Here is a 288358-nt window from a genome sequence, read left to right on the forward strand (position 1 = left end):
GAATAAAATGAAACAGTTAGCAAGTCGAAAAACACCCAGTCGGAAAACAATCTGTGATATGTCTTCTATTATATTCTTGGACCGATTATATGACAAAGGTCGCTATCGTTCATGAATAATGTTTGTTTACAAGATGTCCAGCGGTCTCCCATCCACTGCAATGTATTCATCGAACTTCCGATGCGAGTTTTGGCACATGGGGGCGTGGTGGGGTGTCATGGCGCAGCCCCGGCGTCCAGTCACGTGACACCATGACGTTGGTGTCTTTTCCTTCTCTAAGCTTTCTTGGTGAAGCCCAAGGAAGCTCTTAGAAGGAAGTGAAGTGGTCACGTGACTGGGCTGCGCCATGACACTTTCATGGACACTTCCATGGGAGCCAAACTCACACCAGTAGTGCAATGAATACATGGCAGTGAATGGAGCCGGCTGGACCAGCTCATAACAAACATTATACATGAACGTTTGCAAGCTTTGTCATATAATTGGTTCAGGAATATGAAAGAAGACATAAGTGATATCACACGTTTTTTCTGAGTGGTTGTTTTTCGACTTAATAACTATTTATTTTTATTGAGGTATTTATAGAAGAGCACATAGTAAGTTTTCTGCCTGGGCTGCTCTCTGCTCTTTGAAAAAATAAATCACATTAAGTAGTATGCACATCAAAAAATAAGACAGCCTAAAATAACGTGTTATATATATTATTTTATTTTCCAGAAGCATCACTTTACAAAAGGTCTCAGCCATTCATAAATAATGTTTGTTCATGAGCTGGTCACTGAGCTCTCATTGACTCCAATGCATTCTGCCAAACTTCCGGGTGTAGTTTGGCTCCCATGAAAGTGTCCATGAAAGTGTCATGGCGCAGCCCAGTCACGTGACCACTTCACTTCCTTCTAAGAGCTTTCTTGGTGAAGCCCCGGATGTCCCCATTATAGAAGTCTATGTAGAAGAGGAGTTGTCTACATAACGGAGTACATAACGGAGTTGTCGTAACTCTGGGCGCGTTCGGAAATGCGCCCTGAACGCACTGGTGTGCTCTCTTGTCGTTCGTTTATTCAGTGCACTCAGTGCGTTGCCGTTCGAAAATCCAGTGCGCTGCGCACCGGGTGTGCCGAGTGCACGCACTGAGCAACCCTACCCTCAGGGTAGGGTTGCTCAGTGTGAATGGTGTGTTGTAACTGGTCGTTCGTAAATAAGGCACACTGAACGCACTCTGTGACGTCACCGCCCACCACACTCAACAAACTGACCACATTCCCGGTGCGCATAGCCGAACGCGCCCTATAGCTAAATTCCAATACCCAAAATCTCGGACACTCGCTCACTCCCACTCGGTCACTCGGGGTCATTCCAGCGTGACCCGGAAATGGTTAACGTTCCGATTGTTAAAGCGCTCCATCGAGGAGGAGAGGAGAGTCGAGTGGAGGAGCCGAGTGAGCTCTCCGAGACCACATAGAGCGAGTGTACATCAGGTGCAGGCTCGGTGGGGTATTTTGTCTCCTCGCAGCGGATTTCCGCATCACGTGTACATGTTTTTTTTCCTTCTCCAGTGACATAAGTCCGCCTCCTCCACATGTGGCACAGAAAACACTGATGAAACCCGATACTGTGCACCCCCCCCCCCCCCCCCCCCCCCCATCCACTATAGCTGCCGGCCGGCTGACTGGCTGAAGTCGCCGACCCAACGGCCAACACACACATGCACGCACTGTTCAACTGTTTGTTGAAGAGACACATTTTCGCTGAATGAATAGAGCTTCAGAATGATAAAGTAGCCTATCTAGCCTACTTATGTGAAAGTGAAAGGACCACAACAAGCCACTGGCTTTATTGCGTTGTGTGATATAAGCATAATAAAAGTAGGATATATAAATTAGGCTGGCTATATTGTGCGCACCTCAAAAGCTATAGTTAATTTATCTCTGTGCATGCCAGAATGCACAGACTGCTATGAATGACGGTGACAAAAATGAAAATTTTATTTATTTATATGTGGACTGAACTGAATATGTAAGTCAGAGAGACTATACCTAATTCCTGTTATAGTGTCCGTTATTTGCAAAGACCGCGGAGGAGGACTGACTGTCGGAGGAGGGGGGGGGGGTGATTTATACGTGTGCGCATCCTGGCGCTTATTCACTATTTCAGGAATAAATAGCCTTGCCTTGCACATGTTACCAATACATACACATTGGCCTCGGACCCTCGGTTACATGTACAAAATGATGAATTGTCTATTCTGCACTGTACGGCTCTGTTCGGACTTCGGAGTTCCAGTGATCCAGCTGTGTGACACCACTTTTTCTTTGGCAACGTATGTTTTCCCATGCCAATAAAGCCCTTTGAATTGAATTGAATTGATACACGTCATTAGTGATCGCGGATTGTGCCAACGCTTTGAAATGACAGCGTAGTACATTCCGATTCCAGAGGAAAATTCGACCACCACTCTGTCCTCGCATAGAATCCTCTCCTCCTCCTCTCCTCCTCGCTGGGGGCGGAGCCGAGGAGCGAGTGGAGGACGCGAGGAGAGTGAGCGAGTGTGAAAGTTGCGGTATTGGAATTTAGCTTATGTCTCACTTTATATGGCTCGGCAGCAGCAGGGCTAGTGCGCATGCGCACAGCTCATGTGCACAGACAGAGAGTAGGCCTATGTGCGAGCTGTTAGCCTGCAGTGTCATTAGAAAACACTTTAATAATAATAATAATACTAGTAAAGGTTTGGAAACAGTGTGTTCGTTAAGCAGCTCAACCCTGAAACCCAGCAGGTAAGATGATTCACCTTGTTTTTACTACATTTATCTTTTATATTATTGACTCATCTTTTAACATGGAACAACGTCACGACGAGTATCTCTCTCATATCTGCTTGTTAGTTATACATGATCCTAAACAAGCAGTAGTTAATACTAGCAGCAGCAATAATATTGTAACTTGTTATAAACAAGCAGTAGTTAATACTAGCAGCAGTAATAATGTAACTTGTTTTAAGACCACCTACGGACGGCTGCAATTCTAAACTGGCCCCCTTTTCCCCATAGGCTATATCTAGCTCTGGTCCATAGCTCTAATGCGTTGCATTTAGAGCTATGTTACTCTCAACTTCCGCTGCGGAAGTTCCGCACCTCGCATGAATGCAGACCAGCCTCCGAGTCTTGTCTTTAGCGTAAATAAAAAGAACATTTTTGCTACTGACCAAAACAAAGGCGGGTTGTGTCATTAGAAAGCCTATAGGCTACTTTCCTTAGTGGGAGCACTCTGAGGGCCGATTCATACTCCTATTTTACCGCTGTTTCGGCGCTGTAGTGCCGAAATGATTTCGGCTCCTCAGAAATTTTCAGTAGCACCGAAGAGCCGACTTTAGGACGGTACCCGCCCCCCCAACCTCAAATGACGTCAAATTGTAGGCTCTTCAGCACCGAACCGACTTTTATTCGGCTCTAAAATAGGAGTATGAATCGGCCCTAAGCCCCCCACCATAAACAGTACTTTTTGGCCAGAAAGGGATTTTCTTTCACCAGAGGAAAAATATTCTCTATGAGGCAATTCTCTGAGCAATATCGGTAGAAGGCGCATAAGAAGTGGAGTAACTAAAAGTATTTATTTTCCCTGGTGGAAACAAAATCCTCTTTTGGCCAAGAAGTACCGTTTATACGTGTGGTGGGGGGCTCAGAGTTCTTCCACTCCACGCCATGTTAAAAGGCGTTAAAGACGTCGTTGGCAGTCCAGTCCGATATTTTATATCCCAATTAAATTGTCTATAATTAGCTTTCAAAGTCTGCAAGATTGGCCCGTTTTGAACAAAAAGCCTCAAATCATGAACACAGCATGCAATTTACGTGAAATCTTTCACACACTTTCTTACTAGGCTGAGGATTATATCCCATTCTTTTAACATTGGCCTGTTATAGCGCCACCAGGAGGCCACAACCTGACCTGGCTTGGTGGAGACCTGTGCCCCGAGGGGCACTTTCTAGTTTAATTATTTTTTCGACTTCTCCTGGTGCGAGTTCACTTGTGACAATGAAGTCGACTTGTGGTTACTGTCCTATTGTGTTGTGGTGGTGAAATAACCCTGTAACCCTAACACACACCATTGAAATGTAACCCTAACACACACCATTGAAATGTAACCCTAACACACACCATTGTAACAAATCTTAATACGGTATTGGTTTGTTGTTCGTCACCACACTCCTTGAAACAAAAGTATTTCCAAATAGATTCATTGGTTGTACTTTTCTTGTTGACCAAAGGGTGGCGCTCTTTCACTCATCTGTGATGAGTGAAAGAGCATAACATTTTTGATGACGGCTATGGCCGTTTTTAGCCCAATGAGTGTTTTTTGTGCATAACTAATGCTTGGAATGGATTCAGAATTGTTACAACCCCCTAATTTGACACATCACATGCTACTTAACACTTACGGCCGATTCATACTCCTATTTTACCGCTGTTTCGGCGCTGTAGTGCCAAAATGATTTTGGCTCGTCAGAAGTTTTCAGTAGCACCGAAGAGCCGACTTTAGGACTGTACCCGCCCCCCTGAACCTCAAATGACGTCACATTGTAGGCTCTTCAGAGCCGAACCGACTTTTATTCGGCTCTAAAATTGAGTATGAATCGGCCCTTAGTCCGCCATTGCCGTAGATCAACAGCAATTGGTATTTCATAGTGCTTGTGATTGATCAAGTCATAATGCTACTCACGTTAGCATCGGGTTGCTATATGTTGTCAATGAATCGCGCCATCTTGATCGCCGTGCCCATAAACATCCATTCTATCCGTTTCTTTCAATCGCCTGTATCTCCTATTCCTTGTCCCAGATGGCATTTTTGGTCCAAACAAGGTTTATTCCACGGCCCAGAGCGCTGTGATGCGCCTCCATTATGTTTTAGCAGCACCCGCGGTAAACATGGAATGATGATGCATCGTCACCAGTGTTGGGTACGGACGTTATGTAACGTAATATATTACGTAATATATTACCGAAATGCGGTAACGTGTAATATAATATATTACTGGAGAAAAATGATGTAATGTATTATCAAAATCATTCGCCGTTAACATGTTATTTCCGCGTTACAAACTTAGAATCCATCCACCAAAAAACGCATTATAGCCGCAGCGTCAGACACTATACAGTCACCTGAGGCAGGAGGCAGCAGCAGCGCACCAGAGAAGTAACAGATTAGAACGGTGGTTGTTGAACTTGCTACCGCTGTCTGGCCTCTGGTTTGCGAACCAAATTAATTTCTTAGTGCTCAGCTTCAAAGTATATAACTTAAGTTAACTTGACATATGCTTAAATGTTCTATACGACCATCTATTCATCCGCAATAGCTCGTTTTGGAAGCGTCAGGGCTTAACGAGACACTGCTGTCTCGTTGAACCCAGTGTTTGTATGTCTGTTCTTTTGGTTAGGCAACGCACATTACGTGTGATATTTGGGTTTGAGAGGCAATGATTAATGTAGGCCTACAGTAGCCTAGTAGATTATAGCCAAGTTGACAGTTGTCATAATATTGTATAGCTCTGTTCTGGACTGTTGCACAACGTTAGCCAACGGTGAAAGATGAAAAAGTTGCACTTTGTTAACGAGGACAGTATTGGACATATTAACTGCGTCACTTCAGAGGATCGCTGCTACTTTGATTGAAAGATGTTTACTCACCCCTGGAAATCGCTGGAAATTAGAATGTTGGAAATGGAACGTGAGTTACATAAATCCTTTATTTCGGCGATTAGTCCCTTCACATTAGTCCGTCCCTTCAATAAAATTGAAGTGGCATTTTCTTTTTCCTTTTTCTTCTTTTCCACTCGGTTTTCGTGCCTAACGTTATGGTAATTTTTAGGGCCGGGCCGAGCCTCGGGCCGACCCAGTTAGGGTAGGGCCGGGCCTTCATTTTCAGGCCCGATGAGAACTCTAGGCAGTCCCTGTTCTGTATGTGGACTTTAATAAAAGGCATAGAGAGTGGTTTGTGTCTTGTGATGTCATTATAGGCTACATTTATAGAAGGTATGCAGTAGGTCTATTGTGTCATATGAAAACGCCTACAATTATTTTTTATTAATTAACAATTAAAATAAATAAATTAATGTAATTAAAAATCTTATAATTCATCTGCCTGCACAGTGCACATCTGTGTCCATTCTGTCCAATATATAATACAAAATATTTAATTGTTCAGTTTGAGCATTTAAAAAAACAAACAATAGTAATATTAATATATTACTCTTGCTCAGACAGTAATATTATGTAATATAATGTATTACTTTAAAATTAAGGTAATAAGTAATATATTGAAAATATAAAGTAATATACCCAACACTGACCGTCACACACCCTAACATAAGATCATAACTTCCGGTATGGGTTTTTTGCTCTTCAAGGTAAGAGTTAAACAGGGAAAAATTATATCACAAGTTATCAATAAATGCTGACGGCCTAAGCGTTACAGCATAATTACATGTTGACATATTGCCGTATATAGGTAATGGTATGGTCACATACCTTATAAAATGCATTGGTCAAAACCGACAGCCGGTCAGCAAGTGGACTCATTAATTTAAGTATATAGGCAATACTTTAGGCCAATAAAAACACATTTCCCACCCCACACCCCTGGCTGCCAGACTATAGGTATCCAGTTATTAAAGTCCTTCCTTATTCACTTGATTTCAGACCCGAGTCCAGACTGCAGGTGAAGACGAACTCTTCAGACTCATAAGAACTACAATACCCATGCTGCATCACTCCCAGTTGAAGATGAAATCTCCAGACTCAGCCAGGGACGTTTCTATTAAACAGGAAGCTGAATACGTTTCTATTAAACATGAAGCTGGAGACGTTTATATTAAACAGGAAGCTGAAGACGTTTCTATTAAACAGGAAGCTGAAGACGTTTCTATTAAACAGGAAATTGAAGACGTTTCTATTAAACAGGAAGCTGAAGACGTTTCTATTAAGCAGGAAGCTGAAGACGTTTCTATTAAACAGGAAGCTGAAGATGTTTCTGTTAAACAGGAAGCTGAAGATGTTTCTATTAAACAGGAAGCTGAAGATGTTTCTATTAAACAGGAAGCTGAAGACCAGCCACACATCAGTAAGTTTCATGTTCTCTTCTTTTCTTTAATATGTTCTGTTCTGTGGGGCTGCCCCAATGTCTTATTTTCACTGTACAATAACATTGGCAAACCAGAAAATATTGTTCCTGGAGAAACGATGTGGGCTCACTGCAAGCCATATTTGTAGTATGCATTAGTGATGGGAGATTAACGGCAAACACATCGGTATCGGCCGATTGTTTTTAGATTAATCAGCATCAGTTTGATTAATCAATCAGACCGCTGAATTAATTGGTTCGATTAATCGGTCTGTCTTTACAAATAAACAAGCCCAAAGTAACAGCTTGATCAGATCTACAAGCTCACAATATTAAATATAACAGTGTTTAAGTTAAAACTGACTTGCCTAAGCCTGCAGTGCAGACACCCTGTTACATGTATTTTTTCAGAATGGATAAAATAATTATCATTTTTTAATACAGAATGGGATCATATCGACATCGGTAATATCGGTTATCGGCCATAACGGCAATTAATTACATCGGATATCGATATTGTCCAAAATGTCTCATCGGCACATCCCTAGCATAAATAGTACAAATTCAGTTTGACTTGGTATCTCCGTCTGTGTGTTGTGTGGTTGAGGGTTAGTTCACTAAGTATAGTGTTTAAGTACAGATGGTGTAGATTTGCCTCCTCCGGCTAATCAGATTGGGAGCACCTGTTTCCATTCTCCTAATTGCCGTCCGTTACACACCTGCTTGCATAGCTGATGGTAGTCAGGGGGTGGAGGGGTATGGGGGGCAGGAGTGATGGGTGTGGGGTGCTCCCCCTGGCTCAGGGGGTGGAGGGGTATGGGAGGCAGGAGTGATGTGTGTGTGGGGTGCTCCCCCTGGCTCAGGGGTGGGAAGGGTATGGGAGGCAGGAGTGATGGGTGTGGGGTGCTCCCTCTGGCTCAGGGGGTGGAGGGGTATGGGGGGCAGGAGTGATGGGTGTGGGGTGCTCCCCCTGGCTCAGGGGTGGGAAGGGTATGGGAGGCAGGAGTGATGGGTGTGGGGTGCTCCCTCTGGCTCAGGGGGTGGAGGGGTATGGGGGGCAGGAGTGATGGGTGTGGGGTGCTACCCCTGGCTCAGGGTTGGGAATGGTATGGGAGGCAGGAGTGATGGGTGTGGGGTGCTCCCCCTGGCTCAGGGGTTGGAGGGGTATGGGAGGCAGGAGTGATGGTTGCGGGGTGCTCCCCCTGGCTCAGGGGTTGGAGGGGTATGGGAGGCAGGAGTGATGTGTGTGGGGTGTTCCCCCTGGCTCCGGTGAGCTTGTAGATGAGATATTCCCAATGGTTTACACCAGAGGTTCCCAACCGCCGGTACATGTCCCACTGGTACGTGATAAGGGAATCCCATATCCCAAGTTTTCCTGAGCGTCACCAGGACCTTTTCCAAAGTTGACTCTGTCTGGTTGAATGAAAATACTAAGGATTTGTCATCCATGCGTCACTGACTGTGGTTTTTAAACTGCTTCGAGTCCGTGTTACTTCCGTGTTGCGTTTGTTTGATTGATTGATTGATTGAAATATTTATTAACAGTTTGTAGAATTTACAGTACATTTTAAGCACAAACTCAATACAAAGACTGTCAACTGTGAGTGGACGACCCAATTAAGCATTACACTTGTTTACAACAGGGTCCACATTGTTCAATTCATCAAAACATTTAAAGACATACAAACATTTAGAGACATACAAATAGACATTTCTATGTAGCTAAAGAACAGAACAGTAATTCATCATAATGAGAAGCAAAAAAGGGAAAAGATACAATATACAGTGAGGGAAAATGGGGTGGGGTGGTGGGGGGGATTCAGATTTGACAGAGGCCAGTTTCTAATTGCAGCCATCCGTAGGTGCCCTTTGAGAGCGGTTTTGAAGGAGTCAAGGGATTCACATGTCTTAATGACTGTTGGTAGGGCGTTCCACATTTTGGTGGCATAGGAGCGGAAATAATTTAGTCCCTTGTTTGTGCCGAATCTGGGTTGTACATGGTTTGTTGCACTCCCTCTGGTGTTGTGGGTGTGGACTTCGTTTACATTAAGGAAGTATTTAGACAGGTACATGGGTATCTTGGTGGTGTATCGAATCTTGTGGACCAGACCCATTGCAAGATGCTGTACTCTGTCGACGACCCTAAGCCATCCCAGCCTGTCAAAGTGGGCAGGGGTGAGGTGGGTTCGGGGGGTGAGCCCAAGTAGGAGCCTGACCAGTTTGTTTTGGGAGGTCTGGAGCCTTGTTTTCAGGGCCTTTGAGGTGCTGTGGTACCAAGAGGTGGATGCATAGTCAAAGAAACCTTGTACGAGGGCTCCTGTTAAGGTCTTCAAGGTGTTTTTGCTGACCAGTGAGGAGATCCTGTAAAGGAATCTTGTTCTTTGATTGACTTTTTTGATTACGTTGGTGGCCATTTTATCACCGGAAAGATTGGCCTCCAGGATGGAACCTAGGTAGGTAATTTGATCTTTTCGTGTGATAATATTGTCACCCACTCTAACCAAGAAGCCATCTGCCTTGCTGAGTTTACTATTTGATCCGAAGAGGATGGATTCAGTTTTTCCCAGGTGTAAAGCCCCGTTCCGACCGGCCAAAGCTGGAAATGAAAGCAAAGCTGAACTCATTTCGAAGCTGCTTTTTTTTTTAGAAAGTGGGCGTGTACAAGGGACCTGTCACTCAAGCTGCCTGGACTGCAGATGAGAAAGAAAACGGGCAGTTTGAGCAGATGCGCATTTGAAAGTCTAAAATGTAAAATAGCGACTGTAGAGGAGAAATAATTATATATTTAGTTACATCATACCCTACGTATGGATGAATAAATAATATAATCTTGGTAAACTTGTTTGTAAATAACCGAACGAGACTACGGACCCGATCTCGTTCCTCCCTCTTTTACCCCAGCTGAAGTGCTCGTCTTGGGGTTGGGAAAACCCCCCACTCCGCTCTCCTCCTCCTCCTCCGCCACGAGCAAAACTCTCCGGGCATTTTTTAAAATAGCGGCTCTGTATGTAATGTTAATGTTGATTTAGCAAGAGCATACCGTAGAAATACAATTGTATATATCCAGCACGTCGTAAAAGCAATTAAAACAGCTTATGTTAACGTGTGATTTCCAGACATTCAGTCCCAAGTCTCAAGTCCGGGGAAGGGAGCCCCCGCGGCCCTGTCTGTCTGTCACTGACCCTCCTCTGGTCTGCTCCTCCCGGGGAAAACATTGTGCCAACTAGTAGGCTAGGCATACTTTAATTACTTAATAAATAATCAATATCTAAATTGATTAAAATAATCAATATCTAAATAAAATAAATAATCAATACCTATACCATCACTGTGCTGGTGATGACTTTATGAATAAATATAATTCTCTAATTCTGCGAGAGTGTGTGTGTGTGTGTGTGTGTGTGTGTGATATCGTTTACTTAACATTAGCATTAATAGTTAATGGGGCCAGTATATACGTTATATGGCATATATATATACGGGCCATTTATAGCATTATATCGCTCTCTCTCTCTCTCTCTCTCTCTCTCTCTCTCACACACACACACACACACACACACACACACACACATTCTCGCGATAAAACAATACAAATTATTCCCTCAAGAAAATATCTATCTGGATTGGTTTCTCGATGGTGCATCTGCCGAGCGGGAGCGCAGCAAACCAATCACAAAACACGGGCAACATATTGCATAAATAAAAGGTATGATTCGCGGTGCCCATGTTTCAACAATCAACATAGCTACCGAGACACACACACACACACACACACTCACACACACATGACAGGTCGGATCAGGGATGTCCCATTGTCCGCATGCATATCGATATCATACAACTGATATAATATCAATTGTTGATCTCTCTCGCGCGCGCACACACACACACACACACACACACACACACGTGTCCCCGGGCGCTCAATAACACACACACACACACACACACACACACACACACACACACACACACGACGACGACGACCGGCTGAGAGCGGGCTTCTTTATGCACTGTTTAGTCCACATTCAGCGACGGACAGCGCCGTTCTGGACTGGGCAATAGTCCGCATCAATGGCTTCGATGAGAACCGGGGCGGGGGGGTGAATGCAGGAACTTCTCCCCAGAAAAAGTATCAATCCACTGGGAACACGGAACACAACCTGTTTTCACCGCTTCGACAACTTGTTTCTCATATAAACTTTAATTTCTATCGATAAAATCGGCTATGGTCTTGCCAAATATCCATTCATATTTCATATACAGCCCATATTTAAAAAGTATTTTTTTAAATGCGGAGAATCGGGCCGGACAGCTCTCGGAGAGACTTTTGGTTTTGTGAAATGACCTAAACTCCGCCCCCTTAAACCACGCTGTGCTCTGATTGGCTACACGCAGCTTTGAAAAGCTCCAGCGTTTCAAAGCAGCTTTAAAGTTGAGTTTTGGTGAGCATGAAAGCAAAGCAAAAAAAAAAAAACTGTTCATTCCAAGCTTCAAAGCTCAAAAGCTGCTCTTCATAGAGATAACATGGGACCACGAAGCCAAAGCAGAAGCTAGCTTGGGCGGTGGAAACGGGGCTTAAGGATTGTTTGTTATCAGCGAGCCAGGTGCAGATTCTACCGAGTTCAGAGCTGAGGGTCTTTTCAACCTGCAGTTTGTTCCTGTCCGAGACCAGCAGTGCTGAGTCATCTGCGAACAGGAACAAGTTGCAGTCACAAGCTGAAGTCATGTCGTTAACATAAATTAGGAACAGTAAAGTCCCTAGTATGCTTCCTTGTGGGACGCCACAGCTCACTGGGAGGGGAGGGGACAGTGTTCCGTTCACCTCCACCATCTGTTCTCTCCCCTCCAGGTAGGATTGCATCCAGCTCACTGATGTGCTATCAAAATCAATAGCTTTAAGCTTGTAGCATAACAGTGACATCACTGTCAAATCCTTTGTATATTTACAGTTCACGTGTGTTCAGAGCAGCAGCAGCGGAACAACAACAAGCTGTAGCCTACATGGTACGGGGTTATTATTTGAACAAAATAATACCCAGCTTTACCTGAGTGCTGCATGTTTAATCAAAGTTTTCCACATGTCCAAAGTAATTTCTGAAAAAAGACAAAAGACAGCCTAACCCTATTTTAATCCTACTATCCTTGTTGATATAAAGCCATTTAGGTCAACGATATGACATTATGTTGATATAATATTATAGCGGCGCAGCAGGTAGGCTACTTAGGCCAGTCAATGGTCTTCCCCGTGGGTTAGGTTTTGCTGATGGGTTAGGTTTTGCTGATGCGCCCCAGACACACAGGCAGACAGATTCACAGACACATTTACAGACGTGCTATACTTGTTGATATAACAGCCATTTAGGTCAATGCAATCTCACAAACTGCTGTACGATGGTAGCTTAACAATCTATGTAAAAGAGTGGAAATCTTTTACATAGATTGTTAAGCTAACATCAGTCCACATTTCAAGCTTTCATTGTCAGAAGTGCTTCTGTTTCATAACGTCATGCTCTGAGTGGCATGACTAATTTACTACCAAATCAGAGCCCAGGTGAGAAGTATCATCTTTTTTTAAATTGTTTCAGAATTTCATGATTCAAATGAAATATTTGCTCTAACATCTTTATTAATTTTGTTGTTAAAGTACGAATATATTACTTCACACTAGAAGTATGTCGGGAGTGGCTTATTGTCAGTATCAGCCGGTAACGCGCAGGAGGCTATCCCCGTCACAATGTGCTAGACACCTGGGAGATGGATTCTGAGGTGGAGCACCACACCTACCATCAGCTCCCAGTACTTCCCACACGACTTGCTGCACCAAGCCGTGCTACTCATACGCTGAGTTGGCGGTGCCCGGGATCAAACCCATACTTGTGATCCGAAGGCGAGAGCTCTGCCGACTGAGCTACCCGGACACAAAACTTCTTAACATAACTTTTTTTGTATTTTGCTAAAATCTTTCAGAACAGTAATAACCTGTAGTTAGTAACGGTTTAGTCAATCTTATCTTGGTCATTTTGTACATGGAACATGGAAGAAGAATGGATTTACATTTTAGGAATCCAGTGTTGACCATCATGTTATGTTTCTGCTCCTAGACATCCTGCACATGGCTGTGTGTAAAGAGGAGGTTTCTCCTGAACAGGAGAGGAGCCCCAGTCTGCTCCAGGAGGAACCAAAGCCTCCACACATTAAAGAGGAACAGGAGGAGCTTAATGAGGAACAGGAAGATCTACTTCAAAGACCAGAGGAACCTGTTGGGTCAACGTTGACCTTACTAGCAGTGAAAGGTGAAGAAGAAAATGATGATGATGAAGAAGAAGAACACATATCTTCCCACTGCTCTGAGATTGAAGTTGAACTTGAATCTGACACTGAAGTCACTGAAGACAGTGACGATAGGGAGGAGACCAGTGAAGACGATGATGACGAATGGCGTGACAAGAGTTTCAGTGACTCAGGTTCCCTGAAGAAGCACCAGCGTGTCCACACTGGAGAAAAACCTTTTAACTGTGAACATTGTGACAAGAGTTTCAGTCAGCCAGGTAACCTAAAGCAACACCTTCGTGTCCACACTGGAGAAAAACCTTTCCAATGTAAACATTGTGACAAGAGTTACAGAAATTCAAGTGGCCTAAAGACACACCAGTATGTCCACTCTGGAGAAAAACTTTTCCAATGTAAACATTGTGACAAGAGTTTCAGTCAGTCAGGTAACCTAAAGCAACACCAGCATGTCCACACTGGAGAAAAACCTTTCCAATGTAAACATTGTGACAAGAGTTTCAGAAATCCAAGTGGCCTAAAGAGACACCAGTATGTCCACACTGGAGAAAAACTTTTCCAATGTAAACATTGTGACAAGAGTTTCAGTCTGTCAGGTAACCTGAAGAATCACCTCCGTGTCCACACTGGAGAAAAACCTTTCCAATGTAAACATTGTGACAAGAGTTTCAGAAATCCAAGTGGCCTAAAGACACACCAGTATGTCCACACTGGAGAAAAACCTTTCCAATGTAAACATTGTGACAAGAGTTTCAGAACTCCAAGTGGCCTAAAGAGACACCAGTATGTCCACACTGGAGAAAAACTTTTCCAATGTAAACATTGTGACAAGAGTTTCAGTCTGTCAAGTGACCTGAACAGACACCAGTATGTCCACACTGGAGAAAAACTTTTCCAATGTAAACATTGTGACAAGAGTTTCTACCTTTCAAATCATCTAAAGTCACACTTTCGTTTCCACACTGGAGAAAAACCTTTCCAATGTAAACATTGTGACAAGAGTTTCAGTCAGTCAGGTAACCTGAAGAATCACCTCCGTGTCCATACTGGAGAAAAACCTTTCCAATGCAAACATTGTGACAAGAGTTTCAAATATGCAAGTGGCCTAAAGACACACCAGTATGTCCACACTGCAGAAAAACCTTTCCAATGTAAACATTGTGACCTGAGTTTCAGTCAGTCAGATAACCTAAAGAAACACCTAAGTGTCCACACTGGAGAAAAACCTTTCCAATGTAAACATTGTGACAAGAGTTTCAGAAGGGCAGATGAACTGAAGATACACCAGCATGTACACACTGGACAAAAACCTTTCAAATGTAAACATTGTAACAAGGGTTTCTGTCATTTAGGTAATCTGAAGTCACACATTCGTGTCCACACTGGAGAAAAACCTTTCCAATGTAAACATTGTGACAAGAGTTTCAGTCAGTCTTCTCACCTGAAAGCACACCACCATACTATCCATACTGGAGAAAAACCTTTCCACTGTGGACACTGTGACAGGAGTTTCATCAGGCTAGATGACCTGAACAGACACCAGTATGTCCATACTGGAGAAAAACCTTTCCAATGTAAACATTGTGACAAGAGTTTTAGTGCATCATCTTCCCTGAAAACACACCATCGTATCCACACTGGAGAAAAACCTTTCCACTGTGGACACTGTGACAGGAGTTTCAGCAGGCTAGATGACCTGAACAGACACCAGTATGTCCATACTGGAGAAAAACCTTTCCAATGTAAACATTGTGACAAGAGTTTTACTGCATCATCTTCCCTGAAAACACACCTCCGTCTCCACACTGAAAAAAAACCTTTCCAATGTGAACACTGTGACAACAGTTTCATCAGGCTAGATGACCTGAACAGACACCAGTATGTCCACACTGGAGAAAAACCTTTCCACTGTCAACATTGTGACAGGAGTTTTACTGAATCATCTTCCCTGGAAACACACCTTCGTGTCCACACTGGAGAAAAACCTTTCCAGTGTAAGCATTGTGACAAGAGTTTCAGGTTGTCACATTCCCTGAAGACACACCAGTATGTCCACACTGGAGAAACACCTTTCCAATGTAAACATTGTGACAGGAGTTTCAAACGGTCAGATGACCTGAACAGACACCAGTATGTCCACACTGGAGAAAAACCTTTCCAATGCAAACATTGTGACAAGAGTTTTACTGCATCATCTTCCCTGGAAACACACCTTCGTGTCCACACTGGAAAAAAACCTTTCAAGTGTAAACATTGTGACAAGAGTTTCAACTATTCTAGTCATCTGAAGTCACACCTTTGTGTCCACACTGGATAATAACCTTTCCAATTTAAATATTGTGACAAGTGATTCAGTGAGTCACGTTCTCTGAAGAAACACCTTTTTCTCCACACTGGAGAAAAACCTTTCCACTGTCAACATTGTGACAAGAGTTTCAGTCATTCAAGTGCCCTGAAGTCACACCTTTGTGTCCACAATAAAATAGATGTCCACTTTAAACGGTGTGACCTAAGTTTAAATTACTCAGGTCACTTGCTAAGACACCATTGCATTCACACGATGGGTTAAAAAAGAAAAGTGTCCACTATGTGTTCCTTTCTGTCTTTGATTATGGAGACATAATATATAGACATGCAGCAGAATCCACTCTTAAATCCATAGACTCTGTTTATCACTCATCGACTCGACGCTTTATTACGGGTGATAGCTATGATACTCACCATTGTATCTTATATAAAATAAAAAGGTTGGATGGTCCTCCCTGACAGAGTGACGGAAACTGCATTGGCACCTGTTCTTGTATAAAGCCATGCTTGGAGATTGTCCTAAATCTTTTATTTTTATTTATTATTCTTTTTCTTTATCCCACGATTTTGTAACCCATTTTTCACCCCTGTGTCATTCATCTAATGTGATCCTGGGCTCTACACACCCTCCGCCAACCTGGGGAGAGCAACGGACTTAACTCATGCTTCCTTCATGCTTGAGTGTCCAAGTTGCTCCTTTACACCTGACAGGGGAGAGTTTCCCTGGTTGGACGTAGCGCGTGGAGGGAACACGTTATTCCAACCAGTTCCTTTCCCCTCCATCAGGCGTCCCTGCTGGCCAGGGGGAGGCAGTTTAGAGACCAGGATTACTGCATGTTTTTGTGAGGGTACCTACCCTATGGGACACAGGGAGAACATGCAAACTCCACACAGAAAGGCCCTTTCGCCAACCCCGCCTTCGGGTATGGGCACTGATGACGCGGAGGAGGAAACACGCCGCCAGCACCCACAGCGCCCCGAGCGGGAATCGAACCCAGGACCTTCTAGCTGTGAGGCGACAGCACTACCAACTGTGCCACCGTGCCCCGTCCTAAATCTTTTCTGAAGTACACCCGCACCCGGTCAAGTAGTTTCCCCAAATTCAAGGTACCAAAAGTTAGCTCTGAACGTGCTTTTGGCTTCTGTGGCCCTAATACATGGAATGACCTGCAAACGACATTGAAACTGACCACATTGGTATTAAGTCGTTTTTAAACCTTGGTGAGCATACAGACCCCCACAATATAACTATTTTTAGATTGTTTTGAAATTTGTATATTTATTTATTTGTAAACCTATGTAATTCACCTGTATATCTTTTGTTTTTCTTTTCCTGATCTTCTGATGTATTGTGATGTTTTTTTTCTATATGATATTGTATTACTCGACGACACTGAAAATGAGTTTGATTACTCAGTGTAATTTTGAGAATGAATGAAAAAATTGCTCACTGGGAAGATCAAATTAAACATCTGTATGTTCGTAGGGAGGTCGATAGACAAGGACAATGTTATGGATTATTATACTGCTCCTATATTTCAAAACAAATATGGAGAAATTTTCCTTCTACAGCACGGCCACCCAGAAATGGAATGCCCTGACCCCTTCCCTCAAAAAATGCAGATCACTTACATCTTTTAAAACATGCCTGAATGTCCACCTTTCAGCAAGCCCAATGGAGAGGAAATTATCACTTCTCCTTTAAACAGGTGACCACGGCCCCTCCTAACTTTCTACCACTTACCATTTAGTGTTTTATTATTTCCTGTAATGATATATTTTGTTGTTTTTAATGATATAGATTTTTTGTTGAGGGGCGCTAGCTCCTCCTATTGGGCTTTGTCTTTGTGTGAACACAAACAAGATGATTTGATTGGCTGATCATCATCCCATAGCGATGATTTGATTAGCTGATGTACATATTGAGGACATAATTGTGAGGGCAGAAGAAGTGAAGACGCCAAAAGTGATTGGCCGGAATGACATTTGTGATGATTTGATTGGCTGAGCATGGAATGTGATGTATGATGTGATAAGACCACCCCTCCCTCACTTCACACAAAGTGTGATTTTGTTGCTATTATGAATTGATTGCATAGGACCTTGCATAGGATTCCCTTTTGGAATCAGTGTTTGACTGAACTCTGTTGCTGTTTTACATTCATGCCTAATAAACTATTCAATCAATCCTGTCAATAGAGGCCTCCATTCTCCTGATCTTTAGTTTTCCTCCTCATGTTAAACCCTTAAAGGACAACTTTGGATTTTTCAACCAAGGTTCATGTTTAGGTTATTAGAGAAAGTAAAATATGATGGTTATATATATTTTTCATTTGCTGCTTTATTTAGTTTAAACACTTTTAGAGTTTTTTGGCAGGGGGTGGGGGCATTCGAACTAGAGGGTAAATGTATTTGTTTTACCAAATTGCACAGCGATTTCTTAATTATTGTTTTCTATAGTCCTACTAGACCCCCCCAAATACTATAGGGATTCACTGTTATTGAAATGTTAGCCCATGTCCAAATATAAACCGCTTTGATGTAGTATTTTTATTTTAAATCATCGTCTAATACCAATATTGCATTTTAAGGCCAACATCGGCCCATACCAATTGATAAACTATTGTCCAACCCTAGATAAAATACTTGAATGAAAAATGTCTTGAATTAAAAAATAAAGTAAGTAAAACAATGTTGAGTGTTCAACAGTCTGGCTGAACCTCTACCTAACCCAACTCCTGTCACATATACAACACTTTGTTTGAAATCAAAGCCCAAGACGTGTGTTTACTGCTGCTTTTTACTGAGGTTTATGGGTCTGTATTCAGTTTGCTTTTTATTTTATTCTTACTTTTCTATTCTAAACCAATAGTTTTGATCGTATTCAAGTGTCCTTTTATTGTGAATGCATCACACTTTACATTGCTCTTAACCCATTTAGACCCCCATCTGAAAATGTTGTTCCAGGGACCCCCCAGGAGCAAAGATTAGAGTTAAAAACGTTCGCTGTGAAAGATTATATATTCAAAGTTTTGCACCACATTAAAAAAAAAAAAAATGCAGATCTACAAGCTTGTAGCACGGCACTCGGTGCCACGCTTTGAGCTTGTAGATCTGCTATTTTTCAATAGCTAAAGTATAACATAATGTTTAAAACACCAAAAGGGGTTTCCGCCCAGATGTTGTGTGTGTAAAGCACACTGCCTTCCTTGTTGAAATGTACAAATAAACATGCTTACTCTAACGGGCAAAGCAGTGCTGCAACTTCATTACACTGTTTAGTAAATCAATTAATGAATCTAAATATTATCAATATTATTAGACAATGAATCAATTTGTATTTTATGAGGGCGGCGGTGGCTCAGGGGTAGAGTGCCTGGATGGTAACCGTAAGGTAATTGCTCCCGATGTGCTATTTGGTGCCTTGCATGGTTTCCGCTGCCATCGGTGTATGAATGTGTGTGTGAATGGGTGAATGTAATGCACAATCTCTGTAAAAGCGCCTTGGATAAAGGCGCTATATAAATGCACCATTTACCATTTACCATGATCAAATAGAATAACAGAATAAAGTAAGTCTATGCCATAAACTCTATGGTACATGATATGTATTGAAATCAGACACCTTGACGTCTCTCCATGTTGCAGTTGGCATACAGTCTGAGTCAGGATACACAAAGCAGCAGCAGATACAGTTAATTAAACACAGTCTGAGTCAGGATGCACAAAGCAGCAGTAGATACAGTTAATTAAACATATACTGATGCATGAACTTGGACACATCGTCAGTGTTGTAAACCTGGGATTGTTGGGTGTTTCTGGGTCTTACAACCCAAATCTGTATATTTATGTACTGCAGGAAGTATACAGAAGAAAGGAGGGAATGGAAAGAGCTGGAGTTAGAATAAAGGTAGCCTGACCTAAGCAGAGACATTTCTGGTCTAGAGGGGCGGGTCGCGCCTCAGAAATGCGCGCACCCTGATTGGATCTCATCGATCTGTCCGTCACCCCCAACCCCTCCTCTCCCCCCTAGTGCAGCGCTACGTCACATAATTTAGAGCGACGCCCACCCGGAAGGGTTGACTCCCACTTTTAGACTGGTTCAGCCCACGGCTTTTTCCAGGCTTTCATCTTTCGCGCAGACGAAATGAAAGCCTGGGTATCGAGGCTAGAATAAAGGTAATATTGGTGTAATGTATTTGCTATAATACAATTCCTATGATGCATAGGATTAAAAAAGAATGCACATTTTAAAACAACACACTTGGAACAACAACATATTGTAGGGGGACATTTAGAAAACCCTGTGTGGATTTATAAGGTTAATCTAATTTAACAAAATAAATCATAAAAATCTAACATAAATAATACAACAATGGATACACAGTATGAATGAATAAGTAAAAATACATTAGTAGAAATGTAAAGTGTATGTGTAGTGTGTGTGTGTGTGTGTGTGTGTGTGTGTGTGTGTGTGTGTGTGTGTGTGTGTGTGTGTGTGTGTGTGTGTGTGTGTGTGTGTGGAAGAGACTGACATTGAATTATTAGATGTGATTCATCAAATGATTTTAAGTTTATATTTAAAATGATTTAGTGAAGATAGACTTTGATGACATCACAGTATAGAACATAGAAGTTGGGTTTTCTGGACCCACAAAAAAATCCCCAAAAATATTTATACATTTATTTAAAAAATATACTTCAATGTATTCAAATATTGATATAAATTATTTTAAGCCTAGAATCAAGCCTTTCAGGATCCTGTTGAATCAGAGGCGTTATGGTCATGACTCACCAGGATCCTGGATGGATTGATTCTAGGCTCAGAATAATTGATATAAATATTTGAGTAAATCTCTATGGGAGAGTTTTCAGCTCTATAGCTGTTCCATATCTGCTCCCCACTGTACTACACTGTACTATGGCTCCCCCTAGTGACCGTTTATGGTACGTGCACCGTGCACCTCCGGGCTCCAGCAGGGCAGAGCCACAGAGAGAGTTACGACATTGAGGGGGCAGAAAACAGCCTGGTCACGTGGTTCATGTTCTCGCGCGAGTCCATATAGCCAAATTCCAATACCCAATATCTCGGCCACTCGCTCACTCACACTCGCTCACTCCAGCATGGCAAATGACGGTGAAATTGGTGACCTGCCAAATATGTGACCATCTTGTTCACACAACTATTACATGGAAGTCTTTAAATACATGGCCTAAATACAGTTAGGTTGAACTCTGCTAATGAACAAACTGCAACAATTGACATTAGGACACATTTACATTATGTGATTGTCTACACGGTTGTCACATATTTCAGCAGGTCACCAATTCCACCATAACACCACCTTGCTGGAGTGACTGAGTGAGAGTGAGCGAGTAGCCGAGATTCTGGGTATTGGAATTTGGCTATAGACTCCAATGCATTCCGTGAAGCCCCGGATGTCTCCCTTCAATATAAGTCTATGTAGAAGAGCCGCCATTGGACTGAAGCCCCGTAACGTGAACAGAGTTGTCGTAACTCTGTCTTACATAATGGCTCTGCAGCAGGGCTAGTGCGCATGCCTGTACAGCAGGCATCAAGCGTTCACACACAGCTAGCTGTTACCCTGTTAGCAGCGTGGTTTGAAATCACAATAATAATAATAGTAAAAGGTTTGAAACGCTTTGAAAACAGTGTGGTCGTTAAGCAGCTCAACCCTGAAACACAGCAGGTAAGATTAACTGATTCACCTTGTTTTTACTACATTTATCTTTTATATTATTGACTCATCTTTTAACATGGAACGACACGAGTATTACTCTCATATCTGCTTGTTATACATGATCCTAAACAAGCAGTATAGTTAATACTAGCAGCAGTAATAATATTGTAACTTGTTATAAACAAGCAGTAGTTAATACTAGCAGCAGTAATAATATTGTAACTTAATTGTTATAAACAAGCAGTTTAATACTACCCAGCTAGCAAGTCATGGCGCGCCGCCGACGTGAGGCGGTCCCCGCGCGCCGCGGATCGTGTCCTCCGCCGGGCGCGTGACGCGACGTGGGTGAGTCGTTCATGATCAGCGTGGGCCGCGCGCCCCGACGCGCGTGTAGCCGGCGCCCCGCTTCTCTGCCGCGACTCGAACGGCAGCTACGGACGGCAGCAGCAGGACAGCGTAAAGCTGTCTTATGACACCCCCCCCCCCCCCATATATATTGCGACCCGCACCCCTCGATCCTCCCCCATGCTCACCTCCCTCCCACATATTTATAGAAACATAATTAAGCAGCAAATGTATACTTCATTTTGTTTCTTTATTAGGAAAAAAATAAAAGGTTACAATGAAAACATTTAGACAGCCATGTTAAACATAAATAAAGGCACATAAACATAAAATCAAAATATTTTAAAACAGACAAGTTTAGAATACAAGTGGTTGATTTTTATGCCATTTTGCTGAGAATGCACTTTAGGACCACACTTTGAGAACCACTGGCTCCTAAAATCTATAAAACAGTAAAACACCAACTTTCCTGAAACCACCAGAACATTGTTGGATAAGATTGTGTCCACAATTCCAGTTTTCTGAAAAACCCATGTTTCTATATCAGTGGTTCTCAAATTATGTCATGTCAAGGACCCCAGAAATATTATGAAATTGGCCGCAGACACCTATCTGAAAATACGTTGTTTCAGGGACTACCCAGAAGCAAAGAGGAGTTAAAAACGTTTGCTCTGAAATAATATATATTCAAAGATTTGCACATTTTCAGGATAAAAAAGAATCGCAGACCTACAAGCTCGTAGCGCAGTCCCTGGAACAACATATTTTAGATTGGAGTAAATCGTTTGAACACCAATGATACAGAAACATCTAGGGTTTTCAGTAAACAGTCCTACTGAAAATGTGGCCCAAACCCAGTGAACGTTTTAACTCAAATCTGCGAGGATTTAGAAGACATTTTGTGGAATCAGTTCAAGTTTAATTTCTTATGTATATAAAACACCAAGTCTATTCTGTGTGGTTAGTTATGTAGGCCCAGTAATGTTGCAATAACAGTTACACAGCAATAAACAGAACACACAATCGAGATTCACCTTTTGAGCAAGAAATCGTGCAGCATACATTTGAACCCTTTTCATGCCAAAGTTATTCAGCATTTGAGCCACGGACCACCGTTTGATGAGCTGCCTGCTGTGCCTGGCCGTTTCCTTCCTTTCTGAAGCCTGACTGGTGGTGGCTGCTTAGCAGAAGTTCCAGAATGCACCCTATCCAACGTCTCCGGCTCTCAGACCCCAGGTCCCCTACACTGAAGTCCAAGATCCCCTGGTTTTAGCCACTTTAACCATTATTTAAAAAGCTGTAAGCTGTTGAAAACGAGCTTGTAGATTTGCTAATTTTTAAACATCGTGAAAATGTGGCACAAATCTGTAAATATATATATTTTTGCAGCAAACGATTTAACTCAAATCTGTGAGGATTTAGAAGACATATCAGTTCTCAAGTTTAAGTGCTTAAGTCTTCACCAATTCTCTTCTGAGTGGAGTCAGGAGATTGAGCGTAGCAATGTGTGTATGTCCCCGTGTCTGTATGTTCAAGCACGGAAAGCTGGGTGCGTTCCTTGAGGTGTGGATGTTGCGGGGACAATGCAGGCTGGGTATAGTCAGGGAAACCCGACTGGTGGTAGTCTTTCCAGCAGAGGTTGCATTTGAAGTCGATATGTCTTCCTCCAGCGAAAGTTCGTCTGAAATCACAGAATTAATTAAATGTATTTTAACCTTAATCATTTATCTGGCTTGTGATCGATGACTTAACAGTTGCCCTGTGGGAAAAAACCCAGCCATTTTCTAATTTCTATTCCTGTGCTAAAATGTGACATGTGACAAAATGTGAAAATGTTCTTACCATTTTTATTATCCATTTTATTTATCCATCACCATCATCTCCACGTGACCTCCTCATCTGTAATTTGAACAAAATCAAATACAAAATTGATATGGATTGCATTTGTATAGGGCTCACAACACGTGAGCTTGTAGATCGACTATTTTCACCATGCAACCAAGTGTAAATTCAGGCATTCTGAAATAGGCCTACCTACCATCACTGCTGTGAAATGTGGGATAACGTTTTGATGGCTGTGAGAACCACTGCCTTAACCCATTTAGACCTGAGGACGCATCTGTGTCGCCTCATAGGGTTTAAACATTATTTTAAAAGCTAGTTTAGTTAGTTTAAAAGCTCATAGTGTGGCACAGAGTGCCACGGTACTCATCATAATACACCTCAGTCATTTAAAATGTTATGATGGTAACAATGGTACAGTTACACATTGTTGGGTGCCAATTTTCTGTCCTTGGTAAAAATGAAAATTAACAATTACCTTAACTTAAAGAACGATGTCTCAGCTCTGTACAGCATGTCACCTTGTCTGTAAAATGAAATCAAATTCAAGAAAAATGTCTTTCAAATGTAACAGCAAACTTGAGGCAAGAGAGCTTGTAGCATGCAACCTTAATTCAGTGGTAGAAAATGTTCTTACCGTTTGTACGCCCAACAGATCCAAGTCCTGTGTCTGAAATCACAGTAACAACAAAATGGTAAACATTGTATGTACATAAAATAAATTTGATGAAAACAGAAGATCTACAAGCACACATGTGCTGCGAGCTTGTAGACCAGCTATTTTCAGCATGCAACCAAGTGTAAAAATCAGGCTTAGAATAAAACAACAAAATGACTAAAATGGCTAAAACTAAATCAAAATGTGTTGTAATTAGACAAATCTTTATTTGCAATTGTGGCCTAGCAAAAGCCTTTTGAGCGGGGATGAATAATCACACAACACATCCCTCTTTATAGCTTAGTTGACAGTTAACTCTGAGCTTTGCACGTTATGAGCTTTAATATACATACAAGAACACATTGTAGTTGTAAGTAGGCCTACTTACTTTAGAAAATGCTTGAGTTTCATGGTTTTCAAGTTCTGAAACAAAGTTGACAAAAAAGGAGGCATTGGGAGGCAAGAAAGGAAGATTTACATTGATATTCAAGTACACATCACCAGTACAACTACAGTAGGCCTGTTGAAGAGTCTGAGCAATTAAGTTTTAGTTTACTTTATGCCAGTGTTACATTTTTTGCTAAGACTAGATAGTTTAAGTAGCCTATGCATGCCTAAAGTTCAATGGATTGTTCAAAGACTGAGCTTAAATCAGAATTTGCTACTAAAAGTAACACTAAGACTTAAGTTGCTAAAATACTTTTAGTTAAAGTGAGGAACAAATAACCTTTTTGCATGGTGGGGAACAGTACGCTGCAGCCAAAATCAAATACAGAGCTGCTAAATATATTTGCTAAAGTAATAAAACCTTTGCAAAACAAACACGGCAACATCAACAGTTACATTATAACCTCATTTCACAGTTTACATTGGTTTAAATACTATTAAAACCGGAATCTATTCCAAGAGCAGATTGTTCCAACAACAATGGAGTTAGCTATTTCGCTAGCTAGCATGGAGGCTAGGTAGAAACGCTGATCAATAAAGAACATGTCTACTCTAAATTGTAAACCACATACGGCAGATATATATATCCCCAGACAGACACCAAAGTGCACTCACCTATAGACAAAATGTAACGAGAGGAGAAGGTATCCATGAGGATTTATTTTCCAAATGTTTGTTTTGTTTATATCGAGTCGATTCAAGTGTTGAAAGTAGACCCCGGCAGACCTAATCCTGGTGGGCTGACTCAGTGGAGAGTGAGACGCGACGGACCGCTACCTGGAATGCCAGATTGCGTGATAGAAATAAGCAACAAGTTCTATGAAAACAATCCCAAAATAACCTACTAGGCCAGTAGGCCTTTTGAAAATAGTAGATGTACAAGCTCATAACGACAAATATATATTAATTTGGGGGTTAGGAAACAAGCCCAAAAAACCTCAACCCACAACTAAAATTATAAATATTTACAAGCAACTTAACAGACAAAGAAGCCCAAAGTATACTTATAAAAAGCGGACATGGCAACACTGGTGCCAGGTTGTTTACAGGCTAAAATATAGTATATTTGTATATTATACTTGTTTTTACTACAAATATATAGTCCCTGCTGTACTAAATATTATTATTAATAATAATAATCAAATAATAATAATAATAATAATAGGTCACTATTAATGAGTTTATACAATAACAGCATAAGAATAAAAACTAAAACAAGGCAAACATTTATTTATACATACGATGCACATCCATGCCTGAGAGAGAGAGAGAGAGAGAGTCGGGCGGGGGAGGCAAGCCTTACGTCAGCGTGAGGAGGGGCTGTACATCGCTGTAAATTCACGAGGCATTAAAATGTGAATGAGCGCGATCGTCCCTCGCCCCGACAGCGGAGCGAGGGACGATCGCGTTCGGGCGTGCTACGCGAAGAAATGGACAGCGGGAGGCGGTACCTAGCGGGGAAATGTTAGCTGGGTAGCAGCAGTAATAATATTGTAACTTGTTATAAACAAGCAGTAGTTAATACTAGCAGCAGTAATAATATTATAACTGGCGCAAGATGGAGCCCTAGATGTGTTTCCCCTTCTACCTCCTTTTATGATGATTTCCTGTTTTTGGTTACTATATAAGTGTATCTCTGTACGTCTCTACATGTTCTGATGAATTGAAAAGGGCGGACCCGATTGTAAACAAGCTTTCTGGTGTCGTCCACAGTCAACAGTTCTCCTATTGAGTTGTACTTGAAATGTACTGTAATTCTGCAAACTGTTAAAGGACCACTTCACCACTTTTCAACCTATCTTCATATAGGTCCTCACTAATAATCATGATAAAATGGCACAATATTTTTCTACTCAGTCTGTGCCTCATAGTAGGGCTGTGGTCAGTTCAGAAACCGTCCTCCAGTGACATCATCATTAGGCATATAATGTTTTAACCCATTTTAGGCCTGAGTTTCTAAAAACGCCTCTATATCCTGACCTAGGTTTTCTGAAAAACTTAAAATATTCATATAGCAGCATCAAATTTGACATTTTTGAATACTGTACAACAGTGTACATACTAGGGCTGACCTTCGATCACGCTTTTGATGATCGACGCTTCTAAATAAATTTGGATCGTCAACGCTTCGAAACCCAAGGGGGGGGGGGGGGGGGGTGTAAGGCTTTTTACAAAAGTTGTGGGGCATCTTATAAACTGGGTGGGGGGGTGCCGAGCAGTGACGCTGACGCACAATGAATTAGGCTTAAAATAAAATGGCGATATAGCTGCAGAAGATAGAGAGGAGCGCATATTGTATTGGTCTTTTATTTAACAATTAAACAGCGCCTGAAACAGGCATTACCTCTCCATCAAATAAAGATATATATAATCCAAACTCCTCTGTCAATTGTAAACGAACGGTAACATGAATGAACTCTTCAAGCCTGACAATCAAATTTAAAAAAAGCGATGCGATGCCGATGGAGAAATCCCACATAGTTAAGTTTATACCTCATAGTCACTCATGCTGCATGCGCTGTTGGTCGATTTATAATAAAGAATTATAATCCAAGGTCTGTCAATCATATTATGGTTTATGGTTGAAAGTAAACCATAATAAGTATTAAGTAAACTTTAAGAAGAGATCTGCAGTCATTGTGCTGCAGACAGTGCAGAGTGCATGAGAGCAGCTCCGCTTGCTAATTGATTTGACATTTGCGCAACTTCACTGCATGGCATTACAGTAATTAGTTATTTGCCAGCACCAGCTCCAATATAGGCCTAAATCAAACTTTATTTATATAGCACATTTAAAACAATAGAAGCTGACCAAAGTGCTGTAGGCCTACAGGCTGAAACAAGTGGAGCATCACCATCGGCGCACAAAAAGAACATAAAAAAAACAACAACAAATAGTATAGGCTACATAATTACAATAATATGATCAGGTGCAATTAAATGCCAAAGAGAAAAGGTGTGTTTTCAGTAGAGATTTGGTCTGGGTCTGTAGGAGCTGCTCTGCTGCATGGGAGTTCACAGTGATGGAACAGGTCAGTCTTCAGACAAGAAAAAAAAAAGATATCGCTGGCAACGGCAAAATCAGTTCTCCGCATCGCCAAAACAAATCTATAGGCCTAGTTTCATTCGTGCCAGTATACTCAGCCTATGCACAACGATTGTTTTAATTCAAAGTTGTAGAGCTATTCTGTGAAATGTTTATTGTCATTCCGTGTATCTACAAGCTCCAAGCGTCCACAGCGCATGAGATTGCAGATCTTTGAATTTTCGGTGCGCGCACTCACCATGTGAATCCAAGCAGGTCCTCACAAGTATAAGTAAAACAACGCCAGGCTCCACAAGGTTCTCAGCGCAATGGCGCTTCGATAAAAGTTGGGATTTCACTAGTGGCATTATTCAGGCAGTACTCAACAGATTGTTATAATTCCAAGTGATCTATAATCTGTGAAGTTTATATTTTCATTTGGGTGTGAATTATGTTTTTATATGACTTTTATCAAACATGGTAGCCTATATTTAATGTCCACTGAGCTGTGGTGCGCTTGCCTACACTCTCTCAATTAGGGATTTTCCCAGAGGTTATTTTCACTCTCGTGTACAACCTTTATTCAAATTGGATATTTTAAAATGCAACCACACTTTCGATTTATTTTTCCTGGGACTGCAGCTGCACTTGTTCAGTTGACTTCCTTGTTGTTAACACAGGGAAAGAGGAGGCATTGTGAGGTGCTGCGAGGCGCGAGCATGGCTCGCGGACCAAATGGGCCGTCTTGCGGACCAAAAGCGTCCGCTTTTTTATATGACTGTTCAATGTTTTATTTCAAAATTGATTCCCGAGGAACATACGATTGAACTAAGAAAAATAACAACACAGTAAAATAACAACACAAACAAATATTACATTAGGGAAAGCTTGTGCAAATAGCAAAGTTTTGAGTTGTTTAAAAAAAATGTCAACCGAGGCTGCGGATCTCAACACCCGTGGGAGGGCATTCCACAGTGTGGGCGCTACAACCTGAAAGGCTCTGTCACCTTTTGTTTTACGTTTGGTGCTAGGAATTGTTAGAAGACCCTGATCCGCAGACCTTAGGGCCCTCTCAGGCACGTAGCGTTGGACTAGGTCAGTAAGGTACAGTGGAGCCTGACCATTTAGAGCTCTATAAGTGAGCACCAGGACCTTGAAGTTGACTCTGAATTTGACCGGAAGCCAGTGTAAAGAAGCTAAGACTGGGGTGATGTGGCACCTTCTGCTGGTCCTGGTTAGCAGTCTGGCTGCGCAATTTTGAATAAACTGGAGGCGATCCGTGGTTGATTTGTTTAAAGGACAACTTTAGTTTTTTTCAACCAAGGTTCATGTTGTAGGTTGTTATTAGAGAAACTAAAAGATGAGTGTTATTTTTTTTCCATTTGCTGCTTTCTTTCATTTTAGGGATTTTAGCTGTTTTGTACAGGGGGGCGGGGGCATTCGAGCATGGTGCTAAATATGTATTTTTTTACAAAATATTATGGAGATTTATTTATTTATTATTTACTATAGCCCTAATAAACCCCAGGAAATTACATCTGGCCACAAATAAATCACAGGATCTACTGAATGTGAATGTAGCCTACTGGGGGGAAGCCACACTGTGTGTCATAGGCTCAATATGCAGTTTGACACATTCAGTAGATCTCGTGATGTTTTGTGGCCAGATGAAATTTCCAGGGGTTTATTAGGACTATAGTAAATAATTAAAAAAGAAATCCCTATAAAATGTTGTAAAAAAATACATATTTAGCCCCATGCTCGAATGCCCCCGCCCCCCTGTCAAAAACAGCTAAAATCCCTAAAACGAAAGAAAGCAGCAAATGAAAAAAAAAATACACTCATCTTTTAGTTTCTCTAATAATAACCTTAAACATGAACCTTGGTTGAAAAAAACTAAAGTTGTCCTTTAAACAGGTGAATTGCAGTAGTCCAAACGTGAGGAGACAAAAGTGTGGATGATCATTTCTAGTTCCGGGAAGGAGACCAGTGAGCGGAGTTTTGCAATATTCCTGAGGTGGAAAAAACATGTGCGGGTGACTTGTGAGATGTCAAGATGCATGGTTTGATTAAAATTTACACCAAGATTCCTGAGGTTTGGGCGCACATTTATCCTTGAGGGACCCAATACGTTCCAACACTGAGGGAATGATGCTGTCAGGGGCAATGATCAGGACTTCCGTTTTAGTCTCATTAAACTGGAGGTAGTTATTTGCCATCCAGGACTTGATTGCGGACAGACACTCTAGTACAATATTAAAATCAGCAGGGCTCTTGGAATTAAAATTATAATACAATTGAATGTCGTCTGCATAAAATGGTAGGGCATGCCTTTAAAAGAGCTAATAATTTGACCTAGTGGTAGCATGTAAAGTGCAAATAGTGCCGGACCAAGGACCGAGCCCTGGGGGACCCCACAGGAGAGAGCAACAGAATTTGACCCATGGGGGCCCACGGCTACAGAGAACCGTCTCCCTGAGAGGTAGGAGGCAAACCTGTCCCAGTGACTCCCACCTGTTCCCTGAGCCTATTTACAAGAACAAAATGGTCGATTGTGTCAAAGGCAGCCGTCATATCCAACAAGATTAAAATAGAGCATCTACCAGCATCAGATGACATTAATAAATAATTTGACACTCTGAGGAGAGCTGTCTCTGTGGAATGATTTTTCCTAATTTATCTAAGATGTTGTGGTTATTTAAAACAGTTAAGAATTGGTTAAAAACTATTTTTTCTAAAATCTTTGAAATAAAAGGAAGCTTTGAAATATGCCGGTAGTTATTATGTACTGATGGATCTAAGCCAGGTTTTTTTAAAGCGGCTGTACAATAGCCGTTTTAAAATAGGAGGGGACACGACCTGAGATCAGCGAGAGGTTAAAAATGTTCAGTAGGGAAGGGCCTATAGTGCCTAAGACATCCTTTAAAAGAGTGGTGGGGATAACATCAAGTGAACTTGAGGATGTTTTCATGGTGCTTACTAGTATAGATAATTGGTGGAGGGTAATGGGTTCAAACTGGTTCAGGATTGACTGGTGGGCGGGGCCTTGGAGAGAGGTGGGAGAAGAAGGCAGTATGCTTGCCCTGACCATTGCAACAAAAAATGTGAGGATATCGTTACAGTCACTGGCCGAAAAAGCAGGAGGGTCAGGAGTTGGTGGACTGACAATGCTGTTAATAGTGTCAAATAGGACTTTGGGGTTTCGCTTACTGGAGGCTATAAGTTTGGAAAAAAGGCAGTTCTCGCAGCTTTAACCTTAGAGTTAAAATTCAGTAAAAGGGATTTAAGATGTATGCGGTGGACTTCAAGTTTAGAGGACTTCCCCCGGCACTCCGCACTTCTACAAGTGCGTCTGAGACAGTGAATGTCCTCATTAAGCCATGGGGCTTTGTTCAAAGTGCGTACAGTGCAAGATTTAAAAGGAGCGACAACATCTAAAATCTCAGAACAGTGCAGGTTAAGAGAGTTAACTAAAACATCAATATCTGTGTCATTTGGGGGCATTACTGAAATGCTCTCAAAAGCAGCGGAAAACCTTTCAGCTGAGAGGCCATTCATCATGCGTGAGCGTTTAACCCGTGTTCTAGCAACACAATCGGGATTAAAAGATATATTAAAAACAAGGGATTTGTGGTTGGTTCTAACCATATCCTCCGCTACAATGCTGCCCACATCTAAACCGAAGCTAAAAACAAGGTCTAGAGTGTTACCCTTAATATGTGTTGGACCTGTGACATGTTGAATGAGATTAAAAGATTCAGTAATACTGAGGAATTTAACTGCAGCCTGGTCAGTGCACTTGTTGACGTGAAAGTTAAAATCTCCTAGCAAAAGGAATCTTTCAAACTTAATAATAGAGGTTAAAAAGTCACTCAAATCAGATAAAAATAACTGCTAAAACCAGGAGGACGATAAATTAAAATACAATAAAAAATATTTGTGCGGCCTACTTTGGTAATTAAAACTTCAAAAGAGCTAAAAGTGCCAGTGCTCACCATCCGGGATGGAAAACAGTCTCTGCAGATGAAAGCCAAGCCGCCACCGACATTTGACCCGGCTGGCCTAGAGGAGCAGGTGAAAGAAAAGTTTGGTGGACATAGTTCAATAAGTGCCATGTATTCCTCTGCCACGTCTCTGTGATGCAAAATATGTCCAAGTTATTGTTTGTAAAGTAGTCATTTAGGAGGAAGGATGTTTCTGTGATGGAGTGGGCATTTAATAAAGCCATTTTGATGGTCGTGGGACCCACAGGTGGTGGGGGTGGGTGTAACTGGTGAGATGTGAGTGAGGTAATAGAGGTTTGCTCCTCTATTGCACAATGGAGGTGTAGTTATAGCAGGTGATCTATCAGTGATGAGAACTGGAATAGGCAATGAGTAAACTATATGACTGGGTATAGTATTAAAGTGTCGTCATACGGTTGAGATGTGGAGAGAGATGCTATCAGCCAATATTTGTAAACCAGTGTGTTTAAGGTGAACTAGGTCCCGGTACAGTGATGGGGTTTTCCAAAATTTATAAAAAATGCTGATGTAGCCGTGGCTGCAGGCTGAACAAAAAATTCGCAGCCAATTATCAGCACAATAAATGCGGCTGAAGTTTTCTGGGCCCTTCATGAGGGTGGGGATTAATTCTAAAAATATGATGGATTTATTCATATTTAAGAGAGCATCAGCTATAGCCTCATAATCTGTCTGCATCTTGAGTGCTTGCCTCTGCCTGATGTCATTTGTGCCAACATTTAAAATTACTGTATGAGCAGAGGGGTGGCGTTGTAGAATGTCCGGAATGTGGGTGATCAAATCAATAATCTTTGCACCAGAGAAAGAGTAAGTGACACAGTTTGGGGTCGATACTCCACGAATAAGTTAGTCACCTAGAAGTATGTATTCCACTGGGGGGGAAAGGGGGTGGTGAGTATCATTAATGGAGATTGATGCAGCTGATCTCGTGTGGAGTGACAGGGACACAGATGGTTCTGATGAGTGAGACGGAGGGGGCGAGTGCACTCGTCCAGCAGCAGTGGTCGCGTTGCCCCGCGCAGGGTGTATGGCCGATAGAAAAACAGCATTCATGGTGGTACTGGGTGAGGAACGACGGGGACGTTTACCTACCCGACCGCCGTTGTGTGTAGGTTTGGGAGTCGAAGTGAGAGAACGGGTCGAGGTGTCCGAGGAGGAATCCGGGAGGTTATGTTTCGCTGGACGCGACATCGAGCCTGTGCGCTGAGGATTCAGAGGGTTTGCCGTAGTCGATAGCTCCTGCAGCGGTGTGAAGGCGTTGGAGTACGGTCGGGAACCAATCAGCCATGCTGCAAGCCTCAGACCCCGGCGGGTCGAAGAGGGGAAACGCCTGCCTCCGGTGCTTTCCCTTGACCGCCGAGGACGGGCGCACGGGGCACAGCGCCGGGTCCCGGAGCCTCCATAGAACTCAGGCGGCCCTGGAGGAGCGATTGTCGCAGTAGAATATCCTTTACCAGGCTCGATATGGAGCAGAGCTCATTCCTGATGGCACCTAATTCCTCCATCCTAGGTGGCATCATCGTAGGTTGTGGAGACAGTGCGATGGGTTCAGCACTCTCTCGAGGAAAAGAACCGCTCAGTCTTGGCGTAAAAAAGTACCACAACTAGGCACGGTGAGTAGTAAACCAATAAAAGATGGGTGGGGGAGAGTACAAGTTAGCGTCTAGGCTAAAGACGAACCACAGCTAACTAGCAATTTAGCTGGCGTCGGGCTGTAAACAAACCACAGCCAGCTAGCAGGCGCAAATGCTTGAATATAAAGTAATCGATAGTGCTGATTGCTGAAAACGCATAAGTGGTACCACAAAGTAAGTAACCATCTTAATATGGAGCTCCTCCTTCCCCATCAGCGATGGGATTTTTAAATCCAGCTCCGTTGAGACTCCATTATAACATGATTTTCAAAGCGCCGTATCTCCAAAGGTTCAAGGGCTGTCCATGGTGGGCCGCCGTGCACCTGACGATCGTACATCATTTTTGATTTTGTACCCCATCGCTGAGAAAATGTAGCTGGTTGTACTGCTAGCTAAAGGCTGTGAGCTAATGTGAGTGGTGTTGTGGTCCTCACAGAGACCTTCCAGTTTCACCCAGAAAGGAAACAAGCTCCGTAGAGTGGGAGCAGACATCGGCAGTGTGAGCATTCTAACACTAGATGGCGCTAAAGGATTCAAATAAACCTTTTACAAGGGCTCCTGTTAGGGTCTTCATGGTGTTTTTGTAAGAGTGAGGAGATCCTGTATAGGAATCTTGTTCTTTGGTTGAGTTTTTATTACATTGGTGGCCATTTTATCACAGGACAATTTTGCCTCCAGGATGGAACCTAGTTAGGTAATTTTCTGTGTGATTATATTGGCACCCACTCTAACCAAGATGTCATCTGCCTTGTTGAGATTATTATTTGATCCAAAGAGAGTGGATTCAGTTTTTCCCAGGTGTAATGATAATTTGATATCAGCGAGCCAGGTGCAGATTCTACCGAGTTCAGAGCTGAGCTGAAGGCCTTTTCAAGCTGCAGGTTGTCTAAGGTGCAAACATAGTTTGTAAATGAGCAGGATTTGTGCTCTGTCCACTGTAATGTTAACACATACATCTTAGTCAATCAGATTTTTGTCTCCACCAGGCCAAAGGCATGGGGAGAGAGTATGTTTTGCGCTCCGTCCGTCCGTGTGTGTGTCCGTCCGTCCTTCTGTCCGTCTGTCCGTTACCAGCTAATCTCCAGCACCGTTAACCTGGTCGATGCCAAAGTTTGCACACACTCCCTGGATGCCAACGATGAACCTCTGCCCCACATTTTCTAGAGCGGCCAATTATAGCGCCACCATGAGGCAGCTTTTGTAAAACTTTTTTTTAAATATTACTCCTCATTCAGTCCAAAAACCACGCAAATCGTTACACAGTATCTCTACAGTCATGTGCTCAAGTCGGATCTGTCCGTTTGCAAGATTGGCCCGTTTTGAACAAAAAGCCTCAAATCATGAACGCAGCAACGCATCGTGCAATTTACGTGACATCTATCACACACTTTCTTACTAGGCTGAGGATTATATCCCACCCTTTTCACATTGGCCTGTTATAGCACCACCAGGAGGCCACAACCTGACCTGGCTTGGTGGAGACCTGTGCCCCAAGGGGCACTTTCTAGTTTAATTATCTTTTTGACTTCTCCTGGTGCGAGTTGACTTGTGACAATGAAGTCGACTTTGGCTTCTGTCCTATTGTGTTGTGGTGCACACACACCATTGAAATGTAACCCTAACACACACCATTGTAACACATCTTAACATGGTATTGGTTTGTTGTTCCTAACCACACTCCGCACAACCCACTCACACACTTGGAATCCTGAATTTAAAAATGTAAATGTAGTTCAGTCAGGCAACTCATAAATAGATTTAACCAATATTTATTAGAGAATGAGTGTGCATACACTATTAGACTTGGCTTCGGCTCTGCTGCATTTTCTCCCTGCTCGGCACGATTAAACACCATCGTAAAACATTAAGAGCAGGGAGATAGATATACAATAAAACGGGGAGCATAAATAACAGATAAAACCTATCTATAGATCAATAACAGATAAAACCCCGGTCAGCAAGTGGACTCATTAATTTAAGTATTTTTAAGTATATAGGCAATACTTTAGGCCAATAAAAACGCATTTCCCACTCCCCACCCCTGGCTGCCGGACTATAGATCTCCAGTTTTTAAAGTCCTACCTTATTCACTTGATTTCAGACCGGAGTCCAGACTGCAGGTGAAGACGAACTCTTCAGACTCATAAGAACTACAATACCCATGATGCATCATTCCCAGGTGAAGATGAACTCTCCAGACTCAGCCAGGGACGTTTCTATTAAACAGGAAGCTGAAGACATTTCTATTAAACAGGAAGCTGAAGACCATGCACACCACAGTAAGTTTCATGTTCTCTTCCTTTCTTTAACACTAGGAAGTCTGAGCAGCCGTTCTGACCGAATTAGAGATTTCAACGTTTATTTTCTTAGCCCATGGAGTCCAGAGAAAGTTCCCCTTGCATGACTTTGTCTAAATATTCGATTGAAATCATCTCTGTTTTTTTCCCCATTTGAAACGTTTTGTAAGTATGATTTTAGGCATATATCTCTTACTCAGTCTGGCTATAATCGGCACAATCGACCGCCGTCCCCCTTTCTCCCCCACTCGTCTGTCACCTCCGACAGCTGGAGACGGCATTGTTCAAGCCTGCATTCCATGTCCAACGAATTAAATCATATACGTTTGGCTGGTTAATTAACTTGGAATTTGTTTATTATTTTGATAAGATAATAGGAATAGGCCTATGAATACAATGATTATTATCATTGTTATTATTATTATTATTATTATTATTGAATGCTCGGTTAGACTCGACCGAGATTTACTTTCCATGAAGCGAGAATGCTTGCCGATGCGCGATACAAAATAAAAAGTGTTTGAAATAATTCCAACCAGATAGACCTCCCGAACCTATAAATGTTTTGTCAGTCAAAAGAACAGTTCTTTCTGCAAGCGACGTGGAACTGATCTGCAAGTCTGCCTGCACGCAAGGCAATTTTTTCCCCTCCTCCTCCCTCTCTCAAATGCTGCTGCTGTTGCTAGTGTGCAAGGCTTACATCCGGTCTAAAGCCCACCCACTGTATGCGCTGATTTCCATACACAATACATACACGATCCGTATCCTCCCCTCACCGGATGTTGAATTAACAGTACTAACGGCCGTATTTGAAAAGACGTTCCAATCTTTTACACAATAAACCGATTACCCCGACATTTCCTTTTCACTTCCGTTTCGTAGATAGTGCCTACACAACCGATCTATATACCAAATGAAAGCCCAAATGTCGTAGTTTACATGGTATTTTGAGTTTTTTTAAATGAGCGAGTTATGATTTAAAGAAAAGAGGGGTGGAGGGAAAAAGAAGAACACACAACTACACACAACACAGCTAACTAGGCGATTATTTGGCACAATCAATCAAATATATATTAATTACATCGATAACACGCGTAGCCTATAATGTTTCCCCCTCTATATAAAAATGACAATATATAACTTTATATATATTTATATAACTTTTCCGTTTGCATGGCCGGTTTGACCCGACGCGATTCTTTGGCACAATCAATCAAATATAATAGTAGGCTACTAAGCCCGTTTTCAGCTAAATGCGGAAATGTCCAGGCTAAGTCAGGCAGGAGTCGTGTTAATATTTATTTACTCGTCATTGTCATGTTTACTCCAAATAAACAAGTATTATGCACTTATGATGCGGAGAGCCATCTTATAAAATATTTGGGTTGCGACATTGAGGGGGCAGAAAACAGCCCGGTCACGCGGTTCATGTACTTGCAAGTCGGGACAAAGACATGTTTTTTATTAATTAAACTGATAACATACCGTGGCTAATAATTGTTTATTTGGAATGTACTTTGGCTGGTAATTTAGGTAAATATAATGCGACTCACTTGTATAAGTAATTTACCGCGGACATGCCGCATTTACAATACATTGGCTTTTAATGTTGTTAGCTTATAATATTAGCAAATGTAAGCTAACACACAAATAAATACGTGATCTTGGCTCTTTTGGAAGGAAAAAAAGAACAACAAAAGGCAGCAACGCGACACTCCATGGCTATGTTGCAATATATGCCTATATAATCCGTGAAGTGTACATTTTCATTGGGTGTATAATAATGTATTTATAAGAAAGGGAAGAAAAAAAGGAAAAGTGCGTGCGTGTAGGTAACAATGACGTCTCCAGCTGAAGAGGTGTGAACGAGTGGTGCGGGGGAGAAAGGGGGAGAGCAGTCGATTAAGCCGGAAGAGTCAGACTGAGTACTAGTGAATTTTTTTCAGACTTCCTAGTGTTAATATGTTCTGTTCTGTTCTGTAGGGCTGCCTTAATGTCTTATTTTCACTGGACAATAATGGCAAAAATAATGGCAAACTAGAAAATATTGTTCCTGAAGAAACAATGTATTTTGCTAAAACTTTCAAAACAGTAATAACCTGTAGTTAGTAACGGTTTAGCCAAACTTATTTTGGTAGGTAATAGCTCATTTTGTACATGGAACATGGAAGAAGAATGGATTTACATTTTAGGAATCCAGTGTTGACCATCATGTTATGTTTCTGCTCCTAGACATACTGCACATGGTTGTGTGTAAAGAGGAGGTTTCTCCTGAACAGGAGAGGAGCCCCAGTCTGCTCCAGGAGGAACCAGAGCTTCCACACATTAAAGAGGAAGAGGAGGAGCTTAAAGAGGAAGAGGAGGAACTACTTCAAAGACCAGAGGAACCTGTTGGGTCAACGTTGACATTACTAGCCGTGAAAGGTGATGATGAAATTTATGATGAAGAAGACATATCTTCCCACTGCTCTGAGGTTGAAGTTGAACTTGAATCTGACACTGAAGTCACTGAAGACAGTGATGATTGGGAGGAGACCAGTGAAGACGATGATGACGAACGGCATGACAGGAGTTTCAGTGACTCAGGTTCCCTGAAGAAGCACCAGCGTGTCCACACTGGAGAAAAACCTTTTAACTGTAAACATTGTGACAAGAGTTTCCGTGTTTCAAGTTATCTGAAGTCACACCTTCGTGTCCACATTGGAGAAAAACCTTTCCAATGTAAACATTGTGACAAGAGTTTCAAAAAGGCAGGTCATCTGAAGTCACACCAGTATGTCCACACTGGAGAAAAACCTTTCCAATGCAAACATTGTGACAAGAGTTTTGCTGCAGCATTCTCCCTGAAAACACACCTTCGTGTCCACACTGGAGAAAAACCTTTTAACTGTAAACATTGTGACAAGAGTTTCCGTGTTTCAAGTTATCTGAAGTCACACCTTCGTGTCCACACTGGAGAAAAACCTTTCCAATGTAAACATTGTGACAAGAGTTTCAAAAAGGCAAGTCATCTGAAGTCACACCAGTATGTCCACACTGGAGAAAAACCTTTCCAATGCAAACATTGTGACAAGAGTTTTGCTGCAGCATTCTCCCTGAAAACACACATTCGTGTCCACACTGGAGAAAAACCTTTCCAATGTAAACATTGTGACAAGAGTTTTACTGCATTATCTTCCCTGAAAACACACCAGCATATCCACACTGGAGAAAAACCTTTCCAATGCAAACATTGTGACAAGACTTTTACTGCATCATCTTCCCTGAAAATACACCTTCGTGTCCATACTGGAGAAAAACCTTTCCAGTGTAAACATTGTGACAAGATTTTCACATATTCACATGACCTGAACAGACACCTTCGTGTCCACACTGGAGAAAAACCTTTGTTGTATTGTAACAGTAAGCATTGTGACAAGAGTTTTACACACCAGCATATCCACACTGAAGAAAAACCAATCCAATGTGAACATTGTGACAAGAGTTTCAAGTCTTCAAGTAATCTTCGTTACCACCTTCTTGTCCTCAGTTCTCACAGGACAATACAAAATATGTCCACTTTAAACGGTGTGACCTAAGTTTAAATAACTCTGGTCACTTCATTGCTAAGACACCATTGCATTCACACCATGGGGTAAAAAAGAAATTTTCCACTATGTGTTCCTGTCTGTCTTGGATTATGTAGACATAATCTATAGCCATGCAGCAGCATCCACTCTTAAATCCATAGACTCTGTTTATCACTCATCGACTCAAAGTATTACGGGTGATAGCTGTGGCCCTCACCATTGTATCTTATATAATATAACAAGGTTGGATGGTCCTCCCTGACAGAGAGACGAAAAATGCATTGTCACCTGTTCTTGTATAAAGAGATTGTCCTAAATACATCTCATCTTTTCTGAAGTACACCCACACGCAGTCAAGTAGTTTCCCCAAATTCAAGGTACCAAACGTTAGCTCTGTTAGCTCTGTGGCCCTAATACATGGAATGACTTGGAACTGACATTGGTACCCTTAACACTTAGAACGCCATTGGCCGAGATCTACGTCAATTAAAGCTCATTATTTAATAAAACCCTCAACGCCGTAGATCAATGGCAATTGCGCTTTTATAGCGCTTTAGATCGATCAAGCCATAATGCTACTTATGTTAGCATCTGGTTGCTGCTGGTGCTCTCAATAACACAGGATCGCAGCATTACAATCATTGTGGCCACCCACCCGTTTGACTTACTAGTTTATGTTCTGTACCGGTAGTCTGGAAATGTGTTCAAGAGTTCAATGGGAAAAAGCTGGTGTGAATTAGTAAGTGTTAAGTCGTTTTAAAACCTTGGTGAGCATACAGACCCCCACAATATGTAACTGTTTTTAGATTGTTTTGGATTTTTTCTTATCTTTTTATTTGTGAACCTATGTAATTCACATGTATAGCTTTTGTTTTTGTTACTTAATTTAACTTGTTTCCCGATTTGTGCAAAGCATATCAAACGGCCTTGCATATATTTGCTATACATAACAAGTAAGACGCGCAAACGCGGGAAGCGAACGCAGCTCGTGTGTGTGTGGTTGTGTGTGTGTGTGTGTGTGTGTGTGTGTGCTACAGCTGCGCCCTGTGTGTGTGTGTGTGTGTGTGTGTGTGTGCTACAGCTGCGCCCTCTGGTGGCGGGCGGGTGGTGTAACAGCGGGACACACACACACACACACACACAGACATTCAGCCCTTGCTGTCATAGTAAGTGGCTCACTGCGTTCGCAATTAGGATAATAATGAAGTTTTCTGTAGAATATGCTTTGACTCTGAAAGTGTCTGTTCTTGTACTGGTAATAGTACAAACAGGTGATCTGTCCAGTGCCAGACAACCAGTGACCATTAACACTTTCATCGCTGCATTTTAATGCATTGTCTATAGTGAATTAAGCACCAGCCATCATGGCCTATTTGCATTTTAACCATAGGAAAGAATGTGGGTTGGTTCATTATTTAGCATTAAAATAAGCTGTTGCTGTTATCGTGTCTCTGTTCTTATTAATGCAATCATGATATGATTATTATAAGAATAATGACTAATCCTGATAATACCTTACACTACATGTACACATTTACAAAAATAATTGGAGAATTTAGATAATTAAATTGACATCCCAACACACAAAGAAGATAAAACTTAGAGAGCACAGAAGGTGTTTATATATAAACTATTTTAAGTCAAGCTGATGATACATAAATGATCCAATATGCTACTGTTCATTTTGTGTTATCTTTTAGATAATAGCATACTACTCTGACTGATCCTTTCACAATGCATTTAGGCAAATATATAAAGTACATTGTATGGTATAAATAACATTTTAGTATAATGTATACATATGACAGTGCAGGGGTCCAATGTCCAAAATATTTGCATTTTAACCAGAGGAAAGAATGTGGGTTGGTTCATTATTTAGCATTAAAATAAGCTGTTGCTGTTATCGTGTCTCTGTTGTTCATAACCATGCAATCATGCTATTATATTATTATAAGAATAATGACTAATCCTGATAATTCCTTACACTACATGGACACATGTTAGTGCACATAGGCATGTTTCACTGTAAACCAGGTTAAGACATCAAATAAAAACAATAGAGCACAATGTGGCTATGAGACTTTGGGGATTTTGAAATTAGACTACTTTTTGTTATATTGTATATAGTTATTTTGTTATATTGTGTTACTTTTCTTAGTAGGCTACGTAATAAAAAATTACACTATAGTGACACATTTGTTTATTCCTTTATGTCTCTGTTGTAAATAATGGTTGTGCAGTCACAAATAGTTACTAGAGTCTAGAATAACTAAAGCAAAACATGAAGGCAAAAAACGTATTTAAAGGAGGAAACAATCTATAAAAAGGAATACAAGGTATTACTACTGTTATATTGATGGGGACCGAGACAGCATAGATCAGAATTGTAGCATGCTCAGAGATCAGAGTATGTACACTGTACATCAAAAAGGCATCAAGCTGGCTTTAAAGTTGTAATAAAATATTGTATTTTCTAATTGAGTCAGTGTCATACATCTTCTTATGCTCATTTTGTTTGATTGACTAATGTATTAGTCAAACATCACAGGATACAGCAAGAGATTTAAGCTAAATGGATAAGTACCAATTATTCAAAATGTGGGAATTTAATGTACCCTTTTCTGTAACAATAATGATGAAAAGCAGAGTCTCCAGTACATGTCCCAATGGAGAGTGTCCAGCAAAAGACTCCTTGAAGGGTTTAAAAGTGTATTATAAAGAAGCAGCATTTAGTTTGTATGCACCACAAACAGCCGATATGCTGCCCCTCTTTAGTTTTTTATCACAATAAAATATGCTTTCTTTCCCCCTACCTTTGAATGAGGGTTTCCTCTTTCTTTCTCTTCTGCACTGTAATTGTACTTAATTTAACTTGTTTCCCGATTTTCCGAAGCACACAAACTGCCTTGCCTATAGTGAATTAAGCACCAGCCATCATCATAATATGGCCTATTTGCATTTTAACCAGGGGACAGAATGTGGGTTGGTTCATTATTTAGCATTTGAGAAAACAAAGCTGTTGCTGTTATCGTGTCTCTGTTGTTAATAATGCAATCATGATATGATTATTATAGAATTAAGAATTAAGAATTAAGAATAATGACTAATCCTGATAATAACTTACACTACATGGACATAGGCATGTTTCACTGTAAACCAGGTTAAGACATCAAATAAAAAACAATAGAGCACAATGTGGCTATGAGACTTTGGGGATTTTTGAAATAGACTATGTTTTGTTAGGCCTTGAAAATCATTTGTAGTAAAAATGCAGGTGAAAACGTTTTCAAAAAATAATTGGAGAATTTAGATAATGAAATTGACATCCCAACACACAAAGAAGATAACACTTAGAGAGCACAGAAGGTGTTTATGTATAAATTATTTTAAGTCAAACTGATGATACAAAAATGATCCAATAGGCTACTGTTCACCCTGGCATTTTGTGTTATCTTTTAAATAATAACATACTACTCTGACTGTGATCATTTCACAATGCATTTAGGCAAATATATAAAGTACATTGTATGGTATAAATAGCATTTTAGTATAATGCATACATATGACAGTGCAGGGGTCCAATGCCCTGTTATGTTGTGATTGGCCAATCCACCTCAGGCTCTCTCGTATAAGAAGAGTGTGTAGTTGTCAGTTCTCCACAGCAATACTGGAGAGAAAGCCTATGGATGTGATCAGTGTGGAAAACACTTCTCTGTATTGTCCAGCCTTAAAGTCCACCAGAAGGTTCACACTGGAGAGAAAGCCTATGGATGTGATCAATGTGGAAAACACTTCTCTGTATTGTCCAACCTTAAAACCCACCAGAAGTTTCACACTGGAGAGAAACCCTATGGATGTGATCAGTGTGGACAACACTTCTCTATAATGGCCAACCTTAAACACCACCAGATAATTCACACTGGAGAGAAACCCTATGGATGCTATCAGTGTGGACAACACTTCTCTATAATGGCAAGCCTTAAAACACACCAGAAAGTTCATACTGGAGAGAATATGCATGTGATCAGTGTGGACAACACTTCTCTCAAATGGCAAACCTTAAAACACACCAGAAAGTTCATACTGGAGAGAAACCCTATGTGATCAGTGTGGACAACACTTCTCTCGAATGGACATCCTTAAACAACACCAGAAGATTCACACTGGAGAGAAACGCTATGGATGTGATCAGTTTGAACAACACTTCTCTCGAATGGCAAACCTTAAAACACACCAGGAAGTTCATACTGGAGAGAAACCCTATGGATGTGATCAGTGTGGAAAACACTTATCTGTATTGTCCAACCTTAAAACCCACCAGAAGGTTCACACTGGAGAGAAAGCCTATGGATGTGATCAGTGTGGAAAACACTTCTCTGTAGGGTTAGGGTTAATTTAGTTTTTGGGGGTACATTTTGATGCCAGATTGACATGGGCTGGGCATATTAAGAAGGTCATTGGGATGAGGTGTATCACTGGGACTAAGTAGGGAGCTGATAAGCTGTCAGTGAAAACTTTATGGGTTGATTTGATCAGTGTTAGACTATGGATGCATTGCTTGAGGGTCAGCAGCCAAAACACACTTAGGAAAGCTTAATGTAGTTCAAGCACAAGCACTTCGAATATGCTGTGGGGCTGTCAGGACATCTCCCACATGTGCATTGCAGGTGGAGACAAGGTAAGTGCCATTAGAGATTAGGAGAAGACACCTTATGGCAAATTATTGGACACACATTAAGGGGCACCTGAATATTCACCCAGTGAAGGGAGTTCTGCAGCCATGCTGGGAATGTGGAAGAGCCCAGAATAGTAGCTTTGGGTGGGTGGCGAATGAACTAGCTCAAGCAATGGGTGTGAATGTAGACAAGTACAGTCCAACAGTAGTGATCCCTGCGACACCAAAAGTGGATTTTTATAATTATATTAGAAGCTAAAAGGAGGGAAAGCGGTGAAGTAGATTTGGTTGGTGTGTTTAACAGTTATGTGGAAAGAGTATAATGATCATATACAGATCTATACACAGATGGATCAGTAGAACCAGAGACCGGTAGAACAGGGACAGCCTTTGTAGTTCCTAGGTTAAACTGTGCAATATATAGATGGGCACCAGATAAACTGGGGGTATACACAGTAGGAATGTATGCAATGCTAATGGTGTTACAGTGGGTGGAGGAGGCAAGACCAGAAAAGGTGGTGGTGTGCTCAGACTCGAGCTTGGTACTAAAAAGGCTGATGTCATTCTGATAAAAGTGCAGAGAAGACTTAATGTATTGAGTGCTTCACGTGCACTATAACCTGATCCAAAAGGGAGTGGAAATACAATTCATGTGGGTACCAGCGCATGTGGCGATTGAGGGAAATGAAACCGCGGACGAGCTGAATAACTTTTTTGCCCGCTTCGAGGCTCACAACTCGGACCCAGCTACGGCGCAGAGCTCACCTGAGGCGGTGGACCTGCAGGTGACGCAGAGGACTGTGAGTAAAGCATTCCAAAAAGTTAATGCTCATAAAGCTGCAGGGCCAGATGGGATAGCCTCTCGTGTCCTTAAGACATGCTATAACCAGCTGTCATGGGTCTATACAGACATATTTAACCTGTCCCTGTCATTGTGTGTGGTGCCATTGTGTTTAAAAAAAACAATAATTGTGCCCATTACCAAGAAAAAACCTGTTACCTGTCTCAACAATTATCGACCTGTTGCTTTGACTTCTGTTCTAATGAAATGCCTGGAGAAAATGGTTATCTCTTATATCAAGAGCATCATTCCTGCTAGTATTGATCCTTTACAGTTTGCTTACTGTTCAAATAGATCTGTGGACGACGCAATCTCTCTTGCTTTACACACTGCCCTGGCACATCTAGCAAAGAAAAGCTCTTATGGCAGACTACTGTCCATAGACTATAGTTCCGCATTTAACACTATTGTACCATCTAAATTAGTGTTGAAACTCAGTGGCTGTTCGGATTTCGGGGGATTAACCGAGTATCCGACGGACTCAGCAACCGGCAAGACTTTAACTAAGATTCAACACGCATAGACTGAACTAAAATGTTCCAATAATCGCTTCTCTTTACAAACGCATGCTTTTTATATGGTTTTATTCACTCGTTATTACACATAAACACACACACATACACACTGTTTGTTTCCCCCTCCCCCGACACAGGATGGATACAGTACTCCGGAACTTTGCCTAATAGTCTGCCCCTAACCTATCTGTCGCTGGGAGTTCAGCTCTCATTGAAACATTCTAAGCTGGCGCAGACCGGCCACTTGAGAGCCATTCTTCGCTCTCTCGATCTGGTACAACTTAGCTGCACCTTATTACAGATTAGTTCAACACTACCTGGTTGGTACCTATGGTATTCCTATGTAACCTATGTTACCTATGGTATTAAATCTGATTGTTTGGGAGACAAAACAAGAGGCACAATACATACTCTGTTACAATCTAAACATATTACAACACAACATGTTATTAATAATGCACATTAATATATATTCACCATTGGCCTCTCGCCTGTTGCTCTCACGATCTTCTCCTTGAATCTAACCCACTACTGGTTTACACACATGGATACAGGAGGCCCTTCTGAGGACCCAACTCCCTGGCAAAGTTGTCAGCCAATCGAAAGCCCAGACTGCTCCTTCTTTGCCTGGGAGTGGTGGTTGTAAACCCATGCCTGTCAACCAGCTTCCACCCCACTTCCTGTGGTGTAAAGCTAGCTGCTACTTCAGACTAGCTTAAACTGGTCGACCCTTAGATATTATTATAAAGGTGTTCGGTAACCCAATAATACATCCTCAAGAAGGCGCAGCAGCGACTGTACTTTCTGAGGCGCCTTCAAAATGTGGCTTAAGTACAAAAGGGCTAGTGAACTTTTATCGCTGTATAATTGAAAGTGTCTTAACTGGCTGTATCACAGTGTGGTACGGTAAAATGACCGCTCAGGACTGCAACAGGTTGCAGAGTGTTGTAATAACATATCCAACAGGCTGTGTACTGATAACAGGTACTTGTACGTGAATATGCAATGTACTTATATATGTGTATGGATATATGTGTATGGTGCACTGAACTGTAACATACTTTATGAGCTGCTAGGGCACGCTGAAGGCCGCATGCTGGCAGGCAGGGATTGTGATGTCTAGTCAGTGACGTCAGTAGGACATGAAGTATCCAAGCTATATATGATCCTGTAAGTGTAATAAACCTTGTGAGTGAATTGATGTGACCCAAGTCTCCGTGTCATGTTAATCGCGCTCTCCCGAGCAGGCCTGCCCGTATGTCTGTCCGAACCATGGAAATGTCAACCGGGTCGTCACACACCAGAACCAGACGAGGGTCCGAGTACTTAGATTAGAATCATAACAGTTGGTGTCAGAAAGCGGGATACCGACAAGAGGTGAGTCACTTCATATTTTACTCTTCATCTAGAGAAAAAGTGCCTCTCCTCTTGTCAGGTAAAAAAAATAATATATAGGTTATGATGCAGGGTTTACCTTAGTTAAACCTTGTCTTTTTTGTTGTTCCCACATTTAGTACAAGCTTCCAAATTTCACTGATATAGATCCTGTTAGTCTGTACGTTTTTTAAGTGACTGATACAGTTTTGTTTTTTAATGACTTGACAGAGATAAGACTGCGATGTGTTTCACGCAGCAATATGGTTAGAGTCCATATTTAGCCTGGCATTTGGTGCGTCAGCAGAACAGATTACTTCTGTTGTTTAAAAGACTGCGGTGTGTTTCACGCAGCAATATGGTTGGAGTCCATATTTAGCCTGGCGTTTGGTACGTCAGCAGAACAGATTTATTCTGTGTGTTTATTACACTGTCCTTGTAGCAGGTCAGTGGCCTAGTGTTGTATCACGCAGCTAGGTTAGAAGCCGGGGCGAGGTCTTTCGCTCCGCACAACAGCTGTGAGTTCTGCCTGTTGTTTTCATAAATCTGTTATATGTTTATAACAGGATACGTGAGATATAGCGTATTTAGCCTGTGGGGGTAGTCCCACAGCCTGTGGTGTTTTTTTTCCCACAGCAATCTGTAGTTCACTCTGGTCAAAGTCAAAAGTCACTGCTAGGTTTTAGGTATCCATTTCAAGGTACCAGATAAGGGCTGGTGTGTGAACAGACATCGTTGTGCATTCCATGTGGTTGTCTATTTCTTTTGTTGTGTTCTGTGTCTTGTACAGTCAAAGTTGAAGCTACCCCCAGCAGTGGGGTGCACATGTTTATGAAAAGTGATGTTGTGGTTCCCAGACACGCTTTAGAATGCACAGTCGTTAGGCCACAGTCATCCATTATGCCAGGGTGATAGTAAGAGGTGGGCACATAAGAGTGGCATCTCTGGTGTTTTTCATGTAATGCATTGGCATCTGCTGAGCTACAGCCTGGGAAATGAGTTAAAACAGTAGCAAGCGGTTTGTGAATTAATGCAGTGTAATGCACGGTATGTAGTCAATCTGATGTTGTTATTACAAAGGATTAAAACAACCTCCAATCTAAGGGGGCTGATGGATTGCCTAAGTGAAATATGAATCAGTATTCAGTAAGGACCTAAGTGAGGTTCTGGTTTCATTCACTTAACTGAGTGAGCAAAATAGCCGATCTACAAGCTCTCAAATAGCCTAAGTGAGAAAGCGTGTCCAGCCTAGTTACAAGGCATGTAGATAGAAGTCTCAAATAGCCAAAATCTGAGTATTAAGAAGGCAGCAGAGGCTGCTATATGTCGTGGTTATATAATTCAACTACAAATAGATCTGGAGAATTAAGTGGCTAAATGTACCTTGTACGGCAGTAACATAGTAATCTAATGTTTTATTAGAGTAAAGTTTCAATGTGTCTATCTAGCCTGCCCTGTGAGCTGTAAAAGTCAATACACCAAAATGTAGGCCTACTCAAGGCCTTAAAGAGAAGTTCGGAGGAAACTGTAAGCGTTTTGGTTGGTAGAGTCTGTTAGAAGACGAGTATTCATCTTTTCTGTTTAATATCGGGTCATGGACGGGAGAGCGAGAAGGCTGTCGTATCCATGGTAACTTGTTGATATCTTTCACCAGCAACCGGGGGCCTTATCAGAAGAGAGAAGCTATCTATTTTCTCACTGTGCCAAGAAGAAAACCGGGAGAGCTTTAGCGCAGGCACACAGTCCTTATCTCATTTACCCAAGGTCAAAGGCATGCTTAGACACTCAAATGGAGCTCTCGGTATGAGCTAATATTACTCACTGAAAACGCATCAGGAAACCCAGTATATTAATTAATGACGAGAAAATGCTGTAAAGGCAAAGACCAATAAGTGATATGGCATTGGGCCAAAGTTCAGGTGAGCAAACAATACAGGAGTATTTATCAGGAACACTAAATAGGCCTGAGATGATTAGGCACGTGACTATATAAATGATATAATAATAATAAAAGGATTGCCTTAATATAAGGAGTAGAAGTGCTATAAAGTTTTATTGGGGGGGTTTCGGTTGGTGTAGAGTCAGGGGGAAACTCAGTATTAATCTAGGAGCGGTGTAGTAGAACTCATTTGGGCCGGGAGAGCGTTTGGCGCTTCACGGAATGTGTTATCTCTTATCTCAGTAAGCCAAGGTCATTGACATGGGTGCTCAAACCATAACAGCCATTCAGTATGCCAAGGTAGTAACGAGCGAGGCTATTTATCAGGAGTGAAATAGATCTGCAGTAAAATTAAGGAAACGGGCCGCATTCACGGTAGTCAGATTGTTTGAAGGTGACTGGTGTAGTTCTTGTGACTTGCTAACGGGGGACGTTCTGTGATACAGTGATATCACAGCGGACTAAGCCTGTGGAAAGTTTTCCCACAGCATACATTGTTGGTTCCACTCTGATCATAGTCTTAAAAAGTCACTGTAGATAGAACATTTAGGCACCCAACTAAGCGGTCAGAAGGAAAAAAAATATATATATTTCTACAAACGTCGAGTAATGGCCGGTAGGGCCATTCAGCTGACAGGAAGCCAAGTAACAAATAATACTTGATTATTTATCAGGAGCACTAAATAGGCCTGAGATGATTAGTCACGGATATAGTGACAGGAATTAGCCAAGTAGTAAAAAGTAAAGAAAAGAGCAGAGCTACAAGCTCATTATGCCCGGCAGGGCACTGTCTGTGATCAAGAAAATAGCGCTACCAGGGCAATTTTGGACAGGAGATGTATAAATACTTCATGTTTAGATAAGTAGAGAAGCGAATGTAAGCGAGCAAAAGAGCAGAGCTACAAGCGCTAATATAGCTCAAATTGGCCAGGTACATCGAAGTGAAGTACATTAAGTGAGTTTACCTTAATGTAGGCCACAGGGAAGTAGAATTAGTCATTCAATATTATTCAGTGTAAATGCAGTAATCTGGAGTTCCAGTCAAATTCAATCATTACACAGCCTTAATAAATTGCACCAAATAATGATCCCAAATTGTGTGTGGGGAATATGAATCAGACAGGCCTGAAGCACATGGTATTTTATTCAAATTAAACTATAATGGATATGACTCAGGGAGGTCAAGTCATATTCTAAGGTGTAGTCAGCTTTTAGGTCAAGCAGTATATTCTAGGCAATAGTCAACCTGTAGGTCAGTTCAGTAGCTGCAGTCAGGGAAGCACTCCATGTGTGTAGATTTCTCACATGACTACACACACACACAGTAAAAGGAAGCGTTATTCAACATTTATGTATAAATTACATGTTAGTAAAACTGCCACATTCAAAAGAAAATACCCAGCGTATTAAGAATATTTATTGTTCCCATTCTTGTTCACATCTAAAAGCTGAATCGTCAACAGCCCAGCCAGAGCACCCAAGACAATAAACCTGGACTTTTCTTTTTGTGCTAAGAGGAGACAGAAAGACATTTTGTGGAGTTTTACCACTAAGCGTGTTTGCCAATGAACTTTGGGACAGTTTGCTGAGAGGAGCAGCCGAAAGTCATTCTGTGGAATTTTTGGCCACTGAAACGTTTGTTTGGCACTGAACTGTGGGGCATTTTTGTTTTGTGTCGGATGGGACACATTGATCTCATGCGATGGTATGTGTGTTGCCAGTTGGTGACACACTCGATTGAATTGAACAATGAACACTTGTTTTTGTTTGTTGCATATGAAAGGAAGCGGGGCTTTCCATCACATGACTACGGCCAGTGTTGTCGTCATATCTACAGCAACAGCGGAGTACGATGTGGAATGGGAAGGTTAAATATTTATTTTACCAGGTTTATGGTGGAATTCGGAAAAGTGTGGCAAGTTTTTTTCACATTTAGAGTTAGAACAGCTCAGAGGCACATACTAACGTGCACGCGCGCACACACACACAGAAAGATAGACAACAGGGAAATGTTTTGTCTAGTAAGAGTGTCCTGGTTAAAAAGGGAGGTGTGCGTGTACGTACGCGCGTACACATACGTGTGTGTGCATCAGGGTAGATCTGACATTTTCGTAAGAAAGCGAATATCATTAGTCAAAGTAATAGTAGGGGCTAATTCATCCTTTAGCCCAGAATTGTTGGTGCAATTTATAAGCTCAAGCTGTAATCCATTTGGAAGGGATCTCCGCCTGTATAAGGATTGAAGATAAATAAAATAAAATAAACAATAGATCCTAGGTCCAGTCAATAGTGAATGACAAGTAATTGTATCCCATCTGGTTAGGCCAACTTTAGTCTTATAAAGTCCGGATAGGTCAAGTAAGTAACTGTCAAATTAGGACAATAGAAAAAATAGACAGTGGGTTAAAAGTAATACAAGACTACAGCACAGCACATACACCCTATACAACATGTCCCGTTCAATAGTTACCCCTGGGAAGGAGCAGAAATGTATGCTCATGAATAAATCCATCAGCGAGTTTGTTGTGGTGGTTTTGGGACAATGTTATTGTAAGCTTAGAGAAGATAGGGTGTGCAAGTTTGTACAGTAATATAGTCAGTGCACTATTAGGCCTGAAATAATTTGCATTAACACTAATTGGTTAGGGAAACCCCAGTTGAGTGAGAGAAGAAGTGGTCAGTCAAGAGAAGGCTTTAGATTTTGGCTGGACGGGCGCTTCTTTTCATTCCACACATGGACGCATGTTTGTGGAGGGGAGAGAAGTACGTATTCAGGTCAAATAAATAAATAGCGGATATAGATACAGTGTTTAGACAGACATAAATGAAGTGGATGTATATGAAGTGTTATTCAGGAGAGAAAAGCTAAATTACCTAAGTAGTGTGAGTGAAGGGTTCATGAGAAATGTTAGGGAGATCGATTTGCCAGCAGTACAGAGTTGATAGTCTGGGATAAAACCACGTTGTGTTTCACAAGCGTGGTTAAGAGTGTGCGAGTAAAGTTAACCCTAATATATCTATATTCCTTCACAGAAACGCACAGAAGCAGTCAGGAATGCAGTCATGCGGGACCAGGACCTGGGACATGCTGAATAACTATCATTCATGTTTTTTATGTCCCCTACCGCCGTTTGTATGAAATGTGTCTGTTTAATTGTGGTTCAAGAGGGCAAATACAAATTTTATTTGCATATGGAAGTATGACGCTAATGCTCTGAATGGATTAACAGTAACCCATAACCCTTGAGTGTCTGTGCTTCTGGTTTGAAAGGCTGCGGTTTCACGCAGCGTATATGGTTGTTGTGGAAAAGCAAGGCCCTGTGTCTTATCTACTTAGAACACAGTGGGCCGGTAGCAATTGTTTACACAGAGCAGGTGGGCAGCACGAGACAGAGGTCCAGAAGGCACCAGTGTCAGGGGTCACTCGGGCGGTAAGTATTAGACATGCCACGCAACATGCTCATGCTCAAAAAATACACATTTTAAATTTTAATTGTATTATTATTCCTCTTGGATGGGTGATTGATCGATTGGCGGCGTGAGTGATCGATTGGCAGCATATTGATTAAGAAAAAACAATATGTCATGAAGACAGGACATAGGCCCCCACGCACACACACACAATACGCATGTGTATTCTTTGTTTTTTGGGGGGGGGGGAGACCCAGTGCTGTTCAGTTTTTCCACAGGACACAGACAGCAGACTGCAAAATGCAGAAAGGTTCTCCAGACCCAATCCTGGTATACACCAGGTACAGAGGGCCTAAGCGTTCAGCCGGGGAAGGGAGATGGCCTCGGGCATTGGACAGCAACCACGGCCTGCAAGGGTCCACGCGACCATGACATCAGGGCCAGACCACGGCCTACATCGGATGCCGCATCAGGGCCAGACCACGGCCTACAGCGGACGCTACATCAGGGCCGAACCACGACGGCGGGCCAGACCATCACGTCGGTGCGGGCCAGACCATCACGTCAGCCCACGTCAGCCCACGCAGACCGCGGCCTGCAAGGGTCTGCATCTGACAGGTCACATGTCGGACCGCAGGCCAGGAGGGTCTGCGTCGGCCCAGCGGGGGGGCTAGGAGACCAGATGCAAGTGTGCCATTTGAACAACGTCCCATGTTCAGATTATCCAGATCCTGAACTCATGATAGGAATAGGATCCTAGTCACATTGTGACGAAGAACTATTTTTGCTCAGACTTTTATGAGACAAGCGTCTTGGGTCAAGGATGTGCGCGAGATTTGTTCGCGCGCATCTTTTTATGGATATATCATCAACGCACGGCCTCAGGGGCACATATATGCGCGCTATCTGATATGGATTCGGTACGGGACAATTGTGCGCGGTTGCCAGTATGAAGAACTGTTGGCTCTGGACCATGAACACTCTCGGTTCCAGTGACATGGATTAGGGTCGTGAGGTGGATTATTGTACGCTCTTGAACATTTTCTAGTAATGTCAGGGTCTTGGGCGATTGGAACATTGTCTTGTCAGGGTCCTGGACGTTTGGAATAGGGTCCTGGACGTTTGGAATATTTTATTGTAATGTTTCGGTTCTTGGACGGTTTGCAACATTTTCTTTTGATTGGATTAATGACTGGTGGTTGCTTGGTTCTTGTGTCTCAATGTAAAACATGTGTTTCTTTGCTGTTATTATACACTGTCCCTACATGACACTCACACAGGGCCTCCGGAGATAAGGAAGGCAGGCAAGATCAAGTGTAGAGTGGTGTTGAGCGGTATAAAAGAGTGGTGAGAAATGTCAGTTATAAATGTCAGAAATGTCAATTAGTAAGGCTATTGTTTGCCTTGGGTAAAGGTAGGCTATAGTGGTAGTCCTGCCTGAGTTTAGTCTAGTTCTGCTGAGTTGTGATGCCAGACATGATGTACTTTCATTCCAGACAGAGCAACAACATGGCCTGATAAGACATGACTGAGGAGTCATAACATACTGCTCAGAGAGCGTTGAGCTAATCAAGAATAGATTAGAAGAGACTGATCCGGGAAGTGAAAGTAGTCACAAGTTAATATTGGTAAGGTTAAATGATCAGTGATCTGAAAATATATTACATTGAGTGATATTAAGTGTATATTTTAATGTACCCTTTTCCTATCCTCACATTCCATCTTCCTTGTTCCAGTCCCAAAACTTTCCTTAGTATTTTCAAATTGTGTATATGTTGTATAGATATTATATATTGTATAGATATATTGTTGATTTCTTCCCCTCTGGTCTTCCTGTGTTTCTGCTATCTATATCTATCTCTACACCTATGTCTGTGTTTCGTGTAGGTGGCGTGCGCGTGCTTGCTCAGAGATTGATCAATGATTATTGATTAAGTAAAGAGATCATATTAAAATGATACGAGAGGCTTGATACAATTTCCCTGGCGGAGCCCAGGTTTTTCGGTATCAATACGTGATTGTACACTTTTCCGCACTATAACCACAGCATTTGATTGATTGATGATTGATTGATGTCCTTTTTAAGGACATAAGAGTGGACTGTTGTAATAACATATCCAACAGGCTGTGTACTGATAACAGGTACTTGTACGTGAATATGCAATGTACTTATATATGTGTATGGATATATGTGTATGGTGCACTGAACTGTAACATACTTTATGAGCTGCTAGGGCACGCTGAAGGCCGCATGCTGGCAGGCAGGGATTGTGATGTCTAGTCAGTGACGTCAGTAGGACATGAAGTATCCAAGCTATATATGATCCTGTAAGTGTAATAAACCTTGTGAGTGAATTGATGTGACCCAAGTCTCCGTGTCATGTTAATCGCGCTCTCCCGAGCAGGCCTGCCCGTATGTCTGTCCGAACCATGGAAATGTCAACCGGGTCGTCACACACCAGAACCAGACGAGGGTCTGAGTACTTAGATTAGAATCATAACACAGAGGACCGTTAAAACAGCAGCTAAAATCATCGGCAGCACAGAATTACCCAGTCTCCATAACATCTACACCGCTCGTTGTATGAAAAAAGCCCACAACATCATGGAAGACACCAGCCACCCCGCAAATACCCTGTTCAAACTACTCCCTTCCAAAAAACGCTACCAGAGCATCTCGTACCACCCGTCTCAGTAACAGTTTCTACCCCCAGGCAGTCAGGCTGCTGAACAGCTGACCTTGAACTGTATTGCACTGTTTTGTCACTTAATTCACTTGTACTTTTCTTTTCCTGTTTTTTTGTCTTTTTCTTGCACTATAGATGTTGTTTATGTCCTGTGTATGTAAGACTGAGAGTGCTCTGAGCAAAATAATTTTCATTGTATTTATACTCTGTATCTATACACATGACAAATAAACCTGAACCTGAACCTGTTAACCAAGGAAGCACTGCTAAGTGAGGAAATAGAGGTGGAGATTTATATAAGTAAAGCAGAGCCTAAATCAGTGATATGGAAGAAGGTGATGAAAGTATGGCAGCAAAGATGGGATGGAGAAGGAAAAGGAAGGCATTATTACAACAGCCAAAGTAAAGTGGGTGGAAGTAGAAAGAACAGTAATGGATGCAGAAGAGAGGAAGTAATAATAACACGGCTAAAGTTGGGACACAGTGCGTTAAATAAAACATTAAAGGTGATGGGCAGACATCCTACAGGCCTATGTGAACACTGCCAGGAGGAGGAGTCGGTGGAGCATGCCATTATGGATTGTAGACAGTATCAGAGAGAAAGAGAGAGTATGGTGGAAGAGCTGAGAGGGGTGGAAGTTGAATAAATCACTTTTAATAAGTTAATTGGTGCAGCAGAGGATAACACGGGGAGAGGCACAATGATCAGATTTATTAAAGAAACTGGTTTATGGGATAGACTGTAAGTAAGTGAGAGTAACAGAAGGGGGCAGTAATGCAACTATTTGGATGCCAACCGCCATAAAACACCACGGAGAAGAAGAAGAGAATCGGTGGTGGGGGTGGGTCTAACGAACAACCAATCAGCGCCGAGGCCCGTTTCAGCGTCATCACACAGCGCAATAGAGTCACAGACAGAGGAAGGAGGGGAAAGCAACAACAATGGCTACTGCTGGTACAGAAACAGATCTTGATGCTGCTATCGCTGTTTTAGATAGATTAAAAGTAAAGATTACTTTGAAATCTGAACAACATTTAGCTTTGAAGGCATTCATTCAAAAGCGCAATGTTTTTTGTCTTCTTCCCACTGGATTCGGAAAGTCTCTCATCTATCAGCTGGTGCCTCTTGTACTCGAGCAGTTGGGAATGGATAAGAAGATACTGGTTGTCGTTTGTCCATTACTGGACAAATTCAAAAAACGATGGGCTATAACCCATGTTTTTAGAATTTTTCATTTTTTTCAAATCCTCAAAAATTAAGAAAAACGGCGTGCTATAGTATGCAGTACGGTATGGGCTATAGCCCATGGTCAAAAATGGGATAAAAAACGTCTAAAAATAGACGTCTAAAACACGTCTATTTTTAGACGTGTTTTAGACGTCTATTTTTAGACATTTTTATCCCATTTTTAGACGATCGTCTAATAGCCCACACCGTACGGCATACTATAGCACGCTGTTTTTCATCAATTTTGAGGATTTGAAAAAAAAGAAATAACGATGGGCTATAACACATGTTTTTTGAATTTTTAATTTTTTTCAAATCCTCAAAAATGATGAAAGACGGCGTGCTATAGTATGCCGTACGGTATGGGCTATAGCCCATGTTCAAAAATGATGAAAAACAAGGTTAAAAAAATTCAAAAAACGATGGGCTATAACCCATGTTTTTTGAATTTTCAATGTTTTTCAAATCCTCAAAAATGATGAAAAACGGCGTGTTATAGTATGCCGTACGACATGGGCTGTAGCCCATGTTCACAAATTATGAAAAACAAGGTTAAAAAATATATCAAAAATTCAAAAAACGATGGGCCGTACGGTATGGGCTATAGCCCATGTTCAAAAATGATGAAAAACAAGGTTAAAAAAATAAATAATCAAAAAACGATGGGCTATAACCCATGTTTTTTGAATTTTTCATTTTTTTCAAATCCTCAAAAATGAAGAAAAACGGCGTGCTATAGTAGCCTATGCCGTACGGTATGGGCTATAGCCCATGTTCACAAATGATGAAAAACAAGGTTAAAAACAAAATCAAAAATTCAAAAAACGATGGGCTATAACCCATGTTTTTTTAATTTTTAATTTTTTCAAATCCTCAAAAATGATGAAAAACGGCGTGCTATAGTATGCCGTACGGTATGGGCTATAGCCCATGGTCAAAAACAGTGGCGGCCGGTGACATTTGTCCTAGGGAGGGCGCTATAACAAAATCAAGAAAACATGCACTAGGTATCATAGATGAAATATCTACTGAGGGAGCCTGTCTAAGGTTTATTAAATATATCTACTAAGGGAGCCTGTCTAAGGTTTATTAAATATATCTACTAAGGGAGCCTGTCTAAGGTTTATTAAATATATCAAAATGTAACAAAAGGTTCATATAGGGTTAAAGAAACAAACCTGAGACAGAACGACCAGTGCCATAGAAAAAAGTGCAATGGCTCAAAGCCACATGACCTTGCTACAGTGGCTTTAACATTAACAAAAAAATAAACAAAAAGTCCTTATAAAAGAACCCTCAAAGCCATGACTCTGCCACCTTATGGCTTAATTTTTACTTTTTGTACATACATTTGTGATGATTACATCAGGTTTGTCTGGACCCAACTCTTTAATTCTTATTTTTTCTCTCAAATGGTGTTTTCTGCAGTGATTTCACAGTTTTATTTTTCCTCTTATTGTTCCATTATGCAAGTGAATTAAACTATTATTATATTGACTTTACCTGGCTCCATTCATCTGTCTCATCCCTCGTTTCTCTAGCGTATCTTGTTGTGGCTGTGTGTTAAACCCTATGTCAAACTGTGCTGTAATGTGTATGCTGTCCCCAAGTGTTTTGTGGTGTGAATAACATGTCATGGATCGCACATATTTCGCGACCCAGTGGCTTCCTATAGTTTGTATTGAAGACATGTGTACCGCAATGCATTACTCTTCAGTGCTGAGAATCAAGGGCTACAGATAGACGCGCACCAACACGTGACACACACTAACCAATCAGAAACGTCATACAACGTAAATAACATTTGACATTTCATGGAGGCATAATACTAACGTGGCAGCATATTACAACTTTGAATCACTGCCTTTGGTTAGTGGCTACTTATATTATATAATATTTACGTTTCTGGATTGCTAATTTTAAATAAATTACAGGCTGTAGATTTCGTATCTCAGTCATTCTTATTCACGTTTTATTCAGGGGGTGGTTTATTCATGGTGGTGCGGCGCACCAGCGCCCCCTATGGACACACCGCCACTGGTCAAAAATGATGAAAAACAAGGTTAAAAAAAATTCAAAAATTCAAAAAACGATGGGCTATAACCCATGTTTTTAGAAATTTTCATTTTTTTCCACTCCTCAAAAATGAAGAAAAACGGCGTTCTATAGTATGCCGTACGGTATGGGCTATAGCCCATGTTCACAAATGATGAAAAACAAGGTTAAAGAAAAAAAAAAAAACGATGGGCTATAACCCATGTTTTTTGAATTTTATTTTTTTTTCAAATCCTCAAAAGTGATGAAAAACGGCGTGCTATAGTATGCCGTACGGTATGGGCTATAGCCCATGTTCACAAATGATGAAAAACAAGGTTAAAAAAATTCAAAAAGTCAAAAAAAGATGGGCTATAACCCATGTTTTTAGAATTTTTCATTTTTTTCAAATCCTCAAAAATTATGAAAAACGGCGTGCTATAGTATGCCGTACGGTATGGGCTATAGCCCATGTTCACAAATGATGAAAAACAAGGTTAAAAAATATATCAAAAATTAAAAAAACGATGGGCTATAACCCATGTTTTTTTAATTTTCCATTTTTTTCAAATCCTCAAAAATGATGAAAAATGGCGTGTTATAGTATGCCGTACGGTATGGGCTATAGCCCATGGTCAAAAATGGGATAAAAAACGTCTAAAAATAGACGTCTAAAACACGTCTATTTTTAGACGTGTTTTAGACGACTATTTTTAGACGTTTTTATCCCATTTTTAGACGCTCGTCTAATAGCCCATACTGTACGGCATACTATAGCATGCCGTTTTTCATCATTTTTGAGGATTTGAAAAAAATGAAGAAAAAAAAACCGATGGGTTATAGCCCATCGTTTTTTTTTTTTTTTTTTATCCTCAAAAATGTGGAAAAACGGCTTGCTATAGTATGCCGTACAGTATGGGCTATAGCCCATGGTCAAAAATGGGATAAAAAAGGTCAAAAAATAGACGTCTAAAACACGTCTATTTTTAGACGTGTTTTAGACGTCTATTTTTAGACGTTTTATCCCATTTTTAGACGCTCGTCTAATAGCCCATACTGTACGGCATACTATAGCACGCCGTTTTTCATCATTTTTGAGGATTGAAAAAAATGAAGAAAAAAAATACGATGGGTTATAGCCCATCGTTTCTTTAATTTTTTAACTTTTTTTCAAATCCAAAAAAATGATGAAAAACGGCGTGCTATAGTATGCCGTACGGTATGGGCTATAGCCCATGGTAAAAAATGGGATAAAAAACGTCTAAAAATAGACGTCTAAAACACGTCTATTTTTAGACGTGTATTTTTTGACGTTTTTATCTCATTTTTAGACGCTCGTCTAATAGCCCATACTGTACGGCATACTATAGCACGCCGTTTTTCATCATTTTTGAGGATTTGAAAAAAAAAAACGAAAAAAAAAAACGATGGGTTATAGCCCATCGTTTTTTTTATTTTTGATTTTTTTTCAAATCCAAAAAAATGATGAAAAACGGCGTGCTATAGTATGCCGTACGGTATGGGCTATAGCCCATGGTAAAAAATGGGATAAAAAACGTCTAAAAATAGACGTCTAAAACACGTCTATTTTTAGACGTGTTTTAGACGTGTATTTTTTGACGTTTTTATCTCATTTTTAGACGCTCGTCTAATAGCCCATACTGTACGGCATACTATAGCACGCCGTTTTTCATCATTTTTGAGGATTTGAAAAAAAAAAACGAAAAAAAAAAACGATGGGTTATAGCCCATCGTTTTTTTTATTTTTTATTTTTTTTCAAATCCAAAAAAATGATGAAAAACGGCGTGCTATAGTATGCCGTACGGTATGGGCTATAGCCCATGGTAAAACATGGGATAAAAAACGTCTAAAAATAGACGTCTAAAACACGTCTATTTTTAGACGTGTTTTAGACGTCTATTTTTAGACGTTTTTATCTCATTTTTAGACGCTCGTCTAATAGCCCATACTGTACGGCATACTATAGCACGCCGTTTTTCATCATTTTTGAGGATTTGAAAAAAAATGAAGAAAAAAAATACGATGGGTTATAGCCCATCGTTTCTTGAATTTTTTAACTTTTTTTCAAATCCAAAAAAATGATGAAAAACGGCGTGCTATAGTATGCCGTACGGTATGGGCTATAGCCCATGGTAAAAAATGGGATAAAAAACGTCTAAAAATAGACGTCTAAAACACGTCTATTTTTAGACGTGTTTTAGACGTGTATTTTTTGACGTTTTTATCTCATTTTTAGACGCTCGTCTAATAGCCCATACTGTACGGCATACTATAGCACGCCGTTTTTCATCATTTTTGAGGATTTGAAAAAAAAAGAAGAAAAAAAAACCGATGGGTTATAGCCCATCGTTTTTTTTTTTTTTTTTTTTCCTCAAAAATGTGGAAAAACGGCTTGCTATAGTATGCCGTACAGTATGGGCTATAGCCCATGGTCAAAAATGGGATAAAAAAGGTCTAAAAATAGACGTCTAAAACACGTCTATTTTTAGACGTGTTTTAGACGTCTATTTTTAGACGTTTTATCCCATTTTTAGACGCTCGTCTAATAGCCCATACTGTACGGCATACTATAGCACGCCGTTTTTCATCATTTTTGAGGATTTGAAAAAAAATGAAGAAAAAAAATACGATGGGTTATAGCCCATCGTTTCTTGAATTTTTTAACTTTTTTTCAAATCCAAAAAAATGATGAAAAACGGCGTGCTATAGTATGCCGTACGGTATGGGCTATAGCCCATGGTAAAAAATGGGATAAAAAACGTCTAAAAATAGACGTCTAAAACACGTCTATTTTTAGACGTGTTTTAGACGTGTATTTTTTGACGTTTTTATCTCATTTTTAGACGCTCGTCTAATAGCCCATACTGTACGGCATACTATAGCACGCCGTTTTTCATCATTTTTGAGGATTTAAAAAAAAAAAACGAAAAAAAAAAAAAACGATGGGTTATAGCCCATCGTTTTTTTGATTTTTGATTTTTTTTTAATCCTCAAAAATGATGAAAAACGGCTTGCTATAGTATGCCGTACAGTATGGGCTATAGCCCATGGTCAAAAATGGGATAAAAAACGTCTAAAAATAGACGTCTAAAACACGTCTATTTTTAGACGTGTTTTAGACGTGTATTTTTTGACGTTTTTATCTCATTTTTAGACGCTCGTCTAATAGCCCATACTGTACGGCATACTATAGCACGCCGTTTTTTCATCATTTTTGAGGATTTGAAAAAAAAAAAAAAAAAAAAACGATGGGTTATAGCCTATCGTTTTTTTTATTTTTTATTTTTTTTCAAATCCAAAAAAATGATGAAAAACGGCGTGCTATAGTATGCCGTACGGTATGGGCTATAGCCCATGGTAAAAAATGGGATAAAAAACGTCTAAAAATAGACGTCTAAAACACGTCTATTTTTAGACGTGTTTTAGACGTGTATTTTTTGACGTTTTTATCTCATTTTTAGACGCTCGTCTAATAGCCCATACTGTACGGCATACTATAGCACGCCGTTTTTCATCATTTTTGAGGATTTGAAAAAAAAAGAAGAAAAAAAAACCGATGGGTTATAGCCCATCGTTTTTTTTTTTTTTTTTAATCCTCAAAAATGTGGAAAAACGGCTTGCTATAGTATGCCGTACAGTATGGGCTATAGCCCATGGTCAAAAATGGGATAAAAAAGGTCTAAAAATAGACGTCTAAAACACGTCTATTTTTAGACGTGTTTTAGACGTCTATTTTTAGACGTTTTATCCCATTTTTAGACGCTCGTCTAATAGCCCATACTGTACGGCATACTATAGCACGCCGTTTTTCATCATTTTTGAGGATTTGAAAAAAATGAAGAAAAAAAATACGATGGGTTATAGCACATCGTTTCTTGAATTTTGTAACTTTTTTTCAAATCCAAAAAAATGATGAAAAACGGCGTGCTATAGTATGCCGTACGGTATGGGCTATAGCCCATGGTAAAAAATGGGATAAAAAACGTCTAAAAATAGACGTCTAAAACACGTCTATTTTTAGACGTGTTTTAGACGTGTATTTTTTGACGTTTTTATCTCATTTTTAGACGCTCGTCTAATAGCCCATACTGTACGGCATACTATAGCACGCCGTTTTTCATCATTTTTGAGGATTTGAAAAAAAAAAAGAAAAAAAAAACCCGATGGGTTATAGCCCATCGTTTTTTTAATTTTTGATTTTTTTTCAAATCCTCAAAAATGATGAAAAACGGCTTGCTATAGTATGCCGTACAGTATGGGCTATAGCCCATGGTCAAAAATGGGATAAAAAACGTCTAAAAATAGACGTCTAAAACACGTCTATTTTTAGACGTGTTTTAGACGTGTATTTTTTGACGTTTTTATCTCATTTTTAGACGCTCGTCTAATAGCCCATACTGTACGGCATACTATAGCACGCCGTTTTTCATCATTTTTGAGGATTTGAAAAAAAAAAAAAAAAAAAAACGATGGGTTATAGCCCATCGTTTTTTTAATTTTGGATTTTTTTTTAAATCCTCAAAAATGATGAAAAACGGCTTGCTATAGTATGCCGTACAGTATGGGCTATAGCCCATGGTCAAAAATGGGATAAAAAACGTCTAAAAATAGACGTCTAAAACACGTCGTGTTTTAGACGTGTATTTTTTGACGTTTTTATCTCATTTTTAGACGCTCGTCTAATAGCCCATACTGTACGGCATACTATAGCACGCCGTTTTTCATCATTTTTGAGGATTTGAAAAAAAAAAGAAGAAAAAAAAACCGATGGGTTATAGCCCATCGTTTTTTTTTTTTTTTTTATCCTCAAAAATGTGGAAAAACGGCTTGCTATAGTATGCCGTACAGTATGGGCTATAGCCCATGGTCAAAAATGGGATAAAAAAGGTCTAAAAATAGACGTCTAAAACACGTCTATTTTTAGACGTGTTTTAGACGTCTATTTTTAGACGTTTTATCCCATTTTTAGACGCTCGTCTAATAGCCCATACTGTACGGCATACTATAGCACGCCGTTTTTCATCATTTTTGAGGATTTTAAAAAAATGAAGAAAAAAAATACGATGGGTTATAGCCCATCGTTTCTTGAATTTTTTAACTTTTTTTCAAATCCAAAAAAATTATGAAAAACGGCGTGCTATAGTATGCCGTACGGTATGGGCTATAGCCCATGGTAAAAAATGGGATAAAAAACGTCTAAAAATAGACGTCTAAAACACGTCTATTTTTAGACGTGTATTTTTTGACGTTTTTATCTCATTTTTAGACGCTCGTCTAATAGCCCATACTGTACGGCATACTATAGCACGCCGTTTTTCATCATTTTTGAGGATTTGAAAAAAAAAAACGAAAAAAAAAACGATGGGTTATAGCCCATCGTTTTTTTTATTTTTGATTTTTTTTCAAATCCAAAAAAATGATGAAAAACGGCGTGCTATAGTATGCCGTACGGTATGGGCTATAGCCCATGGTAAAAAATGGGATAAAAAACGTCTAAAAATAGACGTCTAAAACACGTCTATTTTTAGACGTGTTTTAGACGTGTATTTTTTGACGTTTTTATCTCATTTTTAGACGCTCGTCTAATAGCCCATACTGTACGGCATACTATAGCACGCCGTTTTTCATCATTTTTGAGGATTTGAAAAAAAAAAACGAAAAAAAAAAACGATGGGTTATAGCCCATCGTTTTTTTTATTTTTTATTTTTTTTCAAATCCAAAAAAATGATGAAAAACGGCGTGCTATAGTATGCCGTACGGTATGGGCTATAGCCCATGGTAAAACATGGGATAAAAAACGTCTAAAAATAGACGTCTAAAACACGTCTATTTTTAGACGTGTTTTAGACGTCTATTTTTAGACGTTTTTATCTCATTTTTAGACGCTCGTCTAATAGCCCATACTGTACGGCATACTATAGCACGCCGTTTTTCATCATTTTTGAGGATTTGAAAAAAAATGAAGAAAAAAAATACGATGGGTTATAGCCCATCGTTTCTTGAATTTTTTAACTTTTTTTCAAATCCAAAAAAATGATGAAAAACGGCGTGCTATAGTATGCCGTACGGTATGGGCTATAGCCCATGGTAAAAAATGGGATAAAAAACGTCTAAAAATAGACGTCTAAAACACGTCTATTTTTAGACGTGTTTTAGACGTGTATTTTTTGACGTTTTTATCTCATTTTTAGACGCTCGTCTAATAGCCCATACTGTACGGCATACTATAGCACGCCGTTTTTCATCATTTTTGAGGATTTGAAAAAAAAAGAAGAAAAAAAAACCGATGGGTTATAGCCCATCGTTTTTTTTTTTTTTTTTTTTCCTCAAAAATGTGGAAAAACGGCTTGCTATAGTATGCCGTACAGTATGGGCTATAGCCCATGGTCAAAAATGGGATAAAAAAGGTCTAAAAATAGACGTCTAAAACACGTCTATTTTTAGACGTGTTTTAGACGTCTATTTTTAGACGTTTTATCCCATTTTTAGACGCTCGTCTAATAGCCCATACTGTACGGCATACTATAGCACGCCGTTTTTCATCATTTTTGAGGATTTGAAAAAAAATGAAGAAAAAAAATACGATGGGTTATAGCCCATCGTTTCTTGAATTTTTTAACTTTTTTTCAAATCCAAAAAAATGATGAAAAACGGCGTGCTATAGTATGCCGTACGGTATGGGCTATAGCCCATGGTAAAAAATGGGATAAAAAACGTCTAAAAATAGACGTCTAAAACACGTCTATTTTTAGACGTGTTTTAGACGTGTATTTTTTGACGTTTTTATCTCATTTTTAGACGCTCGTCTAATAGCCCATACTGTACGGCATACTATAGCACGCCGTTTTTCATCATTTTTGAGGATTTAAAAAAAAAAAACGAAAAAAAAAAAAAACGATGGGTTATAGCCCATCGTTTTTTTGATTTTTGATTTTTTTTTAATCCTCAAAAATGATGAAAAACGGCTTGCTATAGTATGCCGTACAGTATGGGCTATAGCCCATGGTCAAAAATGGGATAAAAAACGTCTAAAAATAGACGTCTAAAACACGTCTATTTTTAGACGTGTTTTAGACGTGTATTTTTTGACGTTTTTATCTCATTTTTAGACGCTCGTCTAATAGCCCATACTGTACGGCATACTATAGCACGCCGTTTTTTCATCATTTTTGAGGATTTGAAAAAAAAAAAAAAAAAAAAACGATGGGTTATAGCCTATCGTTTTTTTTATTTTTTATTTTTTTTCAAATCCAAAAAAATGATGAAAAACGGCGTGCTATAGTATGCCGTACGGTATGGGCTATAGCCCATGGTAAAAAATGGGATAAAAAACGTCTAAAAATAGACGTCTAAAACACGTCTATTTTTAGACGTGTTTTAGACGTGTATTTTTTGACGTTTTTATCTCATTTTTAGACGCTCGTCTAATAGCCCATACTGTACGGCATACTATAGCACGCCGTTTTTCATCATTTTTGAGGATTTGAAAAAAAAAGAAGAAAAAAAAACCGATGGGTTATAGCCCATCGTTTTTTTTTTTTTTTTTAATCCTCAAAAATGTGGAAAAACGGCTTGCTATAGTATGCCGTACAGTATGGGCTATAGCCCATGGTCAAAAATGGGATAAAAAAGGTCTAAAAATAGACGTCTAAAACACGTCTATTTTTAGACGTGTTTTAGACGTCTATTTTTAGACGTTTTATCCCATTTTTAGACGCTCGTCTAATAGCCCATACTGTACGGCATACTATAGCACGCCGTTTTTCATCATTTTTGAGGATTTGAAAAAAATGAAGAAAAAAAATACGATGGGTTATAGCACATCGTTTCTTGAATTTTGTAACTTTTTTTCAAATCCAAAAAAATGATGAAAAACGGCGTGCTATAGTATGCCGTACGGTATGGGCTATAGCCCATGGTAAAAAATGGGATAAAAAACGTCTAAAAATAGACGTCTAAAACACGTCTATTTTTAGACGTGTTTTAGACGTGTATTTTTTGACGTTTTTATCTCATTTTTAGACGCTCGTCTAATAGCCCATACTGTACGGCATACTATAGCACGCCGTTTTTCATCATTTTTGAGGATTTGAAAAAAAAAAAGAAAAAAAAAACCCGATGGGTTATAGCCCATCGTTTTTTTAATTTTTGATTTTTTTTCAAATCCTCAAAAATGATGAAAAACGGCTTGCTATAGTATGCCGTACAGTATGGGCTATAGCCCATGGTCAAAAATGGGATAAAAAACGTCTAAAAATAGACGTCTAAAACACGTCTATTTTTAGACGTGTTTTAGACGTGTATTTTTTGACGTTTTTATCTCATTTTTAGACGCTCGTCTAATAGCCCATACTGTACGGCATACTATAGCACGCCGTTTTTCATCATTTTTGAGGATTTGAAAAAAAAAAAAAAAAAAAAACGATGGGTTATAGCCCATCGTTTTTTTAATTTTGGATTTTTTTTTAAATCCTCAAAAATGATGAAAAACGGCTTGCTATAGTATGCCGTACAGTATGGGCTATAGCCCATGGTCAAAAATGGGATAAAAAACGTCTAAAAATAGACGTCTAAAACACGTCGTGTTTTAGACGTGTATTTTTTGACGTTTTTATCTCATTTTTAGACGCTCGTCTAATAGCCCATACTGTACGGCATACTATAGCACGCCGTTTTTCATCATTTTTGAGGATTTGAAAAAAAAAAGAAGAAAAAAAAACCGATGGGTTATAGCCCATCGTTTTTTTTTTTTTTTTTATCCTCAAAAATGTGGAAAAACGGCTTGCTATAGTATGCCGTACAGTATGGGCTATAGCCCATGGTCAAAAATGGGATAAAAAAGGTCTAAAAATAGACGTCTAAAACACGTCTATTTTTAGACGTGTTTTAGACGTCTATTTTTAGACGTTTTATCCCATTTTTAGACGCTCGTCTAATAGCCCATACTGTACGGCATACTATAGCACGCCGTTTTTCATCATTTTTGAGGATTTTAAAAAAATGAAGAAAAAAAATACGATGGGTTATAGCCCATCGTTTCTTGAATTTTTTAACTTTTTTTCAAATCCAAAAAAATTATGAAAAACGGCGTGCTATAGTATGCCGTACGGTATGGGCTATAGCCCATGGTAAAAAATGGGATAAAAAACGTCTAAAAATAGACGTCTAAAACACGTCTATTTTTAGACGTGTTTTAGACGTGTATTTTTTGACGTTTTTATCTCATTTTTAGACGCTCGTCTAATAGCCCATACTGTACGGCATACTATAGCACGCCGTTTTTCATCATTTTTGAGGATTTGAAAAAGAAAAAAAAAAAAAAAACGATGGGTTATAGCCCATCGTTTTTTTAATTTTGGATTTTTTTTCAAATCCTCAAAAATGATGAAAAACGGCTTGCTATAGTATGCCGTACAGTATGGGCTATAGCCCATGGTCAAAAATGGGATAAAAAACGTCTAAAAATAGACGTCTAAAACACGTCTATTTTTAGACGTGTTTTAGACGTCTATTTTTAGACGTTTTTATCCCATTTTTAGACGCAAGTCTAATAGCCCATACTGTGCGGCATACTATAGCACGCCGTTTTTCATCATTTTTGAGGATTTGAAAAAACTGAAAAAAAAAAAAAACATGGGTTATAGCCCATCGTTTTTTTTATTTTTGATTTTTTTTCAAATCCTCAAAAATGATGAAAAACGGCTTGCTATAGTATGCCGTACAGTATGGGCTATAGCCCATGGTCAAAAATGGGATAAAAAACGTCTAAAAATAGACGTCTAAAACACGTCTATTTTTAGACGTGTTTTAGACGTGTATTTTTTGACGTTTTTATCTCATATTTAGACGCTCGTCTAATAGCCCATACTGTACGGCATACTATAGCACGCCGTTTTTCATCATTTTTGAGGATTTGAAAAAAAAAAAAAAAAAAAAAAGATGGGTTATAGCCCATCGTTTTTTTTTTTTTTTTTTTTTTTTTCAAATCCTCAAAAATGATGAAAAACGGCTTGCTATAGTATGCCGTACAGTATGGGCTATAGCCCATGGTCAAAAATGGGATAAAAAACGTCAAAAAATAGACGTCTAAAACACGTCTATTTTTAGACGTGTTTTAGACGTCTATTTTTAGACGTTTTATCCCATTTTTAGACGCTCGTCTAATAGCCCATACTGTACGGCATACTATAGCACGCCGTTTTTCATCATTTTTGAGGATTTGAAAAAAATGAAGAAAAAAAATACGATGGGTTATAGCCCATCGTTTCTTGAATTTTTAAACTTTTTTTCAAATCCAAAAAAATGATGAAAAACGGCGTGCTATAGTATGCCGTACGGTATGGGCTATAGCCCATGGTAAAAAATGGGATAAAAAACGTCTAAAAATAGACGTCTAAAACACGTCTATTTTTAGACGTGTTTTAGACGTGTATCTTTTGACGTTTTTATCTCATTTTTAGACGCTCGTCTAATAGCCCATACTGTACGGCATACTATAGCACGCCGTTTTTCATCATTTTTGAAGATTTGAAAAAAAAAAAAAAAAAAAAAAAAACGATGGGTTATAGCCCATCGTTTTTTTAATTTTTGATTTTTTTTCAAATCCTCAAAAATGATGAAAAACGGCTTGCTATAGTATGCCGTACAGTATGGGCTATAGCCCATGGTCAAAAATGGGATAAAAAATGTCTAAAAATAGACGTCTAAAACACGTCTATTTTTAGACGTGTTTTAGACGTCTATTTTTTGGCGTTTTTATCCCATTTTTAGACGCTCGTCTAATAGCCCATACTGTACGGCATACTATAGCACGCCGTTTTTCATCATTTTTGAGGATTTGAAAAAAAAAGAAGAAAAAAAAACCGATGGGTTATAGCCCATCGTTTTTTTTTTTTTCTTTTTATCCTCAAAAATGTGGAAAAACGGCTTGCTATAGTATGCCGTACAGTATGGGCTATAGCCCATGGTCAAAAATGGGATAAAAAAGGTCTAAAAATAGACGTCTAAAACACGTCTATTTTTAGACGTGTTTTAGACGTCTATTTTTAGACGTTTTATCCCATTTTTAGACGCTCGTCTAATAGCCCATACTGTACGGCATACTATAGCACGCCGTTTTTCATCATTTTTGAGGATTTGAAAAAAATGAAGAAAAAAAATACGATGGGTTATAGCCCATCGTTTCTTGAATTTTTTAACTTTTTTTCAAATCCAAAAGAATGATGAAAAACGGCGTGCTATAGTATGCCGTACGGTATGGGCTATAGCCCATGGTAAAAAATGGGATAAAAAACGTCTAAAAATAGACGTCTAAAACACGTCTATTTTTAGACGTGTTTTAGACGTGTATTTTTTGACGTTTTTATCTCATTTTTAGACGCTCGTCTAATAGCCCATACTGTACGGCATACTATAGCACGCCGTTTTTCATCATTTTTGAGGATTTGAAAAAAAAAAAAAAAAAAAAAACGATGGGTTATAGCCCATCGTTTTTTTAATTTTTGATTTTTTTTCAAATCCTCAAAAATGATGAAAAACGGCTTGCTATAGTATGCCGTACAGTATGGGCTATAGCCCATGGTCAAAAATGGGATAAAAAACGTCTAAAAATAGACGTCTAAAACACGTCTATTTTAGACGTGTTTTAGACGTCTATTTTTTGGCGTTTTTATCCCATTTTTAGACGCTCGTCTAATAGCCCATACTGTACGGCATACTATAGCACGCCGTTTTTCATCATTTTTGAGGATTTGAAAAAAAAAGAAGAAAAAAAAACCGATGGGTTATAGCCCATCGTTTTTTTTTTTTTTTTTTTATCCTCAAAAATGTGGAAAAACGGCTTGCTATAGTATGCCGTACAGTATGGGCTATAGCCCATGGTCAAAAATGGGATAAAAAAGGTCTAAAAATAGACGTCTAAAACACGTCTATTTTTAGACGTGTTTTAGACGTCTATTTTTAGACGTTTTATCCCATTTTTAGACGCTCGTCTAATAGCCCATACTGTACGGCATACTATAGCACGCCGTTTTTCATCATTTTTGAGGATTTGAAAAAAATGAAGAAAAAAAATACGATGGGTTATAGCCCATCGTTTCTTGAATTTTTTAACTTTTTTTCAAATCCAAAAAAATGATGAAAAACGGCGTGCTATAGTATGCCGTACGGTATGGGCTATAGCCCATGGTAAAAAATGGGATAAAAAACGTCTAAAAATAGACGTCTAAAACACGTCTATTTTTAGACGTGTTTTAGACGTGTATTTTTTGACGTTTTTATCTCATTTTTAGACGCTCGTCTAATAGCCCATACTGTACGGCATACTATAGCACGCCGTTTTTCATAATTTTTGAGGATTTGAAAAAAAAAAACAAAAAAAAACGATGGGTTATAGCCCATCGTTTTTTTAATTTTGGATTTTTTTTCAAATCCTCAAAAATGATGAAAAACGGCTTGCTATAGTATGCCGTACAGTATGGGCTATAGCCCATGGTCAAAAATGGGATAAAAAACGTCTAAAAATAGACGTCTAAAACACGTCTATTTTTAGACGTGTTTTAGACCTGTATTTTTTGACGTTTTTATCTCATTTTTAGACGCTCGTCTAATAGCCCATACTGTACGGCATACTATAGCACGCCGTTTTTCATCATTTTTGAGGATTTGAAAAAACTGAAAAAAAAAAAAAACATGGGTTATAGCCCATCGTTTTTTTTATTTTTGATTTTTTTTCAAATCCACAAAAATGATGAAAAACGGCTTGCTATAGTATGCCGTACAGTATGGGCTATAGCCCATGGTCAAAAATGGGATAAAAAACGTCTAAAAATAGACGTCTAAAACACGTCTATTTTAGACGTGTTTTAGACGTCTATTTTTTGGCGTTTTTATCCCATTTTTAGACGCTCGTCTAATAGCCCATACTGTACGGCATACTATAGCACGCCGTTTTTCATCATTTTTGAGGATTTGAAAAAAAAAGAAGAAAAAAAAACCGATGGGTTATAGCCCATCGTTTTTTTTTTTTTTTTTTATCCTCAAAAATGTGGAAAAACGGCTTGCTATAGTATGCCGTACAGTATGGGCTATAGCCCATGGTCAAAAATGGGATAAAAAAGGTCTAAAAATAGACGTCTAAAACACGTCTATTTTTAGACGTGTTTTAGACGTCTATTTTTAGACGTTTTATCCCATTTTTAGACGCTCGTCTAATAGCCCATACTGTACGGCATACTATAGCACGCCGTTTTTCATCATTTTTGAGGATTTGAAAAAAATGAAGAAAAAAAATACGATGGGTTATAGCCCATCGTTTCTTGAATTTTTTAACTTTTTTTCAAATCCAAAAAAATGATGAAAAACGGCGTGCTATAGTATGCCGTACGGTATGGGCTATAGCCCATGGTAAAAAATGGGATAAAAAACGTCTAAAAATAGACGTCTAAAACACGTCTATTTTTAGACGTGTTTTAGACGTCTATTTTTAGACGTTTTATCCCATTTTTAGACGCTCGTCTAATAGCCCATACTGTACGGCATACTATAGCACGCCGTTTTTCATCATTTTTGAGGATTTGAAAAAAATGAAGAAAAAAAATACGATGGGTTATAGCCCATCGTTTCTTGAATTTTTTTACTTTTTTTCAAATCCAAAAAAATGATGAAAAACGGCGTGCTATAGTATGCCGTACGGTATGGGCTATAGCCCATGGTAAAAAATGGGATAAAAAACGTCTAAAAATAGACGTCTAAAACACGTCTATTTTTAGACGTGTTTTAGACGTGTATTTTTTGACGTTTTTATCTCATTTTTAGACGCTCGTCTAATAGCCCATACTGTACGGCATACTATAGCACGCCGTTTTTCATAATTTTTGAGGATTTGAAAAAAAAAAAAAAAAAAAAAACGATGGGTTATAGCCCATCGTTTTTTTAATTTTGGATTTTTTTTCAAATCCTCAAAAATGATGAAAAACGGCTTGCTATAGTATGCCGTACAGTATGGGCTATAGCCCATGGTCAAAAATGGGATAAAAAACGTCTAAAAATAGACGTCTAAAACACGTCTATTTTTAGACGTGTTTTAGACCTGTATTTTTTGACGTTTTTATCTCATTTTTAGACGCTCGTCTAATAGCCCATACTGTACGGCATACTATAGCACGCCGTTTTTCATCATTTTTGAGGATTTGAAAAAACTGAAAAAAAAAAAAAACATGGGTTATAGCCCATCGTTTTTTTTATTTTTTATTTTTTTTCAAATCCTCAAAAATGATGAAAAACGGCTTGCTATAGTATGCCGTACAGTATGGGCTATAGCCCATGGTCAAAAATGGGATAAAAAACGTCTAAAAATAGACGTCTAAAACACGTCTATTTTAGACGTGTTTTAGACGTCTATTTTTTGGCGTTTTTATCCCATTTTTAGACGCTCGTCTAATAGCCCATACTGTACGGCATACTATAGCACGCCGTTTTTCATCATTTTTGAGGATTTGAAAAAAAAAGAAGAAAAAAAAACCGATGGGTTATAGCCCATCGTTTTTTTTTTTTTTTTTTATCCTCAAAAATGTGGAAAAACGGCTTGCTATAGTATGCCGTACAGTATGGGCTATAGCCCATGGTCAAAAATGGGATAAAAAAGGTCTAAAAATAGACGTCTAAAACACGTCTATTTTTAGACGTGTTTTAGACGTCTATTTTTAGACGTTTTATCCCATTTTTAGACGCTCGTCTAATAGCCCATACTGTACGGCATACTATAGCACGCCGTTTTTCATCATTTTTGAGGATTTGAAAAAAATGAAGAAAAAAAATACGATGGGTTATAGCCCATCGTTTCTTGAATTTTTTAACTTTTTTTCAAATCCAAAAAAATGATGAAAAACGGCGTGCTATAGTATGCCGTACGGTATGGGCTATAGCCCATGGTAAAAAATGGGATAAAAAACGTCTAAAAATAGACGTCTAAAACACGTCTATTTTTAGACGTGTTTTAGACGTCTATTTTTAGACGTTTTATCCCATTTTTAGACGCTCGTCTAATAGCCCATACTGTACGGCATACTATAGCACGCCGTTTTTCATCATTTTTGAGGATTTGAAAAAAATGAAGAAAAAAAATACGATGGGTTATAGCCCATCGTTTCTTGAATTTTTAAACTTTTTTTCAAATCCAAAAAAATGATGAAAAACGGCGTGCTATAGTATGCCGTACGGTATGGGCTATAGCCCATGGTAAAAAATGGGATAAAAAACGTCTAAAAATAGACGTCTAAAACACGTCTATTTTTAGACGTGTTTTAGACGTGTATTTTTTGACGTTTTTATCTCATTTTTAGACGCTCGTCTAATAGCCCATACTGTACGGCATACTATAGCACGCCGTTTTTCATAATTTTTGAGGATTTGAAAAAAAAAAAAAAAAAAAAAACGATGGGTTATAGCCCATCGTTTTTTTAATTTTGGATTTTTTTTCAAATCCTCAAAAATGATGAAAAACGGCTTGCTATAGTATGCCGTACAGTATGGGCTATAGCCCATGGTCAAAAATGGGATAAAAAACGTCTAAAAATAGACGTCTAAAACACGTCTATTTTTAGACGTGTTTTAGACCTGTATTTTTTGACGTTTTTATCTCATTTTTAGACGCTCGTCTAATAGCCCATACTGTACGGCATACTATAGCACGCCGTTTTTCATCATTTTTGAGGATTTGAAAAAACTGAAAAAAAAAAAAAACATGGGTTATAGCCCATCGTTTTTTTTATTTTTGATTTTTTTTCAAATCCTCAAAAATGATGAAAAACGGCTTGCTATAGTATGCCGTACAGTATGGGCTATAGCCCATGGTCAAAAATGGGATAAAAAACGTCTAAAAATAGACGTCTAAAACACGTCTATTTTTAGACGTGTTTTAGACGTGTATTTTTTGACGTTTATATCTCATATTTAGACGCTCGTCTAATAGCCCATACTGTACGGCATACTATAGCACGCCGTTTTTCATCATTTTTGAGGATTTGAAAAAAAAAAAAAAAAAAAAAGATGGGTTATAGCCCATCGTTTTTTTTATTTTTTATTTTTTTTCAAATCCTCAAAAATGATGAAAAACGGCTTGCTATAGTATGCCGTACAGTATGGGCTATAGCCCATGGTCAAAAATGGGATAAAAAACATCAAAAAATAGACGTCTAAAACACGTCTATTTTTAGACGTGTTTTAGACGTCTATTTTTAGACGTTTTATCCCATTTTTAGACGCTCGTCTAATAGCCCATACTGTACGGCATACTATAGCACGCCGTTTTTCATCATTTTTGAGGATTTGAAAAAAATGAAGAAAAAAAATACGATGGGTTATAGCCCATCGTTTCTTGAATTTTTTAACTTTTTTTCAAATCAAAAAAAATGATGAAAAACGGCGTGCTATAGTATGCCGTACGGTATGGGCTATAGCCCATGGTAAAAAATGGGATAAAAAACGTCTAAAAATAGACGTCTAAAACACGTCTATTTTTAGACGTGTTTTAGACGTGTATTTTTTGACGTTTTTATCTCATTTTTAGACGCTCGTCTAATAGCCCATACTGTACGGCATACTATAGCACGCCGTTTTTCATCATTTTTGAGGATTTGAAAAAAAAAAAAAAAAAAAAAACGATGGGTTATAGCCCATCGTTTTTTTAATTTTTGATTTTTTTTCAAATCCTCAAAAATGATGAAAAACGGCTTGCTATAGTATGCCGTACAGTATGGGCTATAGCCCATGGTCAAAAATGGGATAAAAAATGTCTAAAAATAGACGTCTAAAACACGTCTATTTTTAGACGTGTTTTAGACGTCTATTTTTTGGCGTTTTTATCCCATTTTTAGACGCTCGTCTAATAGCCCATACTGTACGGCATACTATAGCACGCCGTTTTTCATCATTTTTGAGGATTTGAAAAAAAAAACGATGGGTTATAGCCCATCGTTTTTTTTTTTTTTTTTTATCCTCAAAAATGTGGAAAAACGGCTTGCTATAGTATGCCGTACAGTATGGGCTATAGCCCATGGTCAAAAATGGGATAAAAAAGGTCTAAAAATAGACGTCTAAAACACGTCTATTTTTAGACGTGTTTTAGACGTCTATTTTTAGACGTTTTATCCCATTTTTAGACGCTCGTCTAATAGCCCATACTGTACGGCATACTATAGCACGCCGTTTTTCATCATTTTTGAGGATTTGAAAAAAATGAAGAAAAAAAATACGATGGGTTATAGCCCATCGTTTTTTTTATTTTTTATTTTTTTTCAAATCCTCAAAAATGATGAAAAACGGCTTGCTATAGTATGCCGTACAGTATGGGCTATAGCCCATGGTCAAAAATGGGATAAAAAACGTCTAAAAATAGACGTCTAAAACACGTCTATTTTTAGACGTGTTTTAGACGTGTATTTTTTGACGTTTTTATCTCATTTTTAGACGCTCGTCTAATAGCCCATACTGTACGGCATACTATAGCACGCCGTTTTTTCATCATTTTTGAGGATTTGAAAAAAAAAAAAAAAAAAAAAACGATGGGTTATAGCCCATCGTTTTTTTTATTTTTTATTTTTTTTCAAATCCTCAAAAATGATGAAAAACGGCTTGCTATAGTATGCCGTACAGTATGGGCTATAGCCCATGGTCAAAAATGGGATAAAAAACGTCTAAAAATAGACGTCTAAAACACGTCTATTTTTAGACGTGTTTTAGACGTGTATTTTTTGACGTTTTTATCTCATTTTTAGACGCTCGTCTAATAGCCCATACTGTGCGGCATACTATAGCACGCCGTTTTTCATCATTTTTGAGGATTTGAAAAAACTGAAAAAAAAAAAAAACATGGGTTATAGCCCATCGTTTTTTGAAATTTTGAATTTATTTTTAACCTCGTTTTTCATCATTTTTGAACATGGGCTATAGCCCCTACCGTTCGGCATACTATAGCACGCCGTTTTTCATCATTTTTGAGGATTTGAAAAAAATTCAAAATTTCAAAAAACATGGGTTATAGCCCATCGTTTTTCTGAAATTTTGAAAAAAAGAATTTAACCTCGTTTTTCATCATTTTTGAACATGGGCTATAGCCCCTACCGTTCGGCATACTATAGCACGCCGTTTTTCATCATTTTTGAGGATTTAAAAAAAATTCAAAATTTCAAAAAAACATGGGTTATAGCCCATCGTTTTTTGAAATTTTGATTTTTTTTTTAACCTCGTTTTTCATCATTTTTGAACATGGGCTATAGCCCCTACCGTAGGGCATACTATAGCACGCCGTTTTTCATCATTTTTGAGGATTTGAAAAAAAATCAAAATTTCAAAAAACATGGGTTATAGCCCATCGTTTTTTTAAATTTTGAAAAAAAAATGTAACCTCGTTTTTCATCATTTTTGAACATGGGCTATAGCCCCTACCGTTCGGCATACTATAGCACGCCGTTTTTCATCATTTTTGAGGATTTGAAAAAAAATCAAAATTTCAAAAAAACATGGGTTATAGCCCATCGTTTTTTGAAATTTTGATTTTTTTTTTAACCTCGTTTTTCATCATTTTTGAACATGGGCTATAGCCCCTACCGTAGGGCATACTATAGCACGCCGTTTTTCATCATTTTTGAGGATTTGAAAAAAAATCAAAATTTCAAAAAACATGGGTTATACCCCATCGTTTTTTTAAATTTTGAAAAAAAAATGTAACCTCGTTTTTCATCATTTTTGAACATGGGCTATAGCCCCTACCGTTCGGCATACTATAGCACGCCATTTTTCATCATTTTTGAGGATTTTAAAAAAATTAAAAATTTCAAAAAACATGGGTTATAGCCCATCGTTTTTTGAAATTTTGAATTTTTTTTAACCTCGTTTTTCATCATTTTTGAACATGGGCTATAGCCCCTACCGTTCGGCATACTATAGCACGCCGTTTTTCATAATTTTTGAGGATTTGAAAAAAATTCAAAATTTCAAAAAACATGGGTTATAGCCCATCGTTTTTTGAAATTTTGAATAATTTTTTAACCTCGTTTTTCATCATTTTTGAACATGGGCTATAGCCCCTACCGTTCGGCATACTATAGCACGCCGTTTTTCATCATTTTTGAGGATTTGAAAAAAAATCAAAATTTCAAAAGCATGGGTTATAGCCCATCGTTTTTTGATTTTTTTTTTCCTTTAGCCTCGTTTTTCATCATTTTTGAACATGGGCTATAGCCCCTACCGTTCGGCATACTATAGCACGCCGTTTTTCATCATTTTTGAGGATTTAAAAAAAATTCAAAATTTCAAAAAACATGGGTTATAGCCCATCGTTTTTTGAAATTTTGAAAAAATTTTAACCTCGTTTTTCATCATTTTTGAACATGGGCTATAGCCCCTACCGTTCGGCATACTATAGCACGCCGTTTTTCATCATTTTTGAGGATTTGAAAAAAATTCAAAATTTCAAAAAACATGGGTTATAGCCCATCGTTTTTTGAAATTTTGAATATTTTTTTAACCTCGTTTTTCATCATTTTTGAACATGGGCTATAGCCCCTACCGTTCGGCATACTATAGCACGCCGTTTTTCATCATTTTTGAGGATTTTAAAAAAAATTCAAAATTTCAAAAAACATGGGTTATAGCCCATCGTTTTTTGAAAATTTGATTTTTTTTTAAACCTCGTTTTTCATCATTTTTGAACATGGGCTATAGCCCCTACCGTATGGCATACTATAGCACGCCGTTTTTCATCATTTTTGAGGATTTAAAAAAAATTCAAAATTTCAAAAAAACATGGGTTATAGCCCATCGTTTTTTGAAATTTTGATTTTTTTTTAACCTCGTTTTTCATCATTTTTGAACATGGGCTATAGCCCCTACCGTAGGGCATACTATAGCACGCCGTTTTTCATCATTTTTGAGGATTTGAAAAAAAATCAAAATTTCAAAAAACATGGGTTATAGCCCATCGTTTTTTTAAATTTTGAAAAAAAAATGTAACCTCGTTTTTCATCATTTTTGAACATGGGCTATAGCCCCTACCGTTCGGCATACTATAGCACGCCGTTTTTCATCATTTTTGAGGATTTAAAAAAATTTCAAAATTTCAAAAAAACATGGGTTATAGCCCATCGTTTTTTGAAATTTTGATTTTTTTTTTAACCTCGTTTTTCATCATTTTTGAACATGGGCTATAGCCCCTACCGTAGGGCATACTATAGCACGCCGTTTTTCATCATTTTTGAGGATTTGAAAAAAAATCAAAATTTCAAAAAACATGGGTTATAGCCCATCGTTTTTTTAAATTTTGAAAAAAAAATGTAACCTCGTTTTTCATCATTTTTGAACATGGGCTATAGCCCCTACCGTTCGGCATACTATAGCACGCCGTTTTTCATCATTTTTGAGGATTTGAAAAAAAATCAAAATTTCAAAAAAACATGGGTTATAGCCCATCGTTTTTTGAAATTTTGATTTTTTTTTTAACCTCGTTTTTCATCATTTTTGAACATGGGCTATAGCCCCTACCGTAGGGCATACTATAGCACGCCGTTTTTCATCATTTTTGAGGATTTGAAAAAAAATCAAAATTTCAAAAAACATGGGTTATACCCCATCGTTTTTTTAAATTTTGAAAAAAAAATGTAACCTCGTTTTTCATCATTTTTGAACATGGGCTATAGCCCCTACCGTTCGGCATACTATAGCACGCCATTTTTCATCATTTTTGAGGATTTTAAAAAAATTAAAAATTTCAAAAAACATGGGTTATAGCCCATCGTTTTTTGAAATTTTGAATTTTTTTTAACCTCGTTTTTCATCATTTTTGAACATGGGCTATAGCCCCTACCGTTCGGCATACTATAGCACGCCGTTTTTCATAATTTTTGAGGATTTGAAAAAAATTCAAAATTTCAAAAAACATGGGTTATAGCCCATCGTTTTTTGAAATTTTGAATAATTTTTTAACCTCGTTTTTCATCATTTTTGAACATGGGCTATAGCCCCTACCGTTCGGCATACTATAGCACGCCGTTTTTCATCATTTTTGAGGATTTGAAAAAAAATCAAAATTTCAAAAGCATGGGTTATAGCCCATCGTTTTTTGATTTTTTTTTTCCTTTAGCCTCGTTTTTCATCATTTTTGAACATGGGCTATAGCCCCTACCGTTCGGCATACTATAGCACGCCGTTTTTCATCATTTTTGAGGATTTAAAAAAAATTCAAAATTTCAAAAAACATGGGTTATAGCCCATCGTTTTTTGAAATTTTGAAAAAATTTTAACCTCGTTTTTCATCATTTTTGAACATGGGCTATAGCCCCTACCGTTCGGCATACTATAGCACGCCGTTTTTCATCATTTTTGAGGATTTGAAAAAAATTCAAAATTTCAAAAAACATGGGTTATAGCCCATCGTTTTTTGAAATTTTGAATATTTTTTTAACCTCGTTTTTCATCATTTTTGAACATGGGCTATAGCCCCTACCGTTCGGCATACTATAGCACGCCGTTTTTCATCATTTTTGAGGATTTTAAAAAAAATTCAAAATTTCAAAAAACATGGGTTATAGCCCATCGTTTTTTGAAAATTTGATTTTTTTTTAAACCTCGTTTTTCATCATTTTTGAACATGGGCTATAGCCCCTACCGTATGGCATACTATAGCACGCCGTTTTTCATCATTTTTGAGGATTTAAAAAAAATTCAAAATTTCAAAAAAACATGGGTTATAGCCCATCGTTTTTTGAAATTTTGATTTTTTTTTAACCTCGTTTTTCATCATTTTTGAACATGGGCTATAGCCCCTACCGTAGGGCATACTATAGCACGCCGTTTTTCATCATTTTTGAGGATTTGAAAAAAAATCAAAATTTCAAAAAACATGGGTTATAGCCCATCGTTTTTTTAAATTTTGAAAAAAAAATGTAACCTCGTTTTTCATCATTTTTGAACATGGGCTATAGCCCCTACCGTTCGGCATACTATAGCACGCCGTTTTTCATCATTTTTGAGGATTTAAAAAAATTTCAAAATTTCAAAAAACATGGGTTATAGCCCATCGTTTTTTGAAATTTTGAAAAAATTTTAACCTCGTTTTTCATCATTTTTGAACATGGGCTATAGCCCCTACCGTTCGGCATACTATAGCACGCCGTTTTTCATCATTTTTGAGGATTTGAAAAAAATTCAAAAATTCAAAAAACATGGGTTATAGCCCATCGTTTTTTGAAATTTTGAATATTTTTTTAACCTCGTTTTTCATCATTTTTGAACATGGGCTATAGCCCCTACCGTTCGGCATACTATAGCACGCCGTTTTTCATCATTTTTGAGGATTTTAAAAAAAATTCAAAATTTCAAAAAACATGGGTTATAGCCCATCGTTTTTTGAAAATTTGATTTTTTTTTTAACCTCGTTTTTCATCATTTTTGAACATGGGCTATAGCCCCTATCGTATGGCATACTATAGCACGCCGTTTTTCATCATTTTTGAGGATTTAAAAAAAATTCAAAATTTCAAAAAAACATGGGTTATAGCCCATCGTTTTTTGAAATTTTGATTTTTTTTTAACCTCGTTTTTCATCATTTTTGAACATGGGCTATAGCCCCTACCGTAGGGCATACTATAGCACGCCGTTTTTCATCATTTTTGAGGATTTGAAAAAAAATCAAAATTTCAAAAAACATGGGTTATAGCCCATCGTTTTTTTAAATTTTGAAAAAAAAATGTAACCTCGTTTTTCATCATTTTTGAACATGGGCTATAGCCCCTACCGTTCGGCATACTATAGCACGCCGTTTTTCATCATTTTTGAGGATTTTAAAAAAATTAAAAATTTCAAAAAACATGGGTTATAGCCCATCGTTTTTTCTGAAATTTTGAAAAAAAAAATTAACCTCGTTTTTCATCATTTTTGAACATGGGCTATAGCCCCTACCGTTCGGCATACTATAGCACGCCGTTTTTCATCATTTTTGAGGATTTGAAAAAAATTCAAAATTTCAAAAAACATGGGTTATAGCCCATCGTTTTTTCTGAAATTTTGAAAAAAAAAATTAACCTCGTTTTTCATCATTTTTGAACATGGGCTATAGCCCCTACCGTTCGGCATACTATAGCACGCCGTTTTTCATCATTTTTGAGGATTTGAAAAAATTTCAAAATTTCAAAAACATGGGTTATAGCCCATCGTTTTTTGATTTTTTTTTTTTTCTTTAGCCTCGTTTTTCATCATTTTTGAACATGGGCTATAGCCCCTACCGTAGGGCATACTATAGCACGCCGTTTTTCATCATTTTTGAGGATTTGAAAAAAAATCAAAATTTCAAAAAACATGGGTTATAGCCCATCGTTTTTCTGAAATTTTGAAAAAAAGAATTTAACCTCGTTTTTCATCATTTTTGAACATGGGCTATAGCCCCTACCGTTCGGCATACTATAGCACGCCGTTTTTCATCATTTTTGAGGATTTGAAAAAAATTCAAAATTTCAAAAACATGGGTTATAGCCCATCGTTTTTTGATTTTTTTTCTTTTTCTTTAGCCTCGTTTTTCATCATTTTTGAACATGGGCTATAGCCCCTACCATTCGGCATACTATAGCACGCCGTTTTTCATCATTTTTGAGGATTTAAAAAAAATTCAAAATTTCAAAAAAACATGGGTTATAGCCCATCGTTTTTTGAAATTTTGATTTTTTTTTAACCTCGTTTTTCATCATTTTTGAACATGGGCTATAGCCCCTACCGTAGGGCATACTATAGCACGCCGTTTTTCATCATTTTTGAGGATTTGAAAAAAAATCAAAATTTCAAAAAACATGGGTTATAGCCCATCGTTTTTTTAAATTTTGAAAAAAAAATGTAACCTCGTTTTTCATCATTTTTGAACATGGGCTATAGCCCCTACCGTTCGGCATACTATAGCACGCCGTTTTTCATCATTTTTGAGGATTTTAAAAAAATTAAAAATTTCAAAAAACATGGGTTATAGCCCATCGTTTTTTCTGAAATTTTGAAAAAAAAAATTAACCTCGTTTTTCATCATTTTTGAACATGGGCTATAGCCCCTACCGTTCGGCATACTATAGCACGCCGTTTTTCATCATTTTTGAGGACTTGAAAAAAATTCAAAATTTCAAAAACATGGGTTATAGCCCATCGTTTTTTGATTTTTTTTTTTTTCTTTAGCCTCGTTTTTCATCATTTTTGAACATGGGCTATAGCCCCTACCGTAGGGCATACTATAGCACGCCGTTTTTCATCATTTTTGAGGATTTGAAAAAAAATCAAAATTTCAAAAAACATGGGTTATAGCCCATCGTTTTTCTGAAATTTTGAAAAAAAGAATTTAACCTCGTTTTTCATCATTTTTGAACATGGGCTATAGCCCCTACCGTTCGGCATACTATAGCACGCCGTTTTTCATCATTTTTGAGGATTTGAAAAAAATTCAAAATTTCAAAAACATGGGTTATAGCCCATCGTTTTTTTTTTTTTTTTTTTTTCTTTAGCCTCGTTTTTCATCATTTTTGAACATGGGCTATAGCCCCTACCATTCGGCATACTATAGCACGCCGTTTTTCATCATTTTTGAGGATTTAAAAAAAATTCAAAATTTCAAAAAAACATGGGTTATAGCCCATCGTTTTTTGAAATTTTGATTTTTTTTTTAACCTCGTTTTTCATCATTTTTGAACATGGGCTATAGCCCCTACCGTAGGGCATACTATAGCACGCCGTTTTTCATCATTTTTGAGGATTTGAAAAAAAATCAAAATTTCAAAAAACATGGGTTATAGCCCATCGTTTTTTTAAATTTTGAAAAAAAAAATTAACCTCGTTTTTCATCATTTTTGAACATGGGCTATAGCCCCTACCGTTCGGCATACTATAGCACGCCATTTTTCATCATTTTTGAGGATTTTAAAAAAATTAAAATTTTCAAAAAACATGGGTTATAGCCCATCGTTTTTTGAAATTTTGATTTTTTTTAACCTCGTTTTTCATCATTTTTGAACATGGGCTATAGCCCCTACCGTTCGGCATACTATAGCACGCCGTTTTTCATAATTTTTGAGGATTTGAAAAAAAATCAAAATTTCAAAAGCATGGGTTATAGCCCATCGTTTTTTGATTTTTTTCTTTTCTTTAGCCTCGTTTTTCATCATTTTTGAACATGGGCTATAGCCCCTACCGTTCGGCATACTATAGCATGCCGTTTTTCATCATTTTTGAGGATTTAAAAAAAATTCAAAATTTCAAAAAACATGGGTTATAGCCCATCGTTTTTTGAAATTTTGAAAAAAAAATGTAACCTCGTTTTTCATCATTTTTGAACATAGGCTATAGCCCCTACCGTAGGGCATACTATAGCACGCCGTTTTTCATCATTTTTGAGGATTTGAAAAAAAATCAAAATTTCAAAAAACATGGGTTATAGCCCATCTTTTTTTTTAATTTTGAAAAATAAATGTAACCTCGTTTTTCATCATTTTTTAACATGGGCTATAGCCCCTACCGTTCGGCATACTATAGCACGCCGTTTTTCATCATTTTTGAGGATTTTAAAAAAAATTAAATTTTAAAAAAACATGGGTTATAGCCCATCGTTTTTTGAAATTTTGAATTTTTTTTAACCTCGTTTTTCATCATTTTTGAACATGGGCTATAGCCCCTACCGTTCGGCATACTATAGCACGCCGTTTTTCATCATTTTTGAGGATTTGAAAAAAATTCAAAATTTCAAAAAACATGGATTATAGCCCATCGTTTTTTGAAATTTTGAATATTTTTTTAACCTCGTTTTTCATCATTTTTGAACATGGGCTATAGCCCCTACCGTTCGGCATACTATAGCACGCCGTTTTTCATCATTTTTGAGGATTTTAAAAAAATTCAAAATTTCAAAAAACATGGGTTATAGCCCATCGTTTTTTGAAAATTTGATTTTTTTTTTAACCTCGTTTTTCATCATTTTTGAACATGGGCTATAGCCCCTACCGTAGGGCATACTATAGCACGCCGTTTTTCATCATTTTTGAGGATTTGAAAAAAAATCAAAATTTCAAAAAACATGGGTTATAGCCCATCGTTTTTTTTAATTTTGAAAAAAAAATGTAACCTCGTTTTTCATCATTTTTGAACATGGGCTATAGCCCCTACCGTTCGGCATACTATAGCACGCCGTTTTTCATCATTTTTGAGGATTAAAAAAAAAAAAAAAAATTCAAAAAACATGGGTTATAGCCCATCGTTTTTCTGAAATTTTGAAAAAAAAAATTAACCTCATTTTTCATCATTTTTGAACATGGGCTATAGCCCCTACCATTCGGCATACTATAGCACGCCGTTTTTCATCATTTTTGAGGATTTAAAAAAAATTCAAAATTTAAAAAAAACATGGGTTATAGCCCATCGTTTTTTGAAATTTTGATTTTTTTTTTAACCTCGTTTTTCATCATTTTTGAACATGGGCTATAGCCCCTACCGTAGGGCATACTATAGCACGCCGTTTTTCATCATTTTTGAGGATTTGAAAAAAAATCAAAATTTCAAAAAACATGGGTTATAGCCCATCGTTTTTTTAAATTTTGAAAAAAAAATGTAACCTCGTTTTTCATCATTTTTGAACATGGGCTATAGCCCCTACCGTTCGGCATACTATAGCACGCCGTTTTTCATAATTTTTGAGGATTTGAAAAAAATTCAAAATTTCAAAAAACATGGGTTATAGCCCATCGTTTTTTAAAATTTTGAATAATTTTTTAACCTCGTTTTTCATCATTTTTGAACATGGGCTATAGCCCCTACCGTTCGGCATACTATAGCACGCCGTTTTTCATCATTTTTGAGGATTTTAAAAAAAATTAAAATTTAAAAAAACATGGGTTATAGCCCATCGTTTTTCTGAAATTTTGAAAAAAAAAATTAACCTCATTTTTCATCATTTTTGAACATGGGCTATAGCCCCTACCATTCGGCATACTATAGCACGCCGTTTTTCATCATTTTTGAGGATTTAAAAAAAATTCAAAATTTCAAAAAAACATGGGTTATAGCCCATCGTTTTTTGAAATTTTGATTTTTTTTTAACCTCGTTTTTCATCATTTTTGAACATGGGCTATAGCCCCTACCGTAGGGCATACTATAGCACGCCGTTTTTCATCATTTTTGAGGATTTGAAAAAAAATCAAAATTTCAAAAAACATGGGTTATAGCCCATCATTTTTTTAAATTTTGAAAAAAAAATGTAACCTCGTTTTTCATCATTTTTGAACATGGGCTATAGCCCCTACCGTTCGGCATACTATAGCACGCCGTTTTTCATAATTTTTGAGGATTTGAAAAAAATTCAAAATTTCAAAAAACATGGGTTATAGCCCATCGTTTTTAAAAATTTTGAATAATTTTTTAACCTCGTTTTTCATCATTTTTGAACATGGGCTATAGCCCCTACCGTTCGGCATACTATAGCACGCCGTTTTTCATCATTTTTGAGGATTTGAAAAAAAATCAAAATTTCAAAAAACATGCGTTTTTTGAAATTTTGAAAAAAAAATTAACCTCGTTTTTCATCATTTTTGAACATGGGCTATAGCCCCTACCGTAGGGCATACTATAGCACGCCGTTTTTCATCATTTTTGAGGATTTGAAAAAAAATCAAAATTTCAAAAAACATGGGTTATAGCCCATCTTTTTTTTAAATTTTGAAAAAAAAAATGTAACCTCGTTTTTCATCATTTTTGAACATGGGCTATAGCCCCTACCGTTCGGCATACTATAGCACGCCGTTTTTCATCATTTTTGAGGATTAAAAAAAAAAAAAAAAAATCAAAAAACATGGGTTATAGCCCATCGTTTTTTGAAAATTTGATTTTTTTTTAACCTCGTTTTTCATCATTTTTGAACATGGGCTATAGCCCCTACCGTTCGGCATACTATAGCACGCCGTTTTTCATCATTTTTGAGGATTTTAAAAAAATTCAAAATTTCAAAAAACATGGGTTATAGCCCATCGTTTTTTGAAAATTTGAATTTTTTTTTAACCTCGTTTTTCATCATTTTTGAACATGTGCTATAGCCCCTACCGTATGGCATACTATAGCACGCCGTTTTTCATCATTTTTGAGGATTTAAAAAAAATTCAAAATTTCAAAAAAACATGGGTTATAGCCCATCGTTTTTTTAAATTTTGAAAAAAAAATGTAACCTCGTTTTTCATCATTTTTGAACATGGGCTATAGCCCCTACCGTTCGGCATACTATAGCACGCCGTTTTTCATCATTTTTGAGGATTTTAAACAAATTAAAAATTTCAAAAAACATGGGTTATAGCCCATCGTTTTTCTGAAATTTTGAAAAAAAAAATTAACCTCGTTTTTCATCATTTTTGAACATGGGCTATAGCCCCTACCGTTCGGCATACTATAGCACGCCGTTTTTCATCATTTTTGAGGATTTGAAAAAATTTCAAAATTTCAAAAACATGGGTTATAGCCCATCGTTTTTTGATTTTTTTTTTTTCTTTAGCCTCGTTTTTCATCATTTTTGAACATGGGCTATAGCCCCTACCGTAGGGCATACTATAGCACGCCGTTTTTCATCATTTTTGAGGATTTGAAAAAAAATCAAAATTTCAAAAAACATGGGTTATAGCCCATCGTTTTTTTAAATTTTGAATAATTTTTTAACCTCGTTTTTCATCATTTTTGAACATGGGCTATAGCCCCTACCGTTCGGCATACTATAGCACGCCGTTTTTCATCATTTTTGAGGATTTGAAAAAAAATCAAAATTTCAAAAAACATGGATTATAGCCCATCGTTTTTTGAAATTTTGAATATTTTTTTAACCTCGTTTTTCATCATTTTTGAACATGGGCTATAGCCCCTACCGTTCGGCATACTATAGCACGCCGTTTTTCATCATTTTTGAGGATTTAAAAAAAATTCAAAATTTCAAAAAAACATGGGTTATAGCCCATCGTTTTTTGAAATTTTGATTTTTTTTTTAACCTCGTTTTTCATCATTTTTGAACATGGGCTATAGCCCCTACCGTAGGGCATACTATAGCACGCCGTTTTTCATCATTTTTGAGGATTTGAAAAAAAATCAAAATTTCAAAAAACATGGGTTATAGCCCATCGTTTTTTTAAATTTTGAAAAAAAAATGTAACCTCGTTTTTCATCATTTTTGAACATGGGCTATAGCCCCTACCGTTCGGCATACTATAGCACGCCGTTTTTCATAATTTTTGAGGATTTGAAAAAAATTCAAAATTTCAAAAAACATGGGTTATAGCCCATCGTTTTTTAAAATTTTGAATAATTTTTTAACCTCGTTTTTCATCATTTTTGAACATGGGCTATAGCCCCTACCGTTCGGCATACTATAGCACGCCGTTTTTCATCATTTTTGAGGATTTGAAAAAAAATCAAAATTTCAAAAAACATGGGTTATAGCCCATCGTTTTTTGAAATTTTGAAAAAAAAATTAACCTCGTTTTTCATCATTTTTGAACATGGGCTATAGCCCCTACCGTAGGGCATACTATAGCACGCCGTTTTTCATCATTTTTGAGGATTTGAAAAAAAATCAAAATACATTGGTTATAGCCCATCGTTTTTTGAAAATTTGATTTTTTTTTAACCTCGTTTTTCATCATTTTTGAACATGGGCTATAGCCCCTACCGTTCGGCATACTATAGCACGCCGTTTTTCATCATTTTTGAGGATTTTAAAAAAATTCAAAATTTCAAAAAACATGGGTTATAGCCCATCGTTTTTTGAAAATTTGATTTTTTTTTTAACCTTGTTTTTCATCATTTTTGAACATGGGCTATAGCCCCTACCGTATGGCATACTATAGCACGCCGTTTTTCATCATTTTTGAGGATTTAAAAAAAATTCAAAATTTCAAAAAAACATGGGTTATAGCCCATCGTTTTTTTAAATTTTGAAAAAAAAATGTAACCTCGTTTTTCATCATTTTTGAACATGGGCTATAGCCCCTACCGTTCGGCATACTATAGCACGCCGTTTTTCATCATTTTTGAGGATTTTAAACAAATTAAAATTTTCAAAAAACATGGGTTATAGCCCATCGTTTTTCTGAAATTTTGAAAAAAAAAATTAACCTCGTTTTTCATCATTTTTGAACATGGGCTATAGCCCCTACCGTTCGGCATACTATAGCACGCCGTTTTTCATCATTTTTGAGGATTTGAAAAAATTTCAAAATTTCAAAAACATGGGTTATAGCCCATCGTTTTTTGATTTTTTTTTTTTCTTTAGCCTCGTTTTTCATCATTTTTGAACATGGGCTATAGCCCCTACCGTAGGGCATACTATAGCACGCCGTTTTTCATCATTTTTGAGGATTTGAAAAAAAATCAAAATTTCAAAAAACATGGGTTATAGCCCATCGTTTTTTTAAATTTTGAATAATTTTTTAACCTCGTTTTTCATCATTTTTGAACATGGGCTATAGCCCCTACCGTTCGGCATACTATAGCACGCCGTTTTTCATCATTTTTGAGGATTTGAAAAAAAATCAAAATTTCAAAAAACATGGATTATAGCCCATCGTTTTTTGAAATTTTGAATATTTTTTTAACCTCGTTTTTCATCATTTTTGAACATGGGCTATAGCCCCTACCGTTCGGCATACTATAGCACGCCGTTTTTCATCATTTTTGAGGATTTAAAAAAAATTCAAAATTTCAAAAAAACATGGGTTATAGCCCATCGTTTTTTGAAATTTTGATTTTTTTTTTAACCTCGTTTTTCATCATTTTTGAACATGGGCTATAGCCCCTACCGTAGGGCATACTATAGCACGCCGTTTTTCATCATTTTTGAGGATTTGAAAAAAAATCAAAATTTCAAAAAACATGGGTTATAGCCCATCGTTTTTTTAAATTTTGAAAAAAAAATGTAACCTCGTTTTTCATCATTTTTGAACATGGGCTATAGCCCCTACCGTTCGGCATACTATAGCACGCCGTTTTTCATAATTTTTGAGGATTTGAAAAAAATTCAAAATTTCAAAAAACATGGGTTATAGCCCATCGTTTTTTAAAATTTTGAATAATTTTTTAACCTCGTTTTTCATCATTTTTGAACATGGGCTATAGCCCCTACCGTTCGGCATACTATAGCACGCCGTTTTTCATCATTTTTGAGGATTTGAAAAAAAATCAAAATTTCAAAAAACATGGGTTATAGCCCATCGTTTTTTGAAATTTTGAAAAAAAATTTAACCTCGTTTTTCATCATTTTTGAACATGGGCTATAGCCCCTACCGTAGGGCATACTATAGCACGCCGTTTTTCATCATTTTTGAGGATTTGAAAAAAAATCAAAATTTCAAAAAACATGGGTTATAGCCCATCTTTTTTTTTAATTTTGAAAAAAAAATGTAACCTCGTTTTTCATCATTTTTGAACATGGGCTATAGCCCCTACCGTTCGGCATACTATAGCACGCCGTTTTTCATCATTTTTGAGGATTAAAAAAAAAAAAAAAAAATCAAAAAACATGGGTTATAGCCCATCGTTTTTTGAAAATTTGATTTTTTTTTAACCTCGTTTTTCATCATTTTTGAACATGGGCTATAGCCCCTACCGTTCGGCATACTATAGCACGCCGTTTTTCATCATTTTTGAGGATTTTAAAAAAATTAAAAATTTCAAAAAACATGGGTTATAGCCCATCGTTTTTTGAAAATTTGAATTTTTTTTTAACCTCGTTTTTCATCATTTTTGAACATGGGCTATAGCCCCTACCGTATGGCATACTATAGCACGCCGTTTTTCATCATTTTTGAGGATTTAAAAAAAATTCAAAATTTAAAAAAAACATGGGTTATAGCCCATCGTTTTTTGAAATTTTGATTTTTTTTTAACCTCGTTTTTCATCATTTTTGAACATGGGCTATAGCCCCTACCGTAGGGCATACTATAGCACGCCGTTTTTCATCATTTTTGAGGATTTGAAAAAAAATCAAAATTTCAAAAAACATGGGTTATAGCCCATCGTTTTTTTAAATTTTGAAAAAAAAATGTAACCTCGTTTTTCATCATTTTTGAACATGGGCTATAGCCCCTACCGTTCGGCATACTATAGCACGCCGTTTTTCATCATTTTTGAGGATTTTAAAAAAATTAAAAATTTCAAAAAACATGGGTTATAGCCCATCGTTTTTTGATTTTTTTTTTCTTTAGCCTCGTTTTTCATCATTTTTGAACATGGGCTATAGCCCCTACCGTTCGGCATACTATAGCATGCCGTTTTTCATCATTTTTGAGGATTTAAAAAAAATTCAAAATTTCAAAAAACATGGGTTATAGCCCATCGTCTTTTGAAATTTTGAAAAAAAAATTTACCTCGTTTTTCATCATTTTTGAACATAGGCTATAGCCCCTACCGTAGGGCATACTATAGCACGCCGTTTTTCATCATTTTTGAGGATTTGAAAAAAAATCAAAATTTCAAAAAACATGGGTTATAGCCCATCTTTTTTTTTAATTTTGAAAAAAAAATGTAACCTCGTTTTTCATCATTTTTTAACATGGGCTATAGCCCCTACCGTTCGGCATACTATAGCACGCCGTTTTTCATCATTTTTGAGGATTTAAAAAAAATTAAAATTTTCAAAAAACATGGGTTATAGCCCATCGTTTTTTGAAATTTTGAATTTTTTTTAACCTCGTTTTTCATCATTTTTGAACATGGGCTATAGCCCCTACCGTTCGGCATACTATAGCACGCCGTTTTTCATCATTTTTGAGGATTTGAAAAAAATTCAAAATTTCAAAAAACATGGATTATAGCCCATCGTTTTTTGAAATTTTGAATATTTTTTTAACCTCGTTTTTCATCATTTTTGAACATGGGCTATAGCCCCTACCGTTCGGCATACTATAGCACGCCGTTTTTCATCATTTTTGAGGATTTAAAAAAAATTCAAAATTTCAAAAAACATGGGTTATAGCCCATCGTTTTTTGAAAATTTGAATTTTTTTTTAACCTCGTTTTTCATCATTTTTGAACATGGGCTATAGCCCCTACCGTAGGGCATACTATAGCACGCCGTTTTTCATCATTTTTGAGGATTTGAAAAAAAATCTAAATTTCAAAAAACATGGGTTATAGCCCATCGTTTTTTTAAATTTTGAAAAAAAAATGTAACCTCGTTTTTCATAATTTTTGAACATGGGCTATAGCCCCTACCGTTCGGCATACTATAGCACGCCGTTTTTCATAATTTTTGAGGATTTGAAAAAAAATCAAAATTTCAAAAAACATGGGTTATAGCCCATCGTTTTTTAAAATTTTGAATAATTTTTTAACCTCGTTTTTCATCATTTTTGATCATGGGCTATAGCCCCTACCGTTCGGCATACTATAGCACGCCGTTTTTCATCATTTTTGAGGATTTGAAAAAAAATCAAAATTTCAAAAAACATGGGTTATAGCCCATCGTTTTTTGAAATTTTGAAAAAAAATGTAACCTAGTTTTTCATCATTTTTGAACATGGGCTATAGCCCCTACCGTAGGGCATACTATAGCACGCCGTTTTTCATCATTTTTGAGGATTTGAAAAAAAATCAAAATTTCAAAAAACATGGGTTATAGCCCATCGTCTTTTGAAATTTTGAAAAAAAAATTTACCTCGTTTTTCATCATTTTTGAACATAGGCTATAGCCCCTACCGTAGGGCATACTATAGCACGCCGTTTTTCATCATTTTTGAGGATTTGAAAAAAAATCAAAATTTCAAAAAACATGGGTTATAGCCCATCTTTTTTTTTAATTTTGAAAAAAAAATGTAACCTCGTTTTTCATCATTTTTTAACATGGGCTATAGCCCCTACCGTTCGGCATACTATAGCACGCCGTTTTTCATCATTTTTGAGGATTTAAAAAAAATTAAAATTTTCAAAAAACATGGGTTATAGCCCATCGTTTTTTGAAATTTTGAATTTTTTTTAACCTCGTTTTTCATCATTTTTGAACATGGGCTATAGCCCCTACCGTTCGGCATACTATAGCACGCCGTTTTTCATCATTTTTGAGGATTTGAAAAAAATTCAAAATTTCAAAAAACATGGATTATAGCCCATCGTTTTTTGAAATTTTGAATATTTTTTTAACCTCGTTTTTCATCATTTTTGAACATGGGCTATAGCCCCTACCGTTCGGCATACTATAGCACGCCGTTTTTCATCATTTTAGAGGATTTAAAAAAAATTCAAAATTTCAAAAAACATGGGTTATAGCCCATCGTTTTTTGAAAATTTGAATTTTTTTTTAACCTCGTTTTTCATCATTTTTGAACATGGGCTATAGCCCCTACCGTAGGGCATACTATAGCACGCCGTTTTTCATCATTTTTGAGGATTTGAAAAAAAATCTAAATTTCAAAAAACATGGGTTATAGCCCATCGTTTTTTTAAATTTTGAAAAAAAAATGTAACCTCGTTTTTCATAATTTTTGAACATGGGCTATAGCCCCTACCGTTCGGCATACTATAGCACGCCGTTTTTCATAATTTTTGAGGATTTGAAAAAAAATCAAAATTTCAAAAAACATGGGTTATAGCCCATCGTTTTTTAAAATTTTGAATAATTTTTTAACCTCGTTTTTCATCATTTTTGATCATGGGCTATAGCCCCTACCGTTCGGCATACTATAGCACGCCGTTTTTCATCATTTTTGAGGATTTGAAAAAAAATCAAAATTTCAAAAAACATGGGTTATAGCCCATCGTTTTTTGAAATTTTGAAAAAAAATGTAACCTAGTTTTTCATCATTTTTGAACATGGGCTATAGCCCCTACCGTAGGGCATACTATAGCACGCCGTTTTTCATCATTTTTGAGGATTTGAAAAAAAATCAAAATTTCAAAAAACATGGGTTATAGCCCATCTTTTTTTTAAATTTTGAAAAAAAAATGTAACCTCGTTTTTCATCATTTTTGAACATGGGCTATAGCCCCTACCGTTCGGCATACTATAGCACGCCGTTTTTCATCATTTTTGAGGATTTGAAAAAAATTCAAAATTTCAAAAAACATGGATTATAGCCCATAGTTTTTTGAAATTTTGAATATTTTTTTAACCTCGTTTTTCATCATTTTTGAACATGGGCTATAGCCCCTACCGTTCGGCATACTATAGCACGCCGTTTTTCATCATTTTTGAGGATTTAAAAAAAATTCAAAATTTAAAAAAAACATGGGTTATAGCCCATCGTTTTTTGAAATTTTGATTTTTTTTTAACCTCGTTTTTCATCATTTTTGAACATGGGCTATAGCCCCTACCGTAGGGCATACTATAGCACGCCGTTTTTCATCATTTTTGAGGATTTGAAAAAAAATCAAAATTTCAAAAAACATGGGTTATAGCCCATCGTTTTTTTAAATTTTGAAAAAAAAATGTAACCTCGTTTTTCATCATTTTTGAACATGGGCTATAGCCCCTACCGTTCGGCATACTATAGCACGCCGTTTTTCATCATTTTTGAGGATTTTAAAAAAATTAAAAATTTCAAAAAACATGGGTTATAGCCCATCGTTTTTTGATTTTTTTTTTCTTTAGCCTCGTTTTTCATCATTTTTGAACATGGGCTATAGCCCCTACCGTTCGGCATACTATAGCATGCCGTTTTTCATCATTTTTGAGGATTTAAAAAAAATTCAAAATTTCAAAAAACATGGGTTATAGCCCATCGTCTTTTGAAATTTTGAAAAAAAAATTTACCTCGTTTTTCATCATTTTTGAACATAGGCTATAGCCCCTACCGTAGGGCATACTATAGCACGCCGTTTTTCATCATTTTTGAGGATTTGAAAAAAAATCAAAATTTCAAAAAACATGGGTTATAGCCCATCTTTTTTTTTAATTTTGAAAAAAAAATGTAACCTCGTTTTTCATCATTTTTTAACATGGGCTATAGCCCCTACCGTTCGGCATACTATAGCACGCCGTTTTTCATCATTTTTGAGGATTTAAAAAAAATTAAAATTTTCAAAAAACATGGGTTATAGCCCATCGTTTTTTGAAATTTTGAATTTTTTTTAACCTCGTTTTTCATCATTTTTGAACATGGGCTATAGCCCCTACCGTTCGGCATACTATAGCACGCCGTTTTTCATCATTTTTGAGGATTTGAAAAAAATTCAAAATTTCAAAAAACATGGATTATAGCCCATCGTTTTTTGAAATTTTGAATATTTTTTTAACCTCGTTTTTCATCATTTTTGAACATGGGCTATAGCCCCTACCGTTCGGCATACTATAGCACGCCGTTTTTCATCATTTTTGAGGATTTAAAAAAAATTCAAAATTTCAAAAAACATGGGTTATAGCCCATCGTTTTTTGAAAATTTGAATTTTTTTTTAACCTCGTTTTTCATCATTTTTGAACATGGGCTATAGCCCCTACCGTAGGGCATACTATAGCACGCCGTTTTTCATCATTTTTGAGGATTTGAAAAAAAATCTAAATTTCAAAAAACATGGGTTATAGCCCATCGTTTTTTTAAATTTTGAAAAAAAAATGTAACCTCGTTTTTCATAATTTTTGAACATGGGCTATAGCCCCTACCGTTCGGCATACTATAGCACGCCGTTTTTCATAATTTTTGAGGATTTGAAAAAAAATCAAAATTTCAAAAAACATGGGTTATAGCCCATCGTTTTTTAAAATTTTGAATAATTTTTTAACCTCGTTTTTCATCATTTTTGATCATGGGCTATAGCCCCTACCGTTCGGCATACTATAGCACGCCGTTTTTCATCATTTTTGAGGATTTGAAAAAAAATCAAAATTTCAAAAAACATGGGTTATAGCCCATCGTTTTTTGAAATTTTGAAAAAAAATGTAACCTAGTTTTTCATCATTTTTGAACATGGGCTATAGCCCCTACCGTAGGGCATACTATAGCACGCCGTTTTTCATCATTTTTGAGGATTTGAAAAAAAATCAAAATTTCAAAAAACATGGGTTATAGCCCATCGTCTTTTGAAATTTTGAAAAAAAAATTTACCTCGTTTTTCATCATTTTTGAACATAGGCTATAGCCCCTACCGTAGGGCATACTATAGCACGCCGTTTTTCATCATTTTTGAGGATTTGAAAAAAAATCAAAATTTCAAAAAACATGGGTTATAGCCCATCTTTTTTTTTAATTTTGAAAAAAAAATGTAACCTCGTTTTTCATCATTTTTTAACATGGGCTATAGCCCCTACCGTTCGGCATACTATAGCACGCCGTTTTTCATCATTTTTGAGGATTTAAAAAAAATTAAAATTTTCAAAAAACATGGGTTATAGCCCATCGTTTTTTGAAATTTTGAATTTTTTTTAACCTCGTTTTTCATCATTTTTGAACATGGGCTATAGCCCCTACCGTTCGGCATACTATAGCACGCCGTTTTTCATCATTTTTGAGGATTTGAAAAAAATTCAAAATTTCAAAAAACATGGATTATAGCCCATCGTTTTTTGAAATTTTGAATATTTTTTTAACCTCGTTTTTCATCATTTTTGAACATGGGCTATAGCCCCTACCGTTCGGCATACTATAGCACGCCGTTTTTCATCATTTTAGAGGATTTAAAAAAAATTCAAAATTTCAAAAAACATGGGTTATAGCCCATCGTTTTTTGAAAATTTGAATTTTTTTTTAACCTCGTTTTTCATCATTTTTGAACATGGGCTATAGCCCCTACCGTAGGGCATACTATAGCACGCCGTTTTTCATCATTTTTGAGGATTTGAAAAAAAATCTAAATTTCAAAAAACATGGGTTATAGCCCATCGTTTTTTTAAATTTTGAAAAAAAAATGTAACCTCGTTTTTCATAATTTTTGAACATGGGCTATAGCCCCTACCGTTCGGCATACTATAGCACGCCGTTTTTCATAATTTTTGAGGATTTGAAAAAAAATCAAAATTTCAAAAAACATGGGTTATAGCCCATCGTTTTTTAAAATTTTGAATAATTTTTTAACCTCGTTTTTCATCATTTTTGATCATGGGCTATAGCCCCTACCGTTCGGCATACTATAGCACGCCGTTTTTCATCATTTTTGAGGATTTGAAAAAAAATCAAAATTTCAAAAAACATGGGTTATAGCCCATCGTTTTTTGAAATTTTGAAAAAAAATGTAACCTAGTTTTTCATCATTTTTGAACATGGGCTATAGCCCCTACCGTAGGGCATACTATAGCACGCCGTTTTTCATCATTTTTGAGGATTTGAAAAAAAATCAAAATTTCAAAAAACATGGGTTATAGCCCATCTTTTTTTTAAATTTTGAAAAAAAAATGTAACCTCGTTTTTCATCATTTTTGAACATGGGCTATAGCCCCTACCGTTCGGCATACTATAGCACGCCGTTTTTCATCATTTTTGAGGATTTGAAAAAAATTCAAAATTTCAAAAAACATGGATTATAGCCCATAGTTTTTTGAAATTTTGAATATTTTTTTAACCTCGTTTTTCATCATTTTTGAACATGGGCTATAGCCCCTACCGTTCGGCATACTATAGCACGCCGTTTTTCATCATTTTTGAGGATTTAAAAAAAATTCAAAATTTCAAAAAACATGGGTTATAGCCCATCGTTTTTTGAAAATTTGAATTTTTTTTTAACCTCGTTTTTCATCATTTTTGAACATGGGCTATAGCCCCTACCGTAGGGCATACTATAGCACGCCGTTTTTCATCATTTTTGAGGATTTGAAAAAAAATCAAAATTTCAAAAAACATGGGTTATAGCCCATCGTTTTTTTAAATTTTGAAAAAAAAATGTAACCTCGTTTTTCATAATTTTTGAACATGGGCTATAGCCCCTACCGTTCGGCATACTATAGCACGCCGTTTTTCATCATTTTTGAGGATTTAAAAAAAAATTTTTTTAAAAAAAAACATGGGTTATAGCCCATCGTTTTTTGAAATTTTGATTTTTTTTTTTACCTCGTTTTTCATCATTTTTGAACATGGGCTATAGCCCCTACCGTAGGGCATACTATAGCACGCAGTTTTTCATCATTTTTGAGGATTTGAAAAAAAATCAAAATTTCAAAAAACATGGGTTATAGCCCATCGTTTTTTTAAATTTTGAAAAAAAAAATGTAACCTCGTTTTTCATCATTTTTGAACATGGGCTATAGCCCCTACCGTTCGGCATACTATAGCACGCCGTTTTTCATAATTTTTGAGGATTTGAAAAAAATTCAAAATTTGAATAATTTTTTAACCTCGTTTTTCATCATTTTTGAACATGGGCTATAGCCCCTACCGTTCGGCATACTATAGCACGCCGTTTTTCATCATTTTTGAGGATTTTAAAAAAATTAAAAATTTCAAAAAACATGGGTTATAGCCCATCGTTTTTTGAAATTTTGATTTTTTTTTAACCTCGTTTTTCATCATTTTTGAACATGGGCTATAGCCCCTACCGTTCGGCATACTATAGCACGCCGTTTTTCATAATTTTTGAGGATTTGAAAAAAATTCAAAATTTCAAAAAACATGGGTTATAGCCCATCGTTTTTTGAAAATTTGAATAATTTTTTTAACCTCGTTTTTCATCATTTTTGAACATGGGCTATAGCCCCTACCGTTCGGCATACTATAGCACGCCGTTTTTCATCATTTTTGAGGATTTAAAAAAAATTCAAAATTTCAAAAAACATGGGTTATAGCCCATCGTTTTTTGAAATTTTGAAAAAAAAAATTAACCTCGTTTTTCATCATTTTTGAACATGGGCTATAGCCCCTACCGTAGGGCATACTATAGCACGCCGTTTTTCATCATTTTTGAGGATTTAAAAAAAAATCAAAATTTCAAAAAACATGGGTTATAGCCCATCGTTTTTTGAAAATTTGAATAATTTTTTAACCTCGTTTTTCATCATTTTTGAACATGGGCTATAGCCCCTACCGTTCGGCATACTATAGCACGCCGTTTTTCATCATTTTTGAGGATTTAAAAAAAATTCAAAATTTCAAAAAACATGGGTTATAGCCCATCGTTTTTTGAAATTTTGATTTTTTTTTAACCTCGTTTTTCATCATTTTTGAACATGGGCTATAGCCCCTACCGTTCGGCATACTATAGCACGCCGTTTTTCATAATTTTTGAGGATTTGAAAAAAAATAAAAATTTCAAAAAACATGGGTTATAGCCCATCGTTTTTTGAAATTTTGATTTTTTTTTAACCTCGTTTTTCATCATTTTTGAACATGGGCTATAGCCCCTACCGTTCGGCATACTATAGCACGCCGTTTTTCATAATTTTTGAGGATTTGAAAAAAATTCAAAATTTCAAAAAACATGGGTTATAGCCCATCGTTTTTTGAAAATTTGAATAATTTTTTTAACCTCGTTTTTCATCATTTTTGAACATGGGCTATAGCCCCTACCGTTCGGCATACTATAGCACGCCGTTTTTCATCATTTCTGAGGATTTAAAAAAAATTCAAAATTTCAAAAAACATGGGTTATAGCCCATCGTTTTTTGAAATTTTGAAAAAAAAAATTAACCTCGTTTTTCATCATTTTTGAACATGGGCTATAGCCCCTACCGTAGGGCATACTATAGCACGCCGTTTTTCATCATTTTTGAGGATTTAAAAAAAAATCAAAATTTCAAAAAACATGGGTTATAGCCCATCTTTTTTTTAAATTTTGAAAAAAAAATGTAACCTCGTTTTTCATCATTTTTGAACATGGGCTATAGCCCCTACCGTTCGGCATACTATAGCACGCCGTTTTTCATCATTTTTGAGGATTTTAAAAAAAATAAAATTTTCAAAAAACATGGGTTATAGCCCATCGTTTTTTGAAGTTTAGATTTTTTTTTAACCTCGTTTTTCATCATTTTTGAACATGGGCTATAGCCCCTACCGTTCGGCATACTATAGCACGCCGTTTATCATCATTTTTGAGGATTTGAAAAAAATTCAAAATTTCAAAAAACATGGGTTATAGCCCATCGTTTTTTGAAATTTTGAATATTTTTTTAACCTCGTTTTTCATCATTTTTGAACATGGGCTATAGCCCCTACCGTTCGGCATACTATAGCACGCCGTTTTTCATCATTTTTGAGGATTTGAAAAAAATTCAAAATTTCAAAAGCATGGGTTATAGCCCATCGTTTTTTGATTTTTTTTTTTTTTTCATTAGCCTCGTTTTTTGATTTTTTGAACATGGGCTATAGCCCCTACCGTTCGGCATACTATAGCACGCAGTTTTTCATCATTTTTGAGGATTTTTAAAAAATTCAAAATTTCAAAAAACATGGGTTATAGCCCATCGTTTTTTGAAATTTTGAAAAAAAAATTAACCTCGTTTTTCATCATTTTTGAACATGGGCTATAGCCCCTACCGTAGGGCATACTATAGCACGCCGTTTTTCATCATTTTTGAGGATTTAAAAAAATTTCAAAATTTCAAAAAAACATGGGTTATAGCCCATCGTTTTTGAAATTTTGATTTTTTTTTAACCTCGTTTTTCATCATTTTTGAACATGGGCTATAGCCCCTACCGTTCGGCATACTATAGCACGCCGTTTTTCATCATTTTTGAGGATTTGAAAAAAATTCAAAATTTCAAAAAACATGGGTTATAGCCCATCGTTTTTTGATTTTTTGAAAAAAAAATTAACCTCGTTTTTCATCATTTTTGAACATGGGCTATAGCCCCTACCGTAGGGCATACTATAGCACGCCGTTTTTCATCATTTTTGAGGATTTAAAAAAAAATCAAAATTTCAAAAAAACATGGGTTATAGCCCATCGTTTTTGAAATTTTGATTTTTTTTTAACCTCGTTTTTCATCATTTTTGAACATGGGCTATAGCCCCTACCGTAGGGCATACTATAGCACGCCGTTTTTCATCATTTTTGAGGATTTAAAAAAAAATCAAAATTTCAAAAAACATGGGTTATAGCCCATCTTTTTTTTTAATTTTGAAAAAAAAATGTAACCTCGTTTTTCATCATTTTTGAACATGGGCTATAGCCCCTACCGTTCGGCATACTATAGCACGCCGTTTTTCATCATTTTTGAGGATTTGAAAAAAAATCAAAATTTCAAAAAACATGGGTTATAGCCCATCTTTTTTTTTAATTTTGAAAAAAAAATGTAACCTCGTTTTTCATCATTTTTGAACATGGGCTATAGCCCCTACCGTTCGGCATACTATAGCACGCCGTTTTTCATCATTTTTGAGGATTTGAAAAAAAATCAAAATTTCAAAAAACATGGGTTATAGCCCATCTTTTTTTTAAATTTAGAAAAAAAAATGTAACCTCGTTTTTCATCATTTTTGAACATGGGCTATAGCCCCTACCGTTCGGCATACTATAGCACGCCGTTTTTCATCATTTTTGAGGATTTGAAAAAAATTCAAAATTTCAAAAAACATGGGTTATAGCCCATCGTTTTTTGAAATTTTGAAAAAAAATTAACCTCGTTTTTCATCATTTTTGAACATGGGCTATAGCCCCTACCGTTCGGCATACTATAGCACGCCGTTTTTCATCATTTTTGAGGATTTGAAAAAAATTCAAAATTTCAAAAGCATGGGTTATAGCCCATCGTTTTTTGATTTTTTTTTTTTTTTCTTTAGCCTCGTTTTTCATCATTTTTGAACATGGGCTATAGCCCCTACCGTTCGGCATACTATAGCACGCCGTTTTTCATCATTTTTGAGGATTTAAAAAAAAATCAAAATTTCAAAAAACATGGGTTATAGCCCATCGTTTTTTGAAATTTTGAAAAAAAAATTAACCTCGTTTTTCATCATTTTTGAACATGGGCTATAGCCCCTACCGTAGGGCATACTATAGCACGCCGTTTTTCATCATTTTTGAGGATTTAAAAAAAATTCAAAATTTAAAAAAAACATGGGTTATAGCCCATCGTTTTTTGAAATTTAGATTTTTTTTTTAACCTCGTTTTTCATCATTTTTGAACATGGGCTATAGCCCCTACCGTAGGGCATACTATAGCACGCCGTTTTTCATCATTTGTGAGGATTTGAAAAAAAATCAAAATTTCAAAAAACATGGGTTATAGCCCATCGTTTTTTTAAATTTTGAAAAAAAAATGTAACCTCGTTTTTCATCATTTTTGAACATGGGCTATAGCCCCTACCGTTCGGCATACTATAGCACGCCGTTTTTCATCATTTTTGAGGATTTGAAAAAATTTCAAAATTTCAAAAAACATGGGTTATAGCCCATCGTTTTTTGAAATTTTGAATTTTTTTTTAACCTCGTTTTTCATCATTTTTGAACATGGGCTATAGCCCCTACCGTTCGGCATACTATAGCACGCCGTTTTTCATCATTTTTGAGGATTTGAAAAAAATTCAAAATTTCAAAAGCATGGGTTATAGCCCATCGTTTTTTGAATTTTTATTTTTTTTCTTTAGCCTCGTTTTTCATCATTTTTGAACATGGGCTATAGCCCCTACCGTTCGGCATACTATAGCACGCCGTTTTTCATCATTTTTGAGGATTTTAAAAAAATTCAAAATTTCAAAAAACATGGGTTATAGCCCATCGTTTTTTGAAATTTTGAATTTTTTTTTAACCTCGTTTTTCATCATTTTTTAACATGGGCTATAGCCCCTACCGTAGGGCATACTATAGCACGCCGTTTTTCATCATTTTTGAGGATTTGAAAAAAAATCTAAATTTCAAAAAACATGGGTTATAGCCCATCGTTTTTTGAAATTTTGAAAAAAAAATTAACCTCGTTTTTCATCATTTTTGAACATGGGCTATAGCCGCTACCGTTCGGCATACTATAGCACGCCGTTTTTCATCATTTTTGAGGATTTGAAAAAAATTCAAAATTTCAAAAAACATGGGTTATAGCCCATCGTTTTTTGAAATTTTGAATTTTTTTTTAACCTCGTTTTTCATCATTTTTGAACATGGGCTATAGCCCCTACCGTTCGGCATACTATAGCACGCCGTTTTTCATCATTTTTGAGGATTTGAAAAAAATGCAAAATTTCAAAAGCATGGGTTATAGCCCATCGTTTTTTGATATTTTTTTTTTTTTCTTTAGCCTCGTTTTTCATCAGTTTTGAACATGGGCTATAGCCCCTACCGTTCGGCATACTATAGCACGCCGTTTTTCATCATTTTTGAGGATTTAAAAAAAATTCAAAATTTCAAAAAACATGGGTTATAGCCCATCGTTTTTTGAAATTTTGAATTTTTTTTTAACCTCGTTTTTCATCATTTTTTAACATGGGCTATAGCCCCTACCGTAGGGCATACTATAGCACGCCGTTTTTCATCATTTTTGAGGATTTGAAAAAAAATCTAAATTTCAAAAAACATGGGTTATAGCCCATCGTTTTTTTTAATTTTGAAAAAAAAATGTAACCTCGTTTTTCATCATTTTTGAACATGGGCTATAGCCCCTACCGTTCGGCATACTATAGCACGCCGTTTTTCATCATTTTTGAGGATTTAAAAAAAAATCTAAATTTCAAAAAACATGGGTTATAGCCCATCGTTTTTTGATTTTTTTCTTTTTTTTTTAACCTCGTTTTTCATCATTTTTGAACATGGGCTATAGCCCCTACCGTAGGGCATACTATAGCACGCCGTTTTTCATCATTTTTGAGGATTTGAAAAAAATTCAAAATTTCAAAAAACATGGGTTATAGCCCATCGTTTTTTGAAATTTTGAATAATTTTTTAACCTCGTTTTTCATCATTTTTGAACATGGGCTATAGCCCCTACCGTTCGGCATACTATAGCACGCCGTTTGTCATCATTTTTGAGGATTTGAAAAAAAATCAAAATTTCAAAAGCATGGGTTATAGCCCATCGTTTTTTGATTTTTTTTTCTTCTTTAGCCTCGTTTTTCATCATTTTTGAACATGGGCTGTAGCCCCTACCGTTCGGCATACTATAGCACGCCGTTTTTCATCATTTTTGAGGATTTAAAAAAATTTCAAAATTTCAAAAAACATGGGTTATAGCCCATCGTTTTTTTAAATTTAAAAAAAAAAATTAACCTCGTTTTTCATCATTTTTGAACATGGGCTATAGCCCCTACCGTAGGGCATACTATAGCACGCCGTTTTTCATCTTTTTTGAGGATTTGAAAAAAAATCTAAATTTAAAAAAACATGGGTTATAGCCCATCTTTTTTTTAAATTTTGAAAAAAAAATGTAACCTCGTTTTTCATCATTTTTGAACATGGGCTATAGCCCCTACCGTTCGGCATACTATAGCACGCCGTTTTTCATCATTTTTGAGGATTTTAAAAAAATTAAAATTTTCAAAAAACATGGGTTATAGCCCATCGTTTTTTGAAATGATGAAAAAATGTTAACCTCGTTTTTCATCATTTTTGAACATGGGCTATAGCCCCTACCGTTCGGCATACTATAGCACGCCGTTTTTCATCATTTTTGAGGATTTGAAAAAAATTCAAAATTTCAAAAAACATGGGTTATAGCCCATCGTTTTTTGAAATTTTGAATATTTTTTTAACCTCGTTTTTCATCATTTTTGAACATGGGCTATAGCCCCTACCGTTCGGCATACTATAGCACGCCGTTTTTCATCATTTTTGAGGATTTGAAAAAAAATCAAAATTTCAAAAAACATGGGTTATAGCCCATCTTTTTTTTAAATTTTGAAAAAAAAATGTAACCTCGTTTTTCATCATTTTTGAACATGGGCTATAGCCCCTACCGTTCGGCATACTATAGCACGCCATTTTTCATCATTTTTGAGGATTTTCAAAAAATTAAAATTTTCAAAAAACATGGGTTATAGCCCATCGTTTTTTGAAATTTTGATTTTTTTTTAACCTCGTTTTTCATCATTTTTGAACATGGGCTATAGCCCCTACCGTTCGGCATACTATAGCACGCCGTTTTTCATCATTTTTGAGGATTTGAAAAAAATTCAAAATTTCAAAAAACATGGGTTATAGCCCATCGTTTTTTGAAATTTTGATTTTTTTTTTAACCTCGTTTTTCATCATTTTTGAACATGGGCTATAGCCCCTACCGTTCGGCATACTATAGCACGCCGTTTTTCATCATTTTTGAGGATTTGAAAAAAAATCAAAATTTCAAAAGCATGGGTTATAGCCCATCGTTTTTTGATTTTTTTTTCTTTTTCTTTAGCCTCGTTTTTCATCATTTTTGAACATGGGCTATAGCCCCTACCGTTCGGCATACTATAGCACGCCGTTTTTCATCATTTTTGAGGATTTTAAAAAAAATTAAATTTTCAAAAAACATGGGTTATAGCCCATCGTTTTTTGAAATTTTGAAAAAATTTTAACCTCGTTTTTCATCATTTTTGAACATGGGCTATAGCCCCTACCGTTCGGCATACTATAGCACGCCGTTTTTCATCATTTTTGAGGATTTGAAAAAAATTCAAAATTTCAAAAAACATGGGTTATAGCCCATCGTTTTTTGAAATTTTGAATATTTTTTTAACCTCGTTTTTCATCATTTTTGAACATGGGCTATAGCCCCTACCGTTCGGCATACTATAGCACGCCGTTTTTCATCATTTTTGAGGATTTGAAAAAATTTCAAAATTTCAAAAAACATGGGTTATAGCCCATCGTTTTTTGAAAATTTGAATTTTTTTTTAACCTCGTTTTTCATCATTTTTGAACATGGGCTATAGCCCCTACCGTTCGGCATACTATAGCACGCCGTTTTTCATCATTTTTGAGGATTTGAAAAAAAATCAAAATTTCAAAAGCATGGGTTATAGCCCATCGTTTTTTGATTTTTTTTTCTTTTTCTTTAGCCTCGTTTTTCATCATTTTTTAACATGGGCTATAGCCCCTACCGTTCGGCATGCTATAGCACGCCGTTTTTCATCATTTTTGAGGATTTTAAAAAAATTCAAAATTTCAAAAAACATGGGTTATAGCCCATCGTTTTTTGAAATTTTGAATTTTTTTTTAACCTCGTTTTTCATCATTTTTTAACATGGGCTATAGCCCCTACCGTAGGGCATACTATAGCACGCCGTTTTTCATCATTTTTGAGGATTTGAAAAAAAATCAAAATTTCAAAAAACATGGGTTATAGCCCATCGTTTTTTTAAATTTTGAAAAAAAAATGTAACCTCGTTTTTCATCATTTTTGAACATGGGCTATAGCCCCTACCGTTCGGCATACTATAGCACGCCGTTTTTCATCATTTTTGAGGATTTGAAAAAATTTCAAAATTTCAAAAAACATGGGTTATAGCCCATCGTTTTTTGAAATTTTGAATTTTTTTTTAACCTCGTTTTTCATCATTTTTGAACATGGGCTATAGCCCCTACCGTTCGGCATACTATAGCACGCCGTTTTTCATCATTTTTGAGGATTTGAAAAAAATTCAAAATTTCAAAAGCATGGGTTATAGCCCATCGTTTTTTGAATTTTTTTTTTTTTTCTTTAGCCTCGTTTTTCATCATTTTTGAACATGGGCTATAGCCCCTACCGTTCGGCATACTATAGCACGCCGTTTTTCATCATTTTTGAGGATTTTAAAAAAATTCAAAATTTCAAAAAACATGGGTTATAGCCCATCGTTTTTTGAAATTTTGAATTTTTTTTTAACCTCGTTTTTCATCATTTTTTAACATGGGCTATAGCCCCTACCGTAGGGCATACTATAGCACGCCGTTTTTCATCATTTTTGAGGATTTGAAAAAAAATCTAAATTTCAAAAAACATGGGTTATAGCCCATCGTTTTTTTAAATTTTGAAAAAAAAATGTAACCTCGTTTTTCATCATTTTTGAACATGGGCTATAGCCCCTACCGTTCGGCATACTATAGCACGCCGTTTTTCATCATTTTTGAGGATTTTAAAAAAATTCAAAATTTCAAAAAACATGGGTTATAGCCCATCGTTTTTTGAAATTTTGAAAAAAGAATTAACCTCGTTTTTCATCATTTTTGAACATGGGCTATAGCCGCTACCGTTCGGCATACTATAGCACGCCGTTTTTCATCATTTTTGAGGATTTGAAAAAAATTCAAAATTTCAAAAAACATGGGTTATAGCCCATCGTTTTTTGAAATTTTGAAAAAAAAATTAACCTCGTTTTTCATCATTTTTGAACATGGGCTATAGCCCCTACCGTTCGGCATACTATAGCACGCCGTTTTTCATCATTTTTGAGGATTTGAAAAAAATTCAAAATTTCAAAAGCATGGGTTATAGCCCATCGTTTTTTGATTTTTTTTTTTTTTCTTTAGCCTCGTTTTTCATCATTTTTGAACATGGGCTATAGCCCCTACCGTTCGGCATACTATAGCACGCCGTTTTTCATCATTTTTGAGGATTTGAAAAAAATTCAAAATTTCAAAAAACATGGGTTATAGCCCATCGTTTTTTGAAATTTAGAATTTTTTTTTAACCTCGTTTTTCATCATTTTTTAACATGGGCTATAGCCCCTACCGTAGGGCATACTATAGCACGCCGTTTTTCATCATTTTTGAGGATTTGAAAAAAAATCTAAATTTCAAAAAACATGGGTTATAGCCCATCGTTTTTTTAAATTTTGAAAAAAAAATGTAACCTCGTTTTTCATCATTTTTGAACATGGGCTATAGCCCCTACCGTTCGGCATACTATAGCACGCCGTTTTTCATCATTTTTGAGGATTTAAAAAAAAATCTAAATTTCAAAAAACATGGGTTATAGCCCATCGTTTTTTGATTTTTTTTTTTTTTTTTTAACTTGTTTTTCATCATTTTTGAACATGGGCTATAGCCCCTACCGTAGGGCATACTATAGCACGCCGTTTTTCATCATTTTTGAGGATTTGAAAAAAATTCAAAATTTCAAAAAACATGGGTTATAGCCCATCGTTTTTTTAAATTTTGAATAATTTTTTAACCTCGTTTTTCATCATTTTTGAACATGGGCTATAGCCCCTACCGTTCGGCATACTATAGCACGCCGTTTTTCATCATTTTTGAGGATTTTAAAAAAATTCAAAAAACGATGGGCTATAACACGCCGTTTTTCATAATTTTTCAGGATTTGAAAAAAATGAAAAAAATCAAAAAACGATGGGCTATAACCCATCGTTTTTTTTTTTCCCCGTTTTTTTTCAAATCCTAATTAAAACAATAATAATAATAATTAACCTCGTTTTTCACCATTTTTGAACATGGGCTATAGCCCCTACCGTACGGCATACTATAGCACACCTTTTTTCATCATTTTTGAGGATTTGAAAAAAATTCTAAATAAAAAAAAACATGGGTTATAGCCCATCGTTTTTTGAATATTTGAAAAAAAAGTTTAACCTAGTTTTTCATCATTTTTGAACATGGGCTATAGCCCCTACCGTACGGCATACTATAGCACGCCGTTTTTCATCATTTTTGAGGATTTGAAAAAATTTCAAAATAAAAAAAAACATGGGTTATAGCCCATCGTTTTTTGAATATTTGAAAAGAAAAGTACCTAGTTTTTCATCATTTTTGAACATGGGCTATAGCCCCTACCGTACGGCATACTATAGCACGCCGTTTTTCATCATTTTTGAGGATTTGAAAAAAATTCAAAATTTCAAAAAACATGGATTATAGCCCATCGTTTTTTGAATTTTTGAAAAAAAATTAACCTCGTTTTTCATCATTTTTGAACATGGGCTATAGCCCCTACCGTACGGCATACTATAGCACGCCGTTTTTCATCATTTTTGAGGATTTGAAAAAAATCTAAATTTCAAAAAACATGGGTTATAGCCCATCGTTTTTAGATTTTTTGAAAAAAATGAATTACCTCGTTTTTCATCATTTTTTAACATGGGCTATAGCCCCTACCGTACGGCATACTATAGCACGCCGTTTTTCATCATTTTTGCGGATTTGAAAAAAATTAAAAATTTCAAAAAACATGGATTATAGCCCATCGTTTTTTGAATTTTTGAAAAAAAAATTAACCTAGTTTTTCTTCATTTTGGAACATGGGCTATACCCCCTACCGTACGGCATACTATAGCACGCCGTTTTTCATCATTTTTGAGGATTTGAAAAAAAGTCAAAATTTCAAAAAACATGGGTTATAGCCCATGTTTTTTTAATTTTTGAAAAAAGAAAAAAAAACTCGTTTTTCATCATTTTTGAACATGGGCTATAGCCCCTACCGTACGGCATACTATAGCACGCCGTTTTTCATCATTTTTGAGGATTTGAAAAAAAATCAAAATATCAAAAAACATGGGTTATAGCCCATCGTTTTTTGAATATTTGAAAAAAAAATGTACCTAGTTTTTCATCATTTTTGAACATGGGCTATAGCCCCTACCGTACGGCATACTATAGCATGCCGTTTTTCATCATTTTTGTGGATTTGAAAAAAAAAAAAAAATCAAAAACATGGGTTATAGCCCATCGTTTTTTGAATTTTTGGAAAAAAAATGTAACCTCGTTTTTCATCATTTTTGAACATGGGCTATAGACCCTACCGTAAGGCATACTATCGCACGCCGTTTTTCATCATTTTTGAGGATTTGAAAAAAATTCAAAATTTCAAAAAACATGGGTTATAGCCCATCGTTTTTTGAATTTTTGATTTTCTTTTTAACCTCGTTTTTCGTCATTTTTGAACATGGGCTATAGCCCATACTGTACGGCATACTATAGCATGCCATTTTTCATCATTTTTGAGGATTTGAAAACATTTCAAAAATTCAAAAACGGGTTATAGCCCACCTTTTTTTTTAATTTTTGAAAAAAAGAAAATTGACCTCGTTTTTCATCATTTTTGAACATGGGCTACAGCCCCTACCGTACGGCATACTATAGCACGCCGTTTTTCATCATTTTTGAGGATTTGAAAAAAATTCAAAATTTCAAAAAACATGGGTTATAGCCCATCGTTTTTTGAAATTTTGATTTTTTTTTTAACCTCGTTTTTCATCATTTTTGAACATGGGCTATAGCCCCTACCGTTCGGCATACTATAGCACGCCGTTTTTCATCATTTTTGAGGATTTGAAAAAAATTCAAAATTTCAAAAAACATGGGTTATAGCCCATCGTTTTTTGAAATTTTGAATATTTTTTTAACCTCGTTTTTCATCATTTTTGAACATGGGCTATAGCCCCTACCGTTCGGCATACTATAGCACGCCGTTTTTCATCATTTTTGAGGATTTGAAAAAAATTCAAAATTTCAAAAAACATGGGTTATAGCCCATCGTTTTTTGAAATTTTGAATTTTTTTTTAACCTCGTTTTTCATCATTTTTGAACATGGGCTATAGCCCCTACCGTTCGGCATACTATAGCACGCCGTTTTTCATCATTTTTGAGGATTTGAAAAAAAATCAAAATTTCAAAAGCATGGGTTATAGCCCATCGTTTTTTGATTTTTTTTTCTTTTTCTTTAGCCTCGTTTTTCATCATTTTTTAACATGGGCTATAGCCCCTACCGTTCGGCATACTATAGCACGCCGTTTTTCATCATTTTTGAGGATTTTAAAAAAATTCAAAATTTCAAAAAACATGGGTTATAGCCCATCGTTTTTTGAAATTTTGAATTTTTTTTTAACCTCGTTTTTCATCATTTTTTAACATGGGCTATAGCCCCTACCGTAGGGCATACTATAGCACGCCGTTTTTCATCATTTTTGAGGATTTGAAAAAAAATCAAAATTTCAAAAAACATGGGTTATAGCCCATCGTTTTTTTAAATTTTGAAAAAAAAATGTAACCTCGTTTTTCATCATTTTTGAACATGGGCTATAGCCCCTACCGTTCGGCATACTATAGCACGCCGTTTTTCATCATTTTTGAGGATTTGAAAAAATTTCAAAATTTCAAAAAACATGGGTTATAGCCCATCGTTTTTTGAAATTTTGAATTTTTTTTTAACCTCGTTTTTCATCATTTTTGAACATGGGCTATAGCCCCTACCGTTCGGCATACTATAGCACGCCGTTTTTCATCATTTTTGAGGATTTGAAAAAAATTCAAAATTTCAAAAGCATGGGTTATAGCCCATCGTTTTTTGATTTTTTTTTTTTTTTCTTTAGCCTCGTTTTTCATCATTTTTGAACATGGGCTATAGCCCCTACCGTTCGGCATACTATAGCACGCCGTTTTTCATCATTTTTGAGGATTTTAAAAAAATTCAAAATTTCAAAAAACATGGGTTATAGCCCATCGTTTTTTGAAATTTTGAATTTTTTTTTAACCTCGTTTTTCATCATTTTTTAACATGGGCTATAGCCCCTACCGTAGGGCATACTATAGCACGCCGTTTTTCATCATTTTTGAGGATTTGAAAAAAAATCTAAATTTAAAAAAACATGGGTTATAGCCCATCGTTTTTTTAAATTTTGAAAAAAAAATGTAACCTCGTTTTTCATCATTTTTGAACATGGGCTATAGCCCCTACCGTACGGCATACTATAGCACACCTTTTTTCATCATTTTTGAGGATTTGAAAAAAATTCTAAATAAAAAAAAACATGGGTTATAGCCCATCGTTTTTTGAATATTTGAAAAAAAAAGTTTAACCTAGTTTTTCATCATTTTTGAACATGGGCTATAGCCCCTACCGTACGGCATACTATAGCACGCCGTTTTTCATCATTTTCGAGGATTTGAAAAAAAATCAAAATTAAAAAAAACATGGGTTATAGCCCATCGTTTTTTGAATATTTGAAAAAAAAAGTACCTAGTTTTTCATCATTTTTGAACATGGGCTATAGCCCCTACCGTACGGCATACTATAGCACGCCGTTTTTCATCATTTTTGAGGATTTGAAAAAATTTCAAAATAAAAAAAAACATGGGTTATAGCCCATCGTTTTTTGAATATTTGAAAAGAAAAGTACCTAGTTTTTCATCATTTTTGAACATGGGCTATAGCCCCTACCGTACGGCATACTATAGCACGCCGTTTTTCATCATTTTTGAGGATTTGAAAAAAATTCAAAATTTCAAAAAACATGGATTATAGCCCATCGTTTTTTGAATTTTTGAAAAAAAAATTAACCTCGTTTTTCATCATTTTTGAACATGGGCTATAGCCCCTACCGTACGGCATACTATAGCACGCCGTTTTTCATCATTTTTGAGGATTTGAAAAAAATCTAAATTTCAAAAAACATGGGTTATAGCCCATCGTTTTTAGATTTTTTGAAAAAAATGAATTACCTCGTTTTTCATCATTTTTTAACATGGGCTATAGCCCCTACCGTACGGCATACTATAGCACGCCGTTTTTCATCATTTTTGCGGATTTGAAAAAAATTAAAAATTTCAAAAAACATGGATTATAGCCCATCGTTTTTTGAATTTTTGAAAAAAAAATTAACCTAGTTTTTCATCATTTTTGAACATGGGCTATACCCCCTACCGTACGGCATACTATAGCACGCCGTTTTTCATCATTTTTGAGGATTTGAAAAAAAGTCAAAATTTCAAAAAACATGGGTTATAGCCCATGTTTTTTTAATTTTTGAAAAAAGAAAAAAAAACTCGTTTTTCATCATTTTTGAACATGGGCTATAGCCCCTACCGTACGGCATACTATAGCACGCCGTTTTTCATCATTTTTGAGGATTTGAAAAAAAATCAAAATATCAAAAAACATGGGTTATAGCCCATCGTTTTTTGAATATTTGAAAAAAAAATGTACCTAGTTTTTCATCATTTTTGAACATGGGCTATAGCCCCTACCGTACGGCATACTATAGCATGCCGTTTTTCATCATTTTTGTGGATTTGAAAAAAAAAAAAAAAATCAAAAACATGGGTTATAGCCCATCGTTTTTTGAATTTTTGGAAAAAAAATGTAACCTCGTTTTTCATCATTTTTGAACATGGGCTATAGACCCTACCGTAAGGCATACTATCGCACGCCGTTTTTCATCATTTTTGAGGATTTGAAAAAAATTCAAAATTTCAAAAAACATGGGTTATAGCCCATCGTTTTTTGAATTTTTGATTTTCTTTTTAACCTCGTTTTTCGTCATTTTTGAACATGGGCTATAGCCCATACTGTACGGCATACTATAGCATGCCATTTTTCATCATTTTTGAGGATTTGAAAACATTTCAAAAATTCAAAAACGGGTTATAGCCCACCTTTTTTTTTAATTTTTGAAAAAAAGAAAATTTACCTCGTTTTTCATCATTTTTGAACATGGGCTACAGCCCCTACCGTACGGCATACTATAGCACGCCGTTTTTCATCATTTTTGAGGATTTGAAAAAAAATCTAAATTTCAAAAACATGGGTTATAGCCAATCGTTTTTTGAATTTTTTAAAAATAGATTTACCTCGTTTTTCATCATTTTTGAACATGGGCTATAGCCCCTATTGTACGGCATACCATAGCACGCCGTTTTTCATCATTTTTGAGGATTTGAAAAAAATTCAAAATTTCAAAAAACATGGGTTATAGCCCATCGTTTTTTGAATTTTTGATTTTCTTTTTAACCTCGTTTTTCGTCATTTTTGAACATGGGCTATAGCCCATACTGTACGGCATACTATAGCATGCCATTTTTCATCATTTTTGAGGATTTGAAAACATTTCAAAAATTCAAAAACGGGTTATAGCCCACCTTTTTTTTTAATTTTTGAAAAAAAGAAAATTTACCTCGTTTTTCATCATTTTTGAACATGGGCTACAGCCCCTACCGTACGGCATACTATAGCACGCCGTTTTTCATCATTTTTGAGGATTTGAAAAAAAATCTAAATTTCAAAAACATGGGTTATAGCCAATCGTTTTTTGAATTTTTTAAAAATAGATTTACCTCGTTTTTCATCATTTTTGAACATGGGCTATAGCCCCTATTGTACGGCATACCATAGCACGCCGTTTTTCATCATTTTTGAGGATTTGAAAAAAATTCAAAATTTAAAAAAACATGGGTTATAGCCCATCGTTTTTTGAATTTTTGAAAAAAGAAATTATCCTTGTTTTTCATCATTTTTGAACATGGGCTATAGCCCCTACCGTACGGCATACTATAGCACGCCGTTTTTCATCATTTTTGAGGATTTGAAAAAAAATCAAAAATTAAAAAAACATGGGTTATACCCCATCGTTTTTCTTATTTATTATTTTTTATTTATCCTCGTTTTTCACCATTTTTGAACATGGGCTATAGCCCCTACCGTACGGCATACTATAGCACGCCTTTTTTCATCATTTTTGAGGATTTGAAAAAAATTCTAAATTAAAAAAAACATGGGTTATAGCCCATCGTTTTTTGAATATTTGAAAAAAAAAGTTTAACCTAGTTTTTCATCATTTTTGAACATGGGCTATAGCCCCTACCGTACGGCATACTATAGCACGCCGTTTTTCATCATTTTTGAGGATTTGAAAAAAAATCAAAATTAAAAAAAACATGGGTTATAGCCCATCGTTTTTTGAATATTTGAAAAAAAAAGTACCTAGTTTTTCATCATTTTTGAACATGGGCTATAGCCCCTACCGTACGGCATACTATAGCACGCCGTTTTTCATCATTTTTGAGGATTTGAAAAAAAAAATCAAATATCAAAAAACATGGGTTATAGCCCATCGTTTTTTGAATATTTGAAAAAAAAAATTACCTAGTTTTTCATCATTTTTGAACATGGGCTATAGCCCCTACCGTACGGCATACTATTGCACGCCGTTTTTCATCATTTTTGAGGATTTGAAAAAAATTCAAAATTTCAAAAAACATGGGTTATAGCCCATCGTTTTTAGATTTTTTGAAAAAAATGAATTACCTCGTTTTTCATCATTTTTTAACATGGGCTATAGCCCCTACCGTACGGCATACTATAGCACGCCGTTTTTCATCATTTTTGCGGATTTGAAAAAAATTCAAAATTTCAAAAAACATGGGTTATAGCCCATCGTTTTTAGATTTTTTGAAAAAAATGAATTACCTCGTTTTTCATCATTTTTGAACATGGGCTATAGCCCCTACCGTACGGCATACTATAGCACGCCGTTTTTCATCATTTTTGAGGATTTGAAAAAAAATCAAAATATCAAAAAACATGGGTTATAGCCCATCGTTTTTTGAATATTTGAAAAAAAAATGTACCTAGTTTTTCATCATTTTTGAACATGGGCTATAGCCCCTACCGTACGGCATACTATAGCATGCCGTTTTTCATCATTTTTGTGGATTTGAAAAAAAAAAAAAAAAATCAAAAACATGGGTTATAGCCCATCGTTTTTTGAATTTTTGAAAAAAAAATGTACCTAGTTTTTCATCATTTTTGAACATGGGCTATGGCCCCTACCGTACGGCATACTATAGTACGCCATTTTTCATCATTTTTGAGGATTTGAAAAAAATGAAAAATTCAAAAAACATGGGTTATATAGCCCATCGTTTTTTGAATTTTTTTTTTTTTTTTTTTACCTCGTTTTTCATCATTTTTGAACATGTGCTATAGCCCCTACTGTACGGCATACTATAGCACGAAGTTTTTCATCATTTTTGAGGATTTGAAAAAAAAAATCTTTTTAAAAAAAAACATGGGTTACAGCCCATCGTTTTTTGAATTTTTGAAAAAAAAGATTAACATCGTTTTTCATCATTTTTGAACATGGGCTATAGCCCCTACCGTACGGCATACTATAGCACGCCATTTTTCATCATTTTTGAGGATTTGAAAAAAATGAAAAATTCAAAAAACATGGGTTATTGCCCATCGTTTTTTGAATTTTTGAAAAAAAACATTAACCTCGTTTTTCATCATTTTTGAACATGGGCTATAGCCCATACTGTACGGCATACTATAGCATGCCGTTTTTCATCATTTTTGAGGATTTGAAAAAAAATCAAAAATTAAAAAACATGGGTTATAGCCCATCGTTTTTTGAATTTTTGAAAAAAGAATTAACCTCGTTTTTCATCATTTTTGAACATGGGCTATAGCCCCTACCATACGGCATACTATAGCACGCCATTTTTCATCATTTTTGAGGATTTGAAAAAAAATTAAAATTCAAAAAACATGGGTTATTGCCCATCGTTTTTTTGAATTAAAAAAAAAAAACATTAACCTCGTTTTTCATCATTTTTGAACATGGGCTATAGCCCATACTGTACGGCATACTATAGCATGCCGTTTTTCATCATTTTTGAGGATTTGGAAAAAAATCTAAAATTCAAAAACATGGGTTATAGCCCATCGTTTTTTGAATTTTTGAAAAAGAAAATTAACCTCGTTTTTCATCATTTTTGAACATGGGCTATAGCCCCTACTGTACGGCATACTATAGCACGAAGTTTTTCATCATTTTTGAGTATTTGAAAAAAAATCAAAATTTCAAAAAACTTTTGTTTTTTGATTTTTTGAAATTTCTTTATCCTCGTTTTTCATCATTTTTGACCATGGGCTATAGCCCATACCGTACGGCATACTATAGCGCGCCGTTTTTCATCATTTTTGAGGATTTGAAAAAAATGAAAAAAAAAATGAAAAAAAAACGATGGGTTTTAGCCCATCGTTTTTAGAATTTTAGATTTTTTTTTAATCCTAGTTTTTCATCATTTTGTATGTAGGACTACTAGTAGCATGCCAAAGTTTGTGCTATTGCCATAGAGAATGCATTGGGCGTTTAAGTTAAATAACTCTAAACTATAAAACATTTAAAGGTAAAAAGTTCCAGCATGTGTCTCCATAGTAAGCTGATAAAAAGTGTGAATGGAGTTTCTAGGTGAAAGTGATTTTTGACGTGCCAATGTCTGCCATTGAGCCCCATTGTAAATTTGAAAGCACTATATTTCTAAAACTATGAAACATTTCAGATATTCCTTTACAGGCATGTCCACCGTAAGATGAACCTAAGTAGGCTAGAATGGGGTTTCTAGGTGTAAGTATGTAGGTAGGGTCATGTGTCAATGTTTCTCATCCTCCGCAACACGCATTCTCATACACCGCTGCACGTCAAAAATTACTTTCACCTAGAAACTCCATTCACACTTTTTATTATTCAGCTTACTGTGAAGATACCCATACTTCACGTGGCACTGTCTAAAAGTCACAATCATACATACTGTACCATACAGTGTTGCCTTTTCTGATGCAAAGTTTCCTCAGCACACACAAAGCTTCCCTCAGCACACACAAAGCTTCCCTCAGCACACACAAAGCTTCCCTCAGCACACAAAACTTCCCTCAGCACACACAAAGCTTCCCTCAGCACACACAAAACTTCCCTCAGCACACACAAAGCTTCCCTCAGCACACAACTTCCCTCAGCAGTCAGCACACACAAAGCTTCCCTCAGCACACACAAAGCCCATCGTTTTTTTCAAATCCTCAAAAATGTCAAGGTCATTTATACTGGTCAAGGTTATTTACTAGTCTCATGAAGGTCATTTATACTGCTCAAGGTCATTGATATTGGTCAAGGTCATTGAGTGGCGCGCTATTGTGCACGATATTTCATCATTGTTGAGGATTTGAAAAAAGGTGAAAATCAAGGAAAAGCAAAAGGCTATAGTCCATGGTCACAGACCGCATACTGGTCAAGGTAGTTTATACTGGTCAACGCTATTTATACTGGTGAAGGTCATTTATACTGGTCAAGGTCATTTATACTTACTATAGTATGTCGATTTGAAAAAAATGGTGAAAATCGCGGAAAAGCGAAAGGCTATATATAGTCCATGGTCTCGGAGTGAACATAAATCATGAGTAATAAATAGACTTGGTAACCAAACTGTAGGGAGTACAAACAGTAGAGAACCTGGGGTTATCATCTATGAAAAGGCAACACAATGAGCAGAAAATTAAAATAAACGATACAACAAATTGAGCAGAGCACTGCAGGGACTTGAACCCCGTTCTGGTAAACCAGGAGTACCACACCAGTGCCTTAGTTTGTTTTGTTGTAATTTACAGGTCAATTATTTTCAACTTTTTCCTCAAATCCTGCAAAATCATGAAAAACGGCATGCGGTCTGAAACCATGGGCTATCTATAGTATGTCGTTTTTTCATGATTTCATCTATTTTCAAAACCTCCAAATTCATTAGCTTGTGAGCTTGTAGATCTGATTTGTTTTGCTAACCCTCAGAATAGTTATTCTAGGGTTGATGTCGTTAATGTAATAAATAAATACATAAATGAAGATGGATGGATGGATTTATTTATTACATTAACGATATGAACGAATGAATGAATACTACATGAAAAAAAGATTTGGAACTCCTCTGTAGTAACGCTGAGGAAACCCCACACTAGGGGTCAGAGAACCATGTGATCAGAACCATCACTGGCTCCTGGTTAAATACAGAACCATGTGATCAGAACCATCACTGGCTCCTGGTTAAATACAGTTCTACATCCACCTCCTCACCTACAAAGCTCTCAACGGCCAGGCATCACAATTTCTCAAAGAACGCATCGATCCCTACAATCCTGAACAGAACACGAGTGCGTTCACAGAATGCAACAATGCTTACTGTCCCAGAAATATCAAAAGTTACAATAGGAGGCAGGGCGTTTAAGTCCCAGGCACCTCCGCTGTGGAACCTTCTCCCGGCTTCGGTCCGTGGGGCTGACACGCTCTGCACATTTAGGACCATTAAAAACCTCTCTACGACAAAGCCTATAGCTAGTCATCAGTACTCGGTCACCCGACAAAGAAAAAAGTGAGTAAGGGGACCCCTCCACCCAACCCCTCACCTTTGTTGTATTCGTCTCCCAGTAGTGCTTGTAATTAACACTGTAGAGGCCCCAGTAAGGCTGTAATTAACCCATATACTGCCACCTGCTGGACACACAGCCAACCTCAGACTGCCGAGGCCATTTCAATGCTGCACGGACCCACATCCTGTTTTGGCCGTCCATCTTTAATGCTACATAAACAGTGTTTGCTAGCAAGCTAAAATGAAGCCATCCTTGCTCTAGAAAGCGCCAATGCTTCCATCTAAACCACCGGATAAATCAGCAAAGACCTCCGAACATTGCGCATTTTATCCAAACCACCTCCGTATATAGATCGAGTTATTCAGCTTTTTAGTCAGCCTGAATAATGGGAGGTGGACGGCAGCGCGTCCGAGACCATGGACTATAGCCTTTCGCTTTTCCGTGAATACAAAACCTTTTTGAAAGACGCAGTCCAATCAGTGTCCCAGTTGCCAGTGACTGTGGGGTCGTGACCCCACACTACCACAGCGAGGTGGCACGACACTAAAATACAATCATAGCCCCGTAGAGGGCACTTTATGTCGACTTAGAGCATGTTACGTAGACGGCACTAGAATTGCCTTTTATGTAGTCCTAGCACTTTATAGTATAGCATAGTTTATATGTATAGTTTTTCATTATATAAATATTCCACCGTTACGTTCTTAGCTTACGCATGTTTCATGACAACTACTTTGTGATGCATTGCCATGCTTTGATATTGCTTAATGTAAGCATGCTCTGGATTAAGAGTCTGCTAAATGCCTAAATTGTATCATTCACCAGCATACTACTAGTAAATAAAATAGATCTACAAAAGGTAATTTTTGGGGCATCCAATGATTGATATAATCCTCATAATGACCACATGCATGTTCTAAAAGTGTGAACAACAGATTCTTCATAGGTTAAGTTATGACCCCCACCTCACCCCTGCCCACTTTGGCAGGCTGGAATGGCTTAGGGTTGACGACAGAGTACAGCATCTTGCAATGGGTCTGGTCCACAAGATTCGACACACCACCAAGATACCCATGTACCTGTCTAAATACTTCACTAAGATACCCATGTACCTGTCTAAATACTTCCTTAATGTAAACGAAGTCCAACAAACCATGTACAACCCAGATTCGGCACAAACAAGGGACTAAATTATTTTCGCTCCTATGCCACCAAAATGTGGAACGCCCTACCAACAGTCATTAAGTCGTACTGTTTCACAACCTGGTCACAGACAAATCAGACAACTTTAAAACCCATAGAATCACTGTACAAGCAGACATTAACTTGACCAAAAGCCCATCTGTTACCACCATTGCCACATAGTTAAAAAGTACATTTTGTACAAATGTATTTAATTTTAACAGCTTCAAACACTTTGCAGATGCTAGTCTCATTTTTAAGATCCTAAATGGACTTGCACCTCCACCACTGAACCAGTTCATAGATCGAAGGGACAGTGGTGACAGAGCACAAGGGCGACTACCAGAGGGGATGGGAAGTGCCAATCAGACGTAGTGTGTTTGGTAAAACGGTCTTCTCCATTAGAGCCTCCCATCACTGGAACAGTCTCCCCACAGAAGAAAGAGACTTCCAACTATCTGACCTTCAAATTCAACCTGAAAAGGTGGCTAAAAACAATTCAAATCTGTAATCATGAGTAACCATCAGCACTCGGTGTAATTTCTCACTTCACTTTGCAGTTGTTCTGTCCCCTGTACCATGTTCATCATGGACTCATGGTGTTGGGTGCCTGCACATATGGCATCAACGCATGGTGTTGTGTGCAGGCACCCCACACTTTGACCCATTTTATCTGTATTGTACTGTGTTTTTGTATGGACGTAGTGTTGGGTGCTTGCACATATGGCATCAACGCATGGTGTTGTGTGCAGGCGACCTACACTCTGCTTTTCTTTTATCATTCACTTTAAGAGCCTGCCCTGCAGGGACTACAGATGAAATTTAGCTTTGGCTAACTATGGCCCATTTACATTGATGAAAACTGACATGTTGATTAATGTGCATTGTCCCTGTCAAATAAATAAAATAAGACATGTGAATCCCTTGACTCCTTCAAATCCGCTCTCAAAGGGCATCTAAAATTCGAAAAAGTTTGTAAATTCCAAAACACAATGATTGGAGCGCAGCAGGGAATCGAACCCCATTCCAGTAAACCAGAAGCGCCATGCCTGTGCCTCGTTTTGTGTGTTTTTTTTTATTCATTACCATGAGACTGTTGTTGAAAACTGGAAGACTCACTGCACAAATACCTTAAGGAAAACTCCTAGACGTCAACTAAGAAAATATATTAATGTTATTTGTTCATGCTCATAAAGTGCTGCAAAGTGCTAAAAGTGAAAAGTGCAGCAGAAAACATTTGGGTCATCGGCCCATCGTCAGTGCCTCGTCTGACCGGCGTGAATGATGAAGTTTTAACAGCAAATAGAAGCATAAATCGCATCAATACACATCACATACCGGGCCTGTGTTCATATGGCATGTGTAAAGACGCAATGAAGCTTCACTCGCACATTATAAAAAGACAGACATCACATCAATCCACATCACATACCTAACCCTAACCTAACCCTGCGTGCATTATGTGATGTGGGGATGGCGTGACGAAGCTTTACACAAATTAGATCTGATGATATAGCACCGACAATGGTCTTATGACCTAGAGATGTTTGCTGCTGCACTGTTGACTTTGAGCACTTCGAGCGCTTTATGAACATAAACAATAAAAATAGATTTTCTTGGTCTCTGCCCAAGTAGTCGTCATTAGGTTTTCGTGGCACGAGTATTTTCCAGCCAGTTGTCCCATGTTTCCTACATATCAATTTTAAAATAACATTCACAGAAATAAGTGAATGAGAAAGAGAGAAAGAATTCATGCCATTTGTGGACGATTGACATGAATTATACAAGGCGCAAATTATGCAATGGCAGCAGCATTCTTATTTGCTTAATGTTCTTTGTGCCCCTGTATTTGTATACAGGGGCACAGGTATACAATACAGCAACACTATGAACATTAGTACACAACATACAACACTATGGATGACATCAGAACACAACAGCAATAAACAAATTTCAAATGGCGTGAATGATGCGCCGACATCATTTCCCGTTCTGTATACCTCACCTAAATAAAATGAGGCAGACTGAGGTGAATGGCGAGCTATCCGCAATTGCTGTGAAATAATCACAAATAAAATCACATAAATGCACATCACATACCGGCCTGTGTTCATATGTGATGTGAACCGATGGGATGACGAAATGTAAAACGATACAGTTCCAATCAATTAAGAAACTGTACGTGAGACGCGACCCGAATCACGCATCACATACACTAGTGAAGAACTAGTGATAGAAAGGCAAGAAGAAAGAAATTAATTATAAAATGCGAATAAAATAAAAACTGACCACAAAAACAAATAACTTTATTAAAGCAAAGAATAGTGAAGAGAAAAGATGAAGGTCGGGTAGAAACCTTGTACGACCAAAATAGTTACTTTTCTGGACAAAAAAAAAAAAGGACCTGTGATCCAATGATATTTATTATGAATTAATATTAAACAAAATATTCAATAATGGATTATCTTTACATCGTGAGCTTGTAGATCGGCCATTTTTGCTACTTTAGTGTTTGACACTGTAGCATGACCAAGTAAGGAAGTTAATTTACAAAAGGGTGAACTATGGAGATACAAGGTTTCTGCCCGACAGCCAAAGATAATAAACTACGATCACTTACCTTCAATATCAGCACTAAACAAAACACACACTAACCAAGGAACAAAATGACACATCGGCCATCATTTTGTTCCTGTTAGTTTGCACAGATCTACAGCACAGAAGGCTGTAAACAGTAGGGGTGTAACGATACATTGTAACAGCGATATGAATCACGATACAGTAACTATTTAAAATATAGATTTTTTTAAAAATCAAGTAATACCACACAAAAATGTAGTATTGATACAATAGATTAATTTTCAAAGCAAAACGATACCGATCATTTCCATTGCAAAACAATATATAGTCAATGTTTTGCCGTTTTCATTTAGATATGCTTAGATTCTTGAAATGAAAGTTTTCGATGCAGTTACTATATCGTTACACCCCTAGTAAACAGTGTTGAGCAGGCTACATGCTACCATAATGATACAGACATAAATCACACAAAGTCCGCTAGTGAAGAACTAGGGCAATAGATAGGCAAGAAATTACTTATAAAAAAAATAAAGCAAAATGCGATAAAAAACTCAGACAACTGAAATAGATAACTTTATTATAAGCAAAGAAAAGATGAAAGTGAAGTGTATGTATAATGTGTGTATAATGCCTAGGGTCCTAGGCATTATACACACACACACAAATGGTGTGAAACGATACATGGAGCGAATGACAACATACGGTATGGTAGCATGTAGCCCACTTACACAAGAAGCAGCAGGAATCAAAAGGTTAAATACTAACCTTCACTGTTAACAGCAAGCAGCAGCAGCAGATGAAGACATCCGTTAGGGTACAAACTGTCAGCTTCACGTTCTGAAATGACAGGGGAAAAAATTAACAAATTTAGTTGTCGGCCTACAGGATGACATTTTGGAAGTCATAACAGTCACTGACAGGGCTGTGTCACCATTATTTTACTGTATTAAAAACAGTCACTGACAGGGCTGTGTCACCATTATTTTACTGTATTAATAACAGTCACTGACAGGGCTGTGTCACCATTATTTTACTGTATTAAAAACAGTCACTGGGATGTGTCACCATTATTTTACTGTATTAAAAGTGTCAAATTGTGATTAACGAGGGGCCACTACACCCCTTTGGCAACCAAAGCTTATTTTAATGTTTAGGACACAAGACACTTTCCTGGGGTTTGTATATGTGCATTAAGTTTCTTTGTCATGCCATGTTCATGACCAAAAACATGCCATGAAAATGTGGTCTCACTTCCTTCCTGGACTACAAATTCACACTCCATGCAGCCTCCACAAGGAGGGAAAGTGCACTAAAGCATTATGGGAATTCAGCAATCCAGTCAAACACTCTGGCCATAGCGCACAAATTTCAAATTGTGCTATCGTCATCTACTAAAAATACTATTCACTGCTGGAAGAAATTGCAGTCAATGTCACTTTAAAAAAGGGACAATTTTCATTTAATTGTGACACCAAAGGGACCTGTAACTTTGTTCCAATTGTACACAGAGTTACAGATCTGTGTTTCAATTTGTATACTCTGAATTATAAGCCTTTAAAGGCAAGGTATTCTCAAACATAAAAAACATAGATGGAAATAGCAGATCTACCTGCTCAAGTTTTTAGCTTGTACATCGGCTAATTTGACTATATTCAGACCTCGGCCATCTTTCCAGCAAGGTGCCAAGTAGGTGCAACTTCCCATTGACAGCCCATTCATCCAAACAGAAAAAGTCCTATCCAATTGCATTAAACAATGTCAAACTGACCAACATTGCAGCTGTACAAAAAGCTTGAATTATCCTCTATATCTGCAAAGTGTTTGTTTCATACAAATCCACCGTAGACATGTTATGAGCTAGTTCCATATGATTATTTTCTAAGTATCAGAAGTTTGGAAGAACTTGTTATCAGTAAAGCAACCTCCTGCTGCCTCCTGCATGATGTGCACAGTCAAAACAGGTGGTACGCATGGGCCGTTCAGTGATATTCAACAAGCGCTTCCAAACTCTAACACTTAAAAAAAAAAAATCACATTCAATCACATTTCTTGACAGGAAGTAGCTCATAACATGTCTACGGTGGATTTTTATGAAACAAACACTTTGCAGAGAGAAAGGATAATTCAAGCTTTCCGTACAGCTGCAATGCTGGCGAGTTTGATGTTGTTTAATACGATCAGAGAGGACTTTTCTGTTTGGATGAATGGGATGTCTGTCTATGGGAAGTTTCAGCTAGGTAGCACCTTGCTGGGAAGATGGCCGCGGTCTGAACAAGGTCAATTGAGACACTTCACCCCTTTTGCAACCAGCTCTTATTTTGATGCTGTTGGGGAGACAATAAGCACTTTCCTGGGGTTTATGTCTTGAGATATTTTAGTATAGCCAAGTGTCACACACACACACACACACACATTACCCACATAAAACCCCCAGGAAACATTCAAATCTGGTTGCAAAAGGGGTGAAGTGTCCCTTTAATTTATTTTTGGAAAATCATATAATAATTCAGTCAATTTCTGAATGCGTTTGTCTGTCAGAAACACCGCCGTATCTCCTCACCAATCGCTCCCACTTGTCACAGGCATTGACCATAATAATATGGAGGTCTTAACGAAGCCCTTTTTCCAATTTAACAAATTATTAATTATGAATGAATTTATTAGTGAATTAAATGTGAAAATGCACCCAGAGCGCAGTAGCCACTGCGGCAATATCGGTAAGGGCTAGTGTATATAATTAGTCATATCTGCCTCATGCAAAAAACAATATGAAGCCTAAAAGCCATGCATGTATTCATATGTTCAACGTCAAACACAATCATTTGTATGACAATGAAATAGTAAACTTAACATGTTGTAATGGTGACACAGCCCTAGTTTCTACTACAGCCACATGTAATCCAGGTACGTACCGTGGGGGGCCTTCCGTCGCTCGGTTGAAGATAGCCGGTATTAATAGAGCCGCGTAGGTTGTATGGCACAATACGTCCCGAGCACCGTACGCCTCGTAATCTCAGAGAGCGTTCGTTGACACCGTTATTCGTTTCAGCTCTGCCGAGTAGACACTCCATTACCAATACCAGCCATCTCCTGATGACTGCATCCAAGGTCACATGATTAACCTGCAAGACAGACAAAGAAACCAACATTACTCATTATCCAGATTATATACAGTGTCGAATTCATACAATATTAAAAGGGATATTTCACTTAAAAAAAAAAAAAACAGTCATTTTATTGTCTACTCAGGCTTATGTGAACACAGCAGACAGTTTTTAAGTAGGCCTGTAGAGTTGGCCGAATGGTCCAGGCTCCAAGAACCGACAGTCCAAGAATGTAGATCTCTTTTTTTGGCATTTATTTAGCTCCAAAACTAATGCCTAGCCCTTATAGGATTGTCACAGTCAAGGTCTGAGGCAAAACATAATACAGTCAGAGAAAAGGTTGGGTATTTGTTTGATGAATCCATCATGGTAAAAAAAGGATTTTGAAGTTACAATGGGTTTGTGTAGGAAGGGGGCGGGCGGGGGGGGGGGGGGGGGGGGGGGGCAGCTAAACTTTATATCAAATAGCCAATTACTGAATCAAGCAACTTAAAAAAAACAAAAACTGTCTGGGGTGTTCACATAAGCCAGAGTAGATAATGAGTGTTTTTTTAAAGTGAAATAAAGCCGTTAAAAAAAAAGGGAAGAAGATCTTCAAAATTATATTATATTAATTATACAACTTGAGTAAAAGTAAAGAGGTATTGGCATCAAAATGATTATGCAGAATGTCCCATTTGAAATGTTTCAATTTTTTTTGAAAATAGCAGATCTAAAATGTGTAGCATTGTACTGTGCACGATTATGTGCTTGTAGATCAGCCATGTTCAAATGTATGGCTGTAGTGGTAAAATAAAAAAAATGTAGGCTAGTAGGTTTTTAAATAATAATCCAAATCTACAAAAGTATACAGCTAGTAGTTCAAAGTTTCCAAATAATGGAGTATATTTTCCACACTATACGTCAGTATTAAAATGTAATCATTTACTTTCCACCGCTGTCTGTTTAGAACACTTTGTTTGTTTCCTTCCTTCTCAAGAACAAACATTCAACACATTGTTGTCCATTTTCTGCCACAATAAACAATAAACAGTCCTATAAAAACACTAATGTTTAAAATATAGCAGTGTTTAAAGGTGGATAAAACCGTGTGTTTTATCAAACAAACAAAACAAACATACCTCGCTGCAGCTCAGCCCAAACATGCTCTGTCTGCATTTCCGTGTCCCTATTTAAACCCTCTACGTCACATGAAAGTCCGTCCGTCATTGGTCAGAGTTAATGGATCATCACGGACACACGCTGCACCTGGGTGGAGTTACACGCATGCACAATGCACACACACACACACACACACACACACACACACACACACACACACACACACACACACACACACACACACACACACACACACACACACGCACACACACACACACACACACACACACACACACACACACACACGAATGGGTCCATTAGGTTCCATTTGTACACTCTCAGAGTTAAATTAACATAGTTTTTTTTTTGCAATATAAATCGGGGGTCTCAGAGATAGAAATTACATTAAATGGGGGGGTAGACCGTAGACTAATGCATGTCAAACTGGAAATGAAACGGGTTAAACAGGTTTAAACGGGTTGAGAATCACTGCTAGAGCCATCAAAATCTTCTCTTATGGGGGTCTCTGTCATATATTCTGTCAAATGGGGGTCCGCGGGGCTAATCAGTGTCAATCTGGGGGTCCTTGACATGAAAAAGTTTGGGAATGACTGTTGTATTGAACCTCTATACTCTCACAACAGGACTGCACTGCCCTCTGCTGGCCACTGGTAGCATTAACTACTTGAAGTGATTTCACGTTACATAAATAGCTCTATATTGCTTATTGTCATAGAGCAGTGGATTTCAACCAGCTAGGGGTCCTTGAGGGGGTTCCAGCCTCCAGGTGGTCCCCATGTGGTCCGGGGACCCCCAGTGGTCCTTGAGGGGGTTCCAGGTGGTCCCCATGTGGTCCGGGGACCCCCAGGGGTCCTTGAGGGGGTTCCAGGTGGTCCCCATGTGGTCCGGGGACCCCCAGTGGTCCTTGAGGGGGTTCCAGGTGGTCCCCATGCAGCTACATGATGGAGAGTTGGTAACCAAATGGAGCCTTGTAGATTTTTAACTCTTGAGAGCGTACAATGAAACCATGTTACGCTCTCAACAGTCACATTACTGTTAAACATCTAATCTGATCAATGAAACCATGTTACGCTCTCAACAGTCACATTACTGTTAAACATCTAATGAAACCATGTTACGCTCTCAACAGTTACATTACTGTTAAACATCTAATCTGAGAGCGTACAATGAAACCATGTTACGCTCTCAACAGTCACATTACTGTTAAACATCTAATGAAACCATGTTACGCTCTCAACAGTACCCATTCTACTGCAAACTACAGTAACTATGGATACAATGTTCAATCAATCACTCCTGAATCCATGTGTAGGCAATGACTGAAAGAGACCATTATATGACCATTTATCATTAGGCCTACACCTTTGTGCAGAATGCTTCCTAGCAACCATACAGTAGAGACTAGGCTAGCCATTGGCAATCTACAAATTAAATTGCAATAGTAATCGTTTTTTCAATACATAAATTGCTGTATTGAAAATGTGTGGATCATGGTAAATTCAGGGGTTGAAAGTTGGAGTACCAATAAAAACCTAAAAAAGGCAAATCAAATTTGAATGATGCTTTAAGTAGCATGTGTCAAACTAGGAATTATATTAGAAATACATTGCAACCATTCGTTTTGCACTCCTTTGGCTAAAATAATCGGTCACATTTGGGCAAGTGCATGGCTAATATGACTGCATGTGAAAAAAAGCTAATTATGAAATTGGTCTGTTTTTTTAACATATGTTTATTGATTTTTCTTTACAACATAGTAATTTCAAGCAATTATTCACATATGTTCCCCCCCCCCCCCCACATCCCCATGGCAGCACAAATAACATTACATACAGTTAAACAAACAAATGCACAATGTCCATCACAGTTCCCTACCCCCACCCCACAGCTGACTACACCAATTAGAAATTGGTCTGTTTGAATGATATTGCATTATTATCTGAACTGAGAAAGGTTATGTATATATGGTTCAATGACAAACTTTATTTTAGACAAACAGAATGAAGAAGCACACATATTATTGAAGACGTGTTACTTTATTATGTGGTAGTATCAGTTAAATATTAGTCTTCAGAACAAAGGGTTTAATCTCCTCTCAGAGAGGCTCAGTATAAAAAAAATACTAATCTGTGTGTGGTCAACTTCATAATAATTATGTTTTCATGCTTCTTTAAATAATCAAAGCTACAGTTTGTACATATCGTTGCTGTCGGGAGGAAAACACCCAACTTAATTTTTGAGTTGTTTTTTTTGCATACATCAGTGCTATTCAACACCATTCACGTCTGTGTTTTGGTTAGAAATATGTTGAACCAATCGAAAGTACAGAAAAGCGCTTCGGACGAAACCTCAACTCAATTGGACCCTCAAACTGTCTGCAGTTAACTCCACCACCTCTCCCCCTCTCATGCAAGAAGTAATTGACAAGCACAATATATAAATTCACACCATCGACTTTGACGAGGCAGTATTGCTTTGTTTTAAAAATATAAGGTTTTCTAAATTTCCTGAAAAATGCATATTTTTCATTTTCTGAAAAATGACGATTTTGGAGTTAGGTGGTTTCTTCCCGACAGCAGAGTGTGGTCACTTAATAATAAAACATAATGTTTTCATGCTTCTTCAATCAATCGAAGCTACAGTTTTGTACATTAATAATACTTAATTTTCTGTTTATAAAACAGATCAGGACAATAATGTCAAAGTGACCATATAGCACCTATTGTAACACTTACGTAGGTCAACTTGAATTATTTTAACACAAATCTTCTCTTCTAGGGATCCCTGGCACAAAACATTTTCAGATGGGTTCTGTGGCCAAATGTATACTGAAAGAAAGCAACGTCATTTCTAATATGAAGATAAAATCCATGTAAATGTTTACACAATATTAAAAAGGGAACATTTAAATTGATGAAAAAAGCTTTTAAAAATACATTTTGGTGACTCAATCGATAAAATACATCAGGTCAGAGGGGACTGCAAATCTTACCGGTTTCCTGGAATGACTCACATATGGATTTAGGGGTCCGTGACATGAAAAGGTGTGATTTCACTTTTGTTTTGTTACGTTTTGACATTTCTCACCTGTAATGTCATGCCCACTGATCAATTGTAAATTAATCATTTTATCAAGCTATCAATTATAGATTTTTGAGGGGCGCTAGCCCCTCCTATGAACAGCTATAGTGTAGATTCTGCATAACACAAACCATTGCCACTGACAATGAATGGAGAATCAGCCAGTAAAATCATCGCTATGGGGTACACACATTGCTCAGCCAATCAAATCATTGCTATGGGGTACAGACAAAGCGGGGCATAGGATGCCCTCAATAGGCTACAATGTGATCCAATACAGTATTAAACAGTATAAGTACAAGTATATAGTGCAGGTAAAAGGTAGGTATGTGATTCTGAAGATACACAGCTACTGTAGTGCAGAGTACAGATACACAGCTACAGTAGTGGAGAGTAGCTTTTCTCTTTTCTCCTCTTTTCACTGTAAGGAAACAGCAGAGAGACAGACATTATATTCAATGAGATGTTACATTAATGACGCACGCACACACACGCACACACACACACACACACACACACACACACACAAAGAAGACCAAAAGAGAGGAACATGTCTTGTTGTACTCACTCAACACAGCGCATTCTGCGAATAACCCAGTCCTTGGAATGAAGGGGGGGGGGGGGGGGGGGGGGGGAGGCAAATACATATCATTAGGGGTCCTTCACAGAAAAGAAAAAAAAAGGTACACACTGCTGTTGTAGATCTAGGTCCTATATCATGCGCCGCCACCCCTTACCCCTATATCCCTAAACTTATTTGCTATTTTTTACTATTTTAAAACATTTTAAAACAGTACAAATAGCCGATCTACAAGCTAACAATGTGTCGATGTAGATTGGCTAGTTGAAATATTTTTAAATGGTTAAAAAAATTGCAAATAAGTTTAGGGATAAGGGGTAAGGGCAAGATAGAGCCCCTAGTCCTTGACTCCTTTCACCTGTGTTGAGGAAACTAGAGTTCTAGTGTTATCTAATAAATAATACTGTTTATGAAGTCCTGCAGGGGGAGAGCAAAATAGTCTACTCTTGAAACATCATGACCACGGGCCAATCAGTAGCATGCAGCATTACACATCGCCACTTCATTTGGCCCTATTTGGCCTATAGCTCTGACCGCCATGCACCAAAAATAGTACAACATTTTGCAGAAGGTGGCCGAAATTGGAATTATTTCTGGCCCTTGTCGACCCACTTGGTCCTATGGAAATGCGGAGGCATATGCAGGTGCAGGTATCTGCAGGCACCGTGTCTGTGACCCCCTGACAATATACTGTATATATATCATATTTGAACTGGGCACCTACCCCCCACACTGACAAGCACTTGGAATTGTGGGAGTTGAGGCATTGAATTGTGTTTGAATCGGTCCTATTGATTGATTGATTGATTGATTGATTTTGAATTTGAATTTTGAATTTATTAACTGTCAACATGGTGACCTCATGGATAAGTGAAGGTCCGGGCGCCCACAGGAATTTAGGGGATGGTAAACAGGAGAGGAACTGCAAAGGCCGGTAACCTCCCAGCCTCCTGCCCGTGAGAGACCAAGGTCTCACCCAGTACATGATGTGATCTTCCCCAAGCAGCGAAGGGAGCGACACAACAAGAGCGGTCCCCGACAGGCGGGTTTCAATCCATATCAGAGGAATCGTAACTCCCGTCCTACATGGAAATGGGCTATGGGGCGTCTTCAACAACAACTCTGGAGAAGGATGTACAGCGGGTCAGAGGACAAGATTCCATACGGCCGAGGTCAAGGGGGGGTCAAGGCCAGGACGGACCCACTGTGAGGCCCTACCACCGTCGAGGGAACTTTTGAAGACAAAGGTGCCAGGGTCCGGGGGTGAAGATAAATCTGCTAAGACATCTGCACCGGGCGCGCTGATAAGGAAGAGTCCAAATCGGGAATATGGCGGTTTAGTGGTGATTGATTTCATTAGTGTGATGAGATCATTAGCGTTGTTCGCCAAACAGTTTTTGAACATACAGTATAAAACCCCTCAGAGCAGAGGGTCGGGTCCCAGTCTTCAGTCCGGAGGGGAGAGGAGAGGTACCAGATCGCTGAGGATGCTCTAAGCTTTTCAAAGAAAGTAGATAGCCCAGTTTAGAAACGTAGTAGTTATTTACCATATATCTCCAGTTTTCTTAAACAACCTTCCTAGCTCATTTTCCTTATTTTTTGGATTATATAATTTTTTTATGCAACTACAACTTAATTATAAATCTTCACACTTTTGGTGAATCAAAGGTCTTGTATCCGTTTAATTTGGTGAGTAACCTGTTTAATTAATATTGAATTTAATGCAGAACGTAATGTGGCATGTCGCTAGGCAACAGGCCGCCAGGTAGGCATGGGTCCCGAGAGAGCCAGTGGGAGAGAGGCAGAGTGCAGCTGAGAAGGCCACGCCTAACACTCGGCCAGCTGGTAGACGGCCGCTACGTGCCCGCCTACATGTTGTCTCAAGTTCATGAATACCAATCAAGACCACCTGTGGAGCCAGACAGACAGACAACATGTAGGCGAGGCTGCCTCTGCCCTCACTTCTCCCATGACGCGCTGAGAGACAGGTCGGGCCATGCACTGGCGGCAACACGCTCCCGATACTAACTGAGTTCACTCGTAACTCCTCTGGTGAGATTGAGGCGGGGAAGGGCAAAGCCCCCGTCATTGTGTCTCAGCCAGGAGGAACATTATAACGCTGACACAGATTCCCCGTGAGGACCTTGGTAGGGACAGAGCCGGCCAGCGCCACCCATAGGGAAAGTAGGGAAAGCCTGGAGCTCCCACCAGTGACATTTGTTATATTTTGTGCATTATGATTTGACCGCATTTTCAAGCCCATGCCCACGGGTCTGTTCATATAATAAAACCGCATATAGGCGAGATTCTGTACCATTGAGTGTCTTGGTGTCGTTCAGTCCCCACAGTAAGCACATTCTGAACTATGTTTCCAGGGTATAATCATGCACTATTGGGTGAGCGATATGTCAGTTGTCTCAATTGCCATGCACGGTCAGGACAAAGAGAAGAAATCTACTAAAGTCTGCATTTCATCCCAACTCATGTCACAGGCGAGATGCTATGACCTCTGTGTTCAACGGCCAGACTCCTCAGGCGAGACGCTGGGGGTGTCCTTAATAACACGGGCCGCTCTATCCTTTAGGCGAGACGCTGGGGGTAAAGTGCGGTGCTCTCTCTTCGTCAGCAGTTCAATAGATACCCAGGCCTTACAGGCGAGTCGCTGTAGGGTCCTGGGGTTCCGACTGACTGACTTCACCAACCAGCCGCTACGTCATTCACTGGATCCTCCAGTGACGTGGTGGGAACAGTTAAGGAACAAACAGTACACAGAGATTTGAATCTCACAGCCGTTCGGGTGCACTACACAAGGCAGATGGAGTGGAAGGACAACTTGAACCCTGTATATATGAGGTCCGATATACCTGGTACAGCAGCCCGTCTACATTAACAGATCGGAGAATTACAGTACAGTACAGTACAGCACAACTCAATACAAAACTGTTAAGTATTACACTTGTTTACAATAGGGCCCACCATGTTCAATTCATCATAACAATACAAGACGTACAAATATACTCTTTTATATAGCTAAAGGCAGGACATCATCATAGGGGGTAAAAACATATACAGTGAGGGGGAAAAGGGGTGGGTGGGATTCAGGTTTTACGGGGGCCAGTTTCGAATTGCAGCCGTCCGTAGGTGCCCTTTGAGAGCAGTCTTGAAAAAAAAGGTGGAACGCCCTACCAACAGCCATTAAGAAATGTGGACCGGCAAGACTTTACTTACTACTTTAGGGTGCTGGTGTCATGCATATTATTAGTATATGATGATTTCCCTTTTTTCATATAAGTGTATAATATTTCTACGTCATTAATGCTTTTGCATTTAGGCCTACTGTACTTTCGTTTGAAATGTACCCATTCTGCGTACTGTGAAAATGTTATGACATAAATATATATATATGTGATTTTGGAGGGAGATGCTTATCTCCCTCCAAAATCGCATATTTGTCTTTTTATTTATTTATGTCACAACATGACTCAGAATTACCTGGAAGGACCAGGCATAGGTGGACGCAAGCCAACAGGTGGCAGAACCATGTTATTTAGGACCAATCAATTCAACAAACTATGGGCTTGCCTTTTTTATTTGACAAACAATTTGACAATGTTTGCCAGTTATTTAATTTATAGCACATAGTTTGTTGAATACTTTTATGTAATGCTCTTTTGTTCTAATTTTAAACAGGTTGAGAAGAGAACCACCGGGCTACTATATGTGTGTGAACTGAGGACACATGTATACTCACATGATAGCAGTGATGTGACAGGACCTGTTGATGGTCTGCAGGGTGTAAGCGGACAGCCGGCCGCACCGGATTTAACAACTTAGTATTAATATTAGTAATACTTAGTTACAATTGTTCACTGGCCACACACATTTCCCATTGACCATATAAAGCAAAAGTAAACAATAATGTGAATAAAAAGGTTTGTGCACAACACTCACCTGACCGTGTGTCGATGATGAGGCTATAAGGATGAGGAGGATGCTCAGAGCTGCCAGGAGTCTTGTCTTGCCTCCACAATGATTGGTCGGCTTGCCCATGTCTCTGAGTGAGGGTCTGTCTGTGCAGGTGTGTGTCTGTCAGGTGTCTCTGAGTGAGGGTCTGTCTGTGCAAGTGTGTGTCTGTCAGGTGTCTCTGAGTGAGGGTCTGTCTGTGCAGGTGTGTCTGTCAGGTGTCTCTGTGTGAGGGTCTGTCTGTGCAGGTGTGTGACTGTGTCAGGTTTCTCTTCTTACAAAGCTTCTAGGGCCCCAAGTGTCTGTTTGTCTGTGTGCGTGTGCGTGTGTGTGTGCATGTGTGTGTGCTGCCTGCGGTGTGCTGAGAGACAGCCTCTATCAGTTCCTTAAGTAGGTTGTAGCTGGGGTTTTCCATGCCAGGGCAGGATTGGGTAATAGAGTACAGAGAGAGAGAGAGAGAGGTTTGTATGCTGTATGCACGTATACTCTTGCAAGTGCATAGGAATGCATTTTGGAATAAGTGTGTGTGTGCGCGCAGACTGCACACATACTGTGCGTGCGTGCATGCGTACATGCATGTGTCACGTGCGTGCGTGCTTGTGGAGGAGGCTGTTTCTTTTGTCCATGATTGATGTCTGCTGTGTGTCGACTGACAGTTTATATGCCAACTGTATTGTCAGTAAATAGAAAGTGTTGCCTCATTGTAACTAATTGTTTCCTATTGGCTGAATGCAATGGCATGTTTGTCTATGACTGCGCTGCATTGCCAGCTGTCTGTGTCCTTAGTTTGTACAAGGCATTCTTGTAGTTTGTACAAGGCATTCTTGTAGTTCTTGTTTATTTGAACACAAATACTCTATTGTGCCGAATATAAGACGACTCTGATTATAAGACGACATTTTTCGCCATTTTTCAAGACTCATTTGTGGAAAAATAACATCGAAGACCATAATAGTCTAGTTCCCGATTATAATACGACCCAGGTTTTTAGGATATTTCCATTGGAGAAAAAAATCTGTCTTATTAAAATCAGTCTTACATGTGCCTGTGTGTGTGTGTGTGTGTGTGTGTGTGTGTGTGTGTGTGCGCGCGCGCGGCCGTGTGCGTGTTGGATCGCTTTAGCATTTTACTTCCTCCAGTAATCATCCATCTCCTTGACAATGCATTATAGCTGTGCTTCTACATTATGGTATGTCACATATTGTGTGTGTTGGTGTGCATGCATGTGTGCACGTGCGCGCGACGCGCGTGTGTGTCCTGCATGGTCATGACGTTAAACTGCTCCGTTGTAACTATAGCCTATGATACATTTCAGGATTTACTGGTTTAAGTAAGTAAGTCAGAGTTCAACCGCAAGGTCATGCGGGTACGATCTCGGGCACCGCCAACTCAGCGTATATGAGGAGCGCGGCTTGAAGTCGTGCAGTAAATGTTCAGACAATCACCTGAACTTGAACCTGTGTCTCTCTCTCTCTCGCAAGGGAAATAATATTTTCCCTATTTTTTGTTTTGTTAAGTGGCTTGGACGCAGTGGCCGTAATGAATTATACCCCCTATACCCTATACTATACCCCCCCCCCCCCCCCAACAACCTGTCATATGTTCTTATACAACATTAAACCACGCAAGAATTGGTGGAACTGAACCACACTCATATCAGGCTCTGTAGTATCCCAGCCATGCTGCACTGGCGGGGACTAAACACACACACGCACGCACACGCACACACACACACAAGTGGCTCCGCAGCGCACAGCCACATGAGACACACCCTGTCAGCACGGACAACCCAAATCCTGAAGTGCACAACCATAACCTATAAAACGATCAATCATCAATAAGCTGCGTCGCATCGCGATCGCATGTATATAAAAAGTATATAAACATCCTTACCATGGCTGCCTGCCCTGCATCATACCAATGGTCTACCCTGCAAGCATGGGCGGAGCTTGGGGGGGGTGCAGGGGGGGCACTGCACCCCCCTGGCAAAATAAATACTTAACTTCTGGCTTCTGACTGTAGTTTGTAATCTTATCATGATATGATGACTCGCTGTACGGCTGTAGTGCATGTGTGTTTGTGTGTGAGCTGCTGTACTACCTAAATAACTAATTTTTAGGGGTTAGGACATTGTAAAAACGCTAAAATAATAAAATAAAGGTAAAAAAAAAAGAGGTGTCGTTCACCAAGCTGTCGCACCCCCAGGCGTCAAGTTCAAGCTCCGCCTATGCCTGCAAGCTTTTCTTAAAAAGTCCTTCCTTCTCGAAAAATGCTTTGACTGTGAATCCACCACTTAATCTGTTTCTTCTCCTCCTTTGGCCGTTTTCCGCGTTTGTTTGTGAGTTAAATCTCTTAATTTAGCGAGCTCAATCAACCCACAGAAGGGAACTCGTGCAGAAAGTTTCAAACAGCCGATTCTCTTTTCTCATTGGACAAGATTTTCCCCCAGCGATGGGATCCAAGCAAGACGTTAACGTCACCAAAGGCCAGCTGGCTGGCCCTGGTACTTGAAAGAAAACACCCAGCAGGGCAAACTCGAAATCTGATTGGCTAAGGAACCTGTCAATCTCTATATTGCTCCCATTCATTTCAACAGCAAGGGCCCTCAGTCGAGTTTCTGAAGGCCTCACGGTAGAGAATTTTACCTGGGGACAACACAAGGATATAATCTCATTGGTTTAAAAAAGCATGCGCTGTTGTACCTGCACAGAATGAAAGCAGCGTGTCCAGCCTGTCTGAATGAGAGACAGTGAAATGATGGAAGCAACATAAATACAATATATTTTCTAAAAAGTAATATTTATTATAAAATATACATTTCTGCATCAGGCAAGTGCAGGGGCAGCAGAGAAGGCCTTGCTGGCCCTGACGGCACACCACTGCTTGGACACACATAATGTATTGCATTTTTTATTATAGGACTTTTCTATGCACTATACGTGCCTACTCAAATCATTTTACAATATGGTCCATTAATTCATACATTGGGAGGTGAAGCATGCATTGATGGAAGCATGAGGTCGGTCACACACACACAGCCTGCTGAGCCTGGGCACACTGTCGCGCCCAGACGCGTCAGAAGAACCTGAAGCCCTTCTTCTTCGTGGGGTTTATAGACAGCTGGTGGATGGGAAATAAGCTCCACCTCCGCGGCTGACTGATGCGACGGACAGATTCCCGGACGCGCTCTCCTCCGCGTCAGTCGGGCGCGGAGGCGGAGCTTCTTTTCCATCCACCAGCTGTCTAAAAACTGTGCGCAGCTGCTGTGCGCAGCCGAAAACGTGCGCGACTGTCTGCCTGCGGGGATATATATATATATATACACACACACACACATGTACATGTGATGATAACAGATATACAAGTGTGAACGAACTAACAAAGCCAAATAAATACTACCTCTACAGTTAAAGTACATGGTCAAGAGTTGTTCATTATATCGGTAATAACCTGCACATGCTGCACGCACCAGTTTGGGAACCACTGCTCCATAGGAAAAAAAATAGATTTAACCCCTTGTTGGAGACAAATCTGGGATGAACGTGTTGGTCTGGTGTTGTGATCATGGTCATGGACTTGTTGACATTAAGGAAGTATTTTGATGTCCAACGGTATAAAAGGTCAATGCCTAAAACAGTGTCACAATTGAGAAATAATCTACCTAAGGCAAAATGTCAGGCAAATGTCAAAATCATCATGTTTAAATAGGTTTTACATACAAACGATAATCAATATAAAAAAGTTAATCAATATAAAAAAGTTAATCGTGGTGGTCTTTAGTCAGTCATGTTGATATTGTCAGATTATGTGATTCCAATGTTTTAGTATCTATCACTTGTCATTGCGTGGATTAGAATGAAGGATCATTCAATTGTCTGTGTTATATCATGTGTCAACTCAAATGGGTTAATGGGGAAGATGTGCATTTATTACAATACAACTAACCACTTCTTCCCTGTATTTCTCATTAGCTTCAGATGTGCATTTTGACCCAAGCATTTGCCCCTAGCTGCAACCAAAGGGTTCCCCCCCCCTGTATGAGTGACAATGGGCTTTTCCCTTTTAGGAGTCCTCATGTGTTTTTTTAGATCACGATTGATAGCAAAGTCTTTACCACACATGTTACAAGTTAACACCTTGAGGGCCCGGGCCTATTTAATCCATTCATAAAATGTACCCATACCATACCATGGTACAGCCTTCTGAGAACACATCACAAGTCAGAGTTTCCCTTGTATGAGTCCTCATGTGTGCTTTTAGATCACCATTCTGAGAACAGCCTTTACCACACACATCACAAATAAAGGGCTTTTCCCCTGTATGAGTCCTCATGGAGGGAGTTTGTTTTGATGATTTCAGGTCCTGGGACAGCTTGCTGCTCAAAGACAATCTTTGTCCTTCCACATGTTGAGTCTTGTGTGATTTCAGTGTGTTTGAAGTTGACTGACCTTCACTGGTCTCCAAACAATCATCACTGTCTTCAGTGTCAGATTCAGTCGACAGATCTTCACTGTTCTCCCACTCACTGTCGTCAGATTCAGTTGACTGATCTTCACTGTTCTCCCACTCACTGTCTTCAGTGTCAGATTCAGAACAGTGTGAAGAGAGGAGCTGGTCATCACTAGTTGGCTGTGATGTTCCACAGTCCTCTACATCAGCTTGTGTTTTCATGTGTTGAGTTGAAGTGCTGGCTACAGGCTCTGTCTCTCTGTTTTCATCATCATGACCATCTTCACTTTCCACTGCTAGTAATGTCAACGTTGACTCTTTACACACAGGGAGGTGTGGGGCGGCTAGAAATAAAGACAAAAAAACATCACACTCATGTGAAGTGAAGGGGTGCTCTTATCATCATACATCCTCATACATCACATCCCATGCTCATACACATAGACACACAAAGCTTGACATTACATTTTTGATCCCCTTGTCAAGAACTCACTTGTCTGGGTAAATATTAGTCATTATTTACTTTATTCTCCTGAATAAAGTGTCTGGTGCAACGCACAGGTCCTGGCGGTACTCCTAGTGAGAGCAGGAGTGGACCTGGTGAGACGTAGGAGGGGCCAGAACAGGAGTCAACCCACAGAGCCTAGTCCCTCCACATGCCAGAATTGTACCTCCCAGTCCCAGAAGAGTAGTTCCGGAGTGGATTCAACGGATTGTGTGGCCCTGGTCTTTCCCTAGTGGGTCTGATCGAGGGTAGCTACTGGGACATAAGTCGGGACTTGATTGACATAGTGCCCGATTGGCTGCATGGCAGCCAATCGGGCAAACCCGTTTTTCCTAAAGCCTTTTTAGCCTACACACCCGTCGACCTGTGGCAGTAGTAACACATTTCGCAGGTGAATTAGTATGTTACAATACTAATTCACCATTGAGCAGCCTGCCCTGAACCAAATGTCACATGATAGAACAACATCTATCTATGATAGAACAACATCTATCTATCTGCATAAAAGATGAATAGTCGATCAGCTAAATTACAAATTGATTATCTAGGTTATATATAAAAATTATATAAAAACGATTGTACAATAAAATATTGTTGTCGTGATATTGGATTAAATTGGCAAAAAACTAAAATAAATCTAAACAAACAACAACATTTAAACAGGCAGGCAGTTAAAACAATAGGATAGTAGCAAAGAGCATGGCTAACAACAGTGGCAAATCAGGCAAGGACAGTGGTACAATAATAAGAACAGATATTTAAAAACTCAACTAAAAGCAAGAGTGAAGAGGTGAGTCTTAAACTGTGTCTTAAAGATGTCTATAGTCTGTCTGAGCTGTAGTGGTAGTTTATTCCAGGCCGTTGGCCCATAGAAGCAGAAGGCTGTTGTCGTATCTGGACGAATAATTCTACTGTGCTAAAGTCAATGTGGGAATATGTAAAGTCAATGTGGGAGTCTGTGCATAGTGAAGTAGCCTGGCTCGGCTAGGTGCGACAGGAATTAGCATTCTATTGTTTAAACCAACAGGTCACTTGATTAAATCTCAGACGTCACTATTTATGCATTCCCCCACTGTTGGTATGTGGAAGGTTTAGACCCCTCCCTGGAACACCTCTGTTTGATGTAGAACGCATATAATGTCTGATTTTGCAATGTTAAGGAGGCTTATAGCAGGCTAGCCACGAGAGGTGGTTAGGCTGTTCGTGTGCTCCCGTGGGCCAAGCCTGGTCCACGGGGAAGCGCTCTGCTGTTTGTCTCGGTTGTTGCAATAAATACATCCATGGATCTTCAGTTCACATCTCTCTGCCTGCGTGTTTTTCCATCCGACCGTCTGAGGCTTTGATGCCGACTCTTCGTACTTTGTCTAGTTAGTCCAGTTTAGTTAGTATACTTGAAGTAGGAATATTTACTTCATAATGGAGCCTGAACAAACAGTTATGGGATGGTCATTCCATTCCAGGCAAAACGAACAATGGACCAGTGGACAATTTTGACAAAATTGGCGTTGAGTTTTGATTTTTTTTTTTTCGGCGAACGGCGGAACAAAGGGATCGGCGACGAAGCGAAGGGAGCGGCCCTCCAGACACGCCGTGGAGCAGCGGGAGGAAGCGCCTCTACAGCGCATCGGATGGCGACCTGCGGATCTCCACATCTCGACGGAAGAGGCGGTGGTCCCATGCGGGGAAATAGGCTCTACAAGCGGTGAGCGGATGCGTCTCTTCACGGCAAGCATGCAGCGGCCAGGAGGGAGGCGTTCTACACAGGCCTTCACCGAGAGAGTCTTCACCGAGGGGGGTCTCCGACAATGCGGCGACCGAGAGCTTTCATCACGGGGTGCGGCGAGACGGCGCGATTCATCTCGTCAGTGGTCGCAAGCGGCGACCACGTTTTCATTCATTCTTCAAACAGAGCAGCTCTGCAAGCTCACGATGTTGCGTTTCGATCGGCCTGTAGCTGCACGAGCGTTCATATTTTTCTTTCCAGTCATTATGTGATATTTCATATTCATAAGGTCTGGAAGGGGGGAGTGTGACTGTGTGTTGGACGGGACACGAAAGAACAATGGACACACGTGAGTGGCAGTGCGCGGAAAAAACATTGCAACAAGTTTTCTTCATAACATGATGCAGTTCCTCAGTTTTACCACGAATGCCTTCAGGTACGTCACATGTTTAGAAGGGAGGAATTATATTTGAGAAAGATTTAAAATACAGTATGAATAGTTCTGTGTCGAAGTTGTGGGCTAAAGTAACCAGAGTGAAAATGGTAGTCAGGAATAGTTAAGTCTATTAACCTTACTCGGTCATTCTGTAGGCCTAGTATGGGACTAAAAGTAACTTTGATGAAAAAGTAGCATTGATATTGGTTTATCGCTTCATCTTGGAGCAGCGACTGTTTTTTAAAGTAGATTGATTTTTTCTCAAATGAATAATAGATATTAAGCAAGTTAAGAGACAATGGAAGAGGACATTAAAAGAGTTCATTTATAACAGATGGAAGAGATTCAACAATCTATCTGTATTCAAAAACGTTTGTGTAATGTAAGTTTATTCAACATATAATGTAGGCATGTGTTGATGTGTGTTTTGTCGAAGTTTAAATTAGTTAAAAAGTTGATTAAAGAGCCTATAGGGTCTTGGAAATGGTTAAATAATGTTTAGCTCTACTGAAACAATGTATGTGGCTGTGTCAGGCGGACGGGAGCGGTCCTCCCACTTACGCGTCAGTGGTAATTCGTCTTGGTAATTAATAGAGCTAATTATTGTTTTCTCGTATGAAATTTAGTTTGCAAATAATAGTCAACTAAAAAGGCAGTTAGTTGCCAACGACGTGCGAGGTTTTGCTGTTAATATCGAGATAACTTGGATCTTTGGAAGTGAGTGAGGAAACAGTAGCAGCGTAGGTAGATTTGTCATTTACTCTGGCCTATAAAGGGGTCCGGAATAATGAAATCGCAGCGTGCTGTTGTCCGGATCAAACTTTTGAAGGGAAATAGTTTCAAAATATAAATGGATTATTAAGCGTGTCTGCAAAAACTTGTGTGTTTCAAAATGGAAACACAGGGGTAAGACAAAGGTGTGGTGTGTTTAAATGTCAGTTAATTGTGCTAAATCATGTTCCATTTTTGCATTTTTTGAAGATTACCTAGTTGTCAGAAAAGTGGTTTAAATTGGAGTAAATAATTAGATAAATTGAGTCATAAGTATAGCCTATTATGAATCAAGAGGTTTTCCTCAAGACGTGAAGAGAGTATTCGTTATTATAGCTTAGACTCTGGCCTGTTAAGGAGAACTCATGCCTTAGTGGAGCAGAATCTGTATTTAAAGCAATATAAACGTATATGTTATGACGTCCTAAATGTCAAGAAAGCGGTAATATTCAACTATCAGGGCAAACTGTATATCCTAAAAATGTAAAGTGCAAATGTCAATTATCGTATATGCATGAATATGCCTGGAATTATTTTTGGGAACCTTTGGAGTGTCGCTTTCTGTTGTTCTTTTCTTATGTTTAGTATGTCATGTGATTGGGTCAAGGGGGGTGTAATAGAATTATTGTTCCATATTTTTATGTGACCATCTGGTGATGGTCAAGGGGGGAATGTCGTATCTGGACGAATAATTCTACTGTGCTAAAGTCAATGTGGGAATCTGTAAAGTCAATGTGGGAGTCTGTGCATAGTGAAGTAGCCTGGCTCGGCTAGGTGCGACAGGAATTAGCATTCTATTGTTTAAACCAACAGGTCACTTGATTAAATCTCAGACGTCACTATTTATGCATTCCCCCACTGTTGGTATGTGAAAGGTTTAGACCCCTCCCTGGAACACCTCTGTTTGATGTAGAACGCATATAATGTCTGATTTTGCAATGTTAAGGAGGCTTATAGCAGGCTAGCCACGAGAGGTGGTTAGGCTGTCCGTGTGCTCCCGTGGGCCAAGCCTGGTCCACGGGGAAGCGCTTTGCTGTTTGTCTCGGTTGTTGCAATAAATACATCCATGGATCTTCAGTTCACATCTCTCTGCCTGCGTGTTTTTCCATCCGACCGTCTGAGGCTTTGATGCCGACTCTTCGTACTTTGTCTAGTTAGTCCAGTTTAGTTAGTATACTTGAAGTAGGAATATTTACTTCATAATGGAGCCTGAACAAACAGTTATGGGATGGTCATTCCATTCCAGGCAAAACGAACAATGGACCAGTGGACAATTTTGACAAAATTGGCGTTGAGTTTTGATTTTTTTTTCGGCGAACGGCGGAACAAAGGGATCGGCGACGAAGCGAAGGGAGCGGCCCTCCAGACACGCCGTGGAGCAGCGGGAGGAAGCGCCTCTACAGCGCATCGGATGGCGACCTGCGGATCTCCACATCTCGACGGAAGAGGCGGTGGTCCCATGCGGGGAAATAGGCTCTACAAGCGGTGAGCGGATGCGTCTCTTCACGGCAAGCATGCAGCGGCCAGGAGGGAGGCGTTCTACACAGGCCTTCACCGAGAGAGTATTCACCGAGGGGGGTCTCCGACAATGCGGCGACCGAGAGCTTTCATCACGGGGTGCGGCGAGACGGCGCGATTCATCTCGTCAGCGGTCGCAAGCGGCGACCACGTTTTCATTCATTCTTCATTCTTCAAACAGAGCAGCTCTGCAAGCTCACGATGTTGCGTTTCGATCGGCCTGTAGCTGCACGAGCGTTCATATTTTTCTTTCCAGTCATTATGTGATATTTCATATTCATAAGGTCTGGAAGGGGGGAGTGTGACTGTGTGTTGGACGGGACACGAAAGAACAATGGACACACGTGAGTGGCAGTGCGCGGAAAAAACATTGCAACAAGTTTTCTTCATAACATGATGCAGTTCCTCAGTTTGACCACGAATGCCTTCAGGTACGTCACATGTTTAGAAGGGAGGAATTATATTTGAGAAAGATTTAAAATACAGAATAATAACCGGAATAATGAAATCGCAGCGTGCTGTTGTCCGGATCAAACTTTTGAAGGGAAATAGTTTCAAAATATAAATGGATTATTAAGCGTGTCTGCAAAAACTTGTGTGTTTCAAAATGGAAACACAGGGGTAAGACAAAGGTGTGGTGTGTTTAAATGTCAGTTAATTGTGCTAAATCATGTTCCATTTTTGCATTTTTTGAAGATTACCTAGTTGTCAGAAAAGTGGTTTAAATTGGAGTAAATAATTAGATAAATTGAGTCATAAGTATAGCCTATTATGAATCAAGAGGTTTTCCTCAAGACGTGAAGAGAGTATTCGTTATTATAGCTTAGACTCTGGCCTGTTAAGGAGAACTCATGCCTTAGTGGAGCAGAATCTGTATTTAAAGCAATATAAACGTATATGTTATGACGTCCTAAATGTCAAGAAAGCGGTAATATTCAACTATCAGGGCAAACTGTATATCCTAAAAATGTAAAGTGCAAATGTCAATTATCGTATATGCATGAATATGCCTGGAATTATTTTTGGGAACCTTTGGAGTGTCGCTTTCTGTTGTTCTTTTCTTATGTTTAGTATGTCATGTGATTGGGTCAAGGGGGGTGTAATAGAATTATTGTTCCATATTTTTATGTGACCATCTGGTGATGGTCAAGGGGGGAATGTCGTATCTGGACGAATAATTCTACTGTGCTAAAGTCAATGTGGGAATCTGTAAAGTCAATGTGGGAGTCTGTGCATAGTGAAGTAGCCTGGCTCGGCTAGGTGCGACAGGAATTAGCATTCTATTGTTTAAACCAACAGGTCACTTGATTAAATCTCAGACGTCACTATTTATGCATTCCCCCACTGTTGGTATGTGAAAGGTTTAGACCCCTCCCTGGAACACCTCTGTTTGATGTAGAACGCATATAATGTCTGATTTTGCAATGTTAAGGAGGCTTATAGCAGGCTAGCCACGAGAGGTGGTTAGGCTGTCCGTGTGCTCCCGTGGGCCAAGCCTGGTCCACGGGGAAGCGCTCTGCTGTTTGTCTCGGTTGTTGCAATAAATACATCCATGGATCTTCAGTTCACATCTCTCTGCCTGCGTGTTTTTCCATCCGACCGTCTGAGGCTTTGATGCCGACTCTTCGTACTTTGTCTAGTTAGTCCAGTTTAGTTAGTATACTTGAAGTAGGAATATTTACTTCACTGTCTCACCATATTTCTTAGTAAACACCTTTTTAGGGAGTTCAAGTAGGCCAGCAGTGGCCCAGGCGGTGGCGTAACCGTCTGGGCACCCGACTGGTAATCCAGTCGCAGTGTGCCGCGGGTTCGACTCCCGAGCCCGACACGGCCTTTACTGCATGTCATCCCACCATCTCTCTCCCGTTTCCTGTCAGCCTACTGTCTGTCCCTTAAAAAAAAAAACCAATAAAAGGCGTAAGCCGCAAAAAAAATATCTTATAAAAAAAAAAAAAAGTAGGCCAGCAGTGGAGGACCTGGGGGGTTAGGGACATATCTAAGCAGACAATCATGGAGATAAGAAGGTGCAAGACCATTACGAGCTTCATCATTTAATTTTCTAATCCTAAAAACCACAGGGAGCCAGTGCAGTGAGGTTAAACCCAGAGTAATTTGATCTCTCATCTTACTTTTGTTAAAAGTCTAGCTGCCACATTTTGTACAAGTTGAAATATTCCTGTTGTCTTCTTTGGTAGGCCAGAAAAAAGGGCATTGCAATAGTCAAGTCGAGAGAAGACAAAGGCATGGATCAGCGTTTTGGCATCTTCTAAAGACATATATGCTCTAATTTGTGAGATGCTTCGAAGATGAGAAAAGGCAGTGAGAGACAGCGAAATGCCTTCACGACGGACGACGTACGTCGCGACGTATATTTTTCCGTCGCAACGTATATTCGAGTACGTCCTGGCGTAAATATCAATTCGTCCCGGCAGAACGGACTCGTCGCGGCTATATCTACCCGTTTGCGACGTAATAGTTTGACTATTATTTTCCGTCGCGCCAGAACGGGACTCGTCGCAGCTATATCTACCCGTTGTGGCGTGAGCTGGACTCGTCACGGCAGAACGTGACTCGTCGCGACTATATCTACCCGTTTGCGACGTGCGCCTCGCCGGTCCGGTCTCCAGGCGAGCCTGCGTCCTTCATATATTTTTTTTTCTGCTCTCGTTGGACTTAACTTTAAAAGTCCAATGGAACACCTCTTTGTAACGGGCCGCTGTAGTATAGTGGTCTAATCCCTCGACGCCTCTCTATTCTTTTTTGCTGAGGACGCTGGTTCAATTCCCACTCGCGGCAGACCAAAATTATTATATTTTAGACAGACACACAGACAGACAGACAGACTGTCTGCCTGCCTGTCTGCCTGCCTAATGTATTGTAAATAATGTATTCATTCCATACGGCTATTTTTTTTTAATATAAAAACTTTTGTCTTTCGCGCGATTCGAACCAGCGTCGTCAGCACCAAAACATTGAGAGGCGAGTGATTAAACCGCTAGACTACAGCGGCCATACGTTACAAAGAAGTGTTTCATTGGACTTATAAAGACAATAGCACCCAGCTGCAGTCTCGCAAGGGGAGGGACCGGAAGTGCTTTTATTTCCGGCTTCCACGTGCACAAGCGCACATACACGCACGCGAAATATAATGCGCGTGCACGACACGCACTTGCTGGTGCGCGCTTAAATGCCGGGTGTATATAGTACCATCTGTGCTTAAACATAATTACGTGGTCGGTTTGGAAAAGTTTGAAGTAGTTTGTTGTAGGTAATATTTTAATTGAAAGCTTATTAGTTGGTGGTATAAGTGTGCATATTTGAAGAAATGCAAATCTAACAATAATAAAATGATATGCAATAATAGGCTAGGCCTATATGGTCGATTATAACATAATGATATCAAGGCATTTAAGTAATGTAATAAGTTGCTATACCCCTGTCCCACACACACCATGTCCAGACCATAGACCACAGACACACGACCATATGCATTTAATTTACTATGAAAACCTGCATTTCCCGTCAGTCAGTCAGTAAGTGTGTCATGTCACGCCTCGTGTCATGCCTCCATATATGGTCACGCCTCATGACACGTCACACCACCATATATGGCCGTTTCCATATGATATAAGATCCCGACACTGACCTCATCAAACCCTGGATAGCCATACATTGAAAAGACTGGATCATCACCTAGATCTCCATATATGGAGCTGAGGCGGCCAGCAACTCTACATCTGACCTCATAATGTAATAATCAGCTCATAATGTAATTAAAAGACGAGCACATAACTTAATAGATTTTTCTATAATGTAATAATGTGTTACATTAAGAACCTCCACATAGGCGACTCATACTGTAATAAAACTTCATAATGCAATAATGTCTTTATAATGTATGAGCTGATTATTACATATTGCATTATATTTCGCGTGCGTGTATGTGCGCTTGTGCACGTGGAAGCCGGAAATAAAAGCACTTCCGGTCCCTCCCCTTGCGAGACTGCAGCTGGGTGCTATTGTCTTTATAAGTCCAATGAAACACTTCTTTGTAACGTATGGCCGCTGTAGTCTAGCGGTTTAATCACTCGCCTCTCAATGTTTTGGTGCTGACGACGCTGGTTCGAATCGCGCGAAAGACAAAAGTTTTTATATTAAAAAAAAATAGCCGTATGGAATGAATACATTATTTACAATACATTAGGCAGGCAGACAGGCAGGCAGACAGTCTGTCTGTCTGTCTGTGTGTCTGTCTAAAATATAATAATTTTGGTCTGCCGCGAGTGGGAATTGAACCAGCGTCCTCAGCAAAAAAGAATAGAGAGGCGTCGAGGGATTAGACCACTATACTACAGCGGCCCGTTACAAAGAGGTGTTCCATTGGACTTTTAAAGTTAAGTCCAACGAGAGCAGAAAAAAATATATATGAAGGACGCAGGCTCGCCTGGAGACCGGACCGGCGAGGCGCACGTCGCAAACGGGTAGATATAGTCGCGACGAGTCACGTTCTGCCGTGACGAGTCCAGCTCACGCCACAACGGGTAGATATAGCTGCGACGAGTCCCGTTCTGGCGCGACGGAAAATAATAGTCAAACTATTACGTCGCAAACGGGTAGATATAGCCGCGACGAGTCCGTTCTGCCGGGACGAATTGATATTTACGCCAGGACGTACTCGAATATACGTTGCGACGGAAAAATATACGTCGCGACGTACGTCGTCCGTCGTGAAGGCATTTCGCTCCACCTGAAGGCAGTCTTGGTAGCCTGATTAATGTGCACATTAAAATTCAGCTCAGCATCGATAAGAGGTTCTTTACCGTGAACATGCTTTCTACAACCAGGTTACCGAGACTATCCACGGTAACCTGGTATTCTACTATATTGATTTTTCTGCACAACTAGTTATGAGAACTTGGCATGAGAAAGTTCTCGCTCATCCAACATTCAATGCTGGTTAGACAAGTCAATAATGGGTCAAGATCAGAGTCTGGGTCTACAGAAAGATATAGCTGGGTGTCATCAGCATAAAATGGAAGTTCACAACGTGAGTGCTAATGAGTTCTCCCAACGGCAGTACGTACAGAGAAAAGAGCAAAGGGCCTAGGATTGAGCCCTGAGGAATACCAGAACTGATGTTGTGTTTGTCTGGAGCAAAGTCAGTCAAATTAACAGAGTAGCTTCTGTTAACTATGACAAAAACCAAGACAGGGCTGTGCCTGACAAATCAATAAAGTGCTCCAAGCGATGTATTAAGAGGAGTAGGAGAACGGATACATAGTTCTCGTCAGTGGCCACCTAAGATAATTTACTACTTTTACAAGAGCTGTTTCAGTGCTATGATCATTTCTGAAGCCGGATTGAAATTTATTATGCACCTTGTTGTTCTGGAGAAACACATCCAACTGATTCAAGATAATTGTTTTCTATGATTTTGCCCAGAAAGGGCAGATTAGAGATGATTATAGTTTCTTAACACAGAGGGATCTAGATTGTGTTTTGAGTAGGGGCCTGACTACAGCCGTTTTCAGTGCGTCCGGAAAGACACCTGATTTTATGGAGCAGTTTACAATTTTTCTCCAATGACGGCAACCGGCGGCTCTAGAGCCGCATGCGGCTCTTGAGCACTCCCCTGGTGGCTCTCTGTAGCATTACAAAAAAATCGATGAAAATGTATAAAGTTTATTTTTTCACATTTTTATTTTTCATTTATGGTTTCTGTAGGAGGCAAAACGTGACAGAAACATTCTTAAGTTTCCCAAATTTGTAAAAATGTGTAGAATAAATATTAAGTTTCAATAATGTCAACTAAAATTCGCGTCATAGCATGCGACGCATGCTGCGCGCCAGACACTATTATAAACAAACCGGTGGGTGTGTGAGGCTGGTGCCTGCTACGCTATGGCTTCTACAGGGAGAAAAAGAAAGATAGCAGACGAAAACAGAGGATTTAACAATTCGTGGACAGACGCTTATGCCTTCACAGCCAATGCAGATGGATTTCCTGTATGCTTGATCTGCAGTAGCCCATGACGCAACAGCAGCCTGTTTTCGCAATCGCAGTCCAAACGTGTATATAAACATTCCGATTTCAAATATAAGGTCCTCGCCACATGTGCCACGGGGGTTAGAAATTTGCTGGTACAGTGATTAGCATTGCTGCATCCCGCGTTGTTTAATAAAAAGCATTTTTATCCGAGCGCCCCGGCTACTTTTCTCAAACGGGGTTGGGAAATCCACAGTTGCACACCGGTTGGGGGCGCGTAGTTGAAAGCCAATGGCAAAATAAAAGCTCGGATAAAAATGCTTTTTATTAAACAACGCGGGATGCAGCAATGCTAATCGCTGTACCAGCAACATTTTAACACCAGTGGCACACGTGGCGAGTACTTTATATTTGGAATCTGAATGTTTATGTACACGTTTACAATGTAAATGTAGCGATTGCGTAAAACAGGCTGCAGTTGCCATGACGCACCATGGCTAAATCTGCAGTGACAAACTTATCAAACAATAAATAAAACGTGGCAAGCCGTTCAGACGGTGACTACAGTATATGAAGGAGTCATATAGACGTTGAAGGAGTCATATAGACGTATTATCTCCCGTGTTGCAACGAAACTATAGCAGCAGCCAGCATGAGTGGTGGAGTAAGCTGCGATCCACTTCTTAAAAGTTAGTTTGCTGACTTTGCTCCCTTCTGCTTTCTTCAGCAGTTCTGCGACTGCAACAGCCCTCTTTCTCTCATTCATGCAAACTTAGCATGCTTTCCCTGGAAATGTCTTTCAACGTTACTTTTTTATTGTTTGATAGTTTGTCACTGCAGATTAATAAGCATACAGGCAAATACCGATATTGTAAACCTCCCAAAACACGACACACTTGTGTGGAAAACATGGAATGCTCTTCCAGACAATTACGGAAGCGCACTCGCCTATATTAGTTTGCATTGCACAGTGCGCTCAGTGCGCTATTTCCGAACGTGCCCGTAATGAAAGTTAAACCATAGCGCACTTTTTATTTTGATAGATAGGCTAATATCCACTTGCAGCCCTTTTGTCTTCATTATATAAGCATTTTAAGGCTTACATTTTTGCGGCTCCAGATAGATTTTGAATTATTTTTTTTGGTCGAAAATGGCTCATTCAACATCTTGGGTTGCCGACCCCTGGTCTAAGACCTCTTTGAGGGAGGGGATGGGAATAGTGTCCAATGAACATATGGATGATGTCATCTGTGTTATGGTTTTGCGGAGGCTGTCTTCATCTACTGTACAGAAGGATACCACTTACCCTAGGGCGATCAACACTATCATGCAAGGCACAATTGGCTGCGTTAGCAGTTGGTGGATTAGTGTTAGCAGCCACATTTGTGATACCAGCTTGGATGTTAAGAATTTTACTGTCGAAGAATGATGCAAACTCCTAAGAATGTCTAGGATAATAATGTATTTTTTTTTTTCAAACACGTTCATGAGTTACACGAGTTGTGTTGTAATCGTTTCATTTGCCGTTTTTGTAAACTTAAGAGTTACAAGGTTTGCCTCGGACACTCTCGGATAGCTAGGACAAATAAAGAGGATAGAGCACGGAGGTGCGGCCCGGTCTCCTGCGGGAGGTTTGCACATGCTCAGTGTAAACAGGAACTGCGATGGAGTGTTCCAGCAGAGGTGCTAGATAGAAAGATCATAACTTGTGATGTAAATAATGAGATCCAGAACAGTTGAGAATTGAACAGCAGTCACCCTTCCCTTTTCAAATGTTTTATATCATCCAGAGCACATGAATGAACAATATCTATGTCCTTTGTCATTTCACAAAAATAAAAGTTTGACACATGTACTAAAAAACATGGAAAATCCACCAAAGAAAACATACAAAAACATTAACATTTATTAAATGTACTTGTCTTTTATCTGTTATACACAACCTTTTTTCCACAGTTATGAAATTGATATACTTTTTTTTTAAATAAATACAAAATCTACTTCTATTCTCTTTTTTTATATCCTTTTTATTATTTCAGTTCAGGGTCAGCAACTCTCATGCAGCTCTAGCACCTCTGCTGGAACACTCCATCGTAGTTCCCGTTTACACTGCACATGTGCAAACCTCACGCAGGAGACCGGGCCACACCTCCGTGCTCTATCCTCTTTATTTGTCTTAGTCGGATAGGAGGAAAAACCCCAAAACAAACTTCTCAGGGTTTCTGGGAAGTCGACGCACAATGTATTGGCTAAGGGTTGTCATGGAATGTTGGGCTGTTCCCCCTTGTTGTTTTTTTTGCATATATGATATTGTATATCCGTTCAGTGACTTATTATGATCTTTCCTTATATTCGTATACATATTTACCACTGTCGATTGGATATATTATGCTCCTGCTATGTGTGAACAGAGACTTACGATGACAATGTCAATGACGTCAGCGTCATTGACTGACGACTGTCAGGTGCGGGGAGCGGAGGAGGAGGAGCTGTCTATTGGAAAACATGGCTTTTTCCCCAGTATAAGAGAGACACTTGGAGAGAGAGGTTTTGTATGTGTGCTACTCTGTTGTTGAGTGTGTAAACAGTGATAGGACGACCGAGAGAGAGACGTCACACTGGGGGTGCATACTTAGTTTAGACTAGGCATTGGTTAGACATGGGTTAAGGTTAGGTTTAGGTGTGCTGCCCCGTGGGAGGTTAGGTTTAGGCTGAGGGTTTGAGATAGGTTGTAGTCGTAGAACTAATGACTGGTCTAACCAATGACTAGTCTAAACATTGCACAACAGGCATAAACTTCGTCTTTTGGATCAAACTTCGTCCTGGGCGTCGGTCGTTACTAATAGAACGATGGGGGTGTTAAAAACTGCTCCCGGTGTGTTCACAAAAGCCTGAGTAGACAATAAACAATTATGTTGAAAGTGAAATATCCCTTAAAACAGCACATACCTATACGGTACAACTTTACAACAGGTTGCATCATTGCATCAAACAGTCGACGTCCCTCGTCCGTCTCTGGCTGTTCCTCTGAAAACGTTGAGTGTCTTTTGGAGGCCATCTCTCTAGATACGGTAGACCTCTCCCTGTGGTGCTCTGTGGAAATCACTGGTATAAACAGATTGTAGGCTATCATTCAGTAACGGTTGTTATTATTCAAGATAATATAAAATAAGTAGGGCTGTCAAATGATTAAAATTTGTAATCAGATCAAATGATTAAAATTTGTAATCAGATTAATCACAGCTTCGAAATCATTAATCATGATTAATCACCATTCAAACTGATGATAGTGTACTCCCAGAGAATGGTATCAAATGCGGGTCTGTGGCCTAATGCATACTATAGGCTACTAGTGTGTAAACTGTGTTGTATATGCTATAGGCCCCTCTTATTTAGCTGCTACAGTATTTATTTAGTCTTTGAGTGATAAGTAAAAAAAATATTATAAGCCTTGAAAAGTCATTGGTTTAAGAAAGCAGGGCTGTCTGTACTACTGTCACTTTGTACCTTTTGCATAATCATATCAGTGCAAAATCTTTGCACAATCCTCACAGAAAAGGCGTGTTTTTATTCCAGTTTAAAAAAAAAATCACTATATCGGTTGCATATCGGTTATCGGTGATTGTTACCCTCTATCGCATTGGTTATCGTATCGGTCACAAAATTCCATATCGGTCGGTCTCTAATAATAACAACGGCATTTATTGTGTGCTGGCGCTTCCTTTCTTTCCATTCAATTTTTGTTGTTGTACAACCTAGTACAAGTTGTACAACCTGTCAACCTTGATTCCAATGCCAATGTATTAATACCTGTACGCTATAGACGTTTAAAGACATTTAAGACATTTAAAAAAAAATGACTAAAATTGGACTAAAACCTTTTACGTTTTCGTCGACTAAAATGACTAAAACTGACTAAAACCCTTAGGATTTTTCATCGACTAAAACAAGACTCAAACTATCAAGGATAGAAATGACTGACTAAGACTAATTAAGCATTTTTTCCAAATGACTAAGAGTGAAAACTAATAAGCATTTCGTCCAAAAGACTAAGACTGACTAAATCTAAAAAATGCCTGCCAAAAACAACACTGCTTTTATCAGACATGTTCATCAATGTTCCAATGCAGCCAATGCATGACATCAGAGTGTGCATCATGCCGTGCTTTCAGATTCCAAGACGTCCGATCTACCTCATGAGCCACTGCTGCCCCGTCCCTCCACTGGATTAGACATGTCATAAAATACGCCGAAAGAGGAATTATTATATAGGCTACTTTATGCAAATTATGCAAATGAGGAACAATTTCATGATTTAGTTATGGCAAGAGATTAATTTATGTAACATAATATAGATGTAGACTCTAAAACAAGACTAAAAGCAATAACACTGCATAGCTATTCCTAATTTGTACCTATGTTTTACATAATGTATTATGCTAATGAAGAAAGGGTGTATGACTTAATAACAGATGCATTTCTGGATATCACAAACAGACTGACTCTTAAGTCACCTTTCGGAGTTAAATGGATGCAAAATGATAGCCATTTCCAGTTAATTTGCTCATTAACTTTTAGCAAACAATCATCTGCTAGCCTATAGATTGTCATTCATTAGAACAAAACTTCCATTTAACAAACATAATCAATTATTATAGTGGAAAATAATGCAGCAAAACGTGTCAATGACTCCTCAAGGTCACCAGAGGTCAGTCAGAAAGTGGTTCCACCCGGGCCCCAAAAATAGGGGGCCCGGGTGGGAGATGCTGCGAGCTGGCCCGGCGCGACTGGGGGGCCGGGTGGGAGAATCACATGGCGCTGGGTGGCTGAACAGACGCCGGTGTCCGTTTGGCGAACTTTGTCTGTTCGGCCATGTTTGAAAACCTTTCCCTAACGGCGGGGAAACCAGTCAATAAAAGTAGGATGCAATGTCTCCCCGATCAGCATCAAGGTTTGGATTAGGGTAAGGTACAGTAAAATATTTAGGCCAAAAGTATTACACAAAAATTCCCAGGGACTTGTTTCCTGTTCCTATATTATCCAGATATTATCATTGACATATGTTTTGCCAAGATTATCGTATAGTGAAAATACATACTACGGTTTGGGTGGTCTTCAGGTTCCTCCTGTTTAAGAGAGCTGTCTTTAGGTTCCTCCTGTTTAAGAGAGCTGTCTTCAGGTTCCTCCTGTTTAAGAGAGATGTCTTCAGGTTCCTCCTGTTTAATAGAGATGTCTTCAGGTTCCTCCTGTTTAATAGAATTATCCTTGGCTGAGTCTGGAGAGTTCATCTTCACCTGCAGTCTGGACTCCACACACTGGTCTGAAATGAAGGAATTGAATAATTACTTGAGCCCTAGAGAATATAACAAATATTGGCAGAATAGTAGAGGAGCCTATCAATCATATTTTGATGCCCGTGATTTTGGAATGTAAATTTTTGGAGACAGGTATATCTTGATTCTTGGGGTTCCCAGAATACCAAAAAAACATGTCTCCAATTTTATCTGTTGGGTTTTGCATGTGTAATTAGCATAATTAGAGCAGAATTGCCAAAAACGGAAATGGCAATAACTTTGCTTCTAGGTAACTTATAAAGGTGGTCCAAGAGTCTAAGTCTATGTTTGTGATGTCCAGAAAATCATCTGTTACCATTGTGAAGTCATACAACCTTTCCTAATTAGCATACATAATGCAAATACGACATTCAAATCAGGAAATTGCGACATTTTTCACATTTAGCTGACTTAGAGAGATGATCTGAAAATCTTATTGACTATACTTGAGTATTTTTACATGTCCAGAAATTCCTATCCTGCCATAAGTAAATCATGCAACCTTTTGTCATTAGTATAATCTGCATAGATTAATTATTAATTAGTCTGGAAGTAGGAAATTACGCGTTTTGCTTTTAATAGATTGATAAAAGTGATCTAACAGTCCGTTTCTGTTTGTATATCCATAAATTAAACTCCTGCAATTAAGTCATGCAACTGTGCAAATCAAGCTAATCATAGTTATTGAAAACACCTGAATGGTGCTGCTTGGACACATCATCAGTGACTAACCGAGGATAAGGTGTTTCTGGTCTGCATTAAACTGTAGTACATTGTATAAATGAACAATCTGAATTACGGAGTGGATACAGGAAATATTTCTCACTGTTGGTACCACTGCAGGCCACAGGCCACTTCTCATCTAAATACAGGTAAGCTACTTTAGGCCATGGCAGAGTTTGACAAGAAAAAGGAAGCGAACATTCTCCTCTTCAAGTTTGTGCGGCGCTACATGAAGATGGTGTTACTGATATACACTTTAATACGTGCTACCTGTGATGGACTCTGGGAACTTCATTGTTCTTCCCTCGATGAGCTATGCAAATACTTATTTGCTCATGACAAGCAGAAGTATGCCCGGTTGGTTCCAGTCTACCTTGCAGAAATGAAGGCCCTGCAGACCACAGATCCAGAGATCTACCAAGAATGTATGGATGGTCATTTCACTGTCAATAAGAATCAGATACCATTCTGTGCCATTGGGGTGGACCATGCACTTGAGCACATCAATCGCAACATGAAGGTCACTGGAGGCCTTGTGGACATTTTATTTATTTTTTTGTATTTATTTTTTTGTTTTATATCCCACGATTTTGTAACCCATTTTTCACCCCTGTGTCAATCATCTAATGTGATCCTGGGCTCTACACACCCTCCACCAACCTAGTCCCCATATATGGGGGACAAGGGGAGAGCAACGGACTTTAACTCATGCTTCCTTCATGCCTGAGTGTCCAAGTTGCTCCTTTACACCTGACAGGGGGAGTTTCCCTGGTTGGACGTAGCGCGTGGAAGGAACACGTTATTCCAACCAGTTCCTTTCCCCTCCATCAGGCGCCCCAGCTGGCCAGGGGGAGGCAGTTTAGTGACCAGGATTACTGCATGTTTTTTGTGAGGGTACCTACCCTAGTGGACACGGGGAGAACATGCAAACTCCACACAGAAAGGCCCTTTCGCCAACCCCACCTTCGGGTATGGGCACTGATGACGCGGAGGAGGAAACACGCCGCCAGCACCCATTGTCCCGAGCGGGAATCGAACCCAGGACCTTCTAGCTGTGAGGCGACAGCACTACCAACTGTGCCACCGCGCCTTGTGGACATTACTCGGAATGCCAGTGCTAGGGATAGGTTCTTCCTGACAGCACCAGAGCTAAGTAGACTTGCTGAAGAAGCACACCTGATGGCAGGCACACAAACATTTACACGAAAGGAGCACCATGACTTGTCCATGGCTGTCTGGACAAGGCAGGAAAAGTATGTCCTTCGATTGAAGCATGTGATCAAGTAATCTTTGGATCCTCTAACATATGATGGCAAAGACTAGAGTTGTGCCGATACCGGCATCGGATACTCGGTCGATACTAGCCTAAAGTACTCGTACTCGAGTATCCGAGCCGAGCTTCGATACTCTGATCCGATACCAAACAAAAAAAATGAAACATGCCATTGCAGTGACACGGCCCACAGATGGCGCCGTCTTGGTTTCGACATCCTGCATGCAGCGTGGCTTCACACACAAACACACAACACCGCACACACCCCTTCCTTCTTCCTCATTGAATGAACAGAAACAACAAAGATGTCGCAGGTTTGGAAATATTTTAGCGTCCACGGGGAAGAGACAAACAAGGCCATATGCAAGCTGTGCTCGAGCAAAATCTCCAGAGGAGGAAACAAATCCACCGCATACAACACAAGCAACTTAATCAAACATCTCGAGGCAAAACACAAGACTGAGCACGCAGAATTTAAGGCTTCTGCTGGTGCTGCTCGTAGCATCAGCGCGCTACAACAGCCTACTGTAGCAGAAGCTATACAGAGGCGAGAGAAAATGTCCAACGACCACCCGAGGGCACTCAAAATCACACGGGGTCTTACCGAAATGATCACCCTCGACGATCAGCTCTTGTCAATGGTGAATAACGTGGGGTTCCGACGTTTTCTGGAAATTGTGGAGCCCAGGTATGATATTCCAGGCCGTCACTATATAACAGACAACGCGTTGCCAAAGTTGCACAAGTTTGTTAAAGGTATATTCAGTGATTTCACTTAATTCAAATATCACTTATTTTTTTGTTTTGTTGTGATAATCCTCCCTACTATAGAGTGTGCTGACCATATAAGGAGTTCCTCCCTGTCCCCAGTTAACCCCTGGGGGTCAAAAAACCTTAGGTTTAGTTTTTGACTCTCTATCCTGATTGGACGAAAGGCTGGGTCCCAGCCAAAAACGAAACCTAAGGTTTTTTTGAGTGAAATCACTGAATATACCTTTAAAGAACACATACACAGCTTGTTGTCTGACGCCTCGGATGTTAGTTTCACCACCGATATTTGGAGCAGCAGTGTGAGTCCAATGTCGCTCATCAGCCTAACTGCTCAGTGGATAGACGGTAAGTTTAATCTTCAAAGAGTCACGCTGCAAGCAAAAGAATGTCGTGGATCGCATGCAGCCAGACTAATAGCCGAGACGTTTGGCGAAATGCTTGAACAATGGAAGGTTAGAAAACAAGCTGTCCATGTGGTCTTCCGAGACAATGCTGCGAACATGAAGAAGGCCATGGTTGATGCAAGCCTGCCAAGCATCCCCTGTGTCGCCACACACACTCCAGCTGGCTCCAGCTCCACACTCCAGCTGGCTGTCCACGAAGGTCTGCTTTCCCAGCGAAGTGTGATAGATGCTGTGGCTATCGGGAGGAGGATTGTAGGACACTTTAAACATTCCCCCCTGGCATACTCTCTGCTTGAAGACATACAGCAAGAGATCCATCAGGATATAAAGCGTCTCCAACAAGACGTACATTTAGTACATTTTATATGCTGCAATCACTCCTCGAACAGAAACGAGCCCTCTGAATATTTGCAGAGGAGCACGGCCTCCCTGCTACCCTCAGCTTGAACCAATGGATTCTACTAGAGAAGAGTGTCGCTGCATTGGCTCCCTTTGAAGAGTTGACCCGAAAGGTAGGCTACATAATCATATTTTTTTATTTTCGATTTATTTTAACAAGTATTGTTATAGTATTGTAGACAGACATAACAACCTTCTTTAATGATTTTGCTTTAATGAACAGTATAACGTCGCACAATTAATAAACTCCCTCAACTCTTTTGAACGTAATGCTACAATTATAGCGACCTCAGCATGCTAACATCACAAACGTTACTTTGTGACTTTTATTTATGCAATGAACATTCGTTCCATAAACGGAGCTGCACCTCTCTCTCTCTCTCTCCCTCTCTCTCTCTCTCTCTCTGGAAGAGTTGAGGGAGTTTATTCATTGTGCGACGTTATACTGTTCATTCATCATCATCATCATCATCATAATGTGTGTTACTGTAACTGAATTTATTAGTGAATTAAAAATGCGAAAATGCACACAAGTAGCCACAAGTATTTCACAATGGGTAAGGGCTAGTTAAAGAAAAAGCATTAAGAAGGTTGTAACTGTGACGTTAGTTAAGTGTTAATAATGATAAATTAAATAAATATAAAAAAATCTGTCAAAGGTGAGCCAGGAGGATGCAACAGCAGCAGATGTGATTCCTGCTGTGACGGTGCTGCAGATGGTGCTGGCCACAGAGAGAGAGAGGAGGACCGGGGAGTCAGAACCATGAAGGACACCTTACTGCAAGCTGTGAAGAAACGCTTCAAGGAAAATGAGGACAACCCAATCTACTGCATTGCAAGCATACTCAATCCAAGGTAAATGTCTAATAAATAATAGCAATAGTCTTATATTATTTTATTTATTTTTATTTATGGTAAACAAAATAAAAAGAATAGCAAACTGCATCTATACCTGTACCTGATATTCTAGAATGCATACTGTAAATACATGTAAATGTTGCCTATGTTTGTTTGTCATACAGACTACAGTATTGTAAACTAAACTGTTCGATTCTCTCCTTTTGTATTTTGTACTAGATACAAAGATAGTTTTTTCTCAGACAGCGATGCAGCCAAAATCGCCAAGGAGATGGTGTTAAAGGAGCTCCAGGTGATGCCTAGAGGGACTGCGGACAGTGGGGCTACACAGGAGAGGGAGGAGGACCACCAGGACATGGATGAGCCACCTCTAAGAAGGCCACGGAGGGACCAGGCCCGCAGCAGTCTGGACAGTATGTTCGACAGAATAGCTGGATAACGTCAATCTTCAAGCACCAGTGCTCCTGATGTGACTGGTACCATCCAGCTGGAGACATACCTGACAGAGGCCACAATTGGTAGGAAGGACCAACCACTCAAGTAATGGTTTGGTAACAAAGGGCGATATCCCACTCTCTCCCAATTGGCCCAAAAATACCTCTCTGCACCATGCAGTAGTGTAGAAACGGCTTTTTAGCTCAGCCTCAAACATTCTCGATGAAAAGAGGAATAGGCTCACAGCTGAACATACAGAGATGATTCTTTCCATCAAAAAGAACCTGCCTCTTACCTTTGCAAAACCCAAAGCGGCCTAGAGTCACTCTTTACATACAGTAGCAGTAGGCTAGTAGCACACAGGCTGTTTGATGCCATTTATATGCACAGTATTATTTTTAAAATATTTTTATGTGGAGTGGAGTGGAGTTGTTTGATAATTTTATTATTTTGTACAGTACATGTGGACCATGGTTGCTTTACTCAGTGAGAGTTACAGGTTTGCACTGCAGATGCACTTATTTTTTTGAGGACTGGTTGCTTTAATTTTATGTAAACCTCAGTGAGAGGTATATTTGCACTAAATGCACAGTATGTTGTTTTATTTTCTTATGTGGACCTGGACCTAAACTCACATTTAGGACTCAATCAAGATTCTAACTTGGCTGTGCTGTGCCAGTGTGCTACTCAATTCAGTTTTGGCTGTGCCGGTGTCAGTGTGCTGCTCAATTGAGTCTATGGCTGTCTATTGTGTCAATAAACACTACAGTATCTTGAGAATGAATCAGAAGTCTTGTTGTGGTGGTAATTGCACATTACAGTATCATTACAAGTACAAGGTATGACAATGAAATGAAATTGAAGAAAAATGGGGTAAAATAAGTGGTTACTCAACGAAAACAAAAAGTACTCGTATCGGTACTCGTATCGGCGAGTACTTAAAAGATAGTACTCATACTCGTAGTGAAAAAAATGGTATCGGGGCATCTCTAGCAAAGACCTACCCAATATCATCACAAAAGTTGTGATGCCACCCCATGTGGAGAAAGATGTATGCAGCCAATATGAAATTGGCCAGCAGAAATGTTACTTTTGTGAAAGAGCAAAAATTAACAAAAATTAAGTCAGTGTCTGGGCCAGAATGAAAAAGGTTCAACTGAAGATGTGGAAGAGTGCAGGAAAAGTAGTGAAGCACAAGCTCGCTGACCAGGTGGTGGAATTGAAGGATGACAGGTCACTGTTTGCTCGAATGCTGATTGTTCCTCGATCACGGTCAGAGATCAACCTCAAAGAAGCCATTGGCCAACATGAGTTCACTGCCAAACCACGTGCCCTCTTTACAGTGACTGGTGACCTTCGACCCTGCACAGACAAGAGCAAGCTCATGACCATTCTCGAGGAGCTGCAGAATGAGAAGAGGACTGGTGACGTTGGGGTTGATCAGCAACCACAGAGTGCTGCCACTGACAGTTGTCCTGTGCCAGCTGGCAAGGGAAATTCCCCAACTGGTCAAATGCAGCTGCAAGAAATCACAGTGCATGTCACATTGTTCTTGTCGATCCCAACATTTGAACTGCTATGAGATGTGTGGGGCAGATGAAGAGGTGTGTGGTAATGTAAGTAAGGCACATCTGTGGGGATTGACGATGAAGAAGATGGAGACCCTTCAATTTAAATGCATTTTCGAAACATTCTGTACATATTAGAATAAACAATGTGATAATTCTGTGATCATTTATCATATTGTGATTTATTTTATATGATATATATATATATGCAAATTACACTAATAAGGAAAGGTTGCATATCCTAGTTATGGAAAGAAAATATTTTCTAGACATGCAAACAGACTTAGACTAGATCACGTTAATTAATTAACTTTAAGAAATATAGCTATTTCTGGTTTCGGTGTGATTATTACATGATTATTACATAGACAAAAGGTTGCATGATTTATTTACAGGATTATAATAATTCCTGGACTTGTAAACATACACTTAGTCTGCGAGAAGTTAATTAAAAGTAAAAAATGCAGCAATTTGCTGATTTTCACCAGTTGTTTTGCATAATTTATGCTAATTATGCTAATTAGGAAAGTTTGTATGACTTCACAATGGTAACAGATGAATTTCTGGACATCACAAACATGGACTTAGACTCTTAGATCACCTTTATAAGTTACCTAGGAGCAAGGTTATTGCCATTTTCTGTTTTTGGCAATTATAGCTATAATTATCCTAATTAAATAATATGCAAAACCCAACATAAAAAATTGGAGACATGTTTTTTTGGCATTCTGGTAACCTCAATAATTAAGATATACATGTCTCCAAAAATGTACATTCCGAAATCACGGAATCTGATAGGCTTCCCTACTAGAAGGTAAAGGCAATATTATGTTAACCTTACAGAAGATAATGAAATTGATATTTTAGGGCAGAATCTTGCTGAACAAAACTGATATTCACAAGTAGGGATGAGCAAGTTGGTTCAGGATGGGTCCCCGCCCTGCATTTAGTTTGGCTGAATACAATTCACCCTTTGTCAAGTCCCGCCCGTGGCTGTGCCCCTCTTTGTACTCATTGGTTGCCGTTTCGTGGTTGGACAAAAATCCTCTCTCTCCATCCACTACCATTGAAATAACATGTTTTTCAGTTGCTTTGTATTGATATTCTGTGCACTCAATTCTTATTTTAAACTTGGTGTCAGTAAAAAGGAACATCACAGGTGCAGCATGGTGGCTGGGCATATCATGTTTGTTTTTAGTTTTTTCCAAAAAAGATGTTTTAGCAAATTTGCAGACATTGTAGCAGCCCAACAGAAAATATTAAAGAGAGTAAGACCACATGAAACTTACTTAGGTGTAGGTGGTCTTCAGCTTCCTCCAGGTTAATAGAAATGTCTTCAGGTTCATCCCGTTTAATAGAAATGTCCCTGGCTGAGTCTGGAGAGTTCATTTTCACCTGCAGTCTGGACTCCATACACTGGTCTGAAATAAAGTTAATCAGGACTTTAATAAGAATCTTGAGATTATGGGATTCATGAATTACTACTAGTGCGTGGTTTTCAACTATTCTCCAATGTTCAGAGGTCATTTCTGATTATCCGGTCATTGGGATTGGAACATTGTCATTTTCTAGAGCAAGGATTGGCCTTATTTTAGCTTGGTAATAAACGCTAATACTTTAGTATCCAAGATGGTTGCTAAAAGCAGGCGTGAGTCATAGTGGAATAGCCTGAAATCACCGTCACCCAAGTCCTTCCATCCATCTTCAACCACTTATCCGTAGTCGGGACGTGGGGGCAACAGCTCCACCAGAGTGCTCCAGACTTCCCTCTCCAGGGAGCAAGATTAGTGACTTCCTCCTGGGGGATTCCGAGACGTTCCAAGGCCAGTGAGTCGATGTATTTCCTCCAACTGTGCCTTGGTCTGCCCCGGGGTATCCTCCCAGTGGGACGTGCGTCGAAGACCTCCCTAGGGAGGCGCCTGAGAGGCATCCTAACCAGATGCCCGAACCACCTCAGCTGACTCCTTTCCAGGCGAAGGAGCAGCGGTTCTACTCAGAGTCTCTCGTGTGTGACTGAACTTCTCACCCTATCTCTAAGGAAGATGCCAGCCACCTGTCGAAGAAACTCATTTTGGCCGCTTGTATTCGCGACCATATTCTTTTGGTCATGACCCACACTTCATGACCATAGGTGAGAGCAGAAACGAAGATTGCTCGGTAGACCTTCTGCCTTCTGGCTCAACTCTCTTTTCGTCACAACAGTGCAGTACAGCGACTGCAACACTGCCCCTGCCGGCATCCAAGTGACATACGACATTCGTCCAGCAGGCATCACTCATTATGTTAAAGTGGGTTTGAGGCTAAATTTGCAGCGTATGAACAAGAAAGGAAAACAATTTCCAATGTCATGCATTACCTGAATGGTCATTCTAAGACTGACACAATAATACAGAATGACAAAGGTTTAGTTGGTAAGATTTCAATGCTTGGTTCATGAAGACATGGAGCTATAAGTTCACTTGACAATCACATTAGCATTACAGTGGACAGAGTAAATATACTACTCGTTTACAATATACATTTGCATTGCTTGCAGGGCTTGACATTAACTTTTTGAGGCACTTGTCCTGTGGACAAGTACATTTCCCATTCACTTATCTGGGCACAAAAGTCACTTGTCCGGAGCATGAGCACACACAAATACATTTTAAATTAACTAACTGTAAGTTGGTTATGGTGAATACATGTTTGAATATTAGTTAAATATTCTCAGTGTACAAGTTAATAGCCCTAGAATGTCTGTGATCTAACTCCAAATACACAGGCATATATTGTTTATTTCTACGCACGGTTAGCAGACTGACCTTGTCGGCATTTAAACTTGTAGCACTGCGTGTGCACTCACCCAATAATTAATTCCTAAGGCTTGGAGTCGTTTGGAGACAAGTTTCATATTCATTTGAAAGTTCTGGCATAAAACTTATATTTAGTAAAATATCTCTACAATTCCACGAGCTGCACACGGATGACATTCTCTCAAGCAAGGGGCCCGGAATGAGCGCAGGAGTCAGGACTGAACATATCAAAACTTCCTTTAGGAAGCACAAATGTATGGGCCACATAAAAATAGGTGGTGGGATCAATTACCACCTGTCAATTGTGTGCCACATACGTTTGTGCTTCCCAAACATCAACTGTTCCCAAAGGAAGGACTTAAAACACGTTTTCTGCCAGAACTTTCAAATGGATATGAAACTAGAGCACAATATCTGACTCCAAATCGTAGTAATTAATTACTGGGTGGGTACAAACGCAGTAGGACAAAAGCATGGCTACAAGTTTAAATGCCGATGGTCAGTCTGGATACCTCATCTATGTAAGATCACAGACATTCTAGGGCTATTACCAATATTGGAAAGGTGATTAGGAAAGCCAGACAATAATGCCAGATAATATTGTTGGCTGCTAGGAGCATCACAGAAAAGGTTAAACCAAGAGTCACTTGTCCAATGGACAAACATGGACAAAATTTCTGGAAAGATTTATTACTTGTCCCGGACAAGGGGACAAGCCTTAATGTTTGAGATTTGTAGTTTGAGATGTACAGACGAGAGACGACCCGGAAGTAGGAAGTTATTTCCAAAATGGAATGAAACAAAACAATGGTGTTATGCTGTCTATGAGAACGCAGCATCTTAGAACGCTAATATCTGGTGTTATGCTGTCTGAGGACACAGCATCTTAGAACGCCAATATCTCAGATTCTTCTTTTCAGACCAAAAACAAGCTTGATTTGTGGCTCCTTTCTCTAAAGGCTTTGGGTGGATTAAATGGCAATCGTGGGATTGTTACACAGCAGATTTGTACTTCCTGATTTGTACTTCCAAACCGGCTTTCAAACAAAAAGAGCTCGCCAGACGTGGCGGCGATAGTTTGATTTACCTGAGAGAGTGTCACAGCTCGTCTCCCAGTGTAGTAATGTCAATGATGACACATCAGCCTCCTCCTGCTGTTCTTCTTTAATGTGTGGAGGTTGAGGTTCCTCCTGGACCAGACTGGATCTCCTCTGATGTTGTGGAGGTTGTGGTTCCTCCTGGGCCAGACTGGATCTCCACTTCTCATATTCAATTGAAACCTCTTTACACACAGACAGAAGGAGATAATAGTAAAAACAATATGGTTCGGTCGGTCATTTGTCTGGAAATTAATGGTTTAAAAAAAGATTGTGGCAAATCGTACCGTGAACCTAATATCTTGATTCGAATCGTATCACAAATTGAATCATTGAAACATATTTTAATATCATTGTTAACCTACTGACTATTCTATCATTTACTCTCTGAGTCTACACCGAACCTAGATGTGTGCCTGAAATAGCCGATCTACAAGCTCACAATGCCGTGCAAGATTGGCAATTTTCGTATAATGTTCCCCTCATAATGGGGATGCTAGTGCTCAAGTGGTTGATGCATTTTTTTTCTTCTTCCAATAACACAACACATTTTTATGTGCTTTGTTTAACTGTTCAACAAACAACCTTTTTTTGTTTTTGCAACCCATTTTTTCACCCAGTGTCAATGTAATCCTGGGCACTACACTCCCTCTGCCAACCTGGGGAGGGCAGTGTACTGACCTTATGCTTATTTCTATGCATGAGGAGTCTAAGCTGTTTCTTTTCACCTGAGAGGGGAGAGTTTCCCCGGCCGTACGTAGCACGTGGAAGGAACACGTTATTCCAACCAGTTCCTTTCCCCTCCATCAGGCTGGGCAACAAACAAACAGCTAATGGGAAATGTAGTTCAGCTAGCTTAATGTAGTTCAGCTTGCTTAATGCTATGTGTAGCTAAGCTGGTGTTGTTCAGGGTTCACCAACCTGCAGTGTGTAGTTTGGTGTTGTGTGTAACACACACACACACACACACACACACACACACACACACACACACACACACACACACACACACACACACACACACACACACACACACACACACACACAGTGTGTAGTTTGGTGTTGGTGTTATGGCATAATATACCTGCAATTAAGGCCCTTCCTCACACAGGAGTCAGCCCAGCTCCTTATCCAGACATCAGTCATATCAAAACCTGACTATTGTAACTCTCTCTCCTCTCCTCCTCTGGAGTACTCTCGGCGCAAAGCCAAAGGACATGAAAGGTCGAAAAACTGTGAGTAGCGGGCGGGCAGTGAGAATCTCACCGCCTGCTATTATTTCAACAATCTCCACAGTGATTACTAACAGAGATAACATGAAAGGACGGCTAAGTGGGAGGACTCGGAGCCCTGATAAGACCAGCTGGCCTACGCTCCCAGCCCGACCCAAAACCACCCCCCCCCCCCCCCCCCGCAGTGGAAATGTGTGAAAGGCAAATCTAAATTCACACCTCCCCAAAGGGAGAATATGCGGTTGACTAATAGATTTAACCCATGGCTGAATGCTGCTGAGTCTAGTGGACCATCAGATAACCGTGTTAACGCCACTCCGAGCACGGTAGCTAATGGAGAGCAAATGATTGAATGTCCGATTGTCGGCGATCAGGCTGTAAAATATGTTAAAAGCAACAAAAAGAGAAAAGCTAAAGTATTATGCTTTCCCAATGACACTGTCTCTGATATGGATGACAGAATTGAAGAGATTGTTGATGCACACCCCATGGTAAAAATGCTGATACTGCACATCGGTACACGTGATGCGGAAAAACGAGAATCAGAAATCGTAAAAAAGGATTTCAAAGCCCTACTGTCCACCCTGAGCTCACTTGTTGATGTTGACATTTGGATAAGTGGCCCACTTCCTCCGATGACAGGAGTGAGCGTTTTAGCAGATTGTTTGCATTCAATGAATGGCTCTCAACGGCATGCACAGAAGAATCGCCCGGGCAAAAATCATTCAATTTTATTGACAATTTCAATTTTTTCTGGGACAGAAGGCATCTTTTTGTAGACACAACACACCTAAACAAGTTGGGTGTTAAATTATTCTTCACCAACATATTCCATAACATGAATCATCCCCGTCAACTCTCCAAACTGGCCAGAAACGTGTTGCCCCAAATTAACAGCAGACCCGAGTCGCAAGTACAAGCCCCTGACTGGCAAAATGGATCGCAGAACTGTGATTATTCTTTGCCTGCTACTGTCGGGAGATATTCATTTCAACCCTGGACCGTTTACTCGTTCACAAGCGAGACTGCACTTACAGCAACAACAGTTGCTTCCGCAAACAGCAACCGTTTCCATCGCGACGCGCCACGGCTTCCACGCCTTCCAGAGCACCGCCTCCACCACGGAACTGACCACGGACGCAACTTCAAGAACAACGCGGGATACCACCGCAGGCGTCGTGTTTGCTGAAACCGACCCAGCGGCAGTGATCATCGAGATGACCGAGGAACATCCCCCTCGCGCCCACAACCCCAGTCAACCCAGGGCTTCTGAGGACAATGGACCACCACCTTCCCCCATTCCCACCCCAGCCACGGACCCAGTAGTGTCTACAAACCTTGACGAGGGACCCCTCCCCCCACCCGCAGCCCCACTCCCGCCACCCCACGCACCCCCCACCATCCCCCCACGGCAACCCGCAACTACTGCAGACATCAACAATGGACCTCCGCCCCCCTATTTTAACATGGAGGACATTAACAGTATTGCCAGCGTCAAAGGAATCCATTTGTTTCACCTGAACATCAACAGCCTTGGACCCAAACTGGCTGAGATCAGACAAGTGTTCCAAAGCGGAAATAGAGAAAATACTGCGGCATGGTCAAGCTGGACCTCCAAAAGGCTTTTGACACTGAACCACTCCATACTGGTTAACAAGCTTAAAGCTATTGGTTTTGATAGCACATCAGCGAGCTGGATGCAATCTACCTGGAGGGGAGAGAACAGATGGTGGAGGTGAACGGAACACTGTCCCCCCCCCCCCTCCCAGTGAGCTGTGGCGTCCCACAAGGAAGCATACTAGGGCCTTTACTGTTCCTAATATATGTTAACTACATGACATCAGCTTGTGACTGCAACTTGTTCCTGTTCGCAGATGACTCAGCACTGCTGGTCTCGGACAGAAACAAACTGCAGGTTGAAAAGACCCTCAGCTCTGAACTCAGTAGAATCTGCACCTGGCTCGCTGATAACAAACTATCCTTACACCTGGGAAAAACTGAATCCATTCTCTACGGATCAAATAGTAATCTCAGCAAGGCAGATGGCTTCTTGGTTAGAGTGGGTGACAATATTATCACACGAAAAGATGAAATTACCTACCTAGGTTCCATCCTGGAGGCCAATCATTCCGGTGATAAAATGGCCACCAACGTAATCAAAAAAGTCAATCAAAGAACAAGATTCCTTTACAGGATCTCCTCACTGGTCAACAAAAACACCTTGAAGACCTTAACAGGAGCCCTCGTACAAGGTTTCTTTGACTATGCATCCACCTCTTGGTACCACAGCACCTCAAAGGCCCTTAAAACAAGGCTCCAGACCTCCCAAAACAAACTGGTCAGGCAGGCTCCTACTTGGCCTCACCCCCCTCACCCCTGCCCACTTTGACAGGCTGGGATGGCTTAGGGTCGACGACAGAGTACAGCATCTTGCAATGGGTCTGGTCCACAAGATTCGATACACCACCAAGATACCCATGTACCTGTCTAAATACTTCCTTAATGTAAACAAAGTCCACACCCACAACACCAGAGGGAGTACAACAAACCATGTACAACCCAGATTCGGCACAAACAAGGGACTAAATTATTTTCGCTCCTATGCCACCAAAATGTGGAACGCCCTACCAACAGTCATTAAGACATGTGAATCCCTTGACTCCTTCAAAACCGCTCTCAAAGGGCACCTACGGATGGCTGCAATTCGAAACTGGCCTCTGTAGAATCTGAATCCCCCCCACCGCCCCCCCCTTTTTCCCCTCACTGTATATGTATCCTTTCCCTTTTTGCTTCCTATATGATGAATTCCTGTTCTGTTCTTTAACTACATAGAAGTGTCTATTTATATGTCTCTAAATGTTTTGATGAATTGAACAATGTGGACCCTGTTGTAAACAAGTGTAATGCTTAATTGGGTCGTCCACTCACAGTTAACAGTCTTTGTATTGAGTTTGTGCTTAAAATGTACTGTAAATTCTACAAACTGTTAATAAATATTTCAATCAATCAATCAATCAACAGTTTTGTTTTGAGTTGTGCTTGAAATGTACTGTAATTCTCCAATCTGTTAATACATTAATTAATCAATCAATCAATCTTCCGCTATAGTCTGAAAACCCACTTATTCAGACTCCATCTTAGCCCGTAGCACTTGCCCTAGCCCCGATAACCTTACAGGCGTGAATAGGATGACTTTATGTAAATTAGATGCCCATTTGTCTAAATATTTTTTTATGATAGCACTCTATAGTGTATACACATTGTTGCATTATATCAATATCCCACTGTAAGCTTAGTATGAGTCTTGATGACTATTTTCATGTATTTGATGTATTACCATGTTTTGTGCTTGCTTACTGTAAGGGACTGATCGTTATTTATCAAAGGTTGGTATGGTGCAAAAAAAGGGGGGGTCATTAAACTATTTTTTGAGCCTGAGGGGGGGATATGTTTATTTTTATTTTGGCTTGGGGGAGGTTGTACAACTTTATTTTGCTGAATTTTGTATTTAAAAAAGGTTTTGAATATTTTGTTTTTCATATAGTGTTTTACTCCTATCTATATAAAGTTTACCCTGTGTGGCGAGTGTACTTGGTATCTTCCATGTGTGCGCAACTGCGCATACAAATAGAACAGATCTACAAGCTAACAACGTGTTGCTTGGTGACACGTTGTTGGCTTGTAGATCTGTTCTACCACCAAAGGTCCCTCCCCCGGCCGCTGATGTAGTTTGCCCCGTCTGACTTGTAGCCACTTCAAAACAGCGCGGGACAGATTGATTCTGCGTTCATAACATTTCCAGTAGAAAAAGTTAAAAATGTTTCAAGCTATGAACCGCAATGTTTGAATCGCGGGCCAGCAGCAAGAGCCAAGAGCCAGTGTTGTCGGTCAGAGAGGAGGAAGGCGAGGAGCAGCAGGTTGACAGCACCGCTGTTGAGGTTGCGGTGGTGTGAGGTGTCTCGGTGAAACCCAGCTCTGGAAATATCCTCTTTAATGAAACTGCGGGTGCTACCCCCATCTAATAGGCACCTGGCTACTTGGCTTTGCGTTGGTGCATCTATCCTTAATGGTAGCTGTCTGCAGTAATACTATTGTCAGAGTTGCTTAAGCTACACTACTAACTGCATCTGCAACACTGTGGTCAGCCTATCTGTCGTTGCCGTGGTCGGCGCGCGCGTCTATCATGCGCTGTATATTGACTGGCTGTTTGGTTGCAAACTGTTTTGTGGTGTCTGCGCCCGCACTCTTCAGAGTGAATGCCCTGCGTTCTACAATTACGTGCGACATGCAGCCTGCCTAGCATTTTAATGGCATTGTCATAATTCTGGTCTGATAAAGCCAATCCCGCGACTACATAGCCGCTCTGCCACTTAAGAATACTCACTTTAAATATGTGAATTTATCATGTCGTGTTTTTGTCTATTGCTGTCTCAAATTGACTCCCAAAGCTTTGCCATTGACTCGTACATCTCCAGTGAACTTCTCCATGGTCAGTTTAGGCAGTTTGACGGTAGGTAAATGAGCCAAGCAGGCAGTTGAACGTTGGTGTTGCGCAAATTGTGCTTTTCTCTATGGAGTATGACGCTGTAGTATTATGGTATGCGACTTCGTGACATATTTATTTAGCATTCATTCATTTTCATCATCCTGGGCTTGGGCACAGAGGCGAGGGGTGCCCACTGCCTTGGCAGCTTGGCTATAGAATGACTTTACGCACGAGGCTCACCTAAAAAATAGCCAATCTAAGCTCACAAATTTGTGTCGCGTCATCAGCATGTTGTTGTGAGCTTGTAGGTTTACATATGCTATATTTAAATCTTTAGTTGGAAGAATGCAATGGCATATCATCAGTGTTGAGTGTTGACCATAATGTAATGACAACCAAATGAACCCCAGACGGCCGCCGCCTAATAAACGATCAGCGTTTACTTTATGCTGCTATACTGTTGGTGTGAATATAAAATAAATATAGTCTATGGTGTTTGGGGGGGGGGGGGGGGGTCATATATATTCTTCCAGTCCCTGAGGGGGGGTCCCGAAAAAATATTTGGAGGCTGGGGGGGGGATGAGGAAAAATTAAAAAATGAAATCACATCTGCACCACCCCCCCCCTGGTGGATAAATAGCGATCAGTCCCTAAGTCACTCTGCCTAAATTGTAGCCCTGGAACATGACTCTCGTATTCATACGTAACTTCACCCTGGTTTTTGCGAACGCTACATTTACAAATAATTAAAATATATAAACATTCGCATTTCAAATATAAAGTACTCACAAAGTGTCCCACGGGTGTTAGTTAGTAGCAGCACCAGCGATTAGAATTTCTGCATCCCGCATTGTTTAATAAAAAGCATTTTTATCCGAGGTGTTATTTTGCCATTGGCTTTCAACTACGCGCCCCTATCGGTCGGGAGGAGGGTGGCACTCGGTGTGTTCGATATAGGTAGGCTGACCGCCCTGCCAATACAGACTAATAGGCGAGTGCGCTCCCGGTCTGCAACTGTGGATTTCCCAAACGAACCCCGTATGAAAAAAGTAGCCGGGGAGCTCGGACAAAAATGCTTTTTATTAAACAACGCGGGACGCAGCAATTCTAATCGCTGGCGCTGCTACTAACTAACACCCGTGGGACACTTTGTGAGTACTTTATATTTGAAATCTGAATGTTTATATATACGGAAATCTTGTAAATGCAGCGAGCGCAAAAAACAGGGCAAAGTTACTGCATGACTGTCATGATAATCATCATGGCAGTCATATTCCAGGGCTACCTAAATTGTAAATTGTAACTGCAGTGTGTAGTTTGGTGTTGTGTGTACAGTGTAACACACATACCTGCAGTGTGTTGATCGATGTCCATATCAAAATCAATGTCCAGCAGTTTGTTTTGTTTCTCCAGCTGAGTTTCTAGTGTCTCCATCTCCTTCTGGAAGAGGTTGACCATGAACTGTGCGGCTGCACTGAGGCGCTCCAACACAAATACTCTGAGTCGACAAACATCACCGCTTGTTGTGTGTTTGTCCAAAACGCACAATATGTCCTCTCCCACCACCGACGTCATGTGTTCATGTATCTTCAGCCGTAGAGACTCCATTAGACTCGTTTTACCTCCTTTAGGAGACATTTACACCAAACAGACACAGTACTCTATCGCTGGAGTGTCGAGATGATTTTGGGTCGTCACAGTGGCACCGAAGAACTGACTTAATGTAATATAAACTTATATCATGTGTAAATATTTCTGTTCATACTGATACTCTAATACGTATAACTTATAGAATGTGTAAAAAGTCCTCCATTGACTCGTTTTACCTCCTTTAGGAGACATTTACACCAAACAGACTCTCTTCCAAACTACCGCTGTTTCCTTGGCTTCAACGCCGACAAATGGAACTCGAAGCTGGGCTAAATGAAGGAGGAAACACCGCTGGAGAGCCGAGATGGCTTCAGTTGTTAAGACAACGTTGTTAAGAAACGTTACAACTTATAGAATGTGGAAAATGTCTCTTTTCTCTAGATGAGGATCAACAACAACAAAGACTTTCTCTCCGATCCTGCCATTAAACTGAAAAGAAATAACCAGTGTTGCCACATTGTGTGAGAGAAATAAGCAACCAGGTCAATGAAAACAAGCCAACTCCTGCTAGAGAAATAAAGCCAAATCAAGAAAAACAAGCCAAAACAAACAAATAATAACATATAATGCTAATAAAAAAAGTTGATGCATTTATCAATATAAATACTATGTATGTCTAGGATAATTAATGTTTTGGTAATTTATTATAGGCCTACTAACAATTAGCCTATAAAAAAAGAGGCCGAAAATAGCGGGAAACAAGCGGACTTGGCAACCCTGCAAAAAACACGTATCTACTTTCGGGCACTGTCTAGTGAGCTAATCTAGTGAGCTAATTTAAGGCTTCCGGTGGACGATCTCTTCAAAATAAGAGTACCCTCTAGAGTATTGAAAAAAAGTTTAATTTGCACATTAAAACTACAAATTAAGCATTTAAATGATGCTATAAGACACACATTATGTTTCTGTGTAAAAATAAGTAATTAAATCATTATAATAATAATAATAATAAAGTTATCTAAATGGATAAATGCTATTCACTGGAGTGCATGGACTTTATAAAGTGGACACTGGACAAAAGACGGCTCCGCGAGGCAACTATCTGGACATACCCACGCGTTCGGGGAGATGTCCTCTACTACACCCCACTCTCCGCTAAGTGGGAGAGGTGTAAAATTCCCAGCAGCAGACCTTCTACTGTGGTCAATGCTCAAAAAGGTACCGTTTCCGGACCCAGAATGGACACTGGACAAAGAGGCCTCCGCGAGGCAACTATCTGGACATACCCACGCGTTCGGGGAGATGTCCTCTACCACACCCCACTCTCCGCTAAGCGGGAGAGGTGTAAAATTCACAGCAGCAGACCTTCTACTGTGGTCAATGCTCAAAAAAGTACCGTTTCCGGACCCAGAATGGATACTGGACAAAGAGGCCTCCGCGAGGCAACTATCTGGACATACCCACGCGTTCGGGGAGATGTCCTCTACCACACCCCACTCTCCGCTTAGCGGGAGAGGTGTAAAATTCACAGCAGCAGACCTTCTACTGGGGTCAATGCTGAAAAAAGTACCGTTTCCGGACCCAGAATGGACACTGGACAAAAGACGGCTCCGCGAGGCAACTATCTGGACATACCCATGCGTTCGGGGAGATGTCCTCTACCACACCCCACTCTCCGCTTAGCGGGAGAGGTGTAAAATTCACAGCAGCAGACCTTCTACTGTGGTCAATGCTGAAAAAAGTACCGTTGCCGGACCCAGAATGGACACTGGACAAAAGACGGCTCCGCGAGGCAACTATCTGGACATACCCACGCGTTCGGGGAGATGTCCTCTACCACACCCCACTCTCCGCTTAGCGGGAGAGGTGTAAAATTCACAGCAGCAGACCTTCTACTGGGGTCAATGCTCAAAAAAGTGCTGTGCCTTGGGGCATTGACATGAAATCACTGGCCTATAACATGCATTGCAAAGTAATACTAATTATTTTGGTAATTACTGGTGTTTGAACACTAATGTCTGCATCAATGACAATGGTAATGTCATTCACTATTTAGATGGGCCATTAACAGTAATAGTTTATTTTTACAGTGCTGTGTTCATACATTCCTCCAAACCCTCTTTCTGGCTGGGCGGTGCCCAGGTATAGATGAGGTGACAACGATCGATCGTTATATATATAGTGGCCCTCTCCATAGCATTACATTTATAAAAGAATAAAAGAATACAGACAAGGCTTTGAAAGTTAGAAAAAAAAAACTTTTAATTAATCATTAATCATTTCTCATTCACTGTTACACAGAAGAAGAATAAATCACTCTGCAAAATAATGATCATCACAATCAGAAATAAAACGCTAATTTAAAAGTTTCCAAATCCCTACAATATTTGTTTTTAAACATCACAATTTGTCTTAATGTGGACTGAGAAGCTACTTTAATAGTTAGTAGTTACAGATTTGATCAATTTACTGCATGTGTGTTCGCATCTGTGTTAATACAGCAAACATTATTCAAACACATGCAAAACATGCAAAAACGACAAAGTCAATCAGTGCAAACATCACTCAAAAGTACAAAATGGTACTATAAGTGCAACGTACCTATAAGTGCATACATTACTCAAATGTATAAAAAGGTAAGACGTGCAATGTAACAAGTGCAAACGTTACTCAAAAGCTTAGGTACAACATGCAATGTACCTCAATGCAAACATCACTCAAATGTATAATAATTATGGTACAACATGCAATGTACCTAAGTGCACACATCACTCAAATGTATAAAAAGGTAGCCTATAGTGCAAAGCATCACTGCAAACATAAAGTGCAAACATTGTACACACGTACACACACACACACACACACACACACACACACACACACACACACACACACACACACACACACACACACACACACACACACACACACACACATATAAATTGATCAAAAGTTAGATGTACTTTTAAAGCAAAACCAGCTCAGTCCAAACATTTCAAACGTTTGTTTTTAGATGATCACAGTAAGCACTATTGGATTAAATCACGTGGGGAGAGGCAAAATAAGGGCAAAAGAAGGGGCAAAAGACAGGCAAAAGAAGGGCAAAAGAAGGGGCAAAAGACAGGCAAAAGAAGGGCAAAAGACAGGCAAAAGAAGGGCAAAAGAAGGGGCAAAAGACAGGCAAAAGAAGGGGCAAAAGACAGGCAAAAGAAGGGGCAAAGGAAGGGCAAAAGAAGGGCAAAAGACGGGCAAAAGACAGGCAAAAGAAGGGCAAAAGAAGGGGCAAAAGAAGGGGCAAAAGACAGGCAAAAGAAGGGCAAAAGAAGGGCAAAAGAAGGGGCAAAAGAAGGGCAAAAGAAGGGGCAAAAGAAGGGCAAAAGAATGGGCAAAATACAGGCAAAAGAAGGGCAAAAGAAGGGGCAAAAGAAGGGCAAAAGACAGGCAAAAGAAGGGCAAAAGACAGGCAAAAGAAGGGCAAAAGAAGGGGCAAAAGACAGGCAAAAGAAGGGCAAAAGAAGGGCAAAAGACAGACAAGAAGGGCAAAAGAAGGGGCAAAAGACAGGCAAAAGAAGGGGCAAAAGAAGGGCAAAAGAAGGGCAAAAGACAGGCAAAAGACAGGCAAAAGAAGGGCAAAAGACAGGCAAAAGACAGGCAAAAGATGGCAAAAGACAGGCAAAAGAAGGGCAAAAGAAGGGGCAAAAGACAGGCAAAAGAAGGGGCAAAAGACAGGCAAAAGAAGGGCAAAAGAAGGGCAAAAGAAGGGGCAAAAGACAGGCAAAAGAAGGGGCAAAAGAAGGGCAAAAGAAGGGCAAAAGAAGGGGCAAAAGAAGGGCAAAAGACAGGCAAGAGAAGGGGCAAAAGAAGGGGCAAAAGACAGGCAAAAGACAGGCAAAAGAAGGCCTCTTTGTCCAGTGTCCATTCTGGGTCCGGAAACGGTACTTTTTTCAGCATTGACCACAGTAGAAGGTCTGCTGCTGTGAATTCTACACCTCTCCCGCTAAGCGGAGAGTGGGGTGTGGTAGAGGACATCTCCCCGAACGCGTGGGTATGTCCAGATAGTTGCCTCGCGGAGCCGTCTTTTGTCCAGTGTCCATTCTGGGTCCGGAAACGGTACTTTTTTCAGCATTGACCACAGTAGAAGGTCTGCTGCTGTGAATTTTACACCTCTCCCGCTTAGCGGAGAGTGGGGTGCGGTAGAGGACATCTCCCCGAACGCGTGGGTATGTCCAGATAGTTGCCTCGCGGAGGCCTCTTTGTCCAGTGTCCATTCTGGGTCCGGATACGGTACTTTTTTCAGCATTGACCACAGTAGAAGGTCTGCTGCTGTGAATTCTACACCTCTCCCGCTAAGCGGAGAGTGGGGTGTGGTAGAGGACATCTCCCCGAACGCGTGGGTATGTCCAGATAGTTGCCTCGCGGAGCCGTCTTTTGTCCAGTGTCCATTCTGTGTCCGGAAACGGTACTTTTTTCAGCATTGACCACAGTAGAAGGTCTGCTGCTGTGAATTTTACACCTCTCCCGCTTAGCGGAGAGTGGGGTGTGGTAGAGGACATCTCCCCGAACGCGTGGGTATGTCCAGATAGTTGCCTCGCGGAGGCCTCTTTGTCCAGTGTCCATTCTGGGTCCGGAAACGGTACTTTTTTCAGCATTGACCACAGTAGAAGGTATGCTGCTGTGAATTTTACACCTCTCCCGCTAAGCGGAGAGTGGGGTGTGGTAGAGGACATATCCCCGAACGCGTGGGTATGTCCAGATAGTTGCCTCGCGGAGCCGTCTTTTGTCCAGTGTCCACTTTATAAAGTCCATGCACTCCAGTGAATAGCATTTATCCATTTAGATAACTTTTTTATGTTATTTAATTACTTATTTTTACACAGAAACATAATGTGTGTCTTTACAATAACTGTAATGTAATAATAATACTAATAATGTAATGTAATAATTATTTAATTAACGAATTAAATAACCTTATTTTATTCTGAAGGTAACCGGATGTCTTAAATTAGCTAGCTCTCAGACAGGAAGTTCTAAATTAGCTCATAAGACGGAGCCCTACTTTCGGGTCAACGTGTCCCATCGAGCATGTGCCGCTGCCACCTGGCGGAGGAGGTGTGTAACTGTTACTGAATACATGTAAGGATGAATGGACTGCCTTCCACTAGCTTTAGGAATAACATGAATGTTAAACACTGTTACTGGACACATGGATGGTGATTATTGACATTCTTTACTTATAGGAATAATAAACCCTTATCTCGTTTTCATTAAGGAGGTTCTACACAATACAAAGACAGAAACTACAGCAACCATCAACCAAACAATAACAAGTATGCAAAACAAGTAAGCACAGCCAACGATTATGACAAAATACAAAGAACAAACAAAACAACAATACATAAGTCAAGCAAGGATAGAGAATGTATCATTAATCTATAGAGAAGGGATAATTAATTTATAGAGAAGGGATCATTAATTTATAGAGAATGGATCATTAAGTTATAGAGAAGGGATCATTGATTTATAGAGAAGGGATCATTGATTTATAGAGAATGGATCATTGATTTATAGAGAAGGGATCATTGATTTATAGAGGATCATTGATTTATAGAAAATGGATCATTAAATTGGAAACACAGTCATGAATGTCAGGATATAGGCCTATGCAGTATAAATTAATGTAGCCTACGTGCATACTATGATTATAGTGATTAAAAAGGTTAAAATGTTAAAATTAAGGATGAATGGAGTGCCTTCCACTATCTTGGAATAAATAACATGAATGTTAAACAAAAATGTAATTAATTAGATCTATGATATTGTGTAACATAATTAGCCTGGCATGACCAGACTATATCACTGCTCAGGGTTTCTTCCTCTGGTCTGAGGACCACCGGTGGTCATTGAGGGGGTTCCAGGTGGTCTGAGGACCACCGGTGTTCCTTGAGGGGGTTCCAGGTGGTCCAGGGACCACCGGTGGTCCTTGGGGGGGGGTTCCAGGTGGTCAAGGGACCACCAGTGGTCCTTGAGGGGGTCCCCCACCGGTGGTCCTTGAGGGGGTTCCAGGTGGTCCGAGGGCCACCGGTGGTCCTTGAGGGGGTTCCAGGTGGTCCGAGGGCCACCGGTGGTCCTTGAGGGGGTTCCAGGTGGTCCAGGGACCACCAGTGGTCCTTGAGGGGGTCCCCCACCGGTGGTCCTTGAGGGGTTCCAGGTGGTCAACCAGCTAAATGATGGAGGGTTGCTAACCAAATGGACCCTTATAGGTCAAGTGTAAAATGAAACCAAATGGTACATGGTAATGCCCCGTCTGCCTCTGATTGGCCTACAGACAGACACTGCCGGCCTTACCAGAGTTTCCTCCGAGGTGGAAGATACATGCTGGATAGTCTGCTGCGAGGTTACTCCGTGGTGGGAAATAAATATATAATACAAGTACGATATATAATACAAGAGAATGACAGCTTGGCACCCACGGCAGTAACTTTTATTTTTGTAGAAGAGGCGAACTAATGTTGTTTATGCCGTTTAAATTATTTGTATACGTGTAAACTTCAGTATAATAGTATTAGTTTACGATAATCAACACTAACACTTTAAGTTAGAACACACCCAAATCAAATCATACAACGTACGCGTTCAATCAATTATTCAATCAAAGCAAACGACATAACCAATATTACTTTGCCTCTTCTACAAAAATAAAACGTACAATTTACTGCCGCGCGTGCCAAGCTGCCATTCTCTTGCACTCATTATTTCCCACCACGGAGTAACCTCGCGTCAGGACAGTCTGGTGAGACCATGGGGGCAAGACGGGCAGTGTTCGGTAGGCCAATCAGAGGTAGAGTTCTCAATCCCTGCCCGAACCCACCCGACCCGGCCCGGCATTTTCGGGTAAGGTAGGGCCCAAAATGCACGATAATTAGTCGGGCCGGGCAAAGCATTGGGCTCTGTGATTTTCCATGATTTTATTTATTTATTATTTAATAATTTTTAATAATTTTATAATAATAAAAATAACAATGTTGTGTAATGTATTTACGAAGATTGCTAAGCTGTATGAATGTTGGCGATTAACTTTTACAGTTTGGGCTACTATGTGACCGGACTGGTGGAGGAGGAGCAGCAGCGCACCAGAGAAGTGACAGAATAGAACGGTGTTTGTTGAACTTTCTACCTCTGTCTGGCCTCTGGTTTGCGAGCCAAATTAGCTGCTTAGTGAGCTAAGCATCAAGTACAGTATATAACTTAAGTTAACTTGCCATATGCTTAAATGTTTTATAAGACCATTGTTTAATCCGCAATAGCTCGTTTTGGAAACGTCAAGACATTGCTGTCTTGTTGAAGCCAGCTGGGTGAATAACCTAAATTACCTAATCAACATCACCACGGTAAATGCTCCATATAAATATGTAAGCGCTAATGTTAATGTTCACTGCATACACGTAATATAGTTACATGATGACCAAGCAATTGTAACCAGATGGAGTCGCTTAGTACTCCTAATGTGGCAGTAATACTACCGGAATACATAATGAAGGTAAGTGTTCAGTTTGAGTGAACAATAATTGTCGGTTGCTTCATGGGAATATAACTTATTCTGTGAAAGTTGAGTATTGACATTTCCTTTAAAACGTATATTCACTATTCACAGTATTGATTGATATCTCCTTTAAAATGTATATTCACTATTCACAGAGTTACCAATAGAAGGTTATCAAGTCGTCCACTACACAGATAAGGGATTAGAATCAATTGCACTAGGATGCACTCATGTCCTATGTCCATAAACACACTGTTAAGCACTGCAAAGAAGCACACTATCACTCTGAGCCAAATATGGTTGGCATTAAACACTGCAAATGAATACTAAAAGGCTAAAAGCCAAAAAGAACACTACACTGTAAAAGGGACAGTAGTCCTTGAGTGAAACTCTGCAATATAATCCTTAAACCAATATATACGTTGTTGGCGGTTAACTAGTTAACTCGCTGGCTGCCATTAACAGATGCTAAAATAGCAAACACCTCCACTACATCTGCATATTTGCCTGGAGAACTGATACGTATATATGCTGGTATGAAGGCTATCCACACGGCACAGAAGATGAACATGCTGAAAGTAATTAACTTAATAGCTTCATTGAAGTTGTCTGGAAGATTCCTTACCATGAATGCTAGGAGGAAACTGAGGAGTGCTAATAAGCCAATATAACCTTGTAACACCGCAAAACTAACTGTTGATCCAACATTGCACTCATAGACTATCTTTTCAGAATAGTATTGTGTGTTTTTATGGGGAGTTGGTGAGGCAGACACAAGCCAGACTGTGCAGATTATTGCCTGGATTGAAGTTAGAATCAGAACTGTTCCTCGTTACGAGAGACCTGCAATAAACTTGCAAATCGGTTCGCAACATGTCACCTTAGTCAATGGCAGGTTAGTGGTCAGTGGTGGTCAGTGTCAGGTTGGTGGTCAGTGTCAGGTTGGTGGTCAGTGGTGGTTAGTGGCAGGTTGGTGGTTAGTGGCAGGTTGGTGGTCAGTGGCAGGTTGGTGGTTAGTGGCAGGTTGGTGGTCAGTGGCAGGTTGGTGGTCAGTGGCAGGTTGGTGGTCAGTGGCAGGTTGGTGGTCAGTGACAGGTTGGTGGTCAGTGGCAGGTTGGTGGTCAATGGTAGTCAGTGGCATGTTGGTGGTCAGTGTCAGGTTGGTGGTTAGTGGCAGGTTGGTGGTCAGTGGTGGTTAGTGGCAGGTTGGTGGTCAGTGGCAGGTTGGTGGTCAGTGGTGGTTAGTGGCAAGTTGGTGGTCAGTGGCAGGTTGGTGGTCAGTGGTGGTCAGTTGCAGGTTGGTGGTCAGTGGTGGTTAGTGGCAGGTTGGTGGTCAGTGGCAGGTTGGTGGCCAGTGGCAGGTTGGTGGTCAGTGGTGGTTAGTGGCAAGTTGGTGGTCAGTGGCAGGTTGGTGGTCAGTGGTGGTCAGTGGCAGGTTGGTGGTCAGTGGCAGGTTGGTGGTCAGTGGCAGGTTGGTGGCCAGTGGCAGGTTGGTGGTCAGTGGTGGTTAGCGGCAGGTTGGTGGTCAGTGGCAGGTTGGTGGTCAGTGGCAGGTTGGTGGTCAGTGGCAGGTTGGTGGTGGTTGGTGGTCAGTGGCAGGTTGGTGGTCAGTGGTGGTCAGTGGCAGGTTGGTGGTCAGTGGCAGGTTGGTGGTGGTTGGTGGTCAGTGGCAGGTTGGTGGTCAGTGGTGGTCAGTGGCAGGTTGGTGGTCAGTGGCAGGTTGGTGGTCAGTGGCAGGTTGGTGGTCAATGGTGGTTAGTGGCAGGTTGGTGGTCAGTGGCAGGTTGGTGGTCAGGGTGCCGTGTCCTTAGTCAGAAGGTTCATTGTTCCGAAATTACTATCCCTATCTCTAACCCTAACCTAAACCTAACCGCAAGCACGGGAGCAAACCTAAACCTAACCGCAAGCACAGGAGCAGTGCATGTTCGGACTAACGGGACTTCGGATCTATGGGCAGTTTCCGGTGGTCAGTGGTAGGTTGGTGGTCAGTGTCAAACCAAACTCAGCTTCTTCTACACAACGGTAGAGTCTGTTCTCCTATACGGCAGTGAGTGCTGGATCCTGAAGCCAACTCTGCAGAAGTCTCTAGACGGGTGCTACACTAGAATGCTGCGTGCCGTACTTAACATCAGTAAGAGCACACATGTTACCAACAAGAATCTGTATGATTGGAAGGGTGAGCCAGAAAATAGCAGCCAGGAGAATGAGACTTAAGCAGGACACTGCCAAAGACACCAAGAGCTGCCAGCCAGTAAACTAGTGCTGTGGGAACCAACACACGGGCACCGGTCACGACAACGTCCCAAATTAACATGTACAACAACAACGAGCTGTCCAGGTGTATGGAAAACCGGGATGACTGGAAGAAACGATGGAGGGCTCGTCTGAGGACGACCTAGAGAGAGAAGCAGGTTGCCGGTCAGTGGCCGGTTGGCAGTCAGTGGCACCTGGACAATTTGGGCACCATAAAAACAGTTCAGCTCTGAAGTTGTTAATCAGAGCAGTGGTCAGTCCTCCCCCACTTCTCAGGTGGCCACTCCTGATTACCAATGAAGTGTGAGGGAAAACAAGAGTAAAGCCCAAGGCATCTTCAACTCACCAGTTGTGTCCCAAATGACAGTCCCTTAGTTGAGTGATGTCATGCATGCAGGCACGCAGGCACGCATGCATGCACACACACACACACACACACACACACACACACACACCACACACACACACACACACACACACACACACACACACACACACACACACACACACACACACACACACACACACACACACACACACACACACACACACACACAAACAATGATGTTATTTAATTAACCCAGGCCTTAGAGGCAAATTTTAATAACACAAGGTTGAAACATTGCAATAACACCAATTAAATATCACATGGTTCAATGCCTTAGCAAGTTAGCTGATCTTATCGTTTAATGCCTTTAATGCAGTTTCCCTTTCTACAATGATGTGACATGAAGAGTGTTTGTGTGGGTATACTGTAGTGTGTTTGTGCAGTCACTAGGCTAGGTTATGTGACCTGCAGTGTGTGTGTGTGTGTGTGTGTGTGTGTGTGTGTGTGTGTGTGTGTGTGTGTGTGTGTGTGTGTGTGTGCGTGCGTGCGTGCGTGTGCAGCATACATTACATAAATTACACAGATGCATTATAATACTATATAAAATGCATTAACACAAACACAGCGACAGTGATCATCAACAGTGGGGATTAGGTGAACTATTTAAATTTAAATTTTCTTATTTAAAATGTCCACAGCAGTTGGCACAACCAAATTTTGTATTTGTCTTTTTAGCTCATTTTGCCCTAAGCCTCCTGCTCGATGACGACAAGTCAAATTCAGAGCGAAGAGGGTGGGTAGAGTCATTGTAAATCTAAATTGCTTTTTTGGTTATGGAGCGGTTGTATATGTCCTGAAGTTGCAATGGTTAGTCTCCAATGATCTTACTTGCTTGGTTGACTACCTGGGTGAGCTTGTTTTTATCTCTAACTGAGAGATTCCCAAACCACAATGTTAAAAGTGAGAACACTCTCAGTGAGTGATCTATAGACCATGGTCAGCGTGTGTTTACTAGCATTCAAACGTATCAGTTTCCTGAGAAGATAAAGCCGCTGCCTTGCCTTTTTGTCTCCACCAGGCCGAAGGCATGGGGGGAGAGTATGTTTTGCACTCCGTCCGTGTGTGTGTGTGTGTCCTTCCGTCCGTCTGTCCTTCCGTCCTTCCGTTATCAGCTAATCTCCGGCACCGTTGGCCCGATCCATGCCAAACTTTGCACACACACTCCCTGGATGCCAACGACGAACCTCTGCTCCAAATATTCCTCAACGGCCTGTTATAGCTCCACCATGAGGCCAATTTAGGCAAAACACATTTCTGTAAATTACTCGTACACATTTTATCCATACATCACACAATTCGGTATACACTATCTCCATAGTCATGTGATCAATACGGAGCGGCACCATTTCCCATCCTCCATCCTGATTGGCTAAGATTGGCTTCCAAAGCTCACACGATTGGTCCGTTACGAAAGAATGCCACAAATCACAAACACAGTGTGCAATTTCCGTGAAATTAGACATGCACATTTCCACTAGGTCGAGGACGACATGCCACAAATGTTCCCCCCAAATCAGCCTCACGGTGGCGCTATAACAGGCCAATTCCTGTTTTTAGCTATAACTGCATCGATCTGTATACAACTTATTATAGTGCCACCATGAGGCCGATTTCTGTAAAACAAATTGCTTATGTTAGTCGCACAGATTTCATCCAAATCTCACGCAAATCGGTCCACATGATCTCTGTAGTCATGTGATCAAGACGAGTCTGTTGGACTTCTCAGATTCGACACTGATTGGCTTACACATTATCTTTATAGTCATGTGTTCAAGACGGATCTGTCCGATATATCATTTTCCATCCTAATTGGCTAACATTGGCTTTCAATGTTTGCAGGATTGGCCTCAAATCATCCAATTGCCATCCAAGGCAAGAAGAAATGGCACCCTTTTCACATTGGCCTATTATAGCGCCACCAGGAGGCCACAACCTGACCTGCCCTGGTGGAGACCTGTGCCGATGGGCACTTTATCTAGTTGTAGATGTTATCTGCATTGGTCTGAAAGGTGAATTTATTGTCTATGGTCGTTCCCAGATATTTAAAGTCACTGACCTGCTCCACTTCCTCCCCACTCATAGTAACAGGCCTAAAGATGGACCCTGGACCCTCTGCTCCTGCCCCCCCTCCCAAACACAGCTCCTTGGTCTTAGTGACATTAAGGTCAAACCAGGTGGCAATACGGTCGATGTGCTGGGAGTAGGAGGGACTGGAAACGGCCAACCAAGGCCATGTCATCAGTGTACTTTATGATAGAGAACTCTTTGTTGGTGTATTTCAACTCATTTGTGTATAGGGAAAATAACAGAGGTGATAAAACGCACCCCTCTGGAACGCCAGTGTTTAGGACAAGGCAGTCAGACAGAGTGTTATTAATACAGACTCGTTGGGGTCTCTCTCTCAGAAACTCCCTAATCCACAGAATGACATTACTACTGACGTTCAGGTCACACAGAATGACATTACTACTGGCGTTCAGGTCACACAGGCGTTTTAGGAGAAGACGGGGTTGGACCGTATTCAAAGCAGAGGAGAAGTCCATAAAAAGGAAACGGACATACTGTATTTTTTAGGCTTGTCTAAGTGACTAGCAGCATGATGAAATTGAAACTGTGTGGGTTGAATTAATTTTCAAAAATGCTAAATCGGTATTAGTGGGCACCGTCTATAGACCCCCTGATCAGAATGAGTTCTATGATATACTTGAGGGGTGCTTAGCTGGGGAGGAATGTGTAGAGAAGATCCTGATTGGCGACTACAATACGGATATGCGTCATAAGGAAGCTCCTGTGTTCAAGTCATTTAGTCGGTTTTGTGATCTGCATAGTATCAGTCAGCTAATTACCCAACCCACAAGAGTGTGTGATTCTTCTCAAACTGTCATTGATCTCATTCTGACCTCGGACAAATCCAGAATCTCAAAGAAAGGGGTTATTGTATGTGGGCTCAGTGATCATTTTATGATTTTCTGTACCCGCAAAATACAAAAACTAAAGTTTGACTGTCACAAAACAGTCATATCTAGGGACCTCAAAACCTACTCTAGTGAGGCCTTTAACTTTGAACTGGAGAATCTGGATTGGTCCGATGTGCTCAGGAGCTCACTAGTCGAAGAAGCATGGCTTGGCTTTAAAACAAAATTTACATCAGTAGGGGAGAGCCGCCACGATTGTAACGCTTCACGGTTGTAACATGGACGTTATCTCTTGATTGGTCAACGCCACCATGACGCCATCGCGTCAGTATGTGTACAGCAACGTACTCTACGTGCCCAGGAAGTTTGAAGTGTTTACCTTCATCCTACGGGGAGTTATTGGCGAAAAACTGACTTTTTTCAAAAGGCGTATAATTTTACACCTGGAGTATATGTGTGCTACAATTTTTTTCTTTGATGTTGGTGAATAAAAATCCACATGGATGTCTTCATGCTTATGTTCTTCATTAGTTTGCATCGTGTTTAGACGGAATTCACGTTCATTCTGGTCTGTAAGCAACGGCAAAGAACAACTTGCAAAAGTGGGCCATTTGTAACATGTTACAAATGGTCCGCTTTCCATTAAATACCATTATATGTAATATTTACATATTTGACATATTGGCCAATATTATATGTTCTAAATTTGTATTGTATTGTGTAGTGTATTCTAAAATTAGTTTAGGGTTGTATAACATTGTACAACTCAATAAATCAAACGTTTGTTTAATCAATGTATTTCCCCACTGAACTGACCAAAAAAGAAAAAAAAGCCCAAACTGGTACACACGATACTATTTAATATTTCCCTTATTTTTGATACATTTTCTTATCACATCCATGGTATGAAAACAATGCTAAGGAGTTGCTTTAATGAAATATAATTGCTTTAAGCTGAAAACGATATGTTTAATGGTGTTTTTTAGCGTTGTTACATTTATCATGCATGTCGTTACAATTAATCCAATATGCGCAGCAAATGTAACACTGAAACAGCGTCCACGTTCGGTTTAATAACTCCCGATCTGTTTTATCAAAAAAATAACTTGAAGTGGTTTATGGTAGCAGACATGTGTAGGTCCGTTGCCTGAAAATATTACATGTGTAGATAAACGGATCTCTGAGTAAAAAAATGAAACGTGCAAAATGTTACATCCTTGGCGGCTCTCCCCTACTAAACATCATGGCTCCTTTGAGAACCGTCAGGGTCAAAATCCGCTCGGAGCCATGGATGAATTCGGACATACTGACTGCAATGAAAGCCAGAGACAACAAATGCTCTGAACTTCTTAAATGCAAGTCCAAACTAGCCAAGTGCAAGCGCTTCGACAGTGATCTCCAAACCAAACTGTGCAACCTAAAAGCCCAGTGTAACAAGCTAAGAAACAGTGTAATTGCCATGACCAAATCAGCCAAATGTAACTTTATCAATGATAAAGCCGAGGAAATCAAAAACAATCCTCGGGAGCTATGGAAGTTACTAAACAATCAACTAGGCTGTGGTCGGAAACTAAAAACCAGGTTTACTAACATAAACATCAAATCGAATAACACCCTCATCACTGACAAACTCGATGTAGCCAACCACTTGAACATCTTCTTTACAAACATTGCAACAAAGCTAGTTAGCAAACTGCCCTCCCACTCTGGGCGTTTTGGTGTAGAGCACATCAAAGCCTTCTACAAAAACCTTGGTGTTTGTAAAGATGATTTTAAAATGACAATGGTAACAACCGAGGAGGTACTTAAAAAACTGAGTGCCCTCCAACCCCACAAGGCCACTGGCCATGACAATATTCCCTCCAAATTTCTCAGAGACTCAGCCTTTTCCATAGCTCCAGTCATCACCCACATAGTTAACCTCTCCCTCAAAAAGGGACAGGTCCCCCAAGATTTTAAACTGGCCAAAGTAACCCCCTTGTACAAAAAAGGGAGTAAATTAGAACCCGGCAACTACCGCCCTATTTCTATTCTAAGCTCCATCTCGAAAGTGATGGAAAAAATAGTCTATGAACAGGTTGAAAAGTATCTTGCCTCTAATAAATTGCTGTACGAGTTCCAATCTGGTTTCAGAACATCCCACTCCACTGACACATGCCTCCTCTATTTGAGCGATCACATCAAACACGAGGTGGATGCTGGAAAATACTGCGGCATGGTCATGCTGGACCTCCAAAAGGCTTTTGACACCGTGAACCACTCCATACTGGTTAACAAGCTTAAAGCTATTGGTTTTGATAGCACATCAGTGAGCTGGATGCAATCCTACCTGGAGGGGAGAGAACAGATGGTGGAGGTGAACGGAACACTGTCCCCTCCCCTCCCAGTGAGCTGTGGCGTCCCACAAGGAAGCATACTAGGGCCTTTACTGTTCCTAATTTATGTTAACGACATGACTTCAGCTTGTGACTGCAACTTGTTCCTGTTCACAGATGACTCAGCACTGCTGGTCTCGGACAGGAACAAACTGCAGGTTGAAAAGACCCTCAGCTCTGAACTCGGTAGAATCTGCACCTGGCTCGCTGATAACAAACTATCCTTACACCTGGGAAAAACAGAATCCATCCTCTTCGGATCAAATAGTAAACTCAGCAAGGCAGATGGCTTCTTGGTTAGAGTGGGTGACAATATTATCACACGAAAAGATGAAATTACCTACCTAGGTTCCATCCTGGAGGCCAATCTTTCCGGTGATAAAATGGCCACCAACGTAATCAAAAAAGTCAATCAAAGAACAAGATTCCTTTACAGGATCTCCTCACTGGTCAGCAAAAACACCTTGAAGACCTTAACAGGAGCCCTCGTACAAGGTTTCTTTGACTATGCATCCACCTCTTGGTACCACAGCACCTCAAAGGCCCTTAAAACAAGGCTCCAGACCTCCCAAAACAAACTGGTCAGGCTCCTACTTGGCCTCACCCCCCGAACCCACCTCACCCCTGCCCACTTTGACAGGCTGGGATGGCTTAGGGTCGACGACAGAGTACAGCATCTTGCAATGGGTCTGGTCCACAAGATTCGATACACCACCAAGATACCCATGTACCTGTCTAAATACTTCCTTAATGTAAACGAAGTCCACACCCACAACACCAGAGGGAGTGCAACAAACCATGTACAACCCAGATTCGGCACAAACAAGGGACTAAATTATTTTCGCTCCTATGCCACCAAAATGTGGAACGCCCTACCAACAGTCATTAAGACATGTGAGTGAATCCCTTGACTCCTTCAAAACCGCTCTCAAAGGGCACCTACGGATGGCTGCAATTCGAAACTGGCCTCTGTAAATCTGAATCCCCCCCACCCCCCCCCCCCCCTCCCATTTTCCCTCACTGTATATTGTATCTTTTCCCTTTTTTGCTTCCCATATGATGAATTCCTGTTCTGTACTTTAGCTACATAGAAATGTCTATTTGTATGTCTCTAAATGTCTGTATGTCTTTAAATGTTTTGATGAATTGAACAATGTGGACCCTGTTGTAAACAAGTGTAATGCTTAATTGGGTCGTCCACTCACAGTTGACAGTCTTTGTATTGAGTTTGTGCTTAAAATGTACTGTAAATTCTACAAACTGTTAATAAATATTTCAATCAATCAATCAAAACTATATGTATTTTATCCAATAAAGTTAGAGTGGCAACCACTCAAAAAGAAGATATCCACTAGGTGGCGCCTTTTGACTCGCAATGTTTTCTCATGCTGCCAATAAAGCCCTGCATTGATTTGTATTGAGAACAGAACGGACAGAACAGAACACTGAAATGGTAACTTCACATTGTAAATTGTTAATAGGCCTATACAGTACCAGTAAGACACCTGAGGGAGTACAGGTGTGTTAATAGGCCTATACAGTACCAGTAAGACGCCTGAGGGAGTAGAGGTGTGTTAATGGCAGAGTATCACGCTGGCATCTACTTTGTCTGAGGTTAATTATGACAAAGTTGTCGTACTATTCGAAAATGCAACTATAAGGCTCTATACAGCCTGTTCAATGCTGTGTGAAGTTGGGGCGGGCTAGTGGCCACTGCTATGAAAAATCCCTCCCACCGCGTCGGAGAGGGCCGAGCCAAAACAGCGTGTCATTGATAGTATCTCCCCTACGTCATCCCATTAGATCCCATGTTAAAAGCCCCTTGGGATTGCACAATTTTAGCGTCTTCATAATGAAATAAATCAATAACTTTTTGGATTACCATGTCTGCTATACACTCGAGATTTTTTGTAAATAATGTGCCGGCCATTTTCTTCGTATCGATACGGAAACAGAGTTTTTACTGGCTTGGGGGTGTGGCCATCGCAACCAGGTTGTTCCAGCCAGCGGACTCACGGGGGATCAGCTCGCCCACGATGAGTGCTGTTCTCTGCGTGTAACTAGTGAAATTACTCGGTTCAGTGCAGTGTATCGAGTCGCGAATGGAGTGATATGTTCTGACAGTGATTCTGTCATTAGTCATACGGCGCTGCATGGAATAAAAAAGGGGGAAAAAACGATCGTGCCTCCCCCTGTTTTAGGCTTTATTTATTCTACTACACAGCCGCAGCTATTATAGCCTAGAAACAAAACATTTGCAAAGCATTACGCATCAATGTATATGCCTAAACAAGCTTGATAGTTGATACACTTTCGAGGCAGAAGCAGACGTGTGTTTGTATAGATGGATGGATTGATTATAGTAGGCTCAGAATTACTAATTCATACAAAAATGAAAACCGACATGGTGAAATGGCGCCATCTACTGGCTATACTATACTTTAAACTTACTTTGGACTTCAACTGCAACTGTGCCTAAATATTATATTTTTTTCTAAATCGTCTTTTTTAACTGGACAACCTTAGGGTTTTTTTGATAGATATGCATAATTTACGTTTAAAGTAAATTTCCCTGCTTCCCACCCTTTATTAGGCCTATACAGTACCAGTAAGACACCTGAGGGAGTACAGGTGTGTACAGGGTACAGGGTTTGATGAGTCAGATCAACATATGGAATGTCAGAACAGGTCAGCTCCATATATGGAGATCTAAGGGTGGCAGCAGGGGCAGTGTCTTGAGTGTACAGGGTTTGATGAGGGGGGGCCCAGTTTAAAGGGCCGGGAATTCATTTTCGGACCTGTTGAGAACGTTGAAGTTTAAATGGACAGGTATCAGTCAAAAGGGAGACATTGAAGAGGAAGGACGGATTGGCAAGGATCAAAGTATTGAATGTCAGGTATAGTATTGAATATCCATATATTAATATTTATGACATCAGGGATCTCCATATATGGGCTTATTTGCGACAGCAGGTCGCATTTACTATATGATCCTGATTTACTATCATACCTGATGATGTCATAGTGATGTCACGAGACATCGGCAGAATATATGGGGGATTTCCCCATGTATGGGGATTTTGAGTACACTGACAGACAAAAACGACAGACAATAAATCCATAGTTAACTTCAAACCATTGACAACATCGTTAGGCAGATTTTTTTAAACAATATTTTAGATTATTATTATCGTGAGAACGATGGCTTCCATTTCCACATTGCAATCCACAAAATGGTTCTTACCCGATGGAAGAAGAAGAAGACGAGCGCTTCGTCGAATCAGTCTCACAGATCTGCTTTCATTGCCTCGATCGCAGTAACAGGGGGGTTAGGGGCAGCAAAAGTCTTGATCCGTAGGCTATAAAAAGTCCCATTCCACCGTTTGGTTCAGAACTATAGTAGTAACGGTGAGACGTGTTGTCATTAGCATGTAGCTGAATCTGTTGGTTTGCAAGCTAGGAGGGGAACGTGTCTGGGCATGTAGCTAGCCAAGACAAGATGACAACTCGACAAGGAAGGAAAAAAAGGGCTTCCACAGAACACCACGGTTTAGGATGTTTAAAAGTTTAGTTCGTTATAAATTACAACCGGGTCGATGACGTCCCCGACGCGTTCATTGCGGTCTTATCACTGCAATTATAATGAATAAAAAAGTGTTACAATCACACGTCCGAGTGATCGCCGTATTCGCTAAAGGTGTCTTGTTGACGACATGATCCTTGTCCGTGACCCCCCAACGGGACAATCGAGTCCCGACTCCCCGCCCCGGCCAGTGCTCTCTACCGCTGAGAGCAACCCCCCATTACAAGAGTCCTCATCGGAGGGGTGAATCGAGTGTGCCGGTGTTGGGTGAACTGTAGCCTCGGTACCAGGCTTTCATTTTTGTTGGTGCAAAAATTGAAAGCCTGGAGGAACGCATTGGCCGCTCTGGTCTAAAAGTGGGAGTCAACCCTTCTGGGTGGGCGTCGCTCCAAATGATGTGACGTAGCGCTGCACTAGGGGCGAGAGGAGGGGCCGGGGGTGACGGACAGATCGATGAGATCCAATCAGGGCGTGCGCAAATCTGAGCCGCGACCCGCCCCTCTAGACCAGAAACACACGTTAGCTCAGGCTAGGTGAACTGTGATACTGCTAGTCACACAGATCATCATGGGCGCGTCCATGTTGGATACCCTGCCTTCTACACGTAAAGTGGCCCTGCCGTCCTGTTTTCAGGAGGGGGGGCTTTTTTTGCTTTTTTTTTATCACGTGACCGTTACTTTAAAGCTTTGATCCGTGCTGCTTTAAATAGTGTCCGGGTGCATATTAAGATGAATGAAAGTATTCAATAAAAAAGTGCTCGAAACATATGGATACGTGGTTCGCACCGGACGCATGGCTAATTAAAGCCGTATTGATACGTGGATCGCAATCGCTGTGTTAATATGGTAGAAAACACTCTATTACAAACAAGGTTATATATATATATCTATATATATGCATCCAATAGACTTATTGTAATAAAATACTATTTACTATTTACAATTTAGGCATTTAGCAGACGCTCTTAATCCAGAGCGACTTACATTAAGCAAGAACAAAAAAGCATCATACATCACATAAAATCACAAAAAATATCATGAAACATGCGTAAGCTAAGAACGTAACAGTGGAATATCTATATAATGAAACTATACATATAAACTATACATATATACTATACTATGCTATACATATGTACTATGACGTGCTATGGCTACATACAATGCAATTATAGTGCTGTCTACATAACATGCTATAGATCTGTATCAAATGCTATCTAAGTCTACAGAAATGCTATCTAAGGGGGTAGGGTAAGTGCTATGGGCCATGATGGAGTCTGAAAAGGTGGGTTTTCAGACTACGGCGGAAGATTGGGAGTGATGCTCCAGTTCTGACTGCAATGGGAAGTGCATTCTACAGTTTTGGAGCCAGAAAGGAGAAGAGTTTGGGACGTGTGGAGCGTTGTCCCGCCGTTTTTAGTGAGGGTTCCCTGCGTTGGCTGATCTGAGTGCGCGGGAGGGTTTGTAGGGTTCAATCATACTTGCAAGATATGGGGAGCCATACCTTTGGTTGCTTTGAATGCCAGCATCAGAGTTTTGTATTCTGTGCGGGCAGCGACTGTGAGCCAGCGGATGGAGCGGAGCAGGGGGGAGAATTTTAAGTGCACATGCTGGTAGGCCAGTAAGGAGGGAGTTACAATAGTCGAGTTTTGACAAGACACAATGTGAATTTAACATTTCTGCTTCTATGACTTGGTGGCACCTCGACCCATGATGGACTTCTTTGTGTTTCTCTCAGGTTTCAACATAATTATATAACACTTTGGTCCAAACAGCGCCAGCAAAATTCCCAAACTAGATGCTAGAATAGCAAATACCTCCACTACATCTGCATATTTGCCTGGAGAACTGATATATGCTGGTATGAAGGCTATCCACACGGCACAGAAGATCAACATGCTGAAAGTAATTAACTTAGCTTCATTGAAGTTGTCTGGAAGATTCCTTACCATGAATGCTAGGAGGAAACTGAGGAGTGCTAGTAAGCCAATATAACCTAGTAACACTGCAAAACCAACTGTTGATCCAACATTGCACTCATAGACTATCTTTTCAGAATAGTATTGTGTGTTTTTATGAGGAGTTGGTGAGGCAGACACAAGCCAGGCTGTGCAGATTATTGCCTGGATTGAAGTAAGAATCAGAACTGTTCCTCTCTGCTGCATGGCACCAAACCACTTCATGATGTCTGCACCACCAGGCTTGGAGGCCTTGAACACAGCCAGCACCACCATAGTCTTTACCAGGATGCAGGAGACACACAGCACAAAGCTGATCCCAAATATTGCATGCCTCAGCTGACAAGTCCAGAGTCTGGGACGACCAATGAACAAGAGTGAGCACAAGAAACATAGTGTGAGTGAAAGCAAGAGTTGGAAGCTGAGTTCTGAGTTGTTGGCGCGGACCATGGGCGTCTCTTTATGATAAACAAAGATCCCCAGGACAATAGCACAGACAAATGTTCCTAGCAATGAGATGGTTGTTAAGGAGATCCCCAGGGCCTCATCGTAGGACAGGAACTCAATGCTCTTAGGTTCACAGTGGTCACGCTGGGGACTGGACCAGAAGTCCTCTGGACACACGGTGCACTCTGTAGAGTCTAACAAATAGGACAAGATTAAAGGGACACTCACGTATCTTCTTATAACCTTCTGTACATATACGGTACTGTAGCTACATTATGTAACCCTACCTGTCTCATTGCTGAACTCTCCCTCAGAACAAGCAATGCAGTCGTAGCAGCAGACAGGTTCTCCTTTCCTTCTGGCCACACGGGTTCCAGGAGAACAGCTCTCACTGCACACCGACCGAGGAGGCTGCAGAGGAAAGTAAAAAGAATCAGTTTAAATATAAATTTCATTCACATCATGAGCTCAATTAAACATTTTAGAAAGCTGAAATTACTTTTGCGGATTGAAAGTTCCAGAAGATTCTGTCTTCATCGAGGGTGAGTTCTTCATCTCCGGAGGCTGTCATCTTGACCACACCTACGTTGTGAATATTTGTGCTTCCATCAGGGAGCCACGCCCAGTTCAATATATCGAAGATTGGTAAAGCATCACCATTCTCATCAAAGTATACACGATCACCACCAGATGTGGTGAAGTTGACCTTTTCCAGGTAATAGAGAAGCTAGAAATGGCGATGAGCAGAATCATGAAGAGCAAGAGACGTTAAAAACATACTTAAGGGTCCTATTATGTGCCCAAGTCACGCTACACACTATTTGGGGATTTAAGCATTGTGCAAGGGGTGTTCCTGTTGCTGAGTTGCTATCTTCCGCCACCAGCCTCATTACTAAAACATGTGCTCTACCCCTTACATTATGCATTGCCTTTCAACAAAACCATATTCATAATGTCACCCACATTTGTTGAGCATTAGGAGTGAGGAAGACTATTTAAAATACCACATTCAGAAGAACATTAATTACCACCTGCCCCCTATACTTGAGAGGCGTCGGCCTGCAGCACGTTCCGTAACACGTTCTGTATTTAGTTAGTGCTTTAATTACCTTACTATGTCTGGGTGCCTGCCATGCAATGGCAGAAACACAGGTTGAAATCCGCAACACATACTTAATCGTAATCGTAATAATCAAGACACGAAACTTTGACGTCTATGGCCGGCCGCACGGTTTACCAAAGCCCCACAATATATACATCGAAACGTGCGGCTCGGCCGGGAATGGTGTGCTTGTGCTTTTCTTTCCGTTTCGGGTTACCGTGCCGACGTAATTCGCAATAAACAACGCGAAAAATGCCCCATGCAAAGTCAATGGGGAAACGCGGGTAAAAACAGAAAATGACACGTTACTTTGGAGCCACATTACTCTGGCATATTGTTACGTAGAAACACGATTTAAACCTCAAACAGCACACGAGGCCATCGACTCTGTCGTGGTTCAGACGGAATTCGAATACGTTGCACGGTTTGCCCGCTATCGCAGTTCAAAGTGTGTTTGGTCTGAGCAAAAATCTCGATTTAGAGTGTCGCACGGCCAGAGAGAGAGCGGGTCAGAGGGAGAAGCCAATGTGTTGACTGTAGCGAAATTCTCCGAACAAATCGTCATCACGGCCAAAATATTAACTTTACACGCATGGGTTTCGGTAATTTTGTAGCCACACTTCTTAACTCGCTCTCATAACCACGTTTTTTATCGTACCAATACCACGATCGCACACGGCGTACCTCAATGTCTCGGGTCACTCACGGCGAAAACAAAAATCACATTTGACGTTTACTTTTTGCGATAGAGCAATTTGTTCGGACATACGTTCTCTCACTGAGTCAGTGTGGTTTTAACTTTCAATAGTGTTTGCATTTGCATAGACTAGCCCTAGCCCAGGTGAAATTGATACTTTGTTAATGATTCAAGGTCAAGTTGACCACCTCTCAAACACGCGCACACACGAACGCACATGCACGCACATGCACACATGTGCACGCACACACACACATTGAAAGTCAATGGAGAAAATCGGGGAAACACGTAACTGTCATTTCTCGGCCGTTTCAGAAGCAGGGCGGCTCGCCGGAACCGGGCCGCCCCCCTGAACGAAACCAAATGGACCCTTACAGCTCAGACATCTTAGCATTAGCATGTTAGCATGATAGCATTAGCATGTTAGCATGTTAGCATGATAGCATTAGCATGATAGCATTAGCATGTTAGCATTAACATGTTAGCATTAGCATGTTAGCATATTAGCATGTTAGCATTAGCATGTTAGCATTATCATGTTAGCATGATAGCATTAGCATGTTAGCATTAGCATGTTATCATTAGCATGTCAGCATATTAGCATTAGCATGTTAGCATTAGCATGTTATCATGTTAGCATTAGCATGTTAGCATGATAACATTAGCATGTTAGCATTAGCATGTTAGCATGTTAGCATTAGCATCTTAGCATGATAGCATTAGCATGTTAGCATTAGCATGTTAGCATTAACATGTTAGCATTAGCATGTTAGCATGATAGCATTAGCATGTTAGCATGTTAACATTAGCATGTTAGCATGTTAGCATGATAGCATTAGCATGTAAGCATTAGCATGTTTGCATGATAGCATTAGCATGTTAGCATTAGCATGTTAGCATTATGATGTTAGCATGATAGCATTAGGATGTTAGCATGTTAGCATTATAATGTTAGCATGATAGCATTAGCATGTTAGCATGTTAGCATTAGCATGTTAGCATTAAAATGTTAGCATGCTAGCATGTTAGCATGTTAGTATTAGCATGTTAGCATGTTAGCATTAGAATGTTGGTGGCAACATAATGCGCAATGAACTAAGACAAAATACCTCATTGAAAGTCAATGGGGAGACCTGGCTCACATGTAACCAAATGGACCCTTCTGAGAGGCTAAATGTCATCAAATGGTGGTCCGTGGCTCAAATGCTGCACAGACAGAGCTTCAGGCACCCAGAAAAAAAGCTTTACATTTTGTTTTCTACTAATATGTATTTTTTTCATTTATACTGTGCATCTATCCATTGTTATATTACTAACAAATAATTCACGTTTGATTTTTATGATTTATTTTAAATAAAGTGAGATTAACTTTATAAACCCCACAGGGTTTTCTACAACCCAATAATATGTTGTTTCAAATGTGGTGTTTTTAAATGTGCAAATAAACAATAAATAAAAAGAATCCTACAGGTTAAATGAATTAATATCCTACCTGCCATGGCTGTATTGTCTGGAAACTGGCACAGCTGTGCCCAGGGAAAGGCCCTCTTCCTGGCACACACTGCAGCATGTCATGGAGGGCGTGGGCCAGAGCATACACAGCCTTGTACACATTGTACTCTCCCCTGAGGTCAGACAAATCCAAAAATGTAGTTTCTGCCGTTCCCAGGTCCTCTTGTCCAGTACACACCCTTCCACCAGCGTCCACCCACTCTGGTGGAAGGGGTGAAAATTTACAATGAAATGTGCGTTCCCAAAACTGCCTCACCTGAAAGAACACAATTCATTCATAAGAATACCTTTAAATACAATTAATTGATTAATGTAGGCCTTTTTATTATTCACTTCATTCACAGTTTGCAAATACTACAGTGGTACAATTATACAATGGTGCAAAAAGGATAACACAACATGTCCTAAAGGCTTGTGTCCATTGTGGTCCTGTGTCTCAATATTCAATTAAATGAGACATGTAACTGTAGACATACAATTAAACAAATACTTACTACGTTATCCTCATGGTCATTGTCAGGACGTATTTTTAACAAGTAGTCCTTCAAACCTGGTATCTCTGCACGACGGATGGCAAAACCCAGGGTGCCTCTCAGGTACGGCAGGTAGTGAGGAAGCTGGAGACCGTCTCCCCACCAACCTGAAGTGGCAGGTAAGATCCATAGCAGACCTGTCACATTCTGCTTAACCACCTGTTCATCGTTTCAAAATAAATGAAAGGCATGTCTTTCTTTCAATACATTCTCATTTTAGATTATTCTAATTACGAATCCCTAAATTAACATCCTCCACAGATGTATCGTAACACAAACCTCATCCAAGACATGATGCATATAGGGCCCGTATCCAAACATAATGACCACACGAGCTGTGGACGTCTTCATCACAGTGACGATCCTCTGGAGTTTATCCAGGTCATTGTGGAAGGGCAGAGCCTCTGAATACGCCACACAACCCAGACCAGACAGGTCCAGGCCAGACTGGAACAATCGGGCGGCGTCACGGCCAGCATCATCATCACTGAACAACAGTCCTACCCAGGTCCACTCGAACCACCTCATAGTCTGGAGCATAGCTCGCACCTGAGTAGATGAAGAATAGACGGAAATGTACTTAGGTTAGATCATACAGTACATGGGCAAACGGCGGCCCAGGGGTCACATACGGCCCCCGTGTTCACTTATGTGGCCTGCAGGTTAATATTGGAATACCATTATATTATTGATTTCAGCTGTTACAATTCCAAACATGCAAACATGACCCACTTTAATTATATCTATAATGGTCAACATAGCATAATTACAATTAAAATTGTCTTTTTATGTCCAATGCATTTGAATTTTAGTATTTTTCATTTTAAAGTTAACACAAGTATAAATAAATGCATTTGAAATTAAATGTTAGGCCTACTTTTCAGGATTCCAAATAATCTTAGCAAAAATACCAAATAATAATTAAATCTGTTAAAAATTAGCTAAAATAGGAGATCCCAAACTCAAAACGTGTCGCAGTGCAACGCGTGTTGAGCTAGAATGGAGATAAGATATTTCTACCCAACAGTATACACAATTTGGCCCTCTGGAGTCAGTGTGGAAATATAGTGGCCCTCTGGAGTCAGTGTGGAAATATAGTGGCCCTCTGGAGTGTGTGTGGAAATAATTGTGGCCCTCTGGAGTGAGTGTGGAAATATAGTGGCCCTCTGGAGTGAGTGTGGAAATATAGTGGCCCTCTGGAGTGAGTGTAGAAATATAGTGGCCCTCTGGAGTGAGTGTGGAAATATAGTGGCCCTCTGGAGTGAGTGTGGAAATATAGTGTCCCTCTGGAGTGTGTGTGGAAATAATTGTGGCCCTCTGGAGTTAGTGTGGAAATATAGTGGCCCTCTGGAGCGAGTGTGGAAATAATTGTGGCCCTCTGGAGTGAGTGTGGAATTATAGTGTCCCTCTGGAGTGAGTGTGGAAATAATTGTGGCCCTCTGGAGTGAGTGTGGAAATATAGTGGCCCTCTGGAGTTATTGTAGAAACATAGTGGCCCTCTGGAGTGTGTGTTGAAATATAGTGGCCCTCTGGAGTGAATGTGGAAATATAGTGGCCCTCTGGAGTGTGTGTGGAAATAATTGTGGCCCTCTGGAGTGAGTGTGGAAATATAGTGGCCCTCTCGAGTCAGTGTAGAAATATAGTGGCCCTCTGGAGTGAGTGTAGACATATAGTGGCCCTCTGGAGTGAGTGTAGACATATAGTGGCCTTCTGGAGTGAGTGTAGAAATATGGTGGCCCTATGGAGTGAGTGTAGAAATATAGTGGCCCTCTGGAGTGAGTGTAGAAATATAGTGGCCCTCCGGAGTGAGTGTAGAAATATAGTGCCCCTCTGGAGTGAGTGTAGAAATATAGTGGCCCTCTGGAGTGAGTGTAGAAATATAGTGGCCCTCTCCTACATCAAAGTTGCCCACCCCATGGGTTAGAGTATTCCAGTTTGTGAAACATGAACTATTAGATACCAACACATCTATTGTTATAGAAGTTCACCTGGAAGACAAAACTTGGCATTGTTCTGAAGAAGGATGTGAACTGAGTCCGGTCGCTCAGACAGGAACAACCAGCATAGTAACTTATCTGGAAAAACAGAATAAAAACAAATACAAAAAAAAAATATATATAGTAGCCCTCTGGAGTGAGTGTGGAAATATAGTGGCCCTCTGGAATGAGTGTGGAAATATAGTGGCCCTCTGGAGTGAGTGTGGAAATATAGTGGCCCTCTGGAGTGAGTGTGGAAATATAGTGGCCCTCTGGAATCTGAATCTGAAAATCTAAATATTGCTTTGATACTCATATTATCCTTATGGAAGTATTAAGTTGTTTTTATTAGAATATGCATTCCATAGGGCTGGACCACACATGGACCTAGATTTTTGCAAATTTAGATTTTTTTAATAATGGGATGAATCTACAACAAGAGCCATCATAGTGCTAAATCTAGAGTTGCAATACTCTCCATTGACTCCCCACTCATCCAATAGATATCGTTTTGCTATAAGTTATTCATCCCTCTTTTATCCATCCGGCGAGACGGGTCGCCGCATTTTAGGAGCACCAAGAAACTCCTCCAGGTGCTCCTCTGAGTACTAGACCAAAAAAAGTTGTGTGCAGCCCTGCCTATATGTCCTTAATAAGACTATACACCATCACTAAACACAGGTATATTTTACCCAATGTAAAATATTCCATAAAAAATAGTTCTCATCAAAATATAAGTACAGCAATACATGCATGGCAACTTGAGCTACTCTTCTTCAATATTTCATCATGACTTTTCACAAACAAAACTAAAAATAGATTTCATGGGGCGGGCCTATCACTGAAAAATGATGTCATGGCCATAATTTGACGACACTTTCAATAGCTGCTTTTAACCCTACACTGTGTGCATTCAGAATGACCAGGTCATAAGCGTACATAAGGTGATTAATGATAGTTACCTATAAGACAGCATGTATTGCACTTATTAAATTCACTAGATAGATCATCCATGTATATGCACAATGTGCTTAGATATGCCACAAGCAGCTTCTGAAACCGTTTGGTTTATCCTGTCAAAATCTCAATAAGTTTAAATTTAGCATAGGAAGATAGTGGAAATACTGTAGTTGGCAATCATTTATTTAATTGCAAAAATGCATAACACTGTCCCGGGTTTCTGCAGTAAAGACAAACATTTCCAGATGTACAAACATGATTATTTCCAATACTGTGGAGAGGATGCTGGACAGAGAGATTTGGATGTGCTGTTTGAGAACTTTACATGTCCTGCCATTGGCAATTCAGTAGAATGCAGTGCATTGTCAGAAACAGAACAGTTCAGTATATTGTCAGTGCATTGTCAGAAACAGAACAGTTCAGTAAGGGGGCATTGTCAATGTGTTATACGTAAATGATCCTGAATAGATATTGTTCCTCTGCTGGACACTTCTTTTCAGTAGAAAAGCAGTAGCATTAACATTAGGTTAATCAGTGAATTAAACCTGCAGGGAAAACATGCATTTTCAGAAACCTTCAAGAAAAGATCAGTAGGGTAGAGAGGGTAGATACCCTCACAAAAACATGCCGTAATCCTGGTCTCTAAAACTACCTCCCCCTGGCCAGCCGGGGCGCCTGATGGAGGGGAAAGGAACTGTCCCTTCCACGCGCTACGTCCGGCCGGGGAAATTCCCCTCTGTCAGGTGAAAAGAAGCAGCTTGGACTCCTCATGCATAGAAGGAGGCATGAGGTCAGTTCGCTGCCCCCCCCCCCCCCCCCCCCCCCCCCCCCCAGGTTGGCAGAGGAAGTGTAGCGCCCAGGATTACATTAGATAATTGGCACTGGGTGAAAAGAAAAACTGGGTTACAAAATTGTGGGATATAAAAATGTAAAAGAAAAGATCAGTAAAGTGTGAAGAGTTGGAATGGCACATCTGTAGGTCTGTTTAGTTTACCTGCCTTGTCTTTAACAGTTTGACTGTTTTTTACGATTAACCCGCATTTTAATCAACCCCCCTTCACTGCCGAGATTGTTGTATTACCTTTAGAGCATACGCTGAATTATTTGGGCTTTTAATCCGCGAAAATCCATCAAAAAAAGCTCCCGTGGTTTGTTATGATCTGTGTGTAGCATCCACCATCTTGGTGCACGCGGAAGACGCACACAAGATTGGTTTCAATGAGGCGTTGCACCCAATGCATTTCCATTGGCCTCAATTTCCCAGAAGCCCTAGCAGCCCACAGCATGTGACGATTTCCGGTTTTGTCATCTCAGCGAAGGCATCCAGTCTCATACTCCGCTACGAAGACGGATTTTCTTTTGATTCATTACATTACGGCGGATTAAACACATAAAACAAAAGGCGGGTATGTCCGATACGGCAGCGACATTAACCTGGAGTAATCCATTCAAGGCACGGAAACTGTTAAGGACAGTCTCTAATTGTACAGAGGTGATTGATGCTGTACCATGAACCAACAGACCTGTAAAACACAGGCTAAGTGCAGTTACTTACCACTTTCACTTAAAACTAAAAAGGGGAAGAAAATACAGAAAAATAAAGAAAAATTGCAGATTACAAGCTCAGAACATGTCACACTGTGACCTTGTTGATCGGCTGTGTTTGATACTTTTGTCTAACACTAGCATAATGAAAAAATAGGGCATTGAAAAAGCATTACAAGTTGAAATATGGAGACACGAGGTTTCTTCTCGACAGCAACGATTATGTTCTATGTCTTTCAAAGGGGAAAAATACCAAATTTAATATTTATCATATTATAGATTTGCAAATAACCAAGTAAGCAACATTAAATAAAATAGGCTATTGTGAAAGGGGATAGGAAGCTTACCATGGGCACTTTGTATACACCTAATATTCTAGAGATGGTAACAGAACTTTTTGAGGTACTAGGACCCACAATTCCAAGTACTGGAGGAGACCCAACACAGCTCTGATCCAGTGTAAACTGCTCCTCTCTCCCACTGATCAGTGACAACGCTGCAGGGACTGCCACTCCAAGCGTTAAACAGGTGTCATAGCAAAGGTATCCCAGAGTCACATTGGGGAGCAGGCTGGGGTCTCTGTTGATCTCAGTGATGGCAAAAGCCATGGTCTGTGCCCATCTGAACGTCCTCATTATAAAACTAACACACACAATTACACTGTAGCCTTGAATATCATTGCTGTCGGGCAGAAACCTTGTATCTCCATATTTAAACGTTCTGTTTAATAAATTACTTACTTTTTCATACTACAGTGTGACAAAAAAAATTGTTCTATTTTTGAAGAAAATATTTAAGTGAAAGTGCTTGTTACTAAATAATAACTACCCTAGATCCATCCAAACACATGTTCTGAGAAGGTTTCCACCCAACAGCCTATACAGTATCTTTGTAGAAATATACACATCAACTAATCATGTTTCTAATCAAAACAAGGTTGGTGTTGTCTTCGTGATACTCACTGACTGCAGGAGGGATTCTGTTCCTTGGACTGTGTGAACGTCAGCTCAGGGAACACAGAGGAGGTGTGGATTGGAAACAAACCACCCAGAAGCACATCTCCAGCCTTGTACATTCCTCCATGTTTTAACGGTGCCTGTAACTCACAAGAAGAGGAAGAGGATGAAGACAAAGGAGAGAAGGAAGCGAACATCATCAAGTATGAAAACAGTTGTATGTCTAAAGAAGCCGTCATGACTGTCCTCCTCTGTCTAACAACCCCTCCCACCTGCTCCATCCATTGTCCAGTTGTTAGGTTTTATACCCATGCAGTGCCGTCCCCTGTGCCAGATGACGACATTACGTAATCTTTCACAACACCGATCTGGGCCTTTAGGCACACACAGAGGCAGGGTTTAACATACATAGGTATCAGTGGTGGAAAGTAACAAAGTAGAGTTACTGAAGTACTGTACTTAAGTTCAATGTTGAGGTATTTGTATTTGTCATTTCCAATGCTTTTACTTCTACTCCACTACATCTCGAATCCCAATATTGTACTTTTACTCCTCTACATTTATTTGGAAACTTTAGTTACTTTGTAGATTTTGATTATTACAAAACATACATTAACCACTTCAGCCTTTTATACATTCTGGCCATTTGAAAATAGCCGATTGCGATGCATTGTGAGCTTGTAGATCAGCTATTTTCGAAAGATTTTTTAGACATTTGAAATGGGCCATATTCTATTATAATGAGTAGGCTACTTATACTTTTGGTACATTAAGTACATTTTGATGCCAATACTTTTGTACGTTACGAGAGACAATGAGATCCGCAATAAACTTGCAAATCGGTTCGCAACATGTCACCTTAGTCAATGGCAGGTTAGTGGTCAGTGGTGGTCAGTGTCAGGTTGGTGGTCAGTGTCAGTTTGGTGGTCAGTGGTGGTCAGTGTCAGGTTGGTGGTCAGTGTCAGGTTGGTGGTCAGTGGTGGTCAGTGTCAGGTTGGTGGTCAGTGTCAGGTTGGTGGTCAGTGGTGGTCAGTGTCAGGTTGGTGGTCAGTGGCAGGTATGGTCAGTGGCAGGTTGGTGGTCAGTGGCAGGTTGGTGGTCAGTGGCAGGTTGGTGGTTAGTGGCAGGTTGGTGGTCAGTGGTGGTCAGTGGCAGGTTGGTGGTCAGTGTCAGGTTGGTGGTCAGTGGGGGTTAGTGGCAGGTTGGTGGTCAGTGGCTGGTTGGTGGTCAGTGGCAGGTTAGTGGTCAGTGGTAGTTAGTGGCAGGTTGGTGGTCAGTGGCAGGTTGGTGGTCAGTGGTGTTCAGTGACAGGTTGGTGTACAGTGTCAGGTTGGTGGTCAGTGGTGGTTAGTGGCAGGTTGGTGGTCAGTGGCAGGTTGGTGGTAAGTGGTGGTCAGTGTCAGGTTGGTGGTCAGTGGCAGGTTGGTGGTTAGTGGCAGGTTGGTGGTCAGTGGCAGGTTGGTGGTCAGTGGCAGGTTGGTGGTTAGTGGCAGGTTGGTGGTCAGTGGTGGTTAGTGGCAGGTTGGTGGTCAGTGGCAGGTTGGTGGTAAGTGGTGGTCAGTGTCAGGTTGGTGGTCAGTGGCAGGTTGGTGGTTAGTGGCAGGTTGGTGGTCAGTGGCAGGTTGGTGGTCAGTGGCAGGTTGGTGGTTAGTGGCAGGTTGGTGGTCAGTGGTGGTCAGTGGCAGGTTGGTGGTCAGTGGCAGGTTGGTGGTCAGTGGCAGGTTAGTGGTCAGTGGTGGTTAGTGGCAGGTTGGTGGTCAGTGTCAGGTTGGTGGTCAGTGGTGGTTAGTGGCAGGTTGGTGGTCAGTGGCAGGTTGGTGGTCAGTGGCAGGTTGGTGGTCAGTGGTGGTTAGTGGCAAGTTGGTGGTCAGTGGCAGGTTGTTGGTCAGTGGCAGGTTTGTGGTCAGTGGTGGTTAGTGGCAGGTTGGTGGTCAGTGGTGGTTAGTGGCAAGTTGGTGGTCAGTGGCAGGTTGGTGGTCAGTGGTGGTCAGTGGCAGGTTGGTGGTCAGTGGTGGTTAGTGGCAGGTTGGTGGTCAGTAGCAGGTTGGTGGTCAGTGGTGGTCAGTGTCAGGTTAGTGGTCAGTGTCAGGTTGGTGGTCAGTGGTGGTCAGTGTCAGGTTGGTGGTCAGTGTCAGGTTGGTGGTCAGTGGTGGTCAGTGTCAGGTTGGTGGTCAGTGGCAGGTTGGTGGTTAGTGGCAGGTTGGTGGTCAGTGGTGGTCAGTGTCAGGTTGGTGGTCAGTGGCAGGTTGGTGGTTAGTGTCAGGTTGGTGGTCAGTGGCAGGTTGGTGGTTAGTGGCAGGTTGGTGGTTAGTGTCAGGTTGGTGGTCAGTGGCAGGTTGGTGGTCAGTGGCAGGTTGGTGGTTAGTGTCAGGTTGGTGGTCAGTGGCAGGTTGGTGGTCAGTGGCAGGTTGGTGGTCAGTGGCAGGTTGGTGGTCAGTGGGGGTTAGTGGCAGGTTGGTGGTCAGTGGCAGGTTGGTGGTCAGTGGCAGGTTGGTGGTTAGTGGCAGGTTGGTGGTCAGTGGTGGTCAGTGGCAGGTTGGTGGTCAGTGTCAGGTTGGTGGTCAGTGGGGGTTAGTGGCAGGTTGGTGGTCAGTGGCTGGTTGGTGGTCAGTGGCAGGTTAGTGGTCAGTGGTAGTTAGTGGCAGGTTGGTGGTCAGTGGCAGGTTGGTGGTCAGTGGTGTTCAGTGACAGGTTGGTGTACAGTGTCAGGTTGGTGGTCAGTGGTGGTTAGTGGCAGGTTGGTGGTCAGTGGCAGGTTGGTGGTAAGTGGTGGTCAGTGTCAGGTTGGTGGTCAGTGGCAGGTTGGTGGTTAGTGGCAGGTTGGTGGTCAGTGGCAGGTTGGTGGTCAGTGGCAGGTTGGTGGTTAGTGGCAGGTTGGTGGTCAGTGGTGGTCAGTGGCAGGTTGGTGGTCGGTGGGGGTTAGTGGCAGGTTGGTGGTCAGTGGCAGGTTGGTGGTCAGTGGCAGTTTAGTGGTCAGTGGTGGTTAGTGGCAGGTTGGTGGTCAGTGGCAGGTTGGTGTTCAGTGTCAAGTTGGTGGTCAGTGGTGGTTAGTGGCAGGTTGGTGTTCAGTGTCAGGTTGGTGGTCAGTGGTGGTTAGTGGCAGGTTGGTGGTCAGTGGCAGGTTGGTGGTCAGTGGCAGGTTGGTGGTCAGTGGTGGTTAGTGGCAAGTTGGTGGTCAGTGGCAGGTTGTTGGTCAGTGGCAGGTTTGTGGTCAGTGGTGGTTAGTGGCAGGTTGGTGGTCAGTGGTGGTTAGTGGCAAGTTGGTGGTCAGTGGCAGGTTGGTGGTCAGTGGTGGTCAGTGGCAGGTTGGTGGTCAGTGGTGGTTAGTGGCAGGTTGGTGGTCAGTAGCAGGTTGGTGGTCAGTGGTGGTCAGTGTCAGGTTAGTGGTCAGTGTCAGGTTGGTGGTCAGTGGTGGTCAGTGTCAGGTTGGTGGTCAGTGTCAGGTTGGTGGTCAGTGGTGGTCAGTGTCAGGTTGGTGGTCAGTGGCAGGTTGGTGGTTAGTGGCAGGTTGGTGGTCAGTGGTGGTCAGTGTCAGGTTGGTGGTCAGTGGCAGGTTGGTGGTTAGTGTCAGGTTGGTGGTCAGTGGCAGGTTGGTGGTTAGTGGCAGGTTGGTGGTTAGTGTCAGGTTGGTGGTCAGTGGCAGGTTGGTGGTCAGTGGCAGGTTGGTGGTTAGTGTCAGGTTGGTGGTCAGTGGCAGGTTGGTGGTCAGTGGCAGGTTGGTGGTCAGTGGCAGGTTGGTGGTCAGTGGGGGTTAGTGGCAGGTTGGTGGTCAGTGGCAGGTTGGTGGTCAGTGGCAGGTTAGTGGTCAGTGGTGGTTAGTGGCAGGTTGGTGGTCAGTGGCAGGTTAGTGGTCAGTGGTGGTTAGTGGCAGGTTGGTGGTCAGTGGGGGTTAGTGGCAGGTTGGTGGTCAGTGGCAGGTTGGTGGTCAGTGGCAGGTTAGTGGTCAGTGGTGGTTAGTGGCAGGTTGGTGGTCAGTGGCAGGTTGGTGGTCAGTGGTGGTCAGTGACAGGTTGGTGTTCAGTGTCAGGTTGGTGGTCAGTGGTGGTCAGTGGCAGGTTGGTGGTCAGTGGCAGGTTGGTGGTCAGTGGCAGGTTGGTGGTCAGTGGTGGTCAGTGGCAGGTTTGTGGTCAGTGGTGGTTAGTGGCATGTTGGTGGTCAGTGGTGGTTAGTGGCAAGTTGGTGGTCAGTGGCAGGTTGGTGGTCAGTGGTGGTCAGTGGCAGGTTGGTGGTCAGTGGTGGTTAGTGGAAGGTTGGTGGTCAGTGGCAGGTTGGTGGTCAGTGGCAGGTTGGTGGTCAGTGGTGGTTAGTGGCAGGTTGGTGGTCAGTGGCAGGTTGGTGGTCAGTGGTGGTTAGTGGCAGGTTGGTGGTCAGTGGCAGGTTGGTGGTCAGTGGCAGGTTGGTGGTCAGTGGCAGGTTGGTGGTCAGTGGCAGGTTGGTGGTCAGTGGCAGGTTGGTGGTTAGTGGCAGGTTGGTGGTCAGTGGCAGGTTGGTGGTCAGGGTGCCGTGTCATTAGTCAGAAGGTTCATTGTTCCGAAATTACTATCCCTATCTCTAACCCTAACCTAAACCTAACCAAGCACGGGAGCAAACCTAAGCCTAACCGCAAGCACGGGAGCAGTGCATGTTCGGACTAACGGGACTTCGGATCTATGGGCAGTTTCCGGTGGTCAGTGGTAGGTTGGTGGTCAGTGGCAGGTTGGTGGTTAGTGGCAGGTTGGTGGTCAGTGGTGGTCAGTGGCAGGTTGGTGGTCAGTGGGGGTTAGTGGCAGGTTGGTGGTCAGTGGCAGGTTAGTGGTCAGTGGTGGTTAGTGGCAGGTTGGTGGTCAGTGGCAGGTTGGTGTTCAGTGTCAAGTTGGTGGTCAGTGGTGGTTAGTGGCAGGTTGGTGGTCAGTGGCAGGTTGGTGGTCAGTGGCAGGTTGGTGGTTAGTGGCAGGTTGGTGGTCAGTGGTGGTCAGTGGCAGGTTGGTGGTCAGTGGGGGTTAGTGGCAGGTTGGTGGTCAGTGGCAGGTTGGTGGTCAGTGGTGGTTAGTGGCAAGTTGGTGGTCAGTGGCAGTCCCAGCTAAGTCCTGCCATATGCGGGAGCTAACTATTTCCGTAGACAACGCCCTGGTATCGTCTGTCCCAACAGCCAGGAATCTTGGTGTTGTCCTGGACAGTCAGCTCTCGTTCAAACCTCACATCACAGCTGTCACTCGATCCTGTAGGTTCACACTCTATAACATACGACGAATTAGACCGTTCCTCACCCAGGAATCAGCCCAGCTCCTAATCCAGACAACAGTCTTATCAAAACTCGACTACTGTAACTCCCTCCTTACTGGCCTACCAGCATGTGCACTTAAGCCTCTCCAGCTGATCCAAAATGCAGCAGCTCGCTTGGTCTTCAACCAGCCAAAATTCTCACATGTCTCCCCCCTGCTCCGCTCCCACCTTGGTGGTCATTGGTGGTTAGTGGCAAGTTGGTGGTCAGTGGCAGGTTGGTGGTCAGTGGCAGGTTTGTGGTCAGTGGTGGTTAGTGGCAGGTTGGTGGTCAGTGGTGGTTAGTGGCAAGTTGGTGGTCAGTGGCAGGTTGGTGGTCAGTGGTGGTCAGTGGCAGGTTGGTGGTCAGTGGTGGTTAGTGGCAGGTTGGTGGTCAGTAGCAGGTTGGTGGTCAGTGGTGGTCAGTGTCAGGTTGGTGGTCAGTGGTGGTCAGTGTCAGGTTGGTGGTCAGTGTCAGGTTGGTGGTCAGTGGTGGTCAGTGTCAGGTTGGTGGTCAGTGGCAGGTTGGTGGTTAGTGGCAGGTTGGTGGTCAGTGGTGGTCAGTGTCAGGTTGGTGGTCAGTGGCAGGTTGGTGGTTAGTGGCAGGTTGGTGGTCAGTGGCAGGTTGGTGGTTAGTGGCAGGTTGGTGGTCAGTGGTGGTCAGTGGCAGGTTGGTGGTCAGTGGCAGGTTGGTGGTCAGTGGGGGTTAGTGGCAGGTTGGTGGTCAGTGGCAGGTTGGTGGTCAGTGGCAGGTTAGTGGTCAGTGGTGGTTAGTGGCAGGTTGGTGGTCAGTGGCAGGTTAGTGGTCAGTGGTGGTTAGTGGCAGGTTGGTGGTCAGTGGGGGTTAGTGGCAGGTTGGTGGTCAGTGGCAGGTTGGTGGTCAGTGGCAGGTTAGTGGTCAGTGGTGGTTAGTGGCAGGTTGGTGGTCAGTGGCAGGTTGGTGGTCAGTGGTGCTCAGTGACAGGTTGGTGGTGTCAGGTTGGTGGTCAGTGGTGGTTGGTGGCAGGTTGGTGGTCAGTGGCAGGTTGGTGGTCAGTGGCAGGTTGGTGGTCAGTGGTGGTCAGTGGCAGGTTTGTGGTCAGTGGTGGTTAGTGGCATGTTGGTGGTCAGTGGTGGTTAGTGGCAAGTTGGTGGTCAGTGGCAGGTTGGTGGTCAGTGGTGGTCAGTGGCAGGTTGGTGGTCAGTGGTGGTTAGTGGAAGGTTGGTGGTCAGTGGCAGGTTGGTGGTCAGTGGCAGGTTGGTGGTCAGTGGTGGTTAGTGGCAGGTTGGTGGTCAGTGGCAGGTTGGTGGTCAGTGGTGGTTAGTGGCAGGTTGGTGGTCAGTGGCAGGTTGGTGGTCAGTGGCAGGTTGGTGGTCAGTGGCAGGTTGGTGGTCAGTGGCAGGTTGGTGGTCAGTGGCAGGTTGGTGGTTAGTGGCAGGTTGGTGGTCAGTGGCAGGTTGGTGGTCAGGGTGCCGTGTCATTAGTCAGAAGGTTCATTGTTCCGAAATTACTATCCCTATCTCTAACCCTAACCTAAACCTAACCAAGCACGGGAGCAAACCTAAGCCTAACCGCAAGCACGGGAGCAGTGCATGTTCGGACTAACGGGACTTCGGATCTATGGGCAGTTTCCGGTGGTCAGTGGTAGGTTGGTGGTCAGTGTCAAACCAAACTCAGCTTCTTCTACACAACGGTAGAGTCTGTTCTCCTATACGGCAGTGAGTGCTGGACCTGAAGCCTGAAGCCAACTCTGCAGAAGTCTCTAGACGGGTGCTACACCAGAATGCTGCGTCCCATACTTAACATCAGTAAGAGCACACATGGTACCAACAAGAATCTGTATGATGGAATGCTAAGGGTGAGCCAGAAAATAGCAGCCGGGAGAATGAGACTTTAGCAGGACACTGCCAAAGACACCAAGAGCTGCCAGCCAGTAAACTAGTGCTGTGGGAACCAACACACAGGCACCGGTCACGACGAGGTCCCACATTAACATGTGCAACAACAACGAGCTGGCCAGATGTATGGAAAACCGGGATGACTGGAAGAAACGATGGAGGGCTCGTCTGAGGAAGACCTAGAGAGAGAGGCAGGTTGCCGGTCAGTGGCAGGTTGCCGGTCAGTGGCAGGTTGCCGGTCAGTGGCATCTGGAAAATGTGGGCACCATAAAAACTGTTCAGCTCTGAAGTTGTTAATCAGAGCAGTGGTCAGTCCTCCCCCACTTCTCAGGTGGCCACTCCTGATTACCAATGAAGTGTGAGGGAAAACAAGAGTAAAGCCCAAGGCATCTTCAACTCACTAGTTGTGTCCCAAATGACAGGCAAGTTGGTGGTCAGTGGCAGGTTGGTGGTCAGTGGTGGTCAGTGGCAGGTTTGTGGTCAGTGGTGGTTAGTGGCATGTTGGTGGTCAGTGGCAGGTTGGTGGCCAGTGGCATGTTGGTGGTCAGTGGTGGTTAGTGGCAAGTTGGTGGTCAGTGGCAGGTTGGTGGTCAGTGGTGGTCAGTGGCAGGTTGGTGGTCAGTGGTGGTTAGTGGCAGGTTGGTGGTCAGTGGCAGGTTGGTGGTCAGTGGTGGTTAGTGGCAGGTTTGTGGTCAGTGGCAGGTTGGTGGTCAGTGGCACGCACGCACGCACACACACACACACACACACACACACACACACACACACACACACACACACACACACACACACACACACACACACACAATGATGTTATTTAATTAACCCAGGCCTTAGAGGCAAATTTTAATAACACAAGGTTGAAACATTGCAATAACACCAATTAAATATTACATGGTTCAATGCCTTAGCAAGTTAGCTGATCTTATCGTTTATTGTTTAATGCCTTTAATGCTGATGTCCAGTTTCCCTTTCTACAATGATGTGACATGAAGAGTGTTTGTGTGGGTATACAAGTGTGTGTTTGTGCAGTCACTAGGCTAGGTTATGTGACCTGCAGTGTGTGTGTGTGTGTGTGTGTGTGTGTGTGTGTGTGTGTGTGTGTGTGTGTGTGTGTGTGTGTGTGTGTGTGTGTGTGTGTGTGTGTGTGTGTGTGTGTGTGTGTGTGTGTGTGTGTGTGCGTGCGTGCGTGCGTGCATACATTACATAAATTACACAGATGCATTATAATACTATATAAAATGCATTCACATGAACACAGCAACAGTGATCATCAACAGTGGGGATTAGGTGAACTATTTAAACATTTTCTTATTTAAAATGTCCACAGCAGTTGGCACAAACAACGTTTTGTAAACCCTTCTTTTTAGCTAATTTGGCCCTAAGCCGGCCTGCCCGATGATGACAAGTCAAATTCAGAGCGTAGAGGGTGGGTAGAGTCATTGCAAATCTGAATTTGGTTATGGAGCGGTTGTATATGTCCTGAAGTTGCAATGGCTCCAATGATCTTACTTGCTTGGTTTACTACCTGGGTGAGCTTGTTTTTATCTCTAACTGAGAGATTCCCAAACCACAATGTTAAAAGTGAGAACACTCTCAGTTAGTGATCTATAGACCATGGTCAGCGTGTGTTTACTAGCATTAAAACGTATCAGTTTCCTGAGAAGATAAAGCCGCTGCCTTGCCTTTTTGTCTCCACCAGGCCGAAGGCATGAGGGGAGAGTATGTTTTGCACTCCGTCTGTGTGTGTGTGTGTCCTTCCGTCCGTGTGTCCTTCCGTCCTTCCGTTATCAGCTAATCTCCGGCACCGTTGGCCCGATCCATGCCAAACTTTGCACACACACTCCCTGGATGCCAACGACGAACCTCTGCCCCAAATACTCCTCAACTGCCTGCCACCATGAGGCCAATTTAGGCAAAACACATTTATGTAGATTACTCGTACACATTTTATCCATACATCACACAATTCGGTATACACTATCTCCATAGTCATTTGATCAACACGGAGCGGCACCATTTCCCATCTTCCATCCTGATTGGCTAAGATTGGCTTCCAAAGCTCACACAATTGGTCCGTTTAGAAAAAATGCCACAAATCACAAACACAGTGCAATTTCCGTGAAACTATACATGCACATTTCCACTAGGCCGAGGATGACATGCCACAAATGTTCCCCCCAAATCAGCCTCACGGTGGCGCTATAACAGGCCTATTCCTGTTTTTAGCTATAACTGCATCGATCTGTATACAACTTATGTATGCGCACTCCCTAGAGGCCATGGAAAAACATTGTCCCTGCATCCCGCCACAACTGCCGGTTATAGTGCCACCATGAAGCTGATTTCTGTATGTAAAGTTGCTCGAACGGCCAAGGCTCCAAGAACAGTCAGGAATGGTAGTTAATGGCGTTTATTCTCCCCAAACTCCTCCACCAAAAGTCCAGTCGTCCAGAATTGTTCAGTGCAATAATTATCAATAGCAAACTGTAATACTGGCAACGAAATAAAGGACAAAAATAAATAAATACTTAGGCAACACTCCTTAACAAAACCCAAACAGGATGAGAGCTCTCTTCAGGCTGTACCCTGATCACACAAGGCCCTGTAGCTCTCCCTCAGGGATGTTATTTGTGTCAATGCCCACATCCAACCAACTGTCCCTGAAGCCTCCCTTAAATAGGAGTGGATCCTACCACAGGACACAGAATAAATTAGCACCAGTTCTTCTCAATAAATACTTTCAATATAAATACTTCCATAAATAACACCTTGAATACAAGTAACCTAAACATTCTAAATAATGTGTGTCCGGTTTTCGGTGAGATTTGCCGGGATCCGAATTCCCAAGAGATACAGCAGATAAGCTACGTTTAATACGCACAATTGATTTATTTAATGCTTCAATAATTTCCTTGATGGAGTCGCTTAGTACTCCTAATGTCACAGTAATACTACCGGAATACATAATGAAGGTAAGTGTTCAGTTTGAGTGAACAATAATTGTCGGTTGCTTCATGGGAATATAACTTATTCTGTGAAAGTACAGAGTATTGACATTTCCTTTAAAACGTATATTCACTATTCACAGTATTGATTGATATCTCCTTTAAAATGTATATTCACTATTCACAGAGTTACCAATAGAAGGTTATCAAGTCGTCCACTACACAGATAAGGGATTAGAATCAATTGCACTAGGATGCACTCATGTCCTATGTCCATAAACACACTGTTAAGCACTGCAAAGAAGCACACTATCACTCTGAGCCAAATATGGTTGGCATTAAACACTGCAAATGAATACTAAAAGGCTAAAAGCCAAAAAGAACACTACACTGTAAAAGGGACAGTAGTCCCTGGCTGCCATTAACAGACAGCTACGGCTTGCCCCACTGTGTAGAGAGAGAAATCAGAATATAAATACTTGAGTACCTACCTGTCGGCCGAACCTAAGGGGTCCTAGGTTGCTTCTTAAATGGGTTACTGTAGTGCCATCTATGGGTGTATTATGATCAAGTTTGCATGTCTTGTGCAGAAGCCCTTGGTGCAAGAACAAAGAAATGTTCATTGAAATTGGACAAGTAGTTTGTGAATAGTCATGAATTTACTTTTTGAATTGGTTGCTATAGCGCCACCTATAGGCCGATTTTGGTGATTTTTATGGATTTCTAGACTCTAGAGCACATCATAAACTCCTGGACCAAATTAGGTGTAAATCGGCCTGGCAGATTTGGAGAAATGATTGACAGAAATACAGACAGACACAAAATATTGCTACACATATAGCCATGGTGATAAAATATTGTTAGGGCGGAAATAAAAAATGTAAAAAATGTGTCCTCTAGGGTCCATAGAACAGAAAAAACATGGTTTACAAGAATCGTCACGAATCGTTCACTAAACTGGATTCTGCTACATAACTACATACACTAAAAGGGAGGGTAATCAACTTCTCCTTTATCACAGATAATAGATGGTTGTATCTCTGACTAGATGTAGTTTAATTATGGTAGAAAACAGACTATTACTAACAAGGTTATCAGTGGGGGAGGTCCTGGAAGGCAAGGTATAAATGCAGGCCAAAGAGAACTTCCCCAGGGAAAGTAAGGGACCGCACACTCCAGAGACTCAGGACAAGATTATTTATGCTTAATCTTTTTATTGCACGACGCGTTTCGCTGTTTGGCTTCGTCAGGTGCTTGAATCTTCTACTTAAGCTACTATCAACTTCTACTATCAGAAATCCGATATCTCCATATATATGTACAATACACACACAGATAAACAGTTTTGACATTTACTTTGTGCTCCTATGTCTTGGTGGCACCTCGACGCATAATGGACTTCTTTGTGTTTTTCTCAGGTTTCAAAATGATTATATAACTCTTTGGTCCAAACAGTGCAAGCAAAATTCCCAAACTAGATGCTAAAATAGCAAACACCTCCACTACATCTGCATATTTGCCTGGAGAACTGATATATGCTGGTATGAAGGCTATCCACACGGCACAGAAGATCAACATGCTGAAAGTAATTAACTTAGCTTCATTGAAGTTGTCTGGAAGATTCCTTACCATGAATACTAGGAGGAAACTGAGGAGTGCAAATAAGCCAATATAACCTAGTAACACCGCAAAACCAACTGTTGATCCAACATTGCACTCATAGACTATCTTTTCAGAATAGTATTGTGTGTTTTTATGAGGAGTTGGTGAGGCAGACACAAGCCAGACTGTGCAGATTATTGCCTGGATTGAAGTAAGAATCAGAACTGTTCCTCTCTGCTGCATAGGACCAAACCACTTCATGATGTCTGCACCACCAGGCTTGGAGGCCTTGAACACAGCCAGCACCACCATAGTCTTTACCAGGATGCAGGAGACACACAGCACAAAGCTGATCCCAAATATCGCATGCCTCAGCTGACAAGTCAAGAGTCTGGGACGACCAATGAACAGGAGTGAGCACAAGAAACATAGTTTGAGTGAAAGTTGGAAGTTGAGTTGGAAGCTGAGTTCTGAGTTGTTGGCGCGGACCATTGGCGTCTCTTTATGATAAACAAAGATCCCCAGGACAATAGCACAGACAAATTTTCCTAGCAATGAGATGGTTGTTAAGGAGATCCCCAGGGACTCATGGTAGGACAGGAACTCAATGCTCTTAGGGACACAGTGGTCACGCTGGGGACTGGACCATAAGTCCTCTGGACACATGGTGCACTCTGTAGAGTCTAACAAATAGGACAAGATTAAAGGGACACTCATGTATCTTCTTATAACCTTCTGTACATATACTGTAGCTACATTATGTAACCCTACCTGTCTCATTGCTGAACTCTCACTCAGAACAAGCAATACAGTCGTAGCAGCAGACAGGTTCTCCTTTCCTTCTGGCCACACGGGTTCCAGGAGAACAGCTGTCACTGCACACCGACCGAGGAGGCTGCAGAGGAAAGTAAAAATAATCAGTTTAAATTTCATTCACATCATGAGCTCAATTAAAAATTATAGAAAGATGAAATTACTTTTGCGGATTGAAAGTTCCAGAAGATTCTGTCTTCATCGAGGATGAATTCTTCATCTCCGGAGGCTGTCTTCTTGACCACACCTACGTTGTGAATGTTTGTGCTTCCATCAGGGAGCCACGCCCAGTTCAATATATCGAAGATTGGTAAAGCATCACCATTCTCATCAAAGTATACACGATCACCACCAGATGTGGTGAAGTTGACCTTTTCCAGGTAATAGAGAAGCTAGAAATGGTGATGAGCAGAATCATGAAGAGCAAGATACGTTAAAAACATACTTCCTATTATGTGCCCAAGTCACAGTACACACTATTTGGGGTTTTAAGCATTGGGCAAGGGGTGTTCCTGTTGCTGAGTTGCTATCTTCCACCACCAGCCTCATTACTAAAACATGTGCTCCACCCTTTACATTATGCATTGCCTTTCAACAAAACCTCATAATATCACTTGTGTGACTATTGCATAATGAAGAGAGGCATGACTGCATTTCTAGACAAGAAGACACAGCGGAAGACACAATTCCAGCATCGCCTCCAGGACCTCCAGCGTCGCCTCCAGAGCCTGCAGCACCTCCAGCGTCGCCTCCAGAGCCTGCAGCACCTCCAGCGTCACCTCCAGCGCCTGCAGCACATCCGGTGTCGCCTCCAGAGCCTGCAGCACCTCCAGCGTCTCTTCCTAGGTCCTCTGCTGCCTCGTCTTCGGCCTCCCGGCCTTCCGCCAGACCACGCCTCTTCCGCCTCGTCTCGACCTCCTGGCCGTCCACTAGACGGCATGCCTGCTTCGTCTCGGACTCCAGGCCGTCCACCAGATGACGCCTGTTCTGCCAGGTCCCAGCCTCCAGGCCGCCCCCCTGAGGTCACCAGCTCTGCTTCAGTCCATCGTCCAGGCCGCCCCCTCCTGAGGTCACCCCCGCCTCTGTCAATCATCCCGGCCGGCCCCCTGATGTCACCTGTTCTGCCCCCACCCAGCCTCCAGGCCGCCCACCTGTCCAGTCTTCTGGCTCCCCATGTGGGGGCCGGTTTCCCCTTTGCTCTGGTCCATTGACTCTGTGTCCCTCCTTCCAGACCCCCACCGCCCACCCTGCTCGATGTTCTGGACTTTGTTCTGTGGATGGTCAGTGGTGGTTAGTGGCAGGTTGGTGGTTAGTGGCAGGTTGGTGGTCAGTGGCAGGTTGGTGGTTAGTGGCAGGTTGGTGGTCAGTGGCAGGTTGGTGGTCAGTGGCAGGTTGGTGGTCAGTGGCAGGTTGGTGGTCAGTGACAGGTTGGTGGTCAGTGGCAGGTTGGTGGTCAATGGTAGTCAGTGGCAAGTTGGTGGTCAGTGTCAGGTTGGTGGTCAGTGGCAGGTTAGTGGTCAGTGGTGGTTAGTGGCAGGTTGTTGGTCAGTGGTGGTTAGTGGCAGGTTGGTGGTCAGTGGCAGGTTGGTGGTCAGTGGTGGTTAGTGGCAGGTTGGTGGTCAGTGGCAGGTTGGTGGCCAGTGGCAGGTTGGTGGTCAGTGGTGGTTAGTGGCAAGTTGGTGGTCAGTGGCAGGTTGGTGGTCAGTGGTGGTTAGCGGCAGGTTGGTGGTCAGTGGCAGGTTGGTGGTCAGTGGCAGGTTGGTGGTCAGTGGCAGGTTGGTGGTCAGTGGTGGTTAGTGGCAGGTTGGTGGTCAGTGGCAGGTTGGTGGTCAGTGGTGGTCAGTGGCAGGTTGGTGGTCAGTGGCAGGTTGGTGGTCAGTGGCAGGTTGGTGGTCAGTGGCAGGTTGGTGGTCAATGGTGGTTAGTGGCAGGTTGGTGGTCAGTGGCAGGTTGGTGGTCAGGGTGCCGTGTCATTAGTCAGAAGGTTCATTGTTCCGAAATGACTATCCCTATCTCTAACCCTAACCTAAACCTAAACGCAAGCACAGGAGCAAACGTAAACCTAACCGCAAGCACGGGAGCAGTGCATGTTCGGACTAACGGGACTTCGGATCTATGGGCAGTTTCCGGTGGTCAGTGGCAGGTTGGTGGTCAGTGGTGGTTAGTGGCAGGTTGGTGGTCAGTGGCAGGTTGGTGGTCAGTGGCAGGTTGGTGGTCAGTGGTGGTTAGTGGCAAGTTGGTGGTCAGTGGCAGGTTGGTGGTCAGTGGTGGTCAGTGGCAGGTTGGTGGCCAGTGGCAGGTTGGTGGTCAGTGATGGTTAGTGGCAAGTTGGTGGTCAGTGGCAGGTTGGTGGTCAGTGGTGGTCAGTGGCAAGTTGGTGGTCAGTGGTGGTTAGTGGCTGGTTGGTGGTCAGTGGCAGGTTGGTGGTCAGTGGCAGGTTGGTGGTCAGTGGCAGGTTGGTGGTCAGTGGTGGTTAGTGGCAGGTTGGTGGTCAGTGGCAGGTTGGTGGTCAGTGGCAGGTTGGTGGTCAGTGGCAGGTTGGTGGTCAGTGGTGGTCAGTGGCAGGTTGGTGGTCAGTGGCAGGTTGGTGGTCAGTGGTGGTTAGTGGCAGGTTGGTGGTCAGTGGCAGGTTGGTGGTCAGGGTGCCGTGTCATTAGTCAGAAGGTTCATTGTTCCGAAATGACTATCCCTATCTCTAACCCTAACCTAAACCTAAACGCAAGCACAGGAGCAAACGTAAACCTAACCGCAAGCACGGGAGCAGTGCATGTTCGGACTAACGGGACTTCGGATCTATGGGCAGTTTCCGGTGGTAGGTTGGTGGTCAGTGTCAAACCAAACTCAGCTTCTTCTACACAACGGTAGAGTCTATTCTCCTATACGGCAGTGAGTGCTGGACCCTAAAGCCTGAAGCCAACTCTGCAGAAGTCTCTAGACGGGTGCTACACTAGAATGCTGCGTGCTGTACTTAATCAGTAAGAGCACACATGTTACCAACAAGAATCTGTATGATTGGAAGGGTGAGCCAGAAAATAGCAGCCAGGAGAATGAGACTTAAGCAGGACACTGCCAAAGACACCAAGAGCTGCCAGCCAGTAAACTAGTGCTGTGGGAACCAACACACGGGCACCGGTCACGACAATGTCCCACATTAACATGTACAACAACAACGAGCTGTCCAGGTGTATGGAAAACCGGGATGACTGGAAGAAACGATGGAGGGCTCGTCTGAGGACGACCTAGAGAGAGAGGCAGGTTGCCGGTCAGTGGCCGGTTGCCGGTCAGTGGCCGGTTGGCAGTCAGTGGCACCTGGACAATTTGGGCACCATAAAAACAGTTCAGCTCTGAAGTTGTTAATCAGAGCAGTGGTCAGTCCTCCCCCACTTCTCAGGTGGCCACTCCTGATTACCAATGAAGTGTGAGGGAAAACAAGAGTAAAGCCCAAGGCATCTTCAACTCACCAGTTGTGTCCCAAATGACAGTCCCTTAGTTGAGTGATGTCATGCATGCAGGCACGCAGGCACGCATGCACGCACGCACACACACACACACACACACACACACACACACACACACACACATACACACACACACACACACACACACACACACACACACACACACACACACACACACACACACACACACACACACACACACACACACACACACACAAACAATGATGTTATTTAATTAACCCAGGCCTTAGAGGCAAATTTTAATAACACAAGGTTGAAACATTGCAATAACACCAATTAAATATCACATGGTTCAATGCCTTAGCAAGTTAGCTGATCTTATCGTTTAATGTTTAATGCCTTTAATGCTGATGTCCAGTTTCCCTTTCTACAATGATGTGACATGAAGAGTGAGAAGGTTGAAACATTGCAATAACACCAATTAAATATCACATGGTTCAATGCCTTAGCAAGTTAGCTGATCTTATCGTTTAATGTTTAATGCCTTTAATGCTGATGTCCAGTTTCCCTTTCTACAATGATGTGACATGAAGAGTGTTTGTGTGGGTATACTGTAGTGTGTTTGTGCAGTCACTAGGCTAGGTTATGTGACCTGCAGTGTGTGTGTGTGTGTGTGTGTGTGTGTGTGTGTGCGTATGTGTGCGTGCGTGCGTGCGTGCGTGCGTGCGTGCGTGCGTGCGTGCGTGCGTGCATGCATGCGTGCGTGTGTGTGTGCATACATTACATAAATTACACATATGCATTATATTACTATATAAAATGCATTCACACAAACACAGCAACAGTGATCATCAACAGTGGGGATTAGGTGAACTATTTAAACATTTTCTTATTTAAAATGTCCACAGCAGTTGGCAGAAACAAAGTTTCGAGCGAAGAGGGTGGGTAGAGTCATTGTAAATCTGAATTTGGTTATGGAGCGGTTGTATAATGTCCTGAAGTTGCAATGGTTAGTCTCCAATGATCTTACTTCTTGGTTGACTACCTGGGTGAGCTTGTTTTTATCTCCAACTGAGAGATTCCCAAACCACAATGTTAAAAATGAGAACACTCTCAGTGAGTGATCTATAGACCATGGTCAGCGTGTGTTTACTAGCATTAAAACGTATCAGTTTCCTGAGAAGATAAAGCCGCTGCCTTGCCTTTTTGTCTCCACCAGGCCGAAGGCATGGGGGGAGAGTATGTTTTGCACTCCGTCCGTGTGTGTGTGTGTCCTTCCGTCTGTCTGTCCTTCCGTTATCAGCTAATCTCCGGCACCGTTGGCCCGATCCATGCCAAACTTTGCACACACACTCCCTGGATGCCAACGACGAACCTCTGCTCCAAATATTCCTCAACGGCCTGTTATAGCGCCACCATGAGGCCAATTTAGGCAAAACACATTTCTGTAAATTACTCGTACACATTTTATCCATACATCACACAATTCGGTATACACTATCTCCATAGTCATGTAATCAATACGGAGCGGGACCATTTCCCATCTTCCATCCTGATTGGCTAAGATTGGCTTCCAAAGCTCACACGATTGGTCCGTTTCGAAAGAATGCCACAAATCACAAACACAGTGTGCAATTTCCGTGAAATTAGACATGCACATTTCCACTAGGCCGAGGACGACATGCCACAAATGTTCCCCCCAAATCAGCCTCACGGAGGCCAATTCCTGTTTTTAGCTATAACTGCATGGATCTGTATACAACTTATGTATGCACACTCCCTAGAGGCCATGGAAAAACATTGTCCCTGCATCCCTTCACATCTGCCGGTTATAGTGCCACCATGAGGCCGATTTCTGTAAAACAAATTGCTTATGTTAGTCGCACAGATTTCATCCAAATCTCACGCAAATCGGTCCACATGATCTCTGTAGTCATGTGATCAAGACGAGTCTGTTGGACTTCTCAGATTCGACACTGATTGGCTTACACACTATCTTTATAGTCATGTGTTCAAGACGGATCTGTCCGATATATCATTTTCCATCCTAATTGGCTAACATTGGCTTTCAACGTTTGCAGGATTGGCCCATTTTGAACAAAAAGCCTCAAATCATCCAATCGCCATCCAAGGCAAGAAGAAATGGCACCCTTTTCACATTGGCCTATTATAGCGCCACCAGGAGGCCACAACCTGACCTGCCCTGGTGGAGACCTGTGCCGATGGGCACTTTATCTAGTTGTAGATGTTATCTGCATTGGTCTGAAAGGTGAATTTATTGTCTATGGTCGTTCCCAGATATTTAAAGTCACTGACCTGCTCCACTTCCTCCCCACTCATAGTAACAGGCCTAAAGATGGACCCTGGACCCTCTGCTCCTGCCCCCCCCCCCCCCCCCCCCCCCCTCCCAAACACAGCTCCTTGGTCTTAGTGACGTTAAAGTCAAACCAGGTGGCAATACGGTCGATGTGCTGGGAGTAGGAGGGACTGGAAATGTCCTTTATGTACTTTATGATAGAGAACTCTTTGTTGGTGTATTTCAACTCATTTGTGTATAGGGAAAATAACAGAGGTGATAAAACGCACCCCTGTGGAACGCCAGTGTTTAGGACAAGGCAGTCAGACAGAGTGTTATTAATACAGACTCGTTAGGGTCTCTCTGTCAGAAACTCCCTAATCCACAGAATGACATTACTACTGACGTTCAGGTCACACAGAATGACATTACTACTGACGTTCAGGTCACACAGAATGACATTACTACTGACGTTCAGGTCACACAGAATGACATTACTACTGACGTTCAGGTCACACAGAATGACATTACTACTGACGTTCAGGTCACACAGAATGACATTACTACTGACGTTCAGGTCACACAGAATGACATTACTACTGACGTTCAGGTCACACAGAATGACATTACTACTGACGTTCAGGTCACACAGGCGTTTTATGAGAAGACGGGGTTGGACCGTATTCAAAACAGAGGAGAACTCCTTAAAAAAGAAAAGGGCCATACTGTATTTTTTAGGCTTGTCTAAGTGACTAGGCCTATATGTATTTTATCCAATAGAGTTAGAGTGGCAACCACTCAAAAAGAAGATAGCCACTAGGTGGCGCCACCGCACTTCATTCGGTTGCCTTTTGACTCGCAATGTTTTCTCATGCAATAAAGGCCTGAATTGATTTGTATTGAGAACAGAACGGACAGAACAGAAGACTGAAATGGTAACTTCACATTGTAAATTGTTAATAGGCCTATACAGTACCAGTAAGACACCTGAGGGAGTACAGGTGTGTACAGGGTACAGGCTTTGATGAGGGGGGGGGGGGGCAGTTTAAAGGGCCGGGACTTAATTTTCTGACCTGTTGAGAACTCTAGTTTTCGCCGGCTGCACTAATTACTTTGGGGCAGGCCCTTCTAGAGTTTAAATGGACAGGTATCAGTCAAAAGGGAGACATCGAAGAGGAAGGATGGATGGGCAAGGATCAACATATTGAATGTCAGAACAGGTTCTAACATATATCCATATTAATGAATCTCCATATATGGGCTTATTTGCGAAAGCAGGTCCCATTTACTTTATGATCCTGATTTACTATCATACCTGATGATGTCATAGTGATGTCACGATGTATGGGGATTTTGAGTACACTGACAGACAAAAAACGCACAATTCCATAGTTAACTTCGAACCATTGACATCTTTGTTAGGCAGAATTATTTTTTAAACAATACTTTTGATTATTATTATCGTGAGAACGATGGCTTCCATTTTCACATTGCAACTTTTCTCAACTAGAAAGCCTGCAGTTTCTATTAGCTTGGATTCCCCATCGATGATGTCACTGGTGGACGGGTTTCTGAACTGCCCACAGCCCTCCTATGAACACAGACAGAGTAGAAAAACATCAGGATTATCAACAAGGATTACAGCTTGTATAAAATAGCCGACACTATCTGGGTACACATCTGTGAGAACTCAATGGCTAAGTTATAGAATACAAACACAATAAAAAGCAAGACAAGTACTTGTTCTATACACTATGATTTATTAAGTCATTTTAGCCAAACGGCATCAGCATGTGAGTCATGTCAATGTCATTACAAAGCACAAATTAAATTAATGAAAAAGTTAAACAAAAATCACCTATGACCAATGTTCAATCTTCACATTTATGAATTAAATAATTGCCTAATCGCAATTATTTAAGATAATCACAATATTTTTTGCATAATCATAAATTGTTTCCATGTTGAAAAATAATGTATGATTGGTATTAAATATGTAAATCAATGACCAGATCTATGGCCATAACAACACATGTACCGTCTATCAACAGTTGATGTGATGTGAGGCTGATATGTGTACAGCCTCAGTACACACAGTACAGTAGGAAATTAATACAAATTTGGATGTGTGTGCGTGCGTGAGTGAGTGCCTACACTCTCCTACACTGTGTCCGACACTGTCTCCTACACTGTGACCTACACTGTCTCCTACACTGTGTCCTACACTGCCTCCTAAACTGTGTCATACACTGTGTCCTACACTGTCTCCTAAACAGTGTCCTACACTGTGTCCTACACTGTCTCCTAAATGGTGTCCTACACTGTGTCCCAGTACACTGTCTCCTACACTGTGTTCTACACTGTCTCTTACACTGTGTCCCTCTCAGCTTGCTCCTGAATACCAATACTCAAAATCTCAGCCACTCGCTCACTCACACTCGGTCACACAGTGTTATGGTGAAATTGGTCACCTGCCGAAATATGTGGCAATCGCACGACTTGCCACACCCAAGCCGTGCTACTCATATGCTGAGTTGACGGTGCCCGTGTTCGAAACCAGGGGAAGTATGACTGTTGGCTATGGTTGGCTCAGTGGAAGTATGACTGTTGGCTATGGTTGGCCCAGCTGAAGTATGACTGTTGGCTATGGTTGGCTCAGTGGAAGTATGACTAGATGTAGTTTAATAGAAAACAGACCATTATTAACAAGTTTATCAGCAATATATATATATATATATATATATATATATATATATATTTATATATATATATATATATATATCCAATACACGTATTGTAATATCATCTGTATTCCATGCTCCGTAGATTTCGAGTTAGCTTTTTAGTCAGCCTGTATAAAAGGAGGTGAACGGCAGCGAGGATGTGCGATCCGGTATAGGATCACTAAAGAAGGAAAGGCCAAGCAAAAAAGAAGAAATCAGTGATCCGGTTTGGTATCAATAATTAAGCTTATCAGACGGAACGTTAGGCCAATAGCAGTTGCCGGTTGGATTCCAACTGGCGGAACGTTCCGTCATGAGCAGTTAATTGGTTAAAAATGTCTGCTTCTACGTCTTGGTGGCATGACCCATGATGGACTTCTTAGTGTTTCTCTCAGGTTTCAAAATGATTAGATAACACTTTGGTCCAAACAGAGCCAACAAAATGCCCAAACTAGATGCTAAAATAGCAAACACCTCCACTACATCGGCATATTTGCCTGGAGAGCTGATATATGCTGGTATGAAGGCTATCCACACAGCACAGAAGATCAACATGCTGAAAGTAATTAACTTAGCTTCATTGAAGTTGTCTGGAAGATTCCTTACCATGAATGCTAGGAGGAAACTGAGGAGTGCTAGTAAGCCAATATAACCTAGTAACACCGCAAAACCAACTGTTGATCCAACATTGCACTCATAGACTATCTTTTCAGAATAGTATTGTGTGTTTTTATGAGGAGTTGGTGAGGCAGACACAAGCCAGACTGTGCAGATTATTGCCTGGATTGATGTAAGAATCAGAACTGTTCCTCTCTGCTGCATAGGACCAAACCACTTAATGATGTCTGCACCACCAGGCTTGGAGGCCGTGAACACAGCCAGCACCACCATAGTCTTTACCAGGATGCAGGAGACACACAGCACAAAGCTGATCCCAAATATTGCATGCCTCAGCTGACAAGTCCAGAGTCTGGGACGACCAATGAACAAGAGTGAGCACAAGAAACATAGTTTGAGTGAAATCAAGAGTTGGAAGCTGATTTCTGAGTTGTTGGCGCGGACCATTGGCGTCTCTTTATGATAAACAAAGATCCCCAGGACAATTGCACAGACAAATGTTCCTAGCAATGACATGGTTGTTAAGGAGATCCCCAGGGCCTCATGGTAGGACAGGAACTCAATGATCTTAGGGACACAGTGGTCACGCTGGGGACTGGACCAGAAGTCCTCTGGACACACGGTGCACTCTGTAGAGTCTAACAAATAGGACAAGATTAAAGGGACAGACACTTATCTTCTTATAACCTTCTGTACATATAATGTAGCTACATTATGTAACCCTACCTGTCTCATTGCTGAACTCTCCCTCAGAACAAGCAATGCAGTCGTAGCAGCAGACAGGTTCTCCTTTCCTTCTGGCCACACGGGTTCCAGGAGAACAGCTCTCACTGCACACCGACCGAGGAGGCTGCAGAGGAAAGTAAAAATAATCAGTTTAAATATAAATTTCATTCACATCATGAGCTCAATTAAACATTTTAGGAAGCTGAAATTACTTTTGCGGATTGAAAGTTCCAGAAGATTCTGTCTTCATCGAGGGTGAGTTCTTCATCTCCGGAGGCTGTCATCTTGACCACACCTACGTTGTGAATATTTGTGCTTCCATCAGGGAGCCACGCCCAGTTCAATACATCGAAGATTGGTAAAGCATCACCATTCTCATCAAAGTATACACGATCACCACCAGATGTGGTGAAGTTGACCTTTTCCAGGTAATAGAGAAGCTAGAAATGGTGATGAGCAGAATCATGAAGAGCAAGAGACGTTAAAAACATACTTAAGGGTCCTATTATGTGCCCAAGTCACAGTACACACTTTTTGGGGATTTAAGCATTGTGCAAGGGGTGTTCCTGTTGCTGAGTTGCTATCTTCCGCCACCAGCCTCATTACTAAAACATGTGCTCTACCCTTTACATTATGCATTGCCTTTCAACAAAACCATATTCATAATGTCACCCACATTTGTTGAGCATTAGGAGTGAGGATGACTATTTAAAATAACACATTCAGAAGAACATGTAATTACCACCTGCCCCCTATACTTGAGAGGCGTCGCCTCTCAAGGCCTTCAGCACGTTCCGTGACATGTTCTTTATTTAGTGTATAAGTGCTTTACCTTACTATTTTCCTATGATTTTGTTATATTGTTTTCCTTGTGTCTTAGTTCCAGTTGGAGTTTCCTTTGCACTTGTGTACTCTTATTTTGTACTACGTTTTGTCTCTTGGTTTCCTCCTTGTCCTGTTAGTTCCCCAGCCATGTTGATTATTAGAACTTAATGTCCACCTGTGCCCTGTTTTCCCTGTGTATTTATACTCCCCTGTTTTTTCAGTTCTTTGTCAGATCATTGTTGTACGTCACTAGTGTAATGCTCCTAGTGAACTCCTAGTACTTGGACTCCCAGTGTTCTTGTTACTCCTTGTGTTCTCCTCATGTATGGATTTTGGTAAATAAACCGTCTGCAATTTCGACTGCTCTGCCTCTCTGCCTTTGTCCTGCATTTGGGTCCTAACCCTCTTGATTCACACCGTGACACCTACACACTACACATACATTATTTTCTACTTCATGCAACCACTCCTACAACCAGCAATGTCCGTGTGTACCTATGTGGCCATGAGCACGAGAATGACTATTAGTACCAGTAGGGGCGCTGTTTGCCAGAAACAGAGAGGGAGATAGTGCTGCACTGTTGCCTGCTAATGAAAGCGAGAGAGAGAGAGAGAGAGAGAGAGAGAGAGAGAGGAGGAGGGGGGGGGGGGGGGGGAGTTGCACCACTCAGTTCACACAGGTGTGCATCTATCCATTGTTATATTACTAATGTTGCCAAATAATTCACGTTTGATTTTTATGATTTATTAAAAAAAATGTGAGATTAACTTTATAAACCCCACAGGGTTTTCTAAGTCTCACCTGAACAACCCAATAATGTGTTGTTTCAAATGTGGTGTTTTTGTGCAAATAAACAATAAATAAAAATAATCCTACAGGTTAACTGAATGAATATCCCACCTGCCATGGCTGTATTGTCTGCAAACTGGCACAGCTGTGCCCAGGGAAAGGCCCTCTTCCTGGCACACACTGCAACATGTCATGGAGGGCGTGGGCCAGAGCATACACAGCCTTGTACACATTATACTCTGTCCTGAGGTCAGACACATCCAAAAATGTGGTTTCTGCCGTTCCCAGGTCCTCTTGTCCAGTACACACCCTTCCACCAGCGTCCACCCACTCTGGTGGAAGGGGTGAAAATTTACACTGGAATGTGTGTTCCCAAAACTGCCTCACCTGAAAGAACACAATTAATTCATGAGAATACCTGTAAATACAATTAATGTAGGCCTTTTTATTATTCACTTCATTCACAGTTTGCAGATACTACAGTGGTACAATTGTACAATGGTACAACATTTCATAAGGGCTTGTGTCCATTGTGGTCCTGTGTCTCAATATTCAATTCAATGAGACATGTAACTTTAGACATACAATTAAACAAATACTTACTATGTTATCCTCATGGTCATTGTCAGGACGTATTTTTAACAAGAAGTCCTTCAAACCTGGTATCTCTCCACGACGGATGGCAAAACCCAGGGTGCCTCTCAGGTACGGCAGGTAGTGAGGAGACTGGAGACTGTCTCCCCACCAAACTGAAGTGGCAGGTAAGATCCATAGCAGACCTGTCACATTCTGCTTAACCACCTGTTCATCGTTTCGGAAGAAATGAAAGGCATGTCAATACATTCTCAGTTTAGATTCTTCTAATTACGAATCCCTACATTAACATCCTCCACAGATGTATCGTAACACAAACCTCATCCAAGACATTATACATATAGGTCCCGTATCCAAACATAATGACCACACGAGCTGTGGAAGTCTTTATCACAGTGACAATCCTCTGGAGTTTATCCAGGTCATTGTGGAAGGGCAGAGCCTCTGAATAAGCCACACAACCCAGACCAGACTGGTCCAGGCCAGTCTGGAACAATCGGGCGGCGTCACGGCCAGCATCATCATCACTGAACAACAGTCCTACCCAGGTCCACTCGAACCACCTCATAGTCTGGAGGATAGCTCGCACCTGAGAAGAATGGACGGAAATGTACTTAGGTTAGATCATACAGTACATGGGCAAACAGCGGCCCAGGGGCCACATGCGGCCCCCGTGTTCACTTATGTGGCCTGCAGGTTAATATTGTAATACTGTTATATTATTGATTTCAGCTGTTACAATGTTTACAACATGCAAACATGACCCGCTTTAAATTATATCTATAATGTTCAATATTAGTAGCATAATTACAATTTCAATTGTCTTTTTATGTCCAATGCATTTGAATTTAAGTATGTTTAATTTAAGTTAACATAAGTATAAATAAATGCATATGAAATTAAATAAAAATGTTAGGCCTACTTTTCAGGATTCCAATTAATCTTAGCAAAAATACCAAATAATAATTCAGGAGTCTGTTAAAAAAATAGCTAAAATAGGAGATCCCAAACACAAAATGTGTCGCAGTGCAACGCGTGTTGAGCTAGAATGGAAATAAGATATTTCTACCCAACAGTATTCGCAATGTGGCCCTCTGGAGTGAGTGTGGAAATATAGTGGCCATCTGGAGTGGGTGTGGAAATAATTGTGGCCCTCTGGAGTCAGTGTGGAAATAATTGTGGCCCTCTGGAGTCAGTGTGGAAATAATTGTGGTCCTCTAGAGTAAGTGTGGAAATATAGTGGCCCTCCTGAGTGAGTGTAGAAATATAGTGGCCCTCTGGAGTGAGTGTAGAAACATAGTGGCCCTCTGGAGTGAGTTTGGAAATAATTGTGGCCCTCTGGAGTGAGTGTGGAAATATAGTGGCCTTCTGGAGTGAGTGTCGAAATATGGTGGCCCTATGAAGTGTGTAGAAATATAGTGGCCCTCTGGAGTGAGTGTAGAAATATAGTGGCCCTCTCCTACATCAAAGTTGCCCACCCCATGGGTTAGAGTATTCCAGTTTGTGAAACATGAACTATTAGATACCAACACATATTGTTATAGAAGTTCACCTGGAAGACAAAACTTGGCATTGTTCTGAAGAAGGATGGGAACTGAGTCCGGTCGCTCAGACAGGAACAACCAGCAGAGTAACTTATCTGGAAAAACAGAATAAAAACAAATACAAAATATAGCTGCAAGCAGCAATAAGGCGGGACCAAGGAGAGGGAGAGAGAGAGAGGGGGGTGGAGAGAGAGAGAGAGACAGAGAGAGAGAGGGGGGGTGGAGAGAGAGACAGAGAGAGGGGGGGTGGAGAGAGAGAGAGAAGACAGAATACACTTATTACACTATTACACCACTATTACACTATTGCACTATTACACTTATTATACTATTACACTATTACACTACTATTACACTTATTACACTATTGCACTTATTACACTATTACACTTATTACACTATTACACTATTACACTTATTACACTATTACACTACTATTACACTATTAGACTTATTACAATATTACACTATTACACTCATATTACACTATTACACTAATATTACACTAAATACACTTATTACACTATTACAAATTTAGACGTAATACACAATTTCACTATTACACTATTGCACTACTTTTACACTAATTACACTATTACACTACTATTACACTACTACACTATTACACTATTACACTAATTACACTATTACAGTTACTAGTATCTCTATTATTGTGATGTCATGTCCTAGTGATAGAGAGAGGGGGGGGTGGAGAGAGAGATGGAGAAAGAGAGAGAGAGGGGTGGTGGAGAGAGAGGGAGAGAGAGAGAGAGAGAGAGAGAGAGAGAGAGAGAGAGAGAGAGAGAGAGAGAGAGAGAGAGAGAACAATATGCACAAATACGAATCACAGGCTGATTTGTCGCTACCCGGATTTGAACCAGTGACCCTGTAGTCCAAAGGTGAGAGCTCTACCGACTGAGCTAAGCAGACACTGTCAGTTGACTCATTCTATACAGTAACATCATGCAGTATAGGTATTAGCTCTACCAACCGTATTTGGTAGACGTATTAGGTGCATGAGAGGTTTCACAAAACAGAAATTTTCATTGGCTCATAAAAACTTTTTTTCACTTAAAATAAATCTGTTAAAAACAAAGTTCAAGTGTAGACGTTTTTGTGCATTTTGATCAAAGATTCTGGGAGAAGATACATTTTAAATGGTTTTCAAATAATTCAAAATGGCGGGTGATCTAAAGGTCAGAGGTCAAAAGTCAAAAAGTTGTTTGGCATGAGGAGACAAATATGTGTATCAAAGTGTCATTGCCAACGTTCATGAGATATGCACGTTCAAAGTTTGCATTTTCAACTTAATTTTAAATTTTCAGTGCTTTAAGCGCCACCATTTGGCCAATGGTCATGGGCTTCACATAGTCACCGTTTGGCAATGCCCTCTACCAGATTACCGAGTTTCACGAAAAGCGACTGCACGGTTCAGTCAGAACAGCTATTTTTGGCGGAAGGAGAAGAAAAATAAACACAAAAACAAGAAGTGACCAAAGTCACTGCGTGTCTTCTTGGTCCCTTAAATGTCTATTCTGTGATGTACTAGATCATAGGTATTCAACAGTGCGTCTGGTACCCTCAGGGCAGTGCTAATCAACCGGCGGCCCCTGCTTAATGTATCTGCGGCCAACAATGAAAATATAATATTAGTTATTTTCACAAGATTTTAGTTATTGTATTGTAAAAAGTTGTATGGCCTGCAATGTTCCCCCTAACATGCGCCCATACATGGCCAAATTTGCTCTCGCGCACAACTGAAATCTGTCACGCACACCGACGCTGGTGTGAAAAATAAAAAATAAAGTTTTCTTTAAAAGAAAAAGGTGTTCCCCCCGAGTATCATCTACATTACAGTAATAATACCTATCCTGAGTCGACATTTGCCCACACTTTATTTCTATTTACTTCACAGTTTATTTAGATTACACAGGCGAGGCGACAGACAGGTCGCAGACAGGTGTGTGTGTGTGTGTGTGTGTGTGTGTGTGTGTGTGTGTGTGTGTGTGTGTGTGTGTGTGTGTGTGTGTGTGTGTGTGTGTGTGTGTGTGTGTGTGTATGTGTGTGTGTGTGTGTGTGTGTGTGTCAATAAAGTTTTTACGTTTTCTCATGCCCCCGATGTAATGCACAATTGCGTATTCATATACCAGTCGTTCTCAACCTGTGGGTCCCCACATGATTTGGGGGGTGGGGGGAGGACCCTAGATGACAGGGAAGTGACAATTTAAGGACTTTTAAGACTTTTATAATACCTCAAAGGCTCTAAAAGAAAAAATACCATTACTGCATCAAAAGTAATCAGAAAACCATGCTATAAAAACTGGTCAAACTGGTGAAAATAGCCGATCTACAAGTTCACAACGAGCTTGTAGATTGGCTATTTTCACAATATTTATCTGTTGAACCATTCTGTTGCTTGTCTGGGTGGGGGGTCTCCAGTTCAAATATGATTACTTTGGGAGGTCACAGCCTGAAAAGGTTGAGAACCACTGATATAGACTAACTGAATATTCCTAAAATTGCTAGCCTACCACCTTGATATAAAATAAAAATGTTGTAACTTGCATAACCTTATGTAACTATATATTCATTGATTCACTCGTATACCAAAATCCATTTGGAAAAAATAAAAACAATCACACCTGTGTGAAGTGAGGGGCGCTCACTTCACATTATCTAACGTTTGGATAGTTGGTGTCAAGGTGACGTATGTTTGCTCAGTAGTTGCTGATGTCTGCTCAGGAGGTTTGACTCGAGTGTTTGCTCAGACCGAATTTTTTTTAGAGGGAACATTGATTGCCTGATGTCAACTTAGTATTAACCACTTACTTTATCACCTGTGATAATCTGTTGATTATATGTTCTGTTCACATTTTGTGAATGAAGCCTCATTTTGGTCTTCAACCAGCCAAAATTCTCACGCGTCTCCCACCTTCTCCGCTCCCTCCATTGGCTCCCGGTCGCTGCCCGCACAGAGTACAAAACTCTGATGTTGGCAATCAAAGCAAGCAAAGGTATGGCAACCCCATATCTTGCAAGTCTGATCGAACCCGACAAACCATCCCGAGCGCTCAGATCAGCCAACGCAGGGAAGCTGGAAGTACCTTCACTAAAAACACCGGGACAACGCTCCACACGTCCCAAACTACGTTCTTAGCTTACGTATGATTCATGATAAGTACTTTTTATGTATGTGATGTATTGCAATGCTTTTTTTTCTTGCTTAATGTCTAAATTGTAAATTGTTGTAACTTCATCACAATGTTTTTGTTCATTGAGGTTTGGCCTCATAGATGGAAATGTGGCTTTTTACTCTGTGTTTCCTTCATCTTTAGACTTGTGTAGTATGTTCCAAAATACATTTGTAAATGTTTCAAAATAATACAGACATTTTAGCTTGCAGTTCTTGGACTTTTGGAGTGGCCCCTGAGCCATTTTAAGTTTAGTAGCCCTGCCCTAGGGGATCGTCAGGTTTAATTTAGGGGGGCAAAATCTTTGAGGAGAAGCAAGCAGAGCCTGTGCTGTTTCTACCCTGCCATATGATCACAGTGCAGATTGAATACACGTATATGTCCTTAATAAGTCTATACACCATCACAGGTATATTCTACCCAATGTAAAATATTCCATAACAAATATTTTTCATCAAAATATTTGTAGTACAGCTACCCTTCTTAAATATTTCATCATGATTTCACAAAAAAAAAAAATATATATATATATAGATTTCACGGGGCGGGCCTATCACTGAAAAAATATGTCATGATCATGGCCATAATTTGATGACACTTTCAATAGCTGCTTTTAACCCTCCACTGTGTGCATTCAGAATGACCAGGTACATAAGGTGATTTATGATACTTGCACTTATTTAATTCACTAGATAGATCATCCATGTATATGCACAATGTGCTTAGCCACAAGCAGCTTCTGAAACCATTTGGTTTATCCTGTCAAAAGCTCAATAAGTTTAAATTTAGCATAGGAAGATAGTGGACATATTGTAGCTGGCAATCATTTCCTTAATTGCAGAAATGCATAACACTGTGCCGGGTTTCTTTTTTAATCTGAACTGGTTATCTGCAGTAAGGACAAACATTTCCAGATGTACAAACATGATACTTTCCAATACTGTGGAGAGGATGCTGGCCAGAGAGATTTGGATGTGCTGTTTGAGAACTTTACATGTCCTGCCATTGGCAATTCAGTAGAATGCAGTGCATTGTCAGAAACAGAACAGTTCAGTAGATTGTCAGTGCATTGTCAGAAACAGAACAGTTCAGTAGATTGTCAGTGCATTGTCAGAAACAGAACAGTTCAGTAGATTGTCAGTGCATTGTCAGAAACAGAACAGTTCAGTAGATTGTCAGTGCATTGTCAGAAACAGAACAGTTGAGTAAGGGGGCATTGTCAATGTGTTATACGTAAATGATCCTGAATAGATATTGTTCCTCTGCTGGAGTCTTATTTTCAGTAGCAAAGCAGTAGCATTAACATTAGGCTAATCAGTGAATTAAACCTGTAGGTAAAACATGCATTTTCAGAAACCTTCAAGAAAAGATCAGTAAAGTGTGAAGAGTTGGAATGGCACATCTGTAGGTCTGTTTAGTTTACCTGCCTTGTCTTTAAGGACAGGCTCTAATTGTACAGAGGTGATTGATGCTGTACCATGAACCAACAGACCTGTAAAACACAGGTCAAGGGCAGTTACTTACCACTTTCACTTAAAACAAAGGGGGGGGAAATAAAGACAGAATAAGAAAGAAAAATAGCAGCCTACAAGCTCAGAACATGTCACACTGTGACCTTGTTCATCGGCTGTGTTTGATACTTTTCTCTAACACTAGCATAATGAAATAGGGCATTAAAAGTACAAGTTGAAATATGGAGACACAAGGTTTCTTCTTGACAGCAACGATTATGTTCTATGTCTTTCAAACGGCAAAAAGACCACATTTAATATTTATCATAGTATAGATTTGCAAATAGCCAAGTAAGCAAAATTAAATAAAATAGGCTATGATGAAAGGGGATAGGAAACTTACCATGGGCACTCTGTATACACCTAATATTCTAGAGAGGGTAATAGAACTTTTTGAGGTACTAGGACCCACAATTCCAAGTACTGGAGGAGACCCAACACAGCTCTGATCCAGTGTAAACTGCTCCTCTCTCCCACTGATCAGTGACAACGCTGCAGGGACTGCAACTCCAACCGTAAAGCAGGTGTCATAGCAAAGGTATCCCAGATTCACATTGGGGAGCAGGCTGGGGTCTCTGTTGATCTCAGTGATGGCAAAAGCCATGGTCTGTGCCATTCTGAACACCGACATGTAAAAACTAACACAAACAATTACACTGTAGCCTTGAATATCATTGCTGTCGGGCAGAAACCTTGTATCTCCATATTTAATCGTTCTTACTTTTTCATACTACAGTGTGACAAAAAAAATGTAACTATCCTAGATCCACCCAAACACATGTTCGGAGAAGGTTTCCACCCGACAGCCTATATCTTTGTAGAAATATACACATCAACAAATCATGTTTCTATACATCAAAACAATGTTGGTGTTTTCTTTGTGATACTCACCGACTGCAGGAGGGCTTCTGTTCCTTGGACTGTGTGAACGTCAGCTCAGGGAACACAGAGGAGATGTGGAATGGAAACAAACCACCCAGAAGCACATCTCCAGCCTTGTACATTCCTCCATGTTTTAACGGTGCCTGGAACTCACAAGAAGAGGAAGAGGATGAAGACAAAGGAGAGAAGGAAGAGAACATCATCAAGTATGAAAACAGTTGTATGTCTAAAGAAGCCCTCATGACTGTCCTCCTCTGTCTAACAACCCCTCCCACCTGCTCCATCCATTGTCCAGTTGTTAGGTTTTATACCCATGCAGTGCCGTCCCCTGTGCCAGATGACGACATTACGTAATTCTTTCACAACACCGATCTGGGCCTTTAGGCACACACAGAGGCAGGGCTTAACATACATAGGTATCAGTGGTGGAAAGTAACAAAGTAGAGTTACTGAAGTACTGTACTTAAGTTCAATGTTGAGGTATTTGTATTTGTCATTTCCAATGCTTTTACTTCTACTCCACTACATCTCAAATCCCAATATTGTACTTTTACTCCTCTACATTTATTTGGAAACTTTAGTTACTTTGTAGATTTTGATTATTACAAAACATACATTAACCACTTCAGCCTTTTATAAATTTCGGCCATTTGAAAATAGCCGATTGTGACGCATTGTGAGCTTGTAGATCAGCTATTTTCAAAAAAAAAATTAGACAATTGAAATTGGCCATATTCTATATAATGACTAGGCTACTTTTGGTACATTAAGTACATTTTGATGCCAATACTTGTGTACGTTACGAGAGACAATGAGATCCGCAATAAACTTGCAAATCGGTTCGCAACATGTCGCCTTAGTCAGTGGCAGGTTGGTGGTCGGTGGTGGTCAGTGGTGGTCAGTATCAGGTTGGTGGTCAGTGTCAGGTTGGTGGTCAGTGTCAGGTTAGTGGTCAGTGGTGGTCAGTGTCAGGTTGGTGGTCAATGTCAGGTTGGTGGTCAGTGGTGGTTAGTGGCAGGTTGGTGGTCAGTGTCAGGTTGGTTGTCAGTGGTGGTTAGTGGCAGGTTGGTGGTCAGTGGTGGTTAGTGGCAGGTTGGTGGTCAGTGGTGGTTAGTGGCAGGTTGGTGGTCTGTGGCAGGTTGGTGGTCAGTGGTGGTCAGTGGCAGGTTGGTGGTCAGTGGTGGTCAGTGGCAGGTTGGTGGTCAGTGGCAGGTTGGTGGTCAGTGGTGGTTAGTGGCAGGTTGGTGGTCAGTGGCAGGTTGGTGGTCAGTGGCAGGTTGGTGGTCAGTGGCAGGTTGGTGGTCTGTGGCAGGTTGGTGGTCAGTGGTGGTTAGTGGCAGGTTTGTGGTCAGTGGCAGGTTGGTGGTCAGTGGCAGGTTGGTGGTCAGTGGTGGTCAGTGGCAGGTTGGTGGTCAGTGGTGGTTAGTGGCAGGTTGGTGGTCAGTGGTGGTTAGTGGCAGGTTGGTGGTCAGTGGTGGTTAGTGGCAGGTTGGTGGTCTGTGGCAGGTTGGTGGTCAGTGGCAGGTTGGTGGTCAGTGGCAGGTTGGTGGTCTGTGGCAGGTTGGTGGTCAGTGGTGGTTAGTGGCAGGTTTGTGGTCAGTGGCAGGTTTGTGGTCAGTGGCAGGTTGGTGGTTAGTGGCAGGTTGGTGGCCAGTGGCAGGTTGGTGGTCAGTGGCAGGTTGGTGGTCAGTGGTGGTCAGTGGCAGGTTGGTAGTCAGTGGCAGGTTGGTGGTCAGTGGTGGTCAGTGGCAGGTTGGTGGTCAGTGGTGGTTAGTGGCAGGTTGGTCAGTGGCAGGTTGGTGGTCAGTGGCAGGTTGGTGGCCAGTGGAGGTTAGTGGCAGGTTGGTGGTCAGTGGCAGGTTGGTGGTCAGTGGCACGTTGGTGGTCAGTGGCAGGTTGGTGGTCAGTGGCAGGTTGGTGGTCAGTGTCAAACCAAACTCAGCTTCTTCTACACAAAGGTAGAGTCTGTTCTCCTATACGGCAGTGAGTGCTGGACCCTGAAGCCTGAAGCCAACTCTGCAGAAGTCTCTAGACGGGTGCTACACCAGAATGCTGGGATGATTGGAAGCAGCGATGGAAGGCTCGATCTAGACAGAGAGTCAGGTTGGCGGTCAGTGGCAGGTTGGCGGTCAGTGGCACCTGGAAAATGTGGGCACCATAAAAACTGTTCAGCTCTGAAGTTGTTAATCAGAGCAGTGGTCAGTCCTCCCCCCACTTCTCAGGTTGTCACTCCTGATTACCACTGAAGTGTGAGGGAAAACAAGAGTAAAGCCCAAGGCATCTTCAACTCACTAGTTGTGTCCCAAATGACAGTCCCTTAGTTGAGTGATGTCATGCATGCACGCACACACACACACACACACACACACACACACACACACACACACACACACACACACACACACACACACACACACACACACACACACACACACACACACACACACACACACACACACATAAACAATGATGTTATTTAATTAACCCAGACCTTAGAGACAAATTAAATAACACAAGGTTGAACTATTGCAATAACACCAATTAAATATCACATGGTTCAGTGCCTTAGCAAGTTAGCTGATCTTATCGTTTATTGTTTATTTGACAAGACTGTCAATAGTCTGTCAGACTGTCAATAGACTGTCAGTAAAAAGAAAACAATAATATATTCGAGCCAATAAAACAAATAGATATCCCATAGTAGTCGTCTGCATCTCAAATATCCAGGGTCCTGCAGGGTCGCAGAAGTTTAATTGTAAATAGTCTCATATAAGCATTGTGGTCCAAAAAGCAATCTCCCAGGACCGCCACAAAGAAGTCGGACATGAACTTGACTGTTCTTGTTCCGGGAATCCTACCACACGGAGGTTCAGGCGTCTGGACCTTGTTTCCAAGTCCAACAACGTGAAATTAAGGTTGACGTACTTGTTCTGATTGTAATAGAGAGCAGGTTAACTCTAACTCAGTAATACGATGGCCGTGATCAGACAATGCGGTCTCCATACCCGTTAGCTTCTCCACGTGGGAGGCCGTAGTTGTTTTAATGTCTGCCAGCGTGGCCGAGATCGGCTTCAATGATTGTCTTTTTTAAGAGTTGTGGTTAAACGCTCTGTTCCTCTATTAAAACAGTGCAAGGTTTATCCAAGTGAGTTTTGTCTTGTGTTGCAGCTGGTATAGCCATCATGAGTCCAGTTCACAAACTTAGGTGGTCTTTACACGAGAATGGTTTTCATAGAAAACGGCAAAATAAAGTATCGTTTGCTGGGGCCCCTTTAGACGAGAATGGTGTTTTCAGGAGGTGAAAACGCAACAAAGTGAAACCACCTCCCAGAGTGGAAATCTTTGAGAAGGCCGTTGTATCCCTTCTCTGTGTAAACAGACAAAACGGTGAATCGTGGCTCACGTTGGCTCACAGCGCATATGTTTATTACATTGATGCAGAGCCATATATGATATAATGGAGTTCCTGAACAAGCCTTCCTTTATGTAACCTAATGTATTATAAAATATATAACCATCCCGTGGCACCTGCATGCATGCTCTGGGCTGCCTGACAGCCTGTCTGTCACCTCAATGCGTTATAGAAAGCAGGCAGCGAGCGACGGCCACAACCACGTTGTGTTCTGGAAGCAAAACCCCGATAGGGTTGCGTGGAGGGGTTATTCTTCTTGTACCGCCACCTAGCGACATTATAGCATTTTCATATGTAAATAAAAAATGAGAACGCAACGGGACTTTGACGTTTTATCTGGAGATGGTCGCCGTCTAAAAGAGACATTAAAGCTATGCCTTGGGATGCACGCTTAATCAGTATTCGGTAGCATAATCGGAATAGGCCATATCAGCCATAAAAATGCCATACGGTATCGGAACGGTCTCAACATAATACAGATTATTTAATCGGTTTTCACCAGCAAAAATAAAAATGAAAAATAATTCTACATTTAATTTGTGTCCTCATCTCATTCAGTAGTCATTCAGTTATGAAAACAGACACTTGGAAATGAGTATAGGCTATTTATTGATTGATTAGATTATTTATTAACAGGCTTTTGGCTATAAGCTCCTATAGGGCAAAGGCTTGTTTCCGTTGAGGGCCTCTGTATAATATCGGAATCAGTCAGTCAGTCACCGATCGGTATCGGCAGATATGACCCTCCCTTTGTCTATTTATTTAGTTAATACTGAAAGAGTTCACTTAGTGAGAATTATAATATATTAATTGTCCATGTTATACCAAAATAGAAGGTAGAACTCACGTTGCATTCTCACTCACATGCTGGACCGAGAGAACTTGGGTTACATTTGACACAGTCAGGCATGTAGCCTCTTCTCTTCACAGCGACACACATCAAAGGGCTTAGGGAAAAATAAATCTGTGTTCTCCCAAAGTGTACATTATTCAAACGTGATAAAGTTCCTCCCTTTGCACCAGGGATTCTACTACTGTACAGTACAGCGACATCTCCTCTGTGTCTGCAGCCGATGTGCTCCTCCGGTCCTGTGAAAGAAGCAACAGAGCAGGAGATGTGTTTCCCTGTGTCGCTCACTGCTGCCTCCGTGGTGGAGGCTGCCGTGTCCCCAGAAAATGGACAGAGAAACGCTCGTGTAGGTTCTATACTGTAACCCTTCCTTCCCCCATCGTGCAGACTAGAGAGAGAGAGAGAGAGTTCTGGCATGAGACCACAGACGTACAGACATTAGCCAGCAGCACCAGTCACTGGTCTGTCCCTATTCACCAGTCACTGGCCTGTCCTTATTCACCAGTCACTGGCCTGTCCTTATTCACCAGTCACTGGCCTGTCCTTATTCACCAGTCACTGGTCTGACCTTATTCACCAGTCACTGGCCTGTCCTTATTCACCAGTCACTGGTCTGTCCTTATTCACCAGTCACTGGTCTGTCCTTATTCACCAGTCACTGGTCTGTCCTTATTCACCAGTCACTGGTCTGTCCTTATTCACCAGTCACTGGTCTGTCCTTATTCACCAGTCACTGGTCTGTCCTTATTCACCAGTCACTGGCCTGTCCTTATTCACCAGTCACTGGTCTGTCCTTATTCACCAGTCACTGGTCTGTCCTTATTCACCAGTCACTGGTCTGTCCTTATTCACCAGTCACTGGTCTGTCCTTATTCACCAGTCACTGGTCTGTCCTTATTCACCAGTCACTGGTCTGTCCTTATTCACCAGTCACTGGCCTGTCCTTATTCACCAGTCACTGGTCTGTCCTTATTCACCAGTCACTGGTCTGTCCTTATTCACCAGTCACTGGTCTGTCCTTATTCACCAGTCACTGGTCTGTCCCTATTCACCAGTCACTGGTCTGTCCCTATTCACCAGTCACTGGTCTGTCCTTATTCACCAGTCACTGGTCTGTCCTTATTCACCAGTCACTGGTCTGTCCCTATTCACCAGTCACTGGTCTGTCCTTATTCACCAGTCACTGGTCTGTCCCTATTCACCAGTCACTGGTCTGTCCCTATTCACCAGTCACTGGTCTGTCCTTATTCACCAGTCACTGGTCTGTCCTTATTCACCAGTCACTGGTCTGTCCTTATTCACCTGCAGTCACTGGTCTGTCCCTATTCACCAGTCACTGGTCTGTCCTTATTCACCAGTCACTGGTCTGTCCCTATTCACCAGTCACTGGTCTGTCCCTATTCACCAGTCACTGGTCTGTCCTTATTCACCAGTCACTGGCCTGTCCCTATTCACCAGTCACTGGCCTGTCCTTATTCACCAGTCACTGGTCTGTCCCTATTCACCAGTCACTGGCCTGTCCTTATTCACCAGTCACTGGCCTGTCCTTATTCACCAGTCACTGGTCTGTCCTTATTCACCAGTCACTGGCCTGTCCTCATCACTGGCCTGTCTCTTCACCAGTCACTGGTTTGTCTCGATTCATCACTAAATAACAGAAAATAACAGCAAACGGGTATTAAAACCTAAAAAATAAAAAGGCATGGGTGAATTAACTGCAATTCGCCATCACATAAACCCACAAGGCTGGTTGTCCCTAATTAAAATCGATGTATTAAAACAGTTTCCGTGCCGCGAATGGATTACTCCAGGTTAATGTCGCTGCCGTATCGGACATACCCGCCTTTTGTTTTATGTGTTTAATCCGCCGTAATGTAATGAATCAAAAGAAAATCCGTCTTCGTCGCGGAGTATGAGACTGGATGGCTTCGCTGTGATGACGAAACCGGAAATCGTCACATGCTGTGGGCTGCTAGGGCTTCTGGGAAATTGAGGCCAATGGAAATGCATTGGTTGCAACGCCTCATTGAAACCAATCTTGTGTGCGTCTTCCGGGTGCACCAAGATGGTGGATGCTACACACAGATCATAACAAACCACGGGAGCTTTTTTTGATGGATTTTCGCGGATTAAAAGCCCAAATAATTCAGCGTATGCTCTAAAGGTAATACAACAATCTCGGCAGTGAAGGGGGGTTGATTAAAATGCGGGTTAATCGTAAAAAACAGTCAAACTGTTAAACACTTGAAGTTCATCACAAGTTCACAGCGCAAACAAGTGCAAACATCTTTAAATCATTCTCCAAAGTCATGATTATCCCACATTGATGCATCACACAAACATTTACTCTCTCTCTCTCTCTCTCTGAGAGTGCTTAGACCTGATTATCATAAACAACCACATTGACTACTCTAAGCACTGGTTGACATTCAGCCATCGCTGATTGTCAATAATGATGAGCTGACCATTCTTAAGGAACTAGCAAGTTGCCTGAAACCTGTGAAGATGGGAGTGAAAAGCCTATGCGAAAGAGGAGCAAATCTCCTGAAGGCAGATGGCATTTTCAAGTTCATCCTATCCGAGCTGGAGAAACAGGACACCACCATCTCTCGGGATATGACGGAGGCCATCAGGACCAGATTCGGGGACAGGAGACTGAACAACATTGTGTCTTTGTACAGGTAATAGTCTGAATATTATAGCCTACTTGTTGGAGCTAATGTTATAGATTCCCAATTAAAGCAGGTTCATATAATAATAATAATAATAATAATAATAATAATAATAATAATAGGATTATTATTATTATTATTATTATTATAGCCTATTACTTTACATTTTGATATATAGGCTATATTTAACCTATACATTATTTGTTTAGGTACCTCCAAAACCCAGTGATCGTGACTACTGCAGATTTGCTGTTCGCTATAACCTCCAAAAATGCACTGATGAGGACAGCACTCGGTCTCTGCGAACGCCTGTTTGTAAGTGACACGGAGCCCCAACCACCAGATGAGGGAACGGAATCAGAAGAAGAGGCGAGTCAGACTACCGTGAGCCTACAAGCCCAACTGCAGCAAGAAATCGATGCGTGCATGAGAAGCCCAGACCCCGAGGAAAAGACGGGGAATGACCCGCAGAAAATCATTTCAAAGGAATTTGCGCTCTTTGAAGCAACCAAAGTGCGTCCCAAAAACCTCCAATGCCTCTACATGGCTCTTAGAACCATTCCGCCAACTTCAGTCGAATCTGAGCGGGCCTTTTCAGTGTGCGGCACTTTCGTTACCAAACTGAGAAACAGACTGAGCGACAAATCAATTAATTCCTTAAATCCCACTTCCTCAAATCCCAAATGGAAGAGAAATAAGGTATATCGAGTAGCCTGTTTAATTGCCTCGTTTATTTCCAGTTGCATACAGTAGGCCTATAGGAGGCTTTAATGTTACCGCGACAGCGAACCGCTGTGAGCTTGTATATCGGCTAATTGCATTGTTAATTATCTTTTATTTAAAAAACATCTTTTTCGTTCTAGAAAAAGCTCAAAGAACATTCGTTCAAGAAAATGCTTAATAAAGTATTCAATCTTGGGAAGTGTATTGTGTCACTTTTTCTGATTAGCGTAGGCCTAGGCCTATATACATTATTAATACTTTAATGTAATAATTTAATTGTACACTATTCTATTGATAATATTAAGTATCTATACATATAAATGCTTTTGGTGGGCAGTTTTTTTTTCTTCTCTTTTGTTTTATTTCTGACGGGAATTCCCGCGGGAGCCCGGGAAAAAGTCCGGAAAAATCCGGGAAAATATTAAACCCTAGTTTCAACCAATCAGATTGCTTCCTCGAAACGTCTGTGGCTGCAGACGTTTTTGCAACCTGAGCTATTTTGTGAGTCCCTCGTGGTTCAGGGAAAGGGATAGGTGACAGCTATAGTGGTGCCTCAGCTCTCACTGTGTTTTTGTTTATTGCTGTTTTGTGTCCTTTTTTGCCGACTAACAGGAATTGTCAGGCTTTTACCACAGGGCCCACATGATGGCATGGCTTTAAAGGACCACTTCACCTCTTTTCAATCTATCTTAATAGGTCCTCACTAATAATCATAAAATGGCACGATTTTCTTCCTACTCAGTCTGTGTCTCATAGGAGGGCTGTTGGCAATTTAGAAACCGTCCTCCAGTGACATCATCATTAGTCAGATATTTTTTTAAACAAGATTTTCTTTACAAAATTTTTTAGATTTTCATTATCGATGGCTTCCATTTTCGCATTGCAACTTTTCAGGATACAAAGCCTGAGGACGGTATCTGAAATGCCCACAGCCCTCCTATGAGAGTAGAAAAAATTGTGCCATTTCTTCATGATTATTAGTGAGGACCTATTATATGAAGATAGGTTGAAAAGTGGTGAGGTGGTCCTTTAATAGGCATGGATATAAAAGTCTAGGTGACTCTGATTGGCCGCTGCAGTTCATTGGAGTGACCTGTGACTGCACGGGACGGAGCCGGAAGTGCAGGAAGGCCCCGCTGCCATGCACTGGCCAATCACGGCTTGTCTTTTCTGGGACTCATCAATTCAGTTCAAATGAGCTTTATTGGCATGAGAAAACAGATGTTTACAGTGGCCTACCGAACATGCCCCTTGCCCTCCCTCCAGATACAGACGCCCCAGAGCAGAAGGAGGCGTCTACCTTTCTATGTCTATACAGCAGGGCCGGATCTAGCCTGCACCACTAGGGTGGGCAGGTAGAATGCATAGAAAACTATGCTATCATCATATCAGTTAATCTAGGTATATCTACACTACCCTCTGCATTAACCCGGGCTTGGGACTGGCACAAATAGGACACTGGCTTGTGCCCTGTTGAGGCTGCATTCATCTTTATATATTTTTTTTATCTATCTAATCTATTCTAACTTTTCGCCCCACCTGCACTTTTATGTATTTTTTGTCTTTTATTTTATTTGATATATTTTTTATATTTTTTTATTTAGTTAGTTCTGTACACATGGTTATATCAATAATAATATCAATAATAATATAATATCTATTTTTTTCTATTTGTGTGGGCCCTATTAGGTTACCAATGGTTTCCCCTGTGGCCTCTCTTTGGGACATTTCATTTCAGGCTTTTGCATTTTTTTATGTGGCATTGGCTTGATGCGTGCTTTGTGAGTCCCTTGTCCTTTTCCAATGCCGTTTTCCAATTATTAAATCCTTGTTTTGTAAAAACCAAATCCCTGTCATTGTTCCCCCCAAATGTGCGACATGGGAAACAAAAGCACGCATCAACCTTTGACGAATATTCCAGCCATGGTCTCCCACGATACCAGCCCGGGCAGAATAAGCGTGCGTTCTTACCAAAATTACGCTTGGTGAAAACCTGAGCTGTGGGTTGCGACGGTGCTATAGTGTTCAAGTCTATGTTTACATCATCTGCAACGGCCACTGCTGGGCTGGGAACAACGGGGGCAGCAGCTGCGGTGCTTGTGCAACTAGAAAAACTACTGGTACTAGGTTGGGCTTGGGGCCGGGGGTTAGAGTTTGTGAAGAGTCGAGTACCACCCGACGACAGTTGTGATTCTGTCTCTGCTGTAAAGTGTGGACTCTCCCGACTGGCTGGAGCTGCTGCTAATCCCCTAGCACTGCCAGCAGCAGCTTCACTGCTACTGCTACTGCTATGTTTAGCTTTAGCAACCAAAAATGTGCGCATAGTCGGTTGATTCACTTCAAATTACAAAAGAGAGAGCGATAGAGAGAGAACGAGAACAAGTAGAAAGTTGCAGAATGGGTAACCAAATAATTTCGGTGACAGACGGCGGCAGAAAACTGTAGCTGAGCTGCAAGCTGACAAACAGTGTGACTGTGTGCTGTGTGGACAGGCGTGTATACAACAAGCAAAGTGAAGCGACTGGTCACGCCCCCCCTGCACCTCCTAACCAATCAGTAACTACTTTGAATGAGGGACGTTACGGTTGACAAATCAGGGCTGGTTATTCAAGCAGAGAGCGCTCTGACCATTTATTTCTTGAAATATCTTTGAAATTTGGGATTTTTGCATGCCATCACGTTTGGTGGGGCAGTCGCGGCGTTTAGGGGGGCATTGCCCCCCCTAGCCCCAGTAGCCCATGCCTATATCCGGCCTTGTTATACAGACGGCCCAGAGCTTAAGGAGGCGTCTACCTTACTATGTCTATGGAGATAGAGACGCCCCAGAGCTTTGTTTTTAATTAAAAAACATGTTTTTGGGGAATGTTTTTTGAGTGGTGCAACCACTCCTATAGACAGCTATGTGTTTCCCTGGGTCTGAGCACATGTTTGTTCACCACCAAGTGTCACAGTTGCACAGCCTAACACACAGACACACACAGGCCAGGGAGGAGGGCTTGTACAGTACAGTACAGCACCACTCACTTCAGACGGGTCTGATTTTATTGAAAGTGTTTTGAAATAAGAATAGAAATGAAGGGACCCATTGAAGGACAACTAGTTGGTTGTTTCAACCAAGGTTCATGTTTTAGATTATTAGAGAAAGTAAAAGATTAGTGTTCCTTTTTTTTCATTTGCTGCTTGCTTTCGTTTTAGTGATTTTTGACAGGGGGATCACAGGATCTACTGGGGCTCCCAAAAAGGTTTGTCACCTCCTCCTTCACACCAATAGTTCCCATGAGATTTTGTGGCCAGATGTAATTTCCTGGGGTCAAGTAGGACTATAGTAAATATAAAAAGAAATCGACATACAATGTTGTAAAGAAATACATATATATCACCATGTTCAAATGCCCCTGCCCCCTGTCAAAAATAGTTAAAATCGCTAAAACTAAAGAAAGCAGCAAATGGAGAAGAAAAAAAATTAACACTCCTCTTACTTTCTCTAATAACAACTTAAAACATGAACCTTGGTTGAAAAAAATGTGTCCGTGACCCACAAATGCAGATGCAGATATGCAATCATAAATCTGAGCATCTCAATGTGTTTCTAATGACTAAAAATAAATAAATATTATATGATAATATGATATATGATATAAGATAGGTTGAAAAGTGGTGAAGTGGTCCTTTAATTTGTTTTCACATTGAAAATTAGGCTTCCAGACACACCAGAAATCATAATAAGCATTCCAACGTGTTTGTAATGGTCAAATAGCATAAAATAGACACACCATTGACAATAACAAGTGATTGTTGAAGTAATGAATACAAGAAACTACACAATTATTTTGTTGCTACCTTTATTGAATATGATTTGGCCCTATTATGCGTGTCTTAAGTACTATAGGTCTTAGTATTGGCCATTCCAGGTCCTAAGTCCTAAGACCTGGTACTTAAAGGACCACTTCACCACTTTTCAACCTATCTTCATATAATAGGTCCTCACTAATAATCATGAAAAAATGGCGCAATTTTTTTCTTACCGTGAAAACCGTCTTCCAGTGACATCATCGATGGGGAATACAAGCAAATAAAAACTGCAGGCTTTATAGTCCTGAAAAGTTACAATGTGGAAATGGAAGCCATCGTTCTCACGATAATGAAAATCTAAACATTTTTATAAAAAAACCTTGTTTAAAAAAATAATCTTCCTAATGATGATGTCACTGGAAGACGGTTTCTAAACTGCCCACAGCCCTCCTATGAGACACAGACTGAGTAGGAAAAAATCGTGCCATTTTATCATGATTATTAGTGAGGACCTATTATATGAAGATAGGTTGAAAAGTGGTGAAGTGGTCCTTTAAGACAATAGGGCCCAATGTGCCATATTTTATGACTTTTTTTTTTTTTTTTTTACAAGACCTGGTACTTAAGACAATAGGGCCCAATGGGTCATATTTTATGACTTTCTATGGTGACTTCAATTGGAGAACTTATTCAGCAGCATCCTTTCCCTGTAAAAAAAAAAATAGGAATATACTATTAGATATTGAACATATTTTTTGTTTTGTTAGTTAAAGATAATCATCTTAATAAACCTTTGCATTGCACATGTATGTATTTACCTTGGAGTCACGAGTTTTAGCTCTCATCTTGTTGACCTGGGATTCAGCAATGTCAGCACGCTCCTCTGCCTCCTCTAGCTCATGTTGAACCTTTCTGCACTTGGTCAAGTTAGCGTTGGCAGCTTCCTCCTATAATATGATAGAGATGGTTTAAAGCTTCATTATGTGAAAAGAGCATCTTAAAAACTATAGTCCAAACAAGACAATTTTAGGAAATTGTAAAGGGTGTTTGTGGCTAATGCAGTAGCCCATGCATCATGTTCATATGTTCATGAGTGCCTTGGATGAATGAGCCTTGACAGGTCCTCATTGGAATGGCACAATCATGACCGTGTTCTTGTTCGGCGCTTTGAGCGAAAACTCCCATATAAAGCCCTAACCACACCAAAGGGTCTCCATGCAACTCCTTAGGTCCAAATGGTTGCAAGCAGTTGCATGGTGACCCTTTGGTGTGGTTTGGGCCATTGAATTCCATGTGTTGAATCACTTGGGACAACATGCGTCAACGTGCAACAGGACATATCGCACCGCTGGGACAACGCTAAAACCGTCTAGACCCTTTGGTGTGGTTAGGGCTTTAGAGGGAATACAATCTATTGCTTTCCGTAGTCCATTTGGGAAACGTTCTACCATTATACCTGAAACACACTGCCTACGTCTGCAGCATCTGTGCATTGCTGTGGAACAGGTTGCCCTTTTCAGAACCTGTGTTGTAGAGCTTCTGCGTGTGTGCGGTGCAGTGCCGCTGTGTGTACTGCAGAAGCATGGCAAGCTTGTGCAAGCATGTGCTGATCTGGGAAAGCAGCAAGATGGACACTGGAAAATACTCTGCATTACATAACTGGTTCCTATTATTCATTTAGTTATTCCATTATTAGTAAAACTATGACAACAACACTAAGCCCATGGTAATGAGCTTAGTGATAATTTTAAGATAATTTAAGATAAAAAGAAAATTGTCTTACCGCATCCTCAGATTGCCTCTTGTAGCCCTTGACCTTCATCTGTAGCTTGTCCACCAGATCCTGAAGCCTGGCAAGATTCTTCTTGTCCTCTTCAGTCTGAAGTGACAGTGAATGTATATATGTTAGTTGTATGCAATCTGTTCATTTTGTCAGAGGCATATTGGTTATTAGAGTGAACATGGTATACGTTACCTGGTATGTCAGCTCCTTCACTCTCCTCTCGTACTTGCGGACACCTTTAACTGCATCTACTCCACCTCTCTGTGCAGATTCAACCTCTGCCTCCAGCTCACGCACCTGCAGTTGAATTATTCATTATGAGGTTATTTCTTCTTATATCATAAATTGTCTAGTACTGTAGCCTGTGTTAAAGTAAACCTCATCTTACCCTAGACTCCAGTTTCTGGAGCTGCTTCTTGCCTCCCTTCATAGCCAGGTTCTCAGCCTCATCCAGACGGTGCTGCAGGTCCTTCACTGTGACCTCCAGGTTCTTCTTCATCCTCTCCAGGTGAGAGCTGGTGTCCTGCTCCTTCTTCAGCTCCTCGGCCATCATAGCAGCCTGGAAAGTAATTTGTGTATTATATGTTACTATGGTTGCTATTTTTTAATTTAAATCCTGAAAGGTAAATAGTTTTGGACATATGAGGTTACAACCCGACATAGACGTTATGAAGCATGACATTATTGTTTGTTAATATGAATGACATGAGGATATAGCATATGCTAATAGTATAGTCTAGATAAGGGTATGGCATCCTAACTTACATCAGTGATGGCCTTCTTTGCCTTGTCTTCAGCATTCCTTGCTTCTTGAATACTGTCGTCCACTTCACCTTGGACTTGGGTCAGGTCAGCCTCAAGCTTCTTCTTGGTGTTCAAAAGGCTTGTGTTCTAAAATCAACATTCAGTTTGTAACTATACATTACTGGTGAATATTCTTTTATTCCACATATTGAAAGTTTGTATTGACTTACCTGCAGTGGTGTGAAGGAACTACTATTTTCAATCATTTTGCTTTCTGCACTACACAATTATTTGAAAACGTACTAGTTTTAAAAACTTTGAACTTTGAGTTACTACTTACTTTTTTATTATTATTTTTATTACAAAACAACTTCAGACCTACCATATACTTTGGCAATTTGAAAATAGCTGCTCTACCAGCTCACAACACATTTTATACATATATGAAAACTTCTGCATAATGTGTATATTTATACTTTTGATACTTTGGTTTAATAATTTTCTATTGATACTTTTAATGAAGTAAAATGGAGTACTTCTTCCATCAGTGCTTACCTGAGAGTGCAACAGTGAACCGCGTTCACTGGCATCCACCAGCTCCTGTTCAGCCACTTTGCGGCCTCTCTCTGTCTGTTCCAGAGCCACTCTCAGCTCATCAATCTCTGCCACCATGAGGCCGTTCCTACGCTCCACCATGGCCGCTTGTTCCTTCAGGTCTTCTTGACCTCTGAGAGCATCATCAAGGTGCAGTTGAGCATCCTAAAAATAAACACACATTTGAGGTGGTCATGTCGAGAGAAACATCATAATGTGACTTAGAGCAGTTCCTCTGTTTAAATATGTGCCTAACTACTATGTCCTGCACCTTAAGCTGTCCCTGGATGTTCCTCAGTTGCTTCTGGGCCTCAGAAGCCTGGCGGTTGGCGTGGCTCAGCTGAACCTCCATCTCGTTCAGGTCTCCCTCCATCTTCTTCTTGATCCTCAGGGCATCATTTCTGCTCCTGACCTCAGAGTCCAGAGTGCCCTGCATGGAGTCCATCACCCTCTGGCTGTTCCTCTTGATCTGCTCCATCTCTTCATCCTTCTCTGCCAGCTTCCTGTCCACCTCACCCTTGATCTGGTTGAGTTCCAGCTGGACACGAAGAATCTTGGACTCCTCGTGCTCCAGAGTACCCTAAAATGTAACACAGGATCAAAAGGTAGAACGGACCTATGCATGTAATATGTATTACTCCAGTTTTTTAATCTCATTGGAACAAAATCTAATATAGCAACAATTGCCTTCTTCATGTACAAGCTAATAGTTTTACCTCGGCTTCCTCAAGGGCGGTCTGGATCTCTGCCTTCTCTGTCTCCACCAGCTTCTTGTTCTTCTCCAGCTCATGGATGTTCTTTCCAGTCTCACCGATCTGTTCAGTCAGGTCTGAGATCTCCTCTGCAATTGATTGAAAATAAAGTGCATTTGAAAAAACAAAAGAAATAAATGGGTGTAGGCTAATCCACAATCAATCTTGAACTTGAGAAATGTAAAGGCATATTTATATTTACTTTGAATATTAAACACACATGAAGCCTTCCCATTAAACACACGTGAACTTTGAGATTAAACATATTAAAATGAGGACCCATTTTGACGGGAGCCCTGGCTCAAAACAAGTTGGAAAAACCATTGAAGCAAAAACTTATATTGAATGTATGTAGAGAAAGACTCACGTTGCAGGTTCTTGTTCTCACGCTTCATGGTCTCCAGTTGGTCAAGAGACTCCTCGTAGGAGTTCTTCATCTTAAACATCTCAGTGCTGAGAGAGCGAGCCTCTTTCTGTGCTCCTTCCAACTCTGCCTGTCCCTCTTCATATTTCTGCTTCCATTCTGCCAGGATCTGCACAGCATTTGTAATAACATGTGTAATTTAACCTCACTTTATGGAGGCTAAAATTATTATGTTTCAAAATAATCAGGATTCACTTGTAATTCCGACGCCCATTAGTTCGACAACGTGGCTTTGTGTGAGGTTAGGGACAGGGCTAGTAATGGGGCGAGTCGGACCAACGCGTTGTCAAAATAAGGCGCCGTCGGATTATTATGCCGTCGTAATAATGACGCTGACACAAATGATCAACTGTATGTCAAAGCACCTTATCAAAGTTCCTCTGTTTCTTGTCAAGGTTGGCAGCCAAACCATTGGCCCTCTCCACATCAACCATGAGGTCTTCCACTTCACCCTGGAGTCTCTGCTTGGTCTTCTCCAGAGAGGCACACTTGGAATTCACAGCCTCAATTTGTTCCTCCGCATCCTGAAGACGCTGGGCGAGCTTCTTCCTGTTTATCAGTGTTGAATCGAATCAAATCATTGTGGGTAGTGTGTGTGTGTATATATATATATATATATATATATATATATATATATATATAATAATAATATATATATACTATATTATATATGTCTTAAAAGTCCTGTATGTATGTATGTATGTATGTGTATATATATATATATATATAGGCCTATATATATATATATATATATATATATAGGTATATATATATATATATATATATATATATATATATATATATGTCTTAAAAGTCCTTAAATTGACACTTCACTAGTTCACGAGTTGCATGGTGACCCATTAGTGTGGTTAGGGCAAAAACTTACTTAGCTTCCTCCAGCTCCTCGGTGCGTTGGACAGCATCAGTCTCATACTTGCTCCTCCACTGACACACCTCAGCGTTGGCCTTGGACATTCCTCGCTGCAGCTCCGCCTTTGCCTCTTGCTCCTCTTCAAACTGCTCTCTCAGAAGGTCACAGTCATGGCGAGCTGATTGCACAGCATGGGCAAGAGCATTCTTTGCCTGTAAAAATAAAATTGTCAAAATAATGTCAACTGAATATGACACAAAAATATAATCCAAGGACTATTTATATGTCTAAATAAGAAATCCTCCTCACCTTGATCTCCTCTTCAACGTGTCTCTTCAACTCCTCAATCTGTTGGGTGAAGGCCTGCTTGCCTCTGGTGAGCTGTGAGACCAGAGCTTCCTTCTCCTCCAGTTGACGAGTAAACTCACCTAGTTAGAAAGTGAAATATTGTTCAAAAATGTTCTATCATCTTTTTTTGATACATATTCGTAAAATGCCTGGGATAACTGTTAATCAAACCTTCATCTCTAAATATGGAATTAGGTGAGGTACTTTTGATAAACCATGTCAACTCAAGTATACTTTACAAAGCACATTTACCATTTTCTGTCAACAGTCGTGCTCTCTGAGCTCCAACATCATTAATCTGACGAACATTCTCATCATTCTTGGACTTGATTTCACTAAGTTGGTCCTCAAGGGTGCGGCACATCTTCTCAAGATTTCCCTGTTGATTAATAATAGACATGGTCATGGTCAATTAACTGTGTGACCGACATTTATTATGTCATTCCTCACATTCCTTACAGTAGTTCAATATTCTAATTGTCAAGTACTTTGTAAATGAACACTACAATAGGAGCCGGAAGTGGGATTAATCACTGGCCATTTAGAGATATTTTCAAAAAAAATCTTTAGTATTATCTCAAGAACTATCCACAGACATTCTATTACCTTTGCCTTAGCAACAGCTTCCATGTTGCTGGACAGATCATCGATCTCCATCTTGTATTCACTTTTCTCCTTTTCAAGTTTCTGCTTGACACGCTGGAGGTTGTCGATCTGCTCGCCCAGCTCTGCGACGCTGTCGGCCTGTTTCTTACGGAGAGTAGAAGCGGTGGCCTCGTGCTGCAGCGTGGACTCTTCGAGGTCACGACGAAGCTTCTGGAACTCAGCCTCGCGCTTCTTGTTCATCTCCATCTGAGCAGCGGTCGCTCCGCCGGCCTCCTCCAGCCTCTCGCTGATCTCCTCCAGTTCCCTGGAGAGATCGGCTCGCTGCTTCTCAACCTTGGCACGAGCAGCACGCTCCGCCTCGATCTCCTCCTCCAGCTCTTCAATACGAGCCTTTTCAAATTAATTATATTTATTTCAATCATCATTTACTCTTATTAGAAGATGTATCCACATCACCACCCATCACCACCCACCAGGCAAACCAGGCATACTTGAAATGGTGGGCGTGTCCACACAAAAACGACATTTTAACAAATACTGTAGACTTATTTTTTTTGAAAAAAATCTTCCTCCTAATATAATAATAATACCTGATCATGTTTTAGGGTGCACTCACAGCACTCCATCTTTAAACTTTACATTTGAAAGAAATTAAATACCTGGAGTTCTTTGATCTTCTTCTGCAGCTGAGCCCCCATAGATTGTTCATCCTCAATCTTACTAAGAAGCTGGCTTACTTCAAATTCCTTCCTGTTTTGATAAATGATAATGAATGTATTTAAATAGCACATTTTCAGACATACCGTAGTCACAAAGTGCATTACAGAACATGATACTGTACATGCATGGTATTTTAGTGTCATTCTGCGGGTGGTTTTCATATTGTTGATATTATTTGTTTCTCCTTCTTCTTAATAATATTATTATTATTATTATTATTATTATTTTCCACATTACTTTTTTATCTTTTCGTCTGACTGCTGCTTGTCATTTTCCAGGTCCATGATGGATTCCTGGGCCAGTTTCAGATCACCCTCAAGCTTTCTCTTGGCTCTCTCCAGGTCCATGCGGAGCTTCTTCTCTTGCTCCAGAGACCCCTCCAGCTGCACAATGATTCATTATTTGTACACCATTGTTCAGTGAAACAATAAACAGAACATCCGATACACTTTTGTAAAACTCACATCGTCAACTTGCTGCTCCAGCTTGGTCTTGGCCTTGGTCAGAGTGTTGACTTTGTCCTCCTCTGCCTGCAGGTCATCCAGGGTCTGCTGGTGGGCCTCCTGGAGCGCCTTCTTCTCCTTGGTCAGCTTAGCATGACCCTCGTCCAGAGAGGCCATCTCCTCGGTCAGGTTCTTCACCTGATATGCAGTTAGCAGAACAAGCAGAGCAGGAATGGATCAGTGCTTTGCAAAGTGGACTAGGGTGTATAATCTTGAATTTAGAGTAGAATCGATAGTATATAGATTATAGAAACGTGCCACTGAAAACAATTGGTATACAGTATATTCTATACCTTGTTTTCAGTGGCATGTTTCTCCTTCTCCACTTTGGCCAAGGTGAGCTCCAGGTCATCAATGTCCTTCTTAAGCTCAGAACATTCATCCTCCAGCTTCCTCTTCTTGGCAGTCAGTTCAGCATTGATCTCCTCCTCGTCCTCCAGTCTCTCAGTCGTCTCTTTGAGCTTCGCCTCCAACTGGATCTTACTTTTAATAAGACCTTCACATCTCTCCTCTGCATCATTCAGAGCCTCGTCTCCCTGGTTGTCAATGAAGAAGAAAAAAACATAAGGGAGCAAACATTTGTTCTGGTCGAAATATACTTTTGCAGTTGCCTGTTGGGGGAGCACAGACTTTTTTTTTAAAGATTTGTTTTTGGGGCAGTAGTCAGACAGGAAAGGGGGAGAGAGATGGGGAGTGACTTGCCGCAAAGGCTGTCAGGCTCGGGAGTTGAACCCGCGGCACCCCGTATGGCTGGTTTGGCAGACTAGGGCCCTCATTTATCAACCGTGCGTACGCCAAAATATGGGCGCACGCCGAAATTACCGACATTTTCGGCATTTAACATTTCCGGCAAAGCTTGAAATTGAACTTGAGTAGGACAAATAGTCACGTCTGGTCGGGAGCTGGCGTACGCTGTTTTTCACACAAGCGGAGCAGCCTTGTCTGAACTGCTGAGAGGCTGTCACAGGCATCTAAACATATATGTATGCACTCCTAAAATGTTTATATAAAAGGTATGTATAATGTATATGGGCTACATGTAAAAAAATAAATAAATAAAAATGTCAAGGAATACATATGTGTCATATGAAATTAGTAGGAGATAAAATCGCGCAATTAAAAACAATGTTGCAAGAGATGCTTAAGCCATTTAAACAGTGTTTTGCATGAGCGCATACATGCGAGGATTTGGGCTGTCTGTGCTGAAATATTTCCATGACGGGACGTCATGTGCTGCAGCTCAGCTGCGGAGAGTCCCAACGTGGTATAGCCTACTGTAGCCTAATCTACAGCAGGCCGATGTCTTTCTTACGGTATGTGCAATATAATAAACCTGACGCGTCGCTCAATGCCAAATGTACCGTGCCAGGCTCCCAGCGCAAGTGGGAACTGCATCGGAGATATAGGTATATTACCCAGCCAGGCAACCACCAGCAACATGAGGCTATATACGGTTTTTGCTGCACATTCATATAATGACAGTTGACAGCCCGGCCGGCGGCCACTGTAGTGACTAATGACTGCGAGGCAATCTAAATAGACTGTCGAACGTCGGAACGTGCATGGTCAGTTGGTCACGGACGGACCACTGTGATAGAGAGAGACAGACAGACAGACAGACAGACAGGACAGGACAGGAGGAGCACCTGCAAAACAGCAGCGTGTGTGTGCCATTTGTTATTTAATTATGGTTCACAGGTTCAGGTTTTCGTTCACTAATATATATTGTTGTATATTAAATTAAAAATACTTTAATAATTTAATATACAACTAACAACACACAGTGAAAAATTGCGATATGTGTGCGGGGGGTGAGGCGGGCAGCAAGGGAAACGAAGCGAGAGGAGAAACAGACAGCTTTATTTAATGTGTCATGTAGGTGCGTGCGTGCGTGGACATGACAGCAAGGCAAGCGAGGTGAGAGGGAACAGACAGGGTAGGCCTACAACTTTATTTAATTCATGCAGGTGTTCGTTGTTTATTTATTTAACAACACACCAGTTAGTTGGGCTTGCAAGTTGCGTGTGCGTGCAGCGTGTGTGCGTCTGTGTGTGTGTGTGTGTGTGTGTGTGTGTGTATATGAGAGAGGGGGGTGAGGCGGGCAGAAAGGCACGGTAACCATGGTTTCCAGATCGTATAGCAGTGGTTCAGGTCGCAAAAACGAGGGCGAGGCTTGATTTCTTAGGGCGTGCCAGATCAAATTCAGCCGTGACATTTATTAACGTGAGAACAAAATTAAGGAAGGATCAGCTGTTTGCGATCACTTTATAAATGCCGTGGCGACGTGGGTGTACTACGAAACCTGCACTCGAATCTGTGGCAGATTTTACACTCGATTGATAAATGAGGGCCTAGGTGCCCAGACGGTTGAGCTAACCGTTCAGGCCAGAGCACAGACTTTTAGGGATCTGAGGGAGTTAAAATGTACTTACTGATGCTGCTGCATTTGCAAGGTTATTCTTCTCCTGCACCAGAGCCACCAGCTTCTCCTCTAGTTCCTTCTTCTTGGCCAAGGCAGTAGCCAGGTCAATCTTCATCTTCTCGTAATTTTCCTTCATGTTCATCAGCTCCTTCTCAGTCTCAGCACTCTGCAGGAGAGGCTTGATCTTGTAGTACAGCTTCATCCATGGCCAGTGTTTCACATTGCAGAATGCGCGCACGTTGAACTGGATGCAGAAAATGGCATCTCTGAGGGAACACAGTTGCAGTCATGATTGATTTGATTTTGGTCACAGTATAAATTAAAACCAGGATATACACATACAAGCCACACCAATGTGGTCCTGCAACATAAATAAAAATAGCTAAATAAAATTACATGGCACCAATAAATTGCATATAGTCGAATAAAAGTACATAGCACCAATACATTACATACAGTAGCACACGTCACATGAAGTCACAAAATGCAAAACCACTGAAAACCTAAAATCCCCAGCACAGCCTGTGTAACAGTATTTTCACGCTGTTGTATAGGAGAGTTTAGAATGAGACTGCTTGACATACAGCTCATTCCAGACAATAATATCTGTGAATATAAAATAACACTTTCCACAACCTTGACTCTTGGTATTTCATAATGTTTGGTTCGCCCCTAGTTTCATAGTTACATATGTACAATCAACTTAGCATTAGTTTTTGTGGATTGTGAACCCCCAGCTGCAGATCGAGGGTTTCCTTGCAGGTTGTTATAGCTGCTTTTATAATGTTATTATGTTCGTTATTATTGCTGTTGATATTGTCCCCCTGACAAGGCAGATGGCGGCAACCCACAATAGAGCCTGGTTCTGCTCGAGATTTCTTCCCTCGTTTATATACGCTATGCAGCTTTTATAATAGTGAATTGACACTATAAAAATGTGTGTTGAACAGCAATGGAAATTTTACTAAATATTGAATAAAGTGTGTTTTCAAAGTACCTTCTTGCCATCATCTGGACAAACTCCCGCCTCATGAGGAAACCTCGTGTGAGAGCCTGAGTCATTGTGACCAGAGCAAACAGCTTTTCATCTCGCATCTCCTCCAGTGTCCCCAGCAGACCAGCTTTGAAGAACACCTGAATACAGTGTTACAAAGACTGTAACAACACTGTACAACAAACACTGTAACAACTGAATACAACTTAATACAATGTTACCAACACTGTAATATAACAACTGTAAACATAAACCTTTATAGTCCTCTGTCCATAATGTTAAGCAAGATTACCTTGGTGTGTCCAAACTTGTACTCATCAACAGGGACAGCAATGGACCCAAGCAGCTTCTCAGAGGCTTTCTTGTTGTCCATGAACGCACCTTCGGGACATGCGCTGGCATTCAGTACTTTGTACCTGTTTTGTGGAAGTTCATGGTCATTTTGCATACTTCTTGTTAAATAGAGGTGGAACTAAAAGCTGCTGGAAAAAGGAATGGGTATACCTCTGCTTGAAGTCAGCATAAGGGATTCTGCTGGGGAAGCCCTTTCTACAGATTCTGATGCCCTCCAGAACACCGTTACACCTCAGCTGGTGGATGACCAGGAAGTTCTCCATCAAACCTGTAAAGATTATTATTATTATTATTAGGACACATTAGTGGCCAATGTTGCATTGTATGGTCTGTTTCAAATATTTGTATTATTTAAAAAAAAAAGGACATGTACATGGAAAATGGTTCATTTATATAGCGCCTTTATCCAAGGCGCTTTACATAGATTGTGCATTACATTCACCCATTCATACACACATTCATACACCGATTGCAGCGGAAGCCATGCAAGGTACCAACCAGCACATCGGGAGCAATTTGGGGTTCAGTGTCTTGCCCAAGGACACTTTGACATGTAGACAGCCACAGTCGCCAAGCCAAATAAGTATTTGAAGAAAAAAAAGAAAAACCCCTGATAACACGCACCCCACCACCTCAGCCATATATATTCCTTATTCAATTACAAAAAATCAGAAAGCCTTTTCCAAATCCAGGCTTAGCACTACAAGGTCTACACTACAACCTTCCCCGTGTTTCTTCACTCGTCCGATCCAGAAGAGCGCAGTTTGCCGGCCACTGCTACAGAGCTGACAATGAGGTTATATCTTCCCTTCTTCTCTGGAGTCCTGCCTCAGGGCAGACCAGAGGTAGAAAGCTGTCGTTCCCTGATGTCATCAGGGACACATGCTTCAGTAGACAGGAAGTGGGGGTGGCAATGAAGGACCGGTGCTTCAGTAGGCAGGAACTGGGTGTGGAATCCGGGAGGCATACTATGATCCGACGGAGCATTGATCCGAAGGAGCAATGGTCCGAGGTGCGCTGGGGGTCGGGAGAGGGTTGGGGTTAGGTTTAGGTGTCTGCCCCGGGGGAGGTTAGGGTTAGGGTGAGGGTTTGAGGTAGGTTGTCGATCGGACCAATGCTCCGTCGGATTAAAGTATAGTAACTGTGGAATCCATGATCTCGACCGCGGTCGAAAAATGATGATGATGACTAGGTCTTAATTAGGGCCTCTAGGAGAGCGTATTACATTGAAATGGCGCCAAATGTTTATGTTTTGTGTTTACCTGGAGTCTTGGACTCGTTGGGAATCAGGCAACGCACAAAGTGTGGATGAGTGCTTCTCAAGTTGGTCATCAGCACCCCCAAGTTCGCCTATTGAGAATTAGACTTATTAGTAGTAAGAAGTGATTACAGAAGTGATACAATATTGTACTTTTTTCCTCCACTACAATTATTTGAAATCTACTTTGCAGATTTAGATTTTTCTAAAACATTCATTAACCACTTAAGCCCAATTTAAAACTTCAGCCATTTGATCTACAAGCTCATATGTGATACAGTCAGAAATTGTTTAACTCCAACATGACATGCCGTGCCTATTTATTACATGGATATAATGTTGATAATAATAATGCCTCATTTGTAGAGGAATATAATGTTGATAATGAATAAATATTCTTACCCTGAAAGCACTAGACACAGTCTGCATGGAACCACCCTTCTTCTTTCCTCCCTTCTTTGTGTTATCTGTTTATATGTGTTAGAATCATTAGTTATACAGAATGAAAATGCTTCCCTTATAGATTCGGAGTGTTTATAGTATTAATAAACATACTGTTCTGCCCCATGGCCACCTAGCCCACTAGGGGGAGACCTTATACTGCTGTATGGACACTTAGTTCCTCTAGGGGTAACCTTTACTTGTAACACTTCCTAGGGGGACCCTTTACTTGTAACACTTCCTTGTTTTGTCATTCTGATTTGAGCTTCAGAGCTAGCAGCAGCAGAACTATTCTCTCCTCACGCAGGACCTAGAGAGTCATGAGTCTGTAAGTTTCTGTTGTTTAGTTTTCTTAATATGATTGTACTGTGCAGAGATTAGACAACAGTATGTTTTTGAAATAGCTTGTGATTTGTGTTTGTTAGGAATAGGTAAAAGTATGTTCTGTGAAACAGCTGTGAATTGTTTTTGATTATTTCCTAAGCTACCTGTTTATGTTGCATTGTAAGAATGTACAATGTAAGTTTATGTACAATGATTGTAATACATTATTATTTCCTTTGATTGCAGTTTTACAACTAAACATTCTGCCAATGAAGAAACTCGTCTCTGTCTTTATTGGAGCTGTTGTTGTTAACTATCTGTCACGTCACATAAATGGGCACGTGATAAGGACAGAATAGTAAAAAGACCCACTTCAACGTGGTCGCTTCAAGAGGAAGGATAGATTCAACACTGTAACACAGACACAAAATCCCGTAACCCACACATCATGGATTCAAAAGAAAATGCATCAGAAGAACAGACATTTGAGACCAGATCAAAGGTGTCTACACACTCTAGTAGATCCAACACATCTAATGTAAGTGCAGCGGCTACAAAGGCACGCGCCAAAGTTCTTGCTGCCCAGGCCAAGCTTACCTTTGCTAAAAGAGAAGCCGACCTACTCAAGCAACAAGCTGGATTGCAGGCAGATTTGCACATACTTGAGGCTGAAAAGGAAGCTACTGCAGCATTGGCAGAAGCTGAATTCTTGGAAGAAGCTGTAGAGAACGAAAGAGAAGGTTCATTCCATGAACTAAATAATAAAACACCACCGATTGACCCTGTTGAACGCACCAAAGAATATGTGCAGCAACTATCACTAGAAGGTAATCCTCCTCACACTGGTCATGTGCAGCAATTGTCACTAGGAGGCAACCCTACACACACTGTCCATATGCAGCAACAGTCACTAGAAGTTAACCCTTCACACGCCAACTTTAAGCAGATAGAACCTACCTCAACTCAGATGCAACACTCCACTATGCATTACAACGTGGACGATAATTGTGATGACGATGAGCTGAGTTATCATTCCTTTAGCAGTACATCGATGGAGTTGAGTCCTCAACAACAAACACGCAGTGTGCCCTCATTTAATCCAGTCACAAAGGTGAAACCCTCCTTTCATACAGACTCGAGAACTGAACACAGGAGAAGTGTCAGCTTTCACAGGGAAAACCATGATGCACACGTTGCATATAGTCAACAAAGGTACTCCTTTGAGCCTCAACGGTCACAGTCTTACAGCACGTCAGGTCATAACCCTCAACAAGGGTACTCCTCTAGGCCCCAGCAGCCACAATCTTACAGTATGTCAGGTCATAACCTTCAACAGGGGTACTCCTCTAGGCCCCAGCAGCCACAATCTTACAGTACGCCAGATCATAAACTACCTACTGAATCAGAAGCATCTGACTTAGCAAAATACTTGCTGCGCCGTGAGATGGTAAGCTCTGGACTTCTGCTTTACGACGATCAACCAGAGAATTTCTGGTCATGGAAGGAGTCATACCGAAGTGCTACCAAAGGCTTAAACCTAACAGCCAGAGAACAGCTTGATCTAATGACCAAGTGGCTAGGGCCACAATCATCAGTGCATGCTAAAAGAATTAGGTCACTGCATGTCCAGAATGCGGAAACTGGACTCCTCCTTCTGTGGCAGAGGCTTGAAGAAACGTATGGAGCACCTGAGATCGTAGAAAGTGCACTAATCAAGAAATTGGAAAGCTTTCCAAAAATTGCAAACAGAGAAAATCAGAGATTAAGGGAACTGGGAGACATACTTCTTGAAATTGAAGCAGCAAAGCATGATGGCTACCTGCAAGGCCTCACCTATCTAGACAATGCAAGAGGAGTCAGCCCGATAGCCGAAAAACTACCATACAGTTTGCAGGAACGGTGGATAATGCATGGCTCCAGGTATAAGAGAGATAACTGCGTTACCTACCCACCATTCTCAGAGTTTGTCAGATTTGTTTGCGAACAAGCAAGAATACGAAACGACCCCAGTTTTGCCACTTTAGCATCAGGCAGTGACAGTAGCTGTAAAACAGAGAAACCCGCAAACCAAGGTTACAGACCTGCCGTAACAGTACGAAAGACAGATGTGGAATCAGAGTCAGAGATGAATCCTGCTCTACAGTCAGAGTCTCAAGAGAGTCAACCAAAGAAAGCAACCGACGATCCAGGAAAAGAGTGCCCTCTTCATCACCTGCCACATCCTCTCAGAAATTGTCGAACCTTCAGAAACAAACCATTGGATGAACGCAAAGTGTTTCTTAAAGACCGAAACATATGCTTCAGATGTTGTTCGTCTACACAACATCGCGCAAAGGACTGTGATTGGCCGATATACTGTCATGAATGCAACAGCGAAAGACACCAGTTTGCTTTACATCCTGGACCATCAGTAAGGGTGACAAACGTAACCCTGTGGGATGATCAAAGCGGGGAGCAAAGTGACAAAACAGAGGATGGGGCGTCAACCGTCACGTCCAAATGCACAGAGGTGTGTGGTGCAGGAGCTACAGCGAGATCGTGCTCGAAAATATGTTTGGCAAAAGTGTACCCAGCTGGGCACAGAGAAAAGGCCATCAAAGTGTACATAGTATTGGATGACCAAAGTAACAAATCTTTGGCAAGGAAGGAGTTCTTCGACATCTTCGACATTGGAGTCAAGTCTCTTCCATACACCTTAAAGACCTGTTCAGGCATCATTGAAACGACAGGTAGAAGGGCACAAAATTACATAGTGGAATCACTTGATGGCAATACACACGTTCAACTGCCAAACCTGATTGAATGTGACAGTATACCTGATGACAGGTCAGAAATCCCGTCCCCAGAAATCACAAGTCACTATACTTACCTCAAACCTCTTGCAAACCAGATTCCACCTGTTGATCCTGACGCCAACATCCTGATATTGCTCGGAAGAGATGTCCTTGAAGTCCACAAGGCGAGAGAGCAGTACAATGGACCTCGCAACTTGCCATTCGCACAACGTCTCGACTTAGGTTGGGTTGTTGTGGGAGAAATCTGTAAACAAGGAGCTCACAGGCCTACTATCGTCAATGCCCACAAAACGATCATCCACAGTAATGGCCATTCAGCTCATCTTGATCCTTGTCCCAGACACCTTCTTAAAAAGGAGAACTACAATGACTCTGACACATTCAATGAGATGAGCATCCTCAGGAGCGAGGTGTTCAAACAAACTCCAGAAATCCAACAAGCAAACAAAAATTACACCGACCTTGCCATGCAAGCACAAAGCACTGTCCTCAAGTGTGTACAGAAAGATTACTCTTTGCTCAAAGTTGGAGGCCTTTCGACTCACAAAGTCTTGGCCACCTTAGTGGTGGAAGTAAAGTCTGTAATTAACCACAGACCCTTAGTATCTGTCTCAACAGAACCAGACGTGCCAGCAGTGCTGACACCTGCAAGGATCCTGAATCAAAGGACAGGAAACATAGCTGCACCTTCAGGAGGCATCAGCACCCCAGACCTTTATTCAAGACAATGGAAGCAAATGCAAAGTCTCGCAAATGCCTGTCATGAACCCAATCTTCAAGTGAGAGATGTAGTCCTGCTCAAAGACTCCCTAACGGAGAGGAATGTATGGCCACTCGGCGTGGTTTCTGAGACAATGCAAAGCAAAGTCAACGGAGTATGGAAGGTCAAGGTCAAATGGAAGAGCCTGAGACGTATCTCAGAAATAGTTCGCTTTCTCAAACGGAAAGGATTAATGGCATAATAATCATCATTATACCATGGCGGGGAGTGTTCTGCCCCATGGCCACCTAGCCCACTAGGGGGAGACCTTATACTGCTGTATGGACACTTAGTTCCTCTAGGGGTAACCTTTACTTGTAACACTTCCTAGGGGGACCCTTTACTTGTAACACTTCCTTGTTTTGTCATTCTGATTTGAGCTTCAGAGCTAGCAGCAGCAGAACTATTCTCTCCTCACGCAGGACCTAGAGAGTCATGAGTCTGTAAGTTTCTGTTGTTTAGTTTTCTTAATATGATTGTACTGTGCAGAGATTAGACAACAGTATGTTTTTGAAATAGCTTGTGATTTGTGTTTGTTAGGAATAGGTAAAAGTATGTTCTGTGAAACAGCTGTGAATTGTTTTTGATTATTTCCTAAGCTACCTGTTTATGTTGCATTGTAAGAATGTACAATGTAAGTTTATGTACAATGATTGTAATACATTATTATTTCCTTTGATTGCAGTTTTACAACTAAACATTCTGCCAATGAAGAAACTCGTCTCTGTCTTTATTGGAGCTGTTGTTGTTAACTATCTGTCACGTCACATAAATGGGCACGTGATAAGGACAGAATACATACCATTAATACAACACATTATATTAATAAACATACCTTCAGGCTCAGGTGGGGGATATAACACAGAGAGCAGTTTAACTGAAGATCTCTGGTACAATTGCACCACAGAGTCGTTCAAAGGGTCTTTATTCTTCTCCAGCCAGCCTGTGATACTGTAATCTACAGTTCCAGCGTAGTGGACTAGGGAGAAGTGGGCCTCACCCTTGCCTTTGGCAGGCTTGGGCTTCTCAAAGGCTTTACACTTTCCAAGATGTGTGCCCATCAACTTGTCAATGAACGTTTTGTCTGAAGCCTTTGGGAACATGCACTCCTCTTCAAGGATGGAGAAGATGCCCAAGGGCTTTGTGGAGCAGACACAAGAAACAAGTCACCAAAAGCAAAAACATAATGTCCATTAAAGCACAAAATAAAAATAATTATACCTTCTCTTTTATCCCACAATTTTGTAACCCATGTTTCCACCCCTGTGTCAATGTTCTAATGTGATCCTGGGCTCTACACACCCTCCGCCAACCTGGGGAGAGCAACGGACTTGAACTCATGCTTCCTTCATGCATGAGTGTCCAAGTCGCTCCTTTACACCTGACGGGGGAGTTTCCCTAGTTGGACGTAGCGCGTGGAAGGAACGCACTATTCCAACCAGTTCCTTTCCCCTTCATCAGGCGACCCGGCTGGCCAGGGGGAGGCAGTTTAGAGAACAGGATTACTGCATGTTTTTTGTGAGGGTACCTACCCTAGGGGACACGGGAGAACATGCAAACTCCACACAGAAAGGCCCTTTCGCCAACCCTGCCTCGGGTATGGCCACTGATGATGCAGAGGAGGGAACACGCCCACAGCATCCCCAACGGGAATCGAACCCAGGACCTTCTAGCAGGCGACAACACTACCGACTGTGCCACCGTGCCCCCATAATTATACCTTCTCAATGAGCTCAATGCAGACAGCCAAGTCCATGATAATATATGAATATAATATAATAAGAATTGTATACCTTCTCAATGAGCTCAATGCAGACAGCCAGGTCCATGCCGAAGTCAATAGTATCCCAGGGTATGCCTTCTTTTTTGTATTCCTCTTGTTCCAGAACAAACATGGTGTGATTGAAAAACTGTTGCAGTTTCTCATTGGTGAAGTTGATGCACAGCTGCTCCAGGGTGTTGAACTGTGAGTGGAAATATCATTAGCCTGCAGTTTCTTAAAATCTCTGTGACAAAAATGCATTGTATCCCACTTAAAACAAGTCCAATACAACTTAAAACAATTAAGTTCATGCTTACATCAAAGATTTCAAAACCAGCGATGTCCAGCACACCAATGTAGTAGTTTCTCTGCTGCTTGGTGTCCAGCATCTCGTTGATCCTGATGACCATCCACAAGAACTCCTTCTCGTATATGGACTTGGCCAAGGCGCCGACAGAGTTCATTACCTAAGGAAATAGTTATTTGTAGCGTTATTAGTATGGGCGTGTGAATTACACAATTTACAATTTAGGCACTAAACATAGCAATTTACAATAAGCAAGGAAAAAAGCCAAATGTCATCGGAATTTTGTCCTCAGCCTAATATGAATGTGCGTGCAGAATTTCATGGAAATTGCACACTCTTGAAGCATTTTGTACAAAACGGAGCACTCTTGCAAACTTTGGAAGTCAATCATAGCCAATCAGGACGGAATATGACACATCTGTTTCGTTTATAAACTAAACAGATGTGTCATATTAATATCCCTCTTCTTTTCACATTTTTTTCCGTGCTACTTCTGACATTCACTCCTATACCCCACAAGGCAAAGAGATGTTTTTGAATTACCCTATTGTCGCACTTCCAAACATCAATCATTCATCAAATTTAGAGGCCCTCATCTATGGAATTCCCTAGATGCTACACTTAAATCCTCACTATCCTTGCCAATATTCAAGAAACATCTAAAGAAATATCTGATTTTTTCCTCTGTAGATTAGCCTACATGATTTACTTTTGTGTGTTTGTTGTTGTATTGTTTATTTCCCCTTTCTGTGCAGTCTCTGTGTTTCTATTTCACAGCTGCCCCCCTTTGCCAACTTTTAGACTTCTGTAATTGTTCTTGATGATGAACTTTTAATCTGCTTTATCAATGACCTCTTCCATACAGGAAAGTATTCCAAATAAGCCAGCTGGCTTCTTCCTTTCCTTGCATTGTATTCTTGTTCTTTGATATGTATATTGTTCATTTTTTATGTTATATTTTAATGTGCTAAATAAATAAACCTAAAAACCTAAAACCTTAAATCAGATCATGGAAATAATGGAATTTACTCACCTGTGGCACAGTTTGGCCCTTCGTGACGTACTCGTTTCCAACTTTCACTTTGGGGTAGCAATATGCCTTAAGCATCTCTGCTGAGTTTATGCCCAACAGGTAGCCAATCTTGTCAGCCACTGAAATCAATTTGTACATTTACAATTTAGGCAATTAGCACATGCTCGTAATCCAGAGAGTGATTTACACTCTGGCAACAAGCAAGGTAACACAAGGTAATATGTCAAATGCATAGAGATGGTAATCTAGGATCATAGTTTAGACCAGTCTTTGGTTAGACAGTCATTATTCCGACATCGACAACCTATCTCTACCCCAGGGTTCCCCAATACATTTTCCTCAAGGGCCATATTTTGACTAGCGTACCAGGCTGGGGGCCAAGTCCGCACGCGCGAGGTCGAGGTCTTGCCCTGAAAATTATTTTTCAGGGCAAGACCCCAATTGAAAAGGACGCCCAGTTGGACATGCATAGGCTACTGACCCCCATGTAATGCCATTTATATCTGGGACCCTCCAAAAAAATGAAGAATTGGGGAACCCTGCTCTACCCTAACCTAAACATAAGCAAGCACGGGAGCAGCGCAGTTCGAGCGGTAGTCCAACCATTGTTTCTGCATGTTGGTCTGTTGGCGGCTCTAATCTTGGTACGCATCCCATTAAACCAAATAACTACCGTCTAAACATTATGAAAATAAATATTGGAAATAGCTTAGTTCACTCAGAATATAGATCAGTCACAATAATGAAAAGTAACTGCAATACTTATGACAAAGAGTGCATTATTTTCCTTCATTCCTTAATTGAAGATGCCGTGATCCTAACCCGACATGCGTTGCCAACTTGCCAGTTAGTTAAAAATCATCCGTGGCTTCCCTGTGAGGTTATTGTCCCGACCCCATCACGTGATCTGAAATTGAGGCCGATCACGTCATTCTCTACTGATTAGAATCTGATTGGGAGCAAAAAAAACATGGATATTATATCCATATCATTAGACTGGATATTGTCTGTGACTTTGGATATTGTTCTATAAAAAATATAATAATCTCAGATCAGGAAAAATTGGTATCGGCAGACACTCAAAATCAAATGATCGGAAACGGATCGGGAGTAAAAAAGTGTGATCGGGACATCCCTAGTTTAGGTTTAGGGTGTTGGATTAATGCGTAAACATGGCTGACGCCGGTGCCTGAAAATGCACTCGCTTTCTCTCACAGCTCACCCTCCGTGATAATGACAAGTAAGACGCACGAACGTGGGAAGCGAACACCGCTTGTAAATTGCAATAACAACAATTAGAATAAATGACGTACTTTTTTCATGTTTTCTTTTTTTAAGTTTCCTTTTTCTTTTATTTTTAAAAGTTTTCTACTGTGTGTGTGTGTGTGTGTGTGTGTGTGTGTGTGTGTGTGTGTGTGTGTGTGTGATACAGCTGGTGTGTCACAGCGTGACACACGCACGCACAGACAGACAGACAGTTTTGCCTAGCTTCCATAGTAAGCTGCTCATTGCATTCGCAATAAATAATAATAATAATAATAGTAAAGATGCAGCTCACCCTCCGTGCTGTCTGGCTCCGCCTGTTCCTCACGTTGCTTCTGTTTGAACGTCAGGACCCCATGATGCATCACTGCACCGGTTAACTTGTAGATTAACTGTTTCTCCTCACCGGTGAAGCCCAGGATGTCAATAGCTTCCTGATGTCAATAAGAAAAAAATATTGAGATTAAGCATTACATTAACAAACATCTCTTAAAACTGGGTACAACTCAACAGTAAACCAACATACAGTAATTGTATATATATATATATATATATATATACATATATATATATATATATATATATATATATATATATATATATGCACATTTCTAAAGTGACTTTTATGACCTTTTAATACCTATACAAAAGATAATTAAGACCATCACGGTGTCAGTAATACACTATACTATACAAATTTACAAACATTTGGCCAAATTGTCCTATGAAAAACGTACAAAATCTGAAAACGTGTAGCTATTTTCACAATAACAATTTACAATTTAGGCATTTAGCAGACGCTCTTAATCCAGAGCGATTTACAATAAGCAAGAACAAAAAGCATGGGAATACATCACATAAAAGCATTTATCATGAAATACTGTGCCGCAACATCAAAATGTGTGAGACCTGGACGCATCTGTGTCATTTTAGCTCTTAACCACTTTACTTTAGCTATTGAAAAATAGCAGATGGCCTTGCAGATCTACGAGCTTGTAGGTCTGCTTTTTTTGAAAAATGTGTGCAAATCTCCCTATATTCCATAACAGCGTAAGTTTTTTTTGCTTTGTCCCTGGAACAAAATATGATTTCGGGAGTCCTTGACATGAAAAAGTTTGAGAACCACTGATATGACATAGAAACATACGCTTTTCAGAAAAGGATTTAGAAGACATTTTGTAGATTCGGGTATCAGGTCTTAACGGGTTAGAAAGTAAAATAGTATAAATAGTTAAATAGTAACTGACATCGGTGGCGTCCAGCTCGGCATTGTCGTCAATGCTGGCCACAGCGATCACACCCATGCTGATCAGCGGGAAGTCGTAGGGGTTGTTGGTGATCAGACACATTTCTGAAAAGGGATTAAACAAAGGGTGAACCTTTGTTTTCATTCATTCATGTTTGTTCTTCTCACTGAATCATCAGTACCAATTTAACAATAATAATAATAACCAATTACCAATAATCTCAGGTTTGTGGTTGGTCATCATCTGGAAAAATATGTGGTAACCTCTCTCTGCGCAAAGCTGGTAGGTTACTCTGGACTTCTCCAGCAGATCTAGAGTATATGGGTTGAACATAACTCATAATATTAATAATAATAATTATGATCTATATAGGATGTGCATAACTATTATTATTATTATTATTATTATTATTATTATTATTATTACTATTTATATTGGTTGTACGGAACTCAAAATGTAATCCTCAAATTAATGCATACACATAATTCATTATCTGTGGACCTCATACTTACATGTCTCAATATCAGCACTGGACAGTTTACCCGATGTGTTGAAATGGATTCTGATGAATTTACCCTGTTTGATATAGCACAATTTGTTGCATCCCTCTACATTGTGGAATTATTGCGGGTATTCTCATAAAATGCCATTATTTACACTTACAAAGCGAGAGGAGTTGTCATTCCTCACAGTCTTGGCATTACCATAGGCCTCCAGCAAGGGATTGGCTGCAATAATCTGATCCTCCAGTGACCCCTGAATGTTTTAGACATCGCCCAATTTAAAACTTGGTTAGAATGATTTTAAAATAAATTGCTACATTTCATATAAATGCTTTATGTTCAAAAACATGTATTTGTTAAAAACCTGCACATTATACCTGGATTTTGCCACTGCTGCCTGCGGGTTTCTCTCCACTAGAAGAAGCAGCTGTTGCAAAGTACTGGATGACACGTTTGGTGTTCACAGTCTTCCCGGCCCCGGATTCTCCACTGGTTATAAATGCATACATTCAGAGAAATGCAATTAGTGAATTTGTGTACAACGTAGGACAGGAATTTCAGGGATGCCACAAAGGCTATAGCCGTCGTTGCCCATCAGTTTGGCCTTGTGCCCCTCAAAAAATGCCATGCCCTGAAGCCTATTAATTCCCCAGCTGACTGTACCACTTTCTCCATGTCTCTTTCTTGTCATGTAGACACCAGTGTCTTTTGTTGAGATTCTAAATTCTTAGCTTCCCTGATTCCCCATCTTTAAACCAATCCAGTGACTTTGGTGCAGGGCTGAGCATGGATCAGATTGTAAATGCCATTATTTATTTCACTGCAGATAGACTACATATAATCAAAATCCGTAACACTTACATTCAATTAATTATTTCAATGGACTAAAATCGTTTTATTTGATGGCCTTCCTGCCCTGGCATTTGACCTTAATTTGTGCAACAAAGGCCAAGTGGCCTTGCCCCTAACATGACAAAATTGCAGGCCTGGTACAATTTTTCTTTTTAATGCCTAGTAATGGGTAACGTACGTGATCAGGACAGACTGGTTCTCTCTATCTGTAAAAAAGTAAAACAAATATTTAGTCTTGGATACAGCATAAAACAATTATAGTTAAATATTGTTTACGTTGTCCTGACTAGTACGTACCCATCAGCATGAACTGATAGGCGTTGTCAGAGACAGAGAAGATGTGGGGTGGAGCCTCAATACGCTTCTTGCCTCTGTAGGCATTTACAACCTCCTGGTCGTACACTGGGAGCCACTTATAGGGGTTCACAGTTGCACAGAACAAGCCAGAGTAGGTCTGCAGGGGAGAAGAGAGAGAACATTAACATCATACAACACATAGACATACTGTAGACATTAAAAGGTAGACGCCTCCTCCGGATCTGGGGTATGTGTATCATATGGTGGCCGACATATTGAGCTCCAAAATGGCGAAGGCACAGCACGCTGCCACTCAAAGTGACTACTGGCCAAACACAGCACGTCTTTTCTGAGATTGTCAGAAAGATTCATCACTTCCTCCTCAGTGACATCACTTCCTCCTCAGTGACATCGCTTCCTCCTCAGTGACATCACTTCGAAGTCCTGGAAAAGATGTGCTGTGATTGGACAGTAGTCACTTTGAGTGGCAGCTGCCCGCCATTTTGGAGCTCAATATGGCAGCCGCCATAAGATACATGTCGCTCCAATGAACTAGCAGTGGCAAAAGAGGCGTCTACCTCTCTATGTCACAACATAGCACTGAGCATGCCACATATCTGGGACAACGGATCACTAGAACTGGGATTCAAGAGTTGCAACTAAGTGGCATAAACTAATGGGCAAGTTCGCCCGGGCCGCTGTTGTAGCTATTCGGGCACCATAGGCTGACAGCGGGTTCGAGTTCCGATCCCAGTGACCTTTGCTGCGTGTCACTGCCCATCTCTCACCCCATTTCCTGTCTACTGTCTACTATCCTATAAATACATGCATACCCCCCCCCCCCCCCCCCCCCACACACACACACACACACACACACACACACACACACACACACACACACACACACACACAAACACAACTAATGAACAAGTTAACATCAGAACCATGAGTTTGTTTGAATTTGTTATCTATGCCATGGTTTTCACTTGATGTTATCATTGCATTTTTTCATCATATTTTTCTTTCTCTGCCATCGAGAGGTGCAATACTGTAGCCTACTGCTCTGTGTGTAGAAAAGCTTACATAGATCATCCATGCTGCATAACGCTCTTTGAGGTTATACAGGACAGTGGCTTCACTGAGGTGGGTCATCATGGCCATGTCCTCAATTTTGTCATACTTGGGAGGGTTCATAGGGTGGATGGCATCTTCCTTTACAGTTCTTTCCTAAAAATAAAAACAACTTCAGAATGTCTTTCTATTACAGTTGTGCTGTGTCACTATTTAAATTTAGATCCACCTCCACCTACGTACGTCCTTTGTGTCTAACACTTCCACGGTGACTTTGTCACCATCCTTCTTTATAATTCTACACTTGAGGTACAGCTCCTTAACGTCGGCCACATATGCTGCAGTTTTGGCATCAAAGGGCGCAGATTGTGCTTCCATTCTCTCCCTCTCTGGTTTACGGAGGTACATGGCGGCCTTGCCGTACTGCTCCATCTCTGCGTCCGTACTCATGGTGGCGACTTTCTGTAGATGGACAAATAGATGGTGTTGATGCTTTTGCTGACTTGAGATCTGAGCAGATACCTGTAGTACTATTATGATTGTAGCTTAGTGTAAGTTTAATAGAAAAAATATGAACACTCACTTTTCCCCTCTACCAGTAGCTGTGGAACCTTGTGCAATCCTCAAGTCTGAAAGAAACACATTGGGAGGACATTAACATGAGTTGAACGATTTAATACAATTTATAATCATGAACTAAATTAGCTTATGTGAATCATAATATCCGTTCTTGCCACACATCACTTCATAAGACATTTTATATTAGCATTGCATTTAAATTAAATTATGCTTGCCCATTAAGGTATCTTCATTTTTTGGTTCATTTGCTTATTCCTAACTTCATCAAGTTATTTTTGTCATTACAGCCATGTTTCTTTTTTGTTTGTTTGTTTGTTTCTTTTTTTTTCTTTCTTTTTAAATACTGAAGCAGTGCTAGATTAACTGTTTTCCTTTAAGGTTACATTAATTAAGGTTACATTCAGAGGTAAAACATATTGCTACTTTAAAATAATAATAACTCTAGTAGATGTAAAAGTATATGCAATGCTAAGTATGATTTAAACAATCATTACATAATTGACATATCTAAATAGAAATGAATGAACAAAATAAAGTTCCAATCTGTCCAAAAAACATATTATTAATAATACAAATAAGAAGAATGAGAATGCACAATCAATCATTTTAGTCTGTAGCCTACAATATAACAACTACAGTATGCTGTCCATTCATTATTCTGTTTGTGTAACCTTGGGACATGTATGTATGTGGCACTATGTACGGAGCCATGTTAAAGATTAATAGCCAGCATGTCTAATAGATTTATATCACTATGATTAGCTAACGTCTCTAAAACATTGATATGATGTCATATAAATGTGACTATGAAGGACAGATGAAGTCTCACTCACCTGCAACTCTGAACTCCTCAGCAATGGGTGGCTGTCTCAGCATGCTTTTATATCAGTTGATAATGGCATGCTATGCAGAAAGTAAAAGTAGGAATGGCCTTCAAATGTCCTTTCCTTCATATTGACATTGCAATAGCATCTTTCTAGCCAAATCAATCCATGATACTTGATAGCCAGTGCTTCTTACATATGTGGTTTATGTACATGCCAGCAGTGGCTATGGTAGATAAAAATAGCATAATTGGCTGGCATCACAGCATGATTTGCCAAATAAATTATTTTAATATTGAGTGAGGAAAATAAACAAGTAAATGCAATCAAATAGTGTACTTGAGTATAATTGTCATTTTACTTGAGTATTTCCCTGCAGAAGGGGATTCACATATGTTACTTAAATAAAAGTATCACTAACACAATGTATCTATTTTCCAAGGATTTGAATACATACCTTGTTGAAATGAGACCTTCTGCATAATGAATACTTTTGGTAAGTTAAGTATATTTTGATGCCAATACTTTTGGACTTTTATTCAAGCAAATGTTTAATACCAAACTTGTACTTGTAACAGACTTTATTCCTACAATAGGTCATTGATACTTGGAAAAAACACTTTCTACAATAGGGTATTGACATTTACTTACGTAAAACCAAACAGGTGCTTCTTCTATCACTGATAACTATTATATTAGATTGATTACAAGCAATGTAATAAAGTGGATGCAAATTAGCATCTCTGTCTAAATAAATAAATAGTACAATCACTGATCAACTCTATAACATTATAATGTACAGTACATTTACTTTAGTACTGTATACTAAAGTAAAATGTTCAGGTGTCTTTTTTGTCTTATTCCCCATTTTCAATTTTCCCTTTATACTCCATCTCAGAGGCAAATATTGTACTTTTACTACACAACAATAATTTTACAACTTTATTACTAGGTATTTTGCATTTGGATTATTATTACACAACATACATTCACCACTTCAGCAGATCCACAGATACATAATATTGTGAAAATAGCTGATACACAAGCTCACAACGCCTCACGTTTATTGTCTCTTTCATATCATTTGACAATTTGGCCAATGTTTGACCTTTTTTTTTTTTTTTTGTTTGTTGATTACTTTTGACACAGTTTCCGTTTTATTTATTGTTTAGGTATTAAAGTCTTAAAAGTCCTTAATTGTCAATGCACTGTCACCTGGGGACCCCCCCAGAAAACATGTGGGGATCTCTCCGGGGGTCCCGACAGGCTGAGATCCACTGAATTAGACACAGCTGTGGGCAAAACCAGAGGATGTAAAAGTAACATTGCAGTTTCCAGATCCGGTCTGTGTGCCTGAACGTGTTAATGTTTTCAAATTACAGGGCCAGTAAAGTGGGCTCCTTCAGACCGGATCTGAGCACCGATATACCACCCTATGGTGCATTATGGTCCGAGAGTGGATGCTAATTCCCGGGAGACTTCCAGAGGCGGGATATCAGCAGTATAGTTGATGCACGGCTAATTTACCTGTTACTACACTGAATCTCAAACAAAGCAAGATATTTTATTGATTCATTGATTTAATACTGTATTAGTCAGAAATGTAGACAGCACGTATACAGGATAATACAAATTATTGTTTCCATTGTGGCCCTATATGTACTGTATCACACAGTTGAAGGCAACAGGCAATTGGCTTCGTAAAGGTCCATATAGTCGCACAGATTCGGCTTCTCTTCTTGCAGTGTGTTAAATTGTTTACGTGATTCATTACCATTCAAGAAGTACTTTTCCCATGAATTTACTTTACGGTAGATGTTTCAAAAAATCTGGTAACACTTAATCCCATGAAGCTCATTTCTACAATGCATATTATGCTAATAACAATGTATAATAGGGCACGCAAACCTCGCACCTTTGGTATTCGGGGCGTGCGCCATTTTGAAGGTGACAAGTCACTATACCTGGCCAACGGATAGGCATAATATATATAGCAGAATAGCAGAACAACAGTGCATCAAGCCAACAATGTTACGAGCAAGCTTCAAAAACATTTGAAAGTGTATTTTATTTGAAAACAAGGCACATTTATATGTTACTGTACAAGGAACACGCCCTAATATTTATTATATAAAACTAGTCGCTACAGCTAGAGCATAACCTCATTGTCTGTTATGCTGTATGCAGGGGGGGAAAGCAGCAGGTTCAATCATCATAGCACATGGATTCTGAGATGTGCACACCATAGGCTACATTAAGATCTTAATGATAACCAATATAACATTTTAACTCTTCTGTGCTAAAATATGTATAAAAGAGTCACTCTCTTACAAGTGAATTCACATGAATGTATATGACCATTATGACTTCCAGTGCTGTATTTAACCTTTTGATCACTTTTGCAAAGTAATTAGTAAGTTTACTCAAGTAAACTATGCAACAGTGCTTAAAATGCACAGTACAATGAGGCACTTTTAGTTTAATTTCCATTCGTGTTACTTCTACTCTACTACAATTACAGAATTTGACAGCTTTAGTTAAGTGTTACGTTGCAGGTTGTATATTTTTTAATTCAAAACCTAGATTGATCACTTAATACTTTGGCTATTTGTGAAAAGCTCATCTACATTGTGTTGTGAGTTTGTAGATCTTCTGTTTTCTTGGGGGCTCTTTTTTGTTATTTTTCTTTAAAGCTTAACGATATTTGGGAAATATGAGTACTTTTATCTTGGTACTCTAAGTATATTTTAATGACAATAACGCCCTTCACCCCATACCGCCTCTCACCCACCACCACACCTCATGACTTGACACTGCACTATAGTATCAAACTATTTAAACTATTTAAAGTCTAATAATAAGACACATCAAGGAACTGTAAATGATACTACCAATGTTCACCCCTTACTTGGTATGACGTGAATGAGGTGAACTTGCTTCTTGGTAATGTCAGCCAATAAAACAGTGTCCCACACAATGTTATTTTCATCCCTTGTACTCATGCACATTTCATTTCCAGCGTTATAGTCCTGTCAGTGTGAAATGATTAATTAACACTATATTTATTGCACACTCAGCCTCTCTCACACAGCTGATATACAGTCCAAGATTGTCATAGCTTGCCTATCAAATCAAGCAGATACTAAAATTGCCTAAACACAAGAAGCTTTCATGAATACACTATTGTCAGGCATAACCTCTGACTGTACTGTACTGTTAATTGTGTATGTAAGTATACAATCAATCAAAAAGGGCTGAGCACAAGCTTTACTATACGTTCATAGGTTCGGCATTTGTGGAAACTCCCACCAAACCATTGCGTGTTATGTCTGAAGCTGTCCTTATCCGGGCGCACACACACACGCACAGTCGCAAACACACGCACAGTCGTACACAAACACACGCTCGCACGCACGCACGCACGCACGCACGCACGCACGCACGCACGCACGCACGCACGCACACACACACACACACACACACACACACACACACACACACACACACACACACACACACACACACACACACACACACACACACACACACACACACACACACACACACACACGTACAGTTCTGCCATATTTTATTGCCATTTTGACCATGGCTCCTTATGTATATATTTGACATTGCTTGTAGTTGAGGTCTTTGCGTAAACCCCAGTCCCGAAAATACCCGGGATCCAACCCATCCACAAAAAGTGACTCCGGGGTCGGGTAATAATAATATCAATAATAATCCACCACTCAATGGAGGGGGAGAGAGAGCTACAGATCTCGCATGGAAGAGAGTTTGTGACTGGAGTGAAGGGCCTTTTTTTCTTTCTTTTTTTACCCACTTGACCTGCAACCAAAGTGAAGCGTTGACGCAACTGGAAACAAATACATGATCTTCAGGTCTGAACTCATATAGGCGGGATACGTTAGGCTCCGGTATCTGACCTTTCTTTCTTTCTTTCTTTCTTTCTTTCTTTCTTTCTTTCTTTCTTTCTTTCTTTCTTTCTCCGCCATGCTGGCTTGTGGTGGACATTTTGGTCAAAATTCAGTAACAATTCCCAGTGACATCATCGATGGGGAAACCAAGCTAATAGAAACAGCAGGATTTGTATTCCTGGAAATTTAGCATGCTATAATGGAAGTCATTATTCTCGTGGTAATACAAATCAATATAATAAATGTGAATTTAGTTTGGAAAAAAAACCCTGCCTAACAATGATGTCGCTGGTAGGCGGGTTTATGAAGTGTCCACAGTATAGGAGAGGACTATACATCACTAGTCACTCAGTGATGTATCCTGAGGTCAACAGGGTTTTGGGTCTACCGACATCATATACCCCTCACTCAGGCGACCCAGCTGGGATTGATCAAATCCCGATTTACGTCCCAGTCCCTCGATCAGTCCTTCAGGGAATGAGCATGAAGGCCACACAATCTGTTGCTCCGGAACTAAGCCTATTTACTTAATTACCTGTATATGTCTCACGACCCACAGTGAAGCATAGACATATAAAGTGTGACGGCCCCAGGGCCTATGTCAGGGTTTGTGTGTGTGCTTTACTAATACTAGTCAAGCCTAATTTAAACGTCACTGTACCACGTGTTGCATGCTGAAAATAGCTGATCTGCAAGCTCACAATGCGTCACGTCAGCAACACGTGAGCTTGTAGATCAACTATTTTCAGCATGCGGAAAATGCAGGATGTGAGACGTTCCGAAACTTTTGTCATTACAATAAAAGCTGATCTGATAAAATCAGATTTCACAAGTTCATTTTCACATGGCAAATATAAAAACAGAAGCAAAGTGGATTAGGCCTACTGAGTCGGTGGAATTTCACATTGCAAAAGGGTGCAGGAGGAGTGGGCACCTAAACTTTGTGGGTACCTCAGTGTTAAATTGGCTATTTTATCCAAAATGTAAAAGAATAAGGAATTCATTTGGATCATGGTAATGGACATAATTGTAAAAGTTGTCACTTTATTAAAGTGTTTTTTAAGGTTTGGACTTTATTCCCAGGAATAAAGTCTGTGGTTCTATAATTTTGAAAATACCTCGCAACAATGTATTGGGGGAAAGAAATTAACTAAAAATAACTAAAAAAAAATATTTTTGGAAACATGAACTTTAGTTAAAGTTTTGTTATGATGAACTATGAACTGAACTAGTTCGTTTTTACATTTGTGAACTGTGAACTGAACTATAGAAAGTGAACTTTCCCATCACTGGGGTTAACATACAGTATATTAATATGGACCCTATAAACAATTTAAGATAGGTATGGCTTTTTGTAATTATGAAATCTTGTCTGGCTCATGCCTGCAGTCTATGTATTTGTTTTAAGCCATGACTGGCTGGCGATAAAGGTTTGGCCCTGGCCCAGATAAATGTCATCCCATAATAAAACGGCTCAAATAATGTTATTGTAATCCCTTGTAGCCTACTCATCACATTTCATTTCAGCATTTGATGTCAGCATGAAATGATTAATTAATAGACTATATTTATTGCACACTCAGCCCCTCTCACACAGCTGATACAGTCCAAGATTGTCACAGCTTGCATATCAATTGGGTCAATAAATAACTAAATCAGTCAAAAGGGGCTTAGCACAGAGCTAAACATCTTTATTTGTGTTTATAATTTATATTCATCGATAAATTATTGAACACAAACAATAGCATGCACAAGCTTGGGAAACTCAACAAGTGTTTCAGGATACAGATCAAGGATACAGGAAGCATTGTCTCCATAGTTGGTGGTGACTGACAATTATCACCTGCACACAGCAAAGAAATAAGCCAAGGTTAGGTCTTGGTGTGATCATTCATGCCTGCAATCTGCAGGCCTCTTACTTTTTTTGCAGAACAGGAGGTTTCTCTGTGATTTCATAATTAGTTCTCCATATGAAGTTTACCCACATCTTATTCATTTTTGTTACATATTTTCTTGGGGGTAGCTAGAAACATGAGTGTTGATATTAAATAATTTGTATTTCCACTTTGGACCTGTACGAGGCATTTAGAATAATATCTATTTCATTTTGCAACTTTGTCATTCTCTTCTACCATTTTATTTCCCAAAACAGTTTTCCTTACATAGGTCTATATACACACACACACCCAAAATGTTTATTTCATCTTTGACTTTTACTTTCCTCTACACCCATTCCAAACTTATTCTGTTTTGTATTGGTTCAATTTAGCTCCAGCTACCTCTTCATACAGTTCAACATGTTTATTTACCACATCCATTTCATATTGGTTTATTATTATAATGGATATATCGTCTGCATAAGCCAAGGCCACTACGGTCTGGCCTGTGCTAGTGGTTGTTGCCTGTATATTTACATCTCTATTTATTCTCTTTAAAAGTGGATTAATAGCTAGGATATACAAGGCTGCACTAGCCGGACAGCCCTGCTTAACCCTCTTCTCTATTTCAAAAGGATCTGTAAGGACTCCGTTGACATTGATTTGAACAGTAGATCTTGCCTACAACAATTTAACAAACTATTTATCAAACTATTTTGGATGCTATATTTTTTCAACACCATCGACAGATAGTCACGGGTGAAGCCTTTTTTTGGTCAAGTCCTATAATATAAAAGTCTTTCTCAGTGGTTGAAGTTATAATGTCATAGATGTTTATTAGTCATAGTCTTAGATGTGTATTAGAAACAAGTGCCAGTTGTCTAACATTTCACAGCCCTTGTAAGGGTTGCATTCTACTGTTTGACCATTGTCCAAGATTACCCTCAGGACAGCTGCCATTTCATGGCCCTAGCTCCCTCTACGCAGGCATGCGTGCACACATACACATATTCACGCACGCATGCTCGCACGCACGCACGCACACACACATGCACGCACACACACACACACACACGCACATGCACACACGCGCACACGCACACACACAAACACACACACACACACACACACACACACACACACTTATACGCATACATATTTGCTTGCATCAGCATTAGTACATGCACATGAATCCACACACAAATAGACATGTTACAGACCAACTAGGGATTGACATGGAAGAGCATAATTTTAAAAATAGCACATCAGGGAACCTCCCCTGTTCTTTTGTGTATAGAGCTGGTGCCTGTGATGACCCGTGGAGCAGCTGTTTTTCCCGACAAGTTCATTTTGTCTATTGTTTGGCCAATAAAATATTTTAAATTATTTTTGCCTGGTTTTCCCATACTTTTCTTCCAGACAGGTTTGCTATATCTCACAGTACTGTACTGTATATGTTACCGCACTGAAATCATCAAGACTTGACTTCAAGCCGCTGGAATTATACAGCTCTGTATGAAAATTAAATTGAACTTTCAAGTGGCGGTCAGCTATCTTCATCATACAGTTATTCAATGCAGTTTATGTTATGCACATTTTGTAATCTGTAATCATTTTAACCGGTAGGCCTACCGTTCACCTTAGATGACCAGAGTTGGGTTATTGCTCCCTTTTGTCTGTGTGTACAATTTAATTAAATTAAATATCACATGTAGAGTAAACGGTGTACAGTATATAGAAAGTTTAGAAACTTGAAGTGAGCATTTGAGAATTATCTCAAATGCTCACTTATCATGGGAGAGGTATCACGATCACTGCCTGTATTCTCCAAGGAGCGTATATATAAAGCAGGCTAATCTCATTGACATGAGCTATTAATTACCCCTGCTCTGATAATGGGTTAACACATAACTTGCTCACAGCAATACAATCTGTCCTAGGCTACTGCATGTAATATGACAGTGGTTATCACACGTCTTAGTTTCAAGGACCTATAAGAGTCCATTCTAGTGGTCACCAACATGTCCGTACACAGACAAAATGTGTCCGTGGCAAAGTTTTGATTTTGTTTTACACACCATTATATTATAATGTTCTTATTTTTATCATAACACCCACTTACTCAAGTCTCAATTATTAACTATGACACTATGGCACATTAGTCCACTAGTTAGTAGTCAAGTGTTTCTCAAATGTTTCATTTGACCTGTAAGGTCCATTTGGTACCATTTGTACACTCTCAGAGTTAAAGACCTGGTCATTCAGGGCTATATATTCATGTGTTTATGGCAAAAATGGAATGTTGACAAAAATGTCCACCACAAGCCAACATGGCAATGACCCCTGGTCCATTCGCAATGCTTCAAACACAAAGTAACCGTGAGGGTCCCTCGACCCCACTTTGAGAACCAGTATAATGTTTTCAATGTAGTCTATGTTTGTAAGCAAACCTGCAGTTTGAGTGGTAGAAATGTGATCCCATATGCAGGGGATTTGGGTTGAATCCTGGATAAAACATACTTCTTATGGATTTCAGCTTTAGCATACAACCTGTTGACTTCAACCTGTACTTCAGTTTCTTTAAATGTCACAAAATCATCAATAATTTATGTTTTAAAGTATGTTATTTGAATTAATACCCTAAAGTAGTTCTCTCAACTATATGGTCATCTATATTCAAGTAACTAACTCTTTACCTTGTTCTTAGAGGCTGATTTATTTTTTGTCAGACAGATGTCAGGTGCTACATTATTCCAGTAATCTATAGCTCTATATTAGGGATGTGCCGATCAGACATTTTGGCCGATATCCAATATAATAAATTGCTGTTATGGCCGATATTACCGATATGATCTCATTCTGTATTGAAAAATTATAATAGTTTTGTCCATTCTGAATGTAACAGTGTTACGAAACCCTTATATTGGCAAAGTCTAGAGGCTAGGGTAACACAACATAAATGAAAATGGGATACCAAGCATAAAAAGGTGCAAATAAATGGAGACACAGGTTTCGAGGCAAAAAGTACCTTATGGTATTTTAGTGGTTTTAAAGCAGGTGAAGGTTTACAAATATGTCAGAATGTTCAAAACAAAAGTATGCCACTGCCAGGGGACACGGATGTTGCCAAAATAATAAACCAAGCAGCTAAGGTGAACACAAGGCTGTCTAACTGACTGACAAGAAAACAAAAGCCTGACTGCCTAGCTACACTGTCCAATGAGGATAAATACAAAAGTGGCAACCATCCCTTACATAGTGTGGTTTAACATAGATTCTGCCTGCGTGTGGTCTATGTATAGAGGCCCCCATCTTATCTATCCCAAGGCAGGGCATATGCGCTAGACATACTGTAGTAGAATAATCAGAACAGGTCTGTGGTCTAACAAACAATGACTGCATGTTGTTGAAGAGAGATCCTGCAATGATCCCAACACAGCCCTTTTATAGGGCACAGGTGTGTGTGATTGGTTGAAGGCGGAGCCAGGGAATCAACGGCTGGCCAATGAGGGCAGCTGGAGTCACACTGGTGGTTATGGACTTCAGACCTGTATGCAAAGAGGGGAGAGGGAAAGAGAGACGGGGAAGGAATACAGACCCTACAGACAACCATACCTATGTGGCACGTAACAAACAGGGTGTCTGCACTGCAGGCTTATAAATCAGATTTAACTTAAATACCGTTACATTTAATATTGTGAGCTTGTAGATGTGTTCAAGCTGTTACTTTGGGCTTGTTTAACTGTAAAGACAGACCGATTAATCGGACCGATTGATTGATTAATCGAACCGATGCAGATTAATCTAAAAACAACCAAAATTGGCCGATACAGATGTGTTTGCCAATAATCTTCCTTCGCTACTCTATTATAAATTACTGTTTTTTTCATTGAGTTTGTCTTTGAACTAGGTACAGCAATATGACTATTAACAGCAAGTCTTGTATTGTGAGTGTGTATATTATCTTGACAATAATCTATGTGTGTGTGTGTGTGTGTGTGTGTGTGTGTGTGCGCGTGCATGTACCACCCTATGGTTTCCCACTAATTAACCCACTCCTAAACAGGTGCAACATACTGAAAACACAACTAGGCTACAGTACAGTGTGGGTGGGTTTTGCCTCACTCTAATAAACTGCTGTTCCGTATTTGTGTGGAGGTTTGTTTTTGTGTGGGTTTGTGCATGCTTCCATATACTATCTCTGTGTGTGAGTATGTCTTGAGTGCATTAGGGTTGCTAGGTATCCGTTCGTGGCTCTGTAGTGTATCACCACAATTATACCACAGGTCGTTTCGAGGAAGCAATCTGATTGGTTGAAACAGCCTTCTAGCCGTGCGGCTAAACCAGCACCGTTCACCACCTAAACAAAACAAAGAATTCAGCTGCTCTGTTCTCCCAGAGCGCTAGCAAACTCGGTGGCTAGGCTAGCTAGTTTCTTGGGACATTTGTGGTCGTAGTAACCCACACCCTCTCGTGTAATATTGCTTAAATCCAATAGATAGATATATTCTTTATTTCTGTGTCATGCACCAAAGGCGCCCAGCCCACATGGACTTACAGGACACACCATAACATTGCTTCAATATTGCATTGTGTAAAAGAAACATTTTTACACAAACAAAACATTCTGCCTCATTTCCCACGATTTGCATAAAAAGTCTGCCAAAGCAAAAATACCCCTCCCAAAACAAAACTCCAGCTTCTCATAGTCCTCCAACCAGAAAAAGCCAGCACAGATGGTTGTCATCTTACAAAACAATACATGTCTTAACTCTTCAAATAAAGGGCAGTAAAACAAAAAATGAATTTCATTTTCAATTTTTTTCAAATCACACACTAGACACACTCTGTCCTCCAATACATCGCCAGATCTTTGACAGAGAAAATGTAGCTACAAAGCAGTTATTCAACATGGTATGCATTAGACTTAGAGGCTGACCTACACTATATTGTTTAGGTCTGATGCGGAACCTAATCTTGGAAAGACAAATTTGTTTTAAGTGCAAAAAACGTTTAGATTTAATTAAAGTTATAAGCAAACAGATGAATACAAATGAAACACAACAAACTTCTGAACTTTATTTAACCACTGGACCTTGTAACAATCAGCCAGTTGCTGATAATGGCTGATATATTGGCCAGACGGATCGGGCCGGCTATAGTGTTCATAGTCTCATAGCATGGCCTGTGTAGAATTTTGTCACTGCCACAGGAAAGGATTGGCAAAGCAGATGTGGGTTGTCAATTCCCGATTCCGATTCTGACTCCCTGATTCCTTGGGCATCTGTCTTGGTGCCTCCTATGTATTTATTTGACATGTTTGTTTCATTCACAACGTCCCGCATCATAGCTTATAGAATAGATCTGCTATTCTCAGTGCAACACAGTATATCAAGCCCCTTTAGCGACAGAGGCAGGGACGCTCATGTCATCATACATCATTGGCCAATCACAATTTGCATCCTCACTTTTCCGTCCTAACTTTTCTGCCCTCACTTTTCATTTTTCAATATGTATCTAGCACAGTAAAACTCTTGTCACACTGTTTACAACCGAAGGGTGTTTCTCCTGGTGGACACACTGGTGTCTCTTGAGGCTCCCTAACCGAATGAAGCTCTTGTCACAGTGTTTACAGATGAAAGGCCTCTCTCCTGTGTGGATACGATGATGTCTCTTCAGGTGACCTGAAACTCTGAAACTCTTGTCACACTGTTTACAGTGAAACGGTTTTTCTCCCGTGTGGATACGTTGGTGTGTCCCTAGGTTCGATAACTTACTAAAACTCTTGTCACACTGTTAACAACAGAAGGGTTTTTCTCCCATGTGGATACGTTGGTGTGTATTGAGGTCACCTTTGTGACTGAAACTCTTGTCACACTCTTTACAGCTGAACGGTTTTTCTCCAGTGTATATACGCTCGTGGCTCGTGAGATGGCCTAACCAATTGAAACTCTTTCCACACTGTTTACAACAGAAGGGTTTTTCTCCAGTGTGGATACGCTGGTGTGCCTTCAGGTGACCTATCTGACTGAAACTCTTGTCACACTGTTTACAACAGAAGGGTTTTTCTCCCGTGTGGATAAGCTGGTGTCTCTTCAGGTGACCCATCTCACTAAAACTCTTGTCACACCGTTTACAACAGAAGGGTTTTTCTCCCGTGTGGATAAGCTGGTGTCTCTTCAGGGGACCCATCTCACTAAAACTCTTGTCACACTGTTTACAACAGAAGGGTTTTTCTCCAGTGTGGATAAGCTGGTGTCTCTTCAGGTTACCTATCTGACTGAAACCCTTCTCACACTGTTTACAACAGAAGGGTTTTTCTCCAGTGTGGATACGCTGGTGTGCCTTCAGGTGACCTATCTGACTGAAACCCTTGTCACACTGTTTACAACAGAAGGGTTTTTCTCCCGTGTGGATAAGCTGGTGTCTCTTCAGGGGACCCATCTCACTAAAACTCTTGTCACACTGTTTACAACAGAAGGGTTTTTCTCCAGTGTGGATACGCTGGTGTGCCTTCAGGTGACCTATCTGACTGAACCTCTTCTCACACTGTTTACAGACGTGAGTGTTCATTCCTCTATAGGTCATATGACGTGTCTTCACTTCTCCTGGTGGAGTCAAAGTCTCGGTAAACAGTTGATGACTGTACAATCTAGGTTCATCTACGTCTCCTTGTTCCTGGCTGGTTATTACAAGGCTGGTGATTTGCTGACAGGATTCTGAGGGGATCGGTCCCTTTCTGGGCATTTGGCAGTAGAGGTCGTTGTGGCTCGATTTGTATGTACAACCAGAACGGTGGACCTTAGCCTGGGGAGATTGAGACTCCTTCCTGGAGTGGTGGTTCATCATCTATACATGGACTGTGATGGCGTTGTAGGTTCTGTCGGGGAATGGACAAGTTGTCCTCACTCTTCTGTCTCCTTATGGACAATTTATTTATCCTCTCTTTGACTCCCTTTGTTTTCTACCTCCTTCTTTCACAACATAGAGACAACTAAAACTCCTGGTCTCTGTGGAATAAAGTGGAATTGAAAAATATTTTTTTGAATTATTATAATACTGAGCAGAGTTCTGATCTGACCTCACTCACAAGTCACAACACAACCGGTTGCCGTGCATGCAGGCCGCCGCCCCGCCATATTTGGGCAAGAATGACGTCATCAATATGATAATGTTTAAGTGTATAGTTAATGCTCGGGCTATTCCAGTGAATAGTTGACAGACAGTGGGCGCTTGGCACCAAACCAATCTACCACTGGAATGGCTGGCTAATGATTATCCCATTATGTCATGCTTTTTATCCTCCGACACCGCTGGCCTGGCCTGACTCTCTTCTCTCCTCACACACACACAAATTAGGCTCAACAATTGGCTGGAATATGTTTTGTTTTGTTTTACAGGCTAGCTTTTCTAAGATGATTTCCATGCAGATTGTGTTGTTCATTAGTATAGGATGCATGCAATGGACGCATTGCCATTGAGTAAGTTGAAGCTTGAACGGTGTATCGCTTCATATTCCGCGTCTGTAACTTTGCGCTTGCCCGTATAGGCCTAATTCATCTCAGCATATTAAATCAAGTTACAACTGTAGATGTGTTCATTTTGTCAAGAAAGCAACACCCTGGCATACATTATTGCATTTGTTAAATGCACAAGACATGCGCCGCACCACATACAGTTTGTCCACTCCTAGGGGACATACTGCAGCTAACTAGTAGGCCTATGTACAGCTAAATTGTCACTGTACTGAACTGCCACAGCTCATAGCCTTGCTACTTCATTCCCTGCCAATGACGCAATATGACACAATTCCTTTTTTTGCCACTAGATGGCGCTGTTTCTGTGAGTCTTTGGGCCACATGGACACGTGGATCACATGACTAAAAGAAAATGCATGCATTCCATTTCAGTGAATCACAGGAACAGGCTTCAGTCCGAGTGCTCTAACTCTGCACTAGATTATCAAAACTGGACAAAACCTTTCTCCCCAGTAGCAGGACAGGTAACAAATGCACTAGATAACTCAGTTTCCCATGCATGTGGTAATAACGCCTGCTTGTAGACCAACCCTCAGGAGAGTGCACGCTCCCATAGATTTGCATTGCAAATGGAACCACATATTTCACATGTTCTGTTCTAGATATATACCGTTTAATTTCTCACTGAGTTGGAGTGGTGTAGTCATACTAGTGACGGAGATGGCAAGTGTCTGTGGGGAACGTGGAGCTGATGGAGCAGCGCCTTTAGTAAATGCACCCTCTATACATCCTGCTGTTTTTTTGTGTGTATTACTGTATGTATGTGTGTGTGTGTGTGTGTGTGTGTGTGTGTGTGTGTGTGTGTGTGTGTGTGTGTGTGTGTGTGTGTGTGTGTGTGTGTGTGTGTGTGTGTGTGTGTGTGTGTGTGTGTGCGTGCGTGCGTGCGTGTCTTTGTGTTTGGGTCTGGGTCACCTTAAAGGTATATTCAGTGATTTCACTCAAAAAACCTTAGGTTTCGTTTTTGGCTGTGGGACCCAGCCTTTCGTCCAATCAGGATAGAGAGTCAAAAACGAAACCTAAGGTTTTTTGACCCCCAGGGGTTAACTGGGGACAGGGAGGAACTCCTTATATGGCCAGCACACTCTATAGTAGGGAGGATTATCACAACAAAACAAAAAAATAAGTGATATTTGAATTAAGTGAAATCACTGAATATACCTTTAATCAAAACAAATATCGACTCAGCACAGTCACGAAACCACACACTTCCCTGTTCTGTCTGATAATAGGTCCTGTGTGTGTGTGTGTGTGTGTGTGGACATTAGCCAAAAAGAATGATCTTACACAAAAACGGTTAATCAGAGTGGATCAGACTTGTGAGTGTTCAAGATAATATTTCAAACTTAAACTCTTTTTTTTATTATTGACATTCTATGATCCCAATGCTGTATTGAGTTTTGTTCTTGAATCAACCCAAAATAAAAAATATTTTGAAAAAGATAATTAAAAAACACTCTGATAGGGAGCAGTGCTTGAAATTAATTTGACAAACTTGCGAGAGTTCTGGTGACACAGACCAGCAAATGTCTGCCATTATTGCGAACGCAGTGAGCCACTTACTATGACAGCAAGGGCTGAATGTCTGTGTGTGTGTGTGTGTGTGTGTGTGTGTGTGTCACGCTGTTACACCACCCGCCCGCCACCAGAGGGCGCAGCTGTAGCACACACACACACACAGGGCGCAGCTGTAGCACACACACACACACACACACACACACACACACACACACACACACAACCACACACACACGAGCTGCGTTCGCTTCCCGCGTTTGCGCGTCTTACTTGTCATACAAGGACCCACAGTTTGATTGTTGAGCTTGTAGATCAGGGCACCCACACGTTTTTGACTTGAAAATAGTTTAAAAAAATGTACCTTTGAAATAGAGGCGCTGATATTACATAATGCAAGGGTGCAATGGAATTGGTTGTTTCTTTGGTATATAACTAAGATATTGCATTGTGGGTTTGAGCTGACAGGCCCTTTTTGATAATCAAGTCAAGTCGCCTTAATTCAAGTGGCAGATGCCTTTTTATATTTAAATTATATATTTTTAGGGGCATAATGTGATCTACCTGCACAGCCTTTGTCATCTACTGGTAGATCACGATATACCTTTTGGGCACCCCTGTTGTAGATCATGCTATTTCCAAAATATTTTAATAAAGTGAATACACAAGATACCTTGTGAAACATTGTGCATAATGAGCCCCTATAGTTGTGACAGAGTATTTCTACATCGCAGTATAGATACTTTTACTGTACTTTTCCACCACTGTGAGGCTGTGTGTGTGTGTGTGTGCGTGGCTGCGTGCACACGTGTGACACAGAGAAGAGGAAGCTGGGTGTGTATATATAAGCGGTACATGCAATGGGGAACAGTGCTAAGATACCCATGTACCTGTCTAGATACTTCACTAAGATACCCATGTACCTGTCTAGATACTTCACTAAGATACCCATGTACCTGTCTAGATACTTCACTAAGATACCCATGTACCTGTCTAGATACTTCACTAAGATACCCATGTACCTGTCTAGATACTTCACTAAGATACCCATGTACCTGTCTAGATACTTCACTAAGATACCCATGTACCTGTCTAGATACTTCACTAAGATACCCATGTACCCGTCTAGCTACTTCACTAAGATACCCTTGTACCTGTCTAGATACTTCACTAAGATACCCATGTACCTGTCTAGATACTTCACTAAGATACCCATGTACCTGTCTAGATACTTCACTAAGATACCCATGTACCTGTCTAGATACTTCACTAAGATACCCATGTACCCGTCTAGATACTTCACTAAGATACCCATGTACCTGTCTAGATACTTCACTAAGATACCCATGTACCTGTCTAGATACTTCACTAAGATACCCATGTACCTGTCTAGATACTTCACTAAGGGCGCTTTCACACCGGACATGTTTGGTTCGTTTAAAACGAACCATGGTCCGCTTACCCCTTTGGTTCGGTTGGTGTGAACGTGCATACGAACTCTGGTGCGGATCAAAGAAACGAACCATGGTCCGCTAAAAAAGGCCGGACTCGGTTCGCTTCCAAACGAACCACGGTGCGCTTCGTTACTGGTGTGAATGCATTCGGACTTTATAGAGGACCAAATACAGGACGAT

General features: G+C 40.6%; 4 protein-coding genes and 2 long non-coding RNA genes across 6 annotated transcripts; 2 read left to right on the forward strand and 4 right to left on the reverse strand.

The window, feature by feature from the left end:
* Window positions 1–21321: 21321 nt before the first annotated feature.
* On the forward strand, window positions 21322–38042 carry LOC310868063. The gene is made up of 3 exons (XR_014570052.1): window positions 21322–21417; window positions 35483–35660; window positions 37911–38042. It is a non-coding gene; the product is annotated as an uncharacterized lncRNA (long non-coding RNA).
* Window positions 22823–23435, forward strand: LOC310868062. Its single transcript, XR_014570051.1, has 3 exons — window positions 22823–22989; window positions 23072–23316; window positions 23354–23435. It is a non-coding gene; the product is annotated as an uncharacterized lncRNA (long non-coding RNA).
* Window positions 38043–52870: 14828 nt separating the features above from the next.
* Window positions 52871–172023, reverse strand: LOC310868127 (uncharacterized protein; the record flags this gene model as incomplete). Its single annotated transcript, XM_083778388.1, has 10 exons — window positions 171405–172023; window positions 164328–164522; window positions 161735–161866; window positions 153780–154001; window positions 151631–151774; window positions 138030–138086; window positions 137742–137867; window positions 137482–137495; window positions 135801–135938; window positions 52871–53116 (listed from the first exon to the last, which is right to left on the reverse strand). Exons 1-10 carry the CDS (start codon window positions 171691–171693, stop codon window positions 52871–52873), a joined length of 1563 nt encoding a protein of 520 aa, XP_083634514.1. The 5' UTR covers window positions 171694–172023.
* A 20360-nt stretch (window positions 172024–192383) lies between these two features.
* Window positions 192384–215412, reverse strand: LOC310868128 (extracellular calcium-sensing receptor-like; the record flags this gene model as incomplete). Its single annotated transcript, XM_083778389.1, has 13 exons — window positions 192384–193297; window positions 193391–193514; window positions 193603–193830; window positions 196395–196670; window positions 196909–197054; window positions 197280–197496; window positions 201857–202049; window positions 202391–202524; window positions 202693–202758; window positions 214252–214733; window positions 214861–214945; window positions 215028–215255; window positions 215341–215412. The coding sequence occupies 13 exons, from the start codon at window positions 215410–215412 to the stop codon at window positions 192384–192386; spliced, it is 3165 nt and encodes a 1054-aa protein (XP_083634515.1).
* Window positions 215413–223646: 8234 nt separating this feature from the next.
* LOC310868129 (extracellular calcium-sensing receptor-like) lies at window positions 223647–234329 on the reverse strand (the record flags this gene model as incomplete). The annotated part of the gene is made up of 10 exons (XM_083778390.1): window positions 223647–224557; window positions 224646–224769; window positions 224858–225085; window positions 226372–226647; window positions 226864–227061; window positions 227174–227443; window positions 228407–228493; window positions 233615–233717; window positions 233992–234125; window positions 234294–234329. The coding sequence occupies 10 exons, from the start codon at window positions 234327–234329 to the stop codon at window positions 223647–223649; spliced, it is 2367 nt and encodes a 788-aa protein (XP_083634516.1).
* Window positions 234330–245464: 11135 nt separating this feature from the next.
* Window positions 245465–271945, reverse strand: LOC310868061 (myosin heavy chain, fast skeletal muscle-like). The gene is made up of 41 exons (XM_083778307.1): window positions 271872–271945; window positions 271043–271088; window positions 270703–270921; window positions 270472–270615; window positions 269389–269545; window positions 269270–269297; window positions 268617–268728; window positions 268400–268492; window positions 268249–268312; window positions 267949–268047; window positions 267737–267840; window positions 266785–266923; window positions 265227–265345; window positions 264204–264353; window positions 263918–264088; window positions 262960–263263; window positions 258207–258271; window positions 257809–257896; window positions 256697–256814; window positions 256485–256608; window positions 256196–256332; window positions 255209–255464; window positions 253070–253312; window positions 252738–252914; window positions 252511–252656; window positions 252213–252303; window positions 251554–251943; window positions 251200–251326; window positions 250909–251027; window positions 250615–250811; window positions 250094–250277; window positions 249672–249837; window positions 249269–249393; window positions 248824–249132; window positions 248514–248717; window positions 247980–248105; window positions 247603–247773; window positions 247407–247511; window positions 247215–247310; window positions 246250–246378; window positions 245465–246138 (listed from the first exon to the last, which is right to left on the reverse strand). Exons 3-41 carry the CDS (start codon window positions 270907–270909, stop codon window positions 246118–246120), a joined length of 5805 nt encoding a protein of 1934 aa, XP_083634433.1. The 5' UTR covers window positions 270910–270921; window positions 271043–271088; window positions 271872–271945; the 3' UTR covers window positions 245465–246117.
* Window positions 271946–288358: the final 16413 nt, after the last annotated feature.

This window comes from Protomyctophum parallelum, assembly GCF_964188405.1.
Source record: "Protomyctophum parallelum genome assembly, chromosome: 12".
Classification (NCBI taxonomy): Eukaryota; Metazoa; Chordata; class Actinopteri; order Myctophiformes; family Myctophidae; genus Protomyctophum; species Protomyctophum parallelum.

Excerpts from the sequence above, each read along its gene's own strand:
- LOC310868061 (XM_083778307.1), bottom strand. The coding sequence starts at position 270,909 with ATGAGTACGGACGCAGAGATGGAGCAGTACGGCAAGGCCGCCATGTAC. Across the intron at positions 249,394-249,671 it reads TGAGAACAAGAACCTGCAAC|AGGAGATCTCAGACCTGACT; the intron begins GTGAGTCTTTCT and ends AATCAATTGCAG. Across the intron at positions 247,512-247,602 it reads TCCAGAAACTGGAGTCTAGG|GTGCGTGAGCTGGAGGCAGA; the intron begins GTAAGATGAGGT and ends ATTCAACTGCAG.